Source organism: Cydia pomonella, chromosome 6, assembly GCF_033807575.1.
Source record: "Cydia pomonella isolate Wapato2018A chromosome 6, ilCydPomo1, whole genome shotgun sequence".
Taxonomy (NCBI): Eukaryota; Metazoa; Arthropoda; class Insecta; order Lepidoptera; family Tortricidae; genus Cydia; species Cydia pomonella.
Genome location: NC_084708.1, coordinates 14,684,899 through 14,898,987, shown reverse-complemented (window position 1 = coordinate 14,898,987; position 214,089 = coordinate 14,684,899). Strand labels below are relative to the sequence as shown.

General features: G+C 36.6%; 3 protein-coding genes and 1 long non-coding RNA gene across 8 annotated transcripts; all 4 read right to left on the bottom strand.

Moving 5' to 3' along the window:
• Positions 1–83,602: 83,602 nt before the first annotated feature.
• Positions 83,603–103,025, bottom strand: LOC133519062 (agrin-like). 2 transcript variants are annotated; one of them, XM_061852951.1, is made up of 17 exons: positions 102,405–103,025; positions 96,344–96,489; positions 95,315–95,551; positions 94,724–94,939; positions 94,121–94,333; positions 93,293–93,505; positions 92,935–93,035; positions 92,714–92,828; positions 91,696–91,929; positions 90,401–90,566; positions 89,662–89,833; positions 88,639–88,780; positions 88,190–88,450; positions 87,605–87,751; positions 87,065–87,328; positions 86,228–86,768; positions 83,603–85,961 (listed from the first exon to the last, which is right to left on the bottom strand). In XM_061852951.1, the coding sequence occupies exons 2-17, from the start codon at positions 96,456–96,458 to the stop codon at positions 85,802–85,804; spliced, it is 3,297 nt and encodes a 1,098-aa protein (XP_061708935.1). In that variant the 5' UTR covers positions 96,459–96,489; positions 102,405–103,025; the 3' UTR covers positions 83,603–85,801. The 2 variants fall into 2 exon arrangements, with proteins under 2 accessions (XP_061708935.1, XP_061708936.1); XM_061852952.1 differs by having other exon boundaries at positions 87,188–87,328; positions 102,405–103,015.
• On the bottom strand, positions 99,439–100,551 carry LOC133519057 (uncharacterized). The gene is made up of 2 exons (XR_009799578.1): positions 100,029–100,551; positions 99,439–99,607 (listed from the first exon to the last, which is right to left on the bottom strand). It is a non-coding gene; the product is annotated as an uncharacterized LOC133519057 (long non-coding RNA).
• Positions 103,026–103,577: 552 nt separating the features above from the next.
• LOC133519059 (chromodomain-helicase-DNA-binding protein 1) lies at positions 103,578–122,580 on the bottom strand. Of its 2 annotated transcripts, none has more exons than XM_061852948.1 (24): positions 122,179–122,580; positions 121,147–121,235; positions 120,712–121,068; positions 120,447–120,626; positions 120,104–120,291; positions 119,652–119,981; positions 119,036–119,286; positions 118,836–118,949; positions 118,591–118,755; positions 118,209–118,489; positions 117,767–118,124; positions 117,310–117,684; positions 113,201–113,452; positions 112,730–112,897; positions 112,466–112,586; positions 111,814–111,989; positions 111,480–111,651; positions 110,075–110,237; positions 109,623–109,989; positions 106,818–107,030; positions 106,417–106,731; positions 105,754–105,965; positions 105,203–105,553; positions 103,578–104,519 (listed from the first exon to the last, which is right to left on the bottom strand). In XM_061852948.1, the coding sequence occupies exons 1-24, from the start codon at positions 122,185–122,187 to the stop codon at positions 104,318–104,320; spliced, it is 5,409 nt and encodes a 1,802-aa protein (XP_061708932.1). In that variant the 5' UTR covers positions 122,188–122,580; the 3' UTR covers positions 103,578–104,317. The 2 variants fall into 2 exon arrangements, with proteins under 2 accessions (XP_061708932.1, XP_061708933.1); XM_061852949.1 differs by having other exon boundaries at positions 105,203–105,493.
• A 3,874-nt stretch (positions 122,581–126,454) lies between these two features.
• Positions 126,455–213,337, bottom strand: LOC133519066 (major facilitator superfamily domain-containing protein 12-like). 3 transcript variants are annotated; one of them, XM_061852958.1, is made up of 11 exons: positions 213,271–213,337; positions 208,151–208,207; positions 135,538–135,707; positions 133,547–133,630; positions 132,498–132,720; positions 131,842–131,953; positions 130,927–131,162; positions 130,294–130,480; positions 129,869–129,980; positions 129,247–129,397; positions 126,455–126,671 (listed from the first exon to the last, which is right to left on the bottom strand). In XM_061852958.1, the coding sequence occupies exons 2-11, from the start codon at positions 208,165–208,167 to the stop codon at positions 126,536–126,538; spliced, it is 1,428 nt and encodes a 475-aa protein (XP_061708942.1). In that variant the 5' UTR covers positions 208,168–208,207; positions 213,271–213,337; the 3' UTR covers positions 126,455–126,535. The 3 variants fall into 3 exon arrangements, with proteins under 3 accessions (XP_061708942.1, XP_061708943.1, XP_061708941.1); XM_061852959.1 differs by lacking the exon at positions 213,271–213,337 and adding an exon at positions 208,507–208,622; XM_061852957.1 differs by lacking the exons at positions 208,151–208,207; positions 213,271–213,337 and adding an exon at positions 136,440–137,135.
• Between the last annotated feature and the right edge of the window lie 752 nt (positions 213,338–214,089).

Genomic DNA, 214,089 nt, shown 5'->3' with positions numbered 1-214,089 from the left:
TAGGCAGCTATCATAGGTTTTCAGAAAAAGCTTAAAAAACCGACTTTCCTCGCTGTCTATAGATATTGCAACTCAATAATAGTTAGCGGCGGAACGATTCTGAAAATATTTTATTAAATATTGATACAATTCCAGATTACGGAAAGTAATTATTACATAAATGAAAACCGTAAATCAAGAGCTTTTGTCGAAACTTTCGAAAACCATAAAAATCGCTTTTCAAATCCGTTTCCCGAAAAATATCCATTGACCGAGTCAGCGGCCGAAAACTTCCTGACACAAATCATTACTTTGGACAAAGTTCTAGACATTAAGACGCTTACAAACTTACACTAACGTAGGCCGCTATTATGGGCTTTCAGAAAAAGCTTTCAGAAACGACTTTCTTCGTTAACTATAGAAATTGCAACTGAAAAATATTTAGCGGCGGAACAATTCTAAAATATTTTTTTAAATGTTGATATATTTCTAGATTTTGCAAAGTAATAATTACATTAATGCAAACCGTAAATCGAGAGCTATTATCAAAGCTTTAGAAACCCAATTATATCACTTTTAAAATTTGCTTCCCGAAAAATATCGATTGGCCGAGTCAGCGGCCGAAAACTTCCTGACACAAATCACTACTTTGGACAAACTTCTAGACATCAAGACGCTTATAAACTTACACTAACGTAGGCCGCTATCATGGGCTTTCAGAAAAAGCTTTCAGAAACGACTTTCTTCGTTAACTATAGATATTGCAACTGAAAAATAGTTAGCGGCGGAACAATTCTGAAAATATTTTTTTAAATGTTGATATATTTCTAGATTAAGCAAAGTAATAATTACATTAATGAAAACCGTAAATCAAGAGCTTTTGTTAAAGCTTTCGAAACCCAATTATATCACTTTTACAATTAATTTCCCGAAAAATATCCATTGGCCACGTTAGCGGCCGAAAGCTTCTTGACACAAATCTCTGCTTTTGACGAACTTGTAGATATTAAGACGCTTTCAAACTTACACCAACGTAGGCAGCTATCATAGGCTTTCAGAAAAAGCTTTCAGAAACGACTTTCCTCGCTAACTATATATATTACAACTGAAAAATAGTTAGCGGCGGAACAATTCTGAATTTTTTTTTTAAATGTTGATATATTTCTAGATTTTGCAAAGTAATAATTACATTAATGAAAACCGTAAATCGAGAGCTTTTGTCAAAGCTTTCGAAACCCAATCATATCACTTTTACAATTTGTGTCCTGAAAAATATCCATTGGCCGCGTCAGCGGCCGAAAGCTTTTTGACACAAATCACCACTTTTAACGAACTTCTAGACATTAAGACGCTTTCAAACTTACACCAACGTAGGCAGCTATCATAGGCTTTCAGAAATAGCTTAAAAAACCGACTTTCCTCGCTGTCTATAGATATTGCAACTCAATAATAGTTAGCGGCGGAACGATTCTGAAAATATTTTATTAAATATTGATACAATTCCAGATTACGGAAAGTAATTATTACATAAATGAAAACCGTAAATCAAGAGCTTTTGTCGAAACTTTCGAAAACCATAAAAATCGCTTTTCAAATCCGTTTCCCGAAAAATATCCATTGGCCGAGTCAGCGGCCGAAATCTTCCTGACACAAATCACTACTTCTGACAAACTTCTAGACATTAAGACGCTTTCAAACTTACACCAACGTAGGCAGCTATCGTGGGCTTTCATAAAAAGCTTTCCAAACCGACTTTCCTCGCTGTCTATAGATATTGCAACACAATAATAGTTAGCGGCGGAACGATTCTGAAACAATTTTTTAAAATATTGATACAATTCCAGATTATGGAAAGTAATTATTACATCAAAGAAAACCGTAAATCCAGAGCTTTCGTCAAAGCTTTCGAAACCCAATCGTATCACTTTTCAAAGTTGTTTTCCGAAAAATATCCATTGGCCGAGTCAGCGGCTGAAAGTTTCTTGACAGAAATCAGTGATTTTGATAAGCTTCCAGACATTAAGACGCTTAGAAACTTACACCAACGTAAGCCGCTATCATGGGCTTTCAGAAAAAGCTTTCAGAAACGACTTTCTTCGCTAACTACAGATTATGCAACTGAAAAATAGTTAGCGGCGGAACAATTCTGAAAATATTTTTTTAAATGTTGATATATTTCTCGATTATGGAAAGTAATAATTACGTCAATGAAAACCTTAAATCCAGAGCTTGTATCAAAGCTTTCGAAACCCAATCATATCACTTTTAAAACAAATTTCCCGACAAATATCCATTGGCCGAGTCAGCGGCCGAAAACTTCCTGACACAAATCATTACTTTGGACAAACTTCTAGACATTAAGACGCTTACAAACTTACACTAACGTAGGCCGCTATTATGGGCTTTCAGAAAAAAGCTTTCAGAAACGACTTTCTTCGTTAACTATAGAAATTGCAACTGAAAAATAGTTAGCGGCGGAACAATTCTGAAAATATTTTGTTAAACGTTGATATATTTCTAGGTTATGGAAAGTAATAATTATATTAATGAAAACCGTAAATTGAGAGCTTTTGTCAAAGCTTTCGAAACCCAATCATATCACTTATAAAATTAGTTTCCCGAAAAATATCCATTGGCCACGTCATCGGCCGAAAGCTTCTTGACACAAATCACTACTTTTGACGAACTTGTAGACATTAAGACGCTTAGAAACTTACACCAACGTAAGCCGCTATCATGGGCTTTCAGAAAAAGCTTTCAGAAACGACTTTCTTCGCTAACTATAGATTTTGCAACTGAAAAATAGTTAGCGGCGGAACAATTCTGAAAATATTTTTTTAAATGTTGATATATTTCTCGATTATGGAAAGTAATAATTACGTCAATGAAAACCGTAAATCCAGAGCTTTTGTCAAAGCTTTCGAAACCCAATCATATCACTTTTACAATTTGTGTCCCGAAAAATATCCATTGGCCACGTCAGCGGCCGAAAGCTTCTTGACACAAATCACTACCTTTGACGAACTTGTAGACATTAAGACGCTTTCAAACTTACACCAACGTAGGCAGCTATCATAGGCTTTCAGAAAAAGCCTTCAAAACCGACTTTCCTCGCTAACTATAGATATTACAAATGAAAAATAGTTAGCGGCGGAACAATTCTGAAAATATTTTTTTAAATGTTGATATATTTCTAGATTTGGCAAAATAATAATTACATTAATGAAAACCGTAGATATGGAGCTTTTGTCAAAGCTTTCGAAACCCAATTATATCACTTTTAAAATTTGTTTCCCGAAAAATATCCATTGGCCAAGTCAGCGGCCGAAATCTTCCTGACACAAATCACTACTTCTGACAAACTTCTAGACATTAAGACGCTTTCAAACTTACACCAACGTAGGCAGCTATCATAGGCTTTCAGAAATAGCTTTAAAAACCGACTTTCCTCGCTGTCTATAGATATTGCAACTCAATAAAAGTTAGCGGCGGAACGATTCTGAAAATATTTTATTAAATATTGATACAATTCCAGATTACGGAAAGTAATTATTACATAAATGAAAACCGTAAATCAAGAGCTTTTGTCGAAACTTTCGAAAACCATAAAAATCGCTTTTCAAATCCGTTTCCCGAAAAATATCCATTGGCCAAGTCAGCGGCCGAAATCTTCCTGACACAAATCACTACTTCTGACAAACTTCTAGACATTAAGACGCTTTCAAACTTACACCAACGTAGGCAGCTATCGTGGGCTTTCATAAAAAGCTTTCCAAACCGACTTTCCTCGCTGTCTATAGATATTGCAACACAATAATAGTTAGCGGCGGAACGATTCTGAAACAATTTTTTAAAATATTGATACAATTCCAGATTATGGAAAGTAATTATTACATCAAAGAAAACCGTAAATCCAGAGCTTTCGTCAAAGCTTTCGAAACCCAATCGTATCACTTTTTAAAGTTGTTTTCCGAAAAATATCCATTGGCCGAGTCAGCGGCTGAAAGTTTCTTGACAGAAATCAGTGATTTTGATAAGCTTCCAGACATTAAGACGCTTAGAAACTTACACCAACGTAAGACGCTATCATGGGCTTTCAGAAAAAGCTTTCAGAAACGACTTTCTTCGCTAACTATAGATTATGCAACTGAAAAATAGTTAGCGGCGGAACAATTCTGATAATATTTTTTTAAATGTTGATATATTTCTCGATTATGGAAAGTAATAATTACGTCAATGAAAACCATAAATCCAGAGCTTTTGTCAAAGCTTTCGAAACCCAATCATATCACTTTTAAAACAAATTTCCCGACAAATATCCATTGGCCGAGTCAGCGGCCGAAAACTTCCTGACACAAATCATTACTTTGGACAAAGTTCTAGACATTAAGACGCTTACAAACTTACACTAACGTAGGCCGCTATTATGGGCTTTCAGAAAAAGCTTTCAGAAACGACTTTCTTCGTTAACTATAGAAATTGCAACTGAAAAATAGTTAGCGGCGGAACAATTCTGAAAATATTTTTTTAAACGTTGATATATTTCTAGGTTATGGAAAGTAATAATTATATTAATGAAAACCGTTAATTGAGAGCTTTTGTCAAAGCTTTCGAAACCCAATCATATCACTTATAAAATTAGTTTCCCGAAAAATATACATTGGCCACGTCATCGGCCGAAAGCTTCTTGACACAAATCACTACTTTTGACGAACTTGTAGACATTAAGACGCTTTCAAACTTACACCAACGTAGGCAGCAATCATAGGCTTTCAGAAAAAGCTTTCAAAACCGACTTTCCTCGCTAACTATATATATTACAACTGAAAAATATTTAGCGGCGGAACAATTCTAAAATATTTTTTTAAATGTTGATTTATTTCTAGATTTTGCAAAGTAATAATTACATTAATGCAAACCGTAAATCGAGAGCTATTATCAAAGCTTTAGAAACCCAATTATATCACTTTTAAAATTTGCTTCCCGAAAAATATCGATTGGCCGAGTCAGCGGCCGAAAGCTTTTTGACACAAATCACTACTTTTAACGAACTTCTAGACATTAAGACGCTTTCAAACTTACACCAACGTAGGCAGCTATCATAGGCTTTCAGAAAAAGCTTTCAGAAACGACTCTTCGCTAACTATAGATTATGCAACTGAAAAATAATTAGCGGCGGAACAATTATGTATATTTTTTAAACGTTAATATATTTCTAGATTTCAATCGCTGATGGCCTAGCGGTAAGAGCGTGCGACTTGCAATCCGGAGGTCGCGGGTTCAAACCCGGCTCGTACCAATGAGTTTTTCGGAACTTATGTGCGAAATATTATTTGATATGTACCGGTCGCTTTTCGGTGAAGGAAAACATCGTGAGGAAACCGGACTAATCCCAACAAGGCCTAGTTTACCCTCTGGGTTGGGAGGTCAGATGGCAGTCGCTTTCGTAAAAACTAGTGCCTACGCCAAATCTTGGGATTAGTTGTCAAGCGGACCCCAGGCTCCCTTGAGCCGTGGCAAAATGCCGGGACAACGCGAGGAAGAAGATATTTCTAGATTAAGGAAACTAATAATTACATTAAAGAAAACCATAAATAGAGAGCTTATGTCAAAGATTTCAAAAACCCAAACATATCACTTTTAAAATTTGTCTCCTGAAAAATATCCATTGGCCGCGTCAGCGGCCGAAAGCTTCTTGACACAAATCACCACTTTTAACGAACTTCTAGACATTAAGACGCTTTCAAACTTACACCAACATAGGCAGCTATCATAGGTTTTCAGAAAAAGCTTAAAAAACCGACTTTCCTCGCTGTCTATAGATATTGCAACTCAATAATAGTTAGCGGCGGAACGATTCTGAAAATATTTTATTAAATATTGATACAATTCCAGATTACGGAAAGTAATTATTACATAAATGAAAACCGTAAATCAAGAGCTTTTGTCGAAACTTTCGAAAACCATAAAAATCGCTTTTCAAATCCGTTTCCCGAAAAATATCCATTGACCGAGTCAGCGGCCGAAAACTTCCTGACACAAATCATTACTTTGGACAAAGTTCTAGACATTAAGACGCTTACAAACTTACACTAACGTAGGCCGCTATTATGGGCTTTCAGAAAAAGCTTTCAGAAACGACTTTCTTCGTTAACTATAGAAATTGCAACTGAAAAATATTTAGCGGCGGAACAATTCTAAAATATTTTTTTAAATGTTGATATATTTCTAGATTTTGCAAAGTAATAATTACATTAATGCAAACCGTAAATCGAGAGCTATTATCAAAGCTTTAGAAACCCAATTATATCACTTTTAAAATTTGCTTCCCGAAAAATATCGATTGGCCGAGTCAGCGGCCGAAAACTTCCTGACACAAATCACTACTTTGGACAAACTTCTAGACATCAAGACGCTTATAAACTTACACTAACGTAGGCCGCTATCATGGGCTTTCAGAAAAAGCTTTCAGAAACGACTTTCTTCGTTAACTATAGATATTGCAACTGAAAAATAGTTAGCGGCGGAACAATTCTGAAAATATTTTTTTAAATGTTGATATATTTCTAGATTAAGCAAAGTAATAATTACATTAATGAAAACCGTAAATCAAGAGCTTTTGTTAAAGCTTTCGAAACCCAATTATATCACTTTTACAATTAATTTCCCGAAAAATATCCATTGGCCACGTTAGCGGCCGAAAGCTTCTTGACACAAATCTCTGCTTTTGACGAACTTGTAGATATTAAGACGCTTTCAAACTTACACCAACGTAGGCAGCTATCATAGGCTTTCAGAAAAAGCTTTCAGAAACGACTTTCCTCGCTAACTATATATATTACAACTGAAAAATAGTTAGCGGCGGAACAATTCTGAATTTTTTTTTTTAAATGTTGATATATTTCTAGATTTTGCAAAGTAATAATTACATTAATGAAAACCGTAAATCGAGAGCTTTTGTCAAAGCTTTCGAAACCCAATCATATCACTTTTACAATTTGTGTCCTGAAAAATATCCATTGGCCGCGTCAGCGGCCGAAAGCTTTTTGACACAAATCACCACTTTTAACGAACTTCTAGACATTAAGACGCTTTCAAACTTACACCAACGTAGGCAGCTATCATAGGCTTTCAGAAATAGCTTAAAAAACCGACTTTCCTCGCTGTCTATAGATATTGCAACTCAATAATAGTTAGCGGCGGAACGATTCTGAAAATATTTTATTAAATATTGATACAATTCCAGATTACGGAAAGTAATTATTACATAAATGAAAACCGTAAATCAAGAGCTTTTGTCGAAACTTTCGAAAACCATAAAAATCGCTTTTCAAATCCGTTTCCCGAAAAATATCCATTGGCCGAGTCAGCGGCCGAAATCTTCCTGACACAAATCACTACTTCTGACAAACTTCTAGACATTAAGACGCTTTCAAACTTACACCAACGTAGGCAGCTATCGTGGGCTTTCATAAAAAGCTTTCCAAACCGACTTTCCTCGCTGTCTATAGATATTGCAACACAATAATAGTTAGCGGCGGAACGATTCTGAAACAATTTTTTAAAATATTGATACAATTCCAGATTATGGAAAGTAATTATTACATCAAAGAAAACCGTAAATCCAGAGCTTTCGTCAAAGCTTTCGAAACCCAATCGTATCACTTTTCAAAGTTGTTTTCCGAAAAATATCCATTGGCCGAGTCAGCGGCTGAAAGTTTCTTGACAGAAATCAGTGATTTTGATAAGCTTCCAGACATTAAGACGCTTAGAAACTTACACCAACGTAAGCCGCTATCATGGGCTTTCAGAAAAAGCTTTCAGAAACGACTTTCTTCGCTAACTACAGATTATGCAACTGAAAAATAGTTAGCGGCGGAACAATTCTGAAAATATTTTTTTAAATGTTGATATATTTCTCGATTATGGAAAGTAATAATTACGTCAATGAAAACCTTAAATCCAGAGCTTTTATCAAAGCTTTCGAAACCCAATCATATCACTTTTAAAACAAATTTCCCGACAAATATCCATTGGCCGAGTCAGCGGCCGAAAACTTCCTGACACAAATCATTACTTTGGACAAACTTCTAGACATTAAGACGCTTACAAACTTACACTAACGTAGGCCGCTATTATGGGCTTTCAGAAAAAAGCTTTCAGAAACGACTTTCTTCGTTAACTATAGAAATTGCAACTGAAAAATAGTTAGCGGCGGAACAATTCTGAAAATATTTTGTTAAACGTTGATATATTTCTAGGTTATGGAAAGTAATAATTATATTAATGAAAACCGTAAATTGAGAGCTTTTGTCAAAGCTTTCGAAACCCAATCATATCACTTATAAAATTAGTTTCCCGAAAAATATCCATTGGCCACGTCATCGGCCGAAAGCTTCTTGACACAAATCACTACTTTTGACGAACTTGTAGACATTAAGACGCTTAGAAACTTACACCAACGTAAGCCGCTATCATGGGCTTTCAGAAAAAGCTTTCAGAAACGACTTTCTTCGCTAACTATAGATTTTGCAACTGAAAAATAGTTAGCGGCGGAACAATTCTGAAAATATTTTTTTAAATGTTGATATATTTCTCGATTATGGAAAGTAATAATTACGTCAATGAAAACCGTAAATCCAGAGCTTTTGTCAAAGCTTTCGAAACCCAATCATATCACTTTTACAATTTGTGTCCCGAAAAATATCCATTGGCCACGTCAGCGGCCGAAAGCTTCTTGACACAAATCACTACCTTTGACGAACTTGTAGACATTAAGACGCTTTCAAACTTACACCAACGTAGGCAGCTATCATAGGCTTTCAGAAAAAGCCTTCAAAACCGACTTTCCTCGCTAACTATAGATATTACAAATGAAAAATAGTTAGCGGCGGAACAATTCTGAAAATATTTTTTTAAATGTTGATATATTTCTAGATTTGGCAAAATAATAATTACATTAATGAAAACCGTAGATATGGAGCTTTTGTCAAAGCTTTCGAAACCCAATTATATCACTTTTAAAATTTGTTTTTCGAAAAATATCCATTGGCCAAGTCAGCGGCCGAAATCTTCCTGACACAAATCACTACTTCTGACAAACTTCTAGACATTAAGACGCTTTCAAACTTACACCAACGTAGGCAGCTATCATAGGCTTTCAGAAATAGCTTTAAAAACCGACTTTCCTCGCTGTCTATAGATATTGCAACTCAATAAAAGTTAGCGGCGGAACGATTCTGAAAATATTTTATTAAATATTGATACAATTCCAGATTACGGAAAGTAATTATTACATAAATGAAAACCGTAAATCAAGAGCTTTTGTCGAAACTTTCGAAAACCATAAAAATCGCTTTTCAAATCCGTTTCCCGAAAAATATCCATTGGCCAAGTCAGCGGCCGAAATCTTCCTGACACAAATCACTACTTCTGACAAACTTCTAGACATTAAGACGCTTTCAAACTTACACCAACGTAGGCAGCTATCGTGGGCTTTCATAAAAAGCTTTCCAAACCGACTTTCCTCGCTGTCTATAGATATTGCAACACAATAATAGTTAGCGGCGGAACGATTCTGAAACAATTTTTTAAAATATTGATACAATTCCAGATTATGGAAAGTAATTATTACATCAAAGAAAACCGTAAATCCAGAGCTTTCGTCAAAGCTTTCGAAACCCAATCGTATCACTTTTTAAAGTTGTTTTCCGAAAAATATCCATTGGCCGAGTCAGCGGCTGAAAGTTTCTTGACAGAAATCAGTGATTTTGATAAGCTTCCAGACATTAAGACGCTTAGAAACTTACACCAACGTAAGACGCTATCATGGGCTTTCAGAAAAAGCTTTCAGAAACGACTTTCTTCGCTAACTATAGATTATGCAACTGAAAAATAGTTAGCGGCGGAACAATTCAGAAAATATTTTTTTAAATGTTGATATATTTCTCGATTATGGAAAGTAATAATTACGTCAATGAAAACCGTAAATCCAGAGCTTTTGTCAAAGCTTTCGAAACCCAATCATATCACTTTTAAAACAAATTTCCCGAATAATATCCATTGGCCGACAAGCGGCCGAAAACTTCCTGACACAAATCATTACTTTGGACAAACTTCTAGACATTAAGACGCTTACAAACTTACACTAACGTAGGCCGCTATCATGGGCTTTCAGAAAAAGCTTTCAGAAACGACTTTCTTCGTTAACTATACAACGTGTCCCAAAACTCAACGATAAGCAGGCACCAGAGGATGGAGCTGCTTATGATTAGTCGAGAAAAAATAAGGAAAAAAAAATATCTCAATTATTTTAGAAATTACAGAAAAAAAATGAAATTCATCGAAAATCGACATCCCTAATGGTATTTTTAACGACCATGTCACAAATATTCAAATATTACTGTTTTTTTTTTGTTTTTGGAAACTTAAGTAGCCCTGCTATCTAACACAGTTCTTAAAAATACCATAATACATGTAGTTTTTACACAAAAAATAATCAAAATTCATTTTGTCCCTACAATTTTGAAAGATTTTTTCTTACAGTCCACTTTCAATCATCATGGTGTAAAAAAATAGTATCGACACCACTATGGCAATTATTTTCAAAAGTTGACGCAACTAACCAAGATTCCAAAATGGTATAATACTTTAGAAAACCTAGTCACAAAAAAAAAACAACGAATTTTTAAACAAGAATCGACATTATTTAATGTTGGCGGTAATCACTTTTACTGTACCCAAAAAAGGATTTTTGTTGTTGAAAAATGTTGAATAAATGCAAAGAAATGGTACAATTTTTTTTTCCTTTTTTTTAAATTCATTTACTACATTATTAATACTACAGTAAATGTTCAAATTGCCTGCCACCGGCATTAATACAGACATGACATCGCCTTAGAAATGATCGTTTTATCCGTCGTGCATATCTTCTACCATTGATATGATCCGCAGCTTGTGTGATTTTTTGGCGAAGCTCGTCCAATGTTGCTATGGGTTTTGAGTAGATTTTGTCTTTAAGACAGCCCCAGTAGAAGAAGTCCAGGGGGTTCAGGTCGGGCGAACGGGGTGGCCACAAGATAGGACCAAGTCGCCCGATCCAACGCCCTGGATACTCTTGGTTTAAGTATTCTCGCACTGCACGGGCATAGTGAGCTGGGCAACCATCATTTTGAAACCACATGTTTTGTAAATCACGTAAAGGCACGTCTTCTAATAATTCAGGCAATTCGTTTTGTAAAAAGGTCAAATAGCCATCACCATTAAGGTTTCCTTGTAACTCAAAGGGTCCAATTACATTTCCATTTAAGATGCCCGTCCATAAGTTAACCTTGAATTGATACTGAGATTTGTCTTCTCTCATCAAGTGCGGATTTTCATTGCTTTTGAATAGCCATCTTTCTTGCAGGTTGATTCATCCGACCATTCCCTGTGCTTTTGCAGCATCGCACGGCAAAATGCGACCCGATGTGGATAGTCCCGCGGTAGTAACGTCTGCACACGCCTGTAGTGATATGGGTGAAGTCTGTGACGTTTTAGAATTCGATGTGCAGAACTTTTTGGTATTCCCGTAGCTAGTTCTATGGCACGTACCGAGGTAGTTGAATCGTTTTCTATTTCATTGAGAACTTCTTCATCGCGTTCCAATCTAGGTCTTCCAGTGTGTCTCCTGTCAAATGGTAAACGACCTTCCGCAAAGGCTTGATGTACATTAATAAACACTCGATAATCCGGATGTCTTTGAACATTTGGGTACCTTTCTCGATACAATCTGCTAGCAGCGTTAGCATTGCATCGGCATTCTCCATAAATGAGATGCATATTAGCGTATTCCAACGGTGTGTACGGTAGCGGCATGATAAACGCTAAACAATCCAGAATACGGAAAAAGTCCAATACACAAAACACAATCACAGTCCAAAATAATGCCAGGTCAGTACAGTTTGCAGATCACCAGTCCAAAAAGCAAAGCCAAGAGTTGTTAGTATGAGAGCCACATCAATTAATACGGAACGGTGCACAGCGAACAAAGGATCAGAGTGTACTGACTTGAAAATTGTATTAACTACCCACATTTTCCATTGAAATTTTAAAACTTGCAACAACAACCCTTTTCAAAAGTGATTAATATCAACATTTAAAAATGTCGGTTCTTGTTTAAAAATTCGTTGTTTTTTGTTGTGACTAGGTTTCCCAAAGTATTATACCATTTTGGAATCTTGGTTAGTTGCGTCAACTTTTGAAAATAATTGCCATAGTGGTGTCGATACTATTTTTTTACACCATGATGATTGAAAGTGGACTGTAAGAAACAATCTTTCAAAATTGTAGGGACAAAATGAATTTTGATTATTTTTTGTGTAAAAACTACATGTATTTTGGTATTTTTAAGAACTGTGTTAGATAGCAGGGCTACTGAAGTTTCCAAAAACAAAATAAAAAACAGTAATATTTGAATATTTGTAGACATGGTCGTTAAAAATACCATTAGGGATGTCGATTTTCAATGAATTTCATTTTTTTTCTGTAATTTCTAAAATAATTGAGATATATTTTTTTCCTTATTTTTTCTCGACTAATCATAAGCAGCTCCATCCTCTGGTGCCGGCTTATCGTTGAGTTTTGGGACACGTTGTATATATTGCAACTGAAAAATAGTTAGCGGCGGAACAATTCTGAAACTATTTTTTTAAACGTTGATATATTTCTAGGTTATGGAAAGTAATAATTACATTAATGAAAACCGTACATTGAGAGCTTTTGTCAAAGCTTTCGAAACCCAATCATATCACTTATAAAATTAGTTTCCCGAAAAATATCCATTGGCCACGTCATTGGCCGAAAGCTTCTTGACACAAATCACTACTTTTGACGAACTTGTAGACATTAAGACGCTTTCAAACTTACACCAACGTATGCACTGCCGTCCTATCACTAAAACCTATCAAAGCTGCATATTACCAGTTTTCGTTTGGATGAATATTCTAAGACAGGAAAAAATTCTCTATCGACTGGTCTTGGAATCATATTTTTATCATTTGTAGTTACGGAGATACAGACTCGACCTAACACGCTAACTGCATTATAATTTGATACTTCTCGATACTATAAAATCGCAAACCCACATTATTCTTCTATAAGTAATACAAAAGCGCTTAGCCAGTTGTTTATTTTAATTAATCTTTTACAACATACAAACCTAAAACACATTTACTTGGAAAAACTTTATAAATTTCCATTAAAGCCATTTAACCCTATTATTATGTTTTATCACGTACACTTTTTTATAATAAATACTATACAAAAAAACAGTTACTACGCTTAAACATGGCTAACGTTCTTTAACTGTGTGTTTAAAAGATTTTTATTGCGATCCATATTACAAATACACCACTAAAACCTATTTAGTTTTTATAACGGGTAATTATGTTTGAGAAAAAGAATAATAATACAACAGTTAAACATGGCCAACTAACAATGCTACGCTAAAACCCCGCTAAGTATAAAACATATTCCCTTAAATTTTATTACGTAGGACAGAGAGTTTTTCAATGCGGCGCGCGCAGTAAGTTGTCTGTTTTCGTTGGTGAGTAATGGATGCATGTTTATGTCAAAAATGTCTGGTATGCGAATGTAAGTGTTAAATATCTCTTTATATTAAAGATTTAGGCACACAAAGATTAGATTTTAACTATCTTAGAATTTGTATTTTCCTACACATCTTTTAGACTACATAAATAAGTAATGAAATAAGGAATAATTTATAATTGTTATTTGTTTTATGCGTTATACGATTTTCAGAATACAGGCTTAGATTTAGCAGACCTAGAGAGAAGGGAATCTAAATAGGTACAGTTAAAAACAATGGCCAGTAGACTATTAAAATCAACCCTGGCAGAACGCTTTGATTTATGTGCCTATCACTATAACTTGAATTTTCGTGGATTTACCTTGAGACCGTAACGTGTAAGTCAAAATCAAAATGCTTTCTAAATTAGTGTTCGTGTTCATGTTAGATGAGTAAAAGAGCCTTGACGGTATGTTTAAAGTGATAGAAGAAGAAAATATAATTTGTTAGAATTTATACAGTTATGAAATAAAACAGAAGACAACACGCTGCGCCGTTCTGTGCAAGAAAAATGAAGATCAAGAGGAATCCACCTTTATATGCTGTTGACGAGGGCGTCAACTAGTAAGTAGGGACTTAATAACTATGGAACTAGATATCTATCACAGGAGATACATTAAGAGAACGCAATATGCCTAGTAAGATGTCGAAGTCACTCGTGTTGAAAGCATTACCGAAATCCAAGAACGATAACACCCTGATATACCATATTTGCACGTATATATGCAGTAATTTTTACAAGAGCGGTGAAGTGCTGTGCCATGTGGGGTAATCGGGTTTGGTTTATATGGATTTGTGAGCGCATGTCTATTCAAAACAGTAACCTGTTGATGTACAAAAGACACTCAAGAACTTTAGAGAGGAAAGGAAGAAATGGAAATAAATAGAGCGGTAGTCTAAGAAGAAGGAGGAATTGGACTTTTTAGCAAAGGAATAAGTAATAGCGGTATCTTATTAAAGCGACGGGAAAATATAAGAAGAAATACATATGATGATATGATCAATAAGGTCAATTAGAGTTTTGGCTCAGATTGTCGACTCCAACGGCATTAGACGAGATGAACATTACGTCCTCTCTAAGGGCACTATCAGTGAATTGATCAAGGGAGGAAGAAGGATAGTCAGAAGTTGAGGTATTTGAAAAAAAGTTAGGTTGATGCATTAGAAGGAAAGTTTAGGATATCCTACTTACCGAGAAAATTTTTCAGAAGAAAAGAAGTCCAGATTAAGGGAGTCGAGACCAAAGAAGTTATTAATTCACCTTTTTGATGGTTCCAACTCCAAGTAACTTAAGAAACTACCAAACTTTAGTTGGTCCCCAAATTCAACGAAATTATGAATTTGAAGCTTTGATCATCTCCGCATATTGTACTGCAGTGATTCCGTAATGCATGACACTTAGCTTTATATTTATGCGAAAGTTGTTAAAGGCAGATGCTAAAGTAGGTAACACATTTCTGTAAATTCGTTTCTGTAAAATCTTATGTGTATCCAACTAGTAAGTCCTCACCGATTACAGAGACAACTGCTCCAAATTCGGCATAATTACTACAGATTTCGATGCCTCTAAACCTAGTAAGTAGCATGTTGAGTTACCTTTTACCATCGTAAAACTCAGGAAGTCACAAATCCCATATAAAAAACTAGTAGGAATCTGAGAACTAATAGATTTTAGTGTGGTCATTTAGCCTTACTAGGTTTTTGAACTGGCAATCAAAGCGCGGGGGGCGCTTTTTCAAAAGTGGTCTTTATTAGGTACTGGGCCTTACATGGATCACCTGATACCTACCTTACAATGGTTAGTAATCTACGCCTACATCTAACAAATATTTGAGACTGACACAATTTTCGTTTTTACTCCTTCGCGTAAAATTGTACAAAGCTGAAGACTGATTTGTCAGTATTTTTTACGTTTTTAATATTATTTTTGAATGCAAATAAATACATATACGATACAGGTGTGATTTATTCATTTAACAATAAGTAACTCTATAAACTTAGTACTATAATGCTAATCAACGTGATTTTATTAAAAAAAAATGCAAATATTTCCACGACTTAACGACGACAGTGAGCATTCGTCATTTAACGGGGTTTTAGAATAGGAACGCATACAAATTACTTCAATATGTAGGGTCATTACATAGCTAAAAAACGGTCACAATCCAATAACGTGTGTATTATAAATGTTTTCTAGGTAATATTTTAACAGATACAATATTATAAAATTGTTCAGTACCTTTGCGGTTATTAAGCTATGTTTTGTTTATTACACAATTCACAATTACGATACTATAAACACGTAAATTGACTTTGGCCGTTATTTAGATATTTTTTATATATTATTCAATTCTAAAGAACGGCTAAAGTATACTTAACGGTGTTTTAGGAGTAATATCGTACATATTTTAGTAATTATTTGCAATACTAAAACACAAAATTGTGATTTTCTAATTAATAAAATAATATTTGAGCAAATGGTTTTCAAAAACAGTAAGCATAAATTTAGTTTTAATTTTTGCATAAAAGAAATCCCGAATAAATGTACACATTTTCTAGAGATATTGGTTTGAACGTTTTTTGCCCATATCTCAAAACTATAATTTGTGGGTTAGATAGGTTTTAGGGATAGGACGGCAGTGCAGGTATCATAGGCTTTCAGAAAATGCTTTCAAAACCGACTTTCCTCGCTAACTATATATATTACAACTGAATAATAGTTAGCGGCGGAACAATTCTAAAATATTTTTTTAAATGTTGATATATTTCTAGATTTTGCAAAGTAATAATTACATTAATGAAAATCGTAAATCGAGAGCTTTTGTCAAAGCTTTCGAAACCCAATCATATCACTTTTACAATTTATGTCCCGAAAAATATCCATTGGCCACGTCAGCGGCCGAAAGCTTCTTGACACAAATCACTACCTTTAACGAACTTCTAGACATTAAGACGCTTTCAAACTTACACCAACGTAGACAGCTATCATAGGCTTTCAGAAAAAGCTTTCAAAACCGACTTTCCTCGCTACCTATAGATATTACAAATGAAAAATAGTTAGCGGCGGAACAATTCTGAAAATATATTTTAAATGTTGATATATTTCTAGATTTGGCAAAGTAATAATTACATTAATGAAAACCGTAGATCTAGAGCTTTTGTCAAAGCTTTCGAAACACAATTATATCACTTTTAAAATTTATGTCCCGAAAAATATCCATTGGCCACGTCATTGGCCGAAAGCTTCTTGACACAAATCACTACTTTTGACGAACTTGTAGACATTAAGACGCTTTCAAACTTACACCAACGTATGCAGGTATCATAGGCTTTCAGAAAATGCTTTCAAAACCGACTTTCCTCGCTAACTATATATATTACAACTGAATAATAGTTAGCGGCGGAACAATTCTAAAATATTTTTTTAAATGTTGATATATTTCTAGATTTTGCAAAGTAATAATTACATTAATGAAAATCGTAAATCGAGAGCTTTTGTCAAAGCTTTCGAAACCCAATCATATCACTTTTACAATTTATGTCCCGAAAAATATCCATTGGCCGCGTCAGCGGCCGAAAGCTTTTTGACACAAATCACCACTTTTAACGAACTTCTAGACATTAAGACGCTTTCAAACTTACACCAACGTAGGCACCTATCATAGGATTTTGATAAGCTTCCAGACATTAAGACGCTTAGAAACTTACACCAACGTAAGCCGCTATCATGGGCTTTCAGAAAAAGCTTTCAGAAACGACTTTCTTCGCTAACTACAGATTATGCAACTGAAAAATAGTTAGCGGCGGAACAATTCTGAAAATATTTTTTTAAATGTTGATATATTTCTCGATTATGGAAAGTAATAATTACGTCAATGAAAACCTTAAATCAAGAGCTTTTGTCAAAGCTTTCGAAACCCAATCATATCACTTTTAAAACAAATTTCCCGACAAATATCCATTGGCCGAGTCAGCGGCCGAAAACTTCCTGACACAAATCATTACTTTGGACAAACTTCTAGACATTAAGACGCTTACAAACTTACACTATCGTAGGCCGCTATTATGGGCTTTCAGAAAAAAGCTTTCAGAAACGACTTTCTTCGTTAACTATAGAAATTGCAACTGAAAAATAGTTAGCGGCGGAACAATTCTGAAAATATTTTGTTAAACGTTGATATATTTCTAGGTTATGGAAAGTATTAATTATATTAATGAAAACCGTAAATTGAGAGCTTTTGTCAAAGCTTTGTAAACCCAATCATATCACTTATAAAATTAGTTTCCCGAAAAATATCCATTGGCCACGTCATCGGCCGAAAGCTTCTTGACACAAATCACTACTTTTGACGAACTTGTAGACATTAAGACGCTTAGAAACTTACACCAACGTAAGCCGCCATCATGGGCTTTCAGAAAAAGCTTTCAGAAACGACTTTCTTCGCTAACTATAGATTATGCAACTGAAAAATAGTTAGCGGCGGAACAATTCTGAAAATATTTTTTTAAATGTTGATATATTTCTCGATTATGGAAAGTAATAATTACGTCAATGAAAACCGTAAATCCAGAGCTTTTGTCAAAGCTTTCGAAACCCAATCATATCACTTTTAAAACAAATTTCCCGAATAATATCCATTGGCCGAGTCAGCGGCCGAAAACTTCCTGACACAAATCATTACTTTGGACAAACTTCTAGACATTAAGACGCTTACAAACTTACACTAACGTAGGCCGCTATCATGGGCTTTCAGAAAAAGCTTTCAGAAACGACTTTCTTCGTTAACTATAGATATTGCAACTGAAAAATAGTTAGCGGCGGAACAATTCTGAAACTATTTTTTTAAACGTTGATATATTTCTAGGTTATGGAAAGTAATAATTACATTAATGAAAACCGTACATTGAGAGCTTTTGTCAAAGCTTTCGAAACCCAATCATATCACTTATAAAATTAGTTTCCCGAAAAATATCCATTGGCCACGTCATTGGCCGAAAGCTTCTTGACACAAATCACTACTTTTGACGAACTTGTAGACATTAAGACGCTTTCAAACTTACACCAACGTATGCAGGTATCATAGGCTTTCAGAAAATGCTTTCAAAACCGACTTTCCTCGCTAACTATATATATTACAACTGAATAATAGTTAGCGGCGGAACAATTCTAAAATATTTTTTTAAATGTTGATATATTTCTAGATTTTGCAAAGTAATAATTACATTAATGAAAATCGTAAATCGAGAGCTTTTGTCAAAGCTTTCGAAACCCAATCATATCACTTTTACAATTTATGTCCCGAAAAATATCCATTGGCCACGTCAGCGGCCGAAAGCTTCTTGACACAAATCACTACCTTTAACGAACTTCTAGACATTAAGACGCATTCAAACTTACACCAACGTAGACAGCTATCATAGGCTTTCAGAAAAAGCTTTCAAAACCGACTTTCCTCGCTAACTATAGATATTACAAATGAAAAATAGTTAGCGGCGGAACAATTCTGAAAATATATTTTAAATGTTGATATATTTCTATATTTGGCAAAGTAATAATTACATTAATGAAAACCGTAGATCTAGAGCTTTTGTCAAAGCTTTCGGAACACAATTATATCACTTTTAAAATTTATGTCCCGAAAAATATCCATTGGCCACGTCATTGGCCGAAAGCTTCTTGACACAAATCACTACTTTTGACGAACTTGTAGACATTAAGACGCTTTCAAACTTACACCAACGTATGCAGGTATCATAGGCTTTCAGAAAATGCTTTCAAAACCGACTTTCCTCGCTAACTATTTATATTACAACTGAATAATAGTTAGTGGCGGAACAATTCTAAAATATTTTTTTAAATGTTGATATATTTCTAGATTTTGCAAAGTAATAATTACATTAGGGGGCGTCCATTAATCGCGTCATATTGTATAGGGGGGGGAGGGGGTCAGCAAAAAATCACCAATGATCACCACAGGGGACGGGGGGGTATGGACACGTATCACGTGTATTTTTTTTTTCATCTGTGCTATACTGTATTATAGTCAATAAAATAAAAATAATAGTTAGGTTCATTTGTTAGAAAACTGTTCTTTAGTTATCGAAAAAAATACACGTCATATTGGATGGGGGGGGGGTCCTGAAAATATCACCAAAGATCACCATGAGGGAGGGGGGGGTCTAAAACAAGCCAAAAACGTATGACGCGATTAATGGACGCCCCCTTAATGAAAATCGTAAATCGAGAGCTTTTGTCAAAGCTTTCGAAACCCAATCATATCACTTTTACAATTTATGTCCCGAAAAATATCCATTGGCCGCGTCAGCGGCCGAAAGCTTTTTGACACAAATCACCACTTTTAACGAACTTCTAGACATTAAGACGCTTTCAAACTTACACCAACGTAGGCAGCTATCATAGGCTTTCAGAAATAGCTTAAAAAACCGACTTTCCTCGCTGTCTATAGATATTGCAACTCAATAATAGTTAGCGGCGGAACGATTCTGAAAATATTTTATTAAATATTGATACAATTCCAGATTACGGAAAGTAATTATTACATTAATGAAAGCCGTAAATCAAGAGCTTTTGTAGAAACTTTCGAAAACCATAAAAATCGCTTTTGAAATTCGTTTCCCGAAAAATATCCATTGGCCGAGTCAGCGGCCGAAATCTTCCTGACACAAATCACTACTTCTGACGAACTTCTAGACCTTAAGACGCTTTCATACTTACACCGACGTAGGCAGCTATTATAGGCTTTGAGAAAAAGCTTTCAAAACCGACTTTCCTCGCTGTCTATAGATATTGCAACTTAATAATAGTTAGCGGCGGAACGATTCTGAAAATATTTTATTAAATATTGATACAATTCCAGATTATGGAAAGTAATTATTACATCAAAGAAAACCGTAAATCCAGAGCTTTCGTCAAAGCTTTCGAAACCCAATCGTATCACTTTTTAAAGTTGTTTTCCGAAAAATATCCATTGGCCGAGTCAGCGGCTGAAAGTTTCTTGACAGAAATCAGTGATTTTGATAAGCTTCCAGACATTAAGATGCTTAGAAACTTACACCAACATAAGCCGCTATCATGGGCTTTCAGAAAAAGCTTTCAAAACCGACTTTCCTCGCTAACTATAGATATTACAAATGAAAAATAGTTAGCGGCGGAACAATTCTGAAAATAATTTTTTTAATGTTGATACATTTCTAGATTTTGCAAAGTAATAATTACATTAATGAAAACCGTAAATCAAGAGCTTTTGTTAATGCTTTCGAAACCCAATCACATCACTTTTACAATTAATTTCCCGAAAAATATCCATTGGCCACGTTAGCGGCCGAAAGCTTCTTGACACAAATCTCTACTTTTAACGAACTTGTAGACGTTAAGACGCTTTCAAACTTACACCAACGTAGGCAGCTATCATAGGCTTTCAGAAAAAGCTTTCAAAACCGACTTTCCTCGCTAACTATAGATATTACAACTGAAAAATAGTTAGCGGCGGAACAATTCTGAAAATATTTTTTTAAATGTTGATATATTTCTAGATTTGGCAAAGTAATAATTACATTAATTAAAACCATCGATCTAGAGCTTTTGTCAAAGCTTTCGAAACCCAATCATATCACTTTTAAAATTTGTTTCCCGAAAAATATCCATTGGCTGAGTCAGCGGCTGAAATTTTCTTGACAGAAATCAGTGATTTTGATAAGCTTCCAGACATTAAGACGCTTAGAAACTTACACCAACGTAAGCCGCTATCATGGGCTTTCAGAAACGACTTTCTTTTTTTCTTTTGACGTAATTATTACTTTCATAATCTATAAATATATTAACATTTAAAAAAAATTTTTCAGAATTTTTCCGCCGCTAACTATTTTTCAGTTGCAATATCTATAGTTAGCGAAGAAATTCGTTTCTGAAAGCTTTTTCTTAAGGCCCAAGATAGCGGCTTACGTTGGTGTAAGTTTCTAAGCGTCTTAATGTCTGTCAAGAAACTTTCAGCCGCTGACTCGGCCAATGGATATTTTTCGGGAGACAAATTTTAAAAGTGATATGATTGGGTTTCGAATGCTTTGACATAAGCTCTCCATTTATGGTTTTCTTTAATGTAATTATTAGTTTCCTAAATCAAGAAATATATTAACGTTTAAAAAAATATTTTCAGAATTTTTCCGCCGCTAACTATTTTTCAGTTGCAATATCTTTAGACAGCGAGGAAAGACGGTTTTGAAAGCTTTTTCTGAAAGCCTATGATAGCTACCTACGTTGGTGTAAGTTTGAAAGCGTCTTAATGTCTAGAAGTTCGTCAAAAGTAGTGATTTGTGTCAAGAAGCTTTCGGCCGCTGACGCGGCCAATGGATATTTTTCAGGAGACAAATTTTAAAAGTGATATGTTTGGGTTTTTGAAATCTTTGACATAAGCTCTCTATTTATGGTTTTCTTTAATGTAATTATTAGTTTCCTTAATCTAGAAATATCTTCTTCCTCGCGTTGTCCCGGCATTTTGCCACGGCTCAAGGGAGCCTGGGGTCCGCTTGACAACTAAACCCAAGATTTGGCGTAGGCACTAGTTTTTACGAAAGCGACTGCCATCTGACCTCCCAACCCAGAGGGTAAACTAGGCCTTGTTGGGATTAGTCCGGTTTCCTCACGATGTTTTCCTTCACCGAAAAGCGACCGGTACATATCAAATAATATTTCGCACATAAGTTCCGAAAAACTCATTGGTACGAGCCGGGTTTTAACCCGCGACCTCCGGATTGCAAGTCGCACGCTCTTACCGCTAGGCCAGCAGCGATTGAAATCTAGAAATATATTAACGTTTAAAAAATATACATAATTGTTCCGCCGCTAATTATTTTTCAGTTGCATAATCTATAGTTAGCGAAGAGTCTTTTCTGAAAGCTTTTTCTGAAAGCCTATGATAGCTGCCTACGTTGGTGTAAGTTTGAAAGCGTCTTAATGTCTAGAAGTTCGTTAAAAGTAGTGATTTGTGTCAAAAAGCTTTCGGCCGCTGACTCGGCCAATCGATATTTTTCGGGAAGCAAATTTTAAAAGTGATATAATTGGGTTTCTAAAGCTTTGATAATAGCTCTCGATTTACGGTTTGCATTAATGTAATTATTACTTTGCAAAATCTAGAAATATATCAACATTTAAAAAAATATTTTAGAATTGTTCCGCCGCTAAATATTTTTCAGTTGTAATATATATAGTTAGCGAGGAAAGTCGGTTTTGAAAGCTTTTTCTGAAAGCCTATGATTGCTGCCTACGTTGGTGTAAGTTTGAAAGCGTCTTAATGTCTACAAGTTCGTCAAAAGTAGTGATTTGTGTCAAGAAGCTTTCGGCCGATGACGTGGCCAATGTATATTTTTCGGGAAACTAATTTTATAAGTGATATGATTGGGTTTCGAAAGTTTTGACAAAAGCTCTCAATTTACGGTTTTCATTAATATAATTATTACTTTCCATAACCTAGAAATATATCAACGTTTAAAAAAATATTTTCAGAATTGTTCCGCCGCTAACTATTTTTCAGTTGCAATTTCTATAGTTAACGAAGAAAGTCGTTTCTGAAAGCTTTTTCTGAAAGCCCATAATAGCGGCCTACGTTAGTGTAAGTTTGTAAGCGTCTTAATGTCTAGAAGTTTGTCCAAAGTAATGATTTGTGTCAGGAAGTTTTCGGCCGCTGACTCGGCCAATGGATATTTGTCGGGAAATTTGTTTTAAAAGTGATATGATTGGGTTTCGAAAGCTTTGACAAAAGCTCTAGATTTAAGGTTTTCATTGACGTAATTATTACTTTCCATAATCGAGAAATATATCAACATTTAAAAAATATTTTCAGAATTGTTCCGCCGCTAACTATTTTTCAGTTGCATAATCTGTAGTTAGCGAAGAAAGTCGTTTCTGAAAGCTTTTTCTGAAAGCCCATGATAGCGGCTTACGTTGGTGTAAGTTTCTAAGCGTCTTAATGTCTGGAAGCTTATCAAAATCCTATGATAGCTGCCTACGTTGGTGTAAGTTTGAAAGCGTCTTAATGTCTAGAAGTTCGTTAAAAGTGGTGATTTGTGTCAAAAAGCTTTCGGCCGCTGACGCGGCCAATGGATATTTTTCGGGACATAAATTGTAAAAGTGATATGATTGGGTTTCGAAAGCTTTGACAAAAGCTCTCGATTTACGATTTTCATTAATGTAATTATTACTTTGCAAAATCTAGAAATATATCAACATTTAAAAAAATATTTTAGAATTGTTCCGCCGCTAACTATTATTCAGTTGTAATATATATAGTTAGCGAGGAAAGTCGGTTTTGAAAGCATTTTCTGAAAGCCTATGATACCTGCATACGTTGGTGTAAGTTTGAAAGCGTCTTAATGTCTACAAGTTCGTCAAAAGTAGTGATTTGTGTCAAGAAGCTTTCGGCCAATGACGTGGCCAATGGATATTTTTCGGGACATAAATTTTAAAAGTGATATAATTGTGTTTCGAAAGCTTTGACAAAAGCTCTAGATCTACGGTTTTCATTAATGTAATTATTACTTTGCCAAATCTAGAAATATATCAACATTTAAAATATATTTTCAGAATTGTTCCGCCGCTAACTATTTTTCATTTGTAATATCTATAGTTAGCGAGAAAAGTCGGTTTTGAAAGCTTTTTCTGAAAGCCTATGATAGCTGTCTACGTTGGTGTAAGTTTGAAAGCGTCTTAATGTCTAGAAGTTCGTTAAAGGTAGTGATTTGTGTCAAGAAGCTTTCGGCCGCTGACGTGGCCAATGGATATTTTTCGGGACATAAATTGTAAAAGTGATATGATTGGGTTTCGAAAGCTTTGACAAAAGCTCTCGATTTACGATTTTCATTAATGTAATTATTACTTTGCAAAATCTAGAAATATATCAACATTTAAAATATATTTTCAGAATTGTTCCGCCGCTAACTATTATTCAGTTGTAATATATATAGTTAGCGAGGAAAGTCGGTTTTGAAAGCATTTTCTGAAAGCCTATGATACCTGCATACGTTGGTGTAAGTTTGAAAGCGTCTTAATGTCTACAAGTTCGTCAAAAGTAGTGATTTGTGTCAAGAAGCTTTCGGCCAATGACGTGGCCAATGGATATTTTTCGGGAAACTAATTTTATAAGTGATATGATTGGGTTTCGAAAGCTTTGACAAAAGCTCTCAATGTACGGTTTTCATTAATGTAATTATTACTTTCCATAACCTACAAATATATCAACGTTTAAAAAAATATTTTCAGAATTGTTCCGCCGCTAACTGTTTTTCAGTTGCAATTTCTATAGTTAACGAAGAAAGTCGTTTCTGAAAGCTTTTTCTGAAAGCCCATAATAGCGGCCTACGTTAGTGTAAGTTTGTAAGCGTCTTAATGTCTAGAACTTTGTCCAAAGTAATGATTTGTGTCAGGAAGTTTTCGGCCGCTGACTCGGTCAATGGATACTTGTCGGGAAATTTGTTTTAAAAGTGATATGATTGGGTTTCGAAAGCTTTGACAAAAGCTCTGGATTTACGGTTTTCATTGACGTAATTATTACTTTCCATAATCGAGAAATATATCAACATTTAAAAAAATATTATCAGAATTGTTCCGCCGCTAACTATTTTTCAGTTGTATAATCTATAGTTAGCGAAGAAAGTCGTTTCTGAAAGCTTTTTCTGAAAGCCCATGATAGCGGCTTACGTTGGTGTAAGTTTCTAAGCGTCTTAATGTCTGGAAGCTTATCAAAATCACTGATTTCTGTCAAAAAACTTTCAGCCGCTGACTCGGCCAATGGATATTTTTCGGAAAACAACTTTGAAAAGTGATACGATTGGGTTTCGAAAGCTTTGACGAAAGCTCTGGATTTACGGTTTTCTTTGATGTAATAATAACTTTCCATAATCTGGAATTGTATCAATATTTTAAAAAATTGTTTCAGAATCGTTCCGCCGCTAACTATTATTGTGTTGCAATATCTATAGACAGCGAGGAAAGTCGGTTTGGAAAGCTTTTTATGAAAGCCCACGATAGCTGCCTACGTTGGTGTAAGTTTGTAAGCGTCTTAATGTCTAGAAGTTTGTCCAAAGTAATGATTTGTGTCAGGAAGATTTCGGCCGCTGACTCGGCCAATGGATATTTTTCGGGAAACGGATTTGAAAAGCGATTTTTATGGTTTTCGAAAGTTTCGACAAAAGCTCTTGATTTACGGTTTTCATTTATGTAATAATTACTTTCCGTAATCTGGAATTGTATCAATATTTAATAAAATATTTTCAGAATCGTTCCGCCGCTAACTATTATTGAGTTGCAATATCTATAGACAGCGAGGAAAGTCGGTTTTTTAAGCTATTTCTGAAAACCTATGATAGCTGCCTATGTTGGTGTAAGTTTGAAAGCGTCTTAATGTCTAGAAGTTCGTTAAAAGTGGTGATGTGTGTCAAAAAGCTTTCGGCCGCTGACGCGACCAATGGATATTTTTCGGGAAAAATTTTTTAAAAGTGATATAATTGTGTTTCGAAAGCTTTGACAAAAGCTCTAGATCTACGGTTTTCATTAATGTAATTATTACTTTGCCAAATCTAGAAATATATCAACATTTAAAATATATTTTCAGAATTGTTCCGCCGCTAACTATTTTTCATTTGTAATATCTATAGTTAGCGAGGAAAGTCGGTTTTGAAAGCTTTTTCTGAAAGCCTATGATTGCTGCCTACGTTGGTGTAAGTTTGAAAGCGTCTTAATGTCTACAAGTTCGTCAAAGGTAGTGATTTGTGTCAAGAAGCTTTCGGCCGCTGACGCGGCCAATGGATTTTTTTCGGGAAACAAATTTTAAAATTGATATGATTGGGCTTTGAAAGCTTTGACAAAAGCTCTCTATTTATGGTTTTCTTTAATGTAATTATTACTTTCCAAAATCTAGAAATATATCAACATTAAAAAAAAAACAGAATTGTTCCGCCGCTAACTATTTTTCATTTGTAATATCTATAGTTAGCGAGGAAAGTCGGTTTTGAAAGCTTTTTCTGAAAGCCTATGATAGCTGTCTACGTTGGTGTAAGATTGAAAGCGTCTTAATGTCTAGATGTTCGTTAAAGGTAGTGATTTGTGTCAAGAAGCTTTCGGCCGCATTCGTGGCCAATGGATATTTTTCGGGACACAAATTGTAAAAGTGATATGATTGGGTTTCGAAAGCTTTGACAAAAGCTCTCGATTTACGGTTTTCATTAATGTAATTATTACTTTGCAAAATCTAGAAATATATCAACATTTAAAAAAAAAATCAGAATTGTTCCGCCGCTAACTATTTTTCAGTTGTAATATATATAGTTAGCGAGGAAAGTCGTTTCTGAAAGCTTTTTCTGAAAGCCTATGATAGCTGCCTACGTTGGTGTAAGTTTGAAAGCGTCTTAATATCTACAAGTTCGTCAAAAGCAGAGATTTGTGTCAAGAAGCTTTCGGCCGCTAACGTGGCCAATGGATATTTTTCGGGAAATTAATTGTAAAAGTGATATAATTGGGTTTCGAAAGCTTTAACAAAAGCTCTTGATTTACGGTTTTCATTAATGTAATTATTACTTTGCTTAATCTAGAAATATATCAACATTTAAAAAAATATTTTCAGAATTGTTCCGCCGCTAACTATTTTTCAGTTGCAATATCTATAGTTAACGAAGAAAGTCGTTTCTGAAAGCTTTTTCTGAAAGCCCATGATAGCGGCCTACGTTAGTGTAAGTTTATAAGCGTCTTGATGTCTAGAAGTTTGTCCAAAGTAGTGATTTGTGTCAGGAAGTTTTCGGCCGCTGACTCGGCCAATGGATATTTGTCGGGAAATTTGTTTTAAAAGTGATATGATTGGGTTTCGAAAGTTTTGACAAAAGCTCTCGATTTACGGTTTTCATTAATGTAATTATTACTTTGCAAAATCTAGAAATATATCAACATTTAAAAAAATCTTTTCAGAATTGTTCCGCCGCTATCTATTTTTCAGTTGCAATATCTATAGTTAACGAAGAAAGTCTATTCTGAAAGCTTTTTCTGACAGCCCATGATAGCGGCCTACGTTAGTGTAAGTTTGTAAGCGTCTTAATGTCTAGAACTTTGTCCAAAGTAGTGATTTGTTTCAGGAGGTTTTCGGCCGCTGACTCGGCCAATGGATATTTGTCGGGAAATTTGTTTTAAAAGTGATATGATTGGGTTTCGAAAGCTTTGACAAAAGCTCTGGATTTACGGTTTTCTTTGATGTAATAATTACTTTCCATAATCTGGAATTGTATCAATATTTAATAAAATATTTTCAGAATCGTTCCGCCGCTAACTATTATTAAGTTGCAATATCTATAGACAGCGAGGAAAGTCGGTTTTGAAAGCTTTTTCTCAAAGCCTATAATAGCTGCCTACGTTGGTGTAAGTTTGAAAGCGTCTTAATGTCTAGAAGTTCGTCAGAAGTAGTGATTTGTGTCAGGAAGATTTCGGCCGCTGACTCGGCCATTGGATATTTTTCGGGAAACGAATTTGAAATGCGATTTTTATGGTTTTCGAAAGTTTCGACAAAAGCTCTTGATTTACGGTTTCATTTATGTAATAATTACTTTCCGTAATCTGGAATTGTATCAATATTTAATAAAATATTTTCAGAATCGTTCCGCCGCTAACTATTATTGAGTTGCAATATCTATAGACAGCGAGGAAAGTCGGTTTTTTAAGCTATTTCTGAAAGCCTATGATAGCTGCCTACGTTGGTGTAAGTTTGAAAGCGTCTTAATGTCTAGAAGTTCGTTAAAAGTGGTGATTTGTGTCAAAAAGCTTTCTTCGGGAAACAAATTTTAAAAGTGATATAATTGTGTTTCGAAAGCTTTGACAAAAGCTCTAGATCTACGGTTTTCATTATTGTAATTATTACTTTGCCAAATCTAGATATATATCAACATTTAAAATATATTTTCAGAATTGTTCCGCCGCTAACTATTTTTCATTTGTAATATCTATAGTTAGTGAGGAAAGTCGGTTTTGAAAGCTTTTTCTGAAAGCCTATGATAGCTGTCTACGTTGGTGTAAGTTTGAAAGCGTCTTAATGTCTAGAAGTTCGTTAAAGGTAGTGATTTGTGTCAAGAAGCTTTCGGCCGCTGACGTGGCCAATGGATATTTTTCGGGACACAAATTGTAAAAGTGATATGATTGGGTTTCGAAAGCTTTGACAAAAGCTCTCGATTTACGGTTTTCATTAATGTAATTATTACTTTGCAAAATCTAAAAATATATCAACATTTAAAAAAATATTTTAGAATTGTTCCGCCACTAACTATTTTTCAGTTGTAATATATATAGTTAGCGAGGAAAGTCGGTTTTGAAAGCATTTTCTGAAAGCCTATGATACCTGCCTACGTTGGTGTAAGTTTGAAAGCGTCTTAATGTCAACAAGTTCGTCAAAAGTAGTGATTTGTGTCAAGAAGCTTTCAGGCCGATGACGTGGCCAATGGATATTTTTCGGGAAATTAATTGTAAAAGTGATATAATTTGGGTTTCGAAAGCTTTAACAAAAGCTCTTGATTTACGGTTTTCATTAATGTAATTATTACTTTGCAAAATCTAGAAATATATCAACATTTAAAAAATTATTTTCAGAATTGTTCCGCCGCTAACTATTTTTCAGTTGTAATATCTATAGTAAGCGAGGAAAGTCGGTTTTGAAAGCTTTTTCTGAAAGCCTATGATAGCTGCCTACGTTGGTGTAAGTTTGAAAGCGTCCTTAATGTCTAGAAGTTTGTTAAAAGTGGTGATTTGTGTCAAAAAGCTTTCGGCCGCTGACGCGGCCAATGGATATTTTTCGGGAAACAAATTTTAAAAGTGATATAATTGTGTTTCGAAAGCTTTGACAAAAGCTCTAGATCTACGGTTTTCATTAATGTAATTATTACTTTGCCAAATCTAGAAATATATCAACTTATAAAATATATTTTCGGAATTGTTCCGCCGCTAACTATTTTTCATTTGTAATATCTATAGTTAGCGAGGAAAGTCGGTTTTGAAAGCTTTTTCTGAAAGCCTATGATAGCTGTCTACGTTGGTGTAAGTTTAAAAGCGTCTTAATGTCTAGAAGTTCGTTAAAGTTAGTGATTAGTGTCAAGAAGCTTTCGGCCGCTGACGTGGCCAATGGATATTTTTCGGGACACAAATTTTAAAAGTGATATAATTGTGTTTCGAAAGCTTTGACAAAAGCTCTAGATCTACGGTTTTCATTAATGTAATTATTACTTTGCCAAATCTAGAAATATATCAACATTTAAAATATATTTTCAGAATTGTTCCGCCGCTAACTATTTTTCATTTGTAATATCTATAGTTAGCGAGGAAAGTCAGTTTTGAAAGCTTTTTCTGAAAGCCTATGATAGCTGTCTACGTTGGTGTAAGTTTGAAAGCGTCTTAATGTCTAGAAGTTCGTTAAAGGTAGTGATTTGTGTCAAAAAGCTTTCGGCCGCTGACGCGGCCAATGGATATTTTTCGGGAAACAAATTTTAAAAGTGATATAATTGTGTTTCGAAAGCTTTGACAAAAGCTCTAGATCTACGGTTTTCATTAATGTAATTATTACTTTGCCAAATCTAGAAATATATCAACTTTTAAAATATATTTTCAGAATTGTTCCGCCGCTAACTATTTTTCATTTGTAATATCTATAGTTAGCGAGGAAAGTCGGTTTTGAAAGCTTTTTCTGAAAGCCTATGATAGCTGTCTACGTTGGTGTAAGTTTGAAAGCGTCTTAATGTCTAGAAGTTCGTTAAAGGTAGTGATTTGTGTCAAAAAGCTTTCGGCCGCTGACGTGGCCAATGGATATTTTTCGGGAAACAAATTTTAAAAGTGATATTATTGTGTTTCGAAAGCTTTGACAAAAGCTCTAGATCTACGGTTTTCATTAATGTAATTATTACTTTGCCAAATCTAGAAATATATCAACATTTAAAATATATTTTCAGAATTGTTCCGCCGCTAACTAGTTTTCATTTGTAATATCTATAGTTAGCGAGGAAAGTCGGTTTTGAAAGCTTTTTCTGAAAGCCTATGATAGCTGTCTACGTTGGTGTAAGTTTGAAAGCGTCTTAATGACTAGAAGTTCGTTAAAGGTAGTGATTTGTGTCAAGAAGCTTTCGGCCGCTGACGTGGCCAATGGATATTTTTCGGGACACAAATTGTAAAAGTGATATGATTGGGTTTCGAAAGCTTTGAAAAAAGCTCTCAATGTACGGTTTTCTTTAATGTAATTATTACTTTCCATAACCTAGAAATATATCAACGTTTAAAAAAATATTTTCAGAATTGTTCCGCCGCTAACTATTTTTCAGTTGCAATATCTATAGTTAACGAAGAAAGTCGTTTCTGAAAGCTTTTTCTGAAAGCCCATGATAGCGGCCTACGTTAGTGTAAGTTTGTAAGCGTCTTAATGTCTAGAAGTTTGTCCAAAGTAATGATTTGTGTCAGGAAGTTTTCGGCCGCTGACTCGGCCAATGGATATTTGTCGGGAAATTTGTTTTTAAAGTGATATGATTGGGTTTCGAAAGCTTTGACAAAAGCTCTGGATTTACGGTTTTCATTGACGTAATTATTACTTTCCATAATCGAGAAATATATCAACATTTAAAAAAATATTTTCAGAATTGTTCCGCCGCTAACTATTTTTCAGTTGCATAATCTATAGTTAGCGAAGAAAGTCGTTTCTGAAAGCTTTTTCTGAAAGCCCATGATAGCGGCTTACGTTGATGTAAGTTTCTAAGCGTCTTAATGTCTGGAAGCTTATCAAAATCACTGATTTCTGTCAAGAAACTTTCAGCCGCTGACTCGGCCAATGGATATTTTTCGGAAAACAACTTTGAAAAGTGATACGATTGGGTTTCGAAAGCTTTGACGAAAGCTCTGGATTTACGGTTTTCTTTGATGTAATAATTATTTTCCATAATCTGGAATTGTATCAATATTTTAAAAAATTGTTTCAGAATCGTTCCGCCGCTAACTATTATTGTGTTGCAATATCTATAGACAGCGAGGAAAGTCGGTTTGGAAAGCTTTTTATGAAAGCCCACGATAGCTGCCTACGTTGGTGTAAGTTTGAAAGCGTCTTAATGTCTAGAAGTTTGTCAGAAGTAGTGATTTGTGTCAGGAAGATTTCGGCCGCTGACTTGGCCAATGGATATTTTTCGGGAAACGGATTTGAAAAGCGATTTTTATGGTTTTAGAAAGTTTCGACAAAAGCTCTTGATTTACGGTTTTCATTTATGTAATAATTACTTTCCGTAATCTGGAATTGTATCAATATTTAATAAAATATTTTCAGAATCGTTCCGCCGCTAACTATTATTGAGTTGCAATATCTATAGACAGCGAGGAAAGTCGGTTTTTTAAGCTATTTCTGAAAGCCTATGATAACTGCCTACGTTGGTGTAAGTTTGAAAGCGTCTTAATGTCTACAAGTTCGTCAAAAGTAGTGATTTGTGTCAAGAAGCTTTCGGCCGATGACGTGGCCAATGGATATTTTTCGGGAAACTAATTTTATAAGTGATATGATTGGGTTTCGAAAGCTTTGACAAAAGCTCTCAATTTACGGTTTTCATTAATGTAATTATTACTTTCCATAACCTAGAAATATATCAACGTTTAAAAAAATATTTTCAGAATTGTTCCGCCGCTAACTATTTTTCAGTTGCAATTTCTATAGTTAACGAAGAAAGTCGTTTCTGAAAGCCCATGATAGCGGCCTACGTTAGTGTAAGTTTGTAAGCGTCTTAATGTCTAGAAGTTTGTCCAAAGTAATGATTTGTTTCAGGAAGTTTTCGGCCGCTGACTCGGCCAATGGATATTTGTCGGGAAATTTGTTTTAAAAGTGATATGATTGGGTTTCGAAAGCTTTGACAAAAGCTCTGGATTTACGGTTTTCATTGACGTAATTATTACTTTCCATAATCGAGAAATATATCAACATTTAAAAAAATATTTTCAGAATTGTTCCGCCGCTAACTATTTTTCAGTTGCATAATCTATAGTTAGCGAAGAAAGTCGTTTCTGAAAGCTTTTTCTGAAAGCCCATGATAGCGGCTTACGTTGGTGTAAGTTTCTAAGCGTCTTAATGTCTGGAAGCTTATCAATATCACTGATTTCTGTCAAGAAACTTTCAGCCGCTGACTCGGCCAATGGATATTTTTCGGAAAACAACTTTGAAAAATGATACGATTGGGTTTCGAAAGCTTTGACGAAAGCTCTGGATTTACGGTTTTCTTTGATGTAATAATTACTTTCCATAATCTGGAATTGTATCAATATTTTAAAAAATTGTTTCAGAATCGTTCCGCCGCTAACTATTATTGTGTTGCAATATCTATAGACAGCGAGGAAAGTCGGTTTGGAAAGCTTTTTATGAAAGCCCACGATAGCTGCCTACGTTGGTGTAAGTTTGAAAGCGTCTTAATGTCTAGAAGTTCGTCAAAAGTAGTGATTTGTGTCAGGAAGATTTCGGCCGCTGACTCGGCCAATGGATATTTTTCGGGAATCGACTTTGAAAAGCGTGTTTTTTGGATTTTAAATATTGCGACAAAAGCTTTTGATTAACGGTTTTCATTGTTGTAATAATAACTTTTCATAATCTAGAATTGTGTCAACTTTAAAAAAAAAAATCAGAATCGTTGCGCCGCTTACTATTATTCAGTTGCAATATCTATATATAGCAAGGAAAGTCGGTTCTGAATGCATTTTTATTTTAAAAAAATAACTCTTTATTGTTGGTATCAATTAGAAAATGTCTTTCTGTCTAGAAAAGGTTTTAATTTAGTTTTGTATGCTTAGAATCTTATGGCCGTACATTTTTTTAACAAAAACTCTAATAATCATGGTAAGTGTATTTTGTAAACAGTAAATGTGAGGATTTAATCAACATCTTCTGTGAATAATAGATTTGAAGCGTCTTTATGTCTTTAAATGCGTTTATAGTTAACTTGTGTAGTACGTAATGTTGGTGTCTGTTCAAGTCATTTTTGATACCTAGTTGGTAAAATTTATCGTGATACGCTATTATTTGTATAAAGCCCCACTTTTTTCTTCACCATTGACCTATAAATATCCTACTTAAGCTCTTTTTTATGGAAATACACGTATTAAAAGTGTTAACTTCTTAATTTGGTCGGGTTATCGTCGGCCGATAACTTTGGCCGCTAACTTCACACCGGTGCCTCCCGTCGGAATAAGAGCTGAAACCGTCACCCGCGTAAGCCTCTTTCGATTTATGTGCAGCTCCTGCAAAGCCTCGCTGAATCGAGTGCAGGTACCAGGGCACCAGAACACTCGTAAACTTCCAGTTGAAGTGACTCTGCGAGGTTTAAGTCAGTGTATTGCGTTAGAACTGTCATTAACAAAGACTGAGGCGATTTTACACATGCTTTAATAAGTTATAATGACTCTACTCCTATCGTAACTCGTTTTGACAATGGCCAATTTAAGTTATTATTTTAGATAACAAATTATTTTTATGACTGATAAATAATTTGAATTCAGTGCTACTCGTCCACCATCAATGCTACAAGTCATCAATGATACTCGTATAGGGAAGAGAGGGCGAAAAACGAAGAAGGTTTCACATACACTATAAGATACAAACATCCGGTTTACTTTGCGAACTTTTAGAGTTTTAGATTCATGTAAAAGCAATTTTTTAGAATAGTAAATCGGAATTACACATTTTGGTATTTATTATACCAATTAACATCGTAAAATAAATATAATTCAAATGATAACTCTGTGGCAATTAGTGTAACTCGTAATCTAACATACTTTGCATGGGATCTTTCGACCCCATTCCGCAGAGAACGTGTTAATTATAATATAGATTCAGTTAAACAGATTCCTAATCCCTGACACATAAAATACTCAGAAGCAGTATAACAAGTATTTCAGAATTTAAGTCAGTTAATAAGTTTTTTCACATTTGTGCCATAAATTATTGATAGGTACAATACTTACCTCAAATGTACCTATCAATCAAATCTAGTTTTAGTTTAAACTCGGCTTGTGTACCTACTGGTTCATTTAACAGAATTGGGAATTAATTTTAATCACGAGCTTTCACGCTTAAGTGTTAGATTGATACGCTATTCAAGTGATTTTGATTAAATCCACTAAGATACTCCGTGTTTGGTGGTACGTATGGATATGTGAATACATATTCATAACGATAATGTTTCAGAGACATTAAATAGGCACTTAATTACAATTTGCTATGATTGCTACATGTATGTAGGTACGAGTAGGAAGTGATGTAAATGTGCGAGTGCAGTACACTGTCCCAATAGTTCCCACCTTCAATTTTAATGTCAACCAGTGGGGCGCGGACTTTTAGGGGGTCATAGTGATACGTTCTCATTTTTTAGGGTTCCGTACCCAAAGGGTAAAACGGGATCCTATTACTAAGACTCTGCTGTCCGTTCGTCTGTCTGTACGTCTGTCACCCGGCTGTATCTCATGAACCGTGATAGCTAGATAGTTGAAATTTTCACAGATCATGTATTTCTGTTGCCGCTATAACAACAAATACTAAAAATTACGAGACCCTCGGTGGACGAACACGAAAACACGATGAAAAAGATCGCAAGAGAGCTGTAAACAAAGGAAAATTTGTATATAAAATTTTCAAATGAAACGTTACACTAACTGGAAATTAAACACGCAGGTACTACACAACACAATTAATAGCCTTCACTGATATTCAAAGTGTAAGTAACACCAAGCGCTACCTTCCCAGAAGGCCAATTCGAATGTTTACTTCTCAACAATCTGATATTGATATACCTATTGTTAGCGAGCGAGCAGATATTAGGTATCAATAACTTGTCAATAACAGATAAAGAAGATATTCTGTAAGTTCTAATTGGCCTTGGGGACAAGATGTTGACGCTTCGCCGTACTCAAGTAGTGTAGGGTGTAGTTCCGTTCGGCGAGTTGACACCCTTGTGCTTTGAACGCTTCGTGTCTGAAATCTCTAAGACACTAATGATGACCCCAATTTCCTGCAGCCGACGCAGTTGGTAGGTACTTTTATCCCTGTGACTTGGGGAACTAAAATAATGGCAAGCTTTTTTTTTATACTACGTCGGTGGCAAACAAGCATACGGCCCGCCTGATGGTAAGCAGTATCCGTAGCCTATGTACGCCTGCAACTCCAGAGGAGTTACATGCGCGTTGCCGACCCTAACCCCCTCCCGCCCCTCGTTGAGCTCTGGCAACCTTACTCACCGGCAGGAACACAACACTATGAGTAGGGTTATTTGGCTGCGGTTTTCTGTAAGGTGGAGGTACTTCCCCAGTTGGGCTCTGCTCTAGATCTGGAATGACATCCGCTGTGCTGTGCCCTACCACACAAAGCGAGATGACATTCACAATGCCCATACCTCTCTTGTGGACGTAGTTTAAGGACGTACCCGGGTCCAGGCTTTTAAAATGACAGAGAAACAACATTAATCTTATTACTCTTGATTTTTTAACCCAGCCGCCAAACTTGTATTTAACTATTATAAACAGCAAAATGTACTACGTACAGAAATTAAGTAAGTAAGTGAAGTAAATGCAACATCTCTTTGAAGCTAACAATTAAATTTTGCTATTCGAAATTGATTATCAAGTAAATATCTTGTCGGTAAAAAGTTCATGTGATGTCACTAACTTTCAAAAACTAAATCAAATATAGGTAAAACGAGCGTGGATATATTCATGATATGGGTATCGTAAGGTCAACGGATTCTCATTACTAAAGGTGAAGTTACGAGGAACTTGCTCTGCTTTCGTATAGATTATCCTCATCTCTCCGTATTCGGAAAGGAAATTGAGGCATACATCATCGCGCCGGACAGGGAGCCTATCCGTTATACCTCAGTGATGTTGCAAATATCACTTCATTTAAAAATAACCAAAATTTACAAAGGACAAATTTAATTAAATTTTATACGGTTTTCTACGAAATGTACTTGTTAATGCCCGTGCCATTAGGTAACACTGAAATTTCTTCAAATAAGGCACTTGGGGATCATATAACAAAAAGAGGCATATACTATAATACGAGTGACGAATACAGAATGATACGAAATAAGAAATAATCGAAAAACGAACGAGACGAGCGATGCTGATACCATTCATAATACCCTCAAGAAATACTATGTAAGTTTATACTCGTACTTAGTCATGATTATTATATATTGGTACACATGCATTTTACTTGCCTCGTACCTATTCGAAATGAAAAGTAGAGTGTTAAACCCGGGTGCTTTTCATCCCTTGGTTAACAATCAACTTAAATACTACCTATACTCTCGTACCTACTCCACGAATTCCATAGGTACATAATTTCTGAGAACCCAAAATCGCCATAGAAAAAGGCTTTGCAGGCCGTGTGCCTTTTAGGGTGATCTTTGTCAACTCACTAAAGAAAATTTTAGTGAGCGAACAAGGATTGACTGCCTTATTTATAGTTTTTTCTACTGTAAAAAAATCAGTGTGCCCCTCGCATATAAAAAGAATCTGTCGCTGGAGCTGGACACGCATGTAACGAAGTGTTGATAACTTTTTCACAAAATCAATTAGAAAAACCTCGCAGAATGATGAATGTGGACGAGTCGATAGCAGGCCGAATAACGTTATTATTTTTAAACAAATGAATAAGCAGTGTGTATTACATTTTGATATTTAATTGATTTCTGCATCGTACTAAAGTTGAAATTGTAAAGGTTTTTACGTTTAGATATTTGATGTTTGCTGCTTAGTCACGAAAAAAAAAAAGCGGTTCAATAGATTTGGATCAATTTCGCATGGCTTTAATATAACATGGAATCAGTCATCCATCTAGTTCGTAAACCAATGCAAAATTTAGTTAAAAGTTTTTAATACCTATCGCTTTCTAAACAAATAGAAGCTGGAGTCACTTAGTTATTTAAAACGTTATACTCGTAGACTGGATAGGTTTGTCAAATCACGTTTTTTAAAAATAAATAAAATGATCTTATTACTTACGAGTGCTTAACTCACTTTTTCCATTAAACACGCTCGCCCGGTTTTACCGGGGTCATTCATTTTTTTATTCGCAAACCGTACGTATATAAAAGGAAAACATCGCAACGAAGAACCGAGTTGGAGCTGAGCAAAAATCCACATTTTTCAAATAAACTGATACTCTCAGAACTGTCAGTTGAAAGCCGATTTTCTGCGCAATAAGATTACGGACTCATTTATGATCAATGAGATTGAAACAAAAATATTTTATTTAGTTATTTCTTATGCTACTTGCTGGTACAGGCACGTCCGAAAATATCGATACAGACAAAGTGCCATAATTATGTATACACGACCTTATTGATCGCATATTGAGGTCGTGTATACATATTTTTGGCACTTTGTTCGTATCGATATTTTTAAACGTGACTGTACATATAATGAAAGTTATATTTGTGTAGCGAAGAAGAGAGGAAGTAATATATAGTTGTATCCTCAGCTGCTGCATGCCTAGGGTGTAGGTACTTGCCGAAACAGCTTGCCAGATTTATAGATTATTTCGTTTTGCCAGATTCATATCATATCATCGTATACAGTCGGAAAATGGCTAATGGACCGAGAAGGATAGCATTAGTGCTTTAGACATAATTATTACAATTAGGATAGCTCAAATGCGTCGAAACACGACATGATACTTAAATTCAAAACACAAAGCGAATCAAACGTGACGTACCTATTTCGTCTGACTTACTAATATCATGAATATAAATTGAAACATCATGGATATTTATGCGGGGTGCCCGCGGATATTGCTCACGCCGATACGACGAGCAGGTGTTCAGACAATGCGCCCGCAGGCAATAGATTTCTGATACCCATATTTATGCCTATTACCGACTAGTCCCGAAGAAATACATTACCGTTACTTAAACTAATATTCATGACCGCCCCAAAAACTCCCTAATCCTTACATATAGCGTTAGGCGTGATCGGTCACATATCTTCGCACACCGCGCCGGAACAATGCGCGAGATATTATATTGCGTTACTTTGCCAATACAGCAAACCTACAGAACGCACTTATACGGTCTATGAAGATTGCAGGATATGTTGTTCTTTATTTTTCCTATTCTCGTGTTTTGTTTTATTGTTACGAGTAAGTAACTACTTATTTATCTGTAATATTCATATGTTTTTGACCGTAGCAACTCACTGCTCCGTTTATTATGCGCTTATAAAAAAAATCTTCTGGTATAGGCATAACTCTGAGTTAAACCTATCAAAGTAACAACACGTAGAACCAATTCAAGCTAATATTTTTGATTAATTTGTTAAGTCTAGTTTGCAAGTATATTTCAACTATTTGGTAAAAAAAAAATACCAATTTACTATACCTACGCTTAAACCTTTATTAAGCCAAAACGTGAAATGAGCTTATTGATGCTGATCACCGCATTGGGTTTAATTATAATCTCATTAAGACGAAATGTGTTTGACACATTACTGTGCCCGTGACCACATCTCTACCCACATCGCCGCTGATATGCCACATACCTATATATATTACTTTACAATATACACATAAGTACGAGTATTATGTGAGCATAAGTAAACATGGTAATCAATGTTAGCATGGCAATAAAATTTGAGTAAAATCTATTTATTTATTTATTCTTTATTGCACAAAAGGAAATACAATCGTACAAAAGGCGCACTTAATGCTAAGGCATTCTCTACCAGTCAACCTTCGGGTAAAAGAGAGAATTTGTAGGCGGTGCAACGTTATGATTAATTGATTACATAGACAAGTGCTTTTTTAATGTCTTTTTCAAAATATTTTTTTATCATTTCCGAAATAAGGTATTAAACCTTCGAGAACAGTTAATATCAAAAGCCCGTTGCGTTGCAGAAATGGGTTGAACGATAGCATCGTATCGCCTACAGTAAATTGCATTCCTACGACTATCCAAGTATCCAGATAATGTAGGCGGTACCTAATAGGTGGAAAGTGAGCTTACGCTGATTTACGGTTGGCGTAGGCTTAAACAGCTTAAAGATGTGTCAAACATGACGTTGCTCGACAAAAACTGAAAAAATATAATAGTGATTAAGTATATAAAAAATACATCAAAGCAATAGTTATTTTGCCCGTCTGTCTGTTAGCATCCCATACGGCTGAGCTCAAAATAAAAAAGCGTAACATACCCGTGTAGGACAGAACATTGACTCTTAGAGCGTTACACATTGCCCGATCCGATATCAGACGTCGGATGGAAGTAAAATGTAAGAAAAAGTGAAGTGTTTACTGTTTTTATTTATTCATTTAATAGATCATTAAACGAAACGATACATAACGCAAAAAAGGCGGAGTTGATGTCAAATGGCAGTCACTTGCAGCTGTTCTTCTCAAAGGCGCCTTACTACATCCGATATCGGAAAGGCACTTCCGATCATTTCAGCCATGACGGAGCCCCCCGTCAGCTGTCGGACCGATAATATTTGTTTGTGTGCGTATGTGTAGGCAACCATAATGTGATTTGTAGTGTTTAGTTTTAAAATATTTTTTTTATAATATGTAATCTATGGGCCACTAGTTTTATGAAATAAAGATTTTATTTTTTAAAAGATTTTTTTGTCATTCATAATGTGTGTGTTAGTGTGCGTGACCGCTAAATACGGCGCCCCGCGGCCTGACTACACGGATGTACGATCTGACATCCGATATCGGATCGCACAATTTGAAAACGCTCTAACGCCTACAAAGACGTTTCAGATAGGTCTCGAATGTAAGTGCGACACCTATTCGATTTTTTGAAAACCACCACCTGGAGAAATTTGAAAACCATGAGCAAATATGAAAAGAAACACACCAAATTACCCAGGAGCAGTCACGGGCACAGAGACAATTCATTTGTTAGGTATTCCACTTTATGTTACACAGTTGTACTTAGTAACTTTGTAAGATATGCTTCTCATCAATCTCCTGTAAGATCATTGAAACTGCATTGATTGCAGATAAGTTTCACGGCAGATACTGGCACAGACTGAACTGATAGTTTAAATTAATTGATAGATTTAGTGAGCCGTCTACAGATAAAGTCAGTAAGCGAATGAACGATGGACCTCTATTACTTGCCACACCAAATATTTTACCCCACCGTATGTAACCTAACGAGCCATTTACCAGATTCAGCGTACGCTCAGAAATCACGGCCAGTCCCCTGAGACGGAATATCGAGCGTATAATAGACCCCCAGGCGATAACTGCGTCCAGCCAGTTGAGGCTTCGATCAAACCACCCGTTCCGAGTCGACTATTAGAGAGAAGCGTGAAGCGTATGCGGTCGGCATCGTGCCGCCCGAATACAGACATTCCATTAATTAACAGCCAACTTAAATCCACTCTGGAACAGTACGACCGCAAGCACCAGAATATCGTCCGAACGCCTATTTAAACAAATAAACCATTTTGACCAGAAATGGCACCCACCTGGTAATACATGTACTCGTAAATTAAATGAAACATTGTATATACACGGTGTTTTTTTAAACTCTGTTACTTTTAAGAAAACTGAATGGCATAAGTAGTTAATAAAAAAAATCGGCCAAGTGCGAGTAGGACTCGCACAGGAAGGGTTCCGTACCATTATCTATAAAAACTGTCACCCATCCAAGTACTGACCCCGCCCGACGTTGCATAACTTCGGTGATTGGATGAGAACCTCGAGATTGGAAAGAAATATTTATTTTATTTTGTTTTCAGTATTTGTTGTTATAGCGGCAACAGAAATAATCTGTAGAAATTTCAACTGGCTAACTATCATAGTTCATGAGATACAGCCTGGTGACAGACGGACGGACGAACGGACGGACAGCGGAGTCTCAGTAATAGGGTCCCGTTTGACCTTTTGGGTACGGAACCCTAAAAAAAGTTTTTTTCTTAAACAGTAATTATTAGCGTTGTTGTGACACGCACATTACTTATATTTAAATCCACCAAACAATAGAAAACTTTGACATATCAATGACAGTTCGAGTATCGATCGTACAAGATAGTACTTGTGTTTAGTATCAAATTTATGAACTCATACTAAACACTAATAAATATTATAAACAGAACCTAAGGCAACTGTACATGTTCGAATGGGCCTTATCAGATAAAATTAATTCCTTGATTATTTTGAAAATTAAGTTAATTAGAATACCAGTTCTCTGAGAAACTTATTTAATAAAAAATCTAAATTTTAAGTTTTACTCTGCAAGTAGGCTTGAAGTGCTCTTTTACAAGTCAATACAACATTTATAGTAACATAATGTAGTGACATGAAACATACATATCTAATAACTTTTATAAAAACAACAGCCAATACCTGGGTAAACATAACATTATAATACTCTTAAAATAAATAATGCCTTCAATACAATGAATAGTTCATGAATTTAAATTAACGGACTTTAAAAAAACACCGTGTATAGATGACATTTGTTTAGGGATTGTATCGGGAACTCAATAAATGGTAAATTAGGATTTTTTTCATTTGTGTTATCCGGCGTTAAAAAAAGGCTGCTATCCCTAAATGATATACCTAGACACGGATATCGGTTCCGCTAAAGTAAAGTGAAACAATATATTAAAAACATGTAATCGTTTATTTTAAAACTCAGCAACCGATTTTATTGCTTTTGAGAGTAAATACCTGTCAAAGACAAATGCTGCTGTGACCTAAAAACATAAACTAATTTGTGCAGCGCAAATACTGCGGACCACCACTAATGTGATTTTTAACGGCAAGCTATAGGTACATATGCATGTGTTGACCAAAACAATATTTTACTTTCCAATGCTTAGCAGACGTGTCAGGTTCTCAATTATGGTAATTGAATTGATGTACGAGAATTGCATTGCTGTCGGCATGCGTAGCGTAGCCGTGTGGTCTGGACCTTGACTGCAAATAACGTGGAAATTGGAGCGTAATTAAATAAATATCAAATACAAATAAAACAGACTTCATTTCCTATAAACAATAAATTAGATTTAGTTATTAATTTTTGATAAGATCTGGAGATATTTGAGAGTAAAATGGAGTAATAATAATATTACTCCATTTTGAAAAAAAAAAATGCAAAACATTGGTAACTTACGTTATGCAAAAATAGTAACTGACGTTGCATCCGAACAAAATGTAAGAATAAGTCACAAAACTAAACAAATATAGGATTTATTGTTTCGTTTTGAAGACGTTACTTTTTGTAACGACACACATTATTCGACACACTAACTAGTCCAGCTTTCGCACGTATCTGTAAAAATCCTTTCCCGCCTCTATACGTATGAAAAATCTATTCATTTACAAATTATTAACAATTTACCTGCAATTTAGTGTACTCAACATTTTGAACAATTTGGCACTTTTATCCTGGAAATGGTATTTTATACCCATAGCTTACTTTTTACGCTGTGGTGAAACGAAAAGCCGTTAAAATTTACTAAATATTTGAGAAGCTAACAAAGACTTTCATTTTGCTACCAACCGATATACTAATGTATATATTAAAAATTCCAATACCTACGTTGCAACATGGCTTTTATGGTGCATTATTTTCAGCGGAAATTTTACGGTACCATGGCTTCACGAGGTTGAATGAGTTTGCACGAATAGTGTTTTACGTTGCCAACGGATTATTGGAAATTCCAACGTATATGAAGAGTTCTCATTATTTCATTTTCAATCGAGTTATTAATGATTATAGAGCGAAGTATAAATCTATAATGTACGATTTGTAAAACGAGTATGTTAGTATTGTTAGTGTACCCAAGCTTAAAAAGGTATACGGATTCTCTCGGGTCCTGTTTCTCGAGCAGGTATCCTGTCTCTCTAACAGGGCACCTCTTTTAAGAGGGGGCGTTAAGCAATGAAATTAGAAGGAAACAAAAGATGAGACGCGCCACGCGAAACATGTGACGAATTTTTACCTTTCATCTCAATTACTCTACATATAAACAGTAAACTATTTAACATTTTGCACGTCATACCTCTCGGCTATATCACTGTTATGCAGGGTAACGATATACGAGTGAAAAAATAAAACGTGTATAAAAACATTTTTGCATCAACTCCCTCTTAAGCTAGAAATCGCTCCCTGTCTGACATTCTCAGGCGGCAGGGTAACGGTCTCTTCCCTGTTTAAACCCTGTCCCTTGAAAAAAATACGTAGTACTATATCTTATTAAACCACCTAGTACAACAACTGGAAATAGTGAACGGAATCCAACCTGCGAAACTTACAAAACGATTTTATCTGGGGACGCGACATTGACAGACAGACGTGCAAGGCGGTTATAACATTTTTTTCTTAAAGAAACAAAATTGGGAAAAATAGTACCTAATCGAGTAATCGCTTTAAAAAAATACTAAAAACGTGAGACTGTTTTTAGTATTTTCTTCTCTGTCTTCAATTAAAGTTAGATACATACTTAATTAGGACGTATGAATAGTACATTATGATACAAGTGTGCTAAGTTGGTCATTACACACGAGGCGATATTGTGCGCGCGAGCTGTAAGCGAGCGCGCAATAAGAAAACCCATGTGGGTAATGACCAATGCACACGCGTGTCATACAATGTTTTTCAACACACTTGCGAGGAAAACACAAAACTTATGAATTCGATGTTTTTTGTCAAAACAGTAAAAGTACAATTTTCAAAATGGTGGCTTACAGTTTTAACATCGAATGCACCAAAGCGTGCTGGCTGGGCTTGTAGGCACTTATTCGCCAGTTCATCGAAGTAAGCTACCAACACGTTTTCCAAGAAACACTGGGCGTTTTTGCAGATTTTCCATTGAGTAAAAGTTTCATATGCCGCCAATTATTTTTCACCCGATTTTATTAGTAAAAGGCTCTCGGCTCTTGTCTCTATTAATATTACTGGTAGCGTTAATTGTATGTGTTCTTCATTTTCAAGCATTGAAAATGACCTTTTTTTTAATATATAAACTAAAAACGTGCAAAACTATTCCAATTTTATGGCAAATACAGAAAATGGCTGGCGCGTTATTTTTTTACGCACGATTTCAATGCGCGCGCAAGGCAAAGGCGCGAACGAAATCGACAAACAGCCAATTTAAAAAATGTAAAAAGCTAATATTTTCGTATTTCTATTCGACGGATGGAGATCAAATCGATAAAATGTTATGTTTATTAAATTAAGTAATTTACGAGATAATTTAATCTACATATAAATTATGTTTGGTGTGATAAAACCTCTTTGAACTAACATTTGAAACCTAATAGTTAGTTAAACAAATGTATTACTCGACCAAATTAAGAAGGCTCCGTTTCCATGCATATTATTAGCAATCAGTTACCTTCTTAACTCAGTCGGATCATACATATAATGAAAAAGCACGAGTGTTGTAATATACTGAAAAGGCACGCGTGTTTAATATCTAGGATTATGAGCCAAAAATCGGTGGAATAAAAACGTCGTTTTGAGCAAGTATGTTGAAAAATCATTTTACAGTACATATGGTGCTGCTTTACCGCACTAGTGCGAAAATTAGTATATATTACGTTACTATGTCGAACATTTAAAGGGCCATATGTACTGTAAAACGTTGTATGATACATGTGCGAATAGGTGATTCGCAACTCGTGTCGGTTTAAAACACTCCCTTCGGTCATGTTTTAATTTATCGCCACTCGTTTCGAATTTCCTATTTTTCGCACTTGTATCGTAATTTACTATTATTTTAGATTTACGATCCTACATTTATTATTCTATACATACTTAGCTCGAAATAGGATTATACATATCAAAACCCTTTTAACAAACTCGAGTGTTATTTATATTATTATACCCTAGTTAATCATTTTACTGACAATAATTATAGGTTAAGCTTGAAAAAGCGCACATCGTAAAAAATGCAAATAAAAAGCGCATTCGAAGTCGTAAAAGTTAGCTCAACTTCAACAGCGTTCCATTGCGAATACTAACTCGAGTAATTGTTATTTATTGTCAAATGGAACATCTTTTTATGTGCCGTCTAATAGATTCAGTATTGTCCATTGGGCGCGGACTTTAATCGCTCGGGATTTGTAAAGGCCCTCGTTGGGGTTATTGTTATATTTCGGTTTTATGGAGTTGGTCAAACGAGCGGGCATTGTGCCGTTTAAGACTGGATGGCTATCGATTTAAAGGCCGCATTGTGCTGTTACCATCCACAATTTGCAGCCGGAGGCTCCATAACAACGAAAAACGGCGGCGAATAGTACTACACTTTGATTTTACCTTATCAAATCAAAAAAAAACAAAATTGTTTATTCCTTTCAAAAACCATGACAAATATTACAATGGCTGGTGTCTCCTTGTAAGTTATTTACAAAATAACCTGTGCTAGGAGGCACCGCTCTTCCATAGCTTCTATTCTTAAAGCTATGTTCCTTAAATATTATGCGCGTGTGTGTGTGTGTGTGTGTGTGTGTGTGTGTGTGTGTGTGTGTGTGTGTGTGTGTGTGTGTGTGTGTGTGTGTGTGTGTGTGTGTGTGTGTGTGTGTGTGTGTGTGAGTGAGTGTGAGTGTGAGTGTGTGTGAGTGTTTGCGTGGTCTGGCTAGGCTACATATCCTAATAATTCTTCCACCTGATCGTAATTTTTATCTTCCAACCACTTTGTTATTTTATTTTTTACATCATATTGCAGCATTGGATATATATCTAGTGCTTTGTTTAAAGTATTATATAAGTGAGATGAACGTTTGTTATACTGTCTACTAGCAAAAGTTGTGTACGTTTTAGGTAGGTGCATAGCAATATCTTTCCTCCGTCTTGTCAGAACGTTGCGGTCATAAGTTGTGGTTTTATGCTTTCTTAGGACAGCGGTTAGTATATACAATTTTCTGACAGTAAGCAAATTACACATTTGATATAGCTTGTCAGTTGAGAACTACATCTTCTTAAAATACATAATTTTGAGAAGACTACGCTGAGCTCTCTCAACGTCAATAAAGCGAGTCTTAGCAGCGCCACCCCAAACAGGCATAGGTTAACACGGATTGAACTAATGATGTGTAGATCTCTTTTAAAAGATCTCTACCGTGACCAAGGGCACCCGGAACTACCCTTGGCACCACATGTCTTAAATTTTTAAAAATCCAATTAAGCTTTCGTAGACGTAATATAACGTATTCGAGATGTTGGTACCAAGAGAGCCCCCGATCCACAAAGACTCCCAGATATTTTGTGCTATCAACTTTAAGTATAGCGGGTTATGTTCGATAGCATTCGAATTTTGTGTTTGGTGTTTAGATTTCAGTATTACATTATAGGAGTATTCGGTAATACAAAATAAGCTTGACAAGATTCTTTCAACAACAACATAAAATAGAGATGGACCGGATATTCAAAATTTATTCGGGATTCGGTATATTCGGCCCATTTACAAATGCTTTTCCATCAGGTTACGTTTTCTCGTTATCATTAAAACCCTGAAACAATTTTACAAATAGAGATATATATCTACAGTCCACGTTTAAAACTATATGCTACAGCAAGTACTACTAAAAATGGCAGTACTGTTCTTGGTTTAATATTATGATGCTGTTCATTATAAAATTCACAAGCTACTTTATCTTGGTTATACTTTGAATAAATTTCGGATGATACCAGCCTATCGACATTGTCGGGCCGGGTGCTGATGTCGCCAGGAAACATGCAAATTAAGACATGACGTCGAGATCTGATGTTTATGCCGCAACTCGTAGGGTTATCGGACATCAGGAATTTAGATCTTTTGACAGGTATGCGGTAAGAATACAGAGGTTTTACTTTCTTTACAAATGATGAGATGACGAGCTAATATAGAGAATTATGGAAGAAAAATACATGCTGCGCCGACCCCAAATGAATGGGAGAAGAGCAAGCGAATGATGTGACTTCTTTACACAAATGAAATAATCAATTTGTATTAACTGGTTCTTAGATACGTTTTAAGTGAAATATTGTTAGGGATGATGAGATTGAGATGAGTTTCTCCATCATAAATGTATATTTCTTTTTTTCTCTAAGCTCTTGCAGAGTACCTGTCACAGCATGTCAGACCTTTATAAAAATAAACACAAATTTTGCCAGAATTTTCCTATTTGGTAAGTATCTGGTGACCCTAAACTTGGGAGGCCCCAGATGTTAACACTAGTGTCGTGTTATCGCCTTCGCCACCATCTTAAACGCGTTTTACGTAACGGCGAGCACTTGATAGCTATCTACATAAATTTGAGGTTATTTGTAGTCTCATAACGGCGTAATTTGCGGGAACACCGTTTAAGTGCTCACGATCTTATTTGTATGATGTTTCTGTAACAATATTAGCCATATACATATTTAATGGCACGAAAAATATTTTTATTATATATTATGCTTTAAATAAATACAGACAAAACTTTGTTTCTAATGAATACACATTGAACTTTTGTTTCGAATTCGGTGTAGTTACATGGGTAAAAAAGCCAATCCATGGGGATAAGAAACTTGGGATCTAAACCACCACCGATGTAAAATTATAAACCATCAATTTTTACAGAAGTTGGAACAAAAGTAAAAACAAGTCCAAATTATAGGCAGTAATTATTGAAATTCGACATTCACCAGTCATACAGACACTGACAAGATACATTCAGACAAGATACTTTTGAAGCCCCAAATACCTACAATTTCGAAAACCTACTACTTAGTTAAGCAACAATTTAAGTACTTTTGATGATACCTAACAAAACCAAATACAATTTCGCAAACCTACTAGTTGAGCAACAATTTAATTTTAATGATAACTAAACCACATAAGTACATTATAACAAATTTGAAAGACCGTAGTTAAAGCGAAAAGTTTAATATTCTAATATGTAAGCCATTTTGCACATCAACTTTGTCGCGCGGACTTAACAGCCATTTTAAACCTTTTAACCGATATTTCAGCAGCGCTGTGTCAGCCGCAGTTGCGAGATAAAATATCGGGAAAATAAATAATTTCTCCCTCCATCCTGAACAAAGGACGGCTTAATACTATTAATATATTGAAAATCAGTGAACGCAAGCTCTGAATATATTACGGAAAATTGGAAAGGTGTCAACTGAATTGCTCAAGTGGTTGCCCAGAAAATTTTACGTACAGCAATAAATTTGCCTTTCCGGCTGCATTTCTGTACCGGCAGATAATACCAACTATTATTTCTACTTGATTTGCTTTTTCCGTGAGAATATTTTACGATTGTTTGTCGATTCAGATATTTAATAACAATGATGACATGATCACGAAAGAGACACAAACACGTACCTAATGTTACGCACACAAACATTAAATATGTATAAGTATCATCAACACACGTTTACAACTGTTGTAAGAAAGTGAAAAAAGAGAGTTAATTTCTAACATTCACACATTTGACAGAGACTGTTGGGTAACTTCCAAGAATAGAGATACGTGACAGAATTAGAGGGACACTGAGCTCATAATAATAATAATTAAATATTTTCCTATAAATAAATTTCACTTCGTAAATTTTTTCGTGCTCATCTTATGTCCAGTATAATATTATGATTCTAACATATGTCAACAACTCAGTTTTATTTACCAAATCATATATTTAAATTTAGCAGGTTTTTTTTTTGCGTTCGATTAAAATACACTACAGTGACTGCTTACCACCAGACGGGCCGTATGCTTGCTTGCCACCGACGTGGTATTTTATTAAGAAAAATTATTTTATTTTTGAATAGTGGTATAATTCCAGTACGGTTTAATTAACGATTTAAAGAAAATTCCGCTCAGTCGCAAATGACGTTTGCATCACACGAACCATTAAGCCATTGTCTTAAACTGTAATTAAGTCGAGTGGTTCGTAATGCCCACGCGCACCATTAGGCTCCCCTTTCCTCTCCCGTCGCCGTGAAATAAGTGGCGGAGGCTGGCAATTTGTCTCATTGATCCCTTTGCATACGTCTCAGTCAATACACGAGAACGACGGCTTTACCTAATCTCATAACCATTCGACCATGACTGAGGAGATTTTATATGTCATCCCTTTCTCACATACGTCGTCTGCTAAGGATCGATGAGATAGCGTTATTGCTGTGTACAATTGTACTGCAGCCAGATTGTGAATCGGACGGGACCCCGCTGAAATAGATTTACGAGGATTTTGTAGTACGGGGCCAGCCGAAAGGGGGATATTGAAAGCGTTTCCCTCCAATTATTTACAGAATGACGATATGTATTTACCGTAAAATCGTCCATTTACGACCTGGAAGGTAATTTGCCTATTCGGATATACGTTGCGGATATAGCCCTAGAATGTTAATACGTGGTTTGAATATTATTTACTAACTGCATAGTCCCACTTTGTTCACAGTATGTTTGACGGGTGACGACATTTACTCTAGGGGAAAAAACATGAACGGTTTTATGGGAAGCATAATAAGTAATCTTAATCTTATACCTTCAAGTTGTACAAGTAAGTAGCATCTAAACAAATGTTTGGATGATTAAAATCTTGCCTGGAACAAACAACTCTCTTAGTGCGTATAGTTTAAACTAACGAAATCTGTTCTGAATTAAGGCCTCTGCTGATTCAAAAACTTGAATTGGAGTAAATGAACACATATTTTATTGAATTAGGGTAAACCATGTATAAGTATTACTGGCCACCTTTCAATAACTGGCTACCTCTTATACTAAAAAGGATTCTGTAGAAAATTCACACAAACCAAGTTAATTGGTTTAGTAGAATTGGGTACTTGACATATATTGAACATTATAACAAAATTTAGCTAAGTGGATAGAAAATCAGGCAAACATTATATAAAAGAATTTAAAAAGACATATTGAGATTATAAAAAAATACAAGGCTCCAACATATAAAAAAAATTGGTTTTTAACTTTCAAAAAGAAAATGGTACAATTCGATTGCTTACATTTTATTGAAAATAAATTGTATGACAACTTTATACATAAACGCAATATTTCAATTTTCTTGATATTCCATACATTTAGGACAGACTAATGTAATCTGACGTTACATTATAATATCATTTTGTTAGAGGCGTTTCAATCGTCGAGTGTGAGCGTCAGAGGGCCTACCGCGAACCACGTTCGACGTGTTGCCTCCCTGTCACATTTACGTGCGAAGTTACAAGTGCGACAGAGAGGCAACACGTCAAACGTGGTTCGCGGTAGGCTCTCTGACTTTAACTCTCATTTTTTACCTTTGTGTAGCTTAAATGCCATGAGTCCTACATTTGGTCCGCAGGAAAATCAAAATCGATTGACATTATTTACAAAAAACTGTCAAGTAGCCAATTGCGTAAATAAATCATTCTTATTTTAGCCATTTTAGTAAAAGGTGGCCAGTTATTGGATGCTGGCCAGCAATAGCACGGTTTACCCTATTTATATATGATACATTACTTTCAATCGACGCATGAGGTGTCGGTCATTTTTGTCTAAAATTCAAAAAATAACAAAATGATGAATATAAATAGTTTAACACGGGCTTTAATCTTTTCAATTTATTGTTGTGAAAGATTTTTCAATAAATGAAATTGTGATAAAAACCATACGTTTTGAGTACTGCGGTATCATGGTCGTATTTTTATCACTTGTCATGTGATGCGTCACTTTCGCACTTACGTACCTGTTAAAACGTGACAGGCATGATCAGATGATAAAACACGGACTTTACTGGTTAAAACCCAGTTTCCATAATTCCACATATCGGTTACTAAAATTTCATTTAATCTAGAAATATCTTTCAAGTTGCTAAACTTGAAAGCACTGAAAATATGGTTTTCGAAATATGCACCGAATAGCGATGCCCAAGGGAGCAACAGGATAATTTGTTTAGATTGGGTTTGCCATTGATTGCTATATGGCTAACTTGTTACAAATATAGATTAAATTTTGGTACTTATTGGAAATTCGAACAACATTATTACCATCGCGATGAGTCATAGTGATAAGAAAGAGATTCACATTATACTTAAGTACATATTGCAAATCTGTCAGTAGAGAGAAATCTACCTAGATAAAAATACATAAAAATATATATTATTTTAACAAAACACGCCATTTCCTTTTAGACGAGGGCCCTTAGCAGCCCATTTATTATTCACAACCTACACTACATCGATTCTTTTGTTTTTAAATTACTCTAAAAGCGATGTCGCTTATTTCTAAACCAATTAAACTATCGGTATCTCCTTATTGCCGTATCTGTATACTTATTTACTGCTGTTGCGCAGCGACCAGAAGTGGATCTTGGCCTCCGACACCAAAGACCGCCATGCTTCTCTGTCCAAAACCGTTTCTGTCCAGTCGACGGCGCCGAGTTCTCTAAGGTCTTTTTGCACTTCGTCTCTCCAGCGGTACCTAGGGCGTCCAGACGGTTTTCGGCCATTTGAAACTCCAGAGTCCGCCCTCCAGACTGCAAGATTCTCACCCATCCGGACTACGTGTCCGACCCATCGGATTCTGGCGGCTTTCGTTTCTCCAATGATGTTCGGCTCGGACAACAGATCTTCAATCTCCTCGTTCGTAAGATTTTTCGGTAGATCTTCCTCTCAGCTACCAGTAGCGCGCGCTCTTCCTTTTGTGTTAGTGTCCAAGCTTCGCATCCGTACATAAGGATTGGTATATAGCTCTGAAAATGTAGATGAGGCAGGTCAGGGTACGTAGCTAAAATGCCATTCGTTTACGTGCCGTAGCGAACGAAACGCGACTGTCACTAGCACTAATATGGAAGAGCCATAGAGAGACAAAGCGTTTCGCCGTCGTAAACGTAGCGCAAGCGATTGTCGCCTTGGCTAGGCACCCAGCACATATCACATTCCAGAAACGAACTGTTCTCGGTAAGCCCATATGGGACACCTGTAAGAAAATTAGGTTAAAAATGAAGTTTGCTCGGTCATACGGTAGTTAAACGAAGATTAGTGTGCCGCCGTAGTTGTTTAAACTTTACCCCATTAAAAGAGCATCGGGGAAGTGCGCCCGGTGTGGCCGTAACCAAACTGCATGACCTATGCTTACATGAGTAAATGCCACGATAACGGAATTGATTGCTCGGTTTTGGATATTTTTATAAGTATGCAAACGAAAGAGGTGTTTTAGACTAAATAAATACCGGCTAAGTTCAAGTTGGACCGAGAAATATTTAAGGACAACCTAACCTGGGGCCTATTGCATCATATCAGCCTTTTATCGCCCATTGCTGAGCATAGGCCTCTCTTCTAGTACGCCACTTATCCCGGTCCCGAGCCAATCTCATCCAGAAGTGACCCGCAGTCTTCCGAATGTCGTCCACCCAACGAGCCAACGGACGCCATCAGGCACCCCTTTCGTCTGAAAGCGGCCACCATTCCGTTAGCATTTTGGCCCACCTGCCATCACTCTGCCTGGCAACATGTCCCGCCCAGTTCCATTTTAATTTGGTAATGACGTGTCCGACGTCTTGCACCTTGGTGCGACGTCGGATCTCGACATTCCTCACTCGGTCTTGAAGTTTGATGCCGAGCATGGCGCGCTCCATGGCTCTCTGTGCATAATAAAATACAAGCAATTTTTATTATTTTATTATGCAATCCGGTCCAACTCATACTAATATGAAATATGCGTTATGAACTTCAAAAAAAAACATACATCCAGTACCCCAGAAACGTGTTTAAGTAACGTCAAACAGGCGGGACCCATTATTGAGAAAATTTGCCCCGATCTACACTAACTTATGGGTTTCAACTGCTTTTTACGCAGTCGCGTTAATATATTCTTTTTATTGTTTGGTTAGAATTATATCAGTATCTTTATTGCTATTATACAAGAACTTTATCAATATAAAAATTTTGTGGTTGTTAAATAAGTCTATAATTATTATAGTTTAGGTAAATAGTAATTCTCTCAATTCATTTTCAACCCCAAAAATTGGAAAAACTTATAAACACATTACCCTCATATTCGTCGTGCAATCGGTTGAAAATATATTGGCACTAGAAATTCACCGCACTATTTGAGACTAAAGCAGCGTGACGCATGTGCATTTTATGAGGACATGAAGTCAAACGGTTCAGTCTGAACTCTCCAAGTTTTATTTAAGCTTACATGTTAAAATGAAAAAGAGATTTTTACTAGCTCAAGGCTGCCTGGAAAAAATCTAATCACGAATGTTATTTATGTATACATAGATAAAACACCGCCTTTTTTTCAATTATTTACTTTTGCTTTTTTATTTGGTTTTTATTTAGGCAGCAATGAATTTTATAATTATTAGTTATTTGCTATAAAAAACTTTGGAAAATATTGCAAATGCCCCTGCATCAATAGATGAGGTATGTCACTCAGCTGCAGAGAAAAGGTAACCCCATAGACGTTTATATGCAAAGATGCTAAGATAAATAACATAATAGTACTATTATGCTGTTGCTGACTGTACATATTCGTAATATACGTACGAACAACGTAGACCAAGTAGAATTAGTAAAATTTCTTGGTGTACATATAGACTCAAGGCTAAGCTGGAAAGTAGAGACGTCTTCATTGACATGCTATGCACTCAGAAGCTCAGCATGCTATGCACTCAGAAGTCTAAGAGATAAACTGATGTTGTGTTAACTTAAACTGGTATACTTTGCGTTAATTGAATCAAAAATACGCTACAGTATTAAGCAATGGGGCAACAGTCTAAAATGTAATGTACAGTCTGTTTTTATATTGCAAAAACGTGCAATTCGAACTATGGCGCAAAGAATATTTTAAAAATTTCAAAATCCTGACTGTTCCAAGTCTCTACATTCTTGACGACCGGTTTGGCCTAGTGGGTAGTGACCCTGCCTACGAAGCTGATGGTCCCGGGTTCAAATCCTGGTAAGGGCATTTATTCGTGTGATGAGCATCGATATTTGTTCCTGAGTCATGGGTGTTTTCTATGTATTTAAGTATTTATAAATATTTATATATTATATATATCGTTGTCTAAGTACCCTCAACACAAGCCTTATTGAGCTTATTGTGGGACTTAGTCAATTTGTGTAATAATGTCCTATAATATTTATTTATTATTTATTTATTTATTTGTAGTACTCAAAAACCTAGTAAAACAATTATATGAAATCTAAATTCCTGTGGAAAGGGATCTAAGACTGGCCACAAGACGTAAAAACTTGCCTAATTCTATTGTAACTCGACTAAAAGTTGTGAAACAAGCTGAAACATATCAGGGAATAGCTCTTTTCAATAAGTTGCCGTTAGACCTAAAAAGTCTGTAGCAAATTCATATATATTTGGTAATAAACTTTAAAAAATCCTGCTAAACCAGTGCTAGTATTCAGTAGAGGAATTTATGACTAGTGCAATTGATTGACATGCCATAGCAACATTTACATTTTATGTTTATATTAAGTGATCATGTAAATTTGTAGGTTTCATTAGAATTTAAGTAATTATATAAATCTAGTGTAATTTGTGCATGCTTAAATCTGAATATTAATATGTTAATTCTTACTTGTGACCTGTTTTTCTTATTTAAATTGGATATTTCTATACTTGTCCTAGTCTTTGACATAGATACCTATAGTGTTATAGTTACTCTGTATAAACTTTGTCTTTTATTGTTATTGTTCTGTGTTCTGTGTTATATAATTTCAAACACAATCGTGTATTGTTTAATGTTTAATGAAATAAATAAAATGAATAAACACCTAAATTTAAGCCTTATACTTGAATCTACTACATCGTATGCAAAAAGGTTATAAATAGTAGTTGTATCATAAAACCTATAAGACTCAATCTGATCTAAAACGTATGCCTATAGTGTACAAACCTACGGTATTTACCGTGGACGAGGCACGCGAAGCTCTCGTTAGGCAAACAATTCAACCCTCAATAATAAATATGTTACACGCACAAGAAACTAGAAACGGCAAATAATAGTCAATTTTCTCGCATTGTTAATATTTTAATAGGTGCTAATGACTTGCCATCCCACGTTTTTTAAGAAGTTTTTGTCAAAAATAAAAGTACATATTTTTGCTTATATATATTATTTATCGTTGTAGCCGTATTATTTAGCTTTGTATTCAATATGTCCAAGTAAGGACGCATTTTCATTTGAAAGGTTAGATTAGATGTTTTAATAACTTCACCTTGCATATAATATGATATGAGAAACCGAACTACAAGTAAGTGTCGCGATGCTATAATTGAATCGAGATACGTATATTACCTACTTAGCAATATAGATAGATATACATATTAATAGGGTTAAGTAGTTAAGTTAACTTTAGAAATAAACTGTCAAACATTTCGTGGTTAAGTCATGTCATGCTCTCGCTATAATTTAATTACAGCCACTTCGTATCACTATGGCTATCTTAACGGCATCGCTTGAGATTGAGAGGGGTCTTGTGTCTTAAGAGGCACATTAACGTATCTACACATGATGTATCTCTAAAAAGTGTACCTAGGCTAGGTACGTACTGGGGTGTCCCAGAGGTAAAGAGATTTTTTTTTTAAATATGTACTTGCTCGTAAACGGTGTCATTGTATGCCAGCATAGTGAGATGGAATGAGCTATATTATGGCCACGGGCGTAATAGATTATTTTTAATTTCATTACGTACATAATGTTTTTTCAAGTATAATGATTTTTTTGTATGTTTATTAATATTTAATTTGATTAATTTAATAGCCGTTTAAAATAGTTTTACATAACTTTCAATCGTGGCTGAATGTCGTAAGGTCTGTGCAATCCATAGATATAAGAGATTCAAAAGATGAAGCGAAAGCCCGCCGTCACCGTAACCACTTGGTTTTTATGTACGATTATAACCACTTGAGACGGTCATTAGGTGTAAACTACTCGTATTGATTGTTTACACTACTGATTGATTTGGTTGTGACAACAAAAGATACCCGGCAATTTTTTTTGCGGCGTCGTGTATTACATATAACTGTTCAGTCTTGATCCTTTTGTTGTGTTATTATTATTATCATGTCAGTCTGATAAAAATATTTTATAACTGGTTGTTGTTGGATTTATAGGGACTGCATCCTATTCCTACTTTCGATCAAGGCTAGATGTTATTAATCTTTTAATAAAAAATAATTAAGCTTTTACCGTTACCGTAAGATTAAGTAATTGTTTAAACAAACGTGTTATTTTAAACGTCATACTTCTATGAAATTATGAAGTTTACTTAACCCTTGCACCGCCTAGGCTATCTAAATCGCTGCCAACTTATTTTGGTCTGACTCTATATTACACGTACCTGAGAAATGCTTTTTTTGTTTCTTATTTCTCGTGAAGCAGTGTAGTTCCATACATTTTTCCGTATGGAAAGCTTTGATGGCTTCTCCTGAAAAGTACATGTTTTACAGATCGGACTCTATTAATTGGGACCGCCGACATACTTAGTTAAAAGAAAAAACATTACAAGGATATGAACATTCTGTATTTTCACATTGGTCCGAAGAATGTGATATCCGGTACAGGTTAATATTGAAATCCTAAAGTTAAATTAGCCACACACGCTGGCACTGTTCATTATGTTGAGCTTTTCACCGCGCTCATTGGTTTTACACTTTTGGAGTTAGTCGGGAGTGTTTCGGTGCATAAATTGAAAACAGCCAGTGTTATGGCGTTATCTCCCAGTAAATAATTATTATCTATCAGTGAGACTGTTTCTAGTTGTATACAAGTGCAAAGTAAAACGCAGTAACACCCGAAATATGTTTTCCTCAATTTCATTACCTCGATTTACATAATATCGACATACGTCCTAAATATCAAAATTACGATCTTGAAAAATCACAACAGAAGAACGACTTCGATATTTCCGAATACAAAAAAAACGATATTCAATTGAACGAAAGCTTAAGGTTCCGATTTAATAAACTACCGAATTCTCAATTTCGAAAAATCATTGACCGAGTTCCAACTATTGGGTATTGAAAAATTCGGTTTTATGTACATTTAGAAAAATAAAATTCGTGATTTGTTGAATTAAGACTTACACGCACGTTCTGGTCATTTTTACGGGTACCTCTCGTATCGGATTATTCCCACTAGTTACCACCAAGTTGTTAACCACTGGTAAACTGGACAAAAACTGAATTGGTGGTAACTACTGGTTTTTTTTCTCAGTAGTTACCACTGGTAAAAGCTTGGTGGTAACTAGTGGGAATAACCCGTCGTATCGCATAATGTTAATTCTCTCAAAAATTTATTGGGCAAAAATGTTTAGCGTTATTTTGAATGGCAATTCGTGGATTCGTCTTCTTTCTTCAAAATCGAAACTCATACATGAATTGCCCTTTTCAGGGCTCTACAAGTCTGCAATAAGCGATATGACTCCCCGTTACGTTCTAAACGTGCCATTCCGCTTCATGGAAGAAAATAACAGTAACTAATCATACTGATTGTAAATCCGCTGCTGTGGTGCCCGCGTCCATTAAACCTTTACGATTGGTAGCGGGTCTCGTTTCGGCGTTGCCGGCGACGCGTGCTGAATTATAGTTATTTTAATGTGTTTAATGCTGTGTTTTGTTTATTTTCATGCTTAAAAGTACTTAGTCTCTTTTTTAGCATTCCATGCCTGAAACATAAATGGGTTCCATTTCAGGATCATTTCTTTGTGTTTCTTTGTGTGTGCCAAGACCCTTTTTTATCAAGAATGCGTGAAGGTGTATTAGAGTTGAACTTAACATAATTATTAAGTTTGATTAAAAACTATAAATGTCTGAAAATAGTTCTTATTTACACTTGTTGAGATATTGAGTTTTTACTAACCTCAATCACGTGTATCTTTTATAGTAGGTGGGTTCTTCTATATACATACCTTCATTATTTACGAACTTAAATAGGTTTATAAGAACCAGTTACCTTGTTGTTACAATCCAACCTTTATGCATTAGCGCCGCTGGAAGAAACTACGAACCGGCGCAGATTCTACTTTTCAAATGTATAATTCGAACATGTCAATCATCATAAAAACAATACGATACATGTCAATATATCGCATAAAAATAAACTACAATAAATATTGTTAATTTATTATAAATTGTTTCCATTAAATACAAAGTTCAAGAAACAAGTTCACGCAAAATTGTCGCGTGAACACTCGTTATACAGAATTTGCATAGCCGGATTTTTTAAATCCTAATTCCTAATTTTCCTGTTGTATGTAGAATAAAATGGGATTGTGTGTTTCTGTGGTGCGATTTTGGTTAGAATAGTGCAGCTAACTAAATTTTAATGTCAATCGCATCCAGCAGAAAATAAATAAAGATAATTCATATTCCCGCCTGTATAAATTAGAAATAGAAAAAAAATTGACATTTATTCATTTATTTAAACGATATATAGGTATCTTATTAGAAAACTGCAAATCTCAATAATGTAGAGAATTTAGTCAAAAAAATATATTATTTATTGGCGGTTTCTTAGTGTTTCCAGTTTATTATCATTCATTCCGAGGTTGACCCCATTTTAGGCTTAAGGTGACTGGGCCAGTAGGGATAGTCGATAAAAATTCCCAAAAGGAGTATTTTTTATTTATTATTATTTTCTTATTCAAAATAGTTGCACAGCGTAAGGGCTCATTTAGAGGGCGCGCCAAATCGCATGCGAGTTGCATGCATTGCGGACTATTGGGGTTACATGCAATTCAGCCGTCCAAATAAATAACGCAATGTAATAAAAATCACATGCGAGCTAATGAGCCCTTACATTTTTAAGAGCAATTCCTACCTCAGCAACTTTTCAAATCTCGAAGCTCTCTCTTGAAGCTATGTTTCTGTCGTGCTGCGGTGGGCTGGAGTGCGTGCGTGCGATAAGGACACCTGCAGCTGGGACTAAAATTCCCACGCAAAAAACTCAAAAATCGAGGTTTTGCTATCGACTGTTTCCTCCTCCAGAACGCAACCAGTCATTATGAAATTTTGGGAACTGCAAGAGGAAGAAAAAATTTATGCCGCTATGTTTTGATTATTTTTATATTTGCTGACATATTTGTATACTGCGCCTTTTTTTGCAGCCAATTCAATTGAGCTTTTTTTGCGATTTTCTAGGCGCTGTAAGTTTTTTCAAAATAACCTAATCCAAAAAAGCAAAACATAGTGGCACAAATATTGATGACATTGATCTTATTTGAAAAAATCTAGGTTTAAAATCCAGGGAAGAAACAATAGAGAGCGTTTTTATGGAAAAATCGCAACTAGGAATTCCTCTTAAGACCAAAGCACTGCGAAACTACAAAACCAATGAAAATACAAAAGAAAACGACACCCTTCGCAACCTTCTCAGTGCAACACAGAGTATTACGAGACGCCCTGCGCGCCTTGCTCTTCCTTTCCACCAGAGGGAATCCCTCCCCATCCATAGCAGTGCGAGGGATTTTTCCTTAAGAGGAGCGCGTGGTTTGCATACCTTATTTAGGAGCTGCGTTGACCCGGTTAGCTGCGACTGGCTGGCCGGCAACATCAGCATAAGCACGCCGACCTCAAGGAGACTGAGGGAGAAGTACTTTATTAAGGCACGTAACTCTTTTTTAGGGTTCCGTAGTCAACTAGGAACCCTTATAGTTTCGCCATGTCCGTCTGTCTGTCTGTCTGTCTGTCCGAGGCTTTGCTCCGTGGTCGTTAGTGCTAGAAAGCTGAAATTTGCCATGGATATATAAATCATTAAAGCCGACAAAGTCGTACAATAAAATCTAAAAATTTAATTTTTTTAGGGTATGTCCCCTACACGTAAAGTGGGGGTGACATTTTTTTTTCGCTTCAACCCTAGAGTGTGGGGTATCGTTGGAAAGGTCTTTCAAAACTAATATGGGTTTTCAAGAAACATTTTTTGATAAAGTGAATATATTCGGAGATAATCGCTCCGAATGAAAAAAAAATGTGTGTCCCCCTCTAACTTTTGAACCATAGGTCCAAAAAATATGAAAAAAATCGTGGAAGTAGAGCTTAAGAAAGACATTAAATGAAAACTATAGCGGACATGATCAGTTTAGCTGTTTTTGAGTTATCGCAAAAAGTTTTCCCTTCATAGTAAAAAGACTTACTTTAATTAGGTACTGATTATGCAAATTTGCCTATTTGTTTAACTCGGGTGAAAGGTACCGTTTCATCCCTTGGTTAACAATTTACTATACTTTAAGCTCCAGTTTAGCTTATTGTGACGGAAGAGTAACTACGGAACCCTACACTGAGCGTGGCCCGACATGCTCTTGGCCGGTTTTTATTCATAATAAGACTTGTTGCACCACAGACCACTAATCTTTTAAAGACAGCATAGTCGTGCTACTTTGTAAATGTGCAATTCTAGTAACTTTATGATTTGCCCTCATAAGTATTCATTAAGTTATAATTCATAAATATGCACTATTAGCGGAAATGACCCTTTCTCATTAAAAGTTACATCATCTCACCCAGGAGGTGTAAACAAGTAATTCGTGATATGTGATGATTTTAATCCGTCCTAAAATCGGATAAGTCTGGACCCAAAATTGTTTATTAGGTAAGGTAGTCGTTTTATATAACAAACGTCATAAGCGACTACACGGCAAGGTAAAATAAAATTACTGTTCAAATATCTCGGAGACCAGGTGCCTCTGCAAGAATACGTTTTTATGATAATGATTCAAATAAAGTCTCATGTCGCGTTTTTACTCTAATATCCACTCACATGATTCCGATTTTAACGAAAGGTGCCCTGAATTGCTCTGCCATTTCGCAGATACGACGGCACAGTGTCGTGATATCATCAAAAATCGATAACTTTGCTTCTGCTTAAGCATTTGGAATAATTCTTTCGGTTTTATAATGGTAAAGAAACAAAGAAATTTATTTTCTTACTTTAGCTATTTGCTTTTATAATAAAAATAATTAAAAATAAATTCACGAAGTTTACCCAAAGGAATAATTTCCGAGTTATAGTAGAAAACTATTTTTAATAAAAAATCTAAATCGATAACATATCTTTTTTTTGTATTCAATTTAAAGAAGGCTTAATAAGCTTTTAATTGATACTAAAAACCTTGATAGCTCACCTATAAAATTGCAGAGTAAAACTGATTCAAATTCTGATAAGGAACTTTTGAATTGCTCCACCTGGCGTGTAACTATGTGCTATGTTCGTAATTTTTTTGTGGCTAATTTAGACACTGAAGTACAAAAATAAAGTAAAAAACCGTTTAAGACACTAATTACCTTGAAATAAAATACATAATTTATGTAATTATCACAATGATAGTGGCTTTATAACTTAAAATAACAAAAGAGTATTTACATACCTACTAAACTTTGGTGTTTTTAAAACGGCCGATCACCAACAACCGAACTAACTTATAACTACACTAACACGTATAATATATACACCATAACATACACTTTACAACAAATTAAGCACAATAAGCAAATAGTAACATTAACACATGAAATTATACTGATTACAAACGTAAATAAACAAACAAACTGACCTGCGCCATGTCAAAAACAAAGATGGCTACCTATTTAGGTCGGAGACACAACAGTCGCGCGGTGCAGATGTTCAAGAGGAATAGGGACTTTTAACACATTCACTGCCAGACAAAAAACGGCAAGCTACCCCAGGATCCGGGCAATATAGCAAAGAAATGTTAGTAAATAGAAATTATAAGTAAGTAGTAACAAACACCCCAAAACGCGTATGCAACGTCTAGTGTACCACATGCCTTACGATGTACAGAAATGCTTTAAGCAACCAGAGTTGCTGTGTTTGTACTTACAATTTTCCGTCACATGGTTTGTTCGCTAATCCTGGATAATACACAGTGATTTAATGCATTTTATTGTTTATTAATGTAATTTAATAATCGAACTATTTAATGACTATAGGTTGTTCAAGATATATTTGGTAATCATAGAAATCTAGGGCATTAAAATAGGAAACACGCCAAAAATCTACAGAGTTATTGGTTTGAAGTGAGATTTTATGGTCATCAATATTAAGTAGGTCTAAAATATAGTTTTAATCTAATAGACCAATAAACGCGGAGTAATTTAATATATAATACTAACAGAAATATGTAAATTTGAATACTTACGGCATTTTAAAACACGCAGCAACTTTTAACACACGCACTTTTCCGAACAACTTGCAAAGTGACATAGATAAAAAATACTGTGGTTATGTCTATGTGGTTGAAACATTTTTTAAATATTGACACGTTGGTATTCTGTGTTTTAATAATTGTTTACACCATATCTGTGCAGCCCTTCACAGATAAGAAATAAAAAACCGCATACACTCCGTTCGCAACTCGAGTTGCGACGATCATTTTAGAGGTGCGAAATGTTGAAACCTTAGTTGCTGGAATCATGTGAGTGGATAGACTACACATTCCATTTCCCTGCTCCTCGTTACACCCTCGCTAATTACCTAAACCACAATATAATTACTCTGCGATTTGGGTAGGCTGGACAAAATAATTTAAAGAGATTAATAATTCATTAATCATTGACAATTTTGCCTTATGGCTCCAGCTGTTCTGAAATTAAACATTTATTAATTCAATTAAGGTTAAGCTTTTATACGTTTTAAAAGTGTTCTGACAGGCTTTCGGGCTCGACATAGTATATAGATATCTCAAAATTTGAAGGCAGGTAAAATACGTGCAATATGTATTCGAATACACATATCTACAAACAGCAACTAAATAAACCACCAACAATTGAAATTTGCATTTATTAAGACTACGTTCATTTACTGCGACTATTATTTATGTTAAAAGACTCTAAGGCATATCTTCTTCCTCGCGTTGTCCCGGCATTTTGCCACGGCTCATGGGAGCCTGGGGTCCGCTTGACAACTAATCCCAAGATTTGGCGTAGGCACTAGTTTTTACGAAAGCGACTGCCATCTGACCTTCCAACCCAGAGGGGTAAACTAGGCCTTGTTGGGATTAGTCCGGTTTCCTCACGATGTTTTCCTTCACCGAAAAGCGACTGGTAAATATCAAATGATATTTCGTACGTAAGTTCCGAAAAACTCATTGGTACGAGCCAGGGTTTGAACCCGCGACCTCCGGATTGCAAGTCGCACGCTCTTACCGCTAGGCCACCAGCGCTTTCTCTAAGACTCTAAGGCATATAAAAATATTTAATTGTAACTCAATAATGTAAACAGGGGTAATATCCCTGCCTTAGTCCATATGATATTAAAAATATAACATTAGTTTTAAATAGGCTAAATATGTTATTGGTTTTCTAATAACAATAAACAGTTTTTAACTGTAAGCTGATACTCAGACAACATAATAAGAGCATTTTTCAGTATTAAATAATGAAGCATACTTATCTTGTGAAGTAAATTCAATAATGGAATAGCAGCCACGCCACAGAAGCACGGTTGTGTAGCTGTACATTATATTCATAGTGTTGTTTTAGGACTAAGTCAACAGGAGCACTGAACTCCAACAACATATTAATTGAAAATGACCAACTCTTGTTGCCATCTCACTTCCCTTAAAAATACAAAGGCCTAGAGATGTTAAACCGACGGAAACGATGTAGGTACCTAACAGTCCGAACATTCGCGTTTGCTCATGCAATTATTATACTGACTCTAAGTTTTTAATTTGAGGTAATCTTCTATTTATTTTATAAAACACGGTGTACATGAATCAATTTGTCTGTAGGTACGTATTAAACCGCTGCCTATAGCAATATCCGAATACTGCCGTTAAGAAAGTTAGCGGGTTAATCCGGCATGATGTCATTAGTAGTTGACATGGATTGTTTGCAGAAGCGTGAAATAGCTAATAGGTACGCCGTTGCTCAGCTGCCGTAAGCACGTTCAGTAAACTTTGTACTGCGCTAATCGAATCGACCCATAACTTGCGACGTCGTCTCGTAAATACGTAGGACCCACTTTATTATCTTTACCAGATTTAACAACGTTAGTTTATCCCCGGTCCCTCAACCCACATCGGTGCTTAACACCGTAACAAACGCGTAACACGCAATTAATATAGCATGCACTCGTCAACACTTTAAATTAAAAAGTAACTAAACTAACGTACTAAAAGTGCGACTGAAAACCTCTCGTGAATACCTCGACAAAGTGAAAAAGCGATGCATGCACTAGTGTGATATGACAGCTCGTTGCGTAGTGTTTTATGAAATTTTATGCCTTTGACTGGCCTCTGTCAGTTGCTGCTTTAATTGAATCGCACGTCAGTGCCGTGATATACGAGAGGCGCGGTTCACCGTCCGCGCCGAGCCGCCGGCCGTCGGCACGCCGTCCCGAACCGGACAATTAATACCATATAAACGATTTATACAGAGACGAATTTATATTCAATAAATTCGATGAATCGGACACCCAGCCGTCAGCTTTTTTAAATGAAGGACAACTTAATTACAATCAAGTCTTAATGTTTTACGATTCAATTCCGAAACGCCCTCAGGTAATGTGATTCAATTTATTTAATAATTACCTAAGTGAAATGATCGCCCGGCCCCGTAAGCATGTTTGCGACTCAGCGGAGTTTGAAGCCGGTGTTGTTTCCCCAAAGGATCCGAAGTTACCCTAAGCTGAAGCGAACTCGATCATCAACTTTAACGACCTGCAAAGTTTAGACATTAAACTCTACTTTTACTTAGTTATCAATATTTTGATTACGTACCTACCACCAGCAATGTTAGGAATTTAGGCTTGGTTGGATTTTAGATTACTAAATCAGAGCCATAACTTTAAAATAGGAATTTATTGGCGATAAATTTATCGGCTCATGTAACAAGTAATGAAGTTACTGTAACACGAAGTTGATTTTACCTTGTATAACTTTTACCGCAGTTGTTCATCGATGTTACTCAGCGTAGCGTATTTACTTTACGTGTTAGGTTTCTGAAAGTTTACTGAAACAATCTTTCCGATGCAATGTTCTAACTTCCTGAAACGTTTGCACTCTCATTTAACCGCACCTTCATAGATATAATAGACAATATAAACATAAAATTGTATCGCGTACAACGTGGTAAATGTGTCATTATCAAAACTTAGGAGTCTATTCTCCACGATCGAGCCGTAATAAGAAGCGAGGTCTATTCTACGTAACTTACTCGCTTTGATTGAAATCGAATGTTTTATTATTGCCGGAACCTACGCTCCTCCAAATACATACCTACATAGAGATAAAAATATATATATACTGGGTCTACCTAAGAGTTTTTTTTACGTAATTAAGTAAGTAACTTAAATAGGTTATGTAGCCGTTTCATTTGTAAGAGCATGTACTTAAGAAATAGTCACATTAAGACCTCGTTACCAGTTGCTTAAAATTAAACTGGATTCCAGTTTCTGACTGAATCTTTTGACGGAAACTTCAACGAATCTAGTAGAGTAGATTCGTAAACAAAAGTTAGTTTTCATACGCGGGACGCGAGATTTTATAAAATTAATATCTCATGGAGCTGCGGCAAGGTAAACGAAACTTCAAAACGAGAAGCAACTTCCTAGAGACATGGAACTAGAAAATTTAATATTCCATCGTGGCTTGTAGTTAGTAGTTACATACACGAAGCCAGTCGGACACGACTTGGTAAATATATTATGCAGTATGCATCGACCTGCCAACACTATGCATAGCATGCATATGGTTGAACCCGCCTTTGTTTCTGACTCTCCGTTTTTAGACCGAAAATTCTATTTGGTTATTTACCGAAATTATGTTAAGTTTCGCATTACGCTGTTAATGGATCTTTTATCTTTCATGCATACTACTGCCGATTCTTCGCACTAAATATAGATAAAAGACATGAAAAATAGATGAAATTTAAATTTTGATGGTAATCTTTTTGCTAAAAATACTTTTCCATACGCAGTCATGTTGTCACTTACTCGTCAAGATGCTTAGTAGCGAGTCGGAACTCAATGATGATACGTTATTTTATTTCAGAGTCCGTAACATGTATCGTCATTAATTTATGCTAGTTATACTAATACAAATTCATTCGCATTCGGTTCAAAAGTTCCCATCACACTACACACTGTGTTTCCACACTGTATATTATATAGTCAACGAAATCCTTTTCACCACATACGAGTTAATACGGCCACATTTAGTGACCGTCAGCAGATTAGATGTTGATAATATCATAACGTTGCACTTTAATCGAAGATAGGTTGTTATATTAAAGCCTCATATGTAAACCGGGTCTTTCACAAATTTTGTCATGGTCGCGGATAACTGATGCCCCAGCAAAATGTCCAAAACAAAGATTTGTGTCGGCCCGACGAAAAATCAATGAAAAATTTGTCAATAGTCCGACACGCAATACTCACTACATCAGCGCAAACATCCGAAGATAGATCTTTGACTTTAACTTCTGGATCACAAAGTGAAATCATTGTCGAAATGCCGGAAATAAAGGTACCAAAATGAATCACGATAGACCCCGTTTAAATGTTTATTACTTATACTTTCAAAACGTGAAAGTTTTAAATTTAATGTTTAATTTATATACCTAGGTAATTATACTCAATTTCCACTCAGTCAAAAAAACATCTTTTTACAAAGCCTACCAAAATAAATTAGCGATAGACCCGATTTCAATTAAATATGCTTTAATATGTGTTCACTCCAATCAATGTTATGTGGTTTGCAATGTTAGGTAGTTATGGTAAATTTCCGCTCTGTCAATATCTATTTTTGTCGTTTATTATCATGGCCTTTATATTATTCTGAAACAAATGAAGAATATATTTTTCACCACATCATTTGGTAAAGGCCCTCTTGATTGTTCATAAACTGATGAAAACTTGCATTTTATCCACATGTGTGACAAAGTACCTAATCAAATCCAAATTTTGAGTTGCTTCCTTATGTTGGCTGAAAGAATTTACTTTTAAATGATAATTTTTAATGATAAATATACTTAAAACTATTCATTTTGAATTGATTTGGTTTAATTTTATTTGATATTTCACATTTAGTATTTTCCTTGCGTTGGTGTGGTGTGTGTTTCACTTATTGTTGTTTTGTTTCACTCGGTAGCAAAATTTGTTTAACCCTCCTTGACTGCCTCGCAACGCTCAAGATTCCACTTTTGGAACCACTCGACCCGCTCGTGGTTCAATTTTGGAATCTTTCGCTTGCTGGGGTATCAATATGGGGCACGAGAGATTAAACAACAACTTTGCGCCCTTGTAGAACAAATAACTATTTCCAAAGCCTGGGCTCTTGATCAACAGCCGTGGTCATTTCCGTGATCGGCTGCGGACGGTCGCCCCGCCCCGCGACTAATAGTCGCCCACTTGTTTATTTATTTACGCACGTACATTAAAATATGTGCCTGGGATTAACCGTAAAAAGGCGCTTTTAAGTTTCATGAATAATATCGTAATTCCAGAATAGAACCCGCTTGGTATTAATAGAGCAGAGCAGACATTTAAAAAATATTTAAAAATACAATTTAATTAAAAAAACAAAATACAACGCGTAAATAACACAAATATAAAATTAGATACCCAAATTGATTTATTTTTATCTGGAATTCAAAAATGTGAAATCTATCTCCTTATTAGTAGTTTTTAGGGTTAGGTATATTATTTAGAAAGTTTAGTGTAGGTAAGTAAAAACGACAAAAATATTTCTAATAATATCCTATATATTTATTTATTTAATTTAAAGTAACATCTCTTTGAGTTAATTTGATCATTAAATTTTACCTTGTAACATGACAATCAATGTGAAAGTCGCTAGCGACCTCATACTATTGTCACTGTGGCAAGGTACGAAATGGTACTGAAATTAAATTCCTTGACCAAGTCAACGAGTTAAAATATTGACAAAAAAAAGACACTTGCCTTTCACAGTTGATTCGATTATCTCCAGATTCCTTAGCGTCAGCGGCACAGGTTCGACAACTAAATCCAGCCACGGTTTTCTATTGCCGCGCTTCTTCTCCAGTAGGAATATGGCGTAGGTTCGAATGCGCAGCGGCGGACACTCGAATCGGCGGGAACTCTCCACTAAAACTGTAGCCCCGCTGAAACGCAGCGCGCTTTCCGCGCCAAACCTAACCGTCACACCAACGTCGTTCATATCACCTTTTAACACTCTCCGAATCGTCACTTTATAGGTCCGCGTATCGTTATAACCAATTTTCACATCGTACACTTTTCCGGTAAATATATATTTCGACGTCAAAGTAATCCGTTTCATAAATACTCTATTGTAAACAATGTTGTTACAGCTGAACGGAACGGATCGCTGTTGCCCGTAAAGCACTCTTGCGACCGATAATTGCGCGTCCATCATATTGGCATTCGCAAATATGAGCGTCAACAATACAAACACTGCGACGGCCCGCATCTCGGGTAAATAAACAAGTACGGAAGTTTCAGTAGGTCAGAACATTTTTGTATAAGTGCGCTACCAAAAAAGATCAAGGGTTTAGTGGTAGCGTGCGCTCGAGCGCAACTCGTGCCGAAGGCTGCGCCGCGCCCGCGGTTTGCACCCACTCACTCCAGATCGTTCACTTACCCCACATATTTCCATACTGATTGGTCTCGCGTAAATAACACCACGCACCTTGTAATAGGACACCCGGCAATTGGATGCGACGTTTATCACCGACACCATCTTGATTTGTCGCGGAACCGACTAACGCTTCCTTTCCACGTCTATAGAACGTCCATTTGTTACCCAAATGTCTCTATAAACGCAATATAGTACAAAAGATATCAATAAACAACCTAGACTATATATCTTATAGCCGCCGCGTAGCTCGTAACGAGGTTTCTCTTCGCCGTTGATATGAAACAACAAAACAAGTTATAGGCAGTCTTCTAAAGTGGAAACCTTAACGACCTATAAATACCCCAGCACAGCATATAGGTATGCTCGGGGAATTCCGGGATTCGTAATTAGCCAAGCATTTTTTAAGGTGACGGTCAGGTGGCAATTGCAGCTGCATTACTGTTGCGACATTACTTCATCAGTTACATTAATGTCGCCGCTGTATTTGTCACTTTCCTTGTGAGTTGGGTGTCGCTATTATAAGTCATTCATAATCTCAGAATAGCGACACCCAACTCATTATTTATTTCATTAAATCCGTGACTTTTTTTATCAAGGAAATTGACGGCTATAGCGCCCGCGTCAAAGCCACTCATAATGGCTCATAGCCCGGTTTTCAGGGCCGGATTTCCGCCCTCACCCATAAGGCCCGGGCCTAGGGGCCCAGGCAACCTAGCAATAGTTTTGAATGGAGAAGGGGCCCCCACAATTTCTTAGTGTCATGCTTAGTTAGTTTGTAGTGTTTAGTTTTAAAATATATTGTTATTATATGTACCTATGTTCGGTTTAGTTTTATTTATGGGCCACTAGTTGCCTGAAATAAAGATTTTCATTTCATTTAGGGGCCCTAGGTCCCTAAATCCGGGCCTGTCGGGCTTTCGGGAGCAAAAACGTACCAGTGCTAGTCTGCTGAAGATTAATTAAATATGGACTCTAGTGTTATCGATATCGATAGCAAAGAATTACTAAATCATAATAACAAATATGACTCATCCTTCAAGTGTGGGTTTATTATCTATTTGCTAACCTTTATAACTTATTCTAATTGCAACTGTAAAAATCTGTGCTCTGTTAAGTTTCACAGTACGAACGGCAAATCAGCTCAGAATTATTTTAACAGAAACTTACACGTATTCAAAGGTAGGACGACTTAGCGCAATTTCAAAATTTCACGTTTATCGTCACATTTCACTCAGGCTTTAAATCATAATCATGATTGCAGATTCCGCCCACGGTGCTCGTGCGTAATGTGCGTGTACCCCCAGCGAGCGTAAAGATGATTGAATGTGCTTGATTATAAGTGTGTACCTTGTGGTGTATGCAGAGGAAATGGGTAACACGTCAACAATTAGAGATTGACATAGTAAAGAAGGGCTTCTAGAAATTAGTCACACATTTCCCTTAAAGTACGGCTCATTTAGAAGACGCTTAAAGAAATGACAATTCTCACAAGTAAAATTTTCAAAATGCTTACAAATTACCCAAATCCGATACATTATAACAATCAGGGCTGATACAGTGATTATTATTATGAATTACGAAGAAGTATTTATATCATACCCCGTCCGTTTTTTTAGCATTAGAAAGAAGGTAAGCAATTCTGACGTGTCTTTTTATTGAAAAACACTTTTGAAAAATAAGTTACGGAAATATGAAACAATTATAAACCACATATGATCTTTTACATTATTTTTCTTTCATGAGTGGTGGTTACTGATTTTTAAAAAACATTTTTCAATAAAAAGAAATGTCGAGATTATTTACCTTTTTTCTAATGCTAAAAAACGAACTATAACCACTCATCATTATCATCGTCATCATAATATATCAGCCTTTTATCGCTCACTACTGAGCAACAGGCCTCTCTTCCAGTACGCCACTTATCTCGTTCCTGAGCCAGAAGAGACCCGCAATAACCACTACCCATGACTTTGTCAGCTGCGTTATTGAGAATAAGTAACAAGTGTTCCAACAACTAATCATAGGATCCTTCCTATAAATTCCTATTCCTTCCAGGGAAAGGAAATAATAAAAATTATGATATCGCAAACGACATCAGGATTCAATTAATTGTCTTGTAAACAGTAAAAGCAGGGGTGCTTTTACTGTTTACATCTTTTTTGCGATTACACAAATATTTCCGAGGAAATACAATTTGTAACAGTCAATTACAGAAGATTTGCTAAACGTAAATAGGCATGAACTGTGAAATGCGCTTATGCTTACAAGTCGTTTTACTAAATCAGAATTAGGATTATGTAGAACCATTGGAGACCGCATTTTTCACATATATATATTCTATGGGCACATTCTTGGACCGAGGGCAGGCTATAAATTAGGACTATCTGTTACCGCGCCCAGTCAGAACGACACCTGAGACTGGGATCCGGTACTGATCTTGTGCAATTTCACAAGGATTTTACTATAATGTTATTGATCGCCAACGCGCAACGCAACATAGCCTTCGTCGGTCGGGTATCATACGAGATATTGAGCTATGAATTTCATTTCCAAAAATAAGAATTTTATTTTCATTTTAGCGCTGACACATCAACCAGAGTGTATGTACAACGTCAACGTAAGCGTCAAATAATTAAAATTCATGGGTACAAAGGCGTCCTAGTGGAGTTGCAATTAATATGAAAATCTCTGGACAATATTTATGACACTGACACAGGCAAAATTATAGCTGAGTTTAATATTTACTGACGGCCATATTTTACAGGCGAGGGGATTACGTGCGAAATATAAACGTAAGCTGCGTTATCCAAATTTAATGGTCGCTATTTGACACTTGATCATTTGCCGCGCCGCGCCATACGACTCATTCCAACGAGGCGTCGTAACAACCTCAGTTTATTATTGCTGATCGACGCTCCGTATTCACCGGCAGATTTAGCTACCATTCGATAAAATCTTGGTGGTTAACGTTGCTGAAAATAAATAACAAAACCGGGTACATAAATATCGAATGGCACGGTCGATTGGCGCACACATAGAAAGCGCGGTTTAGCTAAAATTTGTCAGTACACCGGGACAATTGGACTGAAATAAATCCGGAATCCATACTACATTCCGTCAGTGCATCCCAAACGAGCTCGCAGATCATAGTGGTGCGTCTACAATACGAACAGCCTACAGCAGGATAATTTCCGACATGTTTGCAGCGATTAGTTTCGCAACTGCCACCCGACCGCGCAGTGAAATATGACCGCACCTACGTTTACGTTTTCAAATAATCCTATGTGCTTGCGAATTATAACCCGTGAATACATAAAAGGCGCGGCGAGCTGTAATTCCGAGAGCGAAGAGCCGTAAATAATTGTCGTGGCTTTAGCGTTAATTCCCTACGAAGAGTGAATCTATGAGATCACTTACGAGCTTTATTATGGAAATTGTAGACGTTTATTTGCTAGGTACATAATTTTGCTCTTAGATCTACCCACTCAGAATGAATTCTAAGTAATTTGATGATTTTATTGTTTATTGAAGATATCAACCATTCATGTTTGCAACACGGTTTATTATTGTTTCCAACTGCCACAGTTTCTTTTGTTTTCTCTAATCTCAGTATTTTCATCACGAATACCTTCAGGTTTCGTTGACTAGAATCTAGATAGACGGAGAGCTAGACCCGGAAAATGGTCAACGATTTCAATAGCAATTTTCGGGGCCGGCTAATAGTGCCAGAATAATGAGAGAATAATTTGTAAATATCACTGTCATAAAAATAGCGCCATATTATTATTTAGCAACATAGCGCCATATTTGTTCCTAAGTCATGAGTGTTCTCTTTGTATATATGCATTTGTATATTATAGGTATATATATAAATGTCTAAGTATCCAAAACTAAAGAGAATTTGAAATAGAGGAAAATTGTCAATATAAACTTTGTAGCCACAGTACTGTCATCTTTCGACACATGATTTGACGACCGGTTTGGCCTAGTGGGTAGTGAGCCTGCCTACGAAGCTGATGGTCCCGGCATGTATTTGTGTGATGAGCATGGATATTTGTTCCTGAGTCATGGGTGTTTTCTATGTATTTAAGTATTTATAGATATTTATATATATCGTTGTCTAAGTACCCTCAACACAAGCCTTATTGAGCTTACTGTGGGACTTAGTCAATTTGTGTAATAATGTCCTATAATATTTATTTATTATTTAAAACTTTTAGAACGAAATTTGACTTTAATCCCTATTCTTTCACTGATATGTGTTCAATTTGTTAAATATCAAAAAGTAGCGCAATCCACTAGAGCATAGGCCAAAGGTATGGCGCCTGGCGCCATCGCACGAAAAGATGCAGTGTCGATTTGTGTAATTATGTCCTATAATATATATATATATACCATTATTTAGGTGTTACCAAGAATCACATTAAGAAATGAATACTAACATCTAATTTCTATGAAACTGCTTCCTAATTCCTCATTACAGATGAAAACGGACTGAGGCAAGCATAAACTCTGACATAAGCAAACTACATACCTGCACACAACAACCACACCTGCGAGATGGGAACTGCACCGGTATTCCTATCACTTGTCGAGAATATGACTTAGACGGCTAGCATTTTATGTTAGACTTCGAGATGGTTAGTTCCCGATTCGCCGGATTCTTGTTACGTCGGAAAAATGCAATAAAATCTGTTCGGTAAAGAAAGCGTGTGGTTATATTTTAATATTTTATTGTTGTTGCATAATAGGACATAACTGCAGCTACCTAGAAATCGGTACGATTCATATTTTCAAGGAAACAGCGCAATTTTATTAAAAACAAACCTACAAGAAACCTACGATATTCCCATCGTTTTGTTTCATTTTCTGTAACTGAAAAAATCAGGCGAAACAAGAATCCGGCGAATATAATCTTTGAGATCCTTAATCTGCGGCGGTAAGTGAGTTGGTTTGGTTTGAGCGGAATCAGATGATTGAAACGGCAAAAACAAAGAATCGTTTCATTCTAATGAGGTAAGATAAGAAGAATTTATTAGCACAAAAAGAACATAAATCATCATACACAAATGAATATATAAATGAACAGAAAATTGTGCTAAAAGGTCTTCACTCAGCTTGATGCCACGAAGTGAGTCCTACCCTACCTAGGACACACTACGTGATGCTGATTTTTAATGAAGCCTGGTAAAACTAAAATTAAAACTAGAACTAAAACTTCGCAACAAAATAAGTTGCAATTCATATTGTTATTGGCTCTTAGCACATTGGACCGATGGCGGATTTGCTCCAAAGCCCAGTATTAGTGCTGAGAAAGGGGTGGCTAGTAGGTACTTACTACAGAGTCTGGGGCTTAGGGCGGCCAATACTGCAAATCCGCCACTGCATGAGACACAATAACAACAAAAAATAGTGAAGCCACCCACTGCCCACCGTTGAAGGAATCGTAAAAAATCGATCTAATACACACATAGTTGAAAGATCCAACGAGGAAAATTTCTTCCAGAGCGGACCCCGACCTTCCTTTAGGACGCAACAAGGAAAGCGCTGATGAGGAGCTAGGTATGTGTAGGCACCCTATGGGTTCACATAGACTGGCTCATCCACGGGAAAACGCTCGAAGTAGTGAGAATAAACGCCGTGCGCCGACTGTCTCCGCCGAGTGTCACGGCGGTAATTAAACATTCCGCCCTCTTGATATTAACCCGTTTGAAAATTCTAACAATGTCGCCGACTAGGCGCTTCCTATGAAAATATTCCGCAATAAACACCGCGATATAATATTATGCACGCACCGAGGTATTTCAAACGCTTTCATGTTTAAACGCTAAATTCCATTTACTTGTAATTGGTACATAGTATGGCTGTAATGCTAATTTGATTTTATGCGATTATGTTAAACGTGTATCGGTGGGGAATCCTGCTGGAAAAAACCGGTATAGGTATATTAAATTATGTCGGTGGATTCTAGTATAGTACTTGCAAAACTCTCATAATATACTTTTGTTATGTTTACGATCTTCTGCCACAATCGTTGTTAAGTCTCGTTAGAGAATGGACAATCGTTTAACAAGTAAATTCTTCTTAGTTATATATCAAAGGAAATCAACGGTAGGATTGCGCTTACAGTGTATTCTTTTGGAAATTCACTGAACTGAACTATTATGTTACATACCTACTATATAGTTTCAAGGCGCTGAAACATGTCGCTGTAAAATATATCCCATCAAAAACATTTTCATGTAAAATATAGCCAAGACGAGACCATAAGGCTTGCACTGTCAAAAAGTTATCAGATCTCAAGAGATCAACAAGTAGAGCCAAGCTTTTAAGCCCTAACTTCACAAACTCTACACCTTTTTTCACCTTTACGGGGTGATTTTAGGATTGAAAACTATTCTATATAAGGATAGTTGTCCCCATAACTACATGCCAAATTTCAACTAAACTGGTTCAGCGGTTATTGATTCCCCATACAAAATTCCACCCCCCTTTTCACCCCCTTAGGAGCAAAAAATCTCCAGTTTTTTAATTTTTTTGTTGTATGTGTACGGTCACGTCTGAAAATATCTATACGGCCATAGTGCCAAAAATATGTATACACTACCCTAATATATGGGCCATAAAGTCGTGTATATAGGCATAAATCATCATACACATATTTTTCCTACATATATTTTTCGCACTTCGATCGTGTCAATGTTTTCAGACGTGACTGTACTAATACTATCCTACATACCAAATTTCAGCTTCCCAGGACATCAGGAAGTACCCTCAAGGTTTTGATAATCATCAGTGAGTGAGTGAGTGAGTGAGTGTGACGAAAAAGGTTTTTTTTGGATTAGAATAAAACCTAAAGTATGAGAGTTATGCAATTGAAATTTTGTATGCTTAATAAGTTCACGATTAACATTATATTCCGAGAATTGTGTTTAGCTGGTATAATCCAAACCCAAGTTATGAGGGTTCAAAAAAACGACGAAGCGCTTCGAGAAAAGGTAGGTAGTGCTCTTGCGCTTTGCTTTGCTCGTCTTGGCGGGGGCACTTCCGTGACCCCAGATATCTATTTTTCTAAAGAAGTTTTCTTTTTCTGTGAAAGTAATACCTACGCATTTCTATTGTTTCTCATCATACGGTAATAGGTACAAGTCGTATAATGCCTAATGTCTGCAATATACTGACATTAATATACCTATGCTAATAATTAGGATTCAAATTTAATGAAAGTAGGTACCAACTGCAAGGCTAGGAAACCCCAACCTCAAAACCAGCTATAGCTATACGAATATCATAAGTATTGCGCTTTTTTTGGGTAGCTCCGATAATGATTACTATAAGTAGTTATACTATATTTCCAAAAACGTCCCATAACGCCAGAGATAATGTTTGTTTCACAGTGTGATGGCAGTAATATAGGATTTCCAACAATACCACAACAACTGTTTTAAAGCTATGTGCAGATAAGCCCATAATCGCGACACTGCGCCTAGCAGTAACACCTCTTATAAACTTTCCTTTGTTACACCCGACCGTTTCTGTAATTCGACCCATGACACCGACCCTTTACCTTCTACACGCCCGAGATACGCCTACTTATTGTTTCCCAGCTCGTTTGATAACTAGTTTACAAGCACGCACAAATAAATACTTTGTTGTTAATCTAGATAACCCGATGGACAAAGTTAATACGTGTAAGCAGGTAAGCCAATTCAAACTGCCAATTGACGAAGTGATCTATCAGTTGCGGGAACCTATTTAGGGATGAGACAAAGTGTGGGTATCTAATCCAACTATTCTACTGTAAGGTCTAACACCCACCACTCTCGAAACTATAACACTTCAGACGATAATGTTGTAAGTGTAAGACATGTTAGCTACTTACATAACGACATTTGATATTTAGGGACAGTTGCACCAAACCATCAGTAACATAAATGTACTTCGTCGATGCCAACGGCCCTTACTCTTATTTACAAAGCGCGCGGTTGTTTTAATGCGGTAAACGCTACGTTGTACGCGATGCGTTTGTCGCACATCATTATACATCAGAGGGCCTACCGCGAACACCGAAGTTCACAAATTGCGGGCATCTTTATCTTTTACTTCAATTGAGGCGTAATTGGTAGGCCGTCAGATGATTTACCTAATTACGAGACAGACAGTTTTGGGTGATGAACGCAGTGCGAGACGCAATGCGTCAAACGCACATAAAAAAATAATATATCTGCATAGTAAGTGTATGTGTAAGGCCTGAGTGGACGCTCGAGTTGGGCGTGCAGCGGGGCGGGGCGTGCGGCGTGCATTTTAAACAAATGCAAACGTATAAGCGCGGCCTTAGTGCACGTGATCAAATCACTTGTGAGTCCGACGCCACGCTGTACGCCCCGCCGAACGCTCCGCTTCAACCGTCCACTCAGGCCTTACGAGTATCCTATCCTTGTTTATTGCTTGAAACGCGTCCGTTCAACGCAAACGATTATCGCTTGCGCATGACATTAAAATCCATGTTGGTTTGTACATCTATTTGTAATTTGACGTTGTGCAGTGCACTGTGCATGTCATTATTGATGATGATTTGATTAATAATATAATAATTAATTAAATAATTTTTAAAGATTGTAAAGATAAACATGGTCAAGGCTGCCATTTTGTTTTGTTCACACACGTTCACCTGCTTGGAGGCCACTATTACCGCTGCGGTAATCGTATTTTTTTGACAAACGCAGCGTTGTACGTATAAAACAGTTGCCCTATTTAGTTTCAACGTAGGAAAAGTGCAATGCGCGTGCCGCGGCCTTTAACGTACGCGTTTGTCGCAAAACATAATGCCGTGTTTTCGGGAAGCAGTTACGCCGCGGCAAGTAATTCCATTCATCGCATCGCGTGCGTGAATACCTGCGCCTGAGCTAAGGCGCCATTCTTTTAGTACGTAAGACCAGTTTTCCCAGTTGTAATTTGACCAAAGAAAATACTATCGGCATTAAGAAATAATATATAGATTTTACATTCAATAATTTTATTTACATTGATCTAGGCAATTTTATTGAGCCTAAAACCTGAGGTTGCGTCGTCTTGTCACAAATTTACTAAGCCACCTTCAGATCTTTTATCATATGTATGTATGTTTGTATGTATGTCACTTTATTGGACATAAACAGGTTAACAAAAAAAATGTTATGTACCTACAAAGGCAAATTTATACCAGCTCACTTATCATATCAGCTCGACAGTAGCGTAACATTGCATGATCAACACCATACAATATGATATTACATTAAGACAACCGCAAATTGAAACGAGGCGCTCAGGTTTTAATGCTATGAAATGATTTTAATTTTTTCGTTAAAACAAAAGTGCGTCCTAAATAATTTCATATTGAAAACTAAAAGTTATATTATTTTAGAAAATTAAATTCATTTGGATCTATTTATAGCAATTACCCTTAGAATATGTGGTCGCATCAAAAATACACGCAGTATATAACTATTAACAGTTGAGATGAACGTAAATAAATCTGTAAAATTGTTACAGCAAAGGTATAAAGTCTACACACATTGCAAGTTAATGAATTTAAAACAATGCAAAAGTGCAATGAAAAAGTTGTAGCTTTGGCACACTTGTTAGTTTCTACCTCGTTCAAAAACCAAACCAATATTACCATTCCACTTTATCTAGGTACTGTCGGTAGTGCGATGATTTCGATGTGCTGAGTATTACAATTGCAAATAACAATGACATAGTTGCCTAGAACTTGCGCCCATACAGGATATAAGTTCGCCGTCAACACAATAGGCGTGCTCCAGCACCGATTCAACTCGAAATCGAATTCCTAACACAGGAAATCTAACACTAAACATACCTAACGTCCCACATAAGATCCGTAACCTCGCATGTACCCTCATATTTCACTCATTCAGTCTTATTTCGTCATTGAAATTCGGAGCTCGCAGACGGGATCGTAAAGCTAGTCCATTTCAGGAGCATTGGTTCGGCTCAGCGAACAAATCCGCCTATTATTTACTGTTTATGTGCATCCGGAAGCGACGAGATTGCGACGCAGAAAATTAAGACTGATAAAGCGAGGACTACTGTTTAAAATTGATATTACAATTTCCGTTTCGGTCGGAGCGTAAACATTCGAGAGTTGACGTTGTAGTTAACTTTTATAGTGGAATAGGGATGGGACAAATGTACCAACAACAAGTAGCCTATGTATAGTAGGTATGTATGCGCGACCTAGTTATGGCAATACGATCGTATATTTACACACTTACAAATTCTCGAGTGAATGCAGCGAACCGAAGGATGCAACCAGAAGGTCTCCAACAAGGGGGAACTTGGACGAGGGCAGCACACGAGATTCGATTTAAGTTTAAATGACGGCTGGTAAGTCTCCAAATGAGGTATACTTAGCTAAGCTGGAAAACCGAAATGCATAAGTAAATAACTAGCTATATTAAATTTATATTTCAAATTAAATGGTTGCTTACCTTAATGTAGCACCGGCTGGAGGAATATTTTTTTCTTTAACAATAATACAATTTTTATTTTTATTTTGTCAATTAAGTAAAGGGGACGCATTCTGTGATATTTTTTATTTATCGACCTATAACGGTTCATAAGATACAGGCGATACAGCCGCGTTAACAGAGAGGTTTAGTAATAGGTTCTATTTGGCAACATCTGGTATGTAGGTACTAGAATCGGTACGCAACCCTAAAAAACACCAAAGGAAATACGAGCAAGTTCTCAAACTACCAAGTTAACACCAAGCTCTTTATTAGCCCACTTGTGCTACCGCCAATTTTCGCTCGATTTGAAATTCAAAATCTCGTACCCTAATTTTCATCTCATTTCGTTTAGAAAAAGTCTCCGGTAACGACGAGCGTTCACAGCGACGCAGGGGAACGTGAATGGTGGCTTTTAGCGATATTACTGCGTGGCAGGCGATTAGGCAAACGACTGTTATGACGAAATTAATGCCTCACGCCTAAGTGAGTGCTCATGCTCATGTGGCTACAGGGTGAGCCGCCATCTGGTCTTATAGTAGCTGACAAACGGCAGTTTCTTGTTAGCTGACAAAGCCGACTTTGTTATAGGCATAGTCTCTTCCGATTAGATTTCCATTTAGAAGTCCTATTAGTTTGGAACAATACCTCTTATAACTCCGGTTTGTATTTCGACAGGATACTTACAAATATTTTGTTTTAAAACTCATAATTTTCTTAGGTACTCGTACTTCCCAATATTGCGACTAGTAGTTCTTGTCGTTCGTGTACATAATAGTACGGTCGTCCACGATTATGGAAGGTAGAGGCAAGGAACAGAATCTCCATATACCAAAAAGTGTCCGACAAAAAACCATAAATAGGTAGAATACTTGAGAAAAAAATCTAATCATAGACAGCGCAATTCACTCCGTCAATGATGCCTAGGTTCTTAGCTCTAGCGCTACTCTGAAGAGATTTGGAACTATTATTTATAGCTGACAGCTGGACACTTTTGCAACAGTTCTGCCTATGGAGATTCTGTTCCTTGCCTCTACCTTCCATATCCATGGTGACGCGCAGATTTGTCAAATCTAACCACAGGACATAACATGACAATACGAGTTAAGGCACGCGTCTTCGCAAAAGACACGATCTATCCCAAAAAACATAGATATCGATTACTAATAAAGATGGGGAACATACAAGTTCCCTAATTTTTCTATATATTTTTTAAGACAGTTTTTATTATCTACGTTTTAAATGGAGAAGACTTTTAATAGGTGTTACGAGTTACAAGATGTTTAAAGTGCAAGACCGGAAAGTATCTGCGACCGAAGCTACAATTACCAACGTTTAAATTAATATGGCTGCTCATAACGACGAAGCGAAGTTGTTATGATCATTTCATTATTGATAAGGAAAAACGCTGAAAAAATAAACTTTTTACGACTTGCTTTCAGTTGTTCGTCTAACGGAATAATGGCTTTAAATTTGAAGTCCTTGGCTTTTATGAAGTAGACGGCGATAAGAGGGATTATAAAGGAAAGAGGGGCCGAAATGTAGATAAGAAAATAATGGTGCTCCGACGACGATGAAAACCGAGCGAAACGACTAGAAATTTATCTACTTCTATTATAACGTATCAACACTGCGTAAATTATAAGTTGACTTTTAAAATGTAATAAATGTTCAAATGACCACCACGAATTGTAAAACTGTACCTAAACTACCTACCTTGCTGTAGACAGAATAAAAGCTCGTCAAAATAGAATGATCTACTTAGACTTAGGAATAGATAGAGGTTAATAGTATAATAATACACGTTTCATGTAGTTTCAAACAACAATTTTGGCACTTCCGAAAACTATCAATATCAAATACTAAGTCTGTTTGGCATGGCAGCAAATTTATGGTAGGTACCTTCTAATCTAGTGTATAGTTGAAAAGAAAACCGGCTAGCTGCGAATTGGACTCACGCCTCAAGAGTTCCGTACCACACAGTTTTTAGAAATAACTTTTTTTTTTTCATAAAACGACTCATACTTGACCTTCGTATAGGAGTGTAGGGTATAGGGCAGCGGTTCCTAACCCGGGGGTAATTACCCCCGTAGGGGTAAAATTGGTATTTTACAGGGGTAACAAGCTCAATTAAATATAACAGAAATTCGGCCTGTAAGAAAAAATATTGATATATACACCGTGTTTTTTTTATTTGCGTTAATTTCGAGGGTGCATTCCTGAGCTTAAATTAAGTAACTTTCTCAAAGACACCGATATTCTAATTAACTCCATTTCGGAGATAATCAATCATTAATTTTTATCTTATAAGGCCCTTACGAGCGTGTACACTTGCCTTAGGGCCTGTTTACTTATTGATTAGTGTTTAGTGCGAGTTCATACATTTGCTACTAAACGTAAGTACTATCTCGGACGATCGACGTTCGAAATGACATTGATATGTCACAGTTTTCAATTGTTTGGTTGAGTTAAATGTAATGCCCGTGTTACAACAACGGTATATGCAACATTTAGTTACTTTTTATAAAAATAAAAATGGTAAAAAAAAAAAAAAAATGTTTTTTTTTAATTAACTATGCCATTTAGTTTCCTTAAACGTACTTACCGATACCCCGAAGTTAACTAAATTCAATAAAAACACGGTGTATATAGATTGGCAGTAGGGGTAAAATCGGGTTCCCTAGTTAGTCATAGGGGTGGTAGAACTGAAAAGGTTAGGAACCACTGGTATAGGGCGTGCCCACACAAGAGGCCAACGTGTTTATAATAAATTTATTTACGTGTACTAACACATAATTTCAATGAAAGATGCTATAAAGTTTGTGGTTTTATTTTCTTATGAGGTAAGTACAGGTACGGAACCCTAAAAACAAGAATTTCGTTCTTTCACGTTCCTTCCTACTTAAATATAATGGAATTGGTCAATGGGTACGTCTTCGTTGACGTGGTTAGGCCGCGTACAGGGGGCCTACCGCGAAAACCGAAATTCGCAAATTGCGGGGATCTTTCTCTTTTACTCTTAGTAAGACGTCATTAGAGTGACAGAGAAAAAAGCCCGCAATTGACGAATTTCGATTTTCCCGGTAGCCGCCCAGGACTCCAGCGAGCAGCGGTGCGGGCGTTAATAACGGTCTTGAAGTAAACGTCCACAGAGCGCCGCATCGCAAGCATCGGACGCATCGCATACAACGGATCAGTGGACGCACTTTTGTGACACATCACAATCTTCGAGCAACACAGGGAAGGGAGACGCATGGAGATATAAAGTGGAGCACACTAACTTTTTTTGTTATAGTATGTAAATTAAACCTTATCACTGAGGCAGAAAGGTGTTCTTATCAGACTAGAGAAAACGGTCCACTTGAGATAGCAAAAGCGGTGTCTCACTCGCACATGTTGCCAATGTTAAAAACATACTATTGTGGTGGTATTTATATCAATATACTACTGAAATAAAATACCGTCTTATATTATTTTAGTGCTTTATACAGAGTGCGGTTCTCAAATCTTTTAAGTAATTTATAAACAATTATGATGACAATATTATTAACTGAACCAAGCATCGTCTTCTCCCGAAATGGAAATTTCATCAAAAAATTACGTAGGTACGTTCGGCTACTTGGAGGGTTTAACAACTGAAGTGCCCCTCCCCCGCAAAAAACGGCAGACTGAACAGAAAATTACAAACATGGCGTCTACAGTTGTTAAATCCTCTAAGTTCGGCTAAGATCGCAAAGCTTTTCTTCCCTCTTAAGGCTTCTACAGATGTAGCAAGTGCTTATACTTGTAAAATAATCGGCCATTGAATCTCTTGGCATTTCATTTGTTTCATCAAGCCTTATTTGATTAAACCCATGATGATAGTATGTAAGGAAAGTGAATAAGGAATTAAGTGGGAAATAATAATCAAACGTAAATAACAAGACACTTTATTAAAAATGTACAGTATTAGATATGTCATAGAAAATAGTGATACACTTTGATATTTTACATGAATTCATAACCTTTATCACATTTCTCATTATAAATGTAAGTAGACGTAGAATACACACTTTTAATTAGGTAAATTGAAAAAAGTCATTTAAAAGAGTGATATACGATATTAATTTATAGCTATCTTTTATTGCTTTGACAGTCATTCATTATATTTGGATTTAAATAGAAGATGATAACATTTTAAAACTCACAAATGATTGTTAGTTTTAAATATATGGGATGACATGAGATGATATGAGTCATCCCATTTTGAGCCAAATCCCAATTTGTAAAACGCTTTTGGCACCACAATTAGCTACACAACAGTTTCGGTCCCTAATTTATTATCTTTTAAAATATGTAATTTAACCAAACATTCATAATTATGTAAGTATTTAATCAGGTCATAAGTTCTGTCAAAAAAGGTTTTGACTGATAATAAAGCTATAGGCACAGATCCCTTATTATTCATATATATATATATATATATATATATATATATATATATATATATGGGTTGAAATGAAAGCTTATTTAATGCTGAATTACTTACAATATAATTTAACGTAATTTGCTGTCTCAGTTTTGCATAATTCAATGTAATATACGGATTTTTTTATAAAAAAAACATGCAAAAATATGCGACCGGTACAAGGTGATTTTGATCTCTATTTATTTATTTCCTTTTTTACATGGTTGAATCTTACATAAAACAAAAGCTAGTTCTTTTTTCTTTCTTTAGCTATATACTTAATGTATATTGAACTGCCAAAATTGCAACTGTACGTGTTTTACCAAACTTACTCGTTGAATGGCAGTAATTTGCGTGTCACTGAAAAGTACCCTAAGTTTGAAGGGTATTAGCTGAAGTACAGAGTTGTCGGAGAGCATTTAGTTGGTTATAAAATAACGTTCTTATAAAGTAGGTTCATACAAATAAACAATTGTACCTATTTTGTTAATGTGACACTGATTTTTATTCCCTTTAGTAAAGTATTATTTTTCACAATCCAGCCGCGTATTCGCGTCTAACGAGTAAACAAAGACGCGATCTAAATTTTAAACTAGTTATATTACGTTTTGATCAGTATAAAACAAGCTTGGCATGGCATGGCAAACTTTTCTTATCAGAAGCTTTGTATTACATTTTATCAGTCAAAACCTTTGTGACAGAACTTATGACCTAAGTACAGTTGACGTCGAAGATACGTTTACACTTTAGCACCTTAATCCTTTGTAATAAGGCGAAAAATTTAAACATATCTTTGACGTTGACTGTACATTCATGGACTTTAATTGTTGAGCCATTTAGATAAGCTATGAAGTGTCTAGTGTAAAATTAGCTCTAATTTACAAAAAAAGAGTAACATGCAGGATTTATCCCGTGCCGTAGCAGAAAATGCATGCAGAACTGATACATATTTCAATAATAAACGTTTTATCCCCTAAAACTAATATAGATATAAAACTTTCCCTATGTATCTTTCCTATGGTCCGTTTACATCGAACCTAGACGGGTGCAATCCTATCGTGCTTAAGGAACCACTTATATCAGGCTGTTGGTAAAGGTATTCGGTTTGGTCTTTGGAAAAAGACACGATTAATTTCTGCTACCTGCCGCACTTTTTTACACTTAGGGGGCGTCCATGAATGGTGTGAGGTGTTTTTGAGGATTTTTTACCCCTCTCCCTCTCAGATGAGATATCGTGAGATTTGCCTCGACCTCCTCATCTCACGTGAGATATTTCAACATTTGTATTAATCCATTATTTAAAAAATACAACAACATAGTTATTTTTGTTCAGAGTGGTTAGTAATTGCAGGGTAGAAAGTAGTATATTACGGGATATTTGCCAAGACCTCCTCCCCCAACCCTAAGTAATATTTATATTTTTTTAGCTTGACACCATCCCCCACTGAACACCTTACGTAATTTATAGACGTCCCCTTAACATAATATAATTCAGCTTCATGCAGCCAGGCCTTAAACCACTCTGTAACTGACCATATTAACTTCTTACCAGCCGCCTCAGATAAACGGTAGACCTTACATCTGCCTCAAAAGATACGCATACAATCATGGCACATAACGTAAGCGCGGGTGAGATCTTGTAGGTTGGTTAGCGTAAGTAGAGGACTAGAGGCACTCGATCTGCGCGAGGTTGCGCGGCGTGCAGGCGCGCAGCCCCTGCCCGCGCAGCGTGAGCCCGCGCGCCGGCGGGATGACGTCGCGCCCGCTCACGCGCAGCCGGTGCACGCAGCCCACGAACCCGGACAGCGTCGGGGCTCCGGGCAGCCTGTGTGCCAACACGAGACAGACGTGTTCAGAAAAGAGTCCAACTAATCGGCCGTTTTAGGAAGGGAACATCTCCTGACCCTTCTTTGAAAGAGAAACTTATTCCGGTTTCAAGCCCATCCTAATTCTCTGTCAATAGAAGTTAAAAAATACCTACTAAGTAATTTAAAGGAAAATAATTTAGTATTTTCGTCATTTTATCAATTATTTTACATAAACTTGAGGCGACTCTACCACAATAGTAAATATAACGTTTTATATGGTTACCTTTTTGTAATATTCTCCGGCGGCCGACCGATGTAGATGAACGGGTCGAGGTCCAGCGAAGTCATCCGGCCCGGCGTCGAGCCTCTCGCGGTCGCCTTACCCAACCGCAACATTCCATCCTTCTTGTACCGCCTAGCAGAAATCTTCGACCGCCCATCAAATCTCACTTTCCCGGCACGCAGCTCCATCGGTCCGCTGCCAGCGTTCCAACGTAACACAGCTTTGTTTTCGCCGAACCCGAGCCACAAGTTATCCCTCGGTCCGGCCGCGCTGAGGAGCGTGCCTTCGTCGCAAACTGCGGACACTTCAGCCCAGATATCAAAACGTTTCGCGGGCAGCCTCGTTCGGGCCATCATCCGCGCATAGCCGTCGAACAGGGGCATCCTGTATATTTCCTCTACGTCCTCGAACTCATCGTAAATCGAATATTCCCCAATCTCATTCGTCAATTCGTCTTCGACCTCTTCTACTACCATCGCCGGCTTCGGAACGCATCGGGACTGGACTTCATTCGTTTGCAAAGGTGCATCACTGTTCATTTCTGGAAATTTAATCAATCGATACGTCTTAAGATTAAGGTACACGGGTGCTTCTAGCGGATACTTAATGAAAGTTGTGCGTGTAATGGTAGTGGAGTTAGCTCTTTCTAACGATATCCGACCGGCGGGAGGATGTCGACGCAAGTCAGCTCGGGCTCGGGGCTGTCCGGCTTGCCGCTGTCGGTGGTGTCCGTGGACGCGTGGCCGGTGTCGGGACGCTCGGGCGCTAGCGATGCAGATGCAGATGGGGTGCGGGGGCGGAGGCGCGTGAGGGTGAGTTTGCCGGTGGAGCGACTACCTCGCCTAACGTGCGGGCCGTCGTCGGCGCAGGGGCCGAAGGCCTGCACGACGATGTCGGCTTGCGTCCTACAGGCGTGCGTGCGGAGGTGGCAAGCGGAGAGGTAGGTGCGGCCGTCGCTACCGCAGACTGAGGGCGCCTCGGCGGGGCCGCAGTCGCCGCCGCCGCACTCGCACTGCGCGAGCCCGCTGCGCACCACGCAGTACGCGCCGAAGTAGCACGCCATGTGCTCGCAGCTCGTCGCTGGCAGTTGCGTCGATTCCGCTGTACACAAAAATACGTGTCATTGCGCACAAACCCATCAAGCGCTACAGTACTTTCAAGAGGCTTGTGATATGGTAAATAGGTGCCTAAGTAGGTACTAGAAAAAAGCCAAGTAAATATTATTTGATAGCCGTGATACTGTCACCATCAAATAAATAAAGACAGCCAAAGTACCTAAGTACATTGTAACACACATTTGTCACAAATAAGAAAGGGTGTGATGCGTAATATTTATATTTATTGGCCAAGTGTATGATGTTTGTAAATGGTACTTACGATCGAAGCAGCCATTAGGTCCGAGCGCGTGTTCGTGGTTGGAGCACACGGTACATTTCTGCCCTTGGATGCCGGGCTTGCACACGCAGCGCCCCGTCATTTGTTCGCAGTCTTCGCGCACTGACCCAAACGCTGAACATCCGCAAGCTGCAAATGAAATGTTATAAAATTTAGCAAAAAATCACGTTTAACTTTTTTCGCTAATATTTCTGCGGAAACACTGCTAATAATAGCTCTGTTCTTTGTGTGAAGCCACTTTAGACATAGTAAAGTTTAGCATAGGTACTAGGATTAGATAAATAATCTTTTCAATTTAGTACTACCAATAACCTACGGTGAAATATCCTATGCCAACTCGTCTTTTCCATTCATCAAGCTAAATTAGCCTTAAGCCTCACTTCGAGACATCAAGCTGAGTGAGGACCTTTTAGCCCAATTTAATTATCTGTTCGTTTAAATATTAGTTTTTGTATTATGTTCTTTTTTGTTCGAATAAATACTTCTTATCTTATCTATCTAAAGGAGCCTTTGAACATACAATATTATCATTTTGTTTCAGAGTGTTGCAGCAAGCGAGCAACTCACGAATACAGCCCATGTGTCCGGTCCCGATCCGCGGCAGCCCCCAGTAGCCGGGCTGGCAGCGGTCGCACTTGAGGCCGCCGACGCCGGGCCGGCAGCCGCACTGGCCGGCGCCGTCGCACTGCTCCGCCACGGAGCCGAGCCGGTGGCAGCCGCACTGCGCCGGGCAGCCGCTGCCGCCGGGCCCGCGCGCCGCCGTCACCCCGTCGGCGCAGCAGCCGTGCCATGATTCTTGGCAGGTTTTTTTCTCGGGTAGAGTTTTGTCTGAACAAATAAATAGTCATTTATTAATCAAGTCGCAGCTAATGAATTCTGTTGTTAATTAAAGACTTTAAAAAAAAACATATTTTGTCGCGTCTGGTGGGACCGTTTGTTAGGTACTACATTGGATACCTAAATAAAACAAAGTAATGTCCTGTTCTAAGTCTAGTGGAAAGGGGCCTTTTAGGTACCCTTTCTGCAGCAGCGGGCTGCTTTAGTAGTGTGATGGCAATAGCTGCCGACAGGGCAGTCCTTGCGATGCGGACCGCCGCCGCAGTCCACGGGCCGCCCTTCCGCGTCCGTGACCGGCTCATCGTCGCCACATGGTCGGAACTGTAAAATCACAAAAACATTGAAATACAAGTTGACGTTTACCTATGTCTTATAACCAAGGCGCATCCAAATCTAGCGAAAGCACCGCTTTGTCGCGAGATCGGGATCAGGACCCACATTAAAAGGGGAACATGGGGAGACGCAAGATGTCCCAAAAGATATGATAAGATTAACAGGTTATCACGAGACATACTATACTACTTCTTTGATGTTGAACTTCTATTAAGTCGTTCAGTTTTCAGTATCTTTTAATACCTGTGCAGGATTCGGTGGTTTACAGGGTTCGTTCAATGAAGACGTTTATTTATAGTTGTAGAAAAATAGTTTTATTCCGAAAATGGCTTTTAAATTTTATAGATAACGAACAAGGTGTTTTTCGTACCGTATATAGAGTCGAATGAGACGGAATAAGATGAATACGGAGAGGGGCATTATAGGAGTTATCGCCGCAGTGCCGTTAGATGTCGCTAGTAGATGTTCGAACAATACCTTAATATCTAAAAAACCGGCCAAGTGCGAGTCGGACTCACGCACCGAGGGTTCCGTACAAACCTGTAGGTATATATTATTATATGATGTAACTAAAAATTTACGGTTTTCGCATTTTTTCCTTTATCTGTGCTATTGATACTGAGTTCACGGGATGTACCCTGTATACTGTACTGTATACTTTTGATTGCGTTGGCTTAGAAGTTTGATTTTTTCACAGCTCCAAGGGACAGTAGACCTGAGTATTTGATATAAATTCCAGCTTGATACCTCCACGGGTTCCTGAGAAAAAGGGTCTTGATAGACAGACAGACGGACGAACGGACGGCAAACATACAAATATATTTCCTTTCGAGGTACGGAACACTAAAAATCACTAATTATTAGTGTACCTCTAGCCCGCGACACAGCGCCAGCGGCCGCAGGCGCAGCTCCTCCTGCCGGCGGCACGACTCTAACTTCATGTGGCACAGCGTGGGGTACAAGCGCAGGTCGGACGCGCACACAGGCGCCGACGTCGCCGCCGCGGCCGCCGCAGCCGCGCAGTCGAATAGACACGCGCATCTGCCAACCATTACAACAACTTTATATGCTTTATAATATAAAAGCAAAGAGAATTTGAAATAGAGGAGGATTGTCAAAGTAAATTTACTGTCATCTTTAGTCACATGATTAAAACTTTTAAAACGCGTTCTAAAAGTTTTAATCATGTGTCTAAAGATGACAGTAAATTTACTGTGGCTACAAAGTTTTCTTTGACAATCCACCTCTATTTCAAATTCTCTTTGATAAAAGCAAGAGATGCAGCATGATATATGTTATAAATTATATCGGCAGGAGAGTCGAGGTGAATGATTTTACAAACAAGGCTATTTAGAATACTAATCACTCACGGTGGTAAATTAATTAATGAGTGGATGTGACTTAAGTCTAGTATTTTATTGTATTATGTAAAATATCATGAACAACACTACTTTAAAATCTTTGTGTCTTTAAATGTTGCGATTGTAGTGTGCGTGAGAACGTGACATCAACTCTGGTGCCGATACCTAGAACATATAGGGAAGCGAAAACATGTCCCAATGCAAAAAAGTATCGACACTTGGCACTCTAATACTAATATATCCATACCTTGGTTGTCCATTGGAGTCAACCGCGCAAGTAGCTTCATACGCGCATTGGACGCGAGCGCACACCGCCGTGCCGGTTGGTTCACTGGAGTTTTCGTTCTCTCCTCTCTCTCTTTCGTTTGAGATATCGTTTGCCATCTCCGTGATTTTAGCGCTTTTGTTTACACCTGTAAATGGAGGACATATTATTATTTTTAGGAATATTACGCCAGAGATGCCCTTCTATGGCGCATTTAATTCACTGTTTGGCCTTAAGGCCATCTCGAATATTATAGATTACATCAAAGCTTAGCCTGTGACTCTTCTGAAAATTGGCAAGGCCAAAAAGCGCGCTTATACTGAATATTAACAATATAGGCGCCGGTGGAGCACCTCTAGGAAAGTGAGCGGTGATCCGAATATCAAGCTCTGTCTTATTTGGCTAAACTTTAGTTACGAGTACAGAGTAGGAGCAAAGAGAATTTGAAATAAAGGTGGATTGTCAAAGAATACTTTGTAGCCACAGTAAATTTACTGCCATCTTTCGACACATGATTAAAACTTTTAGAACGCCATTTGACTTTGATCCTTATTCTTTTACTGATATGCGTTAAATTTGTTAAATAACAAAAAGTGGCGCCATCTAATAGATCAAATTTATATAGCGTTTATATTTAATTGCGTGTAAGTGCATGTGTTACGTGATTTACGATATAGGGTTAGCAGGGCGACCATAGGTCGTCGTAGCGTTAGTAACAAGTGAAAGAACCCGCCTAGCGGTTCGCTGGCAGTGAATGTGTTGTGCTGGCTGAAAAAAAATCATACAAGCACAAATATTAATAATGAAATATAATCATGCAGGCGTGTGGTGCAAGAGGCCCTATGCACATAAGCGTAGAGCAACGACTTGGCGGACTGCTGTAATTAGTTAGGCCGTGGAATGGACGCACGCGACTGGCAGGGCGACGAGCGGCCGCTCAAGACCGTACATATGTAAATTTGGTTGAGAAAAAAAATCTAAATTCTAGAATACCGCTGGAGCGACAGTGTACAGGCGGATCTGTGCCAACTCAAAGCCGATAACTGGCAGGAAGTGGCACAGGATCGGGACAGGTGGCGTTCTCTCGTTTTGGAGGCCAAGACCCTCTTTGGATCACTGCGTCACAATAGTTAGTTAGAATTTATTCTGTAAGTAGGGGTCAAGGGCACTTTTACAAGTCAATATAACATTTACAGTGACATCAAAAATTTCTAGCAAGATTTACCGCTCGTCGCCCCGCGGGTCGTGTGCGTCCAGTCCGCGGCCTAAGAACGTACCCGCCGTAGTGTGTTCCTCCTCCGCACACTCTCCATAGTACGCGACGCGCACCGGCGGCTCGCCGCGCATGCGCGCCTCGCACGCGGCGCGCTGCAGCGCGCACTCGTGCACGAACGTGCTGTGCGTGTTGGAGCACACGGGTTCGCGCGGCACGTCCGCGCACGGGTTGGAGCACGCGCACTGCCCGCGCGCGCACCAAGTGCCGCTTGGGCACTCCACGCCGATGCATGACTCTGGAATAGTATTGTAGCAATATATCGGCTATCAAAATGGTAAAATTATTATTATATATTTATTAGCCTAGTAAAACATTTTAAATTTCATGTTTAGTAAGTAACCTTTATTTTATTCTTTAATAATTTAATTGGTTAGTTCTTTTGTGCATTTAGGTACAAAGAATCCCATTGTTGGGTAAAGCCCCATCTCACCTCACTCTCGAGTAATTCCGTTTGTCAGTAGCCAGTTTAGTCCATGTTAATCCCGCGTAGTCATGCAGCTCGCCTCGCTATCGAGTAATACTTGGTCGTTTATGCCCTGGTATTTGTCATGGTAACATCAGTCGCCCTTAACGACCCACATCCCTAGTCGACAATATCCTCTAATCTAAAATCCTCGTTTGTAGTACGTACCTAGACTCTACCGGACTCGTTGTACAGTCAGCATCAAAAGTAGCGGATGAAACAACGCGCCAAAAGTATCTGATATACACGTTCAAAACTATATCTTTTTCAGTTTTAATTGTTTTACATATAGAATCATCCCTTTTTGTTAAGCTGTTACAAAATGGTAGATACTTTTGAAGCGTTGTTTGATCTGCTACTTTTAATGCTGACTGTACCTATGAGTGGACTTAAAAACTAGATGAAGAAAATTAATACCCAAATTAGATAATACTGCCCATGTTCGAAAAGTATGTCAAAACTATTTGGTCATCTCTTTAGTACAACGCACTAAGAGGAAACACGAGTGAGAATTTATTAAACTAGACGTAGACATACTGGGGTTGAAGTAACTCACCGCAAGAGCCCATATGTTTGACGTGGAGTCGCCGCTTTTCACGGCAAGCTACATCACGCAGCGAGCATATGCTGCTATAGGTCTTATCATCATTGCCGCACACTTCTTCAGTTTCCTGAAATAAGTGTAGCCAAATAATTGTATTTGCAGCAAATCATTGGTCTGCTTCAAATTAAATTAGGTTAGGTATTTTTAGTTCTGAATAATGACAGAATACTAACCGTTCCTTCCTCGCAGTGCTTCGGACAGACACAACTTGCTTCTGAAATTCCATCGCTTTCACATACAGCATAAAACTCGCATTTCTTGTTCTCACATCCATCTGGAAATTAAACGACATTCGTGAGTAGGCCTTTATAAAGGATTTGTCGGAAGCCAGGCTATGTTATATGTAACGAGATAAAGGTCTGGATTTTGATTCAAAAAATTAGTCTGGCCAACCATGTCTGTCAATAAAAAATGCTAGAAATTTAAAATTCCTCTAGATCATTAACCCTTCCACAGTTTTCACTTTTGTCACCTTTTTATAGCGACGGAAATGCGTAGCCAGACTACAGATTTAACAGATTATTATCTTACTGCAAGGTCCGTCGTACAGTACGGTGATATCCCTGCGGTGCCGGCACGCCTCGAGCTGCAGCTTGCAGCGGTTGCCGTAGGAGATGCCGTCGGAGCCGCAAACGGGCGCGAACTCGTTGGAGCAGCGCGGGCAGCGGCACACGCCGCGCCCGCCGGAGGCGACGCACTCGCCGCCGTGCGGGCACACGCGGCCCGCGCAGATACCGTTTGAACCTGAAGACGATAGGTCATTTATCGTTCATAGTAAAACTAAAACTGATAAAATGTATCTAACAGACAAAATGTAGCTTAAGTAAATTTATGACCATAAATTGTATGCAACTTAACCCTTATCCAAGCATAATACGATTTATTGGCCACATAAGCGCCAATAGAATTTCATCTTTAGTATTCCGATTTAGGGTTCAATTTAGATTACAGGCAAATGTGACTTATATTCAAATGAATCATTAAAACGGGATTAATTGGAACATATACCTAATTACGCAGAAAAATTTGTTGTACCTACTTAATTAGTACTGTAGCGAACAGACAAAGTCTAAATTACATCCACAAAATTTCCGCGTTGTTAGTACGATTGTGAACTAGGGTATCGATATTTGGAATTTTTGGGAATACCTTTGTACCTAGATTGGTGCGGCCAGGAAAAGGGTTAAGTAAATTTATTTCATTAGAACCACGCTGCTTCTATAGAGCAACGCCCTTATAGTATAATATTGTGATAAGCATGACATTCGGCGAGCGCAAATAGCTTTTTAGCGCATTTAATAACGCAGTTTATAAAAGGTCTCTTTCCTTCTAGAGGAAGTTTACACAGTCCTCACTCACCACAGGGCCCAGCATGGAGAACACGCAGTTCTCTCCCGAGAAGGCAGGCCGCGCGGCGCAGCTCACACTCGCTGTCATGGGTGCCGTCAGAACCGCACACGGGACGCAGCACGGGCTCACACGGCGGCGGACACGCGCAGACCGCAGCGCCGGCGCCCTCCACGCGGCACTCGGCACCGTGCCGACACTCCACTTCCGCGCATGGGTTCACTCCTGTCAGCAAAATTCCAAACTCAAAAGAATAACTAAAAGATTGTGTAGAATAGTAAAAAAGTAAGGAACATAAAAAGGCAAGGCTAGGTTCAAGTCCAGGTTTACATATAGTTTCTACTGATTTCTAGCTAAAATCAAAATAAACAATAATCCTCCCTCCAACTGCAGAAACGGTACTGGTGCTTTAGATGATAGTAGACATCGATACAGCATTTGCATTGCATCGCATTGCGTATGACGTAAAACATTAAATGATCTGACTTTTGAAGACAATTTTCAGCTGCTTCCTGCTGCGATAAAACTCACCGTATTGAACACTCGTTCAAGTTTCTTGAAGTTAGGTTGGACAGGATATAAACGAGGGTGAACGTGATAGGTATAATATCTCACCCGTACTACATTGTCCTTTGAAGATGACCCTCAATTGTTTTCTAGCGCGACAAGACTCCCTGTGCATTTGGCACTCGTTGGAGTAGGTCTTGCCGTCAGATGCACAAACAGGGGAGAACTCGAGCGGGCACGGCTCTGCGCAGCGGCAGGATGGAGCTCGGTTCTCGTCGAGTTGACACAGTTCTGGATCTGGGCAGGTCACGCCAGCGCAAGGATCTGTGTAAGAAGATATACGTTACTAATAAAGGCATCAGATACATCAGCATTTCTACGGGAGATAAAGGCGCGTTAATGTATTACCTATATTTATATTTATAATGTACACCTTTTCAACAATCAAAATTAAATCAAGTAAAAGTCAATAATAATGTCACGCGAGAACCCCTCTTAGCTGAGGTTAAAGGTCTCCTCCAAAGTAGATGGACCATTGCTATCTTTAGGTAATGTCACTTTCCTCCATAGTTGTCCAGTCGCATGGGTGATGTCGTCTTCCTATCTGAAGAAAATTCGTATCCCGGCCTAATAAGATTAAGAAGCATGCTTACTTAGTGGCCTGGTGGGGGTGTAGACAATGCTAAAGAATGTACTTACCACATTTGCCGTAATACTTGAAGGTAATGTTTGTGTTTGTTTCGCAGGCGGCCCTTCGCATCTCACATTCGCCCGGATAATCGTGGGCGTCGCTGGCGCAGAGCGGCCGCGAGCCCTCGTGGTCACCGTAGCTCGGGCACGAAGTTGGGCACTCGCAGGTGTAAGATTGGGCGTCAGCCGATGGCCGGCATTGGGCGCCTGGGCCGCACGTCACCCCAATACAGGGGTTAGTTACGTCTAGACAAAAGTGTTACGATGGACATTATGTAACAATAAAACTGTACAAAAATAAAACTATTATCAAAAGATTAGCATTTTTCTGGACTATGATAAGTACTTATAAGTAGTGAAGAAGAAAAAACTTAACCAATTAGCAGAGATCAGGCGCAAGTCTGGGTTTGTCCAGTTCGAAGTTCAAAGTATGAGCATACGAGTAAGTATATAGAGTGGATAAAAATTATGGGCCCTGGAGGAAAACTACCTTAAAACCTTAAGTTAGCTCATTTTACTTAAAAAGAAAAGAAACAAAATTGCATTTGAAGAATTCTTACAATTCGCTTGTCTAAAAATATTATTGTGTACTGATTGTACAGATATATTGTACAAAAGTCGATAGTAAGACCTAATGTTTCTTGAAGAACTTTAACTGTATCGACTAGTGGAATAAAATAGCGTCAAATTATTTTTTAGAAGTTTTTGTCGGTTCGAATCTCGGGCGAGACATGCGATTTGTTTAATGCAGTTTTGATTATTTTTAAAAATAAAATAATGTTTCGTGTTAGGTCTAAATCGCGGGTGCTTCGACTTTGGCTTGAGTAAGGCTGGTCACATGGCAGATTGATCTTTTTTATCAAACTCACCACTAGGAAGCAAATAGCAAACGCTCGCAACTAGCATCAGCTGACACAGTAGCGTCGTCCGGACGGTCACCAATCATCCATCCTGCCGTGCTGTCTCCGCACCACTGCCACCACCTCCAACGATAGTGATAGTAGATACAGACTACAATAATAACAAGACGGTACTCACCACTAGGAAACAGATAGCAACCGCTGGCGGCCACCACCAGCAGAGACAGTAGCGTCGCCCGGATGGTCACCATCCTACCGTACCGTCTTGACACCTCTTTGCCACCATCACGCATCCTCCTCTCGCATCGTTAGTAAGTGTTAGCGCTATAATAAAAATAATATTTAACAGTTGGGGCTGTTATTTACCATTTTTTAGGGTTCCGTAGTCAACTAGGAACCCTTATAGTTTCGCCATGTCCGTCTGTCTGTCTGTCTGTCTGTCCGAGGCTTTGCTCCGTGGTCGTTAGTGCTAGAAAGCTGAAATTTGGCATGGATATATAAATCAATAAAGCCGACAAAGTCGTACAATAAAATCTAAAAATTTAATTTTTTTTAGGGTACCTCCCCTACATGTAAAGTGGGGGTGAAATTTTTTTTTCGCTTCAACCCTAGAGTGTGGGATATCGTTGGAAAGGTCTTTCAAAACTAATAGGGGTTTTCAAGTAAAATTTTTTCATAAAGTGAATATATTCGGAGATAATCGCTCCGAAAGAAAAAAAAAAGTGTCCCCCCCCCCCCTCTAACTTTTGAACTATAGGTCCAAAAAATATGAAAAAAATCGTGGAAGTAGAGCTTAAGAAAGATATTAAATGAAAACTCTATAGTTTGTACTCGGACATGATCAGTGTAGCTGTTTTTGAGTTATCGCAAAAAGTTTTCCCTTCATAGTAAAAAGACTTACTTATTAGGTACTGATTATGAAAATTTGCCTATTTGTTTAACTCGCGTGAAAGGTACCGTTTCATCCCTTGGTTAACAATTTACTATACTTTAAGCTCCAGTTTAGCTTATTGTGACGGAAGAGTAACTACGGAACCCTACACTGAGCGTGGCCCGACATGCTCTTGGCCGGTTTTTATTATACTTAAATAAAGCTTGTGCGGAAAGAGAAGAGTCGTGGAATGTAAGAGATCCCATACAATCTACGACTTTTCTCTTTCCGCACAGACTCTATATAAAAATTGCAATCCCATCAAAAATATTTTCATGTAAAATGTTGCCAAAACGAGACCATAAGGCTCGTAATGTCAAAATTTATCAGATCTCTTGTAGAGCCAAGCTTCTAACTTTACAAGCCCTAACTTCAGAAACTCTATACCTTAGTCAAAATAAATGGCTTGGCCGTTTCACTACCGTCACATAGGCATTCCCCTAACGCCCTTTTCCTCCCAGTTTCCATCCTTACGGGGCGATTTTGAGATTGAAAACTATTCTATATCCTTCCCTATGATAAAAACTATCTACATACCCAATTTCAACTACATCGGTTCAGCGGTTATTGATTTCACAAACAAAATTCCACCCCCCTTTTCATCCCCTTAGGGGGGAACAATTTCAAGTTTTTTTTTTTTTGTTACTAATACTATCCTACATACCAAATTTTAGCTTTCTAGGACTTCAGGAAGTACCCTAAGGGTTTTGATGATGATCAGTGAGTGAGTGAGTCAGTGAAGAAATCGGGTTTTTTTAGATATGAATAAAATCTAAAGTATGAGAGCAATGCAATTGAATTTTTTTATGCTTAATGAAACCACTATTGACATTAGGTATATCCCGAGAATTTTGTTTATCTGGTAGGTATAATCCAAACGCAAGTTATGAGGGCTCAAAAAAACGACGAAGCGTTTCGAGAAAAGGTAGGCAGTGCCCTTGCGCTTCGCTTTGCTCGTCTTGGCGGGGGCACTACCGTGCCCCCAGATTGGCACTTTTATATTTCGAGCAAAGCGCAAAAGTAATGAAATGTTGAAATGGTACATTGGCTTACATAGGTAAGTATAAAGTTATAGGTCCTACAATTTGTATTATTTTGTCAGTTGAGCACAAGTTGGACATCATTGGTAAAACAAATTTCCCACAATTTTTGTAGACTAGCGAATCGACTTTTTGACCGACACGAATCTGCCCAGAACTCTTAAATTTCGTTGTAAAATGTTAACTTTAAAAAATAGCTTTCTGTTTCCGTTTATGATGTACCTATTCCAGGCCCCAACTAAACCTAATAAACAGAAACAAAGTATATTAGAAAACCCAATTTCTTGGTAACTCCAGAGATGAGATATTTTGAGTAACGCAAAACTAGACACTCAAAACTATCGGTCAAAAAGTTGATTAGAGCAGATAAGCTGAAAAGGATACAGGTCGAAAAACTACATCTAATCCGCAACCAGAAACTACGATTACTACATAGTTTCGCAGATTCCACTAGAATGCAGTAATAGCACCGTATACTTTCTCAATATTTCCTGGGTATAATTAGGAACTACGAATTGAATATTATGGGTAGCTTTAGTACAATTGTTTGGCTATAGTAAGATATGTTTGAATTGGGTTCAGTCGATGTTAAAGATATATTTGCACCTTACTCCTTTGTAATAAGGCAAAAAAAAAAACAAATCCTTGACGTAGTCGACTGTACATACAGTCGTCTTAAAATAACGATACGAACAAAGTACACTGAAAAAAAAACCTGGTACTGGTAACCAGAATCTGGTTAGCTGTACTATACTGTCTTGTTGTATATGTGACGACAGGACACTTTGTAAACATAACCAGACCATTCTGGTTAAATTAAGTTTGTTAACTCTATGAAGCGTATAGTAATTCATAAAGTGCAGAAATGTAATGTATACCCATGCACCCTAGTAGTGGGTATAAGACTTTTAGTAAACCCAACTAGCCGGTCTGTTGATGGTTACTAAACAATACAGTAACATATACGTTCCTATCCTGTTGTTATAACAAGGTATTTGGTATGTGTAACTGAACGATTTGTGCGGTGTACTGGTTTTATATTGTTCACGATACCAGAACGCACTGTGCTAATGGGACTTCTAAACGGGCCATATGTTCACTGCAATATGTGGCCAGCAACTATTGGTGTCCTCTTACTCACATGTTAGAAAGGGACACTAATAGTTGCCGGCCACATATTGCAGTCAAAATATGGCCCGTTTAGAAGTCCCTTCAGCACAGTGGGTTCTGGTTACGTGAACAATATATAACCAGTACACCGCACAAATCGTAGACAATTTAAAAGTAAAATAATACGAGAAATAAAATCAAACGCTTTATTATTGGTTTTCTAAATAATGATAATTATAAAGCATCTTCAAATTATTTAAAGTATATCAAGAACAGTATAAATTAAAGGGTCTAGCAGGTTAGGTTAACAAGACTGCCCCCCACGAGGGATTTGGTTATACTTTTAGAGTAGTGGCTGCACCTGAGAACAAATAAATAATTAATTTAAAACATAGTTTTTGTATTTGACTTAATAAATACGTATATATGCGTCAACCCTAATGTGCAACAACCTAGTTAGAAAAGGCAAAAGAACTGCTCAAGCTACTTGTTTTATGAATACATGAGTTATAATATCACTCTCGTCGATAAATGACATGGATAAAATGCATAGCCATCAAATGACGCCATTTTGTTACAATAAATACGTCGTCACGCGAAATATTTATGTAGGTATCAAACACAAACTAGGTAAGTACAACCACACACCACACCTCGAGTATATGGCTAAAACTATTTTACAGCGGAATTGAATACAAAGCATTCATAATTATTTATTAATAATGAATACAGGCGAGTGATGACAAACATTAATTTCGACCATAACATCAGCTTTTACTTACTTTCGAAAATTTCCGTATATTCCTCCAGGTTCCACGTTATTAGATGGTTTCTTAGGTCTTCGTCCATGTTCACAAAACAGACAAGTTTTTAAGCACACTTATACTATACACTTGTACTAGTTTACAGTTAAATTATGGACAGGATCTAAGTAAATAAAAACACCGACCGTCGCAACGAAAGACGCTGGGACAATGGCTGTTCCGTGACTTGCGCAATTCCTTTCTCCCTCCCCCGCCACCGGCGCATACACCATGGTGTTGGCACAACTGTTTGATTCGTTCAGAATACAATGCATTATAGTAGCCATAACATAATAACTTGTAACGTGTACACTCGTATCTTTATTTTTACATATCAATAGCTAGTGTTACGATGCATATATTAAACGAGACAAACGTTTAATATTTACAACACTTGCATCTTTAAATATACAACGAAATTGTAAGCAGTACTAAATTGCATTTAACTAGAATTAAACAGTGATGTTTAAAAAACAAGTTTTACACGATACAACATTTTTTGTTATTACCGTAAACTGGGGCTATTTAAGAACCATGAGGCTATTTGGTTTAAAAAAATTATAAGTTTTGAGTCCCTATATCTTTTTTCGTCGCAATGGTGGAAACGTAAATCTTGGTCTGGCAACCCTAAATCTAATGCGGAGTTGCTCAGTGGTCGCCGCGACGCCGAGCAGGTCACACGCGCGCGTAAAACAATTCGAAGGTGAGTTAGTGATTTTTTTACGAAATTTTAGACCGTCCTACTTTTGTTCAGATTTTGTTTGTATGTGGAGTAAGCTTGTTTTTACTGTACGTATCTTAAAGTACATATCCTTGAGGGTTTTTTAAGCGATGTTAGATAATTTTAGCCGTTTATTTTGACATAGAAATTGATGTTTTTTTGCGATGGGGCTATTTGAGACAGTTTTTGGGGTTATTTGGTTCCTAGTACCAAATATCCCTCTATACACATTTCTGTATAAAAGTAGGCTGACCATCTTTATTTCTTTTCAACAGGACGATGGTGCGAAGGTATAAAAGAACGTATCGTAATTGTCGTAAGGGAAAAAGTTTTTTACCTTACACGGTATATACTCAAGATGATTTGGAAATTATTTTGTTACGAAAGTAATTGAATAAAATTTGATTCTGGAGTAAAAAGTTTGTGATTTTTTTTGTCTCACCTTTTTATGTATTTATGGTCACACTGCTTTTAATACCTTAAGGAGTTCATCCTTTAGTGTCTTAAATAGCGCCTGTAAGGTTTTAAACCCCACAAGCTTCAAAATTTACTTAAAACCAATACACAACCTGTCGATTTCCATAAAGCCCCAACCACGAGGTTATTTGGGACACCTCTTTAAAAAATCATAACTCGGTCTGTGCCAACAAATCAGACATGTGTTGTATTATAAAAGGATGCAACAGTGTGCGTTTTATCCACTTAAAATATAACAAGTACCATAAAGATATAAAATAGGGGAGTTATTAATGTTTTTGTTCAAAAATCGTACCAAATAGCACCCTTTTACGGTACTACCGGATTTTAGTAGGTATAACTATATTTTTAACTACTATACGTTCTGGTAGTATTGTAGAAAAATATTTTTTTCGGTGTACTCGTATATCTACACTAGCTTAAATCTTAATATATGGGCAATAAGGCCGTATATGTTAACGCCGAAGGTGGAAATAATTTTGCCACCATGTGACACATAGAAGTACTGCGTTTCACATCACCTATTTCGAAATTATTATATTGCAATAGTAGTACCGCTCGTGCTAATATTGATACCCGAGCAAGAGAAAGATTCCAAAAATACAACTTTCTCATTGGTTTTTAAACTATCTAAGCCCTTAGCCAGTTGTTGTGATGAAAAATATTATTCTAAAAAATAGTATGCAAATAAGAAAAAAAAAGTCTAGAACAGAAAAATTTCACTTTGATCCCACCTAGCAGGGTAGAAAAAGCCAAAAAGTGAGGTAAAAAAATATATGTCAGCAGCCGTGTAGCAATAAACCCGCTGCTATTTAGATAATAACTACTCAATAGGTAGTCGTAGTCGATAACAATTATCACTGCAATAAATTCTACATAAGATATCGATTCTTATTAGGTATATGACGAATTTATTAGGTACCTAATTATTATTTAGGTCAGAACTGCATTATAAAATAGCTACGATATTAAAATAGCACTAACTCTGTCAATCGATGACGCGTTGTTTTTGTTAGCAGCAATTCAATTAACGGCGGAACAACCTATAAATAATCTATGATGACCACTCTAGTAAAACTAGGATGCACTAGGTATCGTAGACAGCACATATATTTGTAACGTAGACAGTACATTGAAAGTTATAAGTAAATAATTACCTGCTCGCAGTGTAGACCGGTCGGAACCGCAGTGTCAATATCTTTGGCTGAAAGACGAGGTGCGACTGGGGCCACGACTGAATGAACTGTAGACATGCGCAGTGGAGATGATCCTTCATAATACATAGAACTGCATATAAGCGCTACCTGCTCCTGCATTAAAGGCATCGGTTATTGGAACTGTACTCTTCCTCGATGTGCTTAGGGTTTTGATTATTATCATTGAGTGTCAGGGGTTAGACATAGCTGGTACTTTTTTTCGACCTGTGATCATTTATCTGCCGGCGCACGCTATATACCGCGGGCCAAGAGCATAATACGCCAGTCATCGCCTCCCGGCTGGTGCTTACTCAGATGATAAATTAGATGCTGTTTGAAATTTAAAAAAAAAACCGTCAGTAGGTTGTATCGCGGTGGAAAGAACGTCAGCTGTTAATGAACATGTAAAAAAACGTGCCTTACCACTTTATGTCGTCCATGAGGGTTCATCGTACATAGCCGTTAACCATTATACGAATTTTCACCCGGGAGGCGCTTAGTCATGGAAATCTGTCCTGGCTCGCGGTCTACAACGAGCGTAGCCGATTACGCCGTTAATCAGCTTTGTAGCGAAAAGCGCCTACGAACAGTACGAACAGAGAACCTAGTGTGTCGCAGGCAGTAATTGTGTTAACCGAATAAAATTTACCTAGTGTCCGAGTTCTAAAAATCCTCACATAAGTATGAAAATTTCTATTATAGGTTAAATTTAACCTTTATTGCACAATACAAAAAAGTACAAATGGCGGACTTAATGCCTTCAGGCATTCTCTACCAGTCAACCATTGGGTTAAACAGAAACTTACAATTGGTGCGGAAAAGAATGTATATAGCTATCAATTTCTGATCACATAGGTGTGACAGTGCATGACATGCAATGCACGGACAGTAAAAGTGTTAACACCTGAAATTGCCCTTGGCGCTTGGCAAGACTAGTTGACGACTATAGGTGTACTTGACGTTCAAAAGGTTTCAATAATAATACTCCTCTGATTGTACACAGCCTAATAGCGCGCTTTTGAATTTGCCAATGATTTGGACGCTTACGATAAGTTGCTACGTTGCCTATAATTTTACTTTTTATGTAACAACGTAAACATTTAATGGTAAGTTTTGTTTAAAAAAAAAACGCAATTAACTTTAATATGTTTATTATCATGGTTTATACCATTAAGACGCTTTCACGCTCTCATTACATTAAATTGCATGTAACAGAGAATAAGACTTTACATAATGTATAAAAATAGGACTGTATGAGCCCCAATGGGACTCGAAAATGCACGTAGAACGAGAAATGAATGTACAAAAAAAAACACTCTTTCCTGCCCACTGCTAAAATGCAATGACAAAGTTTATGTGCCCCTTTCATCAAGCTATACATTCTGAAATTGCACATGATTTTGAATAATATGTAAGCTTACTAACAATCGCTAATTTTGTACAATCACTATGAACTATATCACCTGTGTTTCTGTCTAATTAAAAATATAAGTTTATCGTGATGAGGCATCAAATAAATAGATAATCAGATTACAGTAAAATATTTTAAAGCGATAAAATCGGCAATAAATTGAAGTAATATAAAAAAATCAATGGTATTCATCTATAATCTGTACATTAACAATAGACAGATTCGGTAATAAATAAATTTACTATACAGTCTCACTTACAAAACACAGTCAATGAAATATTCAAAGTCTCCGTAGACACGATGCGCTCCGCTTATCACATAGATAAAAACCACAGCACTATTTGTCACTTACACTTTACAGTTTCACAATTCAGCCGTCCACGGGAAAGGATTACATCTAATCTCTAACTAAAACTAGAATGTACACTATATTTACAGGTAAGCGTCAGTGGTGTGGTAAATTTTAAGTGGGAGGGGCACGACGATCATAGTCCCTCCTGTACACCTCGCGCTCGTAGTCGCGTTCGTCGTAGTACTCGGGCTGCGAGTACCCGCGCCAGTCCTCAGGGTAGGAGCGCGCGGGGGGGAAGCCCATGCCGCCGGGCATGGCCGCGCCGTCGTAGTAGCCGCCGTAGCTGCCCGCCATGCCGCCGTAGCCGTACCTACTAAAATAAAAATGTATGGTTAGTCACTTTCATCCTAAGGAAGATTTTTTTTTTTTTTTTTTTCATTTTAATATTCTTGTTTTATTTTAAAAAGACAATTTAAAAGATTGAAAAGCTTACTTTTTGTGCGAAGTAATAATGCGAGCACTTTTGTTAGTTACAATCAACATAATTTACGAGCTTACGTCACGATAAACTTAGTATATTATTGATTGACAAATACAAAAAAAACTGAATTGACTAAATAATAATTATCGAAACTGCTCACAAAATTTCACATATCAGTTCAGAAATGCGACTTACAGACAGGAAGAACAATTAAACATAAAACATTTTTATGAAATTAAAAGTGCAAAAAGTAATATCTGCAATCCTGCATACACGTCCGGGGATCGAACCCGGATCGTCGCTGTTACCACGTGTTTCGAAGCGGCTGTTTGCCAACTGCGCCACATAGTATATAGGTAAGTCTGTGAAATTAGGCTACTTATTCTCGAGAAAGAATTTAAACAAAAGAAGGCCTTGACGGAAAAATCTTACACTTATTTTCGCTTAGCCTCCATCTGCCAACCATCCGATAAGGAACTTCGTTCCAGAAAAAATCGCGGATTATTACGCAGAAGGAAATATTTGTTCATGTTATCTTCATGTCATTATCAACAGAGAATGCGATCTCCGCTTACCTTCTCTTGTCGTGCGGCCTCGGGTTCCGGTCGCCGCGGTACTGGCGGGGGCCGGGGTAGGCGGGCGGCGTCCAGCCGGGGTGCGGCGGGTGCGCGGCGTGCGCGGGGTGCGCCGGGTGCGCGGCGTGCTCGCCGTGCGCGTGCGGCGGGTAGGCGGGCCGCGCGCGCGGCGTCACGCCGCCGCTGTCGCGCCGCGTCCGCGACCGGTCGCGATCCCGTTCCCGCTCTCTGTCGCGGTCTCGGTCCCGATCCCGCTCGCGATCTCGCTCCCGCTCCGATCGACTACGTTCTCTGTAGGTCAAATCATCGCGCTTCAGGCTCCTATCCGTGCTCGAGTGCTTGTGTTTATGTCTGCAGGGATGTAAAAAAGCGAGATGGCGATGAAAGTACTAGGAGTAGTAAAACTATGAGGTTAGTTTTAAGGCTAGAATGAAGTGGATGAAAATAAAATGGATGCAAGGCGAGCAAACGCTACAGATATGTTGTTAATGAATGAGGATGAACATTAATTACTGTTATTTTAGATACAATGGGATCACAACGTTAATTACCTTTCATGCCGTTTATTCTCGTTGGGTTCTGGATCACATTCTCCTTCTTCCAGTTTTCTCTTAACACCCGATGTGTGTGGTACTTTTTCATTCGTCTTTTCAGACTTTATTTTCTCTATTTTGGGCCTTTTCTCTTTCTTAACATTATTTTCACCATTTTTAGCCTCTTTATTATTTTTTACATGATTATTGGCATTGTGATTATTTTTAACCTGGAATTAATATGTAACTGTTAGCTTATATTTTATAAATGCAAACGAAACCACTTAAGATTACAACTATACAATAAAGTGCAACTGATGTAAAATGCTAATGGAATATATTCATTAGTATTATATATGAAATAATATTTACATCAATAAATTGCTCTAATTAGCTTAAGATAATAATATGTAATACTGTCTTACTATTCATAAGAGCTTGTTGCTAGGCCTACATGAACAAAGTATATTTGAACTTGAACTCGATAAAAATAATGCTTATTGAAATTTGGCAATGCCTCAAAGCACGCGGTAAGGATGGTCATAATGATCAATGTTTGTCTCTTTCAATCGCACGGTGTGAAAAAGTGACACCCGCTTTGTCACGACGATAACTCTGTGCATCATAGGCCCCATGGATTCCCATTTTTATTCATGTTATTTAACGTTTCTTATTTCTTACCTTAACATTTTCTTTGTGTTTTAAATCTTTCTTTTGTTTGGTGGGAGTATCTGATTTCTTAAGACCATACTTATATAACTTATACAACTGTTTCGCATCAAAATTTGTAAATTTTGAAACAAAATACCAGAGATTACTTCTCCATTCAACTTTCTTCTCAGGATCTGGATATTCTTCTAAACATATGTCTATTTGAGTTCCTATTTGAGTCAAACATGTTCTGGTTTTCGTTACTTGTTCTGATTCTGTCAATGTCTGGTCTGGATTATCTAATGCTCTTAGAGCTTTCTTTACGGGTCTCATCTTTTCTTTGCACTGAAAAAAAAAAGAAGAAACTAGTAGAGAAGTAATTCGATTTACGTTTAGGAAGCGAAGCGTTTATTCATAGTAAATCATTATACCTCTTCAAAGACTGCAGGGTCGAGATCTCCTAACACCTCTAAGGCACGTGGCTCGTGATTAGCGGTAAAATGCATGGGTCCCCCTGCAGGCTTCTTACGGCCCTTGACTTTGTCGCCTTTTAGCCGCTCTTTTTCGCCTTTTTTTGAGCGTTTTTTGTTTTTATCCTTCTTGTCAGTTCCTTCGTCGTGTGATATTTCTTCTTTCGTTTTATTCTGAAATAAAGATCTAATGTTAACGTATGTTATGACGTATCTAATGGCCACTTTAACCTATTATTTATATAACTTATGGCATATATACATGTGACTGAATTACATATAAAAAGAGACTTGGACTTGACTTTAACGCCGCTACGAGCGAAATAGCTAGGGGTTGTACTTGCTTCAAATACCGGTAAAAACAAATACTGCATTACAAAGAGTTTTGGGAATAATGTCCTGGGACAACCCCACACAGGTGCAATTTAACGAGCATCCTACACAATTTTGCAAAAACAGCCATTGTTCGCCACGACTATTCGTTACATGCAAGACTAGTGCTGCCGTCATTTTGTCGGTTTTTCTACATTAAACCTAATGAAGTAAAATTAGTTCCAACGGCTGAATAATTTGTTTGACATTACGTGTATTTCAGACAATCAGCGCCACTTCTCTCCCAACCGACTTCGCCACGTGCCAATAACTTACGTTTAGTAGATAAGTTTTATTTAGACGAGTACAGCTTCACAACTAAACTCCCGAATAAAATAAACAATCACGCTCAGGTACTATTAAATTAGTGCGATTCCGGGGCTTATCAATCCCATGTACACCACGCCTATAACTCAACTTTAGTAGATATTTTTAACCCATTCAGGGCCAGCGACTCAGCGTATGGGTCATGCTCAAAAAGTAGTCACATGTGAGTCATGAAGAAATTCTGATGTACACATGAACGAAACATGATTTGACGTAATAACGTACGTATCCACTAAGTTAACAACCATTTCTATAAGGTATATTACGATTAAATATTATATACAAGTTTTTTTTTTAATGAAAATAGAGCCTAGAATGATGGTTTACTATCAGTGCAATATAGTAAATATACTGAAATTCTAGATACATACGCGTTGCAAGCAAACAGAAAAATCCATATTTCAAAGATACCAAAAATATGTATATTTTAGACGTTATTGACATGACTCAGAGTATGGGTCACCGTGGTCTGGCGCTACTTGTAAAAACTACAAAATGTTTCCGTAGCAGTCCAAAATAACTTTATTGGCTGATTTTAAAGCTTATTACATGTTGAAGCTGTTTGATGTTGTACCATTTTACAACCGATTACTGTTTAGACGATGGCAAGCAACATTTACCAAGCCGTAGTATAATAATATTTTGTTTTGTGTGAGGGGTAAGGCAACGAGGATTTTCTCCCACTGTACTTTTATGTCATAATATTCGGTGATCGTTGTATTGGGTAGGTAATTTCCTACTTACAATGATGTTAATATTCATTCATTTTTTTTTTGTTTCAATATAAAACAAGGCAGTTGAAACAGTTACCACCTCACCACTAACTAATATTGTATAAAAGCGTGTGACAAATATTTACTAGGTTTTTAAAACGCCTTTTCTACGGTAGATTAGAAAGAACGTACTATAATACATTTTAAGTGGTTTATTGTTACTAAATTATAATGACTTTTACAGTACATATGATGAATGCATCCAAGCGGCGGTATTATCTTTCATATGGTATTTTCACAGGAGTTCAAGAAGTGTTTCATCCCATCCCCCCTATTAGAGATGTATTTTAGAGTAATACGGGAAATATTATTTATTCACGATTTATTCGTCGGCAACTTTACACTGCTCCTGTGCTGTTTAGTGATTTCGTATTTTGTGACATTGCCTATGAATCTTAATCCCTTAATTATGAATATTAATATAAATCTTAATAAATATTACCGGAACTTTTTTGTTTAATTTTTAATTTTTAGTAAAAGCTTTTATCGCTGACTGTACTCTGTTTTTCACATACACCTAATACTTATCGAGACAATTGTAACAACCCCAAACACAATTCGTTTGCGTTGTTTTATCACAGAGTTCCCATGGCCATTTTCAGTCGTCATCATCAGATCAGCTCCATGTTAATCATAAATATCATAATGTTGGGTTGTCATCCGATTTACATATGTATGCAAAATTTCATCTTCATCTGAAATCGGGAAATGGGTCAAATTGACCTTCCAAAATGTGACCCAAAAAACAACAACAACAAACACAGATAGTTAAATATGTAACAAGTAAAAATGTTTTTCCCACAAACTGCAATTTTTTTTTTTTTGATAGGCACAGAACAAAGTTGGTTAGTAAAAATGTTGCATGTTTTCACCGTACGCGCCAGGCCAGAGACCCATAAGCTGAGTCATACGTTTTAGCTAAAAACGGTTTGTATGGTGGCCCGTCGTATTGTGTACGCTCGACGTGTCTTGGCCATGAATGGGTTAATTTACACTATCTACAGGCTCTAAATATGGACGAAACTAAAACTAGCGGGTCGTGCTTAGATGCAAGAATTCATACGATTCCGGCGACTATATACTCCATGCTGTAGGTGAGGTGACAGGTGATCTGTGATCGTTATAGTATTATCATCGTCTAGTATCACTAGTATTAGGCATAAGGGTGTCGAATTATGCAAAATTGAACCCTATCACGTTGAAATAAAGTTCAAAATCAGATGGGAATATATATTCCCTCTGCCTTAAAAAGGCTTAAACGCAAAATTACACTACATAATTTATAATTACAAACCTTGTCTGCCTTTTCATTCTTAGTCTTATTTCCTTTCTTCTCATCAGCAGAACTAATATCATCTTCTATAATATCCTTAGTGACGGGTTCTTTATTGCCTCGTTTCATTCGTGGCTTTCTTTGCTTCTGTTTTCCGTTTTTCTGATCGAGAAGTTTTTTGATAAGCTTCAGCAAGTATTCTGCTCTAGACTGTAAATGCTTAGCTTGAGGTTTCTTGTCTTCATTGGTCAGAATTTTCTCACCAATCTCAAAGGAAGAATCCATTTTGATAGCCTCCCAAGAGCCCATTCCGTACTGATAAATACCGGCAAGCAATTTTGAGTCGTCTGCTACTGTCCATTCCACATCGAAATTAGCTGGTCTTGTCCTAATTAAGTCAAACAAACAACGAATATTAGTAGTAATTTCATGCCACATAATTTATTCTTATTTTTAATATATTAAGATCTTACCTAAAATCTAATTGCCATTTTAACCTTTCTTCTTTAGTCTCTGGCAAGAATCCGTCTAAAGGAGCAAGCTCGTCTTGGCACGCTGCCATCGTTTTGGCATTTACAGGTACACCTCCGAGTTTAAACGTTTTTCTAGCATTCTTACGCCCCTCGCTTGGTTCATCTGAAATTAACAATCAAAATGCGTCAAGTAATTTAACCCTTTCGCCGCTCGAGTTCATCGATGTTGCCACCCACCTACAAACTGCATACGAAATTGAAGAATACATAAAACATTATTGTCATAATCAGTTGTTCTATTGGAGAATTTTTAATCCTAAAGCATTCTGCAAGTATTAAACAAACTTTTTGTGTGTTCATACATTCTCATTACCACCGAATTTTTTTGTTTTACGACAAACAAAATCACTTACAAGAATAAACTGTATTTATTAGTATTGACACGCCAAACACTCGAAATGCAGTTAACTAGTGTTGTGACCAAAAAGATTAAGCTTGGCTTGTGACATTAGATGAAACATAATATTTATAATTTGGAATTTGAAGGCAGTATACTTTACAAAAATACAGATTCCAATAAAACTTCATCCCGAGAATCAAATTTGAAGGAAATGTAGACAATCTCTTAACGTCGATAAGCGCTTACTTAACAAGTCGATATTAGTTTTATTAAAAGTTATTATGCGTTTTATTTGTATACACTTATTAACTTCTATTGAAGTTTGAATGCATCGCAATAAACACTTATTATTATTTAACATCGTAGTATCGCATCCCTAGTCGAGATTAGATAGATGTCGTTCGACAGCAACTACATTTTAAGTTCTTAGAGTTGTGGCACACATCAGTTGCAGTAAAGACAACGTTGTCATAATTGATGCTTTAATTCGTCAATTAACTATCTATAATGCAAAGAAATAATTAAATACTATTCTAGATACATTAAAAGTATTGTATTCGTTTATATTCTTTATTTCACATTGATAATAAGTAGCTATATTTGAGTTATCGATAAGACTTTTGGCATCCCTATAGTTCCTTTCCAAGTCACGACATAAAACGAGCGTGGTGTGGGGGTGCACCATCGCTTTTATTTCTTGGCGGCGAAAAGGTTAAACTAGTATGAGGTGGATTGTGAACCAAGTAAACAATCAATGTATGATTATTGATTAATGATTATTATACTGTGTTTGATTCTAAATAATTGTATATATTGAATTTATAAGGAAATAGGATAAAAGTAAACATATCTAAGAACATTAGTGCTTTTATAACTATAGCAGCAGTAAACTGAAAATATTTGGCCACACAAATTTAATTTTAAACTTTGTTTAATGTTATGTATGTTACAGTTAGTTAAATATCTGAGATATAATTATAATAAATTTTAGATCCCTGAACTTACTTGTCTGTTCTGAAGTATCGTTTAAGACAGCCTTACACCTCTCTTGAAGTATCTCGCCTAGCTTCTTTAATTCCGCCAATGGTTTTTCTTGCAGTTCAGCATCACATGCTATACTGTCAAGATGTTTTAGGGGTGCAGAAAACTTCTTATAACTCTTCACAAATCTCCTTATCTGCAGAAGAAATTGTACTATTCTTACAGATCACACGGTTAAACTGGTACGCCTCAAGCAAATATTCATCTTAGCTTGGCAGATGATAGAAAACATTGGGCTAGGCTGCCTCTTCCCACATCAGATACGTGTTGATTAACAAGAAATAGACGATGTAGGTACCTCTTGATCCGTAAATCCTTTGATCTTCTCCCTGTGTGAGGCGGGTGGACGGCCACGCTTTCGCGGCCGGTCGTCGTCGGCGCTGGCATCGCCCTCGGAAGCGTAGCTTTCGTCGGCCTCCCCTTCCCCATCACCTTCGCCACCTGAGGCTCGGCCGCCACGTTTTCGGTTACGTCCTAAAAATAATGTCACTAATTATGCTACTCGTCGATACATCGGCACGGCGACGTCACTTTATGGAATTTATTTCACGTACAATAGGCATAGTTATGTACAAACGGCGCCGATATTCATGTATATATTTAATTAATAGAAATGGACCGATAAAAGAAAACGTTGGCAGGTAAGGTAGATGCACCATTACTCAAGCATTGGAATAGTCTGCATGTGACAGCAACAGATGCTGAGAAATAGTGCATCTAGATTGCATAGATTTTATTTTATTTATTTTATTACATATATTACTTTTTGTGTTGTCTATCTTAATGTGTCATGTGTGTATCAAATTATTTGTAAATTTTGTGTACCTAACCTAAATTTATTTTAAGATTCGTTGTACTGTACTAACACTATATGGATTTCCCTAGATTCGACATAAATAAATAATTGAATTGATAAGCTTAAATAAATGTATGAGAAATTATGTACGTACTGCTTTCTGCGCTATTGTTTTGTAAATTCTTTCTTCTAGGTGGTAAGTACAAATCTTCCATTTCCTTGTTCTTTTCTTCTTCAGCAATGGTCTTTCGCACGTTTTCGGGAATTATATCATCCTTAAACATAATAGCATTACTTAGATAATCGTGCCTTTAACTCATATAAAGAACATTTTAGTTCATTAAATATTTTTTTTCTATTTTTTTTTGAGGTAAATGTAAATAGTCACTACTATCCCAGTGTTAAATATTGTTCATACCCAATCTTTGCTTTCTTCTTCTGTAGTTTCTTTTTTGACTTCCATAACCGCTTTCTCTTCGTCAAATGCGAAACTAGCGACTTTGAATGCCGACAAGAGTTCATCTCCAACCATAGCCGGACCCTCGTCGCGAGTTTCGGCGCGTTGCAAAATCTCATCAATATCACACTGAAACCAAAAAAAAGGACAATGTCAATAATTCCCTAATTAATACACATAACTCACAATATTTTTGAGCAAAATATAAAATTGAAAAAAAAATGTGATGGTAATCCCTTACCACACCAGTATAACTACTGGGGTAAAAATCCCCACCTGTTAACACATTGAGTGCCGGGAACCCGCTCGGCGGATTCTGTTCGTTGTAGCTCTCCACTACAAAGCGGGAAAACGCTTGGATCGATTACGAGCGTAGCACTACGAAAACGTTGGCAGTGAATCCATTAACACTAAAATATAAATGTAACTTACGACAGGCTCCTCGTCGTTTTCATCATCATCCTTGAACAACTCCTCAGCGCCGAACTTTAGAATGGCATTCAAATCCTCCTTATTGAACGGATTATTGGCCGTTGTACCGGAAGAATCGCGCTTGTTGAGGACGGTCCTGCCAGTTGTGTCCATCCTCTGGATGACAAGATGATCTAGCACCATTTTTCGTTTCGCGCGTTCTACAATATCTTCTTCCACGGATCGCGCGGTGACTAACCGGTAGATGTTTACCTGTGACAAAATGATTTTATGTGTAGTACCCCTGCATGAAATAAGATCTTTTTCAAGCAAGTGTGATGAAAAAACTATTAGGTATCCATAACAGGTCATACTGAAAGTTCATATAATCTCAAAAACTTCCTCACCATACCGGTTTTCTCACGTCTTCTTTCGCTGTTAAAGCAATACGTCTGTGGAATGCGCTCCCTCTAACGATTAGACAAGCCCCAAACAAGCTGACTTTCAACCGAATGCTCTACAAGCACCTGCTAGATATTATCTAGTCTAGATTTTTTCACACTGCACCCACCTTAGCAAATTTATGTTTGGCCCAGTCAGGGGGGTGTCACTACGCAGTTTAGGTATATTTGGCCGGCGCGCCTCCCGGGCAGGCGTATAGCAGCGGGCTGCCGCTCGGCTCGCACGATCACGATAGTCGTGTCACGTGGCGCTCGCGCAAATTTGAAAATACGCAATGGATTTGAAACCTAAATCTCGATCTAATCCGTATAAAATATATTGTTCTGTTTACTGATGTCTGAATAAACGGAAGAACAAGGAAGCAGATATAACATTTTTTTTAAATTCTGGAAGATATTGTAAGTTAAGTCATTTTGATGAATTTAAACTTTAAACCATAACATAAATACTCATTAATCAAATTCGATAACATTTTGATTTGTTTTGTTTGCATAAAACTAAAGCGCTTTAGACCAAATTAAAATGAATTATGCATTCCTAAACTTAGACTAGGTAAATACCAGTGGCGGCGCGTCACTAATATTCGTAGAGAACCCGGAGCTAATTTTGCTTTCCTTTTCTCCATGAACCGATCGTAAAAGTACTTAATGGGCTGTAATTAGACAAGCCGATAGGAATCGAGTTCTTTGAACGATCCGCCACTGGTAAATACCTACTTCTAAGAATTTTTCAATAGCCTGGGGGGTAAGGTCTATTAAGCACCTACTAAATTATTCCTTATGAATAACTTATAGGTACACACATATATCAACAACAATGTATCACAAAATGTTAAACAAGAAGGTACCTATAATTACGTCGTCAAGTAGGTTGATGATTGATATAGTCTAAGAGCTAGTAACCTTTTCGCGAATCGTACTTTCTTTTCAACAATTTCGACATTCACACAAAACATATTTTTTACCACACCCGCTCGTACAGGCTGATTTTACCCTTTAAAAACAGTGAGTAAAGTTGCATTTTATCCTCTAGAGAGTTAACGTAATTAGATTTTGATTTGTTGTTCACGCGTTAATTAGCTTGTTGGATAGACTAATAATACTTAAACGATTATTTTGAATAATAAATATTACATATAATTAATATTACATGTAATAATACATGTAATAAAAATTGTTGCAATGAAAACAAATTGTAGTTTCCTCGCATAGGTGTGGTTAAATAGTTATTTATTATACAAGGGGGCAAAGTTGTTGTTTAACTTCTTGTTATTATATTCAGATCCGAGGCAGCGAAAGATTTCATAATTGATCCACGAGCGTAGCGAGTGGTTCAAATAGTGGAATTTTGAGCGTGTGAGGGCCTTGAAGCACGAGAGGTTGAACAAATTTTGCCGCCGAGTGCCTTCTCAGGAAATAAATGAGTACGTTAAAAAATTAGGGATTGCATTTACACACAATTTTAAGCACTATATTTACACGGAAATCCTCGAAGTGAAATATTTCAATTACTGCAAGAGATTCATTTACGTAGGTAATTGCCATATTCGTGTTTCCCTGCGGACTATTTATTAAGATTGTATATTTTCAACTCTGAGATTTAATAATCGAACTTTTAAATTTGGGATAAATCAATTAAATAATACTTAAAAGTAAAACAATTCAAAGATAATGTTGTAATAAACACATTTGATTTTTGTACCTATTTGTATTTTATTTCGTTACAAATACTCAGTTAAACGCCCATCGGTCCAATAAACTAATTTAACAATTAACATAATTAAGTTGCCAGCTCTTAGACTATGATTATGGCGCGTCGTCGTCTTGGAAGCAAGCGTAAAGGCGGTGGCGCCCGATCGGTTCGCATTTCTTCTTTAGTTCCCGGAGTCCTTACTTAGTAAAAGTTAAAATAGACATCCTTAATTTATTGAATATTGGTTGCCCAGAAACAATATTAGGAACTGACCGACATATATTTCCGTGAGATGAGAATCAGACATACTATCTCCGGATAAAAATTTTATGTTTACAGAATCAACGTTTGTAATTCCTACATAATGATTTACCTTAAAAATAATTAGTAGGTATAGGTACAAAAACTTGTCAAGTGACAACCCTGTGCCGGCACTCACAGCTGGGTCATAAAACTGCGGTGCGCAAAGATTCACGGTTCGTGCGGGGTTACAAGTTTAAATTTTGCTTGCAGGCGGCGAGTATAGGTATAATTTTATATCTAAATCTGACTTTTGTGAAGGAGTGAACTTTCTGTACGGTAGTACTATTAGTTATTCTGTGGCCCAGTGGTTGACTGGTAGATACTGCCTCAAGGCATTAAGTCCGTCTATTGTACTTCTTACTTATATTTGTGCAATAAAGTTTAAAATAAATAAATAATAATAAAAATTGTAGGAGATATCTAAATAAATTAAAAAAAATAATAAAAAAAATATAATAATGTATAATTCCTTTTCTTAACTCTTCTTGGCAATGTGTAGTACACTACTATTAATAGAGGACGGGAAACGAAGGGTTTGCAAGCCAAGTAGATATAGACGGATAAGGATACCCGGCCGGATAGGGATACGCGGCCGGCAACCCCGTGCTTTTCTCAAACCTGCAATGAAATAATAAAAAAAATAGCATGATGATGATGATTGTTTCATGTCCTAATGTGATAGGTTATTCAGTGCGTGGGGTATTGAAAGGGAACAAAAATGTAATTATTTTGGCTCTGACACACGCCATTACGCTTTTTTCTGTTTTTTTTTTTCTTTTTAATGTTTTTATTATTATTATTACTTCGGGGTTACTAAAAGAGGAACAAAAATATTATTATTTCGCTGCGACGCCCGGTTTAGGAGATACAGCCCTTTAAAGATTTCTGCATGACTGAAAAAAAAACTTTATGGGGCTGTATCTCCTAAACCGTGCGTCGCAGCGCAAAAATAATTAAATTGCCCTTTGAATAACTGAAGTAATATTTAACAGACACAAAAAAGAAAAAAAGACGAAAAAAAAAAGATAAAAAGCATAATGGCAGAATTTTGCTTATAGGTTTTTTATGGTCGAATGCAAAGACATGTCATAATTTGACGTTTTATAACAAAAGAAGGTTGCCCTACAGGCCTAGGTGTGTAAGGCTGTATGAAATTCCTTTACATGTCATCTTCACTCATCACTGATATGTAGTATTTCCGGACCTAATTTGAAGTCATGTTAACATTTCAATACAAGTTTGAGAAAATTTTCTTTACGATTGGATCATACTCAAAAGTACACGGCCCATTATTCCTAAGGCACTTTTTGAATGCTATTTTGGGCCCTCAGTGATTTTGTAGAGTATCTACAGTCGCACGATAACTGGGCATTGTTATAGTATACTGGCATAAACTTATTGTCGACCGAGAGCACTTGAAAGTCTTATAAAAAACTATTACGCAAATTTTCTTCGTTTAAAATTATAAAAACGCTCGACATTCAATTTTAAAACTGCCAGCATTCCTAAAATACGTATTCCATCCAAATAAGTTGTACCTCAATTTTTTTTAAGTTACATTTTCAAACAATAAACCTTTCTTTCACTGCGCCATCTCTAAATGGGTCATTATACGAACCTTCAGTATAACCCATGTATTGCCTGTTTTATGTAACATGTGTTACAAGAATTACCTGATTCTTTTGACCAATTCGATGTGCGCGAGCTTGAGCTTGCAAGTCGTTTTGTGGATTCCAATCAGAATCAAAAATTATCACAGTATCAGCCGTAGCCAAATTAATACCTAACCCTCCAGCTCTTGTAGAAAGGAGGAAACAGAAATCGTTTGAACCCTCTGCATTAAAATGATCAAGAGCTTGCTTTCTAATTTCTCCTTTAATGCTGCCATCTAGACGTTGAAAGGGGAAATGTCTTCTTTGTAAATATTCGGCCAAGATGTCTAACATTCGCACCATTTGTGAGAATATTAACACCCTATGTCCAGTCTCTTTTAATCTGCACAGCAGTTTGTCCAAAAGAAGAAGTTTTCCTGATCCTCTCAGCAATTTCTGAAATAAAAATTAATATATATTAACTTTTACTTGAAAAACGTGCCTGTATTTGCTTGAATACGGCTTAAACATATTTTACCTCTACGGCATCTGTTGTAGCAAGAGATGCTCTTGATTCAAAATCTTCAGGTTTCGTCAAAAGAGCATGATTGCAGCATTTTTTAAGTTCTATCACGATATTGATGAACGTGTTTATAGAACCCTTCACACCTTTGCGCAAAGCACTGTAATTCTTCGTTAGAATCCATTTGTAGTACTGTTTTTGTATTGAGGTCATTTCAACCCTCAATATTTGCTCCACTTTTGCAGGCAAAGATTTCTCTACATCTTTCTTTTGCCTTCTGAGAATAAAGGGTTCCAACTGCTTATGAAGTTTTTCATACCCCTTTGTGGCAGCATCTTCATGGTCTTTTTCAAAGTCTTCCCATGATTCAAACCTAAATATACAAGAAATAATTTTAGGATTATCCTCACATGTATTGGTTTTCAAATTCAGACAAAGAAAATTTTGATCCACTTACTTGTAAGGCATTATGAAGTGTAAAAGAGCCCACAGCTCCTTAAGCGAATTTTGTAATGGAGTACCCGTGACTAGTAGCCTGTGATTCGTGTCAAATTCTTTTAATGCTTTGTACAACAAAGAATCATCATTTTTTAATCTGTGAGCCTCATCTACTAATAAGCATGCCCAACTAAATTGTCTTAAGAATTGCCTATCTTTTAGCAATATTTCATAGGTGGTAAGGATGGCATTGAATTTTAATCTCTTCGAAGGATGAAAGCTCCATTCAAACTGCCTGATCTACAAACAATAATACCTTAAATAAATTTAAATTACTATTTTTGAAGTCATTCATAATAAAATAAATAGTAAATAAAGAGATGCATTTTATGGATTCTTACAATGTCTCTGCTGATGACGTCACCAATGTAAACAACGACATTGATATCAGGCGCCCACTGTTGAAACTCTCTCTGCCATGCCGTCATAGTACTTAGAGGTACAACACACAGGAATGGTCCATACAGTTGTTGAGATTTAAACAGGTAATATAAAAATGATATTGTCTGAAAGATAAAAATGCAACTTAAGTTTTAAATATTATTATACTTACGAATGAAAATTGCTCTGTAGAAATTATTATTACCTGAATAGTTTTTCCTAAGCCCATCTCATCAGCTAAAATGACAGAGTTCTCTTTACACCAGGAATGTATTAACCAGTTTAATCCGTCCATTTGATAATCTCTTAAACAGTATGTCTGTAAAATACAATACACATTACTGATATAGACAAGCGTATCAATTTACAGTAAGAAAAGAAACATATAATAAACATATCATATACCTGATCAGAGCCTAAATACTCTGGTTGTGATTTGACTTGATGAAACTTAGGCCTTCTTCTTAGAACAGGGCAATGTCTTGAGGGAGTAGTGTTAGCTCCTTCTCTAGCCTTAAATTGTTCCACTTTAACAGGCCACTTTCTCTCAATCAGGGCAGAATCCTCCCAAGTTGCGTCAGCATAAGGGAGAGATTCCCATTTACAAAAATATTCATGAGCAGTCCCACCACCTTCTATTTCTCTAGTTTGCTCAGCTACAAACAACATATTCAATTTAATAAGAATCAAATAAGGTAACTGACTTTTTCATTTCATTGCATTATAAGAGTTACTGTAATATTGTTAAATGTATGTAGGTGTCTTACGACTTGAAATATTTATGAAATTGTGTCTACAAAACCAGTGGTTAAACATACTAAGGACCTGTTTTACAATGTCCAAGTAAAGTGTTAGATAGCTAATTAACAAATAAATTAACTGCCAGATAAAACTTCCTGCAAAAATTAGCACTTTATCTACCAGTTAAGCTTATTTGAAGATTGTGAAACACCAATGATGACTTTATTCGTCAGATAAGTGGAGTGGCTATTAGCTTTGTGTAACAATTATAAATAATTACCTATAATTCGTTCAACATTGTTGTAAGTCTTAACTAATTCTTGTTGTAATTCAGCTTGGCATTCAAAATAATCAATATCTTCAGGACCGGCTTGTTTCCTCCACCAAGACAATTCTGATTCTTTCTTAATATAGTTTTCTAATTTCTTAAGGCCTTTAACTTTTTGTTCAGCTAATGATTTTTCTGATTCCCATGTGTTATGTATATGAGACCAGCCCTTCCATTTGATCAGGTACTGTGGTTCCGTTGATTCTTCATCAGTAGGGTCACACCCTTCATTAGGATCTCCATTTTCTTCTATGTAGTATATTGTAGTCACATTCCCAGTGACTGCACAATGATAAGAAGACATTAGCTAAAATTTTACATGGATATCTGCACCTAAATGCACATTACAACTCACCAATATATAAATAAAGATACGGAACCATTGTTATTGAAGCACATCTTACCTCCTTTTTTTCCTCTTCGGTGACCTAAGACCCTTTCAATAGTTTCACTGTGGTCTTCAACTTCAGGTTCTGCTTCAGCTTCGCCTTCACCACCTTCTACTGGATCCAAAAGATCTGATGAATCAGTTTGTTCATCACTAGCTTCCTTATAACTAACGGCGGCTGCAGCTCGACGTGTTGCTGCACGACTGTTCCCAAATAAGAATATCAATTGTCAGAATACTCAAAACTTCAAACTAAACTTAGTGTATCTTACATTTTAATACAACAGCACATGTCCCAGCTCAAACACATAGGACCTATTTAAAACACAAACAAAATGACCACTAGGAAAAAAAAATACCTTTGTGATTCTTCATCAGAGCCTTCAGTACTTTCTTCATCTTCACTGGACAGTCTTCTTCTTCTAGCTGGCTTCTTTTTTCTGAGAGGTACACTTCTTTGGCCAGGTCGTTTAGAAGGTGGGGGAGGGGAACCTTTCATGTCACTATCACTATCTGAAGAATCTGAATTCCATGAGTCACTACAAAATCAAATATTAGCAGTTTATATGCAAGTAAGTTCAACATCACAATTAAAATAGCATACATTATATATAGAGTAGGTACCTTCTTTTTCTGCTCTTCCTATTCTGACTTCGCCCTTTATCACTGGAATCACTATCTGCTACTTTAAGTCGATCAGGCTTCTTCCTTGATCTACCTGATCTTCTGATGCCATAAATGTCTGGATTATCTTCCCAGAATTCCGAATTCACTTTCCCATGATTATTTGTTGTTTTAGATTTTGAATGAAAATCATCAGAAGAGTCTTTATCTGTGTGATGATCAGATTTTGTAGAATTTGCATTACTATTTTTAGGTGATGATTTGGAGTAATCACTATGATGTCCATCATGCGCTGATGATTTTTCAGACCCGGACTTTGCTTCTGATCCAGACCCTGATGAACTGGACCCACTATCACTGTTGAAAAAATTACAAATACTATAATGCCACTTTAAAAAAAATATATCAAAACCAGATTATTAAATATTACCATACCTCTCACTTCCTGAACCAGATCCACTTGATTCAGATTTGTCACCTTTCTCACTTGCCGAATCACTTCCAGATTCTTTCATTGAGCCGTTCTAAAAGTATACATATAATTGTACCAACTAAATTTGTCTTAATATCTTAATTAAGATTAATAGAAATATGACTGAACATCGACACAGTTTTTAAAACATACACAATTTATAGCAAATTTATTATGCATAATTTTGATGGTGCATAACAAAAATTTGACAACCTAAGTGAGGAATAAGCTACTTTTGCAGCTTATTATTTAATACAATTAAAATTTCAGAGATATACAAATGAATTCACTAAAGATCAGGGTAGATGCAATACTAGATTGGTCACCGAACAGTGTCCGCTGTTCTGAAAATGGATTTTGGTCCCAAGAAGTGTATTATCTCTTCTGTTCCAATAAATGCACAAAAATATAAATAGCAAGCACAAAACACAAAAAACCACACAGGATAACAAAAAATAAACATAATGAATGAGAGTATAACCTCAAATTATGTATGTTTTTAACAAAAAGTAAATAAATTTCAGTATTTAGATGGCTCATTTTAACTAATATAGTTTCCAAGTGCTCCACAGAAACTGGGCTATTTTAAGTATATTAAAAAGACTTGAATAGAGCTAACTATTGAAACATAACCTCAATTGATCTTTATTTACATGGGCACACAATAGCAAGACCAATTTTCAAAAGCAAATTGCAAAAAGGGACCCTCATCCAATTCCATTTTTATTTCTCTGTATGGAAAGGTTACGTAACAAAGAACGAAAGAAAGGTAATTATTTAACTGTGTAACAACATTTTCATACATAAAAACCGGGAATACTGTTGTAAACAATCACAAAAACCCTTAAAACTGAAATTACGTCTCAAAAATTCACCCTCAATCAGAGCCACACCCAAGACTTCTAGAAGTTTCCACCAATGATGAAAACATAAATTGTTAAATAAAGCAATGAAATACACTAAATATTGATGAAATAAGCCTCAATAACACTTACCAGGTGCATTTTGAAGAAAATAAGTTGATTTCACTATTACTAAGAAAATTGATAAATGAAATAAATTTCAATTAGAGATTTCATTGAGAAAAAGCACAAATAATATCTTGAAATTATGTTTTTAAACATTTTTCTATGTTAAACCAATAAAATGTGAAAAATAAATTTGCAGTAGAATCTTGTCAAGCGACGCCATTTTGTCGTCGCATGAATCTGATGACGAAGGAGTTGAAAAACCAGAAATTTATGTACACAAATTTTGTTAAAACAATGTAAACATGAGCAACGACAGCTAAAAAATTAAAAGAGAAACTTTGAGTCGTCGGATTTGCTTCGACCACACTAGAAACGATGTGAGCACCGCACACTACCAGCGAAACTTGAAAGCTACAGCCATATTGCCATCTGTCCGCCTGCCTGGCTGGAAAATGTTAAAAAAAAAATTCAGTGTGACCATACTTTGTCACATACGCCACTTCCGCTGCTTAAAATGCTTGAATATTTTGACAATTAGCACAATTTAAGCGCCAATTACATCCAGACTTTCCAATTTCGAGCTCGAAATCAGTCCCGATTTCGGGCCAGATAATCGTTTTCGTTTCACGGAATATCAGCACATCTTTAACAATATTTGAAATGTAAAAAATACATTATCTCTAATAGCCTAAAATGTTCAATATTTGGTATTTTTGCATATGAACCATTTTTTTTACATTTCAAATATTGTAAACGAAGGTATTGCTGATATTTGGTGAAACGGAAAAATATTCTTTCTCGTGCCTGAAATCGGATCTGATATCAGGCCTGATAAAGTATGGATGTAATTGGCACTCTTACTCTCACTAAGACGTAAATAGTGACAGAGAAAAAAGCCCGCAATTGACGAACTTCGACTTTCGCGGTTATAGCGCAGGCCTGATAAAGTGTGGATGTAATTGGCACTTCAAGCGCCGATTATATCCACCATTCCCGATTTCGGGCCCGAAATCAGTCCCAATTTCGGGCCTGATAAACGTTCTCGTTTCACGGAATATCAGCACATTGTTAACAATATTTGAAATGTAAAAATACTTTGTCTCTACTTAATTGCTAAAGAGGTTTTGATATTTTTGCATATGAAACATTTTCTTACATTTCAAATATTGTAAACGATTTGCTGAGAATTAGTGAAACGGAAAAATATTTTTTCTCGGGCCCTGAAATCGAATCTGATATCTGGGGGCCTACCGCGAAAACCGAAATTCGCAAATTGCGGGATCTTTCTCTTTTACTCTCACTAAGACCAAATTAGAGTGACAAAGAAAAATGCCCGCAATTGACGAACTTTGGTTTTCAGGATTGTTTCCAATTTTTTGAAACGCTTGTATTACGTTCTATATTAACTAAAAGTTGCCCTAAAATTTAACTTTTATACTAAAAACGGCTTTTAATATGTTAAATTAACAAAATATATTTTGACAGATGCTTTCGCGCCCAAAACGCTCTTTGAAAATTGTGTGACGTCACAGTTTACGGTTTGACACATAACTACATACACACGTAGAAGATACGAACTGTCAACTGACATTTGTCATTTGTTGTCTATCGCCTAACTGTCAACAGTGTCAATCCGAGAGTTGTGACGTCATCAGAATCTTCAATGGCGTTTCGAGTTTGGTCACGTGACGTGTGCCAAAAGATATTTTAAATTAAATATTTACAAAAATATGGTCATTACAGGTCCCCTAAAAGTAGTTTAACATGTTCTTATAATCCAAAAGAATTTATTGGGATACAATTCTGCCCTAAGATTTGTAGATGGAAACAACCCTATTGACGAACTTCGATTTTCGCACTTATAGATGCCAATCGGACCACCCGTGCGGATATGTACGGTAGACGACCCTACACACGATCGGACTTATGTCGGACCGCATCAAGGTCACGGTCCGGTGCGGCTGTCTATAGACACTAAAATAAGTGCTTAAGATAGAGGCATTTAATCGATTAGTTGCACCTACTTGGTTAATAACGTATTAAAAATCCCATACGGTTTGTTCTCAGATGGCCGACTGCCATAAAAAATCGAAACTTGGTTATTGTGCCTCAATCACTCTAATCTAGTGTAATCTGATGTGTGTGGAGCCCTTCAGACTAATGTCGATTACGACCGTTTGATTATGGAGTATGGAATTAAAGGAGGAAAATCTGGCAGAACTATTGCAAAAGTGACCGGGGGGTCTACCGCGAAAACCGAAATTCGCAAATTGTGGGGATCCTTCTCTTTTAGCCTCACTAAGACGCAATTAGAGTGGCAGAGCAAAATTCTGGCAATTGACGAACTTCGATTTTTGCGGTCCTAGCCCAGCTTTCAGATTTAAATAATAGTTCCTAATATCTCCGGTGGCGATAGGTAGGCTTATAGATTTCATGAACCATGGTGGTATAATAATATAGAGATGAAATGGGGGGATGAGCAACAAATAACCCGACCAAATTACGTAGGTTGTTTAAGGTTGTTGTCAGGAATGTTAAAAGGTCTGTTCTGTCCCTCACGGGCGCACGCGTATAGCACGTCTATATAAATACTAGGTCTATGACATTTTATTTCAGAGTATTGTGGAGTCGCCTATTTAATGTTTTTTGATGAACCCTTTTCATACATAGAGATTTTCCTCCTTTTAATTCCACACTCCATACATTTGACGTTTGTTTAACAGACGTTTGATCCATAGAGTAACTCGCCTATATACTTTACTCTTTCGAGTAGTAACTTACAATATTAAGTTATATAACTTGATTTACTTTTGTTCGCTTTGCTTTCGTATGTCGATTAGGTATGGTTAAATTATAATCGCGTTCGAAAGCAACATTTCTTCAAATTATATAAGTACATCTGATTAGACATATATGTATGTATAAGTACCCGCATGTGTGTATTCCATCCAAGGTATTGAAGCGATTTTTTTTTTGTATTATCTGTTATCAAACACTTTGTGTATTTTTCGAACAGCATGGGTATGGTGACAGATGTCAACTCAGTACTATTTTGAGAGATTTTGCGTTTGTAGGGTATAAATTGTATTATGAAGATGGCATCTGTTACCGATGACATTTGTTTGAAAAACACAGCTGCAGCTTTGAGAACTTGAGAAACGAGCAAACAAGTGTTATTGATTTCATCTAAAGTTTAAACACTTTAAACTCTAAACATTACACAGACCAAGTCCAACTGGTAAGACACTTGGTAAATCTCTTAAGTGTATGTATTTTATGCTTTATCTGCAGATTGAAAGTAATGTGAAAACTTATTTTCTTCTTTTCAGGTATTAAGAGTCAGAGCACGATAAGTTGGCAGCAATTTATACAGCCCTGACCAGGGACATGTCAAGCGCTATCCTATTACTATGGCCCCGACAGACAGTGCAAGTGTTAATTTAAACATCAAACTTCTATGAAATTATGACGTTTACTTAACACTTACAGGCTGGGCTATCAAAATCGCTGCCAACTTATCTTGGTCTGACTCTACAGCTATTGGCACATTGGTTGTGACAAACTGTGTAAGTTGTCTGCCAGTACTATGGCATCCATTTTCCAATATTCACAATGTTTAAAAAATAGAGAAATAAGTAAGCTTAGAGTGCTCACTCCATACATAAATAATAAATAAATATTGGACATTCTTACACAAATTGGGTGCCCAGACAATGATATAAATAATATATAAATACTTAGAAAATAGCCATGACTCGGGAACAAATATCTGTGCTCATCACAAAATAAATGCCCTTACCGGGATACAAACCCACGAGCCCACGACCAGCGGTTTCATAGGCAGGGTCACTACCCACTAGGTCAGACTGGTCATCAAACACAATACTAAAAATATACATGGATTTCCGTACTTAATAATAATACGTTGTATGGCAGATATGGTTAAACTTATTATATTATAATTAGTTTGTTAAATGGGTATTTATGTATCTAGATATGGAGTGAACACTTTTCTTTACTTATTTCTCTATAGTACAAGTTGTAAAACCTTGTAGGTACTCCTGGTACTATTTGCTAGAGCGAGAAGATAATATAGGGAGAATTACCTCCTGCTCTTGCAGGAGTGCAAGCAAGACAATGATTACTAGATAGACGTAGGTATGAGCAGGAGGGATTCTTTATATTTTACATAATACTGTAGTGTAGCAGTTGATTGGTAGAGAATGCCTTATGGCATCAAGTCCACCTTTTTGCTCATTCTTTAAAGGTACAGAAAAGTATTTTTAAAGATAATAAGTAATTTAGCAGCTTAAGATTTTTTTTATTTAATTTCTACAATACTGTGTTGTATAACTATGCATACTATATAATACCCATAGGTTTAGGTTGGAGCTTTCGTCCTGGTTGTTAATCGGGTGAAGATTAATGAAAAGGAACCCAAGACAGCGCTGCCTCCACAGGCATAGGTTAGCACTCCCCTGTAGTATTCCGGGCAGTCTGCTGCATGACTGCATTTACTGGAAAACAAATTAATATTAAATTATGATTGAACTGTAGCGTAGATAGATCAGAAATATTCAGTATTTGTGTTGTTTCCAAGCAAAAAGTCCAGTGGTCGCCATATCTTGCCATAAGGATGCTTTGAAATGTTATTCGTATAAAGACACAAGTAAATCTTGTCCTTATGGTAAGCGACAAAGTGGGACCTTTGACTAGACTTTGACATATTTATGGATATATTTGAGTAATTATGTACATATTTGCATGAAGCATATACGTAACTACCTACCGAAGTCAAAAGTGAAGGTCATAAGACAAAGAATTTTTTTTGTAGGTTTTTGGAAATATTGGCTAGGTACTGTAGGTAGGCATTTACAGAGACAAGGATTGGTAGTCTATACAAATTTCTACATTCCTATAACAATTTATAGGTAGATCAGGTAGATGGTGTTACATTGAGGGGAAACATTAGTGGTCATTTTTCCATACAAACGTTCTCGACATTTTCCTCTCTGGATTTTGGCCCTAGATAAATATTTTTATATATGAATTCAATAATAAAAACCAGTATCTGTGTCTTGTCTGTAAGTTTTGTTTTCATTGATATTCTTTATATGTACTAGTTTACTTTAAAAAGCCCTAAAATCGGCCAAATAAATGCGCCGTACCTACCTAGTCCGTCCGCCGTATGCCTAGCGTACAAAATCCGAAACAATAAATGCAAAAATCAAAATCCGACACAGATAATTTCTTTCTCATTTCGTTCCCAAAATTTGGTTACGATTGGTTAAGTTTTGGAGGAGGAAAATCTCGAGAACGAAACCTCGATTTCTGGGATTTTTACACTTGATTTTTCGCCTGTGCTGCAGTTGTCCTTATCGCATACATTTTAATAATCGCCCCCGTCAGCGCAACGGAGATATTTACCTAAAATTCTCAAATCTGAGAAGGGGCAGTATTCCCTGTTAACACATTCACTGCCAGCGACCCGCTAAAGGGACTTTCTGATTGCTTTTCGCGCGTCAGCTCGTACCAGAACTGAATGCTTTAACAATGTTAAACAGGGTTATTCCTATTAGTTACCACCAAGTTGTTACCAGTGGTAACTATTGGGAATTTTTTCCCACCTTTACCACTGGTAGCTACTGAAAAAAAAAACCCAGTAGTTACCACACCACACCGAGTTGATGGTAACTAGTGGGATTTTTTTTCCCAGTAGTTACCACCAAAATGTTGTTAAGAGTTCAATATTAATAAACACTGGAGAAATAGTATAGTATAAATATAGAGTGCTTTAGTAAATAATTATAGGTTGATTAGTGTTTCAGTAAACTGCCTTAAAAGGGATCGAAAATATATAGTTAAAGAGAAATTAACGTTTGAATGAAATTTATCTTATTAATTGTAAATTGAATTAATTGTGACGTTATCTATGAAACCTGGCCGCGTAGCCAACGTGTATATCGTTCACGCTCCGTGGCGAACAAAACGCAACTGTCACAGTCGCGCTAATATAGAAGAGTGATAGAGAGAGATAGCTACGATACGCTACGGAGCGTGAACGATTGTAACGTTGGCTACGTGGCCTGGGGGCCTACCGCGAAAAACGAAATTCGCATATTGCGGGGATCTTTCTCTTTTACTCTCACTAAGACGTAGTTAGGGTGACAGAGAAAAATGCCCGCAATTGACGAACTTCGATTTTCGCGGTTATAGCCCTGGATCTTTTGTCGAATGCGCTTACGCCGCACTGCGTAGCGCAGCGTTGTATTTATATAGGAGCATCGTTGAAAATGGCGTAAGCGCCATCGACAATACAGTCCCTTTTAATAACTAACGTCACAATTATACGACCGAACAAACAAATCAGTCAAAGACTTTTCTATTTTCTTATTTTTACTATTTTCGATCACTTTTAAGGCAGTTAGCTGAAACGGAAATCGACTTATAATTAAACTAAAAACTAATTAACTAATAATTAATTCGATTTTTAATTAATTATTGATTAAAGCCTTGGACGAGTAAACCATTAAAGCACTCTACATTTATACTGTTTATATTAGTATTGAGCGTTAACCAAATTTTGGTGGTAACTACTGGGAAAAAAAATCCCAGTAGTTACTACCAAACCGAGTTGGTGGTAAGTAGTGGGATTTTTTTTCCCAGTAGTTACCAGTGGTAAAAGGTGGGAAAAAAAACATCCCAATAGTTACCACTGGTAACAAGTTGGTGGTAACTAGTAGGAATTACCCTGTTAAACATAGTACCCTACACAATCTACACAATTTGCTTTCAATCAATTGATTGGAATTCCAGGAAAGTAGAACTGCTAGAGTTAGATGGTATGAAGTTACGAATATACCTGTATCATTGTAATCTCCAAACCCTTAAATCAGTAACGCCATCTATCATAATTTTATGTTTCAATAATGTCTTTCTTATTCTGTATTTATTCACTTACTCATTAGATTAGATCTTTTTGCTCTGAAGGCCGCAGCCAGTCCTCCGGTTCCTTTTCTCGGGCCGGTTTGTAGAAGCGACGTATTTTAATTAAGATGAAGTGTTTTTACTTGTTTCTCTAGCTCTACTTACTAATTTTCAATAGCAACGACAGCTATACCGGTCACCAGCTTGTCAGCAAAGGTGACGATGGAGTATATAGCAGCACCCTGGTGGGAGTGAGGACCTATTAGGTCAGCGGTAACGCATAGGCTGGAAACTAGTGTTATTGAGCTACCAGCGCCTGAAAAAAAGGGAGGGTAAAATTCAAAATATGTAGTGACATTCTGAACTCCCAAATTCTTCTTGCGAGGCAGGAGAAATATTTGGTTTATTTGGACTGATTTTGCGGTCTGTTATATCCGAAGGGTGATAATATGAATCCGCCCGTCTGTCAGCGAACTCTATATCTCAAGAACTGTTATAATAACCGTTGAAATTTAATTTAATTTCAAGTGTTATTAGTTTTATTACATTGTTGTTTTTAATTTGAATTGCCGCTATTACAACACATAATAGAAACGTAATAAAAATAATAATGGAGGGGAACCAAACAAAGTGATTTTGGAGTTTTTATATCAGTCGTTCAGCGGGCTCTATCTTATTACCTGATTAGTAGTCGTTGAAATTATATAAAAAATTATACCAACAAAATTATAATTTAAAATGAAGTGAGAGTCAAAGTAGGTATTTTGGATATGAAGGTAATACGCACCCATTAAAGCTGCTACTAGATAAATTTGCACTATGTTGGCGTGCGGGTCGACTCCGAGTGCGATCCACAGGCAGCTGATGAAACTTAAAAAACTTCCTAATAAATACGCCACCTGGACAAAATAGGACCTTATCAATCTTATCATATATATCTTATTCTTATAGTACCTATAGGGGCTATATTATGTAATATGTAGGTAAATACATGTAACCATTAATACATTCAAAGGTATAAACAAAAAATCCGTTGCATGAAAAAAGGTGAGAAGAGGGTCTGTAACAATGTTACTCGTAATAATGATATTGAAAATTGTTAATTCTAAGAATGGCATTCTCGAGTTATAGCGCCTACCGAATCTTTAATAGCTAATGTTTTCATATTGACGTGCTGCATAAGATTTAGATTAGTTTGTTCATGTGATTTACCTGGTTACCGCAACTGGTAATTTTACTTTTAAGTAGGAGAGATGAGAAAAAAGACGATATATACAGCACCAAAGGCACACTAGCCACCAGCTCGGACCCTGCACTGGGATTGACTGAGAGTCTCTCTTCCAGAAATAGGGGCACATATACCAATGTAAGTGCCCAGTAGAGTCGGGAGAAAACATATCTGAAATAAAAGTTATATTATTAACACTTTCACTCTCAGATACCCGACAGGCGGAAGACAAATTGAAAAATACGTGTTATCGTCTACGTAGTTCGCGGTGGCATTGAATTTCTACATGCAACCTGTAATATTAAATAAATATTAGCTCTAGAAAGTTTCGGTCTTTTTGGATAACTATTAAATTCTTCGAATAAGCTACCCCATTTCGCCTCGTGCGACTGTCTGCTTCGTTATTTTCTCAATATCCAATCAGGTCGGTCTGTGAAGAAATGCATGTCCGGTAATAAACGGGAGGAAAAGTCTAAGCGTGAGCTGCTTTGCGTGCCAATTTCTGCTACGTGGTCCTTCGTTGTGTCCAGACATATCCCAATAGGCAAAACACATACGTGACCGAGAGGGATAAAGAAGATGAGGGGAGAAAAAATAATTTATAAATGTCAACTCACAATAAACTTGTCTGATACAACAGGGGCATCCGTAGAAAATGATAAATTTTAGATTTAGTATCAATCGGACCACTCTGTTGCTCGGTGTCGTGTTCTTCCTTCGTCAGCAACGCTGAGGAACCGTTGGTTATGGTATGGCCATTGCTCTTGGATGGCTTCGTTGGTCTTAGATTGAACAGGATGTGAAACAACGTGAATGCTGTTACGCCTATACCCGTTATTATCATCGCGACGTCCTGAAAATGTATATTAATTAAAGAAATAATAATAATTGGCAACTTCTAATTGGTTTTACTTTCTGATTGTCCAGATGCCGGTTTTCGAATTAAGTTTATTGATTGTCGTTCTGCGCTGGATTCGCCTGGGTAACACTTAGGTAAGTTTTAGTACATTCTAATCTAAAAGGTGGATAAGTAATAATTATGTATAAAAATAATAACAATTTTAAAATAATATTGAGTTATATGTTCAGAGGGTGAAACAGGCACTTGATCTATCACGACGGACTATAACGAGTATCACGACCGTTCCCCGTTTAAGCTTTTGAGATTGTAACTTTGTAGCTTCATTAAATTGACTACCGATGCTATGAAAAAGTACTTAGTACTTTTCAACTTTTCATTAATTTTTGTAATGTTCACTATTAATGTTACACTAGTATTAGTGTAACATTAATTAATTAATAGTGTTGGTGTATACCAATCTTCATCAAATAAAGGATTTAGTACAATTAAGTTAATAAAAAACAGACATAACTTGGTAAAACTCCACTACGACGCCGCCATTACGGCGATGCTCAGGATGTCCGTCCTTGCCGCGCTGTAGTTACTTGACCATTTCCAATACCGATCGTAGGGCTCTACACGCGAAAGCCTCATCATCGGTTATCATTATCAATAAATAGGTACAACTTACGCGTAATTTATAATCGTCTGTTGGTCCAATGAATGTGCTGTAGTTGGTTGCTCGTAATACTACCCAGGTAATGAGGTAGACTGTTATGCTTGACGTCACTGAAGCCATATATCTTAAACAATGAACAAATTACATTTTTATTTGACTAAATGGTGCTATTTAGTGATATTCAGTCATACATCACAGAATACAGCGTATTTAGCTCATAGTGCGAGGTAGTCCGTATCAGGGCTACGAGTATAACCGCGAAAATCGAAGTTCACAAATTGCGGGCATCTTTCTTTGTCACTCTAATTACGTCTTCATTGGAGTAAAAGATAAAGAGCCCCGCAATTGGCGAATTTCGGGTTTCGTGGTAGGCCCCCAGGGCCGATTTAGTAGGGTCGAAGATGCTCAGTTTTATCGCCAGATGGGATAATATATCTGGACACTTGAACAATTGGCCCAAGTAACCGAAGCCAAGAAGAAGTAATAGGCAGGCATCTACAACGCCATGTGAGACAGCCGACTTCCGCGTCGATTCGAGCAACACCAACACCCTCAGCATATGAACAGAACCGGAAATGTTCTGATACCTACCTTGTGTTAGTGACATCCGCATAGCTTCGATCTAGCAACTCCTACAACGTCGGATGGCATGGAAAATGTGAAGTTACCTTATGGAAGTAAGTTCCGAACGAACTTGCAGGCTGTCGGAAATGCTCGGTATCATTGCCAGATGCGATATCTGGACTATGGCCCAACCGATTTGGAAGAAGGTGATGAGCACGGTGTAGTAGAGTGGCATCCACCATGCGAGGTAGTCGACGTCCGCCCCGATCCAGCAACCCCAGCAGCGGATGAATAGCATGGGGAATGTGCATGTTACCATAATGCTCCCTGAAAACATAGACACAAATCTCGTCAATCTTTGGAACAATGTTACGCTGTAAAAAAAAAACGATAGCATTGGTAGGTATTCTTGCATTTTCACCTGTCAATTTAATTGGCATACCTACTTTGTAAGCATCAGCTTATACCTACTTAAATTTCAAGCCACTTTGATGCAGTATCTTTTATTTATTTGGCATTTTCCAATAATCGTCGGTGTATGAAAAAAATGTTATTTTTGCTAGAGTTCAGAATGTTCAGATGGAGTACCAATAAAATCGTAGATCAAAATTTCGTTTTTCGATTTTCGCGGTAGCTACTCTCTGAGGGTCTAGACAAGATACCAATAGTTTGCGCCATAGCGATCGAAACGGCAATCTCTCTATATCACTCTTCCGCAGGTTAATATTAGTGCAACAAAGAGACATTAGCGTATCGTGGCTAGGCACCCAGATCTGCTGATTAGTTTGGCAGGACTTCAATAAATTATAGTCACGACTGTTACAAATGAAACAAGGGGTCCCTTGTATTTGTTCTCCGAAGCGGTTATTATCAGGATAGATAGGATGGACACCGACCTTAATGGATGCCATATTATTACCCCTTATTTATACAACTTAGCAAACCTTTGTTAAATTTTGTCCCTTTCTAACAACACAAATGTCAAAATGACAGATAAGGACAAACAATTATCAAGGGCTTGTTAGACTTGACAGGCGTTAATGAATAACGGCCATTAGAATTTAAGGTAGTCTATAGGTAAGATGCAATTATTTACATCCTTTCATAATAACGGTATTCGTTTATTTTATAAATACCGGATATATATGTATACCTGTTAAGTGCCAGGACTTCTTAGTGCCATATCTATCTGCCAGAATGCCTACCACTGGAGTAGCTATTGCGTCAACAATTTGTCCTGGAAATAAAAACAATATGCATTCACATTTATCTTTAGGTATTGCATACCGTCAGGTTTTTAATTACTAAAAAATAATTAACCAAAAGTCAATCTTATTTTAGTAGTAATATGGTTAATAATGGCTATGAACTTGTGGTGGTAATTAATGAGAATTGCTTGTCACCTGACGGAATATACTCGTCGAAATCGTCGTCGCCAAATGTTTGCCCCTTTAACTACGGAACCCTATAAACATACTCGTAGTACCTACAAAGAGTGGGGAAGTAGGTTATCTTCATACAAAGATACAAACGCACCGCGCGCGGCTTGTATGTATCTGTGCGCCATAGTATCTATCGCGTCGTTACACGCACTCTCAAACAAAATCCCAACCCGTTTCTCAGTACGCCAGTCGGGGCTTTTGTTTGAAGATAACCTACTTCCCCACTCTGTACTATGCTATAAACCTATTAGTTATAAAAAATAATATTACAAATAATGTAATTATGTCACTCCTACAAGGCGCTTTAAGAGGAAAGTAAGTATACCACGTTATCGTCCATACAAAAAGAGAAAACGTTTTTCCACTTCTAAATATTTTCCATTCTCCATGAATTTTGAATATGTTATTGACACAATTAACAACTTAGTTTATAGGGTTTAATTTTTTTTTCAATACTTGCACTACATGTTTTTTAAAACGAAACCTATAAACCTAGAATATATTATGCTGAAACGATCGACATCAAAATCAAAGTAATTTGTTTAGATTTAGTTAGTGGAAAACGTTTCCTCCCGTTGGAAATGGAATTTCATTGAAAAAGTACCGTTATTTCGCTAGGATCGCAAAGCTAGATCCCTCTTAAGAAATCATAAAAAAGCGGCCAAGTGCGAGTCGGACTCGCGCATGATGGGTTCCGTACCCATTTATGACGTATTAAAAAAAAATCTACTTACTAGATCTTGTTCAACATTTTACCACTTTGGACACACAGTTTACCACTTTGGAAGTGTCTCTCGCGCAAACTACATATACATTTTAGAAAAAAATGATATTAGAAACCTCAATATCATTTTTGAAGACCTATCCGTAGATACCCCACACGTATGGATTTGATGAAAAAAAAATATTTTTATTTTATGACTTATTAAAAAAACTACTTACTAGATCTCGTTCAAACCAATTTTCGGTGGAAGTTTGCACGGTAATGTATATCATATATATTTTTTTGATTTTTCATTCTGTTATTTTAGAAGTTACGGGGGGGGGGGGGACACACATTTTACCACTTTGGAAGTGTCTCTCGCGCAAACTATTCATTTTAGAAAAAAATGATATTAAAAACCTCAATATCATTTTTGAAGACCTATCCATAGATACCCCACACGTATGGGTTTGATGAAAAAAGATTTTTTGACTTTCAGTTCTAAGTATGGGGAACCCCCAAAATTTATTGTTTTTTTTTTCTATTTTTGTGTGAACATCTTAATGCGGTTCATAGAATACATCCACTTACTAAGTTTGAACAGTATAGCTCTCATAGTTTCGGAAAAAAGTGGCTGTGACATAATCGGACAGACAGACGGACATGACGAATCTATAAGGGTTCCGTTTTTTGCCATTTGGCTACGGAACCCTAAAAAGATACGTAATAGGTACGATAAACATACATAACTTTTTAAAACACAACACTGCATGTGCTTTGTGATTCGATCAAAATGACCCTCCATCGTTTGACTTGAAATTGACCACCTAGTTCAAACCCAGTTGTAAAAACAGTCAAAATAGACCGCGAGCCAGGAACAGATTTTCATGACCAATCGCCTCCCGGCCGAAAACTCGTGTAGTGGTTAACGGCTAGGTATTATGAACCCTCGTGGACGTCAGCTGCCGCTCCATTGGTGTGAATAAATGAACATCTAACCTGTCATAAGTAAAAATCCAGCGACAGCGGATCTCATTTCTAGTACCGCTTGGAAGAAAAGCATCATGTAGGAAAACCACATAGCAGCGCAGAGGTCGTTGTGCACGTGCCCCAGGCCGAAGACAAAGTTCTGGTGGTCCCGCCACCATTGTCGTCTTTTCGATGATCGGCTGAAAGTAAACACAATCATAAAAAGTGTATTATCGCAGTCCGTACTGAAGTTAGCTTCCGAGAGGTACAAAGTATGCTTAAAAACGTAAAATGCGATATCAATTAGATTGCGATGTCTGTGCACATAGCTTGCACACATAGAATTGCAAGAGGTGCGTGTATGCAGATTTTCAGATCGAAATTTATTTTCGAGTACGTCAACTAATCAAAGATTTATGGCCGAATTGCTAATGCTTTGCGTATTAACATTAACTCATAAATCAAACGTACTCGACGTATAGTGCAGTAAACGACGGATACTTTGTAGGTGTGTAGTTACGGCGAGGGATAAACATGGTATCTCTATCTATACTATAGGTATTGTTTATAATAAAAAAGTATGAGGTAGTAGTTACTACCAAAATATTAAGTAGGTATGTCTCAGAACGTTACGTTATATAATCACAATTAACATACGTAATACAATATTTATTCCTTAATCAATACAGTTTTACAAAAGATTAATAAATAAAAAAAGGTTTATACTTACCTACATACCTATAAGTTTTTATTACATAGGTAGGTAGAGCAAATATTTTTTAACCTGTAGTTATATAGCGTTTATGAGGGATCTAAACGTTTGCATGCACGAAATTGGTCAGAATAGTTCACAAAATTGGTCAAATTGCAGAGAATAGGTTGATCACAAATTAGATGATGTCCTGAATGAAGCGACTCGGTAAATTACCAACCTTAAATCAATTTCAACTTCCGCCTCCTTCGCGTTTTCCACCATTGTCTCGTTAGCATCAGTTGATCCATATTTGGAACACATCCTTTCTTAATTAAAACTAAAGTATACTTTGTATTTATATGTTATTAATACATTAAGTACACTCTTTTGCCATTGGCAACGTGTACCGAGAGATCCAACAATGTGTGGTCTGTTATTGAGTTAAACTTTGCACTTTCACTTTTCGTCTTTAGGCATTACGACATTTTATATTTTTAACACAATAAGAATAAAACGGTTGTTGAGTTAATTCACGTATTATGCTATTAATGTACTAAAGTTCTGAAACGGCGCGCGCGTGTGTAGTCAAAGAAGACTTATAGGCGTTTGAATTTGATGCGATCCCTATTCTTACCGTAGCTCGATGAGCGAATTATAATTGACGTCTGGAATCAACTGATAATACAGTGATGGATTCAGAGCAAGTACAGTATAAGGATAATCACAAATATAAAAATACGAACCTTGCAGTTCTATTATATCATGCACTTTCTACTCACGGGATACGATTAACCCATTGTAGATTGATTAATTTGATACTTACTAAGGTGAACCAGTGTCAAACCCGATATCGTTTGCCGAATCAATTCTTAATGTGAAATCCCGTCCACGGCTTGATAAATGTACCTTTATCCACTTAATTCCCCATTCTCAACACTGAACGGGTTAACTTGTCATAAAGCTTTCTGCAATAGGTATCAACGTCTAAAGCAAATTAACGAGTTTCCCATTTTGATTTCCAACGTTTTTACATGTAGGTATTGGTTTTATTATAAATTAGATTTTTCTCTATTAGATGTCAATATTGGGGAACGGATTTTGTTTGGTATGACTTCGTACCTAACCTTTGCTTTCCATACATACTCGTATTTGTGTATGTAGGGGTGGGTGCTAAAGTTTTGCTGACTTGACCTGTTATTGATAATTAACATGCAAATTGCCAAAATGATATATAATATATATACTAATGCGTGCTTATGCAAACACTTGTCTTTTGCCAAGATTCTCTTATAAAGGATTTGTATTAGCCCATTGGCATTAGCACGCTTCACGGATACGAAAATTTATAAACTGTTCATATACTTTTGTTGCTTTATGTCTGGTAGTTAGGTTAAGGTACCTAATATGAATCTAGTCTAGATACTCTAGATCCGGTCGTCGCCCGCACGTAGGGGTGATTATACTAACGGTGGCTTCCGTAAGTAAGAGGTATTAGGTTTCATTCGGCGCTCTAATTCCTATCACTCTCATTACATCAACTCACTCAAACTAGTATAAAAGTGACCTCCATTGACGCACGTTTCCTAAGGATCTGTATATCCAGTTATACTAGGAAAGATCTTGCAATAAAGATAAGTTTAGTGAGTGGATTAGGTAGCAGGGCCCACGCCTCACTGGGCACAAAACTCGAATGGACGTTGTGACCCCGTTGTGGTAACGTTTCCCATAGGCATGTTGCTATCTCGTCATACCTTATTAAGTTTCTCTTGGTAATATTAAAAGAGCTATCAAATAACGAATTTGTAGCTTCTACTTCTAGACTATACATAGTGAAAAAGACGCTGACACATAATAGTAAATTCAGCAGCAGAAGTTACTAAGCAGGCAAGTCCAACCTGCTCTACTGCCGACAGTACCATTGTTTTGGCGTTTTGTTAACAATTCGTCAATGTTGGGCAGTTTACCCTACAGATTTTAAGAACATTGCGAAAAACAATTTCCATCAAGCGAGTGGTATGCTTGTTCGCCACCGCTGTAACATAGGTTTCATTTCATAGAATAGTCCTATACTTATAGGTATACGCTCTCGCGAGAGGAAGTGGTTTGTGACTTAGGTTAGGTAATAAATTTCACATGGTTTTCATGTTATACAACATTACGTTTACATATTCCTATTACAAATTAATTTCACAGTCCATTTCAATTTCATTTAGTATAAAAATATAGATAGTTTTAACTAAACCGCCATCTATCTATGTATTGCTGTATTTGATGTATTCATTGCCGTTAGCTCTCTGTCGTCTTATGTCGAACGCACTCAGCTAACCAACGACGGATATTACCGGTAGATGGCGTGTGTAGTCCTGTTTTATTATTATTGTGTACGTCGGCGGCCGATAGTAAGATCAGGCAGATCCTTAAAAAAATGTGAAGTATGTATTTTAAAATGTAATGTGTATGTTTTAATGTTCCTGTGTAATGTTTCGATGGAACTCAGGGAACGAGACAAACATTTTCACGTTTTACGATATGCCTAGGAATTTCACTATCTGCGTGTGTTTCGATCCGCCGCCGACATGTTTATAAATTGTTTCTTATGCCTGTTTCTAAAAAGCTGATTCCAAATTTTTGAATTATCTCAAACTTTGAATTATCTCGTGTACCTACTTAACTATAAAGGCGAAATACTTTTGATCAGAAGTACCTATACTAAGCATAGTTTTGTACAGCGCCATCTAATTTGCGCGATGTAATGCACATATGTTGGTTTTTCGAGGATAATTCTCTATCATGTGAATCGATTTCAAAAAATGATCTTTTATTTGAAAAAAGCGGCCAAGTGCGAGTCGGACTCGCCCATGAAGGGTTCCGTACCATTTATGACGTATTGAAAAAACTACTTACTAGATCTGGTTCAAACCAATTTTCGGTGGAAGTTTGCATGGTAATGTTAATGTATATCATATATTTTTTTTAGATTTTTCATTCTGTTATTTTAGAAGTTACAGGACGAGGGGGGGGGGACATACTTTTTTTCACTTTGGAAGTGTCTCTCGCGCAAACTATTCAGTTTAGAAAAAAAGGATATTAGAAACCTAAATATCATTTTTAAAGACCTATCCATAGATACCCCACACGTATGGGTTTGATGAAAAAAGATTTTTTGAGTTTCAGTTCTAAGTATGGGGAACCCCCAAAATTTATTGTTTTTTTTTTATATTTTTGTGTAAACATCTTAATGCGGTTCATAGAATACATCTACTTACCAAGTTTGAACAGTATAGCTCTTATAGTTTCGGAAAAAAGGACATGACGATTCTATAAGGGTTCCGTTTTTTGCCATTTGGATACGGAATCCTAAAAAGGGGTTTTTAATGTAATTTCAATTGTAATAAACGCACGTAAAGTTGGTTAAAATGCAAACTGAATTCGGAAATGACTTTGTTAATTTAAAAAAAGTTACCAAGTTAGAGGTCTGATAATATTTTTCCTGTAAAATGTATAGTAATGTTAATATTATATAAAAATTTCATCATTTTTCTTCGGTAAATTTCGGAGATAAGGGGTGGGGGATGGTATTTTTTTCACATTTTCCCCCATAAATCATTTTTTTACTATGACAAAAAAAAGAAAAAAATATTTTGAAATGTAAAATATGAGCTCTTTCAAATGATCCTCACTTGACCTACTAGACTTTGAAATTTTGCCCCCTCTTCATATTGGGCATTTTCCATGGTTTATAAAAATAAAATATAAAAATAATACTTTCAATGAGTCTGGGTTAGCGTTCTCGAGATATTTAGCGATGTCACCTGCACATGAGCAGTGATCCCACCTTTTACATGAGAGATATATACGGCCCGATTCGAAGAGTGAAATACGATAACGATAAGAAGGTTTAGATAAGTTCTCATTTAGATATGGTTCGTATGTTGTTTAATTGACAGAAGCAGCTCGATTCGGGCAACCAATGTCACTTTGATGTTAGAACACGTAGACAGATCTTATTAGGATCACAGCGAAATCGAAAAAAACGTCATTTATGACATGTCGTTTAGCTATCATTATTTTAAAGATCTTTCCAAGATCTTAAACGTGTCTTATAATCATTCTTCGAATCGGGCCGGTAGAGTTCCTTTATTGTAAACTCCACAATAAAGGCATTCTACGTCTTCATCCTCCGAGCGATTCTGCTTGCTTTGTCTTTCCCGCTCACTTTTTTTCAGCATATTTTTGCTATATTTCATTGGTCATTAATTGTCCTAGTTTCGTTTTATATAGTGAACTTCTAACAACACCAGTCATTTACATACAATAATTTGGCTGGGGTGGGCACCCTTGAAATGTTTATTTAATGAAAACGATATTAGTTAATAGAATTTTAAGATATTTATGAAGACAAGCTGTATTGCTCATAAAACTATACCATACAATCATAATATATGTAGAAAACACTGATCACATCAAAATATAGAAAAATTAAATCAAATTTCGTACTTTCGTAAATTCGTTTCTGGCTTCCGGAAATGTACGCTAACGCCACCATTACTACTTGCCGCACGGTCACAGGGTTGATAGACATCCGTCCAGGCTACTGCTTACGGCGTGGGCGGCTATTGGGGACAGGAGAAATGTTGCTCGTTTTATCCCATGTGCCTATAATGCTCCGGGTTCCCGTTTGGTACATGCCGTAGATGGACACTTAGAATCATTGCGGAATCACAGACGATATGAATTAAAATATAAACTAGCGTCATATACTTGTAAACCTATATAGCTTAATACTCCGTCAGTACCCCACATTTTTGTTGCTACTTGTATTTAACTTTAGAACCAGCTACCCATACAGTTTTCTATGAAAATAATTGCAAAAAGGATAGTTTCATTGCACTCATTGTGCCCTGCATCGGCAATGCAGACCATTAAAAACGCGCTGATCACGATCGGTCACAAGCGATTGCACAATCGGACCTATGTTGTTATTCCAGCCGTTTACCGAGTGCGTGCGGACCACAAACCGGAAACCCAGAAAAAAATCCAAGTAAACGATTGATACAAGAATTTATCGCTTACTGTGGGTACTGTATTGAGTAGTTGTCTACTCATAGTGGTGATGGGACGAGCCCAAACTCGATGAGGTTACGTTCTTTTATTACAGATTCTTTATAGCCAACTTCGGTCTCCATCAGATTAGCTGTTCAAATCATAAATGTGTTTTCACCGGTATTAAGTACATATGTCAGCACTATTTTGGTACTCTTCTCTCAAGTACTTTTCTGTCCCAAACGTTAGAAATATACATATACCTAGAGCCTAATTTCTGGTTGTTACTAGTATCGCCTAAGACGGATTTAATGTAGTTTGGAAACTGTGCCACCAGTATTGTTTACAAATAATAGAATAATATTTCGTATATAAAATAATAAGCGTAATATTTCGTGTTATTGGACAGAAGTGAACTGTACAGTAGGGTTCAAAAGTGCATGGACAAGTTATTATGAAGGTACGAAACGAAAGTGCCCCATAATTGTAACGGTGGCGCTACTATACTATATAAGTAAGTTTACAATTTATTGTACGAGACAAAATAAATATTAATTACATCAGATAGAACATTATTGTGTGGTACAAAGGTGAAACTATCCCTAAGAGGGATATCTTCCAGTTAAGCTATACCTAAAGGAGTAATCCATACTACCCAGTAAATATACTGGCTAGTATGAATCTCGAAGTCACGTTACAGTGGTTTGACCGAGAAGTCAACTCGCCAGCGCCCGTGGAGCCGATGGCGCACGGCCTATGCACAACTACCCTGATTTACTGCCGCCCTGCCCAGACATGCAGTCACGATAATTAAATCCGTTAATTGATATAGCGGCACTAATGACGCTTTTAATTTATTACTTGAATTTGTCTGTTGCTTTCTGTGTGGCCGTGGCCAAGGGAACATTATGTGTTATTGATTGTAAAAGAGCCACGTGGAAATATCGATTTGCATTAGTTTAATTTAAACTCCGGAACTTTATCCTGGCTCAAATCCTGGCTCATACCAATGACTTTTTCGGAACTTATAATTTGATATTTACTACTAGCTTTTCGGTGAAGGAAAACATCGTGAGAAAACCTGCATACATCTGCGAAGAAATTCAAAGGTGTATGTGAAGTCCCCAATTCGTGGGGACTATAGCCCGAGCCCTATAGCGCACGAGAGGAGGCCTGTGCCCAGCAGTGGAACCTATATAGGTTGAATTATTATTATTAATAATTTAAACTTTTGCTTTTTAGTGTTTCGACAAAATATATGGAAAAGTAACAATAATAGAACCAACCATTCACGCGTTATAACATTGTTTTTAACTTCTCCTGTAAATCCATATGCTTTTTTAATTAGTTACATATTTGCATTCTTCTATATCAACATCTCGCCGTAACCATATATGCCTCGAAAATACAAGAAAAATGTATGCTCGAATAGATGGCGATTTATCTTTGGCCCATCAACTAGATGGCGACACCGTTTGATATTTAACACATATCAGTGAAAGAACACGAGTCAAATAGCCATAATGTTATAAGAGTTTTAGTCCTGTGTCTAAAGATGGCAGTAAATTTAGTTGACTACAAAATTTACTTTGACAATACGCCTCTATACTAAATTCTCTTTATATATAGTTAGGTCTGCTATAAGTACCTACATGATATTCTACAAAAGTGTCACCATTGGAGACAATTTCGAGGCTAGAATATTTAAAAATGAAAAATACTCCCAACTTGGGCACCTCGACCTTTTTATAGTGTTTAAATTTCGAACCAAACTACTTTTACATTGAGTGCAGCCACGCTTCCTAGTGACTTAATTACCTACTCGTTACATGTTATAATCACGTTACACATGACACGCAGGTACACGAACTGCAATAAAAAGGTCAAGACTCCAGTAAAAGGCGCAGGCAAAACAGGTTTCAAATTCGAGTCAGCCTTGAATCTACTAAAACTGTCAAGTTTAACTTTCAGCTGCACGGGCAGCAGCTGTTTTACTCTATCAATTTGCAATCAGCTAAGAACAATAGTGCAAAACTGGAACTTTGATCGAGTATTATAAAATTTCCGTTAGAATTGTAGTTAATACATTTTGTGCCTATTCTATAAGTACAATTAAGACAAAATCTATCACATCACGCAAAATACTGACTCAGTTTCACACTTAAAAAATAGACTTATACCTACATTTATTAAACAATACCACCTCACCTTTGTTAGTTTTCGTTTAGCGTAATCGGATAAAAAACATAAAAGTATCTGGGGATGAAGCCTACCCGATTTATTTAGTTCAGATATAAAATTTATCCAAAATAGAGATAAAATTATATAAGTCAGACGTCTAGAAGCAATAGGCTTTTCCACTGAAGACGCACTTTATCCACGTATGTGAGTAGTATTTGTGAATAGTACATTTCGATGGTAGTGTGGAAAGTATGTCATTACTTTGAAGAATGACATTTCCGCACGTGTATCGAACGACGTTTTTTAATACAGTTGCGAAAGAATAAGAAAACAACAAGTACTTTTTTTATGCATGTTCTATAAGACAGAAACAATTGTAAATATAAAATATTATACTATTATTACCTAAGAATCGTTATTTACGATTATTTGTGTATCGTATATTTAAATTGTATGAAAACAATATCGAATGTTGCCTAGTTAAAATATTCTTGCAGTAAGAAAAAACGCATCTGCTTTGACAGGCGTTTCGGCAGCTATTCCGTTCCATTCAGACAACTTATTAAGAACGGTTTTTCAATATTCAATATTTTTTTTTTTTAATGCTCGTTTCCATTTTACATTTATTTATTGACAATAACAATATACATAATGGATATATACAGATGATTACTATAACTAGCTTATATCTAAAATAGGCCCTTGAGGCATTGTACCAAGGATGCTGGCGGCATTTCCTCGTTGTATCGCAATACTGATACGTTGTGCGAGGAAGCCGCCAGCTCTTCGGTCAAATATTAAAAAATAAACGTGTTATAATGATGAAGAGGTAAGTAATAAAATATGAAATATACTTATATTTATTCTTTTGACTTTAACAGTAGGTTTTTATGTTGATTACGACTTTTAAACGAAACTAACATTAACACTCATGAATTGGAAACTCAAGTGGAAAAGTAAAAAGCACTAGTTCGCGAAATCCAACTTTCCGCACGCTAAAAAGCTTCGTAAAGTAGCACTTTTTGAGCAACTGTATTAAAAAATAATTTACGGTGGGCGTCAATCATATGTATACCTCAGATAATATCAAGTGTTTCATTTTGACAAGGTCGGTGAGATTTTGCACTTGCTAAAATATGTACATATTTTAAAATAGGCAAGTCGATAAAGTTTAAAAGACGCTTGCCACACGAATGTTAAGTTGCTTCTCGTACTCTCTATTTACATACAGACAGAATTACGTAAGGACCTACAACTTAGCAAGTGTAATAGCGCTCCTATTCGGTTATTAATATTAAGTCGAGGCCTTCTTTTCAATGGGAAAGATAACGGTGTAAACCAAAAAAAATCGGAACTGAGACGTTTTATTAAAAGTTTTATTGGAAGTTAAGATTTTATACATCAGTTCAATGGACGGTAGGGGCCAAACTTGTCCGTGTTGTCATCAGGTATATTTACACTTCATCTAATATACATTACCATAATTATTATATATTCTAAAGCATATTATTTGTTCTCACAAGTGACATCACATAATTTTTTGTGGCATAATTAGTTGCATGACCTAATTATTGGGTAAGGTTAGGTTGGAACTGCGACTACGACTCAAATAAATAACTGTGTCAAAGTTCTTTTTGTTGTCTTGTTTTATGTCCCTAAGAAATGACGTAGTGGAGCTTTTTGTATGAGATGAAATTTCGTTTTAAATTTTTCTCATGTAAAATATAATCTACAGCTATAGTTCATTTTTTAGCATTAGGAAAAAGTCTTGACATGTATTTTTATTGAAAAACGCTTTTATTTTAATCAGTAACTATTACTTATGAAAGCAAAAAAGAATGTTCAAGGTGGGGGGCCTAATACAAGTTCGAAATATTTCGATTCTATTGTCTTTGTCCCTTTCACGTCATTAGCAAAAAGAAAGAGACAAAAAAGTTCACACGTAATTCAACGGTATATTAACGGTTAATAATAGACCCCCGAAATAAGTCAGACCGCATTGTTCCAAAACACCCTACGAGTCTTCATTCGTAATAATTCATTAATGAAACAAAAGTTTAAAATTAAATAAAAACACCATATTTTACGTATTTTATTACACAATCAAAACGATGAACTTATAAAAATGTACGCAATTGGTACGGAAAGTAAATAATTTTATTTTCACGTCAGCAGCTCGAACAAGGGTAATTTGCTGCTTAAAAACAGTGAGCAAAATCGCATTTTGCTCCCCGAGTGAGACAAAATAATATTCAAGTGACCTTTAGATTCGAATGTCATTTCAACGTGCGGGGCCTAATACAAGTTCGAAATATTTGGCTTCTATTGTCTTTATCCCTTTCACGTCATTAGCAAAAAGAAAGAGACAAAAAAAGTGCATACGTAATTCAACGGTATATTGACAGTTTATAATAGAACCCCGAAATAAGTCAGACCGCATCGTTCCAAAACACCCTACGAGTCTACATTCGTAATAATTAATTAATGAAATAAAAGTTTAAAATTTAATAAAAACACCATATTTTACGTATTTTATTATACAATCAAAACAATGAACTTATTCAAATTTACGCAATTGTTACGTAGTAAATAATTCTACTTAACTACTTTTAACGATCTCTGCTATAGTTGACAAATAGTAGTATCCGCAATTCGGACCGGATCCTACAGTTTTTTTTTTACAAAAAAAAATTGTCGATTGAACTGTCAATTGATGTTCGTTAATTCATTATTTTCGTATTATTTTATTGAAATTTCTTTCGTTTTGTTTTATTGCGGTAATTAAAGTTAATTGTTAGAATACCTTCAGAAAACATGAGTGAAATAGTGATCCGTCCGTCTGGATTATATTTTTTCAGGTTGTATTTTTTGATGGCTGACTGACGTGAAAAATTTTGTGTACTACACGAGATCAAAGTTATTTACATCTCGTGCGCTTCTGACTCCCTTACTGCGCTCAAGATTCTAAATTAGATTCTATTGCATTTATCCCTTTCACGTCATTAGCAAAAAGAAAGAGACAAAAAAGTGCATTCGTAATTCAACGGTATATTGACGGTTTATAATAGACCCCCGAAATAAGTCAGACCGCATCGTTCCAAAACACCCTACGAGTCTTCATTCGTAATAATTAAATAAAAGTTTAAAATTTAATAAAAACACCATATTTTACGTATTTTATTATACAATCAAAACAATGAACTTATACAAATTTACGCAATTGTTACGCAGTAAATAATTCTACTTAACTACTTTTAACGATCTCTACTATAGTTGACAAATAGTAGTACCCGGAATTCGGACCGGATCTTACAGTTTTTTTTTTTACAAAAAAAAGTTGTCGATTGAACTGTCAATTGATGTTCGTTAATTCATTATTTTCGTATTATTTTATTGAAATTTCATTCGTTTTGTTTTATTGCGGTAATTAAAGATAATTGTCAGAATACCTTCAGAAAACATGAGTAAAATAGTGATCCGTCCGTCTGGATTACATTTTTTCAGGTTGTATTTTTTGATGGCTGACTGACGTGAAAAATTGAATCTATTATAGAATCTTTCGCTTGCACGGGACTCAAAACAAGCACTCGAAGAAATATCAAACTTTGCGCTCTTGTTGTACAAATAACTATTTTAACGATGCGATAACTTTTAACGAGTCGGACTCGCCCACCGAGGGTTCCGTACTTTTTAGTATTTGTTGTTATAGCGGCAACAAAAATACATGATCTGGGAAAATTTCAACTGTCTTGCTATTACGGTTCGTGAGATACAGCCTGGTGACAGACGGACGGACGGACTATTGATAATTATTACTAAAGAATTATTGCCTGCTTTACAATACTGATAAAAGAGCATGTCTTCAAAAAAAAAAACTTATTCCATGTGAAATTTACTGTGATTTTTAAGATTTTTCAATGACGAGCTCTTTCCATGCGAACAGATTTTTCATATATATACATATATGTATACTTACATATGTATATGTATTTGTATCAATATTATTTATATATATATATGTATGTTTATGTTTGTGTATTTCTTATTATTTATTTTATAGTAGTTATTGTGTTCGTACATGTATCAATTGTATCACCTAAGTATACCCTATGTTTTTGCACCGCCTACAACTTATCTGCTTTGCGTAAAGGTTGACTGGTAGAAAATGCCTTACGGCATTAAGTTCGCCTATTGTACAGTGTGTTTTCTTATGTGCAATAAAGATTAAATAAATAAAATATTTACGACTTTGAGATCGAAATTGAAAGTGGTAAAATTATTATTGGCGATCCCCTGATTATTCACACTTTCCGACCCGAAAGCCACACACCACACACACACACTGCACCATAGATAAATTCGCGTGGGCTACAAAGTGGCTGTTATCTTCGGCTCTCTCGCTGCTTAGGGTGTAGTACCTATACCATTTTAAACAAAACCGGCTCGATTTCCTTTCCTACTAATCAGGGCCCAACTAGGCCGCAATAATACACAATCAGTATTTGAAAGCTTAATACGCATATCAAGTTCATCCCATAAAATGAACATACTCTTACCTACTGGTAGCATATTTTTTTCAAATAAGAACCAAATGAAAAATGATTGAACTTTGGGCCTGTTTTTATGATTTCATTGTAAAATGGTGTCGTAACTTTTAACAACGGAACGCGTGGGAGACAGCGCTGAATTATAGCATTTGTGTTTATTATGCATTTGGGTCTATTTTATGAATAATTTATGTCCTCGGTTAAAGCTGTGTACATGGCATTATGATTACGTAGTGTACAGAGCAATTCGTCAACGGAAGCTCTAGATTGTACGAACGTTGAAAATGCCATGCCACGTCGTGGACTGCTAACGGATTGCTACGCTCTGCATATCTTTGCTGCATACTTGAGTACATACATCGCTTACGTTGAAATCTCTGTTCAAATTAATTTACACACTTTTACGTATTAATATTTAGGCTAATATTTGCCAACGGCCTGATTCGAACTTTAAGATACGTATAATATTGGGTATATATACTGACATATCCGGTCCATGTCGTATCTATAGAGCCTAAGTAGCCTTATCACGACTGCCTTTTCACAGAAACGAACAAGTTAAAAATAACAAATCATTTATTAAACTTTACCTACGTTTTATACTTTTTTAAATACTAGTAGTCTTACAAAGTGTGAAAACGGAGTTAGTAGGTATTACCGGCCTACTATTTAGATTACTTAATTTAATGATGTGGTACATTTTTATAAGTACTATAAAATATTAAATTATACGACATTTTATAAAATGACTTATATTATACTTGGCTATTATGCAGTACTTACTTTATTGTATCTTTAACAATTACGGAAAGTATTCTATCTATCTACATAAACATTACTTATATTATCTCCTTTATTATGAAGTCATGTATATATTTTAAGATATAGATACATGATACTTTTTTGAACTATTTCACGCAATAACTCGGATAATAATACAAAATAAAAACAGTTGAAATTATTTCAAATTGTTCTACTTAATGGTAGACGTCCACAGGACCGCATCGCACGCATCGGACACACCGTACGCAACGGATTTTAGTATTCTTTGTATAGAAAGTCACACAAGTGCGTCCACTGATCCGTCATCCGATGCGGCCCTGTGGATGTCTACCTTAATACTAATTTAATTTTCTTTTCTTACGTGAAGGGGCCAATCAAGTTTAACTACTTAAAAGAAAAAACCAGTATCCATGATGTCACTTAAAGTGATCAACTGATCATAAAAGCTTATTAACAGATCAAACATACCGACTGTTTTAATTGAATACCTACCTATCAAATGCGTGGTAACCCACCTACCCTACTTCGTTAATTATGGTAAATGTTACGTAATGTTTTTTTAGCCAGCATTTAATTATGTGTATGTAAATTTACCTGTAATTTATTTCGTTCACTTTATCTCATTGGAAATCAAATTACTTTAACTAATAGATAAAACTGGAGTGAACCTGTAGTTAGGTAATTCGTGTTTTTCAAATGTTTATAGAATTTTTTTATGGCATCATACATAATGGAGTTGGCACACACTCAATATGAATATCAGACTATTTATGCCATGCTATTAAAACGGAAACGTAGCAGATTAAATCCAAGGGGTAACTACGACATGCAAAATAGTCTACGTTAACGACCCATGGCGGTCTTATACGAATTTTATGCAAAACTCGGTCTTTGAAATACACGGTGTAACACGAGGAACCCGAAAGATTTTAACCACACATTTCTGAGACCAAAAGAAGGAATAAATGTTATTTGAGATTATGTAATAAATTTCGCCAAAAAATGTATTTGTAAATAAAAAGTAATGTTATTGGTAAAACTGGCATTTAAATGATTTTTTACTTTTTTTTCGTATAACCTAGTTTTTGTAAAGTTTTAGTTGTAGCTTTTTGACATCTATCAATCATGTTTATTTAGACTACTCCCCATAATGACATTATCGCCATCAAAAAGTCGTTTTGCACTAAGTAACAATACGAAGATGTTCTTTTTAGGGTTCCGTACCCAAAGGGTAAAACGGGACCCTATTACTAAGACTCCGCTATCCGTCTGTCACCAGGCTGTATCTCATGAACCGTGATGACAGTTGAAATTATCACAGATGATGTATTTCTGTTGCCGCTATAACAACAAATACTAAAAAGTACGGTACCCTCGGTGGGCGAGTCCGACTCACACTTGTCCGGTTTTTTTACTCTGAAACTAAGCGAATTCCAGAAAAATTAAGTCATTTTTGTCTGTTACACTGTTAAAATCTTTCGGGCTCCTTTCCTAAGGAAAATTTCCTCGTGTTATATCGTGTATTTGCCATGCTGTATGTGCAAGTTTCACTATATTACGACTATTTGCACGGCCTTAATTATATTTGAAGGAAGGTTTAGCTACGCGGTTTTGAACTGTTTGAACCTAAATCAAAATGCTACGTATGCTATGTAATGTTTTTTTTTATGAGCCTTTACTTATAGTAGTCTCTATCATGAGTCGTCTATTCTCCCAGTATTAGTTACTAGTAAAGATACCCAGTGATGAGTTTTTAGCCCTTTAGCAAAAGTACAAACCACTGGAAGACAGGCCCCTAAATTATTCTGCTATTCTCTTGTTTTAGCTGTTTGACTGTTTACTGAGTGAGAAAATCATAAAAAAATAACTTTTCATTTTGCGATTCATAGAAATAAGCTCAGTGCTATTGATATTCATTCTATCGCGTGTTTTTATGTGGCAATGGCGTTGTAGCTTCAGAAAAGATGAACCGCTTTGAGCAAATTTTATTTTACAGAATACCTCATTTCCAGAGAAGATGGTACAGTAGCGTTGCATAGATATCTCCCAATACCGACCGGAGAGTCAGGGATTTTCTATCACAAAGATTTTCTATTTAAGTTACATTTTATTAAATCCAGTAACTATCCTTAAATATAATAAAAATGATTGCCTTTCCATTTGCTACACAACATCCATGTGAAAGTACTGTAATGAAAATGAAGGCATAATTTTAGTGCTGGTAGCGTCATTTTGAAATTCTTAATTGCGTAATATGAACTGGGTACAATTAGGAATAGGGGAACCCGAGACGAAACGAGGCTCGGACCTACCAATATTACTACCTACCACTTTTTTATTTATTTTTTATTTTATTCTTATCAGTGATGTTATAATTTGACAATGCTTTATTATTAATAGTGTAAGTTGATCATTAGTTTTTTAGTGTATTATGTAATTAGTGATGTATGTAATGTATGGGTCTTGTTATCCGAAATAAATTATTTTATTATTATTATTACTACGGAGTAGTGCAGAAAGACTGCTAGTGTTCGTATCGTGTACAGTGCTTGTTGTTACTAAGGTACATACAAAGTGATTCATAAGACGTGAGCAGGACCAAGCCTATACAATCAGTAAATGTTAATGAATCGTTCACCGTCATATTTAAGTAAAACAATCACGCTTTTTTGTTATCTAACTTTTTTAAAGGACACATTTGATTATCTATAATCATGGACACCCTACAACACTTAATTAACAATTGAAGATAAAACTTCTTTAACTGTTATGACAGCACTTCGATTATGAAGAAAATAAAATGTCACACTTGAGTGAGATACGATTTTTCAAAAGTAACCAGACTCCGATGACATAGGTAAGTTATGGATAAAATAAAGAGGGTGATCATAAAATGTCGTAAATAAAATAAAACAATTTTTTTTGAACAGAAAAAGTAATTTAACGTTAATCTCACAAATACTGGTACGAAACAGGGGGCCTACCGCGAAAACCGAAATTCGCAAATTGCGGGCATCTTTCTCTTTTACTCTTAGTAAGACGTAATTAGTTAGAGTGACAGAGAAAAATGCCCGCAATTTGACGAATTTCGATTTTCCCGGAAGCCGCCCAGTTACTGATAACTTTCTGAATACGCAGGCTTGATCCTGCTCACGTCTCCTGAATCATCCGGTATAGGGTAAGATAATCAAATAAGCGATGTTGCTTTGTTCTGTAAAAAGTATCGAGGTTTTTTGGGGTAACAACTTAAGCAATTTTTTTATAGTCTTCCTATTATTTATCCTTCTGAGTAAAAAATGTTCCCTTAAACAGTTACATTTCCATTACATGACGCATTTAGTCACAGGTTTCATTTTGTCCTGGTCTCTCTTAAGTGTTATAGAGCCGCTTGCGTTAATAGACTTTGTCACATAAGATGTACTGACTATAACGTTATCCTGGAGACGTGGGGTCGTTTGATAACAATTTGATTATTCCACGGCAACAAAGCTACCGTTTTAAACCTATCTTAACGAATGATTTTTTTTTTTTTTTTTTTTTTTTTTATTAGGAGAACAAACAGAGTAAAATGTACATAAGGTTCTATTAAAACTAACTTACACGTAAAACATGCATTTTCCTCCACGACAGTCCTCACCGAGATACACAGTCCAGTTCAGTTTACTTATTCTAATTATGATATGAATATCTATTTTCTATTGGCACAAAATATTCCATGTTAGTAAACAAAAACAAACAAATTATAGCATCTTATGTGTAAAGGCTATATTTACAAATAACAATTATTGGATTTATATTTTTGCAAGGAAAAGAAAAGGTAATCTAATTAACACTTATTAACTATCAGTCTTCTGGGATTATTCCAAGGATTTGCTTTTTAAATTGAATTTTGGTAGTGTTAAAGATGTCGACTGAGACGAGGCTTTTATTGTATGTGTCGCAAATGCGACGCAGTGGCGCTCGCACCCCAGCGTTGGTGGCGAACGTGGGCACGGCGAACAGGGCCATAGAGCGCGCCCCGCTCCGCGGCACCCGGAACCGCATGAGTTGTAGCAGCTCGCTGCTGTTGTACTCACTCCTACATATATTGTAAAGTACCATAGCATCTGACATTATTCGTCGCGTTGACAATGATGATACTTTGTAATGACTTAGCAAGTTTTTGTACGGCATCCTCTTTCCTGTAAGTCTCTTATGCATGATTCTCAGAAATTTCTTTTGTACCATTTCAATTGCATTAGAGTATTTGGCATAAAGAGGATTCCATACAACTGACGCATACTCTAAATGTGGTCTTACTAACGCTTTATAAAGCAGTAGGTATGTATCCGCCTTTTTAAATACCTTAGCCGACCTGATGACAAAACCTAACATCTGATAAGCTTTACGTACTATTTTATCTATATGCCCGCTAAAATGTAGGTTTTCATCAAATATTACACCAAGATCCCTAGCTGTTTGTACTTTCATTATTCGTGTTTGACCTAATGTATAGTTAAAGTTTATGAGTCTTTTCTTATTTTTTGTAAAAGTAATTTGCATACATTTATCAGCCGCCAATTGCAAATTATTGAGTTCGCAGTATTTATAAAATGTGTCTAAGTCTTTCTGGACCAATTTGGTATCACTTTCATTTTTTATTACTTTATAAATTTTTAGGTCATCTGCAAACAATAGGAAACTACTATTCTTAAAGCAGTCTTTTATATCATTAATAAACATACTGTATAGCAAAGGCCCTAAAATTGAGCCCTGAATTACTCCGGACGTCACATTGGCAAGGTTAGACCTAAATCCATTAATAACTACGACTTGAGTTCTATTTGTCAAATAAGAGGCAAACCAACGCAACAGATTACCACGGATTCCGTTAAATGCTAGTTTTTTAAGAAGATATACGTGGTCTACTTTATCGAAAGCCTTGCAAAAGTCGGTAAAGATAACATCTACTTGTTCTCTTTCATCCATAGACTTGAATAGAAAGTCAGTATATTGTAATAAATTCGTAATAGTAGATCTATTTTTCATAAAACCATGTTGTTCAGGTAGTATACTAGGCTGGATTATAGGGTAGATGACGTCATGAATCAACCCTTCAAATACTTTAGGTATAATAGATTGTACTGAGACAGGTCTATAATTGGCTACCTGGCATTTTGGACCCGATTTATGTATAGGCGTCACATATGCTATTTTCCAGCGTTCAGGAAAGGTTCCGTAGTTAAGGCATTTATTAAAAATTATGTAAAGCGGAGTAACTAATGCTGTGGCGGTATTTTTTATAAAGAAAGGACTAATTTTATCAGGCCCCGCACCTTTATTAATATCTAAACTTTTAAGTTTTTTAAGTATGTGACCACTTCTTAATTCAATATTTGTTATGTTTTTTGCTTCTTCTAGCGAAGGTATACAGTCTAATTCACTATAATCAAAATCACCGCGTGGCTCAAACACCGACTGAAAGAAACCTGCGAACATTTCGACTACCCCTTCTGGGGTGTTAGAAACCATCTCGTTGTAATACATCGTGGCAGGATAACTTGAAGAGTTCTTTTTTAGTGTTGTAATATATGACCAAAAAGCTTTAATATTACTCTTAATACTTTGTTCGGTATTTTTAATGTAGGTGTTAAAACATTCCATTAATAATATTTTACTTCTTTTTCTAAGCAAAGAGAACTCAGCATAGTCTACTGCAGAATTATATATTTTCCAACGCCGCCATAGTTTTTTTTCCTGTTTAGGGTATTTTTTAAAGCCGGAGAAAACCACTTCGGTGTATTTTTACTAATTTTTTTTTTTGATGGCACATACTTATCTATAATATTGTAAATGATTGTATAAAATTTATCTAATGCTGCTTCGGGTTGTAGATCTTTAAGTTCGACCTGCCAGTCGATTTTATTAATTATTTCTGAGATTTCACTGTAGTTAGCCTTGCGAAAGTTATATATAACTACGGGTTTTTTTGGAATACAATTTGTTGGGACGAGATCTATATTCAGTTCAACGGCGGGGTGATGTCTGTCGATATTTGATAATTCGATTTCCGGAATCGAAGTTAAACATTTTTTGTTACAAAATATTAAATCTAATGTTCGATTGTTAATATTCTTACTCATATTATACTGATGTAGTCCTAACATTTCAGTCATGTTAACGAGTGCCGCAGCGCAGGGATTTTGACCTTCATTATTAGGTAAAAGTTCACCTACGCTTGACAAGGACCAACTCAACTCAGGAAGATTATAATCCCCCGCCAAACATAATATAACGTCGCCTAAGGATGTGTTCAGTTCTTCTAATTTATTACAATAGGTTTGGTACTTTGCTTTGGATTGAGCTTCATTCTACAAAATAACACTTAAATGTATTCCCCCAAATGTTTCTTACCTATCTAAGCCGATTAGCGCAACTGTTGTGCCAGCAGTGCATATTAATAAGATAATTTATCCAGTGTTCGAAAGAGTAAAAGTACGTACTGTTTAATTCTACGACTTTTATAGTAGTACAAATATTGTTAACGCTAATAATAGGAAAGGCATAAAAATAAAAATTTATTTTACTTCTGTATAAATCACTATATTAGTATTGTTGTCCTACTGATTCCCTAACTTTTGGCCTTTGTCACATAGTTATATTTTGCTTATTTTTAGGGCATTTATTTGTGTGATGAGTACAGATAACTAGTTCGTGAGTCATGGATGTTTTCTATATATTTAAGTATTTGTATATTATATATTGTTATAAAGAAAAAAAAGAAGTGATGACCATGTGGCACAGCTTGCACTAAATTTGCCAGAATAAAAGAAAGGTAGAGGCCGCCCGCCCCTAACCTTGTGGTGAAAAATACAAAGAGACCTCAAGGAAGACCGTTTGTCTGAAAAAACAACCCAGGACAGATTAGCCTGGGGCAAAAAAGTAAGGTGATCCTACCCCAAATAATGGGAAAAGGAACAAAAAAGAAAAATATATATTTCGTTGTCTGAGGACCCACAACACAAGCCTTCTTGGCTTACCGTGGGACTTAGTTTGTGTAATATCTATCATAATATTTATTTATTTATAAGACGTCTGCTTCCTTGTGCTAAGAACTGCCCTGGCAGGAAACGACCAGGTTTAACTGCCGGGCTAAGTAGAGGAAAGTTATGGTAAACTCAAACCGGTCAGGTGCAAACATCGCGTGCATCGAGCTTGGCGATAAAGGGTCAGTACTCCTTCGAGGCTTGCTATATAGTACAGTCAAATTAGGTTTTAACTTGTACATTTAAAATTACTAAACGGGACCTTTTGAAATAATTTAGGACACCTTCTGGGATAAGGCTCAAGAAAGTCCCAGGCCCTTCCTAGTGGGGTAGCCGGGAAATCCTGGAAAAACTAGAATTTGAAGGTATTTCCTGGAGCGTGCCTTTAAATCGTTATAAATAGCGCATTTTATGTTTCATTTGGTCACATTTTTTTACATACACGACATCTGAAATTCTGTATTTATTATCCAGTACATTCTAGTGTCAAAAAACCTGGAAAACCTGGAATTTTCCTGGAACTGGGAGGAAAAAGCTAGGATTGGTTTAAGCAATGGCAGGACGCCGATTTTTTAATACTAAACGACTTTCTATTTTTCTTAATGATGTTGATGTTAAATATTTTAAGTTCCAGGATTCCAGGGCACCTGGAATTTTCCTTGGAGCGAGCGTAAAATAGTTAAAAAATAAGCTACTTTGATAATTTCTTATGAATTTTTTGCGCTCTACGCAACCATTGCCTCTATATTACTCAGATTCAGGCCTATGCTTATTGCAGTATAGGATTTCTGGAAATCCTTGTTTGTCATGTTCATTAACTTTTCATATTAAAACCGCCAAGTCTAACGATGACACGGTTGAGAGGACTGTCGGAGGGTTCTGCTAAGACCATTGCAACCGCCTTACAGTAGAGTTGCTGATCAAACGTAACCTACGACAAAAGAGTAGAAGTATTTATTACAAAACATTGTTATACTCTCATGGAGAATAAAGAAGTGAATATACACACCATAATGAAGGTCTGATTTTGCTTCACACATACGTTAGCCGCATAAGAGAGAGCGGTGAATATAGTGGAGTTGTTGGAGGGATTGAGGTTAATGAAGGGCATCGGAATCACAGCTGACACTTGATAGGGCTGAGATTGGTGAGCGATCACCATGTATCCACTCCAACCTGGATGAGGCGAAGCGCCACTCCACAGTCAAGACGCCCACAGGAAGTCAAGAGAACATGCCAACTCTTGCGTGTTGCAGTCTATATCTACATTTGTCATATCCACAGCAAGTAGCTTAGAATATCCGTCGTGATCTGGGGTGATGTAATGTTGTATAGGAAGATGGCCGTTTGGTTCATTTTCTGGAGAAGTAACTCGGCTGCCAGAAGACGGTCGCGTTACAGGTTTGTCTGCATGTAAAGCAGACTTCGGCGTTGCGCACAAGATACCACCCATGGTATGCCATGTGCCGTGGCCATCAAGGGTTCTTACATTATGGTCTGCATTATCAAAGACAGCTTTGGACATATGCACTTTGGTAGATAGTTGCTGGAGCGCTTTTAGCCACTGAATTCTTCATTCTACGAAGAAGAAAAACCTAAATTGTGAAGCATGTCAATGAGTAGTTTAGAACCAAATAGTCTGTGCAAAGTTACGCCAAGTCCACATAAGAGCGGAGAAAGAAAAGAGCGCGGCCGAAGAGCAGAAACTATCTTGTCCAATGGCTACTGCCTTTGTCTGTTTACCTGCATGCACTTTGTTGCTTTTAGTTTGCATAAGCTCCTCTAGAAATAATTGAAGAGAGTCGGGGACTAAGTCCTCTCCCCCTCCTGACATGTCTGAAGTAGATGGATAACAAGAAGTGTCATATGGTTTAGAGAGTATGTCCTGACGAAGAAGGCGAGCTGCTGTCTTGATGACTCTCAGCCTCTCACTTTGAGTGTCCGCATTTCTGTTACTGTATCAGTTCTCACTTAAAATCTTATGAGCAACGCCCGTGAAACATACAACATAAATTTGTCCCTGTCCTTCAGTGAACACAACTCCCTACCCGAACTTCTCTTTTAGTTTTCTCCTAAGATGATTTTTACTATAAGTATCGTGAGTAGGATTATACTCCTTCATTTCTAATATTAGCTCTGCAAGAGTATACTGGCAGTCATCACAATTCTCTTCAAGCTCTTGGCATGATTTATCGAAAGCTGCACTTTTCACTGCATCGCTTTTTTTTGCCCTTTACACTAGATGCGCCTGGGAAGGAAGATCCAACACGCTTGAAATAATTGTAGCTAGCTCCCTATGGTATCTATCCGCAGCTGCCACACTAAGTCTGAAACCGTGCCTTACTTTGTGGTGACCTGCTCACCCCACTGGTCATTTCTTTTGACAGCATACTCACGAATGATCCATATTATTTCTAAAGTCTCCACCTGGCAGATGCTGGGCATACGGCTTGGGTGTTGAACATCCATCAATCGATCGCAGAAAAAGCAATGGAGCTCGAAATCAAAGTCCGTGGCCGTTGAGCGAGGTACTTTTTCATACCCACACGCCTTTTCCTCCGCGACCCCTCAGTAGGTTCCTCTTGGCTTCACCAATCACCAATCCACGGTTACTGAGCCCCCCCGCCACGACAAGGGGAGAACCTGTTCGAGGGGGAACGATTTTAAGCCCGCTCCAGAAATTTTCTTGAAATTCCAGGTTTTCCAGGATATCCCGCCTATCCCACCAGGGAAAGCCTGGGACTTTCGCGAGCGTCATCCTGGAAGGTGTCCGTACATATTCCAAAAAGTCCCGCTTAGTAATTTTAAATGTACAAGTTTGGTCAAAATTTGATCTAATTTTACTGGGGTAATAGTATGGCAAACAATAACAGTTTTTAGTAGTTTTGTCAGTAATAGTATAATAAAAAAAAACTATAATCATACAGTATCTTTTTTTAATAACCTGCAATATTTTACGATGTGAATATTGTCTGTTTCATACATTCTGGCTGGTCTAATGTTGATATTTTCTATGAGAGAGACAATTTTTTTCGCGTTTGCAGTGTTAGTTCTATAGTAATTTAAAAAAAAGTTGTGAATATCTGAATACCTCTCCAGCATAAGAGTTCGTTTTGGGACTTTTGGGGCAGTTTAGTTGTCTCTTTATGATGCATGTACCTAGAAAATGTGTCATACTTTCTAGCGGTGGCATGCTATCGTACGGAATTCAAACTCACATAAAAAAAAACTAGAAATGTACGACATTGTACGCTAATAAAAAAAAATACTAGAGTCTGTGCGGAAAGAGAAGAGTCGTAGAATGTAGGGGTTCTCTTACATTCCACGACTCTTTTCCTTCCGCACGGACTCTACAAGTCTACACGTATTTACGAGAAAACAATGATCACTCTGTCACCGCTAGGAAGTATACTTTCTAGCGGGCGCTATAAATTTCGTTATGAAGCAGTCGAGTCGTTTTTAACTGTCTTGTGAATCAGAAATAATGTCGCAACATAATGATTTAAGTATTTATTTCTAATGACAATTTTGACATTTGTGTGTTTATGCATCATTTATATTCAAGCTCTGGATATATCAAGAAAACAGTGAACTTTTTTGAAATTAGAGGAAAAGTCCGGACGTCTGGTAACCCTAACCCCGCTGGCCATACTCGTAACTTGCGATAAGTGCAGCATTACCTCTAAAACACTGCGAAGATTTCAATTATCATTTATTTTCAGAATATAAAAGCATCTTTATGGATTCTCGTTTGTGTAGACTGGTTTAGGATCGGCCCGTGTTTACTGTATTTTAGTGCAAATAAAAGAAGGAAAATACTAAGTACAGAAAGATTGGTAGCCGGTCTCCCCTGGAGCCCTTTTAGGCCTGTTTCTCTAATTTGAATAGGCCTTATTAGTAAAGTTGTATTAACCATTTATTATGAAATATGTTTTTGGTTGGTTGAATTTCTACATGTGAGATAGGAATAGATTAGCAAATAAGCGGTACGCACAAAATGGCCACCGAAAAATACTATTTAAGAATGTTGTAACCGCCAGAATGACAGAGTGTATGCAAAAAACAGTCAAAAGACGATTGCGGCTGTTCCGAGAGTGCAACGAGGCCATCATCCCTCTTATGTGATGATTTGGCTGGGTGTGTCATACTCAGGGCTAATACAGGTTCATTTCTGTGAAAAAGTTGTGAATACTGGGGCCAAAGTTTAGCAGGAAACCGTTCACGAACCAATAGTGAAGCCCTTAAGCCACACCCTATTTAAAAACCAGCCATGGGTCTTTCAACAGGACTCAACTACTGCACATAAGGCTAAAACAACTCAAGCCTGGTTTCGAAGGAACAAAATTGACTTTATTGCCCACGAAGACTGGCCGTCACCTTAATCCCCTGAATTATGCCATATGGCAGGTTATTGAGGAGAAAGCCTGTGCTAAACTCCACACAAATCTTGACTCCCTCAAGCGGGAAGACAGTGACGGAATTAGACATGAGCATGACAATCGTGCGTGCCGCTATTGATGACGGGCCTCGTCGTTTGTGGGCCTGTGTCAAGGCCAGAGCAGGTAATTTTGAATGATATTGTCATATGTAATTCCTGATTTCGTGTACTTCATTTTAATATATAGTTTATTCAACTTTCGTTCGTATATTTTATGTAGATAAAGATTATATCAGTAACAAAATTTAGTAACCAACTAGGTATAGTGCCACCCGAATGTTCCGAATAGGCTGTTTATATTAGCATGAATCGATACCAGAAGATAATATGCTCTAACCAAATAGCAATACTATAAAAATAACTGTTTATAACTGTTTTCGTAACATCTTATGAAAATTTCATTATTTAATTTCATCTATATTTTATTGATGTCACCGTTTAGTGCATCACAACCAATTTAATATATTAATGTGTTATAAATAATACAAAAACTAAGGTAGGTAATTGAGTTGGTTATTAAAATATATGAGCATTAAAGTGATTTAAAAATGTAAGTAACTAGTAGAAGCATTAGGTTATCATTATCGTCAGGTAGGTACTGATCTGTCAGCTGTATGTAATGAGGATTTATGTCGGCTCGGTTGTATTGACTTTTAAGGTAGGTACCTAATTTTCCGCGTCACAAAAGAGCAAGCCACCTCGTACGCACCGAAATCCTAAACACACAATGTTCTGAAAACGTTTCATTATTTAAATAAACGTCCAATAAGGGATCTCAGCAATAGCAACAAATAACCTCGTGTAAGCGTTTGAAATGAGTGTTAGCGCTGCCTACGAACACCCGCAGATATTGAGATGTGGCTCACGCCCGGCCGAATTCATGAGGGCGAAGTAAGACCTCGGCGAGCCGTACGCGAATTATCTAAATGCGTACCCATCTGTTATCATCACTGCAAACGTGCCGCGAACGATGCCTATTCAGAACTGGCTTGGTAGAAAGCACAGATGGTAAATTGAAAATATGAATGTTTTGTAAGAAAATAGGTCATATGTCTTACCCAGTTGATCATCTGGACACTGGTTAGGATTTCAAAACTGTTCTACTTAGGTACTTCTCGCAGAAGTTTCGGGTTCGATATCGTGCTGGAAGCTTAGGTAGTGTTTCTACACTTAAAAACAGTTTTATGTTGCAGAATTCCTAAAAAGATGTTCCGCTATATCTGGAAAAAGTACTGAAAGGACAAGGAAAAAGTATCAAGTTGCTTAGATTTAATTACATAAAATCTTTGAAAAATATTTAAGCAATATCGGGTCACGTCAGGTTACAGGTCAGGTGAGTTATAGTTATAAACGTTATGGTTTGTCTAAAACCCCATATACCTACAAAAAAGGGGAGAAAAATGTTGTAGTTCTCATTGTTCTCAATATTGATAGATAAAGTAAACTTATTTAAGGTTACAATTTAAAGTTTACAAATTTTAGCAGAAATATAATTTTAATTCAATTACACTTATTAGATGCTGTAACTTCAGTTTCAAAAAAGCAGTTATTATCTTTAAAGGAGAATAAGGCGCTTTGATAAAGTATACATAATAGCCGTCTAGATTTTAACGTTTTTCATGATAGTAAAGAAAATATTTAAAAATAATTGCTTCAAAGATTAAAGGTAGACTATTATAATATGCATGCGATGGGCTCGTGAGTAAACTGCAGGCTATTTAAAATTCCATTAGGCCGTGACCTCAGTGGCAAAAAGGCGGCGTTTAAACTGCCTCGACGGGAGTTTAACGAGAGGCGAATAATGATTCCGTCTACAAGTGTGTCAGTGCCACTGTATCGGCAGTCAACTCAGCATATGAGGACCAGCTCAATAAACTTGAGCGCTTGCAAAATCTCTGTATTAGATTTATATTTGGACTTCGCAAATTTGACCATATTTCCAACTTCCGTGCCCAGCTCAAGTGGCTCCCTATACGTCTTCGTCGTAATTCTCATATTCTCAATCTTCTTTATAGCGTTCTTTTCAACCCCTCTACTCCCCCATATCTTAAAGAGCGTTTTACATATCTCTCCTCCGTCAGGCCTTCACGGAAATATCTACTTGTTCCCCCTCCATCCTCTACAAAATATTATACTGACTCTTTCACTTTTCGAGCTGTTCGGCTGTGGGACAGCCTGCCCTTAGATATTAGGTGTGCGAAAACTCTTCAAAGCTTTAAAACCCTACTGAAAAATCATTACTTGTCTCTTTCTTAATGTGCCGCTGTGTTATATGATGTATGTATGTATATTTAGATATGTATCTAATATTTATTTATTTTAATATAGGTATGTATTGTTATATTTATATGTTTATTTAAATTGTAAATGTACTGTATGTACTGTCTGCTTGATGTATGTGTAATTTTCCTATTCCTCTAATTCATTTGTGCACTACCTGTTCTAAAAACTTACTGTTCTTTATATCCTGCTACCCTAAGGTTGTCTGGAAGAGATCGCTTACAGCGATAAGACCGCCTGTTGCTACCTTTCTTTACATTGTAAATCTGTTTTTTAAATTTGTCTTCTTTGTGGTGCAATAAAGAATATTTACTTTTACTTACATATCGGAACTCAATTAGAAAACTTTGCTTCCCTTTTCATCGCTTATTGGTCTTGTTATTTTAATTTATAAATAATATAACTTCATACAAACAAATCAACACTGGAAAATTCTCAGTTTCTTCCCACGCGCAGTAAACGATAAGTTTGCTAGCACGTGGGCGGTGTTTTTATCTATAGCATTTTGATGACTTAGTATAGCAAGTAATTAATCACTATCATATTAGTCCCTTTTCCGTTCAGTCGTTAAGAAATTTGTTTCATAGGAAGTTGTGATTTGTGCCTCATCCAAAGAATATAAATCGGTCATTAGTGTAGCCTATGGAGCGTTTTTCTGTACAACTATTACGCAATGCAACATTTAAAATCATATGACTATGTTAAAACAGCTCTTTATATTCCCATATCTTATTCTATCTAGGTATGTTTTCTTCTTTTGATATACCTCACATCTAACAGTGTACAAGAATTCGAACTTTGGGACACCGGCTCACCGCTCTGCCAAATGAGCTAGATACCGAATTTAACCCGATTGCCGCAATATTTTACTATTAATCTTTAATTTTTTAATGATCACATTCGGATGGCAACTGCAGCTGTATTTCTGTTGCGGTATTACTGCTGCTGCTTAATGGGGACGCTGTCACTGTCAAATGATTTGATAAACTGAGAGACGGCTTTAAAGTTTAAACGTTCTACGACTACGTACGTGTGTACGTACTACAACGATCATCAATCATTTTATCAAGAAAATTGACAGTGACAACGCCTGCGCCAGTACCGCAACAGTAATGCAGCTGCAATTGTCATTCGAATGCCATTCTTACACGCCTTACGGATATTGATATTACATTTATTGGCAACCACGCGGTTGAACGAGTATTAATAGATCAAGTGAAAAATTCTATGATAAAAAAAAGTTCTATAAAATTCTATACCTACAAGTATGAAAACTAATCCATTTTTACAAAGGGAAACATTGAGTATACAAATACAAGTTTCTCGTCACGAATATGTGACACGATCGCTATTCAGGGCGCGCGCGACAATATCATGGTAATGCGTTCTCCAAAAGTTCCCTAACAGTTTTATTTATAACATATCGATGTTACACGCAAAGCAAATGTTTAACGACACAGATAAAGATGGGAGCGCATTGTGGTTTTTCATTGGTCTTTCATTGTTCTTTGATAAACAAAGAATAAGCTATGGTAGCCTAGTGCTTTAGGCGAGCGACTTTCAAATAAAGGGTGCTAAAATTTCAATACCCTGATGCGTCAATACAAACGAACTTCTGGGAATTTATGTACAGATTTTATTCGCTTTTCGTTAAAAAAATCGCGAGGAAAGCGGACTAATCCTAGCAAGGTCTAGTTTTCCTTCTGGAAAGTCGAATAAAAGTCGCTTTCGTGAATACCGAAACGCTGTACCCAAACGAACACTTGTGTTCCAATGGGTTGCAACCGAGAAAGGAGAACGGTTAAAAAGTACTATAAGTTTGGATAACAAACGCAAAGCATTTGAATTAGAAATATTTTTAAACAATTAAACTGAACATGACAATCACTGAAATGCAATGTATGCAATCAGCACCTATTGCAGCTAGTAGCTAATCCTATATTAACGCACCTAATACCATGTGTACAAATTAGATTAATAACACGGCCAACAAGCATCATTTCGTAGCTCGAGAGGAAAATGTTATTTTTTTAAACCTCACCGGATTTTTATTTCTCAAAGAGGAAATTCTCCCTTTTGTAAGCTAACATTATACACAATGAGACTTTGTTAGCATTATGCCGGTATAGCACAGCGTCATTACTTATGATCCCTTTTGTTTTTGTCGGGATTATAAACTTGTATATGTAGGTATAAATACATATAGTGAGCTCACGACCTAACGACATGAACACGTTTCTGTGCAACTTTTTCAACTAAAAAATAAATTGGACGCAGACGTATTGCGGTACAAACTTAAACACATTAGTCTACTTTGTGTAGGTAGCACTAGAGATATGTAAGTAATAAAGACGAATAAGTTCTTTACTTAAAAGAGGAATGAAGAGCAATAGTCAACGCAATCTATGAATTCTATGATAATTTTCTAAGACGGCTGGCACTAGGATGAGTGTTATACATAAAGTGTTTTAAATGGAGGTCAAAGTGGTACACAAAATATTAAGTACCATTATGGATATTAGTCTGGTAACGCGTGGCGATTCCGTTTTTTCTTTTAAAATAAATTAGTTCTAGTTTTACTCTATGGATTTGTTTTATGTAATGGAGTGAGTATATTAATATTTATTTTGATCTTATAATCTTACAAGCGGAGGCACTTGTATAATACGCGAAATATATTCATACTTAAAATGTTTTGTGTTACTAAAGAAAACATTTTTATTAATTATTTTCAATAACACAATTACCTACTATTACAGGAACGCGAATTTAAATGGTCATTCTGGCGTCTATCTTAGTTGCATTGCATTTAAATACTGAATCAGAGCTCCAGGTTCACTAAGGAGTTGGCAAGTCTTTATTATTCACCGATCCCTAGTGTAAACTGTATAAACATGGCGAACGTGGTCCGCTTTACGTTTCTGTTGGAAAGTATTCCCATTACAACTCCCGACAATTGCTCTTGCACTGCCTAACGGAGAACATAGCATTTTACGAGTATTGTTTTGATTATCTATCAATTTAGGATTTATGTGCAACCGGCCGGTAGGCAGGTGCGTTGGACTGCATTCCCCAGCGCTAGAAAAACTGGATCCGAAGCCCGGTCCAGTGGCTAAGTGTTGCTAGATCAAATTCTTGAAAATCAGTGGTTTGAATGAATTTTTCTACGAAAGGCAAGGCTAGTGGCACTTTCACACAATGTCACTTTCCAAATCGGCTCCTAATTACTAAGCTTGTACTGATTATAGTACCAAAAGAATTTGTAGGCCTGTTCTGTAATAGATGTATAGCTTAAGGTGTATTTTTCGATAGTTGTTTTAAAGAGTTCAAACATCTTTGCTGTATACCTTTCTGTTAAAATTTTCTTTTTGATACGAGCGTCCTCCGACGGTCCTGTCTATTTAATACAATCATAGGAAATTTGTATTAATAATTTGTAGTGATTTATAATATTTGAGTCATTTAAATCCGAAAAAATCCGTGGACAATAAAATTATGGTTACGTCAGTGATCTATTTGTTTAAGCTAATCCCAACATAATACATGCCATTATTAAGTTTTACATGTTAATTTAGTGAAAAAAATTACTAAAATCTGTACATTTTGATACTTATATATGTTTCATCCCTGGCTTAAGGCTCAAAATTGTAGATCTACAGATTTTTCCATAGATGTGGCAATGATGCGTGGACCGGGCCGGTGCCAGTGCCGAGATTAGATTGTTTGATACAAAATTATTTTACTATCGGTGTTAAGTTAACCGCTGGGAAACAATTACGTTAACGAGATACATGAACAAATGCTGTAAATCTGCCGCCGCTCCCACTGCGACTCGTAAAATAACTTTCGTCTGTCTGTTCTTGAGATAAGTACATTTATAATGAAAGAAATACCAAGAACATTAAAGGTAACTACTTACTTAAATTCTTCATTACGGCTAATGGAAATTACTTTTTCAGGTCTCTTGTACGTATTTTTAATGAATTGTTATTAAAAAGACGGCTGGCAAAATATTAAGAGCGTTATAGAAATATACCTAGTTATTATTTTTAATTATTTATGTCCCTCTGTACAAAGTGTACAGTCAAGTGTACAAATATGGGTGTACAGTGTACACATCTTACTCAAAAATATGTCCTATGGCATCATATTCCAGTGTAGTAATAATACATGGAAATCATACCAAAAAAGAGGTGTTGCATTGATATCTAATGAGGTAGTTCTGTTTTTTATACATATTGGTAGTGATGAAATAGTAATGACAAATCCAAGTTTTCCACCTCGAAAGCCCTTCGGATCATTGTGTTTATAATATACAGTACAGCGAGGGAAATTGTTATAACACGTATCGCTTGTATATCTTTGATGAATCAGGCTGGTCCTCTGAATTCACAGCACTCCTTTCGGGGCCAGCGTGTGTGGTAGCATTTCTTCGTCAACCTGATCAGGCCGGTCGAAATTGTCATTTGATGGTGGATTATCAATGAATGGTTTTTCAATGTCCTCACACATCTCCGGTCCTGTATAATTTCGCACGATTGACCATTGCTGTATTTGCAAACAGCTGAGCATTTGAGTCCTGCTTTCCTGCAACCACAGCTGCTGGTACAACCTTTTTTTAGGGTTCCGTAGCCAAATGGCAAAAAACGGAACCCTTATAGATTCGTCATATTTGAGTTACAGTTAGTTCAAAATTTTACAAACCTTTGAAAAGCTGTATCTTATGAACTATTTGGCTTACTAAGAAACAAAATATAATCAATTAATTGCAAATTTCTTCTTCTTAAAAGTGTGCATAATGACTTTTGCCATTACTCCAGATTTTGGTGGAAAAAAATTACAACAACTGAAAAAAGTCCTAAAATTTTTACGATATTCATGTACTTTTCAATAATCCCAAGGGATTTTGAGGTGTTAGGTAGGTAGGCGCGTCAATGAAACAAGACGATCCGGTATAGACTGACGTTTAATGCACAGATAGTAAACCCATATACATAACACTTTTCCCCCCTTAAATGTTTTACTAAATTTAATGATTTATATTTAGTAACTACAACAAAAGTAAGTAGGTGGGTAGGTACTATACTGACTAAACATAGTTTAGTGTCACTCAAGGTACATACTAATAGGTATACATATACAGGTTACAGTCTTAAATGGCAGCATTTAGGAAAGACATTAATAATACAAATGCTTTCTAAGTAATACTTAAAAACATGAGAAAAAGAAAACTTATGTTCTAATTAAAACGTAAGCAACATGTAGGGATAGACAATAAAACTATTAGCGTAAGGCGAGTACATTAACATGCATGCAAATATCTGCCTTATTCCTAGTACATTAAGGTTCAAACATCAAAATCATATTTTACATAAGAAAATATCAGTTATTCCTAAGATAACACCACAAACTAGAATTATTCAAAACTGAACCTTAAGTCTCTTATTTAAAGTCGAGAGAATATATTTTTGTATCACATGCATTTTCGTGTTGATGTTCTTATCTAAGTAGGTATTTACAATGAAGATTGCATTTCATCTTTTGTATGCCACTCAAGTACTTAAGGTTTTTACTATAAATATATTTAATGAAGGTTAATTCTCTAAACTTTAGGAACAAATTTAGTATTTACTGACGAGGTAATAGTTAGGTACACTATTGGGAACATTATTATGACATATGTAAGTATAATAATAGGGCAATGACTACAACTAAGCATTAATAGGGCAATGACTGCAACATTTCTAGGCATTTTAAAGCCGCTTTGCGCTTTATACGAGGACTACGATCGGGTGCGGACCCAGACGGTACCTGTGCGGGCGAGCCAGGGGGCGCACCTGGTGATACTGACTCAGCTGAATGTGCCGTTACACTGTCATAAAACTCCTCTGTATCTGTATCTCCCGCGGACCTGTGGGACGTTGTCTTAGGAGTTACAGATGACTCATCAGGTACCTGACTGAGCGAATGGCGTGATTTCCTTAGACCCTTTGTTTTACTGCTTGTCAAAATTTGGTCAACATGACGCTTATGCATACGCCCATCACTCGTTTTTACTTCATATGACACAGGACTTGATCTTTTTGTCACGACCCCTTCCTGCCACTTACGCCCCGCCTTGGAATAATCTCTAACTAATACCTTATCTCCGGGGTCAGCGACCCGCAGTGCGCCCTCGCGGCGCTGCTCGTGCGTTAACTGCGCGGCGCGCACGGCCTCCTCGGTGTCCGGACGCAGCAGATCGAGCCGCCCACGCAGCCGCCGGCCCATCATCAGGACCGCGGGCTCTCGCCCGGTTGTAGTTTGCTCTGAATTCCTATAGGTGAAGAGAAATCTACTAAGTGCGACGTGTGGGTCTTCACTTTCAAATTGCGCCTTTTTTAGTACGCGTTTTATGGAACGTACTGCATTTTCTGCGGCCCCGTTGCTAGCCGGATGATACGGAGCTATCAACGTATGCTTTATGCCGTTACGCAGCAAATATGTAGCAAATTCCGAAGAGGAAAAAGGAGGCCCATTATCGCTGACAATTCTTTTTGGCAAACCAAATCTAGCAAATATTTCCCTTAGATGCCCTATTACCACCGACGCTGAAGTGGTTTTTACTTTCTCAACTTCAATCCATTTCGAGTGCGCATCTATAACTACTAAATAATAGTCACTACAAAATGGTCCTAAAAAATCTATATGAAGACGAGACCATACCTGGGTCGGCCACGACCACGAGTGCAGCGGCGCCACCGGCGCCACGGACCTCTGCGAGCGGCACGCCAAGCATTCGTGCGCCACGCGCTCGATGTCGGCATCCAGGTTCTCCCACCACACGTAATTACGGGCGATTTGCTTCATTTTTACGATACCCGGGTGTCCGTCGTGTATTTCTCTCAAAATCTTTTCCCGTAAAGATTTAGGAATCACAATCCTGTATCCCCACACGAGACACCCCTGGTCGACGTGCAAGCTGTCTTTCCGACTAAAGTATTGTTCTTCAATTTCATTTAGAGCGGTATATGGCCAACCAAACATTACATACCCATATATTTTACACAACAAAGGATCTTTCGACGTCTCAGTTTTCACATCTTTGAAACTAAGTGGAAAGTTGTCTTCTATGAAATGCAGGTAACTAAGCTCTTCACTACCCTTCGTTCTGGATCGAGCATCAGTCGATCCTAGAGGAAGGCGAGACAGAGCATCAGCGAAACAATTTTGAGTGGACCTTACAAACTGTATCTCAAAATCATAGGCAGCTAATTTGACGGCATAACGTTGTAAACGGCTAGCGGCCGTCACCGGTATACCCTTATGTTTACCAAATATATAACTTAACGGGTGATGGTCGCTACGCAATATGAAACGCTTACCGTATAAATAGTGGTGGTGTCTAGTCACTCCGAACACAATAGCAAGCGCCTCTTTATCCAGCTGAGAGTAGTTAAGCTCGGCGGCGCTGAGCGTGCGCGACGCGCAGCACACCGGGCGCTCGCAGCCGTCCGCTCCGCATTGTGTCAAGGCCGCCCCCAGGCCATACGAACTACTGTCAACTGACAAAATCAGTGGACGCGACGGATTGTAGTGTGCCAGTACAGGAGCGCTACTTAAGACTTTTTTAATTTTTATAAATGCCCTTTCGCAGTCGTTACCCCATTCCCACTTTACATTTTTCTGTAATAGACTATATAGTGGTCTCAATATATCACTCATATTTACACAAAACTTAGCATAGAAATTTATGAGTCCAATAAAACTCCTCAATTGAGTTACATTAGTTGGAGTGGGAGCTGCTACAATGGCCTCAATTTTTTTTTCGTCAGTATGCAGACCAAATTTGTCAATTTTATAGCCCAGATATGTAACGCTGTCTTTGAAAAACGCGCATTTACTAAAATTTATACGCAAACCGTTATCTTTGAGCCTTTGTAGCACCGCCCTTAAATTTGCCAGATGAGTGGGCCTGTCTTTGCCTGTAACACAAATATCGTCTGCAAAAACAGCCGTTGATGGCAAACCACTCAGCGTTTCTTCCATTATTTTCTGAAAATTTTCTGGAATGCATTTTATGCCAAATGGTACCCGCTTATAAATAAAAGTGCCTATATGAGTGGTTATCGCTGTCATCGGCTGCGACTGCTCATCCAATAAACATTGTTGAAACGCATTAGATAAATCTAATTTTGTGAACTGCTCGCCGCCTCCCAGTGCAGCGAACAAGTCCTCGATCCGCGGCAGCGGATAGTGGTAATCTTTCAATAATGGATTTATAGTGATTTTATAATCACCGCATAGTCTAATGCCTCCATTCGATTTAACAACTGGCACGATCGGCGTGCCATAGTCAGATCGCTCAACCTTATAGATTACCCCCTCCCGCTGCAACCGATCGAGCTCGCGCTCCACGGGCTCGCGCAGCGCAATCGGCAGCGCGCGCGCCTTCACGAACACAGGCGTTTTATCTTTTAAGTGCAAACGTAATTCTGACTTAAATGTCCCTAACCCATCTGCAAAAACCTCTGGGAACTCATCTTTCAAGGATCTCGCCATTGAGTCGTCATCTGCAATATTATGACAATCGAATAACATTTTTAACTTCCTGATCCATGTTCGACCCATCAATGGCGGTCCCCCGTTTTTAATCACATACAATTTAAGTGTTTCCATATTATCGCCACAAACGACATCGACAATCATATAGCCTATTGGTCGAATGGGGTGACCAACATATGAACGAAACGTTGACTGTTTATTTTGAATCGGTATATTCGAAAAGTGTTTTTTATAAAAATGTTCGGAAATGGCCGAAATTCTACTTCCCGTGTCTACTTCAAAGTTACATGTCAAGTTTGCCACTTTTAAAGACACGTAAAACGGGTCGTCACCCTCATTGCTAGCTACTAAATTATAGAAAGGACAATCGTCGCTGGCGTCGCTATCGCTGTCTACGGGGTCGTTAAAATGTAACTGACCTCTTTTTTTTCCGCTCCAACTACCGACTGCACTTTTAACTTTGCACATTACCTTTAAGTGACCCTTTTGTCCACAACTGTCACACGAATAATGCTTGAATCGACACCTGCCATCGATGTGCCCCGCCTTGCCGCAGCGGCCGCAGACGCGTTGCTTGGTTTTGGCGCGCGCGGCGGCAGCGCCGGCGCCCTGGCCCGAGCTGAATCGATGCAAGCCGTCGTCCCCTTGTGCAGGTTGTGTAGCCGGGAGCGCTGCGCCCTCGGCGCTCGGCGCGCACGCGGTCGCCGCGTGCCGCTCCGCCGCCTCCAGCGCCAGCGCCAACTCCACGGCGCGTTTGTAGTCTATATTCTGTTCGGCAAATATCCTAGACCTCATATCTTCATTAAACAGCCCCGACACGAACTGATCACGAAGGCAAACCTCAAGGCAGCCGCTAAAATTGCACGTTTTTGCTAAATGTTTTAATGCTTGAAGGTAGTCTCGAACACTTTCACCTTGCCGCTGTGTTCTCTGTCGAAACAAATGCCTTTCCGCTATCTCGGACCTTTGAGGCTCGAGGTGTTCTTTTACTAATCTTACAAGCTCTTCAAATGTTCTAGTTTCGGGGTTAACCGGTGCACACAGGTCGCACATTAACTCGTAACATTCTGGTCCGACAACCGTCACTAACGTGGCTACTTTCAAGGTACAAGAAATTGAATTAACTTGTATATACTGTTCAACACGTCTCACATATGCGTCCCAATTACCGCTAGTGATATTAAAACACTCAATATGTCCAAAAGGCATATTTAAAGAGAAAAATCACGCACGCGTCGATCAATATTTAATATGCTCGTTCGCCAGTGTTAGGTAGGTAGGCGCGTCAATGAAACAAGACGATCCGGTATAGACTGACGTTTAATGCACAGATAGTAAACCCATATACATAACAGAAAACTTATATTTGTTATTACCATTTCATCACTACCAACATATTAAAAAAAACAGAATTACCTCATTTGATGTTAGGCATCAATAGTAGCGGATGAAACAACGTACCAAAAGTATCTGATATTCGGGATAACTTTTCTAAATATAGATAAATCTCTAAAATTCAACTTCAAAAGTATATCTTTTACAGTCTTGATTGTTCTACATATAGAACCATCGTTTTTTGTTAAACCGTTACAGAATGGTAGATACTTCTGAAGCGTTGTTTGATCCGTTACTTATGATGCTGACTGTACCAATATTTATGAGACGATTCTCTCGATACATATTTTTGCAGCTGACTGTACAAATCGACGACTGAGGTCGCAATACTCTTTTAAATTGGCATAGCAGCATGGCATGGCATAGCTGGTGGCAGTGTCTCACGGGTGTCGTCGATCCGAGATTTAGGGATTACTCTGGATGCTAAACTCTCCTTTGTTGAACACATAGATAATATTGTGGCGAGAGCATATAAAAAATTAGGAATGATTTTGCGTTTAAGTAAACCATTCAAAAGTACATTCACGTTAAAAGTTTTGTATTACTCTTTCGTCCGTAGTATTTTGGAGTTTGGCAGTGTTGTTTGGAGCCCACATTTTGGCATTCATAAGTCACGACTTGAAAGGATTCAGAAAATTTTTTGTAAGTCCCTTGATTACAGAACCGGCCGCTATAACTGTGATTATTTTTCGTCAGCAGCTAAACATAGTCTCCCTCCTTGGAGAAAAGAAGAGCATATCTAGATGTTTTATTTTTATTTAAAATTATTAGAAATCACATAGATTCTAACCTTTTATTAGATAGCGTTTCCTTCAAAATCTCTCGTTTCCACTCACGTTCTAAACCCACATTTTCTATTTCCTCCTGTGGCACACAGTATGCTAAAAACTCTTTCTTTAGGCGCACTTGTTATTTGTATAATGAATCTCTTAACGATATAGATATTTTTGTTCATAGTTTGTCCGTGTTCAAGAACAAAGTTCGGCAAATTTTGTTTTCTAGAAATTGATCAATTTGGTTCCAGTCATATTTTTCATACTTTTGTATGTTTTCTTAACTTACTTGCATGTAGCACACAACTAAACCGGTAATTTATAATTGCGTAATTTACATTTCCATGTAATAGTTTTCTTAGTAATGTAGGAAACTTTAGGCCTATTTTTAGTTCATTTACTTTAGACATATTTGTAAAAGGCTGTTTGTTTTCTAAATAAATTAAAAAAAAAAAAAAAAAAAATAGCTTCTTTCTTCTTTTCCGCATCCCACTCTATTTGTTAGACTTTGACATAGCATATGCAAGCAATGAAATCAACCTCGATTTTTTTATAATTTGTAATTTTCAATAAAATTTCATCAATATATGGTACATCAGTATAAATCAATATTTTGTTTGGTGCTAAATAAGCTATTTTGACACAAAGTTTTAAATGTCAAGAACTGCTCGAGTTGTGTCAGCGTGCATTATTCGCAGCCGTAGTCATTGACAGCACGACAATAGTTGTCCTAATGGCAATGAACCACTTTCAGACAATGGAAGTGCTTGTGTTCATACGAGACTTGATCGATACTTATCGACCATATGCCAATCTAAACGTAAGATCATTGTAAGTTTTGCTAATTTACGCCAATCGACTTTTAATAATAGCGCCTGTTTTTACATAATACCCATTTTAGGGTTCCGTATCCAAAGGGTTACAATCGTGTAAATGATTAAATATATATTGCGTAATAACAAACAATTAAAACCCGGTCAAATGCCAGTTCATTTAACTCGCGCAATGAGGGTTCCGTATAAAATTTTAATTATTTAATCACTACAACTTATAAAACAAAGTCCCCCACCGGGTCTGTATCTCTATATATTCGCGATAAACTCAAAAACTACTGAACCGATTTTCATGCGTGTTTCACTTATCAATAGACAAATACAAATTCTTTCTTTATTGAAAAAATACACGTGAAATATGATGCAGGGGATAAAGCCACCCTGTAAAATATGCCTGTGTTGGGTAACACCGCTCTTCCCCATGGCGTAACGTAACATAATGTAGGTATACAATTTAAATTAAATTAAACTAACTAAACAAAATTACTAATTATCTACTCGTACTAAACAAAATTACAATTTACTAAAACTAAATCTATGTACCTATATAATGCTACACTTTTGACGACCGGTCTGGCCTAGTGGGTAGTGACCCTGCCTATGAAGCCGATGGTCCTGGGTTTGAATCCCGGTAAGGGCATGTATTTGTGTGATGAGCACAGATATTTGTTCCTAAGTCATGGATGTTTTCTTAGTATTTAAGTATTTGTATATTATTCTCGTAATATCGTTGTCTGAGTACCCACAACACAAGCCTGCTTGAGCTTACCGTGGGACTTAGTCAATTTGTGTTAAAATGTGTGTTTGTGTGTAATATTTATTGTTTATTTATTTAATAGAGTGATTATTTAGAAAGGTTTAGATGAATAATTTGTTAAGGTTTTGTGTGTAAGATTCGGGGACCTCTTCGGAGAACCGAGGGTTTTGTTTGTGCAATTGCAGACAAAGTTATGATGACGAACAACTATCAGAAATATTTCCAGAAGGACGGTACGGTCGACATTTGTCGGGCATGCCGCCGTCCCGGAGAGTCACACAGGCATATCATTTCCGGTTGTTCTCATCTTGCTAAGTGCGAGTACTTGTACAGACATAATCTCGTAGCCACCAGCAGCTTGCTTTTCTATGCGGCCTTATGGACCGCGAGGTACCGTACTTCAAGTACTGACCTGCGCCAGTTCTCGAAAATGGTCGTGCCACGCTCTATTGGGATCGATCTATCATCACTGACAGGACTAGCAAATAATCCTGACATCGTGCTGACAGATCGATCGCAACGCCGGGCCATGCTGGTCGACATCACCATCCCCCATGATGAGAATCTCGTGAAAGCCGAGAAGGACAAGTCCAGAAGGTACCTAGACTTGGCTTACGAGATAACCGCCATGTGGGATGTTGATTCGACGATCATTGTCCCGATAGTCGTTTCAGCGAAGGGTCTCATAGCGAAGAGTCTCGACCAACGTCTTCAGAGACTCTCGCTAGGTGGTCAGATGCAGAAGGCGGTGATCTTGGACACGGCGCGGATACTCGTAGTGCGGCGGTTCCTCTCTCTGCGGCCCTGACCACGGGCAGCTCGGGCCCTGCCCCGCTGCTGGCGGCACCTTAGGTTAGGTTTTTTTTTATAATGTGTTTATGTATTCTGTTTGTATGTTTTTTGTATTTTACTTTTTTATTAATATTATAGAATGCCTAACCTAAGAGAATAATAATGAATAAAAATAAATAAAGAGAATAATAATGAAAAAACATCTAATGCAAACTTCATATAGCAAAAGTAGTTCCCGAGATATTACCTTTTTGGCACGGAACCTTAAAACCGGTCAAAGTTTGGTCGGCCTTACTTTAAAAAAAAACATTTAAAAAAATTGTGTGATGGCACATAATTGTAGCTATTTTATTATTATAATTAAAATACAATAAATATTTCAAGCTTTGAGCCAGGAGATGCCTTGAAATTAATCTCATAAAAAATAATTCCTTAAGTCTGAAGAAGCCTACTGTTAATATTGTTTTTCATTCCACCAACACAATTAAAACTTGATTTGAGTCCACGTTCCCATAACGGCTATGACTGTTACATCTACTTGCAGGTTTTGAGCTATATCTAATTGACACAATCTACAGATAACGCTTCCTACTTCCAAATTAATTATCTTAGTAATAATCGTTAGGTAGGTTAGTTAATGCAATTACACAATTTACCCATATCCAATCATGCTTGGATGCCGTGTGGAAATATATTCAGACTTAAATCACAGAGGGCCTGTCAAAAACTTCTATTTAAAAACATGTAATGAGGTTATTGCTCACTGAATCGGCTCGACGCAACGTGAACCTTAATGGAGTAAGTGTGACTGTCCTCAGGCGATATGAGTTACAATCGCCGCACACGATACGTGTTAACACAACAACTTTCACTGTCAATTTCATTTGCGGGTGCGGCGTTGTGCGCGGTTAATGAAAAAGACGACCTGAAGCTCATATCATCATAAAATACCTATTATATAATCGGAATATCGAATCCCACTACTGGTGATAGTTTTAAAATATTACTTTTTAGAGATTCTATTCTCTACAAAGTAATATATCCTTGTATAATGACAAAATCTTCATATGGTTATAAAATTGTAGATATTTCTAGTCGCCCTGGCAAATGACACTGCAACGATATAAAATAGACATCTTCTAATCTACTTATATGTTCTTTATTTTAAAAGAATTGAACAATCTAGAAGCTATACGCAAACATTTCATATTTCAGGCAAGTTAACCACCAGAAATGTAATCAATGACCTACGTAGAAATAATAATTTAGTCATGAAGAAGTTTGTTATTTTGTTATCAACCTGAAACTAAATGTTATAGCAGTATATTTACCGCGACCCGTTAACTAGGGCGTATTATCTCATTGCCGTGCGTTATAAAGTTGACATGCATGTCTGCATTAGTAAAATAGCAGCTGGCACGAATCGCTAATCACTCTCCACTCTGGCCGGGCGAGTCCACTCTGCTGTCCACTCGCCAGTCCACTGCATCAGCATTTACATAATGCGATTACAATTGATCGCTGGAAAATGCTAGTCTAAATCAGCTAACGAAGTATAATCAGTTATGTTTTTCAAACAAGCTAAAGCACTATGCTATGCTACAGCATAGCAATCGTTAAACGTTTAAAATGTACACATTTTAAATTTTAAACGTTTAACGATTATATTTAAAAATTAAATTAAGGCTGTTCACTAGTAGTCGATTCACAAGATCTGGCACGAATGGAATAAATGAGTAAATGAAAATATCTATGAATAAAATGGTGGCTGTGGCTGTATACACCGATACAGGTGTCCTTCATACAATGAAAGTTTCGTTCATTTTTTTCGTACCAGTTTTCGTGAATCAAGCTGTAACTATTAGGTATGTATACCAGTCTGATTAGTAAATTTATGATGCCATATTTAGGCGGACAAGTTTTGTGATACCAACGGCAGAATATATGTTAGCTTTTTCAGACTTTCTATAAGTTATAAGTAACTGTATAAATAGAAGCATTTGGTGTAAATTAGTGACCGTGCCGCACTATACGAGTACCACTTTAATTAGCAAAAATATTTGCTAATTTGTATGGAACACGAGAGCAGTTATTCACAGCAAGGGTAACACAGAGCGTAATCTACTTCATTATACTGGCTTTAGTGATAAGTAATTAACACAGAACACCACGATTTCCCACAGTTTCGAGGTTTAGTCGGGACCTGGGAACGGAATTGTTCATTTCCTTTCATTTGCATTTTGTTACCTTTGCCAACATATTATGGTTAGGGTGATTTAATCTCTATAGCGTGTGCAGATACAATAATATGAACAATAGTTGAGGATTTGCATGGCTGGAACGATTTATTCTCATGTTTAAAAAGTAATAATGTTGTACAAAGGTGACGGAGGCATGTTAGTACGGGCTGAGTGAATACGAGATGTTGTTGATTTTAGTTATTTTGAAGATGCCGATAATCGTTCCGGGCCGCTGGAGAAGTTTCGTATGATGGCGCTAATTCTGAAGCAAACTCACGAAAATATAGCTTAATTGAATATATTTGAAAATAATTGAATAATAATTATGGAATACAGCAGTCAAATAATATGAGTACATATCTATGATCTCGTTATAGATAAGTTTTTTCCCTTTACTCTCTATATCTGCTTTCTTGTTCACACTTCACAGTCATTGTCAGTTAAAGTTAAAACTAACTGCGAGTAAGGAAAAAACTTGTTTTTTCAAAATAATGACGTCGTTTAATTTTTTAACTGAGAATGAAAAGTATGTATTTTTATTTATTAAAACAGAGCCCCTAGTGTAAATTTATTCGATTTCGTGACGTGACGTACGCGTTTGCGTTAACTCTCATTTAGTATGGGATTTAGAAACAGCGCGCCAAGTGGAACGTATTGGAAACTCAAAATCCCATACAAAATGAGACTAAAGGCAAACGCGTTCGTTATTAACTTTACCAATACATTTAAATTTTCGGTAGCAAGATTCTATCACACAATTGTAAAAGGTTTTGACTATGACCAAAATAAACAATAACATAAATCTATATGCTGTACAATGTCGTTATTATAACAGTAGGCTACCGATAACAGCACCTAATCGAGCCGATACAATCTCGCGTAAGCCGCGCAACCGAGCATAGACTTAGAAAGATACATCCAAACATATATATGTATATCTACGATCTGAGCATCCAAATGATGCCTACGAATAAAATAATGCTCTATTCTATATAAACTGTTTTTGCTATATGGGTAGACCAGCTATTGATTAGTCGGATCGTTCTAAAAATGTCTGCGGTCGTATTAACACAACTAGTTAATGTTAGACGTAACATCTAATTAAAATGAATATAGAATATAAATAATAAAGTGAAAATGAGATATATACTAAATACGTGTCTTTTTTATATCTTAAGAAAATATATTCAATGACACTTTTATTTATAAATTAATATACGAGTACATTTAAATGATAACTTATAACTCGTATTATTGTTTAAGGAAATATTCGGTATTGTGTTCCAACTATAAAAAAGCGGCCAAGTGCGAGTCGGACTCGCCAATGAAGGGTTCCGTACCATTTATGACGTATTAAAAAAAACTACTTACTAGATCTCGTTCAAACCAATTTTCGGTGGAAGTTTGCATGGTAATGTATATCATATATTTTTTTTAGTTTTATCATTCTGTTATTTTAGAAGTTGCAGGGCGGGGGACACACATTTTACCACTTTGGAAGTGTCTCTCGCACAAACTATTCAGTTTAGAAAAAAATTATATTAGAAATCTCAATATCATTTTTGAAGACCTATCCATAGATACCCCACACGTATGAGTTTGATGAAAAAAAAATTGATTTGCAGGAACCCCCAAAATTTTTTTCTTTCTATTTTTGTGTGAAAATCTTAATGCGGTTCATAGAATACATCTACTTACCAAGTTTGAACAGTATAGTTTCAGAAAAAAGTGGATGTGACATAAACGGACAGACAGACGGACATGATGAATCTATAAGGGTTCCGTTTTTTGCCATTTGGCTACAGAACCCTAAAAAGTAGAAGAAAAAAATGTTTTGATGCGAAAATATTTTTTTCTTTTTCCTAATTAAATAACTATACTATACTGAATATGCCTTTAAACGGATCCCTACTATTTTGGTTACACCTTGTACAAATAAACGAATAGACGGCCTAAATGAACCAAATTAATGTATTTAAATGGTTAGGTGGTTGTACGTTTATTTATCCTATTTGATCTACCTGCCTGAAACGCATAATAATCTTGAGCGCAATAAAAAGTATAATCTTATCGGCTGAAAGGCAATTCTGTTACACTTTGTATAATTTCCTAACATTGAAAGCAATTAAAATTAAGTAACAGCTCATTTGAACAAGATCGTTTGATTAAAAGTTGCATTCTATTACCTATTATGTTTACATTATAGAATAATGTTCCTTTGTTACCCAGTTGTGGTACTGGTGCAAGTGATGTTTTAGGTACTTATAGCTAAAATAATTTTTATTCTAACTTTTAGATATGTGCCTAATTGCTGTTAATAAAAATCGAATGAATAAATAAATTACATAATATTTTATTTATTTATTCGTTTTTTATAGCATTTCGAATAAGTGTTGTTTTCATCAGTGACACCTTTTAGGGTTCCGTACCAAAATGGTACAAAAGGAACCCTAAAAAGGTCTATCTGTCTGTCACATCGGTAAATATTTCGAGAACTTATTATGAACAACGCTAACCCAGACTTTTATTTTATTTTTATTAACTATGGAAAATGCCCAATATGAAGAGGAGGCAATTTTTTTAATTCTAGTGACTATTAGGTCAACTGGGGTATCATTTGAGAGAGCTCAAATTGTTTATTCCAAATAAATGATCGAAAAACCAACATACGTGCAAACATCGCGCAAATTAGTTAATTTTATGTACTTAGTTAGCATTATACTTCTGGTCAAAAGTCTTTCGCGCTTATAGTTACACGAGATAATGCAAAGTTTATACGGAACCCTCGGTGCGCGAGTAAAACGCTCGCACTTGACCGGGTTTTTTCAATAACAGCCGTTTTATTTATGCTTTTCTATCAATTTAATTAAAAATTACGTTAATTTGAATGTTTGCATTGATTAGACAGTCTCTTTTTTCAATAAGAGTTAATTTTTTTGAAGTATACAAGAGGTTTGAATGTGTCAATAGCAAATTTAAATGCGAATTCGTCTCTGAGCGAGTCAAGGCGGGATTAACCCGCGCGTAATGCCGCAAGCAAATACCGACCCTCGTTGGGAGGGAGTCGCCCAACTACAAATAATTGCCTCCACACACGCTCTATTTGCCCTCTACTTTGCTAAATGCTAAATACGTTTTGAAGTCGTTATTATAGTTTGTAAATACATTATGAGTGTGTTTTGCAAAAACGGAGTTGACAGTTCTATAATAATGTTTGCGTGCCACGAGCGTAATGAAATAAGCTCTTAAGTAAATATTCTAGGATAGAGATTTATTGTTTATTGTCCAAATAGCTAGCCCGATTTTAACTTTGTTATATATGTGGGTAATGTGTCGTTAGACTATATTACCATATATACGAGTATTATGTTATAGTTTATCAAACGGTTGGTCGGTCTAATTTTTAAAACTTATTTTCTTTCCGTAAGTTATATATTATTATGTTCTTTATATATAAACTTGAAAGCTTTGCTTTCCTCTACAGAACTAAGTGAAATTATGGCATCTAAAGTGGTAGCGGCATGATTTGGCACGGGTGTTAGGGGGCTGAAGCCAGCGAATCTCAAACTTACCCCTATCACCTACTTATTGACGCCTAGCGCGTGCCAAATTCTGTCAGTCGTAGAGGTCCATTCTCGAATGTGCATTTGAAGTATGAAAATTAAATAAACCAAATACTTACGGGTAGCGTACGCTTGTTCGCTTTAGAATCGAATCATGTATGGGGCATGACGTGAGACGATGAGAACTCATTTATATTTAATTTAAATATATAGATTTTGTATTTTGTTCTTGACATGTACGATATTAGAATTTTTATATATTTTAAGAGATAAGCTCCCAGTCGGACATTTTGTTTCTGAATAAGGCTTTCGAAACACAATAAAATTCAGTGTGTTTTCGACCAGTGCCCCCAAGACGTCAACGGTTTCTCTAAGTGCAATTGCATTTATTACGTTTATGGTCGAAGTCATAAAAATCTTACGACTTTGTTGTATACTAAAGATTTAATGGCGAATGAACATTATCCTACATCCAATTTGAGAATAAGTACATAAAAATTTGCCTATGGTCTCTAAAACTCTCAAACGCTGTTTGATTTAAATTCTGTGACATAAAACCATTATTTTATAGGGTCTATCGCAAAATTATTTTATTACCTTTATTTCCTACGTTTCGACGCAGATTATTACACTTTTCGTGGTCGTGGATAACTGACTGATGTCCTAGCAAAATGTCAAAACAGAGATTTGTCTAAATACCCGACCAAAAAGTCAGTGAAAAAGTTGGGGGTAGACGTCACAAATTCAAAGCATAAATTATTGTCAATAGTCTGAAACGCAACCCTCACTCCATCCGCGTATTCCGAAGATACATCTAAGCTTTAACTTCAGAATCCCCTCCAAATTGGTAATAATTTAAAACCACCTTCATTATTAAAAATACTGGGGTATTTCCTAATAAATCACAATTTCCTAAACGAATGTCTAACTGTAAAGTGTACAGAAATCCTACAACATGAATTGCCTAAATCGGCACACCATGGCATGCAATTAAGGAAAATAATCGTCAGTAGGAGTCGATCACGCCTGCAACGGAGTGATTGTGCTATTATTATATTAGCGTCCAATATGTGAGTTATGACCACGCCCCGTAGACTTTCTCTCGTAGATTTCGCATTATGCTTTCATAATATGTATGTATTACATGTTCGTACATATTTATGTACGAAAACTTTCGGTCTTGCGTATTGCGTTGCATCCCACACCACTGCATAGTTCAACGGCCTTCACAATTAATATTTTCCTGATATTAGTAATTTTAGTCCTCAACCCGCTTTGGGCTTAGGGAACAAGAGTCCAAATTCATTTGTATGACAAGACGAAAGGAAGCCTGTGGAATGGTATATAGGCTGATGATTATGACTAGTAGTTAATTTGCGGAACTACTAGTCGTGAACGTGGACGCCACTGAAACAAGCGGTCGCGGTTTAGGTAAATAAAATGCGGGTGTGTGTTGATCTCGAGGGGTTTGACATGCTACATGCTTTATCTAGTGTTTAACTGATCTGTGCCGCCTCCCGCTCAGTGCTATCAGCTGCAAACATATCCACGCTACTAATGCCATCAAAAATATGTTCTCCACGACTCTATTTCAATGATAATAGAGTCCACGTTAATATGTGTATAATAATATGAGCGAGTTACTAGCGTAGATATTTTCGCAGCTGACCAATATATCGATAAAATCGTATAGATTGACGCAATCAACGAGGGGCCTCAGTGCTGGGGGATTACTTCGATTAATTCCGTTCAATGTTTAAACTCAGTGTCTCTGTCAAGTAACATAAATATAAGCTTAATAGGTATTATTAATTTTGTAATGTCGCTTTTGTAATTGGCTTACTGTTTGTATTTCGTAACCTATTTTGTTACTCTAGCTGTAAGTTTTCCTAAGAAATAAACTAAAATAAAATACGAGTATGCCTGATCCACCGGTGCTATAATAGTTAATCGTCTCTTCTTTTTCCAGCCCTTATCCCACGTTATGTGGGGTCGGCTGTTGTGCCGTTGTGTTTTTCTCTTCCATTCTCCTCTATCTTTCGTCACTCACTCCTTTCTTTCTCAAATCATCTTTCACACAACCATCCATCGTTTTTTGGGTGTACCATCCGCTCTCCGTTTATCAACATTCATCCCTAACATTATTTTGCCTATATGGCATTCATCCCTCCTCATTACATGCCCATACCACGCCAACCTACTACTAATAGTTAATCGTCTATTACTTATTTATGCCTATGTAAGTACATACGTCTTGTAAGTCGTACAAAATTTAGATTTTGTATTTATAAAGAGCATATCTTATTTTGATTTATTGGCATCGGTGATGGAAGAAATGGGTGCTGATTGTCACAAACACACGTAATCTTATGGAATGTCTCACATTAATACTAGCGGGCAGCCGTTTGAACTAATTTTACTCCATAAAATTTAACGTATGTAGAAAGGCCCACAAAAAAAGGGCAGCACCCGTCGTGCACCTAGCGAATATACTGTTTAATACGATTTAAGATAATTGGGTTAACAAATTACAAATGATCACGGGTCGCCGGAAAGCTGCCACCATAACGCTTATTGTTACTCCAGAAAGTGTGTCATTTCATAGCCGCATTCACAATGCGACAAACGACAATATTAATTCTGTTCCATACCAAAAAGGTACAAAAGAACCCTTATGGTGCGACTCTGTCCGTGCGTCCGTCTGTCTGTCACATTGCTAAATATTTCGAGAACTACTTAAGCTATGATTTGGAATAGTAATGAACAACGCTAACCCACATTGGAAGTGTAATTATTTTATTTTTATTAATTATGGAATATGCCCAATATAAAGAGGGGGCAAAGTTTCAAAGTCTAGTTACGAGATCAAGTGGGGTATCATTTGAAAGGGCTTAAATTCCAGAGCCCATACTGTCCCACTGCTGGGCAAAGGCCTCCCTCTTATTCTTCCACGTGTCCCTATCCTCGGAAGTCTCCCACCAGTCTCTGTCGAAGGCATCAAGTTCGTCCCGCCATCTCCGACGAGGTCTACCGTGACGCCTTACAACCCTTTTGACCAGGTGGCTGTTTTGGCCCACAGGTCATCCGGCATACGGCAGATGTGCCCTGCCCAGTCCCATTTGAGCTTAGCGGCAGTTTCAGCTACATCAGTTATTCCAGTTTTCGTAGTGAACAAAAATAGACTTATGAAGGAAAATATGAAAAACATACCCTCCCCTCTTATATCCGAAGTTTACCAATGAAAAATATTGTTTTTTTTTACATAATAATAATATTATAATAAATATTACAGGAAAAATAAAATCAGACCTCTATCTTAATATTTTTTTTTAATTAACAAAAAACATTTTATAATTTAATTTGCAAATTAATCCCGTTTGCGGGTGTTTATTTTACTTGAAATTCCTATGAGATTACACTAAAGACACATTCTTTCAAATAAAACAATAATTCACATCAGTCAATTCATCAGTTCACATGACAAACAATTATCCTTGAAAAGCCAACATACATACAGGTTGCGCAAATAAGTTAGCCAATTTATATAATAGATGGCGCTATACACAATTATTCTTATAGTATACTTTTGGTCAAAAGTCTTTTGTGATTATAGTATTTATAGTTACATGAGAAAATTGAAAGTTTTATGGAACCCTCGGTGCGCGAGATAAACGAACTCGCACTTGACCGGGTTTTATTTTCACTTTATAGTGATATTGATATCTATCAAAGTCCCACATCCACAGGTATTGGATCGTTTGTGTTTCGTCACTTCCGAATTCCTCCTCCTTCGCTTGACCATACATGCATCATCACATGCATCATCACGTGCACAAAACGTGTCATCCTATCGCCAATGCACTGCATTTGGAAGATACTTTCAAACTGTAACACAACACAAGATGTAGTATCTACAAATTAGGTAAAGATTTCAAATGCTAAATGCAACGTTGAAAAAGACATTAAATCGCATGAAAGCAATAAAACAGTGTTCAATTTTTCAGTGTCGTTGGACGACGATTTCGTGCAGGCGTGTGTTGTGTGCAAATGACATATTGCATGTGCGAATAGATCCAGTACGTTGTGCAGTCGCAATCAGTCGCATTGACAGTCCCCCGCCCGCGCCGCGAGTCGGGACTGCACTTTTCATCCCCCTGACAGCGCTTTATGGCAAGGTAAGTTGCAATGAATGTGAAAACTTTTTAACAGATGGTTGTACTGCGTTTTTATGCTAGCATGAAATTATGGCTGTTGTGAGTTTAATTCTGTTATTGCGATAGCAAATATACCATTTTTAGGGTTTCGTAGTTACCCGTATAGTTTCGCCATGTCCGTCTGTCCGTTCGTCCGCTGCTTTGCGACGTAATCGTTAGTGCTAGAAAGCTGCAATTTGGCATGAATTCATTAATCATGCATGGCAACGGAACGGTAAAATAAAAACTACAAAAAAAAATTACCACCAACTCCCATACAAATGATTTTATTGAAAAAAAATCACTTTAACCCAATGGTATCGTTGAATGGGTCTTTCAAAACGAATACGGGTCTCCAAAAAACATTTTTTGATAAAGTTAATACTTTCTGGTACGAGTCAGAAATTGAACCTGCGACCTCAGGATTGAAAGTCGGACGTTATATCCACTCGGCCACCACCGCTTACCAATGGGTTTTTTGGAACTTATATACGAAATATCATTTGATATTTACCACTAGCATTTCGGTGAAGGAAAACATAGTGAGGAAACCTGCATACATCTGCGAAGAAATTCAAGGTGTATGTGAAGTCCTCAATCCGCATTGGGCTAGCGTGGGGACTATAGCCCGAGCCCTCTCACACATGAGAGGAGGCCTGTGCCCAGCATTGGGACGTATATAGGCTGAATTATTATTGTTATTATTAATATTTTCTGAAATAATCGGTTCGTAAGATAAAAAATATGTCCCCCCCCCCTAACTTTTGAACCATGGGTCCAAAAAATATGAAAAATATAATTAAACAAAAGCTTAATAAATATCAATGAAAACTATAGCGAACATGATCGGTCCAGCCGTTTTTGAGTTATTGCAAAAAATCTTCTCTTAGCAAAAAGACGTACAAAGCGCTGCGAATACTCCCTTTGTCCCTTATGCTTGTAATGTGCATACCCTTAATAAAAGCTCCCCGCGTTTGGCTTGTTCTGACAGAATGGTAACTACAAAACCCTACATTGGGCATGGCCCGACATGTTCTTGGCCGATTTTATTACTTAATTACCTACCTACTGGAATTATGTATCAACAATAACGGGCTTCTTTTTTTAATAAGAGTAATTTAACTAAGAATTTAAGAAGAATTACATATAAGAGAGAAACGCAGTTAAATCAAAGAAAAAAGGATCAACAGTTAAAGAGCTGCAAATGTGGTTTAAAAAATAGTCAGGTACGGTAGTCAGACGTTTACTGCATCCATAGTTCGTGATAACACGTCCGCTAAGTGCAGCGGAATGAGGATAAACTATAGGCAGGAAATCGGCTCCCATTGAGAGTCCCTGTGATTACTGCAAGTGATCATTTGCGCCGCAGGTTGCAGAATGAATTGCCGAGGCATCGCTTGCTTGCAGATTCTAGCTAAGCGTCCTATCCGCCTAACGAGGTTAGCTCATCCACAATTTAAGACCAATTCGATAGCAACCGCATATTCTCCACACCAACATTATTTCGTAGCGTTTCCTTGGTGGAAGAGAGACCGCACTAGGTACACGATCTGTGTCGTGATAAATTGATCTGAATAAGGACGATACCCACTCAGGAGGGTCTGCTGTCGCGTCGTGACTCGGGATGCCTTCGGGAGCGCTCCTGAGCGAGTTATCCTCGAAATGAACGATATTGAGTTATCAGTATAATGGATTTTATTGCTTTGAAATATTTATTGCTTATTTTTTCTCTCTGGAATTCAATTTTCGTCCCGGCGCAGTGCCTAAAAATACATTAAACGCTGAGCTACTCAGTCCATGTCGTGCGGGTTATGTACCAAATTAGAAAAAGTAAATTGAACGTTCGTTGAAATGTGGATGCGATAAAGCGTTTTTATCGGCGATTTTACGGCTCTTTTCGCACTATCCCAGCTATAAACGCCGAATCAGATGAAGTGAGAAACCGCGGGTGGCATAGCAAAAAATAACTCCATTTACTCCACCCTACATAAACTCGAATCCTGGATATTGCCCTCTTACAAATTTTTATTACGTGCTTACGTACGAAAAATAAAGTGATTTATAGTAATAAACTTTTATTGTTATAGTGGTGTATTTAGTCAAAATGATTCTTTACTTTTCGGGCGCGATTTTATAGTAAATAAACACGCAGAGTAAGTAAGAAGGATGGATGATGGATGTGCTGGTCTATAATCTGGATACAAAAAAGTGGGGTAGGCATCAAGTTTGTCCAAAAGGGTCAAGTCAGCCAATAGAGAAAATTCAGCCCGCTTTTCGCACGAGTCGAAATGTTCGATAACCGCGCCCGGTGGCACTCAATTACTGCTCCGATATGCTCTGTCGCTGACGTTAGTTATACCCGACTAACCAGACATTTTTAGGTGGCTTTGCTGGCAATTTCATGCTAGAATTTTAAGGTGACAAGTGTGGCAGAATATTAATTTTTGGGGGCTGTCGGGGAACCAACCAAATACCTATACTTGAAAACGTACTTATGTTAGACTTTCTACTATGCCAAAAATAATAGTACATTGTAGGAGAGGACGGAAAACCGCTCAAAGATAGACGAGTGAGTAATACGTGTCCATCTTTAGCGTTTCTGGCCGAGGCATTACATAGTGTTTTTCACGACTACTGCGAGGAAATAAGGGTTTTTTGCCACTGTGCAGTCCAATTAAATTCAGTATATTTGGCAAAGTTGCGCAAAGGGACGATGCAGAGTAGAACTGCAAAAAGTACTTGAGATTTACTGTAGCTTTTCAAATGTCATCATACGCTGACGTCGCTGACTGCCAACGATCAGTGACGGTCAATCGTTGCTCAATACGCCAGCGACCCCCACGACTATGGAAACCCGGCTAACCGCCGCGGCACGACGCCGCCGGCCGAAATTCTGTAAACACGCCAATTTTGGACATAATAGCTCGCAACGATAATAAACTTTTTAGACCGTGGGAGTACCGAATTTACATCGGCCCACCGACGCGATTGAACTTGACCGTCTTGGTTAGGTATATCTTTGATTTCATTCCAAACATTTTTTTGCATGAACAATATAATTAGTTATGTACAGTGAGCTGCGAAATTACCTGGCGAAATTATGTGAATTATGAATTAATTCATTGATAAAGCCGCCATGCACTTTTAGGGCTGATGGTACAGTCGGCATCAATAGTAATGCATGAAACAAAATGCCAAAAGTATGTATATGCCACCTTCCAATAATTTTTCAAATTTTCATAACATGCGTTCAAAGGTGTCATACCTGTCTTATATTTAGAGATAAATATAAAATAAAAATATAATAAAATAATACCACGTCGGTGGCAAACAAGCATACAGCCCGCCTGATGGTAAGCAGTCTCCGTAGCCTATGTACGCCTGCAACTTCAGAGGAGTTACATGCACGTTGCCGACCCTAAACCCGCCCCCTCCCCCTCGTTGAGCTCTGGCAACCTTACTCACCCCCTTGATCGATCCCTTTCCTCTTAACTCGGATGAAAGGCACCATTTCAGTCTCGGAGTATTGGCGCTGTCAATGCGTTCGAACGCCAAATTATCTCGTTAGAAATGGGTGCCTTTCATCCCTTGGTTAGCAATCTACTACGAAACGTGACTAACGATTTAAAAATATTAGGGTAGATCAGATCTTATTACCTGTGGACAAAGACTGAATTATAGTTTTACGAGTATAAATGCGTATGAGATTTACAATAAATTATAACAAAAAGAAATAATGTTCTAATAGGTATTCTTATGAATTTGTAGGTGTCAACCCTATTTATTACCAATTTATGTACGCATAATTAATAGATTGTAAGTAGATGTAAAATTACAAAATTATAGCAGTGCGCATTATTATTCTTTGACAGAAGGTAGACCTACGCAATAAAAGGCGTATGACTGTGACTAAAGTCGGGTCACGCAATTCATGCACGTTAAAACAGCAATAGGTTGTATAGAATACCACAACCGCAATAAATAGAACTTACGACTAAACTGGTAATAAACAGAACAGAAGTAGTAAAATATGACTTATCGATTGTCATACGAATGTCGTAAAATATGAATATAGATTTTCTATTTATACGTTCGCGACCTGAAAGATTTCAGTTTATATAAGTTATCAGGTTAATACTTTCGGTAGGTACCGTTCATTTGTTCCTGATGCGTCCTATGTATGTAAGTATTTATAAATATTTATATATTATATATAGGAAATCGTTGTTTAAAACCCATAACAAAAGCCTTATTGAGCTTACTGTGGGACTTAGTCAATTTGTGTAATAATGTCCTATAATAATTATTTATTTATTTATGTATTAAGGAAACTGACAGTGATATTTATAATAGGCCACCGCAACCTGTCGGATAAAGCAAAAATGCTGCAGTCACAATTCCAATGTCACCTTTACCTATCATTCAACCAAAATAAACTACATAAAGTTTTACTATTATAAGTCCCACATCTTAGATATATAAAATATATTAAAATAAATAATTATGATATTAGACTGGACTAAATGAACTTCACTGCATTGGGGTTCGTAAGACGGATCTATAATTTTAAACTAAGCATTTATTTAAATTAGTAAAACATATTGGTGCAATGGTAACAGTGAAAACTGTTTGTCACAAATAACGCCACGTAACGACCACAGTGACTCACATGTCTCCATTGACTGCAATATGTAATATAGCCAATTATCTCTCCAATTATTTTGACGCGATACCTATGATATAATGTACTCTTATATCTTACATAAACTTCTTTAGAGCTTGGATATCGTAGGCATAATTACACGTCATGGCTGGTAATGATTTTTTGTAATGTTGCGCTAAGCATGTATACGTAGTATTGCTGTCATCTGTTGCTTAAGTGTCCCAGATCTGAGCAATAAGCTTTATAAAAGACTCACTGTAATAAAGAAAAAGAAAAATATAAATTTATCTTTAAAACGTCAGTCATGAGAGGCAAAACGCAATACGAAATTAATTTCTACTGAAAGTCGCCTGTAAACGAAAACATAAAAATACCCCTCACTCTTTTGAATAATAAGGGTCGTTTTCCTGAGCCTGTTTTCGATAGGATATTACTTTTAATAAGATACTTAGGAATGCTACAACACAAGAAAAAGCGGCACTCTTAAATATTTTTCCGTTTTCTTATTTGACAGCCTAATTTTTTAACAAAAACAAGCTTTTAAGCTCTCACATTTGTAATGGTTACGAAAGAAAAATCCGACTTACGGGTAGCTAGGGTTTTAAGTGTTTCGTTGGAGTGTGGAAATTGGTGAAACAAAAACTTCCATTTATTTTCAGAATCAGTATAAGTAACACAAAAATGCTTTAGCTTCAGTAAAATAGCATGAAAAATCGACTCGTATTTCAGCTTAGCGTAGCAATGGAAATTCCCACAATTGTCTTTCCACGATATCCGGAACGACGGCGGCTGTATAAACTCAATGTAACAACGATTATTATACGGAGCTACTACAAAAAGTTCACTTTTTAACCAGCTGGCACGTTCTCAAGGCAGATGCTCCGCGACGCGTTCAGATAACGACAAAGTTTGTAACTTTTCGCATTTCCTCGTCGCGTGGTGCCTAGCAATCTCGACCTACAGCATTGTCACATGTTATAAATTAGTTATCCACCACGAGAGGCATTGCCGGTCGTCAGGTAACCGCGTTTATGAGCACGAAATTTCGGAAACTACTGGAAATTGCAACGTTAAAACCGCTGGAACATTTAGCGGGGTGTTACGTTGGTATAATTAGTGCAGTCGTTAGTTAAGTTGAGACCGATTTATTATGTATAATAGGTGTTTGGGTAAACGCATTGAATGGGCGGTTGCATCCAGACCGGGCCAGAGCATTCTGTGGGCGGAGGAGATATAGCGCCTCGGCCCGTTGGCGCTGAATTGCCGAACTTGACCACAGCGGCGGGCTTTGTTTGCGTCCTGGTTCCGGTCGCCACTCAGGGTTTGTTTTACTGTGCTTGCGCACTAACTCTGGAAAGTTTAACCACTAGGACCGGCAGCACATAGTTGTTTATTGCCGATAGTAAAGTGTCCGCTCCCCTTGCCCTTACTTTAACACCTCTTAAGTTGATATTTCAGTATGACCGGGAAGTTATGGAACAACTTCAATAAAAGTAACATTAAGCTATAGAAAGCATAAAATGTATACGATAACCTCGTAATCTCATGTTTACTTTGTGACATTCCCTCAGTGAAATACAAATCTTGGTCATTCATCACTGGGTCACTTTTTTGATTTGTTTCCATTTGAGTTCAGTGTTCTTAACAACTGTAATTTTTTCTAGGCCTTCATCTCTTCACTATGTGGCCAACAAATGTCAGGATTTGCTGTTGGCATATTGTGGACAAGGGGGTTTTGATTATTTTGATCTTGTGACAGGATCCTGACAGACGGACTTGTGCTGACAAATCGTATATTGTATGACAATGTCAAACCTATTTTTACTTTAGTATTCAACTAACAAATATAACTAGTGGCTGTGTGAGCTATAGATCTCGCGAATTGAGCTCCGCCATTTTGAAAAGTTTCCAAAAACATAGTATTAGACAACAAAAATCAATATATTTAACTATCAAACCTGCTCATAAAATTTTACGAGAATCTGTTGAGAAATGTGACCTGCAGAGGAGAACATCCGGACATACTAATGAATTTTTCCCAAGCTAAAACGGAGACCTTCGCTTTCGCTCAATAAAGAGCAACGAAAATAGGTTCCTACATACTTACATTACTTGAAAAATATCGACTAGATAGATTATAAATAGAGATGATGACATGTTGAATTTTATAAAATAATATATACAGTGTAAGCCCTATACAGTCTGTATTTTTGATATAACCTCAAACTTAAAACAGACGTAGGTGTTAGTGCTATAAAACAATTCTGAAAGATTTTATTAGTTTAGTCTTTTTCGAGCGGCAATGTATTTCGTACATCATGATCACTTATGATAGTTGTGACGTCGCGTCATTAATGAGACGTTTTGAGTTATAACAAAGTAGTGATACATTGCTTGCTGAATTATTTTGTATGAAAAAAAATCAAAGTCGTCCATTTTTTATAAAACCTATGAAAGTGTGATAATTACAGCCTAAATTAACTGCCCTTTGATTATGTGGTCGTATCAAAAATACACGCTGTATAGGGAATCAAAAATACACTCAAGGGACCGAAAGTGAGAGTTTTCGACGTTTTCGATATATTATAGAGAAAAAATAATACTAAAACTCTCATATTCTTGTACTTATTTATAACATTCTTTTCAACCCTTCCACCCCTCTATATCTTGAAAAGCGTTTCAACTATCTTTCCTCGGTTCGCTGTGCGGAAATGCATCTCCTTGCTCCACCACCTTCATCATCAAAATTTTATAGCAACTCTTTTTCTTTTCGTGCTGTTCGGTTGTGGGATGCTTAGACGTGCTAAATCCCTTCTCGTTTTCAAAAATCTTTTGAAGACTCATTACCTTTCGCTGCCTTAACTTGCCTTTATTTATGATTGTATAATATATAATGTATGTATATATATATGTATTTATTTTATTAGTATGTAGGTATGTATTATATTGTTTGCGTCTTCATTTTGACGAATTATATGTATATCGGCACTACCCGTTCAATGTTGTAAGTTCATAGTTTCCTGCTACCCAAAGGTTGTCTGGAAGAGATCGCTTCTTAGCGATAAGACCGCCGGTTGTTACCTAACTTTTACGTGTTTTTTCATTTCCTGTCTATTTTTAACTGTATGGTGCGCAATAAAGAATATTTACTTACATACTAAAGTAAAACAAATAGTGCCAACAAATGTCGACGTATTATATTGAGTGACGTTATATGGAGTTTAGGTACACTGTATATGGAAATGATAAAAAATATACAGGACCTGAAAGTTACAAAGTAAAGAAAAGGTACCATTCGATTCCTTATCTTTTTATCAAAAAAAAGTTGATTTTTGCATAGCTTTTGTAATGCAATGGGTCCAATAATATATAGACATTTGATCCCAAAAACAAACCTGATCGATTGATACCATTAATAAAAGTTTGTCATCTAGTATTATAATGTATGTTTATCTACTCTGTATAAGTAGGTAAGTACTAGTTTAAAAAATAAAGTAGGTACAATATACCTATCAGAAACACAGCATCATAAATACAAGCCCAGTCACAAAACGCAAGGAATTCCGCTTCGAGATAGTCAGATATCCTCATTTGCGCGGGACGGCAGTGACATTGCGGTTAAATGGCGCCGAGACCGGTCAATTCCAGAAACGTCTTAGATAATTTACAGAGATGACTGGACATTTTGCAGATTTGTATCTCTAGTAGCAAACTATGCCCTCGTCAGCAGTGACCTAAAAAGCGGATAGCTTAATAAAAAGTAATGTGCCACCTATGCTCATTTGAACAAATTGTAGCTGTTATCGAGCCATCACGGCACGTATTAGCCATTTTAGCCAACATTAGAAGCGGAATAATGCAGGGTGACTTGTGTCTTTGCGAGTTTAATTTATTTTTCAATTCCACTTGACACTTCGCCGATTCCGAAGTGATCGAGTGGACCAAGTGAAAGACGCACATAATGTTCAAAAGCTAAAATAATAGCGGCGACCTCAAGATCGAGAGTATCGAGACTCGTGAACTTACTTTCTAATATTTCGCTATACCAGAAACAAAATTGATTCGAAATTAATTGATTAAAAATAGGTAACAGTTTTTTGCGGGACTAATCGGTTTGTTTGTCCTGATTATTTTGAATGGAACTTCACGCCTTTGTCTGTGATATTTTTTGCTACTTATATGTAATTGAATGTAGCATGTCATGGTAATCAAGTATAATATATATAGTCAATGAAAATTTTACGAGTATTCTATACTTACATATACCTACCATAAACAATTTTTATTGCAAGCAAATAAAGACTAGTGTGTAGGGTAGACGAAGGCGAATCGGACGGGCAGTCTCGTGTTGAAATCATAGGTAATCAACAGACATCGGAGTTTTTATCGCACGGTAAGACTAATAGCGAGCTGTGGAGTCGACATTAGCAATAAAATTCAACTCATATTCGTACTCATATTCATTCATTTATTTATTTAACCTTTATTGCACAATACAAAAAAAGTACAAATGGCGGACTTAATGCCTTCAGGCATTCTCTACCAGTCAACCATTGGGCCAAACAGAAACTTACAATTGGTGCGGAAAAGAAAATCAGTAAGTACAGAGAGATAAAAGTCACTATCTAAATACTACTATTATAAATAAACATGCATAAATACATAGTATTATAATAAATACAAACATATACCATATATACATACATACACATACACACATATACATTTTTTTTTTCATTCATCATTTAATTAGAGACTTTAATTTTACAAGGACAAGGATGTTTGTAAAAGATCCTTTAACTTTGTCTTTCAGAACATAAATATTACAAATGAGAGTAATGACCATTTTTTTTTGTTTAGATTAATTATTCTTATATTTGTAATATTTATATGTTCAAAGACAAAATTAAATGATAGTATATAGCTCGTCTAAGTTGTAGAACTTCGTTATAAAAAATTAAAATCACTTATTAAATAGATGAATGAGTATGAGTATGAATATGAGTTGCATTTTATTGCTAGCGTCGACTCCATAGCGCGCTATTAGTCTTGCCGTGCGATAATAACTCCGATGCCTGATAATCAAGATAGGTAACAGTTCAGGTAAGTATATACTGCTACATACGACTACTACTCGTAATGCAAATTATTTTCACGTTTCATATTATAATTTCAACTGTATTAAAAAATATTTTAAGATGGTAATATGGTCAATCAATCGGTGATATGAGACGTATAGGATCATTTTGGATTCTCGATTGAAAATATATTGAAGTTTGCAATTCAATTGTAGTACTGGAAAATATCATCAAGATACTAAATTACCTACTGCGATTTGTATTTTCGAAAGATATTGGTTTTACAACTGGAGGTGAAAAACATCGCTCAAATATAATTTTGACGATACCAATGATAGTGGATGTCCATTTTATAGCATGTTGTCTCCAGATTGTGTAATATTTTTGACTGGATGTGTATGTTTTACTTTTTGATATGGGGTTTTGTTCTTTAAATAACGATTTTTCCTATTTTATTTAGAATAATGTGAATGCTCAAAGACCTCTATTTATTAAGCGTCAAAAAAAAACGATTTCCCTCGGTCTACCTTACTAGGCGGAAATCGTATTAGCAAGACAATTAGTTGTCACCATTTTATTGTCTTACCTGTTTGAAAAAGTGTATTATGCATAGACGGAACAGAAAATGAAAACACACTGAGTGAGTAATTTACCACAAAATTATTTTTAGCTAACTGTTAAGTCCACATTACAAAGTTTACACGCAAAGGTAATTTGTGCATTCAACTAACGGACAATAAAAATGGAATGTGCGGCACGTCACACAACACATTATTACCACCAACACTTCTAAATAATCGCCTTAGACCTTCCAGTCTATCTAAGGCCTTGAACTTTGTATAAATTATATGAACATAATGCTCATACTTGTAGTGGCTACCTGAGATGGATGCACGGTTAAAAGTTGAAATAACTCACGAGTGCCCGTACAATATTATGTCCCCGTTCTGTTGATTCGCCTAAATTGACTATAGTTAACTATATTTATTTGACCTACAAAGCGAAATTTAAAAATATTACTTTTCTTCGGCGGAGCAGTGTCAATAAAAGAGTATGTTATTAACCTACTAATACGAATGGATATAAATTGTATTTGTCTAACCTACATACATAATGAAGTAATTATTTCAAACACATGTCATACACTGTCAGCATCAATAGTATGAAATGAGTATGAATGCGCCAAATTCCTTTTACCCTCAAATATTTTTCCAAATAGCGATATATATCTCGATAGTTCATGTTCAAAAGTATCTGCGCAGAACTAAACCGTTTGTTTTGTATAGAGACGTGATATCTCTTTTTGATAAGGTATCAGGAAATGGTTGATACTTTGATTTTGACGCATTCTGTTACGCTGCTTTTGATGCTGACCATGGATTAAAGCTCACTGTCTTTTTGACCGGTAATTAAAGAAAAACACTGTGTACTTGCATTTGATATACACGTATTTTAAGTAAAAAACTGTTTATTTCATTTAAAGATCATCGCGTCATCTTTTAAATGCCCAATCGTGTGTAAACTTAATGTTGACATGCATTTTTCTTGCTTCACAATTAATCGTTTTTTTAACGTTTAAGTTATTAAAAGTAGAGGCAAGGAACAAAATCTCCATATACCAAAAAGTGTCCGACAAAAAACCATAAATAGATACAATACCTATAATACTTGAGAAAAACATCCAATCATAGACAGCGCACTTCACTTCGTCAATAACGCCTAGGTTCTTAGCTACTCTAGCGCTACTCTGGGGAGATTTGGAATCCTTATTCCAAATCTCCCCAGCTTCTTCGCCGAAACTGAATTCCTAAGGTTAATACTGTTTGAGTTTAGGTTTGAAGTCATGTTTGGTCCGACTAAATCAATGATCCCAGACCATCACAAACTACATCTAAATCGGTTCAACGGTTATTGATTTCCCATACAAACTTCCACCCAACTTTTCACACCCTCAAAAGATGATTTTGGTGATAAAAACTATTTTATGTCCTGTCCCGGAACTCAAAATACCAAATTTTAACGAAATCGGTTTAGCAGTTTAAAAAAAAAGGTTTTTTTGTTTTAATTTTGTTTTTACATCGAATGGTGTCAATGTGATATGTGATACCATGAATGAATTCTGCACTCCTATTTATATGAAAACGATGCCAAACGATGGCCTAGCAGCGTCTCTGATGTAGATATCAAGATATAATTGAGAGCCCTAAATAAACTTTCAAGAGCGGATATCTCAACAAATGTACACGATATCGAAAAACTTGAAACTTGTAACAAATTTAATCAACATTCATTTTGTAAAAGTGGACATGTCGCTAAGATGCATATTTTTTGAGATATCATCAAAAAACCGATCTTCTAATCCCCCTCTTCTCCCCGGCTCATGGGCTATGGCTGGGGACTTTTGATGTTTTCACCTACTCACTAGTCTAAACCAAGTTACGAAGTCAAAAATTGTGTTCCAAGCATTTCCCTCTTTAACTTTTTTGAGCATTCATTGCCTGGCCTAACGTACATAAGTATTACATAATTACGGATATGTTAACTCTACATTACACTAGGCGAATTATTCCTCTTTTATTCCTAACAATAACTCACAGTTGATTGTAAGACTTGTAAGTTACAATTTGTATATTAATATTTTTTGTTGGCTCCAACTTTGAATTTGCAAACGACTTTCCGCTTTAATAGAGTCAGGTCACAAACACTTGTTTCAAGTAGTTTGCGGAACCTTAATAGCTTTAGTTAGATACAATCATGTTTCACAAGCTTAAGCCGGCTTCATTTAAAAACTTATCTAGAGTCCAAGTTCTCGGACGCTTGTAATTATGCAATCGATGAACAGGTTATAGTCGCATCCGTGCAGCCATGTTAATTAAGTTCATTCCTATTTCTCTCTGTATCATTAATTAAGAGAATTCTCGGAGTATCCCGCGTTTACTATTTAGGTGCACGTTCGAGCTTCAAGAAGAAATCGTGAACAGATCTAAAACATAAAGCAAATTCATTAACTTGGCTGCCGCATTAATCGAGGATTTGTGTCACTAGATAGACGTACGAGCGCGTGGTAAAAACAAACTTGAGAATTTCACTCAGGATTTGATGATAATCATTTGTTCGATCAGTCGTCGAATGTATCCTTAAATCATTTACAGGTATTGTTTGATAATTCTGCGATGTTTAAACGGATAAGCTCAAACAATCGCAGTAGAACTAAATTTGACCGTGTTATATGTGCACATTACATCACAAAAAATGCACAATACACGTAGGTACTTTTGCGTGCGATAGCCCGCTGAATTTATTTGTTACGCGTTACGCGTTGTTTATAAAGCGTAGCTTTGAAAAATTGTCATTGTCTGACGAAAATAGTTTTGTAGCGGAAGCTGGAAAATACAAAAAAACGTTGCATTTTTTTGTTATCAACAAAATTTTATTTGCCGGCGCGTCGTTCGGCTTTAATATTTATAAGTTAATGCACCACAAAGTATTGTACGATATTTTATTGTGAAAAGTCTCGGGGTGTTTATACGCCTTCCATTATTCATTATTAGCTCATTAATATGTATGATTAATTATTCTAGTAAATTGTAATTCTAAAAGGAATAAAGTTTGTTGGGTTCACAATGGAGAGTCATTCCATCGAGCCGATGAAGTTGGATTGGTCGGCAGGGGGACGGCAGTTTCCGTGACTTTGATATTCAATAACGTCGTTCACGGTTTAGAGCAAAGGGTTCGTGTTGGATTAGACATACTTGTTATAGATTCGAGGGACTAGTTACACTGGTTTGCCTGACAGTTCAACGCAATGGGATTACACGGCCTGAGCAACGCCATAGTGTGAAAACAGCTCTCAATATTGCTCCTTTCTCCGCACTCTCCGCACGGAAGATCATTACGCATAATTAATTATCAGCGGTTGAAACGGTTGTTGTGTTTGATTGGTGTCTGTTCTATAATCAGAGCAAATCGTTTGAGCTTTTGTTAGTAGATATTAACTTGTAGTTTGCTGTTTTGATACCGCTAAAACGCTAACTGTATAGATATATTAACTAGATGCCATTTTTAACGGACTTACAAATTTTAAAAGAGATTCAATTAGAACTTTTCAGCCTAACAAGAGTTGAAAAAGAACTTATCATAATAACCAGCACATAAGAATCTATAATCTGTTCATGTATGTGTAAGTACGTAATATGAAAGGTGCTAATTGAGCTATTTATTTATCAGATGGAAGTAACCTTCGACTCGGATCCAGGCAGGCAACCCTCATTCGAACCCTTATATAAAATTTAGCACACGATTTTCAGGCGGAACGATCGCTCGGCACTTTTTACATCTACAATTTATTTTCAGTTTACTCTTAAAAAATAAACAGCCTATAAAAATAGGTTCCTACTATTGATGGCCCTAAGTCGCGCAAATATTTTAGGCGCATATACGCCGTATTCTTAAGATTAGAAAATTTTCTAACCTCAACAGTAGTGGTAATTAACTTTTTATTCCAAAATACTAGGGTTTCTATGATATTGCGGTACAACAACATGTAAACAACACAATAATTCAGTGCATAGTTATCTACTCAGATTAAATTTTGGAGGAATAAAGTTACAACTACTTATGGGGTAAATCTAGAAAAAACGAACATATCTGGTATGGAACATGTTGGAGTGCAGCAGCGCCACTGTATTGCGACTGCTGTATGTCTATCGCTACAAAAGCTGTCGTGTACGATACAGGCAAATTCGAACGTTCAAACCGATATTTGAATGATATTGGAGTCATACCTATCAGTTAGCTGTCATTCACGCGTTCATTTTCCTCTGACTTGTCCGTATTTCTTTTAGTGCGAGCGAGGCGCCCGCGCGAATGTCAGCTAAAGTTAACTGATATGATCCCAATATCATTCAAATACCGGTTCGATGTCCTGACATCCTGTACCTGTACACGTTCGAATTGGCCTGATCGTTCTAAAACCTGCACCTCGGGGCGTTCGGTTGACTTTTGAAGTTTCACTCTGACCTCGACGTCGGCTCGCCGCCCGAGTATCGTTGCGGTTTAACTTGTTGGATATGTTTAATTAGCTAAGTACTCTAATTAGCCTTAACAATTTGGCTATAACCACATTGATGCCTCGGCTACGGCCCTTTCTCACAAAGTATTCTAGAAACGGACTGTAGGTATCAAAATATTCAGAATGGAAAAGTTAATGAAAGTCACCCTTCGTTACCCGCGCTAACTTATTGTAGAGAAAACGTTCTACATATAGAATAGAATGCTAAGGATTGGGCAGAGTTTATCTACTTATTTATAATAGTATCATTAGAATTTAATTGTATTTAGTTCAATTAGAGATAAATTATGTAGTCATTATTAAGACTGCTCACCGACGCCATATACATACTTGTGGTTTTTAGGGTTCCGTAGTCAACTAGGAACCCTTATAGCTTCGCCATGTCCGTATGTCTGTCTGTCCGAGGCTTTGCTTACGTTAGTGCTAGAAAGCTGAAATTTGGCATGGATATATAAATCAATAAAGCCGACAAAGTCGTACAATAAAATATAAAAAAAATTTTTTAGGGTACCTCCCCTAGACGTAAAGTGGGGGTCAACTTTTTTTTTGCTTTAACACCTTTCACCCGAGTTAAACAAATAGGTAAATTTGCATAATCAGTACCTAATGATTATGCAAATTTGCCTATTTGTTTAACTCGGGTGAAAGGTACCGTTTCATCCCTTGGTTAATAATTTACTATACTTTAAGTTTCAGTTTAGCTTATTGTGACGGAAGAGTAACTACGGAACCCTACACTGAGCGTGGCCCGACATGCTCTTGGCCGGTTTTTATTTATAAATAAATCGAACTACATAACATTTTCAAGAACTGAGAAATGTCTTGGCACTTAGAAGATGTCACTTTCATAAAAACTTTTAAGTTACTATCAGGTATTCTATAACTTTTTTTATGAAAATGTCGGAATAGTGCTACTATCAATGAACTTTTAAACATAAATTTCACCCCGCGAGGCAGACAATGTCGGATTGCCTACCATTTGAACCCGCCACCTACGCAATGATAAAGCGAGGACGTGTGGGAGCAAATGCCCATCACTGGCATCGATGTTTCAGACAGCAATTTGTGCGTATGAAATGAAAATTGAAACACCAAGTAATCATAAAGTGATAATTGGCATGATTTATTTATTTAAACTTTATTGCACAATACATGAAGGTACAAAAGTGCGGACTTGATGCCTTAAGTAATTCTCTACATGATGATTAGCTATGAGCACAGTGTACCTGACATGTAAAATTTTATTTTATCATTAAAGTATTGAATTAAATTGAATTGATGATGACATTAACAAAGAATCATGGAAATAATGGTTTCAAAGAAACATATATTTTAATATGATTATTTCTATATAAACATTAGGCTTATTAATATTTTCAATAAAATAAAAGTGCAAAATTCTCCAATCGGCCATTTTGACTTAAACACCCATCAGAATTTAATATTGATTAAAAGTTGGCTATTTAAGTATAAAAGCTATAAGTATAGCCGTATTCCATAAGTCAATTGGCTTCAAGAAGTTAACGTGATTTGAACGTAGGATTTCGCCAGCCAACGCTCAGAACAATACAAAACTAAACTGAAACTTGAGTCAAATATACACAATGGCAGAAACTTGCAAATAGACTAAGTTTATCTATACATATGTGTACAGCTATGTAATTATTAAATCGGAATGATTAAAAACAACCTATTAGCACTGGCGCTGGCGGGGCGTTAAAATGATCAGTATGCCTGCTGAAGCCGAAAAGGAATTGACCATAATACATATTTGGATGCAATTTGACCATAACTTCACTAACTTTGTAAAATAATTAGGACTCGCTCACCGTGGGTTCCGTACTTTTTAGTAAGTATTTGTTGTAGCAGCAACAGAAATCTACTATCACGGTTCATGAGATACAGCCTGCTGACAGACGGACGGACAGCGGAGGAGTCTTAGTAATAAGGTCCAGTTTTACCCTTTTGGTAAGGAACCATAAAAAAGCACAATGGAATAATAGCACTCAGATCTGCGACAAACTGTTCTCTTTGCCTGAAGGCTACAATAAACGAAGGCTATATTTGCTTAGCCTAGCTCGGTAAATAAATTAATAGTACTAGGTTCATAGTCAGGTGAACGCCTCCGGGGCAGTAATAAGTTGTTTGCGTTTAATATTGTTCGAGCGTTCAAACAAAAACCGAATCATATATCTTGTTAACTTGCTATTGTTAGCTATCATAATATGATTAGTTAACTGTATTTCACAGATACAGTGGATGCTATGGGAATAACATCGGCCTAGGGCTATTGTCTCCTAACGCTAAATTCGAATGGAAATTGAATAAGGTGTGTTGGGGTAAGGTAAGAAAATTAGAATTTCCTATCACATCGATGGTACTCCGGTAATACTAAAATTTATGTATATTATGTAAAAATATCTAAAAATATTTAGTAACTTTCATGTGAACTCTCAAGATAAAGGATAAACAAAGATTTAGGTAAATATCTGCTCGCTAAATCGAGCAAAAAAGCGCCACCGCCGTACCATCACATCCATCCTTTTCTCGAAGCATTCAGGCCATTTTCGACCCCCCTATAAATTCGTTGTGGATAAAACTAGAAGCCTGAATTTTCAGTAACCAAGCAGGTATTGTATAAACACATTATATTTCAAATTTCATTCAATTTAAACCAGTAGTTTAAGAATTATACCTATAACTAGTCAAAGTTTCTTAATTTTGTCACTCACTGACTGACCGGTCAACAAAACTCTAAGGCGCTTCTAGCAGATATAGAACCTTCAAATTCAGAATACAATTAGTGTTTATTGTATATGTAGATCAAGGAAAAACTCAAATATTTTGTCAGTTTTCTAGATATAAGAAATAACCTTGTAATCCGATATAAATGTATAGGATTACAAAGTTACATTTGCAGTGAATGAATCACAAATGTATATGTATAATATTATGGAATTCAAGAAGTAGCAGAACCGGAAAAGAAAAAAAGAAGGACTATCTACAAAAATAAAGGAGATGCCATCAACAACATAAGATGTAAAAAAAACAAGTCTCGCAACTCAGTAATCCATGTAATACCAAGTCGGTTAATTTATTCAGTCCCTACTTAAGGGACCTTCTGTCTTAAGAGCAATTCCTAGCTGAGCAACTTTTCAAATCTCGAATTTTTGAAGCTATGTTTCTGTCGCGCTGCGGTGGGCGGGAGCGGGAGCTATCTAAGTGTGAGTGCGCGCACACAGATGCGAGACGCGAGCGCTCGCTCATTGCGCGCCGTTCCGTTGACATCGCCGACGAGCCGGCCGGAATTCATCCTGCGCCATCCGACGCAAGTTGTTTTTGATGTTATCACCTACTATTGTTTTTAATTTTTATATTATACTGTATCTATTAATTACTATTTAGATAAAGACTGCAAAAAAGAATGATGTCCTTGCTTCGGTCGTCGTACCTATCCGTGACAATAAGTTGGGTGTGATCATGGTGTGTTGTGAAATTTTGTAAGTAGGTATGGTTAACCTACAATCTAAATAGTAGTAGTACGATGGGGCTAAACTTATGCCGCCTTATTGAAGAACGTATCGTAATGACAATCTGGGTAAGATATGTTGGAGTAATGCCGGACAATATTGGGACCAATTGAGAGAACTCGCGAATTTTTTTTTTAGATCGTGTCAGATTCTTGAAGTACGGAGCAAATCGTTAAATAATAGTCATAGTCATAGTCATAGTATCTTTATTCATGAACAATACAGAATTGTGTTTGAATATATGTACATAAAGTGAAAAACATGAGAAAAACAACAACAAAGAACTTATCAAATGTAGGTACCTACAAGTAATCAAATAAATATCAATCTAAAAATACGGCAACATTTAAATACTAAATAATAACAAGAGAAACAATACTTAAGACTTAAACAACATTAAACACTTCATCTACCGTATAAAAACATCCTCTCAACAAAAAAAAGATTCGGCCTGGATTTTGGTAATCTTCAATATATAACAGTTTTAGTTTTGTACATGTGTAAAGATGAGACATACTTTTTTAGGGTAACGAGTGTTTTGCCATCAAGGGGGGAACATCGCATGGTGAATAAAAGTTGTTTTTAATAGAAAAAGAATAAGGTACCACAAAAAATAGGTCCGGTGTTTAGCCTTCTCCTACGTATATAAATTGCAGCCAACAATACAAACTTAAAAGTTGTCATCGAATGTTCTATTTCTCGTATTTTTGTATCCGATCTTAACCCTGATACAAAAATTTGGTAAAATTGTGGCTCCAAACTTTGATACTTATATTATATGGCAATTTGATAAGTAAACAATGTGCTAATAATTGCGATTTTGACGGTAAAATATAGCAATTATATATATATAGTTGATATACAATCTTTTTTTTTATAAAATGTAAGGATCGTAGAGAGAGAGTAAAGTCAATATATAGGAAAAGAGAGCCCTCTTGAAGCATTTTAAGGAAACTAATTTCGAAGTGCTAACTATATATGTGTGTGTTCACATCTACATTATGCATCCGTATGTGAAGGTACTTTCGTACTACATAATATTAGGTCTACTTCGGCAGTGTACATGTTATTTTTTTTCTTGTAACTTTCATAGTTTTTCTGTTTACAAGATATTAAACAAAATACTAACTTGTAAGCCGCCCAAGTAGACCTAATATTATGTAAAAAAGTTTTAAAAAGAATGGAATAAAAAAAACATACTTTATAGTAATGGAAGAATATGTATATTGCTTTCAATTTGGTATACAAGATAGTAATAGACTAGGTGTTGTAAGTACTTCAGCTTCTGAGCGTTTCTTCTTTGACCTTAATATCCAACTGGACGTGAATTCAAGATATTCCGGAGGTAAAGTAAGGACAGGTATAGTGTATATTAGGATAAATCCTGGTAATTTCGTCTCGCTCTCAAGCTCCGTAAACAATTTGCTCCAGATATTCTTTAAAATAAACACATGAGTAATGATGTAGTTATTCGGTTTCTTCTTGGACTAATGAATTTCAGGCATAGGGCGTATGTCTTGTCTACACACGTACTTCCATAGATGCACTCTATCTCGTCTTAATTCGAGAATCAAATTGCACAAACCTTTCAGAGTTTCATCGGACATGTTTGTCGTAAACAAAATTAAAATAATCACCGCTTGTTTTCATCTGTATGTATGTATGTATAAACTCTTTATTGTACAAAAGACAAAATATAAATATGGCACAGAATAAGCAGTACAAAGGCGAACTGATAACCTTTAAGGGATTCCTTCCAGTTAACCTATGAGTAGATGAGAATTGATGAAGAATGGTAGACAAATATAGCACTGAGTACAATAGACTAGAGGAAAATCAATAAAATTATAAAAGAGGGCGAAAAAAAAACCAATTAAATGAAAAAATAAATAAAGCCAAATTAGGGAGAAATGAATTTGGTACGTTCTTCGCCCACATCCGGTATTAGCCCAACATACCTTAATCGTTGAACCGCCGAATTTCATAATGGGCCTTATTTTGACATCGGCTAGCCGTAATGTAAATTTGCTATCTAGTGGTTTACTTGTGACGCACAAGTGTGAGCAATGCAAGACAATCAATTTGTTAAGGGGTATTTATGATGTTTTAATCAGAATAAGCAGGTTGTACCTATTATCCTACTTAGCTTTATTTACAGGCCTTTAATAGTAAAAATTACTAAACATAAGCACTACGTGACCTGTAATGTAAGAAAAAAAAAACGTTTTGAAGTGACAGGCCATTACGGGTATATTTTAGATTAGAATAGAATAGAAATCTTTATTTCAAAACCATGGTACATAATAGTTGTTACATTAAAGAGTGTGAAAACACATGGCACCCTTTACTTAGAACTACGTGGTATTTTGGTTATATTACGGCGATCGACTGTTGATTGTTGGTGTATTTTTTCTCATTTTAACCATTAACATGTTATGCCCATCACTATTCCTCCTGTGTACGTATATTTAGAAACTGTCTCCGCCTCCAATTCGTGCGATAAGGACAACTGCAGCTCGGACTAAAATTCACACGCAAAAAACTCAAAAATCGAGGTTTCGCTCTCGACTGTTTCCTCCTCCAAAACGCAACCAATCTTTATGAAATTTTAGAAACTGCAAGAGGAAGAAATAATCTATGCCGCTATGTTTTGATTTTTTGGATATTTTTTGTCATATTTGTATACTGTGCCTTTTTTTACAGCCAATTCAATTGAGCCGTTTTTGCGATTTTCGAGGCGCTGTATCTTTCTTCAAAATAAAATAATCCAAAAAAGCAAAACATAGCGGCACAGATATTGATGATATTGATCTTATTTGAAAAAATCACTGCTCTAGGTTAAAAATCCAGGGAGGAATCAGTCGAGAGCGTTTGTATGGAAAAATCGCAACTAGGAATTCCTCTTAAGCTATTACGTCATTAGCTAACCTAACAACATCTTATAGTGACCATATCAATATTAAAAATCATTTATGTTTTATATAAATATATTGACTTGGCAATCGCACTAAACCAAACAATCTAATTTAATATAATATTTATTCCTTTTGTCATCGAACAATTCTAACAACCCTAAACACAATTCGTTTGCGTTGTTTTATGACAGAGGTCCCGTGGCCACCTTCTTTCCCCATCATCAGATCAGCTCCATGATATTGTAATATTGCATTGTCATCTGATTTATATATGCATGTATGTATAATTTCAGCTCAATCGGAAATCGGGAAGTGGGTCAAACTTAGATACTTAGATTCTAAGATTTGACTCACACTAACTAACAAACTAACATACCTACTAATAGGGCAAGTTAAATAAAATCTTGTAAAACAAGACTTTTGTAGTAAATACGATGTTATATTTTTTGGTTAAACGCGGTTATAAAGAAAATTCACTTATTGTCTTAATTTCGTACCAGAATTAAGCAAGTGACGTATTGGAATAATTTATAAACCTGGACCATTTATTGGAATTTTTCAAAAAAGGAAAAATATAGAGTTCATGAAATACGTGCAGCCTACTAGCAGACAGGCGGACGGATGGAAGATATACCGACTTTAAAGATCCCGACCCGATCCGTTGGAAAGTGAACCTGAAGTGAATGAATCACTGAAATTTTTACCATATACCCATATATTTGGTCTCAGTTACAATAGAAGTCGGGTGCTTAAACTATTGTACACTAAATGATACTACTAATTAATATGTATACGAGTACCTTACCTAACCGTCGCTATTAGCTGAGAATCTATTTCAAGCCGCATCTGTGTAAATTGCTTCTAGCATGGATGGTTATTGCGTTTTCCTTACATACGAAAAATGTATCATCCAACAATGATTCACAAACGCAAGATGCAGAAACTTTGACCTGTAGGTAGTGAACTGGGTGAGGTTTAATTTTCCGACGTGGGAAATGTGTCAACAAGACACCAACACTCCGTAAACTAAGTAGGTTTGGGCTAATATTTGTAGAGTGACCTCCGCGTGATAGAAGAAAGCCGAGCACAACGTCGAGGACATACCTAATATACTCGTACATAGAAGGATTTCTCCTTAAAGCACTGTCCCTTTTGTATTGCTCTAGAAAGTTTGAGATTACGTACGAGTATTATTCATGATTTAATTAGAAGTCTATTTAAGTAATTGAATATATAATTCTTGCTTAATCTTTTACCCGTAATAAAAACAAATAAGAATTAATTAATAAAATAGAAAACGCTTACCAATATAAAGCCCGCATGACGTTGATTCGTTTCAAATAGTGTTTTTAAATCCGGAATCTGGAAAAACGCAGACATATAAAAAATATATTTACTAAACTATTCACAGTTTTAAACACATATTTACTTCTAAATTTCGATTAATTAAAACCTAAGAAGTGCAATGGTCAGAATCAGTGTTCTGAAAGTGTTTTCATTATCTCAGTGGTCTTACAATGGGTCATGATAATAGCAAAATGAAATGTTAAAAATAGCAACTAACGACTTATAATACATATAGACATAATCCGATGACTAAGCGATAGAGTATTAGAATAAGAGTGATAGCTATTATACTTGGTTTGATTGTGAAAACTAACCAGTTTGCGTGAATGCGGCAAGTTTCGGCGTACTATTGTATGATCTTTGGACTATTCTAAGACACTAACAACACTGGACTTTCAGATCGGTAAATGGAAGTCACTTTCGCACGACTCGGGCGAGATAACGGTCGCATGATCCAACGACGAGTGAAAGAGTCTGTAAAAATGTAAAGCAAGAATGCCATAAGTCCATAGTGGGAGAGAAGTTAATTTAACAATATTTTATGCGAAGGTAATAGGCATTATTAATTATAAGACACGAAGGTTTATTGTTTGAATAAATTCTGGAAGAAATATATGCAATCTGATCCCGAGCAGTAGTCCTCGATAACAGATTAACAATTTAAACATTTCTAATAATCCGGGAGCCGGGCAGCGGCCTGCTTAATCTACAAAGTATCGGCCTCTACTGCGACCCTTGTCCCTAGTATATTTTGACCTTGATGTTCGTAATGACAACGCGTTGTCGAAGATCACTTCATCAATTATTCGGGATAAGCGATACGCTTTTAAAATGTTTGGTAATACTAGCTCGGAGCACGTCTATTTGACCTTGTGTTGATTAACTCAGGATCGCATAGAATAATAAATAATGATCAGATAAACCAAGATAAGCCTTTTAATATTTAATGCTCCTTCTACAAGGATTGTATTAAATATTTTTTATTACTTAGCTTACCGATCATTTTCTATGACAGATACTAAAATTACAGTTATATTGCCTCAATTTATCCAACTCATCTTTCATTTTAGTACAAAAGCAGGGAGATTGGATATTAAATGATCTGTCATTTTAGTATTTGGGAGTAGTACTACTTGAAGATGTTAAGATTTTAAAAGAAAAGACAAATTATTGTGTTTTCGTTTAACTTTCATCCGACATCAATTTATAGTTTTAAATCAAAATGAGTAAATTCATATTAATTATTATAGAGTCGTCATCAAACAATATTACAGTTTTGAATTCCATCTGACGGGTATTGGTCAGCAAAGCCAGATTATTATTCTCGCGCATTTTCGGATAAATGGCAGGGGTTAATCCTGGCGAACACGGTATTTCTCTAAATAGAATTCCGACTATTGTACTCGTCAACGGAACTGTGACGAGTCCTTTTACTACCTTTACCGGAGCTACAGTGCGTCGTTAATTAAACTTATTGACCGGAATCTTGCACTGTGTATTACGTATTACACTGAACCAAACTGAAAACAAACTTGATAGCTGTTCGACCTGTTAGTGAACTCCTATCAAAGAGCATGTAAGTAACTACCTACGGAAGTCACGACATCTAATATACGTATATGTTAACCTGCATTACCTACTTACCTCAGAACCCCTAGTGTACATTTATTCGATAGCGAAACGTGACGTACGCGTTTGCGTTAAGTCTCATTTAGTATGTGATTTTGAGTTTCCAAAACGTCCCGCTTGGTGCGCTGTTTCTAAATCCCATACTAAATGAGACTTAAGACAAACGCGTACGTCACGTTTCGCTGTCGATTAAATTTACACTAGAGGTACAGAACAGGAGTAAAGTGCTATGAAAATGGCTAAATACGATTGTTCTAGGCTTGTTAGGTGAGTACCTGCTATGTGTTACTCGATTGTACATATTTCGGCATTTTTATGGCGTTAGATAAGTGTGATGCCCTACATCGAGTTTTAGGCCACCTGTACCTTGTTTTTGCAATATTTTATATTTATTTACTAACATGAAATTATTTTATTACAATCTTTTTTCATAATATCAAGTGCAGCGGTAGTTCCAAAGTATACTCGCCTGAACGTGGTAACCCTTTTTCCTTTTCTCGGCAAGAACCGCCGCCTTTGGACCGCAAAACGTGTTTTTTTCAAACCGCCCGCTGCCGACTATATTACTCTGCTTTATGATTCTGGCCGACCGCTCTCTTCGGAAACTAATTGAAGATAACAAGCTTGTTTTTTCACCTATCCGCGTGTTCTTTTTTTAAATCACAGTCGATGAAGTGTACGATATTGTTTCCTCTGGCGTTTTTATCGAGCTTCCAGGCGAAAAGCGAGGCGATATCAGGTCTTGTCCCGAGAGTTTTGCATTTATGCAAATATTACATTAATTTTTCTTTTTATATTGTAAAGTTCAAAGGAATAAAGAAAATAATAAAGTGGTAGTGACGCCCATAGGCGAGGGCGATGGCGAGCAGGGATAGCGGACGTGATCGCGTCAACGGTGCCTCTTCTAAAACCAATAAGGCCTCTTCGTGCGTGAAATTCTGTTAGTCATCACGGCGAGCACTTCCGTACCCAGAGGAGCGATACAAACTCGTATCTTGGGTTTATGTCGCAACTAGGTAGGATACTACATAAAACACACACATCATGTTTATCTTATTTGAGTAGTCACAGCACTTTCAAATATAGGACACTTTTCTGTGTTTGGAATAAAAATATGAGAGCTTAACATTTCTTACCGGTAGTTTAGAGAAAAGTCTAGATTTAGGTAGTAAAAGAACCCAAGCACTTTTTATTTAGGCTTGTTCGTGCGCCAGTCATCGACCGTATAATTTTCGCGTGAATTACCGTCACGAAAGTTTGTTGGTTTTGAAAACAACAGGCCGTCGACCCGATTGGCCCGATTGCTTTGCTTTTTCGCTATACGTTTTTAGTCGCTAAAACAGTCGAATGACTTCAAATTTGGAGCATATGAATATCGGTACATGTAGTCAATACAAACTAATGAATACTATTAATTTCCCGATATATTTATGTATTTTATTTATTTCTTTAATATTAATCCAGTAGCTTTATACTAATAGCGTTTGCGTAAAATCCGGTAGTTCTGATTTTTTGTAGACCCTCTCATGATGTTGGCCCAATGAATAATCCAAGTTTGAGACCTCGAGCGCTGAATTTTGCTCAAACTTTGTCAAAAAATCGAGAAAACAGCGAAAATTTCGTGTTTTTTTTTATATAGGCGATTATAACCCTAAAGGACTAGTTTTTGATAGTACCTTCTCAGAGCGTTTTTAAAGTAGACTAAATTTTCCACAATACGAGACTAGAACTCTCTGTAGACCTAAAAGTTTCCGAGATAAAGCCTTTCAAAATGTATAATTCTTTCAAACTTGAATTAGTAGGGTGTGCTAGTGATGCCGCTTGGTACAATTGTTACTTAGGTTAAATATAGCTAATTTGGGCCGGTAGCCACGAGATCGTACCATTCCTACTCCCCCCCCCCCCCAAAAGAGGGGGGAAAGTGTCAGCTCACCAAGTCCAATCTATGCTATATTTCTTCCTGCTCTTAGCAACTAGGGCAAGTTATATATCATTATCATATAATTATGGGACGAAAACATTATATTCATACTTTTAAAATGTATGACGACCTGCTTTGAATTGAAGTGATACTTTATAGAATAAGGAATGAATGGGCTAAATTGTCCAATTTTTTATTCAGTGCTCTGAGATTGTAAAGGCCAAAATTGTAACAAAAATTACACATACTTAACTAATTTTCATTTATTGTGCCAAAATCAGTTTTTTTTAAATGAAAAGGCATAATGAATATTTCAAAAATTAATTACTCGTCCCTAAAGCCACGTCATCTATTAGTGTTACTATATTAGTGAACGTTGATCGCTTTATTTGCAAAATTATTTTTTTTCTACAACTAACTGATATAATGAAAAAATTGCAAGCCTACCGTCGCCGCATTCGGATGCAACGCTTGAGATGATTCTATTGAATGAGCCGAAACTCGATAATTTTCGGTGTGGTTTAAAGAGCTCCTATGGCCATCTTCGTCACTTTTATATCCATATAAGTTAATTTGTTTTGTTAATTTAATCAAAGTTGTTAGTTCACCGTGGTTATCCCGTGATACGACTAGTTTACGTAACTTTCTAGCCTACGCTGCAATCAACATTCTGTTTTATGGTGTTCTACTCATTGAATATCCTATCGCGGCCAATAAAAGGCTTGGTTTGTTGGGCAATCAAAAATGAATATTCAATAAGCTCACATTCTCTTGGCCGGCCATCCACTCGCCTCCATTATCTGTCAACTGTTTCCTGCTTCACGCTTAACCGAAGGTCCGTTAAAATTTATTGCTTAACCATTCACCCTAATCTTCGATACTATATTATATTGCTTCTGAGTGTTAAAACGGTCATCTTTAGTCTCGACTCAATAAAACCGCCCTCAGCTGGGAAACGTTATTGAAAGTGCCATTACCGAGCTAATTAATTTTTTTTTTTATAAATATATCCAAATATTAAAATGTGTTTAAGAGTTTGCAGATACAACTGTTAATTAATTGCTTTTCATACAAAAAGTATATAAGATTCCAACAAGTTTCAGTAATCACTTCGATTTCTAATTTAAATATGATTTATGTATGTAATACGTATTGTATATGTATAAGTATGTACCTATGGATGGAATTGGCAAGACCACGGGCGATTATTATTTAATAATATCTTAATGTTTTTAAATTGAATTTACAAAGTATTTTCAAATGTAAAAATGCCAACTTACTCGTATGCCTTGCGCGCATATGCATTTTATGTTAATTATTTATTTTATCTCGAGCCCGTCAAAGTGTCTTATTAACGCATTCATCATTGATGCAATACCTATATGTGCTCGTAATACGGACAAGATTTATCAATACCACATGTATCTTATCATTTATAAAAAGTTGACAATTGTTGACATATTAACCAAGTATTTTTGTTAGATACGATATATTTAAATTCTGCTCAGTTAATATGATTTTAACTAACCTTATCGCCAACGCTAATCCCATTATTTATTCACAGTCACATTTATACTAGCTCGTTATATTTAGCTTAGCTCAATGAATGACACAACAATACTAATAGTTTGACGTACCTACTCGTCAGTAGGTACTGGAATTAGTATAAAGATAACAGTAAAATATGTTACCTATGTGTGTTACGTAAAACGAACCATTTGGCACTCGTTACAAATGATTGCGTACCACTCAATGACATATTTCTTTTTTTTGTATATGAAACTTTTTAATGAACAAATCTACTGTACCACATAAAAACATACTTACTCCTTTCAAATTCATGCATAAAATTGTACTATAGGTCATATTTAATATGCCATACAAGAATAACAAAAAGGCTAATCTAATCTCGATGGCATTGGCTATCTCAATAATGTATATCACGACTATTGTGTGTTTTGCTGTTCGCTGCTGAATAGGGGCAGTTAGACCGGGGACTGATTGTCGAGATTAAGTGAATGGTTCGGGCGGGTCAAAATGGCTTCAAATGGCGCAAGTCAAAGGCTTAACTATTGACATAATGTTCACATAATTCTCTGAGAACTCTTTGAAGTGAATGATTAACATAGTCTATTATACGTAAATGGATTTTCTTGTTGATTTACAGCGAGAGTTAATTAACATTAATTCGTATTCGTAAGTTTTATAGCGCATAATTCTTCATGAAATTGTTATGACGTGGAGTAGAAGGGATGATTATCGTCGTAAGAAAGTTCAGGGAAATAGATGACGTTAATGGAGTTTTTGATATCCCCTCATCTTGGTGGATTATTGTGCCTCCGAGCGG

Excerpts from the sequence above, each read along its gene's own strand:
- LOC133519066 (XM_061852957.1), bottom strand. The coding sequence starts at position 136,522 with ATGTGTTCCAAATATGGATCAACTGATGCTAACGAGACAATGGTGGAA. Across the intron at positions 135,708-136,439 it reads GAAGTTGAAATTGATTTAAG|CCGATCATCGAAAAGACGAC; the intron begins GTTGGTAATTTA and ends GTTTACTTTCAG. Across the intron at positions 131,954-132,497 it reads TCGGAACTTACTTCCATAAG|ATATATGGCTTCAGTGACGT; the intron begins GTAACTTCACAT and ends TCATTGTTTAAG.
- LOC133519059 (XM_061852948.1), bottom strand. Across the intron at positions 119,287-119,651 it reads CAATGTTGAACGAATTATAG|CTGAGCAAACTAGAGAAATA; the intron begins GTAATTATTTAT and ends TGTTGTTTGTAG. Across the intron at positions 104,520-105,202 it reads AGGCCGCACGACAAGAGAAG|TAGGTACGGCTACGGCGGCA; the intron begins GTAAGCGGAGAT and ends TTTTTATTTTAG.
- LOC133519062 (XM_061852951.1), bottom strand. The coding sequence starts at position 96,458 with ATGCGTGATGGTGGCAAAGAGGTGTCAAGACGGTACGGTAGGATGGTG. Across the intron at positions 94,940-95,314 it reads CAAGTATTACGGCAAATGTG|ATCCTTGCGCTGGCGTGACC; the intron begins GTAAGTACATTC and ends CTTCTTACACAG. Across the intron at positions 93,036-93,292 it reads ACTGTACGACGGACCTTGCA|ATGGATGTGAGAACAAGAAA; the intron begins GTAAGATAATAA and ends TTTAATTTCCAG.